This window comes from Salvelinus fontinalis, chromosome 16, assembly GCF_029448725.1.
Source record: "Salvelinus fontinalis isolate EN_2023a chromosome 16, ASM2944872v1, whole genome shotgun sequence".
In the NCBI taxonomy this organism is placed as follows: domain Eukaryota; kingdom Metazoa; phylum Chordata; class Actinopteri; order Salmoniformes; family Salmonidae; genus Salvelinus; species Salvelinus fontinalis.
The window spans coordinates 10,200,412-10,480,102 of record NC_074680.1 but is presented as its reverse complement, the minus strand read 5'-3'; the positions used below and the strand labels follow the sequence as shown (position 1 = coordinate 10,480,102).

The 279,691-nt window shown below is 42.4% G+C and overlaps 7 protein-coding genes and 1 long non-coding RNA gene across 14 annotated transcripts; 3 read left to right on the top strand and 5 right to left on the bottom strand.

The window, feature by feature from the left end:
- Positions 1-3,650: 3,650 nt before the first annotated feature.
- Positions 3,651-6,531, bottom strand: LOC129812631 (ATPase inhibitor B, mitochondrial-like). Its single transcript, XM_055864359.1, has 3 exons — positions 6,246-6,531; positions 5,259-5,371; positions 3,651-3,941 (listed from the first exon to the last, which is right to left on the bottom strand). The coding sequence occupies exons 1-3, from the start codon at positions 6,312-6,314 to the stop codon at positions 3,800-3,802; spliced, it is 324 nt and encodes a 107-aa protein (XP_055720334.1). The 5' UTR covers positions 6,315-6,531; the 3' UTR covers positions 3,651-3,799.
- Positions 6,532-9,035: 2,504 nt separating this feature from the next.
- Positions 9,036-24,121, bottom strand: LOC129812630 (CAAX prenyl protease 1 homolog). The gene is made up of 10 exons (XM_055864358.1): positions 23,742-24,121; positions 20,881-21,027; positions 20,657-20,743; positions 20,442-20,558; positions 20,148-20,300; positions 15,269-15,410; positions 14,560-14,735; positions 14,112-14,216; positions 13,306-13,449; positions 9,036-10,312 (listed from the first exon to the last, which is right to left on the bottom strand). Exons 1-10 carry the CDS (start codon positions 23,844-23,846, stop codon positions 10,088-10,090), a joined length of 1,401 nt encoding a protein of 466 aa, XP_055720333.1. The 5' UTR covers positions 23,847-24,121; the 3' UTR covers positions 9,036-10,087.
- Positions 24,122-63,806: 39,685 nt separating this feature from the next.
- On the bottom strand, positions 63,807-76,577 carry LOC129812628 (zinc finger protein Rlf-like). Its single transcript, XM_055864357.1, has 8 exons — positions 76,331-76,577; positions 70,513-70,667; positions 70,193-70,274; positions 69,836-69,971; positions 69,497-69,699; positions 69,102-69,238; positions 68,768-68,909; positions 63,807-68,618 (listed from the first exon to the last, which is right to left on the bottom strand). The coding sequence occupies exons 1-8, from the start codon at positions 76,508-76,510 to the stop codon at positions 63,984-63,986; spliced, it is 5,670 nt and encodes a 1,889-aa protein (XP_055720332.1). The 5' UTR covers positions 76,511-76,577; the 3' UTR covers positions 63,807-63,983.
- Positions 76,578-76,618: 41 nt separating this feature from the next.
- Positions 76,619-79,248, top strand: LOC129812629 (uncharacterized). The gene is made up of 2 exons (XR_008753038.1): positions 76,619-77,433; positions 77,739-79,248. It is a non-coding gene; the product is annotated as an uncharacterized LOC129812629 (long non-coding RNA).
- A 23,365-nt stretch (positions 79,249-102,613) lies between these two features.
- On the bottom strand, positions 102,614-158,631 carry LOC129812624 (oxidation resistance protein 1-like). Of its 6 annotated transcripts, none has more exons than XM_055864348.1 (16): positions 125,514-125,765; positions 118,624-118,718; positions 116,421-117,387; positions 115,609-115,688; positions 112,981-113,097; positions 110,739-110,918; positions 110,232-110,363; positions 109,936-110,120; positions 109,156-109,550; positions 108,769-108,925; positions 108,363-108,534; positions 108,018-108,134; positions 106,890-107,042; positions 106,449-106,544; positions 105,699-105,772; positions 102,614-105,526 (listed from the first exon to the last, which is right to left on the bottom strand). In XM_055864348.1, exons 3-16 carry the CDS (start codon positions 116,728-116,730, stop codon positions 105,391-105,393), a joined length of 2,304 nt encoding a protein of 767 aa, XP_055720323.1. In that variant the 5' UTR covers positions 116,731-117,387; positions 118,624-118,718; positions 125,514-125,765; the 3' UTR covers positions 102,614-105,390. The 6 variants fall into 6 exon arrangements, with proteins under 6 accessions (XP_055720323.1, XP_055720322.1, XP_055720324.1 ...); XM_055864347.1 differs by lacking the exon at positions 125,514-125,765 and adding an exon at positions 119,089-120,583; XM_055864349.1 differs by lacking the exon at positions 125,514-125,765 and adding an exon at positions 117,788-117,835 and having other exon boundaries at positions 118,624-118,772.
- LOC129812626 (mitochondrial fission regulator 1-like) lies at positions 119,086-138,328 on the top strand. 2 transcript variants are annotated; one of them, XR_008753037.1, is made up of 7 exons: positions 119,086-119,169; positions 128,197-128,304; positions 128,442-128,554; positions 134,359-134,643; positions 134,877-135,033; positions 135,146-135,269; positions 135,518-138,328. XR_008753037.1 is itself a non-coding variant. In XM_055864354.1 (6 exons), exons 2-6 carry the CDS (start codon positions 128,275-128,277, stop codon positions 135,164-135,166), a joined length of 606 nt encoding a protein of 201 aa, XP_055720329.1. In that variant the 5' UTR covers positions 119,086-119,169; positions 128,197-128,274; the 3' UTR covers positions 135,167-138,328. The 2 variants fall into 2 exon arrangements, 1 of the variants encoding a protein (XP_055720329.1); XM_055864354.1 differs by having other exon boundaries at positions 135,146-138,328.
- A 120-nt stretch (positions 158,632-158,751) lies between the features above and the next one.
- LOC129812625 (SH3 and cysteine-rich domain-containing protein-like) lies at positions 158,752-249,524 on the top strand. The gene is made up of 11 exons (XM_055864353.1): positions 158,752-158,862; positions 164,930-165,308; positions 182,597-182,730; positions 187,659-187,740; positions 188,052-188,158; positions 196,639-196,720; positions 200,176-200,252; positions 223,283-223,377; positions 243,606-243,657; positions 246,773-246,910; positions 247,695-249,524. Exons 1-11 carry the CDS (start codon positions 158,752-158,754, stop codon positions 247,791-247,793), a joined length of 1,356 nt encoding a protein of 451 aa, XP_055720328.1. The 3' UTR covers positions 247,794-249,524.
- Positions 249,525-266,663: 17,139 nt separating this feature from the next.
- LOC129812627 (antimicrobial peptide NK-lysin-like) lies at positions 266,664-273,576 on the bottom strand. The gene is made up of 5 exons (XM_055864356.1): positions 268,012-273,576; positions 267,755-267,843; positions 267,421-267,495; positions 267,143-267,300; positions 266,664-266,961 (listed from the first exon to the last, which is right to left on the bottom strand). The coding sequence occupies exons 1-5, from the start codon at positions 268,058-268,060 to the stop codon at positions 266,931-266,933; spliced, it is 402 nt and encodes a 133-aa protein (XP_055720331.1). The 5' UTR covers positions 268,061-273,576; the 3' UTR covers positions 266,664-266,930.
- Positions 273,577-279,691: the final 6,115 nt, after the last annotated feature.

Below are 279,691 nucleotides of genomic sequence, written 5' to 3'. Positions count from 1 at the left end.
CAATCGCACTCCACACTGCCCTTTCCCACCTGGACAAAAGGAAAACCTATGTGAGAATGCTGTTCATTAACTTCAGCTCAGCGTTCAACACACTAGTGCCCTCAAAGCTCATCACTAAGCTAAGGACCCTGGGACTAAACACCTCCCTCAAACTGGATCCTGGAGTTCCTGATGGGCCGTCCCCAGGTGGTAAGGGTAGGCAACAACACGTCTGCCACGCTGATCCTCAACACTGGGCCCCCTCAGGGGTGCGTGCTTAGTGTCCTCCTGTACTCCCTCTTCACCCAATACTGCGTGGCCAAGCACGACTCCAACACCATCATTACGTTTGCTGACGACAAGAGTGGTAGACCCAATCACCGACAACGATGAGACAGCTTTTAGGGAGGTGGTCAAAAACCTGGCAGTGTGGTCCCAGTACAACCACCTCTCTCTCAATGTGATCAAGACAAAGGAGATGATCGTGGACTATAGGAAAAGGAGGGCCGAACACACCCCCATTCACATCAACGGAGCTGTAGTGGAGTGGGTCGAGAGTTTCAAGTTCCTTGGTGTCCACATCACCAACAAACTACCATGGTCCAAACACACAAAGACAGTTGTGAAGAGGGCACGACAACACCTTTTCCCCCTCAGGTGACTGAAAATATTTGGCATGGGTCCCCAGACCCTCAAAAGGTTCTACAGCGGCACCATCGAGAGCATCCTGACCGGTTGCATCACCGCCTGGTATGGCAACTGCTCGGCATCTGAACACAAGGCACTACAGAGGGTAATGCGTACGGCCTAGTACATCACTGGGGCCAAGCTTCCAAGACATCCAGGACCTACAGTTGAAGTCGGAAGTTTACATACACTTAGGTTGAAGTCATTAAAACTAATTTTTCAACTCCTCCACAAATTTCTTGTTAACAAACTATAGTTTTGGCAAGTCGGTTAGGACATCTACTTTGTACATGACAAGTAATTTTACCAACAATTGTTAACAGACAGATTATTTCACTTATAATTCACTGTGTCACAATTCCAGTGGGTCAGAAGTTGACATACACTAAATTGAGTGTGCCTTTAAACACCTTGGAAAATTCCAGAAAATGACAAAAGTATCTATATCCACAGTAAAACGAGTCCTATATCGCCATAACCTGAAAGGCCACTCAGCAACGAAGAAGCCACTGCTCCAAAACCGCCATAAAAAAGCCAGACTACGGTTTGAAACTGCACATGGGGACAAAGATCGTACTTTTTGGAGAAATGTCCTCTGGTCTGATGAAACAAAAATAGAACTGTTTGGCCATAATGACCATAGTTATGTTTGGAGGAAAAAGGGAGAGGCTTGCAAGCCGAAGAACACCATCCCAACCGTGGGGGTGGCAGCATCATGTTGTGGGGGTGCTTTGCTGCAGGAGGGACTGGTACACCTCACAAAATAGATAGCATCATGAAGCAGGAAAATTATGTGGATGTATTGAAGCAATATCTCAAGACATCAGTCAGGAAGTTAAAGCTTGGTCGCAAATGGGTCTTCCAGATGGACAGCGACCCCAAGCATACTTCCAAAGTTGTGGCAAAATGGCTTAAGGACAACAAAGTGAAGGTATTGGAGTGGCCATCACAAAGCCCTGACCTCAATCCTATAGAAAATGTGTGGGCAGAACTGAAAAAGTGTGTGCGAGCAAGGAGGCCTACAAACCTGACTCAGTTACACCAGCTTTGTCAGGAGGAATGGGTCAAAATTCACCCAACTTATTGTGGGAAGCTTTGACCCAAGTTAAACAATGTAAAGGCAATGCTACCAAATACTAATTGAGTGTATGTAAACTTCTGACCAACTGGGAATGTGCTGAAATAAATAAAATCATAAATAAATCATTCTCTCAACTATTATTCTGACATTTCATATTCTTAATTCTGGTGATCCTAACTGACCTAAGACAGGGATTTTTTATTATGATTAAATGTCAGTAATTGTGAAAAACTGAGTTTAAATGTATTTGGCTAAGGTGTATGTAAACTTCCGACTTCAACTGTATATACAAGGAGGTGTCAGAGAAAGGCCCACTTTTTTTTTTTTTACAAACGACTCCAGTCACCCAAGTCATAGACTGTTCTCTCTGCTACCGCATGGCAAGCGGTACCAGAGCACCAAGTCTAGGACCAAAAGGCTCCTTAACAGCTTCTATCCCCAAACCATGACTGCTGAACAACTAATCAAATGGCCTGTCCTGACTATTTACAGTCTGAGGTCCTGAGCACTCTGAAGCAGGTTTTCATCAAGGATCTCTCTGTACATCACTTCGTTCATCTTTGCCTAGACCCTGACAAGTCTCCCAGTCTCTGCTGCTGAAAAATATCCCCTCAGCATATTGCTGCCACCGCCATGCTTTACCGTAGGGATAGTGCCAGGTTTCCTCCAGACGTGACGCTTGGCATTCAGGCCAAATAATTGGATCTTGTTTCTCATGGTCTGAGTCCTTTAGGTGCCTTTTGGCAAACATCAAGTGGGCGGTCATGTTCCTTTTACTAAGGAATAGCTTCGTATGGCCACTACCAAAAAGGCCTGATTGGTGGAATGCTGCAGACATGGTTGTCCTTCTGGAAGGTTCTCCCATCTCCACAGATGAACTCTGGAGCTTTGTCTGAGTGACCATCATGTACTTGGTCACCTCTCTGACCAAGGCCCTTCTCTCCTGATTGCTCAGTTTGGCCGGGCGGTCAGCTCTAGGAAATCTTGGTGGTTCCAAACTTCTTCCATTTAAGAATGTTGTGTCATTGTGTTTTTGGGGACCTTCAATGCTGCAGAATGTTTTTGGTACACTTCCCCAGATCTGTGCCTCGACACAATCCTATCTCGGAGCTCTACAGACAATTCCTTCATCCTCATTGGTTGGTTTTTGCTCTGAAATGCACTGTCAACTGTGGGAACTTATAGACCGGTGTGTGCCTTTACAAATCATGTACAATCAATTGAATTTACCACAGATGGACTCCAGTCAAGTTGTAGAAACATATCAAGAATGCTCAATGGAAACAGGATGCACCGGAGCTCAATTTCAAGTCTAATAGCAAAGGTTCTGAATACTTATGTAAATAAGGTCTGTTTTTGACTTCTAATACATTTGAAAATGTTATATTGCTGAGGATTTTTGTGGAAAAATTCAAATGGGTCCTAATACTTTCCGAAGGCACTTTATGAATATATTATAGGTACTTAGTTTTATTAGTAGTAGTAGCAGTAGTTTTTATTAGTTATTAGACAGTAGTTGATTATTAGACAGTAGATTCTATATTATTCTTGTAACTATGTATAGTTTCCCTCCCCCCCCGACCATCCTGAAAATGAGACGGCACATCAAGAGATTTCATCCTTCAAATTTTCAAATAAAAATATTGCATACTCTTTGCCTAGTCCAGTCAGTGTGACACTCCGCAAAATACAGCTGACCATTTATTTTATAATTATTATAAAACGTGGGCTTAAAAATTAAGTTTAGTAATTAATTTAACATGGGAAAATGTCAAAATAGGACCCTGTTGCCCCCTATGGGCATGCCTCTGCCAGCTCCACGGACTGTCATCATCCTTCTGTAATGTGGCATCTCAAATTACCATCTTAGCATTAACAATATAATTGAAAGCAATAACCATAATAACCATTTCAAATAATTGTTTTAATAACCTCGAGCATATACAGAACAATTCATCACACATACACAGAGCTGGCCCAGAGAGGCAATGCAGGCAATGACTAGGGGTTGGCAATAAAGAATACCTGGGCTTCATTCAAATAGAGTGAGTCTCAATCATCATGATTCAGCTTCCTAATTTTCCCCTTGTGACGGTCAATCTCGCTCTGCAGCCTCGAAATCTCCTTCTTGTGGTGATCAATCTCCTCTTGGTGGTGCTGCTTCAGTGCAGCCAACTGTTCCTGCTCTTTACGTCTGGATTCAGAGATAGGAAAGCATGAGGTACAGTGATGACACGAGACAGACTGCCACAAAGCCTCTATAGGTCGGGGAGACCGCCACAAAACCTCTATAAACACAAAGCATGTGGACACCCCTTCAAATGAGTGGATTCAGATATTTCAGCCACACCTGTTGCTGACAGGTGTACAACATTGAGCGCACAGCCATGCAATCTCCATAGACAAACATTGACAGTAGAATGGCCTAAACATGGCACCATCATAGGTTGCCACCTTTCCAACAAGTCAGTTCGTCAAATTTCTGCCTTGTTAGAGCTGCCCCGGTCAACTGTAAGTGTTGGAAATGTCTAGGAGTAACAACAACTCAGCCGCGAAGTGGTAGGCCACAAGCTCAAACGGGACCGGCGAGCATGTAAAAATCAATCTGTTCTCGGTTGCAACACTCAAGACCGATTTCCAAACTGCTTCCGGAAGCAACGTTTGCACAAGAACTGTTTGTCGGGAGCTTAATGAAATGGGTTTCCATGGCCGAGGAGCCGCACACAAGCCTAAGATAACCATGTGCAATGCCAAGAGTCGGCTGGAGTGATGAATAACACTTCACCATCTGGCACTTCGACTGACAAATCTGGGTTTGGCGGATGCCAGAAGAACGCTACATGCCCAATTGCATAGTGCCAACTGTAAAGTTTGGCGGAGAAGGAATAATGGTCTGGGGCTGTTTTTCATGGTTCGGGGTAGACCCCTTAGTTCAAGTGAAGGGAAATCTTTACGCTACAGCATACAATGACAGACAATTCTGTGCTTCCAACTTTGTGGCAACCGTTTGGGGAAGGCTCTTTCCTGTTTCAGCATGACAATGCCCCTGTGCACAAAGCGAGATCAATACAGAAATGGTTTGACGAGATCGGTGTGGAAGAACTTGACTGGCCTGCACAGAGCCCTCACCTCAATCCCATCAAACACATTTGGGATGAATTGGAACGCCAACTGCGAGCCAAGCCCAATCTCACTAATGCTCGTGGCTGAATGGAAGCAAGTCCCCGCAGCAATGTTCCAACATCTAGTGCAGGGCTGCCCAACCCTCTTTCTGGAGATCTACTGTTCTGTAGGTTTTCAATCCAACCCTAATTTAGCATATCTGATTCAGCTAGTTAAGGTCTTGTTGTGCAGCCCTGATCTAGTGGAAAGCTTTCCCAGAAGAGTGGAGGCTGTTATAGCAGCAAATGGGGGACCAACTCCATACTAATGCCCATGATTTTGGCATGAGATGTTCGACAAGCAGGCGTCCACATACTTTTGGTAATGTACTGTATAAGCCCCAACTCACCTGAAGTACATTTCCTCCTCTGCGGCCTGTTTCTTTCCATGGGCTCCTCCTGCCTCTCTGACAGATCCTCTGCCACCCCCTCCTTTCCCTGCACCTTTGCCCAACTCACCCAGCTGGTACATGAGGAAAGATAAATGAATAAGTAAACATAATAACAAGTTACTCCTATTAAGGAACATGTATGACATTGGTGTGTTGTGCAATTCACATATTTTATTACCGAAAAAAATCTATGACCTTCAAATTGCATAAAGATTTCGTTGTGCAATGGTAAAGGCTAGGCTGTTATCAGCATATGCTGTATAAAAGTAAATGGTTATTAGTATTAATTGGTGTCATGTGACATGCAGCTGAATTAGCTAAAGCAAAGATTGAAATGGGAATCTTTTTGCATGTGGAACACTAATCTAATATGTCAATATATTGCAACATTTTAGGCCATATGGCCTCATACATTGATTTTCATGCCCCGATGTAAAACGCCCTCCTTTAATGTTCACTTAAAAAACCTATTGTACGGAGTTGACAAGAGAACGTCAACAATGGCTTAATTTAAAAAATACCTCTGACCATCGTGTGCAACAACTGACAGCACCAGAGACTTGTTTCAATAACGATTCATAGGATGGACGAATTCAACCAAATTCCATGAAGACATCAGACCGAAAGTGTATATTTTTCCCAAAAATATGTTTTACTTGGCTTTCAACTAACTGGACACATTGAACTGCTTACAAAACAATTTCGCTTCATAGAATGCTCTCAGTATAGTCGTTTACTACAATGTTGCACCAGAATCTAGATGAAAGTTCCAAATATCTGTGAAACATTGACTGACTGAGTAGGTAACAAAAAAAACATACAAAAATTGTCCAAGGCCATAGTCAAATCACTTGACAATTGAAAACCACTTGTTTCACTTGAACCTTAGACTGTATTAGCAGCGAAAAGCAAAACGTGGTCTTATCATATGTTGTGCCTTTTTACCTGGTCAGATGTCATCCTTAGCTGTGTGGTGAGTAGACTCCTAACGTCAGGTCTCAAAAATCTTGCCATTTCGCACCAAAACAACTATCATTTGACCATTTGCCCTTGTCTACCAAAATAAACCAAAACAGGTCCTCACCATTGTCTAAAATGGGTGTATAAACGGATGCGCTGAGTCTTTATTATTTTTCTATGAAGGATCAATTAGATCCAGCTCAATAGTACCATCCGTAAAAACGTGTGTAATTTTTCATTAGACACGTTTTAATAAATGGCTATCAGTCTTTAACAACCAAAATGTCACTTGGAAATATGTCCACCCCTATTTGTAATGGTACGGCCTCATATAGCGGACAGCATGATAACCAGTTTGATGTGCATGCGCTGCGCACTACGTAGTGGCGTTGCCATTTGTTTATTGCATTGGTCTACTCCAGCCTGTGAGCAGTTCTGCTAAATTATAGATTTGTTTGCCAGATATGCATGTTGTCAAATACACAGTAGGCCTACACAACAACTACTTGACATTTAAAATAAGACATTACCTTTTGTATTTTAAAATGTCCAAGTTGTTGCACAGGATACAACAGGTCTAAAACAGTACTGGGAAATTCTTTTTTTATTTTATTTATTTTATTTTACCGTTATTTTACCAGGTAAGTTGACTGAGAACACGTTCTCATTTGCAGCAACGACCTGGGGAATAGTTACAGGGGAGAGGAGGGGGATGAATGAGCCAATTGTAAACTGGGGATTATTAGGTGACCATGATGGTTTGAGGGCCAGATTGGGAATTTAGCCAGGACACCGGGGTTAACACCCCTACTCTTACGATAAGTGCCATGGGATCTTTAATGACCTCAGAGAGTCAGGACACCCGTTTAACGTCCCATCCGAAAGACGGCACCCTACACAGGGCAGTGTCCCCAATCACTGCCCTGGGGCATTGGGATATTTTTTAGACCAGAGGAAAGAGTGCCTCCTACTGGCCCTCCAACACCACTTCCAGCAGCATCTGGTCTCCCATCCAGGGACTGACCAGGACCAACCCTGCTTAGCTTCAGAAGCAAGCCAGCAGTGGTATGCAGGGTGGTATGCTGCTTACCTTGAGATCTCTTTCCCAACAATGCAGTGATAATAGAAAATAGAATAACAAATGTAATTAAAATGAACACACAAGAACTACAATGTGAGTTAACACTAGAACGGAAGTATATACACGTCAGTGACAGTACCTTATTCAATGTGCAGGGCAGTGGGGGCTGCTGAGGGGAGGATGGCTCATAATGGCTGGATCAGAGCAAATGGAATGGCATTAAACACATTGAAAACATATTTGATGTATTTGATACCATTCCACTGATTCCGTTCTAGTCATTACCACAAGCCCGTCCTCCCCAATTAAGATCCCGCCAACCTACTGTGGTGAAGGGATACTGAAATGATTGAGGTAGGTTTATATATTTGTAAAAAGTGACTGGTAGTAGAATGTACATGTAAACAGGGCTGAAAAGTGATTGGTAGCAGGAATATATAAATACTTACAGCCTCAATTCGGCGGTGCATGAAATCTACAAGGTGTCGAAAGCGCTCCACAGGGATGCTGGCCCATGACTCCAATGCTTCCCACAGTTGTGTCAAGTTGGCTGGATGTCCTTTGGGTGATGGACCATTCTTGATACACATAGGAAACTGTTGAGCATGAAAAACCCAGCAGTGTTCCAGTTCTTTACACAAACTGGTGCGCCTGGCACCTACCTACTACCACTTAGTTTTTGTCTTGCCCATTCACCCTCTGAATGGCACACAAACAATCCATGACTCAATTGTCTCAAAGCTTAAAAATCTTTCTTTAACCTGTTTCCTCCCCTTCATCTACACTGATTGAAGTGGATTTAACAAGAGACATCCATACGGGATCATAGCTTTCTCCTGGATTCACCTGGTCAATCTGTCATGGAAAGAGCAGGTGTTCTTAATGCTTTGTACACTGTGTATACTTGTAAACAGGAGTAATAGTGGATAAATAGATACTAATGGTAATGACAATCAATGGACAGCAGCGTAATGGAGTAATCAATAATAATTTTAGCAACAGCATAGGTTGTGTCTAAGTGGTTAGACCTGTGGATGTGCCTCGAGTCAGTGTGGATAGTGTGTAGGAAAGGGAGAGCAGTAGCTGTTAGCCATAAGTCTTATGGTCAGGGGATAGAAGTCTGTTTGTTAAGCCTTGATGCACCAGTGTTGCCTGCCAGATGAGAGCATGGAGAACAGTCCCTGTCTCGGGTGGCTGGAGTCTTTGTGAAAGGCCCCCCAAAATTGCTAGACACTGCCTAGCATGTAGGTACAATAAAAATTAAAGTGACTCCACAATGACACAATACATTTACATTACATTTAAGTCATTTAGCAGACGCTCTTATCCAGAGCGACTTACAGTAGAGTGCATACATTATTTACCATTAGTTTCTATTGGGCACAAAATAATCTGAAACAGCAAAGGCATCCAAAAAATTTGCGGTCACAAGCTTGATGTAGTCATTGTGTGCTATGAATATGGGATCAAATAACTTTTTACTACTTTAATAAAAGTGAATTGGTCCCAATAGTTCTGGTCCCCTAAAATGGGGGGAGTTTGTACAAAGTGATGTAATTTCTAAAACGGTTCACCTGATATGGATGAAGCTGCCCTCAAATCCAAAGTGCTGGAGTACAGAGCCTTTTGGAGCTCACTGTATATCACATGACTCACTACCATTACCATAGCAAAGGTGAGACAAATAGGACAGCTGCTGTGAGGGACTTTATTCACAATACTGCAAGAAAAGTACTGTATGTCTTATATCAAACCAAACACTTGAGTTTTGTGATGTGAGGTGACTTATAGCCACCCCAGTCCCCCAGCCTTTGTCAGTCAAACCTCACACATAGGCACCAGAAGTAGAGAACTAAACAATAACACATTAACAGAAGATTCCAAACCACATTCAAATAGGTCAAAAGTTTGCGTACACTTTTTTCTCCTTTTGCAAAGCTAATCGGCAATCAATTATTTACAAGTACAGTATGGTCAGACCATTGTTTACAAACAAGTGCATAAAAAAAATGAAATTGTGTCAAAAAGAAATGCGAAGAAATGTAACCTAAATAGTGAATTCACTGGCCAAAGCTTTACTTAAAAACTATCACAAGTCACAGATCCCTGGGAAGTCACAGGCACTCAAACTATATATAACAGTTGTAGATTGAGCCAGTCGACCAGCCTAGGCAGCAGTTTATACTATTAATTAATTAATTGATGGCCCATTCTCTGTACAAGCAAAACATCCTATTGACACTTGATAAATCGGGGAGCACTGTTTCTTTTTCAAACCCCTCTAAAAATGGATTGGACCGGGACCGTTACAATACAATTTGAGGTTTAATGAGAAAACATTTGGAATGACGAATTCTTAGGGAAGTAAATAAAACTGAGTAAGAAATAAAAACCTTGCTGAAATATAATGAGCAATCCTTGATAAATGTGACCTGTACTAGTGGCAAGTGCTTAAAATAACATTAAGGCAATTATTTATGCCCACAATGGTTTTGTGTTTATGACATCTGCATCTTCATGTTTGCCTAGAATAAGCATAGACGAGATATCTTCGTCGTCTCATCAAAACATTTTGGTATTGTGCAAGTTCGAAATTGAAAAAAAGAACCTGCTGGTGAGGATAAAAGATAACAAAAACAGGGCAACAGCAAGAAAGATGGCGGTGGGGAGGACATCAAAGGGCCAGAAGTGGCTTGCGGAGGCCCTTGGGGAGAGGCAGCAGACGTGGCTCTCCCTTCAGGGCCCGTCAGTCCTGCTTGGTGCCTCCCAGGGCCCGTAGGCGCTCCAGGAGGGGAGGGTGGGAGTAGTGCCACATGGAGAAGAGCCAGTCGGCCACAGGGAAGCCCAGGTTGTCTTTGTTGAGCTTGATGAGGGCGGAGTAGAGCTCTGAGGCTCGGCCCATGCCCCGCGCAAAGGCGTCTGCCTGGAACTCAAACCTGCGGCTCAAGACCGTCAGACAGAAGGACAGGACCTGGAGGTAGGAATGTGAAACCATTTCAGTTTTCCTCAGTGAAGTGTCAGAGGTACTCTTAGCATCCCATCCTCATCTCCATTTTAACATTTTCTGTTTAAAGCTGACTTAAAAGGAGACCACCTGCTCTGATTCTCCTCACAAATCAGTACTGCTACTACCATGTTCTTATTATACTGCTCAATTTGTACACTCCTTCCCCAAAACAGATGTAAATATTGTACAATAAATTGTGCCTTCCTGTATTATAAACTCCCCTTTTCAGGACCCTGTCTTTCAAAGATAATTCGTAAAAATCCAAATAACTTCACAAATCTTCATTGTAAAGGGTTTAAACACTGTTTCCCATGCTTGTTCACTAAGAGGCCTTTCTACTGACTCTGAAAAACACCAAAATAAAGATGCCCAGTGTCCCTGCTCATCAGTGTGAACGTGCCTTAGGCATGCTGCAAGGTTACAACACTAGGAACACACAATCCCTCCATCAGTGCTCAGACTATCCACAATAGGCTGGATTGAGGGCTTGTAGGCCTGTTGTAAGGCAGGTCCTCACCGGCAACAGCATCGCCTATGGGCACAAACCCACCGTTGCTGGACCAGACAGGACTGGCAAAAAGTGCTCTTCACTGACGATTCGCGGTTGTCTCACCAGGGGCGATGGTCAGATTCGCATTTATCGTCGAAGGAATGAACGTTACATCGAGGCCTGTACTCTGGAGCGGGATCGATGAGGTGGAGGGTCAGTCATGGTCTGGGACACTGTGTCACAGCATCATCGGACTGAGCTTGTTGTCATTGCAGGCAATCTCAACGCTGTGCGTTACAGGGAAGACATCCTCCTCCCTCATGTGGTACCCTTCCTGCAGGCTCATCCTGATATGACCCTCCAGCATGACAATACTGCTCGTTCTATACGTGATTTCCTGCAAGACAGGAATGTCAGTGTTCTGCCGTGGCCAGCGAAGAACCCGGATCTCAATCCCATTGAGAACGTCTGGGACCTGTTGGATTGGAGGGTAAGAGCCATTTCCCCCAGAAATGTCCGGGAATTTGCAGGTGCCTTGGTGGAAGAGTGGGGTAACATCTCACAGCAAGAACGGGCAAATCTGGTGAAGTCCATGAGGAGGAGATGCACTGTGGTACTTAATGCACCTGGTGGCCACACCAGATACCGACTGTTACTTTTGATTTTGACCCCCCCCCCCCCTTTTGTTCAGGGACACATTATTCCATTTCTGTTAGTCACATGTATGTGGAACTTGTTCAGTTTATGTCTCAGTTGTTGAATCTTGTTATGTTCACACAAATATTTACACATGTTAAGTTTGCTGAAAATAAGCGCAGTTGACAGTGAGAGGATGTTTCTTTTTTTGCTGAGTTTACTTGCACTCAAACATTATATTCTACTGCCATTTACTTTATGTTCGTATTCTATTTTTTACTATGTATTATTGTTGTTGCATTGTTGAGAAGGAACCAGCAAGTAAGCATTTTGTTGGACGATGTATACCATGCGTATGCCGTACATACAGTACGACTAATAAAACAACTTCAACTTTCCTTTTTTTACAACCAAATCTCAATTTCTTTATGTAAATGTCATGTTTTTTTTATAAACTTAACCCAACCAGCGGTTCACGTCCTCATTGTGCAGTACGGAGACTCAGGAGAAAAATGCTCCAAAAACATCCAAATATGTCCTTTTGGAAATCTGAAAGGCTCTCAGTACAGTGATGCAGGTCTTTAGATGTTGTACATATGGAATTGTCATTGCGAACTTTAGCGGTAACGTAATACTTCATTTTGTGCGATACCAGCTGTTTCCCCTATCCAGCTGTTCCATTCTCTGTACAGCCTGCTGCTAGAATGGATTGAGAGGTATCACTCGTGTTGCAACAAAATGGAACATAACGGTGCGGATCAAGTTTGGAATGACAATTTCATGTGTACAACATCTAAAAACCTGCATCACTATACTGAGAGCTTTTCCATTTCTAAAAGATAGTGCTGAGCGATTAACTGAAATGCATTATTTTCAATGCTTCAGTTATTTGAATTACCAAATTGTGCGATGTAGTAGGGTGTTGTAGTTTCCAACAGACCAATAATCGATAGTGTAGCGCAGAAAATGTGGTAATTAACTACAATAACCATAATCCATTGTGCGCCTACTTGTCCAGTCTGTTTCTTTTACGCCTGCTACGTAAAAGAGACAGAAGAACATGCGATATGCGAGGGATAGAGAGCAGTTGGTTTGCGAGGTCTCTACCTGAAAGTACATGATCTAAGTGATTGATAGTTGGTAATCAGCAGTCATAAAAGTATGTCTTATTTACTTTGCTGTCTGACAAAATCACAATTTTAGTATTTCTTCATAGAAAGCAGCTCGCTCTTTATAGATAAGATGACTAATGAAATAATGAAGACATAATAAAATGTAATATAATTGACACAAAACACATATTTTATTAAAGTAAAGTAATATGAATAAATTATGGTTAATAAGTGATAAGCAGTAATGGGCAGTCACTACCATCATGGGACTTTTATTAATTGTTTTATTCTGTGTTGTTACAGCATTAAACCCACATAATGCATTTAATGTTTACAAAAATAAATCTAAACCAAAAACTGATTTATTTTAAAAAAAATAATCGAACCAGACTCAAAAAGGACTCTACTAAAAGGACGTATTTGGAGAATGTAAAAAAATGCACAATTCTGAGCCTTACTGCACAATGAGGATGAGAAAGTATAACATGCCATTTCCATTAAAAATAGAGATTTGCTTACACATTTTATATCCTTTAATAGATACTCTATATTGTAGGTTTAGCTGTATATTTCGTTGGATAATATTTGCTACTATGCCCAAGGTATTTTCGCAAAACAAACACTGCACAGCACTTGCAGCGCTAACATCTAAGGCCTCCACTGAAGTGTATTAAGATGTTAGATATAAATGCATTGTTTAGGAGATGGGAGTCACTCACCTCATTATATGGGGAGAAGATGAACTGGAATATGATCATCAAACCAATCAACGTGGGCTGGCTGTCATAGAAACCAAAGGCTATGAATAGCTCCTTTCGTCCAATCAACACAGCAAAGAGGAAAAAGCACAGGAAGGAGTTCATCTGCAAGGACAGAGGCAGGGGAGAAAAATGTTACCATTAACAAGGTTTCCATTCAATTGGCGACAGATTTTAATGCGAAAATATATAAATAAATAAAAACTTCAGAAAAATAATTCACTCACCAGTGGTGTTTCCACCAAACGGACTTGTTGTGGATAAAAATCAGTGCGTGATGACATAGTGCACACTAAATGTACTTTTCTTTTAGCTTATGTACCTAAACATTTTTAAGTTCAATGCGTTTCCATCGCATTTTCAACTCTATCGATAGTTTTGTCACAAAAACTGTTGAGTTAAATAGCAAAATGTGCCTCCTCTGGTCTTGGCACCTGCGCTCTAGCCAACAGCTCGCAGATACCTTTCGGGTAGACTAGTCTACGCAATTAGATAATTCATTTTACCGACACAAAAATATCACACCATATCAAATGAACAAATGATCTGTCGGCATTTATAAAATTGTACCGAAACTCCGTTTCCATCACAGCTGTCGTGATTATTATACTTTTTTTACACTATGACTTTACTCGCATAAAAACTGTGGATGGTAACATGGTTATTGACATTTCTACATCAGCATGTGAATTTCCAGGATCTGCAAGAATGGAATACTGGTATAGATGTGACATGCAAATGCATATCAAGGGAATTTCCAAACAAACCTGACTGATGACAATGTTCTTCACAGTGTGGCCCAACTTCCAGTGGCCAAGCTCGTGGCCCAATACGGCCAAGACCTCTGGGTTGTTGCAGCCTTGCTTCTTGTTCTGAAAAGAGTTAGAACATAAATAGCTTGATTTTAATGAAGTATGTATGAAACACTGACTACAAATACTAGTATACCATCTTATTGGTTTCTATGATAGGACCCCTCAACAAATTAGATTCATAACATGAAAATTGTATTGTGCTGCGGAGCGCTAACCAAGATTACAAAAATGTTCGGTAATGCTGAAGCCGTGCTCAGTAATAATGGAGTGCTTTGAAGAAGCTTGTTTCAGCAATAAATATAATTGAAGGAAATCAAGTTGCAGTCCTGAACCTTCTTTCAGTATTTTAGATTAATAACATGTACTCCTTTACACAGAGAACTGTGTGTCAACATCTGACCTTGGGCTTGGCTTTGGCCTCAGTTGGTGTGTCAGTCTCCTCTGCAGGCACATTCTCTGGCTCTCCGTCCTTGTTGAGGGGAGAGTAGTCCTCCATCAGGGTGTCGAACAACACTATGCGCTTGTTCTTGAAGAACCCATAGAAGTAAGCGTTACTGTGGGAGGAGCGCTTGGAACCTGGAAGAGTAGGTCAAAACAGATCATTACAACTAGGGCTGTCAGAGATAAATCAGTTAACTTTTTGCAATTTTAGTGCACTACATTTTTTTTTGAATCGTGATTTAATTGCATTATCCGAAACATTCAAAATACACTGAAAACATTCCAAATAGATAATCTATAAAGCTAAAAACAAGTTGATATTGAGGTTAAAGAAAGTGTGGTTTCCTCAATTTACCTAACCGTAACCTTAAGACAAAAATCAAGACGTCAATATTCTTGTAAATTTTTTTGGTATAAAAAAATCGTAAATTACAGCTTAATTTTAGCAAATTCGATTAAATGTTTTTAGCGCTTGACAGCCCTAATTACAATACAACTTCACTGCCCATATGTTACAGCGAAAATGTGACCACCTCCCACTTATGCCTTGGTGTCCTCAGCGCCCATTATGCTTTGGTCTCCTCTGATGATAAACAATTATAGATACAGTGAAAGCAGTCCCATCTTTTGGACAAAACTAGTTGTTGAGTTAATGTATTGTGCCTTACCTTCTACTACATAGACCTTAGTGAGGGGGAAATTGATAGACTTGGACATGCTCTCAATCTCTTCCTTCAGCTCGCCCTCTGGCAAAGGAGTAAACTTGTCAAATAGGGGAGCAATGTAATCAGCATAGATGGTCACCAGCACCTAAGAGTGAGGAAGAATGATCAGAATTAAATAATTTCGACTAATTTGACTATAGCTTAGCCCATTAAGCATAATTAAATTGCTTGAGCCTATAAAACGGCTGTTTCAAGGTAGCAAGGAGGTGAAAGTAGGGCTGTTACGGTGACCGTTATACAACCACACGAGTCATACCAGCAGTCAAATTCCACTTGACCGTTTAGTCACGGTAACTAGGTTTCTCCAAACTCTGAGGCTGCTGATGGTCATTAGTAGCTTACCAAACGTGCTAACTGACTGGTACTCAGCACTCTATTGTCCCTCTAATAACTGACATCAATGCAAATGTTTTTCAAAATCAAACACTTCATGAGAGCCCATGAGCTCAACATTTCTATAGGCTCTGCAATTGCATGAGAAACATAGTTGGTGGCCTCTATTAAAAAGAGGAGGATCACATTCACTTTCTATAGGCTAGGCCTACTATATTTATTTCTCAACTGTCCTAATATTAAGCACATTGCTTCGCTTTACAACAGCAGTATAGCCTATCTGGCTGCCATGAAAATGAACTACGGGAAAAGCGTCCTCCATTCACTATTTAAGTGCATAGATTACATGTATTTTTGTTCCGAGACAGGTGCATGATAATGGTCCATTCTAAATCAAAACTAATTTCACACATACAGTACCAGTCAAAAGTTTGGACACACCTAATCATTCCAGGGTAGATCTTTAGTTGAATAATAATGAAGACATCAAAACTACGAAAAAACACATATGGAATCATGTAGTAACCAAAATAGTGTTAAACAAATCAAAATATATTTTATATTTGAGATTCTTCAAAGTAGCCACCCTTTGCCTTGAATACATTTCAATTACCAGGTGTGCCTTCTTAAAAGTTTAAAAAAAGAAAAAGTTAATTTATTTCCTTCTTAATGTGTTTGAGCCAACAAGTTGTTTTGTGACAAGGTAGGGGTGGTATACAGAAGATAGCCCTATTTGGTAAAAGACCAAGTCCATATTATGGCAAGAACAGCTCAAATAAGCAAAGAGAAATGACAGTCCATCAATACTATAAGACATGAAGGTCAGTCAATCCGTAAAATTTGAAGAACTTAAAGTTTCTTCAAATGCAGTCGCAAAAACCATCAAGCGCTATGATGGGTGTCGTGAGGACCGCCACAGGAATAAAAGACCCAGCGTTACCTCTGCTTCAGAGGATAAGTTCATTAGAGTTAACTGCACCTCAGATTGCTGACCAAATAAATGCTTCACAGAGTTCAAGTAACAGACACATCTCAACATCAACTGTTCAATCAAATGTATTTATAAAGCAATTAGAAGAGACTGCGTGAATCAGGCCTTCATGGTCGAGTTGCTGCAAAGAAACCACTACTAAAGAACACCAATAAGAAGAAGAGACTTGCTTGGCCCAAGAAACACAAGCAATGGACATTAGACCGGTGGAAATCTGTCCTTTGGTCTGATGAGTCCAAATTTGCCATTTTTGTTTCCAACCGCCGTGTCTTTGTGAGACGCAGAGTAGGTGAACGGATGATCTCTGTATGTGTAGTTCCCATCATGAAGCGTGGAGGAGGAGGTGTGATGGTGCTTTGCTGGTGACACTGATTTGTTTAGAATTCAAGGCACACTTAACCAGCATAGCTACAACAGAATTATTCAGTGATACGCCATCCCATCTGGTTTTTGACTTAGTTGGACTATCAGTTGTTTTTCAACAGGACAATGTCCCAACACACTTTCATCAAGGCAAATGGTGGCTACTTTGAAGAATCTCAAATATAAAATATATTTTGATTTAACACTTTTTTGGTTACTGCATGATTCCATGTGTTTTTTCATAGTGTTGATGTCTTCACTATTACCGTACAATGTAGAAAAGAGTAAAAATAAAGAAAAACCCTGGAATGAGTAGGTGTGTCCAAACCTTTGACTAGTACTGTATATTATTTAGTACATGTAAAGACAACATTAAATTAAGAATAGCCTGATGGGTGACAATATTAGCCATTCATTTGTGAAATATGTACTATCACTTGTGAATGATGCCCAGCGTGTGCAGTAAGGCAAGAAACAGTGCATGCCTTTTGTGACTTTTTCAAATCATAATTGCACACATCATATAGCATAGCCCATAGGCCTATATGTATCACACCTAAAGTGGCCAGATAATTTTAAGAAGGTAAGCACATTAATCCACTTTACAACTGATATAGAGCCTAACTGGCATACATAGACGGTGCATGAGTTTCAACTTTGGGGAAGATCCTTTTCACCATAAAAATGCACCTTTATAATAAAGCATTACATGCATAATTACATTTGCGGTCACTTTTGAGAATGGTGTTTTCCTGCTATTTGATTGCATTTTGGAACATTCGCGTGTATAGCCTATAGTGTGTGCATTGCTGCGCATTGGTGTTTAGAAATACATTATCGTTCAAAAGTTTGGGGTCACTTAGAAATGTCCTTTTTGAAAGAAAAGCACATTGTTTGTCCATTAAAATAACATTAAATTGATCAGAAATACAATGTAGACATTTAATGTTGTAAATGACTATTGTAGCTAGAAACGGCTGATTTTTTATGGAATATCTACAGAGGCCCATTATCAGCAACCACATCACTCCTGTGTTCCAATGGCACGTCGTGTTAGCTAATTAAAGTTTACCATTTTAAAAGGCTAATTGATCATTAGAAAACCCTTTTGCAATTATGTTCGCACAGCTAAAAACTGTTGTCCTGATTAAAGAAGCAATACAGCTGGCCTTCTTTAGACTAGTTGAGTATGTGGAGCATCAGCATTTGTGGGTTCAATTACAGGCTCAAAATGGCCAGAAACAAAGTACTTTCTTCTGAAATTCGTCAGTCTATTCTTGTTCTGAGAAATGAAGGCTATTCCATGCGAGAAATTGCCAAGAAACTAAAGATCTCGTACAACGCTGTGTACTACTCCCTTCACAGAACAGCGCAAACTGGCTCTAAACAGAATAGAAAGGAGTGGGAGGCCCTGGTGCACAACTGAGCAAGAGGACAAGTACATTAGTGTCTAGTTTGAGAAATAAACGTCTCACACGTCCTCAACTGGCAGCTTCATTAAATGATACCCGCAAAACACCAGTCTCAACGTCAACAGTGAAGAGGCGACTCCGGGATGCTGGCCTTCTAGGCAGAGTTCCTCTGTCCAGGGTCTGTCCTTTTTCCCATATTAATCTTTTATTTTCATTGGCAGGTCTGATATGTCTTTTTCTTTGCAACTCTGCCAATAGAATAGGTCAACTTTTGCACTATTGGGGATAGCAGCATAGCATGACATAGGCTAGTGCAGGGATCATCAACTAGATTCAGGCGGCCGATTTCTTTTCTTGAGTGGATGGTCGGGGGACCAAAACATACTTACAAATCATTTGTAGTCTGCAAACTGACCAAAAGAAGACCAGACATATATATTATTTGACTAAAACAATCCTTTCAAACCTTGCTTACATTTGTACACAATCACATCTCTATGTTGGAGCTGATTTCCTGGTGTTTTTATATTTCTTCACGTCCAACAATGAAAAAGCTCAGAAAACACAGGGGACAAATAAAACCACCCGCAGGCCGCCAGTTGGGGAACCCTGGGCTAGTGCTTTTGCAGTTCTTTAAGCCTACTCACTTTGTTGGCTGACAAAATGTAGGCTAAATGTGGACAGTTCTTCAATATGCGCCTCAGAATTCAATAAGTGTCTGTCTTCACTTGTAGCTGAGATGCCAGTGAGAAGGACCCGATCACGTGACGGGCATTGGCTAATAAGAATTTAGATATCTGGGAGAGCCATGTGAGAGGTGCTTCAGAGCATGGCAGCCGGGAGAAGGGAATTATAATCATTATATTCAGCCCAAGTGCACAACAAGTGGCTGCCAAAAGGCATGGATTTTTTAGGGGCATTATGGTCACACAAGGGGGATGCCACCAGGAAATTCAAGGCCTGGTGAGAATATTATCAAGTGCTTGTCAAATTGTGAATGAGAGACTGATGAACTGTTCAGCCTGCACAAGAAACAAAATCAGAGCTCATGCCTTTCATGCGACTTTTTTGAAATCATCATTAGGTTTGCATTATGCAGCCTTAGAATGTATTAAAAATAAACATATAGCCCAACGTTTTGTATCACAACTAAAGTTGCATAAGTAACTAAGTTAAGCACGTAGGAGAACCTGTTTCTTTGTTAACCGCTCAACATAGAATAGCCGTATGTGCGCAGTTCCTTAGTAAATATCCTTTCTATTTTATTTTGCTACAGTCAATTGTATTCTTCATACTATAAAATAATAAAAAAGAATGCCTCGGAATTCTAAGCAAATCTTGTCTACTAAATGAACTAGTGTAGCCCACAGCCATATGGCATAGCCATACCAGGGCCTAACATAAGGACAACTCAGAGTATGCTATGCTGTTCTTTTGAAATAGACATTTTCTTCATATCATGCTTCTTTAGACTGGTCTAAAATAAATCATGGATTTATTGTGATGGTGTATGCTATATTAAATGGATTTATTATACTTTAAAAAATGTAGATGTTCCCAAGGTCTGCATCAGTAGCTTGTAGACTATGCGTGGAAGCCAGGAGATGCTAAACGTGTTTATATGAATTCCCGGTCCATTACCATGAGACCGGCAGTTATTTACTTGACAATCGCCGGCTGACAAAATTTCATGACCGCCCCAGCCCTAGATGAAAGGACTAACCAGAGAGACCCCCAGTGTGAAGAGCCAGGCGTAGATGAAGAAGAAGTCTCCACCAATCTTGATGATGTAGAGGAGCAGTGAAGTCACTGGCAACAAGATACACTGGGTCACAATAAACTTCTTCACAGCATCCTTCAGGAAGAAACCCAGCGTCTGAAAGAAGAACCATAGAAAACAACAAAAAAACAGAGACTATATGTTTAAAACCATGCTAGCGAAAAAGTGTAATTGATTCAAACTACGAAACGTTTGCCTGTATAATAAGAATGTCCCCAGAGAGTTTGGACATGGTACCTGCTGGTTGAAGCCATGCTTCTCCTCAATGACAAAGGTGTTGTAGATACTCCAGGGAAGACCAGTGAAGGCACTGAACAGAGTCGCAAGCATCAGAAACGAAAGAGACTGGAAGATCTGAAAGAAAAAGAACCATTGAAATATATGGAATGATTCAAGAAAATAAACCTTCGTAATACTGGACTGATCATTTTAACCGTGGAGCATTCACACACTTCATACTCTGAACCCAATCCAAAACGAGCAGTCACAGTCCCAGCAACTTTCCAAAGGAAAGGGATTCCACCAAGGAGCAGGATCAGCTATGAGACAACAACAGTGTTAAAAGCACAAAATTCCCTCTGTTGGGTGATATGCTCTGTAAGCAGATATAGGCAGCTACGTTCTAATATAACAAAGTAGGTCCTAACAAACCAATGGATCGTTTAGTTGTACCTACCGTCCCCTCAGTTTCTGAATATAGTCCAGACCAGAAACTGAAGTTGCTCTTGTCCAGTTGATAAAGACGTGACTTCTCAAAGGTATCCGTGTCCATGATCTTCCCCAACTCTTGGGGCACGTGCATGGTCGACCTGTATATCCTCCGCTATGTGGTTAGAAGACAAGTTATTCATATTATTTTTCCATTCATATAGCTAATCCTAAAGGCAATTTCCATGTTACAGAATGACTAGTGGGTCTCAAGTTGCAATACAAAGATTAGTGTGGATTGGACAAGCCACTCAAATCTCTAACTTTTAGATAAAATAATTCCAAACAGTCCTTTACAAGTCCGAATGTTGTCTAAACTTCATTTGAACTGACTCTGCCAATTGTCTTTGGGGTTGGTCCTTCAGTTGGTCTAAATTTGACTAAATATCCACAGGAAAGTCTTATAATCCACAGGAAAGTATGATCGAAACGCAGGTTTCTGTGGGGATATCCCGATTTATTTGCTCATCAACTAAAGGCACGTGCACAAGACAGAAGTAAGTACAAGCAAGCAAACTAACCAAGGTCTTGCAGGCATTTAGCTACATGGTTTTGCGCATGTAACCGGTGACAGACATTTGGCAGTACTGGTGGTCTAAAAAGTTGACAAAATAATACTTTCCTGTGGATATTTTGTCTCAAATTTCAACCAGCTGAAGTACCTACTGCACAGACAACCAGTAGAGTAGCTAAAATAAAATGTCATTGTATTCATCATTCTGGCTTGTAAGGAAACGTTCCATGTTTTTGTAGTGCTTTGTTTCAGACTGTATATCAACAATTGGTATCACACTGATTTTAGGCAATCCTGAAGACAGCTTTGTTCTTGGAAAAATATTGAGAGACTGGCAAACACCATTCAATTGGTGACAGATTCATGCAAATATTCCAAAAGACGCACCAAGAAAATATGCGCATTTTCCCACCAGTGGGAAGTCCAAACAGACTTGTCGTGGATAAAAAATCACTGCGTTATGACGTTGTGCACAGAAAATCAATTTTTTCGCTTACCTTGTCATGTACCGAATAAAAATATTAAGTTCAATGTGTTACCATTGCATTTTCAACTCTACCAATAGTTGTCACAAAACCTGCGTTAAATAGCAAATGTGCCTACTTTGGTCTTGGCACATGGACTCTAGCCAACAGCTTGCAGATACAGTGCGGGTAGTCTAGTCTACATGATGAGATTATTATGGATAGCCTTGAATTAAGAATATTTGTATTTGTCAAACGGAAGTCAAGCATTGATCATCATGTCACTAAAATAAGACCCTAGATATTTTTTTAGAAAAGAGCATCAAGATCACTGTGCCATTTCACCACCCTGTGTAGTTCATCATAATTTATTTAATCTGTATCCTAATAAACTCCATGGTTTCTCAGAGTCATAGTGGGAGGACCACACACACCATATCATCGCATTATTTCGATACGTTGGTAATTATATCAATGTTTCCGCATAAAGGCATTTCCACCTCCATTTCTTACCGACACAAAAAGATCCCACCATGTCGAACAAACAAATGATCCGACAGCAATTGAAAAATAGTACAGAAACTTCCCGTTACTAGCACAGCTGCCACAATTATTTTTTAAATACGGTTTGACTTTACTCGCATAAAAACTGGACTGAAACATGGTATTGAAACAATATAAATGAAACTGAGTCAGCATGCTGCTATCTAGCTCTCGAAATCCCTTCAGCCATTACATTCGCCCACATTTGGCTCCTTGTAAACGACAATTCCGACAATCATCCATGTTGAAGATATGCTGAAACGCCCCTTATCTTTCATGTCAGTGAGAAATAATCTTTCAAATAAAAAATATACTTACTGAAGTAGTTTTGCACAGATCCATAGACTTTGTGCCTCCAGCTGACAAACTACACTTCCTCCCCAGTTATCTTACACCCAGATGTTCAGAGCATGCTAGATAGCTAATTAGTACTGGTGGCGGCCTTTGTCTTACATAAACAAGTGTTGTAACATGTAGACATGGCGGTGTGGGAACACTAATCCTAAAACAAGTGTAACTACTAATGTACATTTTGTTTTTTATTAAGCATTTATGGCTGATATGAAAAACACATTCCTTATGTTTCCAAAAAAGTACCGCAAGCTAATTTTCACCTAAAATGTCATACCCAAATCTAACTGCCTGTAGCTCAGGACATGAAGCAAGGATATGCATATTCTTGATACCAATTGAAAGGAAATACTTTGAAATGTGTGGAAATGTGAAATGAATGGAGAATATAACACATTAGATCAGGTAAAATATATATTTTTTTACCATCATCTTTGAACTGCAAGAGAAAGGTCATAATGTATTATTCCAGCCCAAGCAAAATTTAGATTTTGGCCACTAGATGGCAGCAGTGTACGTGCAAAGTTTTAGACTGATCCAATGAACCATTGCATATCTGTTCAAAATGTTGTATCAAGGCTGCCCAAATGTGCCTAATTGGTTTATTAATACATTTAAATTCATAATTGTGCACTCTCCTCAAACAATAGCATGGTATTCTTTCACTGTAATAGCTCATCTAAATTTGACAGTGCAGTTAGATTAACAAGAATGTCATATTTCTGCCCATATCAGATATGTCTAGGTCCTAGGAATTTTTGTTGTTGTTACTTAAACCCTCTTGCTAATCACATTAGCCTACGTTAGCCGATCCCGTAGAGGTTATTAACAAACATCACCCGTCAGAAGGTTTTATTGTCAATTGGCGCTAAAGTAGTTAGCGTCTATGAATGGGGCAGCAGCGGGGGCCTTGTGCGGTATTGACAGAGACAGTTACGAAACAAAGTAAACAATTACCTGTCTGTACGCAAGGTAGGCCTCCCATAGATAAACCGTCCACGAGAACACCAGAACAGCATAAAATATCTTATTTTCGATTGGTAGGTCAAGTATCGTTTCCATCTTTATTCTGGCCTATTTGAAGTTACCAAGGTAGCTAGTTGGACTGCCGCCCGTCGTCCACACACCTTCCGGTCTTTATTCAGAAGATAATAATTTTTATATTTAAATAACTTAGTAACTGTTATGTTTATATACGCAGTTTAAATTGACTAGCATTCACCAAACCACTCAAAATGATGACTAGCTCATTCGCTTCCAATTGCCATGAATTCATGCAATGGTATGGTGCCGCAGTTCATTTTGCTCCCCGTAAAACAAATGGTTGCACTAACTAGTTCCATGCTTATAGTAATCAATAGTTATAGCAAAGATTTATATAACTAAACCAAGATAGACCACAGCCCGTCGTTTCAAATGGGAAGAAATTAGTCACAGTGGGCAGAAAAAGCAAGGAGTTGGGCAGAGCTAGCGAGATCCTATATTGGAGCGTTCTAGCATACATTGCGTTCATGCCTACTCTGTGAAGTTTGCGTGTGTAGTAACTCAATTCGCCTTTGCGCTCCTTCTAAATAACGCACGTCTTTAAAACTTTGACAAATGGCAAAGTCTACAAAACGTAGTCCACTCTGTTCGTAACAGATTTTAGTTTTGGGAATAGAAAACTGTATTGAGATCAAATGTTTCAGAAATTAGCAGAATGTCGGCCAAAATCCATCTCGTTCCATCTTCTCCCACCGCGGCCACTGGGCTTCCTCTCACTACCATATTTTGCAGTGAGTGGAAACACTAAGCGCATGCTTCACATTTATACATCCGGTGAAATATCTGTTTCATTTTTCTATCTGTGGTAAAAACGTCATTTTGCAGGCACTACAAGGAAGTATTTGTTTAACTAACCCAAGATTGACCATAGCCTGTCGTTTCCAATGGGAACAAATCTCAAATCTCAGCTCACTGGTCACCATTGCAACACTCACCCATAGCACGCATTCCAGCAGGTATATTTCACTGGTCACCCCCAAAGCCAATTTCTATTTGGCCGCCTTTCCTTCCAGTTCTCTGCTGCCAATGACTGGAACGAATTGCAAAAATCACTAAAGCTGGAGACTCATATCTCCCTCATCAGCATCAGCTGTCAGAGCAGCTCACAGATCATTGCACCTGTACATAACCCATCTGTAAATAGCCCATCCAACTACCTCATCCCCATATTGTTATTTTTTTATTTTTTGTTCCTTTGCACATTCAACTTCTGCACATCTATCACTCCAGTGTTTAATTGCTAAATTCTAATTACTTCGCCACTACGGCCTATATATTGCCTTACCTCCCTAATCTTACCTCATTTGCACACATTGTATATAGATTTTTGCTATTGCGTTATTGACTGTATGTTTGTTTATTCCATGTGTAACTCTGTGTTGTATGTGTCGAACTGCTTTGCTTTATTTGGTCAGGTCGCAGTTGTAAATGAGAACTTGTTTTCAAGTGGCCTACCTGGTTAAATAAAGGTGAAATAAAAATTGTAAAAATGAAAATGAGTCATAGTAGGCAGAGTCAAGCACAAGCTAGCAGATCCTATTGGCTCATTCTAGAATATATTTGCAAATTTCCGTTAGGGAACGCCTACTCTGTAAAGTGCGCATGTGCAATAACAAAATTTAGCCTTGCATTCCTTCTAAACAACGCAATTTAAAAAAAACTTTGGCAAAGTGTAAAATCTACAAAACTTAGTCCACTCTGTTCCACTCATTCTAGTTTTGGGAACGGAAAACTGAATTGAGATCAAATTTCATTGATGACATTTGCATAATGTTGGCCAAAATCCATCTCACTCCACCTCCTCCCACTGTCGGATACTGGGCTTCCTCTCATCGCAAAATTTGGTAGTGAGTGGAATAGCTAAACGGATGCTTCACACTTATATACATGAAATATCTAGCACATTGTTCTATCTGTGCTAGAAGTATAGATAGATGTGTACCGGACCAAGAATGTCTTGGAGTAGTGGGTGTGTCGAAAGGAGCGGGTGTGTCAAAAGCACTCTGCTATAGGTTAGACGCTCTTGATTGAACAATGTTGTCTATGCAATTAAAAGTGTTCCCATTTGTCAATTCCTGACCGTTCTCTACCTTACGTTGCAGAGACTTCTGACAAGAAGGGTAGTTGCAGCTCAATATGGCTGCTAGAGTGCAGCATATGGGTGAGTAGGTGTGTCGAAAGACAAGGAATGGGCGTGTGGAAAGGAGTGGGTGTGTCGAAAGCACTCTGCTATAGGTTAGGTGGTTTTGATTGAGCTGTTTTTTTCCTTCCATTTCTTACCAGGCAACTACCCTACCTACCTACCTACATTAGGATTTCTGTTTTGAAGACAGAGGATGAGCCTGAGTCATATTTCATTGTTAGTTTTACACAAATAATTGTACATTTTCAGTTATAAAACTGACAATTGTTTATTTTTTGACTAAAAAGTAATCATGATGGGTGGGTGTTGCATCCGTGTGCTTATTGTGACTGTCACCCTGACACCAGGTAGCTACTTCCCACACTGTTTCTGGACATTAGTACTTGTCAAGTGGGAGCGAAGGGCACTGTGTCCCGGTGTTGTTTGCATTCATACCATATCCTTTGAGTAAACTGTTTCAAATCAAATCAAATTGTATTTGTCACATGCACCAAATACAACAGGTGTAGGTAGACCTTACAGTGACATGCTTACTTACAAGCCCTTAACCAACAACGCAGTTTTAAAAAAATTCACCCCAAAAAAAGATAAGAATAACAAATAGTTAAAGTGCAGCAGTAAATAACATACAGGGGTACCAGTACAGAGTCAATGTGGGGGGGCACCGGTGTCGAGGTAATTGACACCGGTGGGGGGGTAATGCAAATAGTCTGGGTAGCCATTTGATTAGATGTTCAGGAGTCTTATGGCTTGTGGGTAGAAGCTGTTAAGAAGCCTCTTGGACCTAGCTCCGGTATCGCTTGCCGTCTGGTAGCAGAGAGAACAGTCTATGACTAGGGCGGCTGGAGTCTTTGACAATTTTTAGGGCCTTCCTCTGATACCGCCTGGTATAGAGGTCCTGGATGGAAGGAAGCATGGCCCCGGTGATGTACTGGGCCGTACGCACTACCCTCTGTATTGCCTTGCAGTCGGAGGCCGAGCAGTTGCCATACCAGGCAGTGTTGCAACCCGTCAGGATGCTCTCGATAGTGCAGCTGTAAAACCTTTTGAGGATCTGAGGACCCATGCCAAATATTTTCAGCCTCCTGAGGGGGAATAGGTTTTGTCGTGCCCTCTTCACAACTGTCATGGTGTGATTGGACCATGTTAGTTTGTTGGTGATGTGGACACAAGGAACTTGTAGATCTCAACCTGCTCCACTACAGCCCCGTCAATGAGAATGGTCGTGCTCGGTCCTTCTTTTCCTGTGGTCCGTGATCATCTCCTTTGAATGACCACATTGAGGGAGAGGTTGTTATCCTTAAACCACACTGTCAGGTCTTTGACATCCTCCCAATAGGCTCATCATTGTCAGTGATCAGGCCTACCACTGTTGTGTCATCAGCAAACTTAATGATGGTATTGGAGTCGTGCCTGGCCGTGCAGTCATGAGTGAACAGGGAGTACAGGAGGGGACTGAGCACGCACTCCTGAGGGGCCCCCGTGTTGAGGATCAGCGTGGCTGATGTATTGTTACCAACCCTTAGCACCTGGGGGCGGCCCGTCAGAAAGTCCAGGATCCAGTTGCAGAGGGAGGTGTTTAGTCCCAGGGTCCTTAGCTTAGTGATGAGCTTTTAGGGCGCTATGGTGTTGAACGCTGAGCTGTAGTTAATGAATCCATCTGGCCCAGCGGCCTTGTGAATGTTTACCCGTTTAAAGGTCTTACTCACATCGGCTGCGGAGAGCGTGATCACACTGTCGTCCGGAACAACTGATGCTCTCATGCACGTTTCAGTGTTACTTGCCTTGAAGTGAGCATAGAAGTTATTTAGCTTGTTAGCTCATTGAGTGCGGTTTTAGTGCCAGCCTCGGTCTGTGGTGGTATGTAGACAGCTACGAAAAATACAGATGAAAACTCTCTAGGTAGAGAGTGCGGTCTACAGCATATCATGAGATACTCTACCTCAGGCGAGCAAAACTCGGAGACTTCCTTAGATATCGTGCACCAGCTATTGTTTACAAATATGCATAGGCCCCCACCCTTGTCTTACCAGAGGCTGCTGTTCTATTCTGCCGAAGGAGTGTTTAACCCGCCAGCTGTATATTCTTAATGTCGTCGTTCAGCCACGACTCGGTGAAACATAAGATATTACAGTTTTTAATGTCCCGTTGCTAGGATATACGTGCTTTCAGTTCGTCCCATTTTTTTCCAGTGATTGAATGTTAGTTAGCAGAATGGAAGGCAGATTAGCCACTCGTCGCCTGATCCTCACAAGGCATCCTGATCTCTTTTCGCGAAACCTACGTTTCCTTTCCAATCACGGGGATCTGGGCCTGGTCGGGTGTCCGTAGTATATCCCTCGCGTCCGACTCGTTGAAGAAGAACTCCTCGTGTAATTTAAGTTTGAGTAATCCCAGTTTTCGGTCATAAGAGACGGTAGCAGCAACATTATGTACAAAACAAGTTACGAACAACGCGAAAAAACAAACAAAATAGCATGTTTGGTTAAGAGCCGATAAGACGGCAGCCCTACCCTCCGCCGCCATCTTTCCATGACTGGAAGTGAGTTTGTGTTTATACTGGACCTCCCACCGCCACCTACCGTCAACCAATCATGTCACTTCAGAGTCATACATAGCCCTCACCTGGGGACTCCGTAAATACGTCACACCCTCCATAAGAAGCTTCTGACCACATTTTCGGATCAAGCATAGATTGGCTTTTATCGACTCGTCATGCAGCCCAATCAGCCACGCAAAACAGTCTTGAGGGGCAACAAATATCCCCAATTAGCTGATTCTCTTTCCATACGCCCACTCCTTTCGACACAAGCACTCGCCCATACTCTGGTCGCCATATTAGGCTGCAGCTACCCATACTCGCTTCTGACATTCTGCGTTGTTTTGTTGCTAACATGTCCTTTGTCTGCTTTTGCCTATTTCAAAGTCACTTACTATCCAGATAAACTGCATCACCAGATTAGTGTAAACAGTAGGTCGCACTGTAATGATAGCTTTTTCCATGTACTATCCAATGTACCGGTAGTTATAGCAAATTAAATTAAATTTTATCGGTCACATACACATGGTTAGCAGATGTTAATGCGAGTGTAGCAAAATGCTTGTGCTTCTAGTTCCGACAGTGCAGTAATATCTAACGATTCCCCAACAACTACCTAATAAACACAAATTTAAAAGGATGGAATAAGAATATGTACATATAAATATATGGATGAGCGATGGCCGAGCGGAGTAGGCAAGATGCAATAGATGGTATAAGATACAGTATATACATTTGAGATGAGTAATGTAAGATATGTAAACATTATTAAAGTGGCATTGTTTAAAGTGACTAGTGAGTCTCTATGTAGGCAGCAGCCTCTCTGAGTCTCTCAGCAGCCTCTTTCCATCTTCTCCACTACAGTCCCTTCAATTTGGTTTGTGGTGTGCTCCCTTTGCTGTTTCCTGAAGTCCACGATCATCTCCTTTGTTTTGTTGACGTTGAGTGAAAGGTTGTTTTCCTGACACCACAGTCCGAGTGCCCTCACCTACTCCCTGTAGGCTGTCTTGTCGTTGTTGGTAATCAAGCCCACTACTGTTGAGTCATCTGCAAACTTGATTGAATTGGAGGTGTGCATTGCCAGTCATGGGTGAACAGGGAATAAAACCCAGAATGAATCGGGTTTTTAGGGCGGTGCTAAAGTGATCTTAGAAGTAAACAGCGGCTTTGAGAATGATGATGGCATGCAAAGATGAGCAAAAAATGATTAGATATCCCCCTTTACCCCGGTCACTGTCCATTTCTTGTTTTTAAACGATGAGAGAAGTTCTACACCTGGTGGAGAGCGATTGTAAGACAGAAATAGTTGCTTTATGTGTGCTGTACGTTACAACATGACACGCCACGATGTAACGGAGGGTCCGTTTTTTCAACTTTTCTCCAATACTATAGAGCCATTACCATGTCGATCAACGCTTGAATAGAAACCTAGTTCACACCCCCGATTTTGAAGTCAACACAGTCGCTACAGTCCCATTAGTTTTCTTTGTAGCCTCATGTGAATGTTGAGGTTTAGCACATTTGTACGGAATGGGGTGAGTTTACGTTACTAGCTTGTTTTCAAAATGTGCGCCCGTCCAAACCTAGGTAGAAGGTTCAAACTTTTGTTGAGTTTTAAAAAATCCTTTTATGTTGTAGGAGTGTGAGAGAAGCCATAAGTCAACGAACACTGTGGTGTATGTTATTGTCTGTCTCAGGTATGTGAATGAATTTGCTGTCTGGGTATTTGATCTATGTAATTGTTATTCTACATTTTTATATGGAGCTCATATGCATTAAGAAAAAAAGTAAAAATACTATAGATCAAAACAAGAATAATATGACTGTTTTATGCTGATGGAATTAATGGAGTGTGACAGAAGCCATAAGTCAACTAACACTGCATTGTTTGTTATTGTCTGTCCCAGAAATAGCAAATAAAGATTGCATGAGCTCCAGTACCATTGTGTCCGTGCCTGCTGATTGGTTGCCTCAGAAAGGAGTTAGAATCGGAAGGTTACACCTACAGCTGATGATGCAAACACACCTTACAGATAGTTTTGTTATAAGAGACACACAAAGAGTATGAATAGATAGACAGAATAACATAATTATATATAGGTAATATTGAACACAGAAATTCTAAGATGGTAAAGGTAGCGAACATATGAGTCTGAAATTGCTTTGTCTGCTGTAAAGTGATGAAGTCCATTGGTATCATCAGAAAGATTAGTGGTTTGGTTCACCAGGCTTGCTTTGTAATTATATACGACAGTTTCATTTACCTATCTTATTTACTGCAATATTATGTGGGCCAGTACATATGCTTCCTACCTACACGAATTAACAAGAAAGCCGCCTCTAACTACTTGGCTCGATCTGCTCTTCTGTTTCAGAAACTCAATATCATGTCAATCTACACCATGAATATACTCCAATTATGCACCATCATCTACAAGTACACACACTGTACCACCCAGACATCCTGCACAAACCCTTCAATGGATTATTCCACGTTCCTGACCTATTTCTGTTAGTTTGTTGTATGTGTTAGTTGGTCAGGACGTGAGTTTGGGTGGGCATTCTATGTTGTCTGTTTCTATGTTGGTTTAAGGGTTGCCTGGTATGGCTCTCAATTAGAGGCAGGTGTTTGGCGTTCCTCTAATTGAGAGTCATATTTAGGTAGGTTGTTTCACAGTGTTCGTTGTGGGTGGTTGTCTCCTGTGTCAGTGTTTGTCGCACCATACGGGACTGTTCGGTTTGTTTTGTACATCGTCATTTTGTGTAGTCTATTTTCCCTGTTTGTGCGTTCTTCGTGTTTAATGTAAGTTCGTTGTCCAGGTCTGTCTACTCCGTTTGTTGTTTTGTTAGTTTATAGTGAAGTTCGTGTTTTCGTCTTTTCTTTAAATAAATTATGTATTCACAACCCGCTGCGCCTTGGTTCAATCACTACTCCTCCTCTTCGGTTGTAGAGGAGGAGGACTACAGTTACAGAACCACCCACCTAATAACCAGAACCAAGCAGCGGTGTAATCGGAGGAAGGGACAGCGACAGGAGGAATGGACTTGGGAGGATGTTTTAGACGGTAAAGGTTGCTACACATGGGAGGAGATCCTGGCTGGAAGGAATCGCCTCCCATGGGAACAGCTGGAGGCACTGAGGAGAGCAGAGGCAACCGGAGAAGGGAACCGGCTTTATGAGGGGACACGTCTAGCACTGAAGCCCGAAAAGCCCGTGAGTACTACCCAAAAATTTCTTGGGGGGGGCTAAGAGGTAGTGGGCCAAGGGCAGGTAGGAGACCTGCACCCACTTCCCAGGCTAACCGTGGAAAGCGGGAGTACGGGCAGACACCGTGTTACGCAGTAGAGCACACGGTGTCTCCTGTACATGTGCATAGCCCAGTGCGGGTTATTCCACCTCCCCGCACTGGTAGAGCTAGATTGAGCATTGAGCCAAGTGCCATGAAGCCGGCTCTACATATCTGGCCACCAGTACGTCTCTTTGGGCCGGCTTACATGGCACCAGCTTTACGCATGGTGTCCCCGGTTCGCCTACATAGCCCGGTGCGGGTTATTCCACCTCTCCGCACTGGGCGGGTGACGGGGAGCATTCAACCAGGTAGGGTTGGGCAGGCTCAGTGTTCAAGGGAGCCAGTACGCTTGCACAGTCCGGTATTTCCGGCACTACCTCCCTGCCCCAGCCCAGTACCACCAGTGCCTACACCACGCACCAGGCTTCCAGTGCGTTTCCAGAGCCCTGTTCCTCCTCCACGCACTCTCTCTATGGTGCATGTCTCCAGTCCAGTGCCTCCAGTTCCGGCACCACGCACTGAGCTACCTGTGCGTCTCCAGAGCCCTGTACACACTGTTCCTTCTCCCCGTACTCGTCCTGATGTGCGTGCACTCAGCCCGGTGCCACCAGTGCCGGTACCACGCACCAGACAAATAGTACGCTTTGAGAGTCCAGTGTGCCCTGTCCCTGCTCCCCGCACTAGGCTTGAAGTGCGTGTCTCCAGTCCGGTGCCTCCAGTTCCGGCACCACGCACCAGGCATACAGTGCGTCTCAGCCGGCCAGAGTCTGCCATCTGCCCAACGGCGCCTGAACTGTCCGTCTCCGCAGCGCCGTCTGAGCCATCCGTCTCCGCAGCGCCGTCTGAGCCATCCGTCTCCTCAGCGCCATCTGAGCCATCCGTCTCCCCAGCGCCGTCCGAGCCATCCGTCTCCCCAGCGCCGTCCGAGCCATCCGTCTGTCCCAAGCCATTGGAGCCGCCCGTCTGTCCCGAGCCGTCAGAGCCGTTGGTCAGTCAGGAGCCGCTGGAGCCATTCGTCAGTCAGGATCTGCCAGAGCCGCCAACCAGACAGGATCTGCCAGAGCCGCCAACCAGACAGAATCTGCCAGAGCCGCCAACCAGACAGGATCTGCCAGAGCCGCCAACCAGACAGGATCTGCCAGAGCCGCCAACCAGACAGGATCTGCCAGAGCCGCCAACCAGACAGGATCTGCCAGAGCCGCCAGCCAGACAGGATCTGCCAGAGCCGTCAGCCAGCCATGCGCGTCCAGAGCCGTCAGCCAGCCATGAGCGTCCAGAGCCGTCAGCCAGCCATGAGCGTCCAGAGCCGTCAGCCAGCCATGAGCGTCCAGAGCCGTCAGCCAGCCATGAGCGTCCAGAGCCGTCATCCAGCCATGAGCGTCCAGAGCCGTCAGCCAGCCATGAGCGTCCAGAGCCGTCAGCCAGCCATGAGCTGCTTCTCAGCCCAGAGCGGCCATTAATCCTGAACTGCCCCTCAGTCCAGAGCTGTCTCTCTGTCCGGAGCTGCCCTTCCGTCCGGAGTTGCCCCTCTATCCTGAGCTACCTCTCTATTTTGACCTACCTCTCTGTCTTGAGCTATCTCTCTGTCCTGCGCTACCTTATCCTGGTGCTGCCCCTTATCTTGATGGTACGATGTATATTAAGTGGGTGTAATAGGAGGGTGGTCATTATATGGGGAAGACGTAAGCTGGGATATCACGTTATATCACGTTCCTGACCTATTTCTGTTAGTTTGTTGTATGTGTTAGTTGGTCAGGACGTGAGTTTGGGGGGGCATTCTATGTTGTCTGTTTCTATGTTGGTTTAAGGGTTGCCTGGTATGGCTCTCAATTAGAGGCAGGTGTTTGGCGTTCCTCTAATTGAGAGTCATATTTAGGTAGGTTGTTTCACAGTGTTCGTTGTGGGTGGTTGTCTCCTGTGTCAGTGTTTGTCGCACCATACGGGACTGTTCGGTTTGTTTTGTACATCGTCATTTTGTGTAGTCTATTTTCCCTGTTCGTGCGTTCTTCGTGTTTAATGTAAGTTCGTTGTCCAGGTCTGTCTACTCCGTTTGTTGTTTTGTTAGTTTATAGTGAAGTTCATGTTTTCGTGTTTTCTTTAAATAAATTATGTATTCACAACCCGCTGCGCCTTGGTTCAATCACTACTCCTCCTCTTCGGTTGTAGAGGAGGAGGACTACCATTACACCAGGTTAATTCCCAAATCCATGCATACAACACAAAACACTGTAATACACTTTTACACTCACCACTGCTGCAACTCACTATCATGTTCAATTGTAATTTGTATGCTTTGTTTAATTGCTTGAACAAACTGTTTTGTATGTATATATTGTTTAGTGGGGGGTTGATGAAAATATTTGGCATGGTGGGTAGTGAGGAAAGAGAGAGAGGGGTTATTGTCTGTGCTATCCGGGATCCTTGTGAGGTCATTACCCTAACCCTTACCTAACCTTAACCATTTGAAATGTCAACTTCAATGGGGTAGGGACGTCCAAAGGTACGGAATAGCATGTACGAGGACCCACCATGCCCCTTCTTCTCTTCAAGGATGATCAATGGAAACAGGATGCACCTGAGCTCAGTCTAGTCTCATAGCAAAGGGTCTGAATACTTATGTATATGTTATATTTCAGTTTTTATTTTCGATAAATTTGCCAAAATTGAAAGAAAAAAACGTTTTTTGCTTTGTCATTATGGGTATTGTGTTTAAATTGATGAGGGTAAAAAACAATTTCAATACAATTTTTGAATAAGGTTGTAACGTAACAAAATGTGGAAAAAGTCAAGAGGTCTGAATACTTTCCGAATGCACTGTATAACCAGAGACTTTGATACAGATGTAACCCCCTCAACCTTCCTACCCCATCCACCCCCAGTTCACCCACTTGGAGTCTTATAGTGCAACAGATACAGTATATTGATTTATTTATTTGCACACACTTTATTTATTGATTGATAGTGTAACATACAGAACCCCACCTCTCTCTTTCAATAGTACCCACCCTGCCTCTCCCCCTAAGTACCCACCGTGCCCCATGACCTATATGTAACAGATAACAGATACACTATATATACAAAAGTATGTGGACACCCCTTCAAATTTGTGGATTTGGCTATTTCAGCCACACCCGTTACTGACAGGTATATAACATCGAGTACAGAGCCATGCAATCTCATTAGACAAACATTGGCAGTAGAATGACCTTACTGAAGAGCTCAGTGACTTTCAATGTGGCACCATCATAGGATGCCACCTTTCCAACAAGACAGTTTTCCCTGCTAGAGCTTCCCCGGTCAACTGTAAGTGATGTTATTGTGAAGTGAAAATGTCTAGGAGCAACAACAGCTCATCCGTGAAGTGGTAGGCCACACAAGCTTACAGAACGGGACCGCCAAGTGTTAAAGCACGTACCACCTAGAAATTGTCTGTCCCCGGTTGCAACACTCACTACCGAGTTCCAAACTACCTCTTGAAGCAATGTCAGCACAACAACTGTTCGTCAGGAGCTTCATGAAATGGGTTTCCATGGCCAAGCAGCCACATACAAGCCTAAGATCACCATGTGCAATGCCAAGCATCGGCTGGAGTGGTGTAAAGCTCGCCGCCATTGGACTCTGGAGCAGTGGAAATGCGTTCTCTGGAGTGATGAATCACCCTTCACCATCTGGCAGTCCGATGGACGAATCTTGGTTTGGTGGATGCCAGGGAATGCTACCTGGCCGAATGCCAAGTTTGGTGGAAGAGGAATAATGTTCTGCGGCTGTTTTTCATGGTTTGGGCTAGGCCCCTTAGTTCCAGTGAAGGGAAATCTTAACGCTACAGCATACAATGACATTCTAGACGATTCTGTGCTCCAACTTTGTGGCAACAGTTTGGGGAAGGCCTTTTCCTGTTTCAGCATGACAATGCCCCCATGCACAAAGCAAGATCCATAGAGAAATGGTTTGTCAAGATCAGTGTGGAAGAACTTGACTCGCCTGCACAGGGTCCTGACCTCAACCCCATCGACCACCTTTGGGATGAATTGGAATGCCGACTGCAAGCCAGGCCTAATCGCCCAACATCAGTGCTCAACCTCGCTAAAGGGGGAACCAATTCCATATTAATGGACATGGTTTTGGAATGAGATGTATGACGAGCAAGTGTCCACATACTTTTGGGCATGTAGTGTATATCCCCCCTCTCCTCTTCCAACCCTCTGTCACAGATATGACAGACCCCCATCCCCATGCTCTCACCTTCCTCTCCATGATCACCACGCCCGTATCAAGAAACAGAGGGAGAATCAGGGAGAACATAACATTATTAAAATGAATATGCTTATAATTAGAATACTGCTCAAGTCGACATGATATATGAAACGGGTGAAACACAAAGAGTTGATGATAATTTTGCTGTAACATTTTCATGCCACTGTTGCTCTGCTGCCAGAGACACAAGTAAAGGTTTCATAAAAAACAGACCTTTTTTTCTGTTCTCAATTTTCTTACTATGTCTAAAACATTGAATAATACTTACTTAACAATATTGCAAGAGATATGTTGGTTGGTACCTATATATGTCTGGTGGCTTTTGGGAGAGATACAAATTATTTAAAAAAGAGTGTTCAATGGCCTACATACAGTACATTTACAGTATATAGTGCATGCACAGGGTTGTGTAGGTTGCTTTCTAAATGCAATCCGTTACAGTTACAAGTTACCTGTCCAAAATTGTAATTAGTAACATAACTTTTGGATTACCCAAACCCAGTAATGTAATCTGATTACATTCAGTTACTTTTAGATTACTTTCCCCTTAAGAGGCATTAGAAGAAGACAAAAATGTATCTTACCAATTGAACGACATCTATTGCAGGAAAAAACAATGTTAAAGTTTACATAGTTGGTCATACATGGATGTTAAATGTTACTTTATGGGTTGGTTATATAGGCTTCTTCTAACCCATCGCTTTCTACTACACATAAAAATATAACTCAATTATATATTTACATTCATGTATAATTTATAAGTCTAAAAATGGATGTAGCAACTACAGATTGTCCTTTAAATATATCAAAGTGTGCTCGTTTGAGCATGTGTCCATTAGACCTATGTATGTATTGTTTTTATCAGCATGAATTAGGTTGAGTAACAAAAGCCCTACTTGTATTCCATAGGCTGGGATCCGCACTATGCATCTGTTGCAAGAGCTCATTTTTCATTGGCTGCTCACTGGTTTCAAAAACAATGATTGATAGGCAACTTAAACTTCTTGAATTTAACCATTATTGGGTTCAAATATACATTTAGATTTGTGAACAGCTATCCACAACAACCACAATCTGTAAGACGCAAATAGCTAAATGAGAGAGCAGCAGTGTGATTCACATCAATGCGATATGTAGATATCAATAATACGTGATATCCGTATCGCCATAGACTACACCACTGCTGTCATCCTTACCTCCAAGCGTTTATTCAAGTTGGATCATCTTTGGATGCCGACAGCAGTCACACCATTGGAAGACATAGCTTGGACTGTAGCCTACAAAAGCCCATTCCTGCTCTTTTCCCGAGATCCATCAAACACATTTGGTGTGTCATCATTGTGGTCTCTGACTTGTGGTCAGACTCGCTCAGGTGGAACAAACTTACTCCCCAACCCTGGGCATGCATACACAGGTACTCTGTAGTGGCCAGTGAGAATATGAGAGAGAGAGTGAGAGAGAGAGAGCGTGTGTCTGTGTCGTGTATGCTCCTACATGTGGTGACTTTGAAGATTTACCATGGACACTAAACCAACACCCTCTGGGCTCTTCTTGGCATATGCATGGTCCTCAGATATATTTGATGCTGTCTGTAAAAATCAGACCACCATTTAACTCATAGTTATAACATACTCTAGTCTAAAACCTTTAACAAGTACATTTGGGACCATGACATGTCATATTTTCATTATAATAAATGACCAACTTCATGACATGATGCTTCCTCATGTCTCCTTTTCCGTGAAATTCATAATTCAAGTTGGAGACCCCCCCCCCTCACCATAGCCTTGCCTTGGTCTGTCCAGTGGGAAAACTTTCTGCCATGCCTGCACATTTTCAGAAAAACGTTCCAACACTTCAAAATGTAATATTACTTGTTATAATCTTAGTTACATTGTCTTTTATTCAAATAACAGATTGTACCCTTCCAGCTCCAGGTTCTCCAGAAGGACCACACACCACCATCTCCTCAGACCAGGCACGTCGAGCTGAAGGAAGTGCACAGTCAGAATGTATTTTCAATTGCTAATTTTGAGCATCTGTAAATACAAAACAAATACCTTTTCTGCATTTGAAATAATACCACTTATGATCGACCACTTAAAAACGGAGTGTCCATAACAAAATACCATGGGTACTGGAAAGAAAACAATCTATAAAACATAATTATGTGAATTACCATTTAAAATGTCTGTGAAATAAAAAATTATGATTTTAGATCAGTGAAATCTGACCATGAGCATAAAGAATCATTGCCATATGGTTGCCCAGGAAGTTCCTGTTTCAAGAGATAAAATAATAGTTTCAGTTACAAAATATACAACAAAATATTTGAAACCAAATAATAACATTAAATGCAAAAAAGCACTCAATGCAAACTATTAACTAAGTCCAGGCCAACTATTATTATGTGCACGTCCCAGGGACAAGCTGCTTTGTTCACTGAGAAAGCAAGAGACAAATGTAGTGTTATAAACAAATATATATGTAAAAAAATATATATACTGTATATATAACTTCTATAAAGAACATAATGCCAAACACAAACGTGAATAGAACATGTGATTCTGCAGAGAGCAGAGATTATCCGTAACAAGAACATTTCCCAGGACATAGACATATCTGATATGGGCAGAAAGCTTAAATTCGTGTTAATCTAATTGCACTGTCCAATTTACAGTAGCTATTACAGTGAAATAATACCATGCTATTGTTTGAGGAGAGTGCACAGTTATGAACTTGAACATGTATCAATAAACCAATTAGGAACATTTGGGCAGACTAGATACAACATTCTGAACAGTAATGTAATGGTTCATTGGGTCAGTCTAAAACTCTGCACATACACTGCAGCCATCTAGTGGACAAAATCTAAATGGCACCTGAACTGCAATAATACATTGTGGCCTTTCTCTTGCATTTCAAAGATGATGAAAAAAAACGCATGTTCTTTTCTTTGTATTATCTTTTACCAGATCTAATGTGTTATATTCTCCTACATTAATTTCCCCTTTCCACAACCTTCAAAGTGTTTCCTTTCAAATACTATCAAGAATATGCATATCTTTGCCTCAGGTCCTGAGCTACAGGCAGTTAGATTTGGGAATGTCATTTTAGGCGAAAATGGAAAAAAAGGGTCCAATCCTTAAGAGGTTTTAAAATTTATAAGCAGGTCATGGGAACATGACCGCCAAAGAACATGTAATTCTCAGGTGATCTTAAAACACTCCGAGAGCTTTCATGTCCAAACCCTTGTGCTCTCTCTGTATACTTGGAGTCCAGAAAAATATTTATTTCTGTTGTGGCCTCATATCCTTTCGGGAACATGCAGTCGGGATGATAAGCAAACAGCAATGCCACGCAACGAGACAGCAGAGTAACAGCTGTATTAGACAGGACCGTAACAGAAGAACAAAAAAATGACATTATTCATAACTTCAGTGAACGCACACATCAATTGCCCATCCCATGCTGTTATTGGATCTACAACTGGGCTTTAATCAATCCAAATAATGATGGCTAGTAATAAACATTGGCACAAAAGGTCTCAATTTACACAGAGCAGAAAGTGCACATGGTTCCACAGTGGGATGATCAAGGTGTCTTCCATGTGAGCGTTCTCATAATACAAGGGAGGTAATGTACAATAAACTGACTGTCATGTTTTAAAAGGTGGCATTTATATGTTTCACCAGAAAGTTTAGCTTACCGTGAAGGTGCTAATTGGTGGGTGCTAGTCATGTCGGAGGGACATAGAGATCTGCAATGAAGGTGTATTTTCCTTACAGGATGGGGTATAACACTTTTTTGGTTACTACATGATTCCATATGTGTTATTTCATAGTTTTGAAGTCTTCACTGTTATTCTACAATGTAGAAATTAGTAAAAATAAAGGAAAAACCCTTGACTGAGTAGGTGTGTCCAAACTTTTGACTGGTACTGTACATTGGGAGATACAGTTTATAAATGTTTAATATAAATATATTTCATAAATGGTTTCAACAAGGATCTAACTATGATTACATTAGTCACTTGCATTGTAGTTATTTTCAGTCAATCTAGGAACCTTTGCTTTAGCAGTGATCAACAATGGTTAACCAAGTGGCACATACCCAAGCATTCTCTGCAAAAGATCTCTGGCACTAGTTCTTTGGGGACTTCTATTTCCCTAAGATGGTCAAAAGCGTCTTCTGACAGCACAGATGGATGGTAATTTTTTATGTTCATAAATATAGTGTACCATCCTTGTCAGACCTTCATTCCTGGGTGTGTATTCAGTGCTTGTTTGTTCAAGATCTGTCACAATCGTGTGGAGGATTGACGGACCAAAACGCAGCAGTAGGAAAATAAGCCATATTCTTTTTAATGAATACGAAGGCAAAAACGAAACAAAAAACACTTACACACTAACAAAACGATCGTGAAGCTATGAACAAAGTGCACATACAGGCTACAAACGTATAACATAGACAATTACCCACATCAAATGAAAGCCTATGGCTACCCTAAATATGGCTCCCAATCAGAGACAACAGAAATCAGCTGTCTCTAATTGGGAACTCATTCAGGCAACCATAGACTCTCCTAGAAAACTAAACCAACATAGACACAGCTAGACACATGCACCCAACACCCCCTTTACCATATAATCACCCAAAACCGACAAAACACAAACATTCCCCATGTCACACCCTGACCTAACTAAAATAATAAAGAAAACAAAGAATACTAAGGCCAGGGCGTGACATAACCCCCCCCTTAAGGTGCGAACTCCGGGCGCACCATTACACAGTCTAGGGGAGGGTCTGGGTGGGCTTCCTTCCACGGTGGCGGCTCCGGCACTGGTCGTGGTCCCCACCCCACCACAGTCACTAACCGCCTCCTTAGCTTCCTCCAAATGACCCCCCTCCACATTAACCCCACTGAATTAAGGGGCAGTTCCGGACTAAGGGGCAGCTCCGGACTAAGGGGCAGCTCCGGACTAAGGGGCAGCTCCGGACTAAGGGGCAGCTCCGGACTAAGGGGCAGCACCAGGATAAGGGGCAGCACCAGGATAAGGGGCAGCACCAGGATAAGGGGCAGCTCCGGACTGAGGAACGGCAGCTCCGGACTGAGGAACGGCAGCTCCGGACTGAGGAACGGCAGCTCCGGACTGAGGAACGGCAGCTCCGGACTGAGGGACTGCAGCTCCGGACTGAGGGACTGCAGCTCCGGACTGAGGGACGGCCCATGGCTGGCTGACAGATCTGGCTGCTAATGGCCGGCTGACGGATATGGCTGCTCATGGCCGGCTGACGGATATGGCTGCTCATGGCCGGCTGACGGATCTGGCTGCTCATGGCCGGCTGACGGATCTGGCTGCTCATGGCCGGCTGACGGATCTGGCTGCTCATGGCCAGCTGACGGATCTGGCTGCTCATGGCGAGCTGACGGATCTGGCTGCTCATGGCTAGCTGACGGATCTGGCTGCTCATGGCTGGCGGACGGATCTGGCTGCTCATGGCTGGCTGACGGATCTGGCTGCTCATGGCTGGCTGACGGATCTGGCTGCTCATGGCTGGCTTACGGATCTGGCTGCTCATGGCTGGCTGACGGATCTGGCTGCTCATGGCTGGCTGACGGATCTGGCTGCTCATGGCTGGCTGACGGATCTGGCTGCTCATGGCTGGCTGACGGATCTGGCTGCTCATGGCTGGCTGACGGATCTGGCTGCTCATGGCTGGCTGACGGATCTGGCTGCTCATGGCTGGCTGACGGATCTGGCTGCTCATGGCTGGCTGACGGATCTGGCTGCTCATGGCTGGCTGACGGATCTGGCTGCTCATGTCTGGTTGGCGGCTCTGGCAGATCCTGTCTGGTTGGCGGCTCTGGCAGATCCTGTCTGGTTGGCGGCTCTGGCAGATCCTGTCTGGTTGGCGGCTCTGGCAGATCCTGTCTGGTTGGCGGCTCTGGCAGATCCTGTCTGGTTGGCGGCTCTGGCAGATCCTGTCTGACGAATGGCTCTAGCGGCTCCTGACTGACGAACGGCTCTGACGGCTCGGGACAGACGGGCGGCTCTAATGGCTCGGGGCAGACGGATGGCTCAGATGGCGTTGGCTAGACGGATGGCTCAGATGGCGCTGGGTAGACGGATGGCTCAGATGGCGCTTGGCAGACGGGCAGTTCAGGCATCGCTGTGCAGACGACAGACTCTTGCCGGCTGAGGCGCACTGTAGGCCTGGTGCGTGGTGCCGGAACTGGTGGTACCGGACTGGGGACACGCATCTCAGGGCTAGTGCGGGGAGCAGCAACAGGACGCACAGGACTCTGGGGACACACAGGAGGCTTGGTGCGTGGTTTATGCACTGGTGGTAAAGGGCTGGAGACACGCACCATAGGGCTAGTGCGTGGAGGAGGCACTGGTGGTACTGGGTAGGGGCGGGGAGGTGGCGCCGGAAATACCGGACCGTGCATGCGTACTGGCTCCCTTGAGCGCCGAGCCTGCCCAGCCTTACCTGGTTGTATGCTCCCCGTCGCCTGACCAGTGTGGGGAGGTGGAATAACCCGCACCGGCCTATGTAGGCGAACCGGGGACACCATGCATAAGGCTGGTGCCATGTACGCCGGCCCGAGGAGACGCACTGGTGACCAGATGCGTTGGGCCGGCTTCATGACATACGGCTCAACGCTCAGTCTAGCCCGGCTGATACGTGGAGCTGAAATGTACCGAACCGGGCTATGCACGCGTACAGGAGACACCGTGCGCTCTACTGCGTAACACGGTGTCTGCCCGTACTCTCGCTGTCCACGGTAAGTACAGGGAGTAGGCGCAGGTTTCCTACCTGACTTCGCCACACTCCCTTTAAGGCCCCCCCCAAGAAATTTTTGGGTTGTACTCACGGGCTTCCAGCCTTGTCTCCGTGCTGCCTCCTCATATCGCCTCCTCTCGGCTTTAGCTGCCTCCAGCTCTTCACGAGGAAGGCGATATTCTCCCGGTTGTGCCCACGGCCCCTTACCATCCAGTATCTCCTCCCATGTCCAAGAATCCTGTGTAGGTAGGTCCTGTTGCCGCTTTACATGCCGCTTGGTCCTGTATTGGTGGGTAATTCTGTCACGATCGTGTGGAGGATTGACGGACCAAAACGCAGCAGTAGGAAAATAAGCCATATTCTTTTTAATGAATACGAAGGCAAAAACGAAACAAAAACACTTACACACTAACAAAACAAGAAAACGATCGTGAAGCTATGAACAAAGTGCACATACAGGCTACAAACGTATAACATAGACAATTACCCACATCAAATGAAAGCCTATGGCTACCCTAAATATGGCTCCCAATCAGAGACAACAGAAATCAGCTGTCTCTAATTGGGAACTCATTCAGGCAACCATAGACTCTCCTAGAAAACTAAACCAACATAGACACAGCTAGACACATGCACCCAACACCCCCTTTACCATATAATCACCCAAAACCGACAAAACACAAACATTCCCCATGTCACACCCTGACCTAACTAAAATAATAAAGAAAACAAAGAAAACTAAGGCCAGGGCGTGACAAGATCGTCTTCGCAAATGTTTTCTGGATATACATCACATGGCAAGTGCTGTTTAACATTCTCAGTGCTCGTCACTGTGTGAAAGAGGCCTCTATTAATTTGGAATAGATACCATTTTCCAATGCATTTATAGACACAGGAAACTCTGGCCTTGGAGCAAGGGCAGTGCCACGTGTTTTCCTTTGAATTAAACCACCATTACTTTGCCTAATCAGCTCTTATAAGACACTTTTCCTTCAGAGATGTGCAGTAATCAATTGAGCATGTATGGGGAAATTGATTTAACTTAAACCCACTTCTTCAACATCCAATTCACAGGCAATCTTTTGTGTTTGACCCCAATGTTTTTTTCATCACATGTATTGGGACACATGTCCCCTGGAAAGATTTTGAAACTGCAGAAATCCCTTTTTGCTGGTCTATGCATTGGCTCTTTAGATTGGATTGTGCTGTGATGTCCTTCACAACAGGTGAATGCTTTCTAAAGTTATGTCTATTTAGATCATTTTTGTTTAGCCATAAACTGCATTTAGGACATTTGGTCTTTGGCTTGCCTAGAGGTGCCGCTGTTGAATGAGCTAGTCCCGGGGGTTCCGTGGCGGGACGGGCTGGTCCAAGTGATTCTGTGGCAGGAAGGGCTGGTGCCATGGCGAGAAGGGCTGGTTCCAAGGTCGCATGACGGGTAAAGCTGGTTCTGGGGTTCGGGTGGCGGGAAGGGCTGGTTCTGGGGGTCCCGGTGGGAAGGGCTGGTTCTGGGAGTTCCATGGTGGGAAGACCTGGTCCCAAAGGTCCCTTGACATTAAGGGCTGGTCCCGTGGTATGAAGGGCTGGTCCCGTGGCGTGAAGGGCTGGTCCCGTGGCGGGGAGAGCTAGTCCCGTGGCGGGGAGAGCTAGTCCCGTGGTGTGAAAGGCTGGTCACGGGGTCCTGTGGGGGGGGAGGCTGGTCCCGGGGGTCTCGTGGAGGGAAGGGCTGGTCCCAAATGTCCCGCGACAGGTGTAGTTCGTTCGACATGGTGGGATCTTTTTGTGTCCGTTTAATTGTGCAGTGATGAATGAACATATAGCTCTTAGAAAAGGGATTCAGTAGCCTACACTACTTCGGACAGAGTATAATCTCTGAGTCTGAGCTTGCAGAGAGGGTTAGGCAGAAGGAGTAATATCTGACCAATTACTTGCTTGCTTTCGAAATTCCCACTCCTTTTCACACGCCCATACTCCGGCAGCTACCGGTCATTCGGTGCCAGAGGAGTAGCGTTTTGAGTGTTTCCAATCGCTAGTAATTACTTTCTTGTCTCATTGCTACAACTCCCGTACGGGCTCGGGAGAGACGAAGGTCGAAAGCCATGCGTCCTCCGAAGCACAACCCAACCAAGCTGCACTGCTTCTTAACACAGCGCGCCTCCAACCCGGAAGCCAGCCGCACCAATGTGTCGGAGGAAACACCATGTACCTGGCCCCCTTGGTTAGCACGCACTGCGCCGGCCCGCCACAGGGGTCGCTGGAGCGCGATGAGACAAGGACGACGCTATGCCAATTGTGCGTCGCCCCATGGACCTCCCGGTCGCGGCCGGCTACGACAGAGCCTGGTCGCGAACCCAAAGACTCTGGTGGCGCAGCTAGCACTGCGATGCAGTGCCCTAGACCACTGCGCCACCTGGGAGACCCTCGTTTTGAGTGTTTTTCCACAACGTTTTGTTCTATAAAATCATCAGCTAAAGTCACTTTTTATGAATTTTGAAGCATTTAAGTCATCAAAACAAGCACATAAAGGCTTCATAATTAATAAAGGCCATGTTAACTGACTGATATCTCTTAGAACAAAAAGTATAAGATCTGCTAAACCTGTGTCCCAGACCTTATTTTCGGCGTTTATCCCAAAACCCCTATTCTTTCCCCATTCATCATTTCGCCCATAGGAGTGGATGAACGAACCAGAGGTAACTCATTTTTAAAAAATTGGGACTACAAGCTGGCAAGCTCTGTTTTTCCCTGATATTGGCCCTGAAGCTAGATATACGTATGCGTTGTCATTCATAAAAATACCATGAATGTGAGTATAAATTGCTTTAAAAGTAGTCTCCTTTTTAAAACAATTTATAAAGATCCTCCTGATATGTACCCTAAAGGTCAAAGGTCAGAGTTATGTTGACCTGAACATACCCGAAAATGTGTCAGATGGATAGCTGTGAATCTAACCTTTCCAATCATACATGATTAAAGGGTATATGTGAGCAATCCGTATGTGAAAAATGAATTGGAATGGAGGGATGGAAATAAGTGATAAAACATACAATTGCTGCACTGCTATCATACATTTTCTAACTCTAGGGACATAGACCTAAAAGAAAATCGCAATGAATCATCATCACCCCAGGTGAGCCTGACCGATCCTCCTGTCTCATAGACTATGTGGGGAAGGCATTGTGAGATTTAGCAGATGTATTACGTATGGCTGTGTGACTGTTTACTTAACCTTTTTAAGTGGTTCCTATCATTGTGTTATTCCAATAATTAAAGACAGACACCAGAGATATTATTGAAAGAAAATATATATTTAGACAACAAGTGTTCTCATGCCAATGAAATTCAGTATCAACATAGGTGATCTTCAGTCTAAACAACAGGGTCAATAAATAAATCATTTAAATGTCTCCATTGGAGTGCAGTCCATTTGATTTTCTAAGACTATGGCCTATGCAGCACTCTCCCAGTCTTGAGTAGCTGCTGCCCTTGGTCTGGAGAACGTGCTGAGAGCAGTGTGGGGAGGAACAAGATGGGGAGGATCGATGTGAACCACGATTCTCCAAGGCTCTCTTTATAGCAGTCAGTTTCAATTCCAGCCGCTTGACTTTGATCAGCAGAGGGCTTAGTCGCCTTTTTCTGGACCTTAGCCGCTCCACTTTCTCCGTTAAGTTTTTCCAACTGGCTGAACATTTTGTCACCCAATTCCAGGCAGCCTTAATGAAAAAGAGATTGTATATAAAATGCTAATTACTGCATTTTTAATTAACACAATCAATTGTCAAAACAGGGACATGCAATTATGGAGGCTGAAGCAAAGATATTTGGTTATAGAAAATGGGTTTATGGCCTTTTTTTGATCATTTGATAGCTATCATTCACTAATGGTATTGTTTTAAATTAAACTTGGCAGGCAACAAGCTGCCTAGTCTACTGCCACTCTGATTGTGATTGTGGGGATGATAGAAAAGACAGGAATCAGGACCAAACTTACTTGTGAAGCAAGCTCTATTCTGTCCCAGTAGATGTAGCACAGGTAAGCGAGAGCAGCCATAAATAAAACTGTGAAGCATTTCCATCCTTCAAAGACAGTCTGGGGCGAAGGGACAACTGTATTGAAAGTTGCATGTCTGACTCTGTTGCTGCCAGTAAAGCCGCTGTTGCTGCCTTTAAAACCAGTCAATAATGCAGAACGCATTCTTGCCCATTCGGATTGGGGTTCAGCTCCTGGAATCAAATCCATTTCAATCAATGTTTTCGTATATTTTAATTGGTTATATGGATGTAATGTGCTGCTAAAATGTGTCTGCCACAATTTCCCACAAATTGGTCAACATTCTAGAATCTAAATTCGGATTTAGATTCTAATCGTTCTACATGGATGTCACAAACAATGCAGATAGTTATGACAAGGCCTAAAATAGGTGGCTTTTCCGACAACATTCCAACTATCCCACCGCATTTTCAAACGCTTTTAAAACACAGAAGCCAAACGCAGAAACTATGGATACAACTTTGTCCGCACAATATCATGATTAATAATTCACATGAATTATTCAAAGGACATATACACTGCAGTTTACAGCATAGGCTAAAGTCGCCTGCTAATTTAGTACCTTTCTGGACCTAAACTTTGGAGAATAGACCCAAACTGATCCAAATGGTTGTATAATCATACCTAGGCTGTAGGCCAGTTATTTCGTCAGGAAACAAAACAGGATGCCTACATCACTGTAGTTTACAGCCTATGGACAATAATTGTGCACTCATTTAATAACAATAATACATTCCTAATTGCACTGTGTTGTTGTTGCCCAGGTATAATCATTTTCGTGTTCAAAAACTTAGGCTTAGGCCCAGCAGCGGTGCGTGGGTAAAATCACTGAGGAAGCCAGAAAGATAAGCCATATTACAACCTATGTGTTGTGATAATTGCGTTGTTTCCACTATAACCTGTTAGTTCATACAGTGAGGCAAAAAAATATTTAGTCAGCCACCAATTGTGCAAGTTCTCCCACTTAAAAAGATGAGGCCTGTAATTTTCATCTTAGGTACACTTCAACTATGACAGACAAAATTACAAAAGAAAATCACATTGTAGGATTTTTAATGAATTTATTTGCAAATTATGGTGGAAAATAAGTATTTGGTCACCTACAAACAAGCAAGATTTCTGGCTCTCACAGACCTGTAACTTCTTCTTTAAGAGGCTCCTCTGTCCTCCACTCGTTACCTGTATTAATGGCACCTGTTTGAACTTGTTATCAGTATAAAAGACACCTGTCCACAAACTCAAACAGTCACACTCCAAACTCAACTATGGCCAAGACCAAAGAGCTGAAGACCACTGATAATCTCCCTCGATCTGGGGCTCCACGCAAGATCTCACCCCGTGGGGTCAAAATGATCACAAGAACGGTGAGAAAATCCCAGAACCACACGGGGGGGATCTAGTGAATTACCTGCAGAGAGCTGGGACCAAAGTAACAAAGCCTACCATCAGCAAGGGCATTGAAGATGAAACGTGGCTGGGTCTTTCAGCATGACAATGATCCCAAACATACCGCCCGGGCAACGAAGGAGTGGCTTCGTAAGAAGCATTTCAAGGTCCTGGAGTGGCCTAGCCAGTCTCCAGATCTCAACCCCATAAATCTTTGGAGGGAGTTGAAAGTCTGTGTTGCCCAGCAACAGCCCCAAAACATCACTGCTCTAGAGGAGATCTGCATGGAGGAATGGGCCAAAATACCAGCAACAGTGTGTTAAAACCTTGTGAAGACTTACAGAAAACGTTTGACCTCTGTCATTGCCAACAAAGGGTATATAACAAAGTATTGAGATAAATAAGTATTTGGTCAATAACAAAAGTGTTCCACCATAATTTGCAAATTAATTAATTAAAAATCCTACAATGTGATTTTCTGGATTTTTTTTCTAATTTTGTCTGTCATAGTTGAAGTGTACCTATGATGAAAATTACAGGTCTCTCTCATCTTTTTAAGTGGGAGAACTTGCACAATTGGTGGCTGACTAAATTATTTCTTGCCCCACTGTATGTCTTGCGACGGTGATACATAGGCCTAAAGGCAAAGACAATAAGAAGTCATAGTGGCAGAATAGATTCAACCAAACCTTTGTTTCATCACAAAACCAGAGAGCAACCTCTGTCCGGTGAAGTCCACAAATCATATTGCATGTAACAAACAGTTACATGACCTACAGCAGTGGTTCCCAAACTTTTTATAGTCCCGTACCCCTTCAAACATTCAACCTCCAGCTGCGTACCCTCTCTAGCACTAGGGTCAGCGCACTCTCAAATTTAGTTTTTTGCCATCATTGTAAGCTTGCCACACACACACTATACAATACATTTGATAAACATAAGAATGAGTGTGAGTTTGTCACAACCCGGCTCGTGGGAAGTGACAAAGAGCTCTTATAGGACCAGGGCACAAATAAATGTAATCATAATCAATAATATAGCTCTTTATTTATCCATCTTACATATAAAACCTTATTTGTTTATCAACAATTGTGAATAACTCACCACAGGTTAATGAGAAGGGTGTGCTTGAAAGGATGCACATAACTCTGCAATGTTGGTTTGTATTGGAGAGAGTCTCAGTCTTATATCATTTTCCACACAGTCTGTGCCTGTATTTAGTTTTTATGCTACTAATGTGAGAGTGGATTCTCGGCCCTAGGTACGTGGTTGCAAAGGGCATCAGTGTCTTAACAGCGCGATTTGCCAAGGCAAGAAAGGCTGAGCGCAGCCCTATCACAGAACCGCTTGTTGCAATTTCGATGAGGCTCTCGTTCAGATATCGGTAAGTGGACTGGAGGCAGGGCATTAAAGGGATAACGAATCCAGATAGGCCAGTCATGTGAGAAACTCGTCATCACGCAAGCGGTCAGACAAGTGAAAATTATGGTCAGTAAAGAAAACTTTAAGCTTGTCTCTCAATTAAAAACAACGTGTCAATACTTTGCCCCTTGATAACCAGCGCACTTCTGTATGTTGTAAAAGCGTTACACGGTCGCTGCCCATATCATTGCATAGTGCAGAAAATACACGAGAGTTCAGGGGCCTTGCTTTAACAAAGTTAACCATTTTCACTGTAGTGTCCAAAACGTCAGGTACGCGTAACGATGAATCCCAGGACCGGTGGTTAGAACTCTGGCGACGTCGTATGCCATAGGGGAGGAGCAGGAGCAGACTTGACAGCCCCGTTGGAAAATATAAAATGTACTGTTTGAAAATGTGAAGACTTTCTATTTTTTTTTTTTAAATAGATAGACATACAGTTGAAGTCAGAAGTTTACATACACTTGGTTGGAGTCATTGAAACTCATTTGTCAACCACTCCACAAATTTCTTGTTAACAAACTATAGTTCTGGAAAGTCGGTTAGGACATCTACTTTGTGCATGACACATTTTTGCAACAATTGTTTACAGACATTATTTCACTGTATCACAATTCCAGTGGGTCAGAAGTTTACATACACGAAGTTGAATGTGCCTTTAAACAGCTTGGAAAATTCCAGAAAATGATGTCATGGCTTTAGAAGCTTCTGATAAATTATATCAATTAGCCTGAGTCAATTGGAGGTGTACCTGCGGATGTATTTCATTGCCTACCTTCAAACTCAGTGCCTCTTTGCTTGACGTCATGAGAAAATCAAAAGATATCAGCCAAGACCTCAGAAAAAAAAATTGAGTCCTCCACAAGTCTGGTTCATTCTTGGGAGCAATTTCCAAACGCCTGAAGGTACCACGTTCATCGGTACAAACAATAGTACTCAATTATAAACACCATGGCGTAGCCATCATACCGCTCAGGAAGGAGACGCGTTCTGTCTCCTAAAGATGAACGTACTTGTGTGAAAAGTGCAAATCAATCCCAGAACAGCAAAGGACCTTGTGAAGATGCTGGAGGAAACAGGTACAAAAGTATCTATATCCACAGTAAAACGAGTCCTATATCGACAACCTGAATGGCCGCTCAGCAAGGAAGAAGCCACTGCTCCAAAACCGCCATAAAAAAGCCAGACTACGGTTTGCAAATGCACACGGGGACAAAGATCGCACTTTCTGGAGAAATGTTCTCTGGTCTGATGAAACAAAAATATAACTGTTTGGCCATAATGGCCATCGTTATATTTGGAGGAAAAAGGGGGAGACTTGCAAGCCGAAGAACCCCACCCCAACCGTGAAGCACAGGGGTGGCAGCATCATGTTGTGTGGGTGCTTTGTTGCAGGAGGGACTGGTGCACTTCATATGTACAGTTGAAATTGGAAGTTTACATACACCTTAGCCAAATACATTTAAACTCAGTTTTTCACAATTCCTGACATTTAATCCTATGTATATATAGTTAACACTCCACTGATATGCAGAGTAGAGAAGCCCTATCATAAACCTGTTGTCAAGATCTTCGTCGGGCGAAAGAGAGGAGGACCAAGATGCAGCGTGGTGAGTATTCATTTTAATAGAATACTTGAACAAAAACAAAAAACCAACAAACAAACGACGACGAAACAGTCCTGTAACGTAAACACAGTAACAGGAACAATAACCCACAATACAAAACAGGCTACCTAAATATGGCTCCCAATCAGAGACAATGACAAACACCTGCCTCTGAGAACCATATCAGGCCAAACACAGAAATAGACAAACATAGAATGCCCACATATCACACAAAACATAGAAACATACAAAACAAACTATGGTCAGGGCGTGACACCTGTCTACTCCTGGAGTAACACCATGTCAGAGAGACTGATTAGAGGGTTCTGCCGGAGGCCCTGGGCCAATGGGAGGTCAGGGTTTAGGGGTCAGAGGGAGTGAGGGAGTGAGAGCGAAGTTACAGAATAAGGCTACCTTCAAACCAAAATGCATGAAGCACATGTCCAACACAGCTGTTTGGTGGGGGAAAACACTTTTTTAATAGGTTGGATATTTTTTATTATTGAATATTAAAACATACAATCTACTTGCAGTGAAGCCGCTCGACATTTACATTACATTGTCATCTAACAGACTCCCTTCCAGAGCGACATACAGAAACAACCTGGGTCAATGCCCTGCTCAAGGGCACATCGACAGATCTCCCAGAAGGTCAAAAACGGGGACCCGAATCAGCGACCTATCAGCCACCGGCCCAAATTCCCAACCGCAGGGCCACCAGCCCTCCAAGATCACCCCACAGTTCCTGAGAGCTGCCCCTCAACCATCCGAGACCCCCCCCTCTCCGAGAAAACAAATAATCATAATATAATAAAACAATTGTTCCCTGCCCCCCCCCCCCCAATCGACTAACAACAAACAAAATGAACGAAAGAGAAAATGAAAGGAAAACAGAATATGTCGTGGAGAACCGTCTCAGAAATATAACACTCTTACAAGAACTTGTGAATTCAATATACACTTTAATACAAAGTAGCAAAACTGAGCCCTTCCATGGAAGGACCCTATCACAAGCGTAACAGAGCCGAGCCCCTCCATGGAAAGAGACTAAATTCTCATATTACAGAGTCCTGCCTTTATAGGATTCTGTCTTTGCATAACGTATAGAGTCCCCTCCCTCTATATGATAATAGCTTCCCTTGACTTTTCTCCATCATTAATCTTTCCATCTCAGAGCTTGCTTGTTCACGCCCACTAACGCTCATATCTGCTTTTGGTTAGGTTATAATGATGGTAGAACCCTTTTCACGTCCTAAAAATAATCTATGCATTGCATGTTTATGTTTAAGTGTTAGTCATCAGTTATCTTGCTTCCTGTATCCTGCTGACCATAGTATGTCCAGCTGTCATAAATGTACGTATGGCCTTGGTTAATGTACTCTTTCAAAAATAGAGTATAGCCTGGGTGTCATATGGCCTGGGTGTCATCTTCTCTTAATGTGCATGTCCATGCTACTTCAGCCTGGCAACTAGACCTATTTATATTTAATGCTCAGCTCTCCTTAATGGTTTGCTCCAACAAAAACGACAATGAAAAAACATTAGATAACAAAAATCATAACAGCGAGGCCAACTGAATACGTTTCAGTGCATGTATGGCACTATTTACATGTGTGTGTGTGTGTGTCTGGGTATGTGCACATTTGTGCGTTTGAATGCGAGTGTGTGTATATGCATGTGTACACGCGTACAAAACTTGTCCGGCATCAGCCTCAGCAAACAGACATTAGATGTAACAACGTTGCACCTCAGTATCATTCAAACATACTTAAATCTTTTTAAAAGAACTTTATTTTGGACTTTTAAATTTGACCATCATTCTATCCCCCGCCCAGAAACTCCCCTCCAATTCCACATCCCAACCCTCAACTTCCCTCAGCCCATCCCACCTATCTCTGTTGGCCATCCTCTTTAGATTTTTACACACCCTATATCTTTCAACTATGCTGTGATTTTTAACATACAATTTTTATCTATGTAAACAAATGGAATCCACAGATTGCGAGTTGAAGATAAATACTTTTACTAAGAGTATATATATGTTAGTAATTGACTGACCAGGTCTCCAAATCTCCCAACGTTCCTATTTCTAGAGTCAATTTATGTTGTGTTTTCAGCCATTCCTGAACCCGAGACCAGAAACAGGCTACCTGAGGGCAATATTAAAACAAATGGTAAATTGATTCCACGGTAGGCTGCTGAGGGGAGAACGGCTCATAATAGCCAAAATGGAGCAAAAAGAATGGCATCAAATACTTTGAAATCATGTGTTTGATACCATTTCCCTCTGTCTGCTCCAGTCATTAACAAGAGCCCGTTCTCCCCAATGAAGGTGCCACCAACCTCCAGTGATTGATTCTGTATCCTCACAACAAAATCTGCAGAGCTGCGATGTGTCACGTTCGTTCTCCTCCTCGTCTGAGGAAGAGCATGGATCGGACCAAAACGCACAGTGATATGAATACATCTTTTATTAGAGACGAAGACGAAACGAACACTATACAAACTAATACAAAAACAATAAACCACGAACGTGAAGCTACAAACGAAAGTGCACACAGCTACTAACGTTAGACATAGACAATTACCCACAATCACCTAAAGACTATGGCTGCCTTAAATATGGCTCACAATCAGAGACAACAATAAACAGCTGTCTGATTGAGAACCAAACCAGGCAACCATAGACTTTCCTAAACTTCTCTACTGAACACAACCCCATACACTAGACAAAACCCCCTAAACAATACACACCCTAAACTAGACAAAACACAGAAACATCCCCCATGTCACACCCTGACCTAACTAAACTAATAAAGAAAATCAATATAACAGAGGCCAGGGTGTGACAGTATCCCCCCCCCAAAGGTGCAGACTCCGGCCGCAAAACCTGACAGAAGGGGAGGGTCCGGGTGGGCCTTCCTATGGCGGCGGCTCGGGTGCGGGAAGTGGACCCCCCTCCACCATAGTCACTACCCGCTTTGGTGGCGCCTCTGGAACGCCGGAAATACCGGACCGTGCAGGCGTACTGGCTCCCTTGAGCACTGAGCCTGCCCAACCTTACCTGGTTATATGCTCCCCGTAGCCCGACCAGTGCGGGGAGGTGGAATAACCCGCACTGGGCTGTGTAGGCGAACCAGGGACACCATGCGTAAGGCTGGTGCCATGTATGCCGGCCCGAGGAGACGCTCTGGAGACCAGACGCATTGAGCCGGCTTCATGGCACCTGGCTCAATGCCCAATCTAGCCCTGCCAGTGCGGGGAGGTGGAATAACCCGCACCGGGCTATGCACATGTACAGGAGACACTGTGTGCTCTACCGCATAACACGGTGTCTGCCCGTACTTTCGCGCTCCACGGTAAGCTTGGGGAGTTGGCGCAGGTCTCCTACCTGACTTCGCCACACTCCCTTGTAGCCCCCCCCCCCAAGAATTTTTTTTGGGCCGATTCACAGGCTTCCTACCGCGTCGTCGTGCTGCCTCCATTCGCCGGTATCCCTCCTCAACTGTTCCAGAGAATCCCAGGCGGGCTCCGGCATTCGCCCTGGGTCGATCGCCCACCTTTCGATCTCCTCCCACGTAGTATAGTCCAGATCCTGCTCCCATTGCCATAAATCCTGTGTATGTTCCTGCTGCCGCTTGACACGCTGCTTGGTCCCGTTCTGGTGGGTAATTCTGTCACGTTCGTTCTCCTCCTCGTCTGAGGAAGAGCATGGATCGGACCAAAACACAGAGTGATATGAATACATCTTCTTTTATTAGAGACGAAGACGAAACGAACACTATACAAACTAATACAAAAACAATAAACCACGAACGTGAAGCTACAAATGAAAGTGCACACACAGCTACTAACGTTAGACATAGACAATTAACCACAATCACCTAAAGCCTATGGCTGCCTTAAATATGGCTCCCAATCAGAGACAACAATAAACAGCTGTCTCTGATTGAGAACCAAACCAGGCAACCATAGACTTTCCTAAACCTCTCTACTGAACACAACCCCATACACTATACAAAACCCCCTAAACAATACACACACCCTAAACTAGACAAAACACACAAACATCCCATGTCACACCCTGACCTAACTAAACTAATAAAGAAAATCAATATAACAGAGGCCAGGGTGTGACACGATGATTGTATGCCCCAAATATTCAACATTTTGTTGGTGGCAAGAATTCTGTACAATAATTTAAGCTGAAAAGCACAAAGTCTTGAATCTTGCGTCGTTTTATATATCAATATATTACATTGGGCAAACAGACCAGATCCCGACCTCCTCCTGCTGCCACCTGCCTCCTCCATTTTTGGGGTAATGCTGTAATCAATTGGTTGTAATCTTGGATTGAGCAGACCTTCCCGTACAATTCTGATAACTACATGAAAGACATAACTCTACCATTCCAATAAAATTTAAAAACAAAATATCCTTTTCAAACATATTTTCCATAAATGTAGCCAGCTCTGCAATGCTTGTTTGAAAAAGAGAGATACTTCAATTCATCGAAAATGAGACATGGCAATGTGCACAAAGGCTATTTTTAAACAATGGATGAGCTTTTCTTAGTAATCTACTTGAGAACCATTTAGGTTTCAAATAAAACTTTTGTATAAGTGAAGCTTTTAGAGAGAGGTTTAGTGCTTTTATATTTAATAATCTCAACCCACCCAGTTGATATTCATTATAGACAGTACCAGTCAAAAGTTTAGACACCTACTCATTCAAGGATTTTTCTTTATTTTACTATTTTCTACATTGTAGAATAATAGCAAAGACATCAATACTATGAAATAACACATATGGAACAATGTAGTAAGCATTTTTTTTTTAAACAAATCAAAATATATTTTATATTTGAGATTCTTCAAAGTTGCCACTCATTGCCTTGATGACAGCTTTGAACACTCTTGGCATTCTCTCAACCAGCTTCATGAGGTAGTCACCTGGAATGCATTTCATTAACAGGTGTGCTTTTTAAAAAGTTAATTTGTGTAATTTCTTTCCTTCTTAATGCATTTGAGCCAATCAGTTGTGTTGTGAAAAGGTATGGGTGGAAGATAGCCCTATCTGGTAAAAGACCAAGTCCATATTATGTCAAGAACAGCTCAAATAAGCAAAGAGAAACGACAGTCCATCCTTACTTTAAGACATGAAGGTCAGTCAATACGGAAAATTCAAGAACTTTGAACGTTTCTTCAAGTGCTGTTGCAAAAACCATCAAGCGCTATGATGACACTGGCTCTCATGAGGACCGCCACAGGAAAGGAAGACACAGAGTTACCTCTGCTGCAGAGGATACGTTCATTAGAGTTAACAGCCTCAGAAATTGCAGCCCAAATAAAAGCTTTACAGAGTTCAAGTAACAGACACATCTCAACATCAACTGTTCAGAGGAGACTGCGTGAATCAGGCCTTCATGGTTGAATTGCTGCAAAGAAACCACTACTAAGGGACACCAATAATAAGAAGAGACTTGCTTGGGCCAAGAAACACGAGCAAATAACATTAGACCAGTGGAAATCTGTCCTTTGGTCTGAGGAGTCCAAATGTTACATTTTTGGTTCCAACTGACATGTTTTTGTGAGACGCATAGTAGGTGATCGGATGATCTCCGCATTTGTGGTTCCCACCATGAAGCATGGAGGAGGAGGTGTGATGGTACTTTGCTGGTGACACTGTCAGTGATTTATTTAGAATTCAAGGCACACTTAACCAGCATGGCTACCACAGCATTCTGCAGCGATACACCATCCCATCTGGTTAACGCTTAGTATCACAGGACAATAAAAAACCAAAACACACCTCCAGGCTGTGTAAGGGCTATTTGACCAAGGAGAGTGATGGAGTGCTGCATCAGATGACCCAACCACAACCCAATTGAGATGGTTTGGGGTGAGTTGGACCGCAGAGTGAAGGAAAAGCAGCCAACAAGTACTCAGCTTATGTGGGAACTCCTTCAAGACTGTTAGAACAGCATTCCAGGTGAAGCTGGTTGAGAGAATGTCAAGAGTGTGCAAAGCTGTCATCAAGGCAAAGGGTGGCTACTGTTGTGGAAATTCTTACACAGGGACACTCGAAGTCAATCTGAAATGAATCATTGTTTATTGTCAGCGCGCTGGAGAGGTTCCCGACCAACTTGTGTGCTATGGTGCAACAATTTATCTTGTCTGATTTAGGATCCCAGATAAAGCGAGTAGGAGTCAGGAGTAGGCAGCACCATAAGTAAGTGAGTAAACTGAGATATGACTAAGGAGTTAATCAGTGTAATATTTCCAGAAAAAGACAGGCATTTACTTCTCCATGTTTGCAGGATCTTTTCTATTTTTACTAGTTGTCTATTGAAATTCATTGTGGAAAGCTCATTTATATATGTTGTGATATAAATACCAAGTATGTCTACTTCACAGTCAGCCCATGTTATAGTAAACTGCAGGGTATTTAAAAAAAAAATGTAAACAAATTTTACATGGCCAAGATAAAGCAAAGCAGTTCGTCACATACAACAACACAGAGTTCTACATGGAATAAACAAACATACAGTCAATAATACAGTAGAAAAAGTTTATATACAGTGTATGCAAATGAGGTAAGTTAAGTACCAACGCACATTTTCAACTGGTTGGATTCCCGAAATATGGTTCAGTTTCCCACCTTTTGATGTTAACAAAGGGATTTTCAATAGTCACATCGGTAGAATAGAGAGAGGAAAAAGGGGAAAGGTATTTACGGGGGTCATAAACCTCCCCCAACAGGCCAACGTCATGACACCGTTGACAGACGCAGAGTCCCTCTGTCAGACCAACTATCCACAGACAGCGATACCTCTGGCTCCTCTACCAACAGTGAGCGTTTTTTTTACAAAAAAGGGTGGGGAACACCGGGGACAAGGTCAAGGACAACACCACCAGTACGTATGAGCATTTGTGTTCATTGTCCGTAGCTTATGCCTGCCACTACCATAACCCCACCGCCACCATGGGGCACTCTGTTCACACCAGCAAACCGCTCGACCACATGACGCCATCTGCCCGGTACAGTTGAAACTGTGATCATCTGAGACCAGTGACACGGACAGTTGATGAAACTATGGGTTTACACAACCGAAGAATTTCTACACACTGTCAGAAACCGTCTCAGGGATGCTCATCTGCGTGCTCGTCGTCCTCACCAGGGTCTTGACCTGACTGCAGTTCGGCATCGTAACCGACTTCAGTGGGCAAATGCTCACCTTCGATGGCCACTGACATGCTGGAGAAGTGTGCTCTTCATAGAAGAATCCCGGTTTGAACTGTACCGGGCAGATAGTGTGTACGGCGTCATGTGGTCGAGCGGTTTGCTGATGTCAATGTTGTGAACAGAGTGCCCCATGGTGGCGGTGGGGTTATGGTATTGGCAGGCATAAGCTACGGACATCGAACACAATTGCATTTTATTGTTGATAATTTAAATGCACAGACATACCGTGAAGCGATTCTGAGGCCGATTGTCATGTCATTCATCCGCCGCCTCAGGCCCCATGTCGCAAGAAACTGTACACAATTCCTGGAAGCTGAAAATGTCCCAGTTCTTCAATGGCCTGCATACCCACCAGACATGTTACCCATTGAGCATGTTCGGGATGCTCTGGATCGACGTGCACAACAGCATGTTCCAGTTCTCGCCAATAACCAGCAACTTCGCACAGCCATTGAAGAGTGGGACAACATTCCACAGGCCACAATCAACAGCCTGAGCAAATAGTGGTCACACCAGATACTGACTGGTTTTCTGATCCACGCCCCTACCTTTATTAAGGTATCTGTGACCAACAGTCATGTGAAATCTAGCCCGAACCATGAAAAACAGCCCTAGACCAATATTCCTCCTCCACCAAACTTTACAGTTGGCACTACAGCCTGCATTTGGGCAGGTATCGTTCTACTGGCATTCGCCAAATCCAGATTCATCCATCGGACTGACAGATGGTGAAGCGCGTTTCATTACTATGGAGAACGCGTTTCCACTGCTCTAGAGTCCAATGGCGGCGAGCTTTACACCACTCCAGGCAACGCTTGGCGTTGTGCATGGTGATCTTAGGCTTGTATGCGGCTGCTCGGCCAATGAAACCCATTTCATGAAGCTCCCGAAGAAAAGTTATTGTGCTGACGTTGCTTTCAGAGGCAGTTTGGAACTCGGTAGTGAGTGTTGCACCCGAGGACAGACGATTTTCGCTTCAGCGGTCCAGTTTTGTGAGCTTTTGTGACCTACCACTTCGCAGCTGAGCTGTTGTTGCTCCTATATGTTTCCACTTCACAATAACAGCACTTACAGTTGACCAGGGAAGCTCTAGCAAAGCAGACATTTTATGAAGTGACTTGTGACTTGAAAGTTGGCATCCTATGACGGTGTAACTTTTAATGTACAGTGCCTTCGGAAAGTATTCGGACCCCTTGACTTTTTCCACATTTTGTTACGTTACAGCCTTATTCTGAAATTAATAAAACAAATCCTGGGTTCGATCCCAGGCTGTGTTACAGCCGGCCGTGACCGGGAAACCCATGAGGCAGTGCACAGTTGGCCCAGAGTTATCCGGATTAGGGTAGGGTTTGGCCGGCCGTGATTTCCTTGTCCCATCGGGCACTAGCCACTTTTTGTGGCGGGCCGGGCGCCTGCAAGCTGACTTTGGTCGCCAGCTGTTTCAAGAAGCAATGCGGCTTGTCAGGGTTGTGTTCTGGAGGATGCATGGCTCTCGACCTTCGCCTCTCCCGGGTCCGTAGGGGAGTTGCAACAATAGGACAAGACTAACTACCAATTGGACATCAGAGCAAAAACCAAGTCATGAGGTTGAAGGAATTGTTAGTAGAGCTCCGAGACAGGATTGTGTCGAGGCACAGGTATGGGATAGTGTACCAAAAAAATTCTGCAGCATTGAAGGTCCCTAAAAACACAGTTGCCACCATCATTCTTAAATGGAAGATATTTGTAACCTCCAAGACTCTTCCTTGAGCTGGCTGCCCAGCCAAACTGAGCAATCGGGGGATAAGGGCCTTGGTCAGGGAGATGACAAGGAACCTGATGGTCACTCTGACAGAGCTCTAGAGTTCCTCTGTGGATATGGAAGAACCTTCTAGAAGGACAACCATCTCTGCAGCACTCCACCAATCAGGCCTTTGGTGTAGAGTGGATAGACGGAAGCCACTCCTTAGTAAAAGACACATGACAGCCCTCTTGGAGTTTGCCAAAAGGCTCAGACCATGAGGAACAAGATTCTCTAGTCTTTTGAAACCAAGACTCTTTGTCCTGAATACCAAGCGTCACGTCTGGAGGAAACCTGGCACCAACCCTACGGTGAAGCATGGTGGTGGCAGCATCATGCTGTGGGGATGTTTTTCAGCGGCAGGGAGACTAGTCAGGATTGAGGCAAAGATGAACGGAGCAAAGTACAGAGATCCTTGATGAAAACCTGCTCCAGAGCGCTCAGGACCTCAGACTGGGGCAAAGGTTCACCTTCCAACAGGACACCAACCCTAAGCACACAGCCAAGACAACGCAGGAGTGGCTTTGGGACAAGTCTCTGAATGTCCTTGAGGAGCCCAGCCAGAACCCGGACTTGAACCAGATCGAACATCTCTGGAGACACCTGAAAATAGCTGTGCAGCAACGCTCTCCATCCAACCTGACAGAGTTTGAGAGGATCTGCAGAGAACATCCATTGTGGAGTAGACAAGTCAGAACCAACTACCCAAACTGGAAAAACCCTTTAAATGTATAGGTAACCCCTCGTTATGTTATGTACAGTATATAAAAAAAATACATGGCAATGAAAGCGCTTTCTTCTGGGACACTATGGACGGTAAGCAATATAATAATGTTTTACAGAGACCGTGTCACTATCTACAATGCCAACAGCAGAGGCTGGCAACGGTTTTTCAGAAGTTGTAGAATTACCATCTGTGTTTCTGTTTTTCTACCAGGAAGCTGTACGGTGAGATTGGAGAACAAAGCCATGTACTGTATTGTCAGTGTCTTTGGGTTGACTGTCTGACTAGTACAACAACCACCATGTTCCATCTTCCCCATTTTGCAAATCAGACATTATCCCAACCCTAGTGAAACCAGTCTATGACTTTCCGTATAATCAACTAATAAATGTATTCCTTGCTTTTGAAGAATGTAACTTATCAATATTTTTTATACACCGGTCTTACTCCTTATATTAAGCAATTTAGAAGTTTCAAATGTATAAATCTGAAATAAACAGTTAGACATTGTTGGAAAATGTGATATCATTTGGCAAGAAAGTATGACTGCACTAATGTTATTGCCTTTGCAAACAACACAACAAACTATTAGAATAATTAACAGTTTATATAGTATTTATGCCTTTATAAAACATTTTTTATATACTTTCAATGTAAAGTGTTAGCAGGTTAAATAAATAGGTAATACTTTTTAAATAAGAATCATCCATTGATATTTGACTGGTATCTTCCTGTATACAATGGCAATACTGTGTTACTGTAGTGCACACTACAACTAATTCTGAATGTGAGGTTTTATGGACATTTAGAAAATGGGAACATGACATTCTGACATCCTGGGGGGTGGAGCAAACTAGAGCTAAAGTAAAATGGCTATATTTTCACCATCTATGTCACTTTCATAAGAAATACAGATTAGTTTCCTGAAGAGATTACGGGCTAATCAATGTAAGGAATAATAAGGTAAAGATACACAATTAAATTTCATATTTTTGAAAGGGCCTATTCAAACATTTTTTATTCTTAGAAAGCATTACATGTCTGCCTACTGTATTGAAGAAATGGTGTCTTGATACTCAGAAGGAACAAAAATGGCAAATAACATGATTCTGTCCCATGAAAGCTATATTCAGACAAACTCATATTATTAGAATGGGCAAATGAGCTACATTGTTCTTCTGAATATTTGAAAGTGTTTTATAAAAGTTAATAATGTAGTGAGAAGATACATAAAGTGGCAAGAAAAAGTATGTGAACCCTTTGGAAATACCTGGACTTCTGCATAAATTGGTCATAAAATGTGATCTGATCTTCATCTTCACAACAATAGACAAACAGTCTGCTTAAACTAATAACACACGAACAATTATATGTTTTCATGTCTTTATTGAACACACCGTGTAAACATTCACAGTGCAGTGTGGGAAAAGTATGTGAACCCTTGGATTTAATAACTGGTTGACCCTCCTTTGGCAGCAATAACCTCAACCAAACATTCTTTGCAGTTGCGGATCAGACCTACAAAACAGTCAGGAGGAATTTTGGACCATCCCATTCTTGGGATGTCTGGTGTGAGCTGCTCTCTTGAGGTCATGCCACAGAATCTCAATCGGGTTGAGGTCAGGACTCTGACTGGGCCACTCCAGAAGGCATATTTTCTTCTGTTGACGGCATTCTGTTGTTGATTTACTTCTGTGTTTTGGGTCGTTGTTCTGTTGCATCACCCAACTTCTGTTGAGCTTCAATTGGCGGACCGATAGCCTAACATTCTCCTGCAAAATGTTTCGATACACTTGGGAATTCATTTTTCCGTTGATGATAACAAGCTGTCCAGGCCCTGAGGCAGCAAAGAAGTCCCAAACCATGATGCTCCCTCCATCATACTTTACAGTTGGGATGAGGTTTTGATGTTGGTGTTCTGTGCCTTTTTTCTCCACACAGTGTTGTGTGTTTCTTCCCAAACAACTCAACTGTAGTTTCATCTGTCCAAGGAATATTTTGCCAGTGGCGCTGTGGAACACCCAGGTGCACTTTTGCGAACTTCAGACGTGCAGCAACGTTTTTTTTGGACAGCAGTGGCTCCTTCTGTGGTGTCCTCACATGAACACCATTCTTGTTTAGTGTTTAACATATCTTAGACTCATCAACAGAGATGTTAGCATGTTCCAGAGATTTCTGTAAGTCTTTAGCTGACACTCTAGGATTCTTCCTAACCTAGGGAGAGTAGCAACAGTGCTGAACTTCTTCCATGTATTGACAATTTGTCTTACCATGGACTGATGAACATCAAGGCTTTAAGAGATACTTTGGTAACCCTTTCAAGCTTTATGCAAGTCAACAATTCTTAATCTTGGGTCTTCTGAGATCTCTTCTGTTAGAGGCATGGTTTACATCAGGCAATGCTTCTTGTGAATAGCAAACTCAAATTTTGTGAGTGTTTTTTATAGGGCAAGGCAGCTCTAACCAAAATCCACAATCTCGTCTCATTGATTGAACTCCAGGTTAGCTGACTCCTGACTCCAATTAGCTTTTGGATAAGTCATTAGCCTAGGGGTTCACATACTTTTTCCAACCTACGCTGTGAATGTTTAAATGAAGTATTTAATATAGACAAGAAAAATACAATAATGTGTGTTATTCGTTTAAACAATTTTAAATTCAGGTAATTCCAAAGGGTTCACATACTTTTTCTTGCCACTGTATCTACATTGAAATGTTCATCATCTGACAGAAATGTAATACAAAGACTGAAGAGGTTTTTCTTTTATTCAGGGGGCCATTTTGCACAGGTTGAAACATGTAGGTAAATTAAGAAACTTGAGCTGCTCAGTTTGGCAACTTAAAAGATACTGATAATATCAGAGTAGTAATAACATTAGAAAAAAACACTGAGAGTCTTTATATTGGACACAAAAGTGCTCAGTTCTACAAACCTTCGAGAAGTAGCTTATCATTCGTTTTTGTGGGGAAGAGGTCAAGCAAGGAAGTGAAAAACCTTGGTCTCTCAAGAACCACTACAGGCCTTAGGTGCTGCAGCTGCTCAATGGCTAGGTCACCACAACCTGTAAGAGCCTTTTCTAAGATGACGTGTAAGTTCTGGACTGATGTGTATTCCCCTGTCCTGGGAAGAGGCTTAAGTGTGGAAGAATGAGCCCGCCTGCTACAGGTAGTAGTGATTCCCACCTGGCTGTTCTCCTTCACAGAACAGCTACGTCTGTAGGAATCCCACCACCGAGCTGACACCACAGGTGGATCAGGCCTGGGGTTGTTGCAGTGTGAAGCCCGGGGCCTCTCAGCATCCTTATCCTTGGAGTTCTCCTGTATGAACTTCAGGAAAGATGACTCGAATCCCATAGGTTTGTAAGTAGCCAGGTCAAATGTGCGAGGGGGAGGGCTTTGAGGCAAGGGGTCCTTTGAAATGCGAGGGTGCTCAGGGAGCTCATTCTTACGTTTAAGTGGCTGGCGGGCTTGAGGGGAGGGCAAGGGCACATAAATGTTTGCTGGTTTGCCACCATCTTTCCCTGAACTGTCCAAGAAGCTCTCATCAACACTGAATCTGAGGGAGGATGGGGGAGAGAGATCAAGAGCGGGTGGGTTTGAGGATCTTCGCCTTGGCCTCGCCTCTTGGCTGTGGCTGTTCTGAGTAGCAGAGTCCTCCATGTGCCCACAAGGTTCTCCATAAAGCAAGTCATCCGCACCGACCAAAACATTCCTCTCAGCGGGTGGCTCCTCTTTGAACCCCAGTGGGTCATAGTCATCAAGTGTTTCTGCTTTGATGGAGTGCAGACTCATAGGCACAGATGGACCACCAGGGTTCTCTGGCTCTGCTTGATACTCCATCTTCAGAACTCCGTTAGGTGCCCTCGTCATATCAGGCCACACAGATAATACAGTATTCCTCTGAATCAGCTCCTCCAGTTGCTCTGCACTAAACACAAGCTTATCCTCATTCAATTTAAAAGCCCGATTGGTCAATTTGTGGCAATTCACATAGTGACGTCGCACACTACGTATCAATTTGACTACAGAATCACAACCCTGCACCATGCATGGGTACGCTTCACGTTGACAGCGATCTTGGCACATCTGCAAGGCCTCCTCATGGGAACGGAAGACCATATCTTCAAACTTGTGTTTTGATTTGGACTCTACAATACTTTGGTCAACATTCAACATCTCACCATCATCTTCATCATGCTCTTCACTAGTTTCTTCAGCCTTAACATCTTCGGGAGACTTTGGGCAGCGTCTCAGAGATTGCCTGAGAGGTAGTTTGGTTGCATCTTTTTGTGGCGTAGAGGATGGGAAGATAAACTTTTTTTGGCAACCCGTGACTGAAGTGTCGTGAGTATTCTGGAGACGCAATACAAGTGAATCATAGTAATTGAGGTGGCTAGAGAGTACATGTTTTTTCAGACTACTGCTTTGGGTGAACACTTGTGTACAGCCCTCATACTCGCAGTACATGGTCGCCTGGTAAGGATAACTCTTTCTGTGATGCTTTAGGCTACGGTTCACCTGGTAAGGATGCTCACTCTCCAAGTGACGCACCAAGCTACTGTTCAGGAGGTAAGAGGCATTACAGTTGGCGTAGCTGCACCTAAACTTCTGTAAAGCTGGGTCTTCTGAAAGCATGGAAGGATGTCCCATCACCTGTGAATGATGCTTCTTCTTGTGGCGATAAAGACTGTAGGTGTGACAGAAAAGCATCCCACAGTCCTTGTGCTTGCACATATAAATGCTGCCCCTACCCCTTTGCATATCTCCATCCTCACTTTCCTCTTCAAAGTGATCCTGCACAGAAGATGGAGCGTGACTACATTTCTTACTCTTGTCTCCAGACTTAGCAAATTGTACAATGTTTTGTCGCCTCCACATTATTTTCTTTTTTTGGTACTTCTGCTGCCAGGAAGGGTGTTGCCAGGTGAGGGTCTGAGATTTTTGTATGAGGGTTGTGGGCTTGGTGGGTTCTGGGGATTTACCCTGAACCCACTTTTTAGACCAGCTCATTTTCTCCACAACTGCCTCGCTAAGTCTATGAGTCTGAAGATAATGAACCCTCAAGTCTGTCTTCTCTCTATGGCATTTGAAGCAGAGGTGGCACTTAAATGTCAGTGACTTGAGGATCTTCATTCCTTTCACCTTCTCCTCTGAGAAATGATGCATGTTCATGTAGTGGCGCCTTAGGGTAGTGCTAATCACACATCTAAAATTGCAGCCATTAACCTCACATAAGTATGGTTTAGTAGAAGCTTGCAAAACACAAGGGCTGATCTGGTCTGACTCTAAGTGTTGCTCTGAAGGTAGACTCTGGGCAACTGATGGTTCAACGTTTGATGTCAATTTCCTCCTCTCACCAACAGCGGGTGGAGCTCTCTTTTGCAATAACACAACTGGGGACCTGGTGCCAACACCCTGATGGCAGGATATATTTGATGTGTTGGACCCTGACATTGGGTGGAAGGGCTCACTAAATCCATTTGTAGAGTTGGAGGGAGTCAGACTAAGCTGGCTAAGCCCAATCAAAATCTCTCTCAAATGGTCATTATCATTGGCAAGGCATGATGGAGATGTTGTGGTGTTCTTAATAAGGGAAGGGCAAGCATTTCCCTGGCTTGATCCCTTCATTAGCAGACAAGCTGCATGTTCATTCTGGTCATCATTGTCCTGCTCTGTTTTGACCTTTAGACCTTTAGATTTCAAGCCCTTTCCTTTGTCAAGATTGAGTTCCTTATTCTCTGCCTTGAAATGCTCTCGATGAATACACCTCAGGTGCTTGCGAACATCTCTGGCTTTGGAGAAGGTCAATCCACACCTCTCAAAACCACAAGTGAACTTTTTTCCATCAAAGCACACAGCAACCGATGTCATTGTGCCTTTGGGCTCCTTGCAGCTCGACACATGTGACGAGGACGCACTGCATGTATAGGAAGTAGCATCGTTTCCCCCACTGACTACCTCCTCCAGTACAGTCTTTGTTTCACAATACTTTTTGGGGCTGGCTATGTCCTCAGTTATGGAATCAATATGTTTTATTTTGGCCTTCCTCTGTGCCTCAAAGTCTTCCTCGGAGAAGGTAATGCCGTGTGTGGCTAAATGCCTGCTGAATTCCTTTTTAGAAAAGTAGAACTTTTTGCATTCAAGGCTTGTGCAGCTGTATGCAGCATCACGAAAGTGCTGTGCTTCATGGTGGTATACCTGCCCCAAGTCAGAGAAAGAAAGACTACATCCTTTGAGCTCACACTGGTAGCTAAGTTGATTGCCATGGCTATGCTTATGTGCAACAAGCTTATTGGAGGTGCTGAAACGAGCACCACAACCTGTGACCATACAAATGTAAGGCAGGTCACCGTAGTGCAAACGCTGATGTCTTCGGTGGTGATAGGCAGACATGAAGTGGCGCCGGCAGTAAGTGCACTTTTCTCTACGGTCTTTCATTTCAAAATAATGTTTCACGTTCTGGTCCCCGACGTGGTGTTCTGATTTTAAATGCACACCCAAGTACTTGGAATGCTTAAAAGTCTTTGTACAGTGAGTGGCAGGGCATGTATATATGTCATGATTCCGCAATTCAAAATGAAAGTTAATGTAATCAAATGTGACGTTATCTTCATGTCCAGGGTTCCTGGGGGCAGATGAAGCTCGTTCTAAAATGTGCTCCAAAACATCAGGATCACGTGTGGACTGGTAGTACAGCATTAAGGATGGATCAAGAGCAATCTCAACAGTCTCCAAGTCATCCTCCTCCATTTCTTTATCCCAATCAATCCTCTTTTTGTCCTTTTTCTTTTGCCGAGTGCTTCTGGGTGGCATTCGAAGGTGTAGTTTAGTATGTGGGATAAAATCTTTTCTGCTCTTAAACATCTTCAGGCAGACAGGGCAGGTGAAAACACCGTTCTTTTCATGCCTCTTAGAGTGAAGAAGGATTCGCGTTTCAGTAACACTTTTCTTACAAATCTTGCAGAAGAACTTATATTTCTTCTGAAGTGAGCCCTGTTCAGCATCTGGCTTCAAAAGTGGTTTACTGCCCCTCTCATTTTCCTCATCTTTATTATGACCATCAATGCCAACAATTGTCCCATTTAAGTATTCTCTTGGCATATCAACAAACCCCCTCTCCACCTCCTCCTTTACATCCTGCCCAAGACTAATCTCCTGCCCCCCCTCATCCTCATCTTCCTCTGGCTCAGGCTCAAGCCCCAGCAGCATGATGCACTGATGCTTGAGTGTTTTCCAGTCCCAGAACTCAGGGTCGAAAGGCCAGTGGGCTTTAAGTGCCAGGAGCAGTTCACACCGCAGAGAGTTGGGGATGATGGCATTTTCCTGGTCATACTTCTGATCGGTTTGCAGAGAGAGCTCTTCAAGGGAGCTGAAGGCCACATGAGAGAGGCCTAAAAGAAACTCTGTCAGCTGGCAAGCACGCAACACCTCAAGATCGTCTGGTAGGAGGCAGGCTACAGTCTTGCACACAGAAATCCTTGTCTCTGTGTCCTCTTGGTCTGGGAGCTGTAGTGCTTTAACACATAACTCCACAGACGAAGCCAGACCTAGCACCTCTGCCTGTAGAAGAAATGGGGGAAATCAGTGGCCTACAAATGTAGATTTCTTTTCAAAACGAATATTTCACTAAAATAAACTATTCAAAACTGCTTAACAATTTATTGCAATGACATTCAAAATCAGAGGGAGAAAAAGCGGTATTTTTCTACCTCTGTCCGAATGACGTGCACAAGGAAGAGCAGATGGTAAACGGTCTTAGCAATGGCACCTAGCTGCAGGCAACGCTCCAGCAGTGATTCCAAAGATGGGTCAATCCTTCTCTGAAGCTTACTCCACAACAGTGTGAGCTCCCTAAAAATGAAACCGCATAGAGAAATATACATGAGAAAGACCCCAAAACTACACACCAGCCCAGAACTAAAATTGGAATAAAAGATTATTCAGGGTCCCTCTGCAAATAAGATCATTCATGTGCATAACATACATTCACTTCAATTTATCCATATGCTTCCCAAGATTTGACATTGACTACTAAAAACACACCAGGAGCAGTACAGGCTTTGCTGCTGCAGCTGTTGAGTTAGGAAGGTGGTACACAGGATGAAGGCTGTGTTTTCCTCCCCCTCTGTCTCCAAACTGCATGTAATATCCAGCACATCCTTACAGTCCAGTCTGGATATCTGTGGGATAAATAATAAAGGCCAAATCATGCATAGAACTACAGTTTTGTGGACCATATCACTTACATCTCAAGGGCGAAAGAGTTCATACTCTACTTGTGAAGATTGCCCAACACATAACTGTCAGATTCACTATGCCATCACATTTTCTTTCATAACAGCTTTCTCTGAACGCTATTTAAATATCAGTATAAATAACAGAACTGAGCTGAGCTAAAAGACAAATGATGCTGTTCTCACAACAACACACTGACAGACCTCCATGATGGCCTCCTCATCGGGCAGCAGGTGGCAGAGGAGAGAGACGTAGGTCTGCCGGAAGGTGGTTTGGTTGGAGACAAGGTGGCATTCGGCACAGGACTTAGCCAGCACAACAGCCTTCGCCACCTCCCCCACTTTCTCCAGGTGTTTTACCCGCATCTCCATGAAACCCTCCCCCTCCAAGGCGATGTACGCCTCAACTGAAGGAGAATGACAGAGCAGCAGTAGCTGGATGACTAATACCAATACTTCAAAATCACAAGATTCGCCTTATTAGTCACTGCTGCTTCTTTGTGCATCATTACAATGTCAATGCAGTAAGGTGGTGACACTGACCTTCCTCTATGTTTGTGGGGCGACCGGTGAGAAGGGCGCTTAGGACAGGGTTACTCCACGCTCCCCCCTCTCCGGTGATCTGGAGCAAGGCTTGCAGGTCTGTGCTCCCATACTCCAACAAGGCATCATGGGCCACCTGCAAAACCCATGAGAACACACACAAAGAAAGGGTTTGGGCCACAAATGTTCCTTAAGGTAAGAGACGGCATGGTAAAGTTGTTCATGTAGGACAGCCCTCATATCAAGAATTGGATTGGATATAAAATCACTTCCTCCACTTCTCTCAATTCCCCTGCTAATGTGCTCTCATGCTTTCTCAACACATTTACTTTTTATCAAACAGACCCCATCCTTTACCTGAACAGAATGGTAAAATTGAACCCAGGCATCATAAGGGATTTCATTTTCAGGCACAGATAGCAACAGTTCAAAACAGCTCCTGAAAGCAAAATAACAAAGACACAATGAGGGACAAGTGACAACTTGTGAAACTTCATGACACAATGTTATCAATTTCTAACATGCAGGACAAAAAAATGAAGAAGACATGTATAAAAAAAGGCGATGTATTGCAGCACACAGCAGAAAGTGTAGTACTGCTCAGGTTTTCAAACAAAAATTATGTTGGTACAACCATAACAGTTTCAAACACATTATTACTCTTTGAGTTGACTCACAATGCTAGTCTCTTTAACACGAGGGCCACATTATCAGAGTCTGCGGTGAGGTGTGGCCTTGCAGCAGCAAAGCAGTTGATGGACAGGCAGTAGACCTCCAGAAGGGGAAGACCATGCTCCACAGAATTCCTGCTCCCAGCATAGTGCATCAGTGCCTGCAAAGACAGTCATGGAGGAAAGAGGTAAAAAAAAAAAAAAAACACTTCCAATGACAAACAGGCAGCTGGGTTAGTTATAAGAAAATCAACATAACGACTTAGCAAACAGCAACAGCTAGCTTTAACACCCAATTACCTTCCAATTAATGGTTCAGCAGCCATGCTGAACCCAGTTTAGGGTTATCTTTTTTGTTACAATGGTCTCACAATCTTGCCAAAATAGAGGAAACAGCATAGCAAACTCTGATACTACAATTTATGTAGAAAACAAAAAACAGTCTTAATTTCCAAATTATGTCAGAGAGGAAGAGGCGAAGCAAGAGGTTTAACCAAAATCGGGACAATACAGCGATAAGCAGACATTTATTTTTGTATGGGACATCTATGAGTGTCAAATTTGGTCAACAAAAAAATGTAATTGCTATTTTGCTAAGTGAGGCTTATTTTGTAATGTTTAGGTTGTTAGAAATGTATTGATATACAGTGCATTCGAAAAAGCATTCAGACCCATTCACTTTTTCCAAATTTTGTTACGATACAGCCTTAATCTAAAAAATATATATTTTTTAAATGTTCCTCATCAATTTACACACAATACCCCATAATGACAAATCGAAAACAGGTTTCAAATTTTTTGCAACTTTATTAAAAATAAATAACAGAAATACCTTATTTACATAAGTATTCCAACCCTTTGCTATGAGACTCGAAATTGAGCTCAGGTGCATCCTGTTTCCATTGATCCTTGAGATGTTTCTACAACTTGACTGGAGTCCACCTGTGGTAAATTCAATTGATTGGACATGATTTGGAAAGGCACACACCGGTCTATATAAGGTCCCACAGTTGACAGTGCATATGTCAGAGCAAAAACCAAGCAATAAGGTTGAAGTAATTGTCCGTAGAGCTCCGAGACAGGAATGTGTCGAGGCACAGATCTGGGAAAGGGTACCAAAACAATTCTGCAGCATTGAAGGTCCCCAAGAACACAATGGCCTCCATCATTCTTAAATGGAAGAAGTTTGGAACCACCAAGACTCTACCAAGAGCTGGCTGCCCGGCCAAACTAAGCAATCGGGGGAGAAGGGCCTTGGTCAAGGAGGTGACCAAGAGCACAAGGTTCACTGACAGAGCACCAGAGTTCCTCTGTGGAGATGGGAGAACCTGCCAGACAGAAGCCACTCCTCAGTAAAAGGCCCATGACAGCCTGCTTGGAGTTTGCAAAAAGGCTCCTAAAGGACTCTCAGACCATGAGAAACAAGATTCTCTGGTCTGATGAAACCGGCAGTGTATCAAAATCGGCAGTGTATCAAATACTTGTTCTCCCCACTGTATATCTTTATTTAACCAGGTAGGCCAGTTGAGAACAAGTTCTCATTTACAACTGCGACCTGGCCAAGATAAAGCAAAGCAGTGTGACACAAACAACACAGGAGTTACACATGGGATAAACAAATGTACAGTCAATAACACAATAGAAAAATCTATATACAGTGTGTATAAATGTAGATCTATAACAGATCACCTATATGCAGTGTGTGCAAATGTAAATCTATATAATAGATCATCTTTGATTATGTATACTTGCGTATGGCATTTAACACAAATGTACACATCAACTTTGCTTTATTATGTTAGTGTTAAAAAAATGTGGTTGAACCACATCAACTAGCTAGAAGGCGTGTTTTTGTCAAATTAGCTTGTTACAGCAACTCGATTTTGAAACAAGACCTGCTGTAGCTAGCGAGTTGTACTAAATAACGTTTAGCTAATAAATGCACTAGCTGTGGCCAAGGTAGCTGCTTTTAGCAATGCTAGCATTTACACACTAGCGTTGCTAGGAATTAGGCCTAGCTTGCAAAAAAACAGAATTGTCCACCGGAAGCCATACTTAGATATTTACTCTGCCGATTGTCCGTAGGGTTGGTCGTTATGCAGGGAGGAAATTGAGAAAAAGACAATATAATTTATAATTAAATAAAGTTTCCAAACGTGGGTGTGTTGTAGACCCAGGTCCTCTCCACTTAACTCATGTCAAAATAAAAGTCCAGCATGGGTGCCATTCCTGTACAAAAAAAAGCTAGAAATTGTGGGAGACCTCTATTTTAACATGAGGTAAGCAGAGAGGAACTGACCTAGTCTACAGACCGACATTTGGAAATTCTGTTTAATTATACGTTCTGTATTTTTTCTCAAATTCCCCCCTGCATAAGGACCAAGTCTACAGACAATCGACAGAGTAAGTTAAAAATGTACTTTTTTTTGCAAGCTAATTCCCGACAACGCTAGTGTGTAAATACTAGCATTGTGAAAAGCAGCTATGCCTAGGGTGTAGTGATGTGCGGGTTGACTCATAACGCAAATATTGTGTGGATGAAGGGCGGGTGGGTGGCGGGTAGAATAAAGAGAAAACAGTACCTTAAAAAAAGGTATAATTATTGTGCAATTTATATCTATAGGCTGCAGTTATTATTATTATTATTTTTAAAGCTATGTGGCATTAGTGTGCAAGCCTAAACTTTAGGGCTTAACAGTACGCGTGCCAAATTGCCTACACGGCAATCGGCAAATGCTTTTGGGAGCGGGCAGAAAAGGTTTGTCATCCATAGAGCCAAAAAGCTGCGAAATGGAGAGATGAAAATAAAGAGAAGGACATAAAAGTAATGTTTGGGAAAGATTTGGTGAAGTGGTAAAAGAGGATAGTACCAGTGTCGGCTATGTTGTGTGTGATGATTGTGAGGTGCTATACACAGAGGTCGACCGATTATGATTTTTCAACTCCGATACCGATTATTGGAGGACCAAAAAAGGCCAATACCGATTAATCGGACGATTTTTGAAATGTGTTTGTAATGACAATTACAACAATACTGAATGAACACTTATTTTAACTTAATATAATACATCAATAAAATCAATTTAGCCTCAAATAAATAATGAAACATGTTCAATTTGGTTTAAATAAAAAACAAAGTGTTAGAGAAGAAAGTAAAAGTGCAATATGTGCCATGTAAGAAAGCTAACGTTTAAGTTCCTTGCTTAGAACATGAGAACATATGAAAGCTGGTGGTTCCTCTTAACATGAGTCTTCAATATTCCCAGATAGGAAGTTTTAGGTTGTAGTTATTATAGGAATTACAGGACTATTTCTCTCTCTACGATTTGTATTCCATATACCTTTGACTATTGGATGTTCTTATAGGCACTTTAGTATTGCCAGTGTAACAGTATAGCTTCCGTCCCTCTCCTCGCTCTTACCTGGGCTCGAACCAGGAACACATCGACAACAGCCACCCTCGAAGCAGCGTTACCCATGCAGAGCAAGGGGAACAACTACTCCCAAGTCTCAGAGCGAGTGACGTTTGAAACGCTATTAGCGCGTATAGGACATTGTTTTGCGAACAGTAATTAACAGTTTCAACATTTCTACATGCCGCATTGCATTATTCAAGTGTGTTAACTGCTGTGCAGCATAAGTGGTGATGCAGCCCAGACTCTCAGTGATTGCAGTGGTTTCTCAGGATAGGCTAGAACTAGCAATGAGTAAGTGGAGCAGGCACAGTGCTCTTGTGCTATAAGGGGACATCGGCTTCGCTGAGAGAGACTTGATCCTCTCTCAATCAGTAGACGACGTGAGACATTTGAAAGAAGTACCAAAAGTAATACATATTAATCAAAAAAGTACCTAAGTTTCAGTATACCATGCAATACTAATGTAGGGTGGCATTTTCAGACAATGTATGTAGCGATGCGATCGATAGAGCAGCAGAATTACATTCAGGGTGAGTCGTCAGACAAAGCTAATTGATAAGTAATGAAGAACTCTTGCCCTGAAGGCCGGTCATAATTATGCTAAACCCTGCCTATTTCTACCATTTATCTTCCTAAAATCTGATTTTAAACCTAACCACACCAATAACCTTAAACTAAGACTAACAATCAAATGGTTGTTTTCATTAATTTTTACAATAGACAATTTTGACTGACTGTTGTAGTAACTAGTGACAACCCTGCAGGCCTATTCACATGCATGCCAGCAAGTGCCTGATTTCCAGCTAGCCCTGATAAACAAAACGTGATGCCATCCAGCCCAGTTCAGCTTTTACTGTAAACATTTAAAATGTTGCAAAGAGCACCAAGATAAACTAGCTACTAGTTTGTATGTACTGGATTTAGCAACTAAAATATTTTTGCAAGCCTTATTGTCATCCTGGAGCACTGACTGTCTCCCTCTCTGACTAGCCCTTGATCATGACTCAGTTCCAATGCATTACACATAATAGGCTGACCCCACCGCTCCACACCGTTGCAAAATAATTTTTGAAATCTATGTTATTAAATAATTGCGCCAACGAGCGTCTGCGTTGCCATGGGCTAAAATAGAAGTAATTCCTATTTCTGAAGCAGATCGCGCTGCAAGTCCTGCCTCTCCCATTCCTCATTGGTTTATAGAAGCAGGTACCCACGTGCCATCTCCTCATTGGTTATACCCACATGGGTGATTGAAAGACGAACTGTTGCCGTGGTAATACCATGAAAGTGTAGATGCCAATCACCATATAAGTTAAACATGAAAAAGCCTGGAAGGAGGAGAGATGACTAGAAACGATTTGGTTTACCGTTTTTATGTGTGGATTAATTGTCAGAGTAGAGGACCTTGTGCATTGCAGGTAAAATAACAACCTAATGTTTATATCCCAGGACAAATTAGCTAGCAACAGCAAGCTAGCTAAATTGCCATACATGTTTAATACTTTTCGACCTGTCCCCAAATTAATGTCATTGGTTCAGAGTTTGTTTAGATATTTTAACCTGCGTGTTGTGATCGCGTTTGGTGTAGGGGGACAAAATAAATGTATGCACGATGGCGCACGCGCGCAGCCGGTTTGGTTTCCGTGTAAGTCATTGTTCAGAGCAACTCTCTGCCTAAACATTAACACGCATCGCTTGCCGTATGGTTTTGGAAACATTAAGGACCTTATCTTTCATATGTAAACAAAAGGTTAAATTGATACAGACCTTTATCGGGTTAGGGTTCCCAAATGGCCATATTTCAATGTAACAGCGCTTGTTTGTTTACGAAAACAAATTTAAGATAGTTAATTAGCACAGGTATGTACACGGAAGACAGAAATAACAAACGTGTTGTCACTGAAAAATACTGTAGGCTGCAACTGTATCAAAACAGTGTACAGTAAGTGTCTTTTGCCTTTGTGAAATACTTTTGATGTGTTATGAAAGTAGAGGGATTTATGTTTATAGAACTGTACTGGAATTGATAACCGTTTCACGTTTAGATGGAGCATTTATTTAGTTGTTTTGGCTTCCAGAACATAAGGTCCTTGGACTAAGGTGTAACGTTTTGGCTCCTTTAGTCCAACACTGGGCTACTGTACCTCAAGCTTGTAGAACAACCATGTCAACGTGTTAACTAGCTGGCTAGAGTTAGAACCACTGACGATAGCATGTTGTCTTTTGCACATTGGAGGCATGTAATACAGCTGTGTTATACTTTGCGTTGATTGCTTATAGTCGTGCATTAATGTAGATTGCTCGCTTATCCTGGTAAATTGTCTAGCTAGTTAGCAGCTAAAGGCCATATTGGCGTTTACAGCCAACACCGTTCCTTTTCCTTTCAGTTTTGCGTGCACTCTAGCTACCTGGCAGAAGTTGTCGCAATATTCGGTGGAAGATATTTCCGAAATGTCTTGTTGCCAGAGCGTTGCTTCCAGCGCTCTCAAGGTAGTCAGCAAGCCTTCCATGGCGACGAAAGCGTCCTCGGCAGTGTTAGACAGACGATTACTCCAGTCGGGTGCTGGTTCAACATAACTATCCGCCATCCTCACTCCCCGCCACCGCGCGTATGCAGCCTGTCATGTGATCGGCGTGCACTCACCACTGCTCCAGGTAGTGAAATTTGGTTGCGCCAAAGATTATGGTAACTATACCTTTCATCTGTTGCTCCACCATATTTTTTTTGCATATGAATTTAATTTATTGTAAACGACTATATATTCTAGACAGGTTCAATCACATACTGCTGAAAAAAAGACCCCCAAATAGTCCACTCCCAGAGACGCTGCAATTCTACAAAATTAGAGTATATTAGTGTCAAAGCCTTCTGTACTACAGGTAGATAACATAAATCTATATTTCAACCTTTATTTAACAAGGCAAGTCGGTTAAGAATAAATTCTTATTTTCAATGAAGGCCAAACTTTCAAACGACGCTGGGCCAATTGTGCGCTGCCTTATGGGACTCCCAATCACGGCCGGATGTGATACAGCCTCGATTCGAACCTGGGACTGTAGTAACGCATCTTGCCTGAGATGCAGTGCCCTAGACCGCTGCGCCACTCGGGAGCCCAGAAATAAACTATATATCCTTCAAATCAAATTTTATTGGTCACATACACGTGATTAGCAGATGTTATTACGGGTGTAGCGAAATGCTTGTTATTTTAGCTCCGGCAGTGCAGTAATACACAAAAATCTAGGTAGGAATGAATTAAGACTATATACATAAAACTATGTACATATGAACTATATACATAATTGTAACTAGTTATTTATTATTCATCAAGGTCCATAATAACTTTTGCACAGATGAACTCATATTATGTTGGTCTGTGCTTTGGCTCCCTCTAGTGGAGTGTTTCTAAATTATTAACCCGGAAATGATTCTGTCAAACGTGTGAAAGAAGCTAGTTCGTTGGCAAACTAAAAACGAACAGCAAGATTTGGAGGGAAAATAAGCGACAGGGTGAGTTTAATTCTGTGTTATGACTTCAGAAATGCCTTGCAATCGTTTTGTAACTAGAAGTGTGTTGTAAGAGGTGTTATTTCTCACATAGATTTGTATGTTTGATCAGAAACTGGTCTTGTCGCAATAACTGCTGTAACGTTAGTTGGCTACTACTGACTAACGTTAACTAGCAACAGTTAGCCAAAGGTGGTGAATACATGGAGTTAGCTAGTTCACTCATGCAGTTTACCATTGAAAAATTAAATTCCGCTCCACTTAACTGGGTGTGTCTCATATAATCACTAATTTTATTATTCCAATAGGTAACGTTAATAGAAGGCTCTCTGTACCACCATGGGTACATCCAAACAGATCGGGAACCACAACGGTACCAGGAAGAAGAGTATTAGCAAGACATGGAAGACAAAGCGATATATGACCAAATCCATGCAGACATGAAGACCTTCAACAAAAACCAAGTTGCTCAAAAAAAGAAGATGGACTATGTCACTGGTTGTGGCCAGCATTACTGTCTACAGTCGTGGCCAAAGGTTTTGAGAATGACACAAATATACATTTCCACAAAATTTGCTGCTTCAATGTCTTTAGATATGTTTGTCAGATGTTACTATGGAATACTGAAGTATAATTACAAGCATTTCATAAGTGTCAAAGGCTTTTATTGAGTGAGCTCCAGCCTTGTACTCGTCAACACTCATACCTGTGTTAATGAGAGAATCACTGACATGATGTCAGCTGGTCCTTTTGTGGCAGGGCTGAAATGCAGTGTGTAAATGTTTTGGGGGGATTCAGTTCATTTGCATGGCAAAGAGGGACTTTGCAATTCATTTGATCACTCTTCATAACATTCTAGAGTATATGCAAATTGCCATCATACAAACTGAGGCAGCAGACTTTGTGAAAATGAATATTTGTGTCATTTTCAACTTTTGGCCACGACTGTACGTTGCGCTTTCTTGCAGCTATTCAAATTGTTAACTGGAAACATTTCGGCTACTGGAAACTAAAAGCCGTAGTTGAATGTGCATTTGTTTTGATTGCAGATTATATTTTGTTGATCTGAAAGAGCACTTTAAAACCAACGTGCACAAGAAAAATAGTAAGATCCCCACTATTTTTGTTTGAAGCAGTCCATTGTTCCTGTGACGAGCCTTCCTCCACAGCACCCGAGTATTACAACTTAGATGTTTATTTTGATGACTGAGTATCTGCATTTCTTCCGTCTCTCCCCCACTCTGTTCAGGATTAAGCTGTTGAAGGAGGAACCTTGCACTCAGGCAGAAGCAGAGAGAGCTGCAGGTATGGGATCTTACATACCCCACAAAACTGTAGCGGTGGAAGAGAAGATGGACTGAATGTGGACTGCCTTTCTTTGACCATTACTTTCACCCAGGTTCCAGAACACCTTTTTCGTGGCTCTGCGCTACGGACATTGCTTTGCATTACATATGTATAGATGTTTTTATACAATCAATGTAAATGTCACATGTGGAGCAAACAATTAAAAGGAAATGTGGTGATTGGCTGGATGCCAGTTTCTATTTTAGCCAGATTTATAATTTTGTCATGCTTGCAGCAGGCTGGCAACTCTGTCTAATGACAAATTATGAAATATTGTTAGAATCGGATTTCAATGCCTGTGCAACCCAACAACATTGAATATAGCGCTGAATTTACAATTAAATATATAGGATAGAGCTACTCATATTACTTGAGATTGTAACTTGAGCTGAAATGCAATTGTAAAGCACAGTTTGTGCTCCTACAATTCACTGTTGATCTTAAATGCAATTAAAGTACCAGTCAGCATCGCGTTGGTGTTTGTGAAATATTTTTGTTAAAGCTGCAATATGTAACTTTTTGGGCGATCTGACCAAATTCGCATAGAAATGTGAGTTATAGATCTGTTATTCTCATTGAAAGGAAGTCTTAAGAAGTATGTGCAATATTTCTATGCTTCCCGTTAAGTTTAGTTTTTGCGTCTGTTACTTTCGGTTTTGTACACCGGCTGAAAACAATATTTTGGGTTGTTGAAAAGATATTTCCCAGCATTTTAGATGGTACAATTCTCTACACAAGCGATTGCTTGTTTTGTCAAACTGAAATTAGGCAACCAATTATCGAAGTAAGCATACACTGATTAAAACTCCTAGTTTTCTGAGCAATCTTTCTAGTTATTAGGACATGTAAACACCTTAATCAGCATTCCAGTTGTGTATTTCATCTGCCCATGTGCTAGCACCAGCCAAACAAGCCTCCCTCTTCAGCGTGAGTTTGGAAATAAACTAATGCGCCTGTCTTACAAGTATAGTAGTTTTTGATACAGCTGAAGTCGGAAGTTTACATACACCTTAGCCAAATACATTTAAACTCAGTTTTTCACAATTCCTAACATTTAATCCTAGTAAAAGTTCCCTGTCTTAGGTCAGTTAGGATCACCACTTTATTTTAAGAATGTGAAATGTCAATGATTTTTCAGCTTTTATTTCTTTCATCACATTCCCAGTGGGTCAGAAGTTTACATGCACTCAATATATGGGATCATCAGATTATAATACAGTTGAAGTCGGACGTTTACATACACCTTAGCCAAATACATTTAAACTCAGGTTTTCACAATTCCTGACATTAAATCCTAGTAAAAATTCCCTGTCTTAGATCAGTTAGGATCACCACTTTATTTTAAGAAAGTGAAATGTCCGAATAATAGTAGACAGAATGATTTATTTCAGTTTATATTTCTTTCATCACATTCCCAGTGGGTCAGAAGTTTACATACACTCAATTAGTATTTGGTAGTATTGCCTTTAAATTGTTAAACTTGGGTCAAACGTTTCAGGTAGCCTTCCACAACTTCCCACAATAAGTTGGGTGAATTTTGACCCATTCTTCCTGACAGAGCTGGTGTAACTGAGTCCGGTTTGTAGGCTTCCTTGATCGCACACGCTTTTTCAGTTCTGCCCACATATTTTCTATAGGATTGAGGTTAGGGCTTTGTGATGGCCACTCAAATACCTTGACTTTGTTGTCCTTAAGTCATTTTGCCACAACTTTGGAAGTATGCTTGGGGTCGTTGTCCATTTGAAAGACCCATTTGCGACCAAGCTTTAACTTCCTGACTGATGTCTTGAGATGTTGCTTCAATATATGCACATAATTTTCCTGCCTCATGATGCCATCTATTGTGTGAAGTGCACCAGTCCCTCCTGCAGCAAAGCACCCCCACAACATGATGCTGCCACCCCCGTTCTTCACATTTGGGATGGTGTTCTTCGCCTTGCAAGCATCCCCCTTTTTCCTCCAAACATAACAATGGTCATTATAGCCAAACAGTTATATTTTTGTTTCATCAGACCAGAGGACGTTTCTCCAAAAAGTACGATCTTGGTCCCCGTGTGCAGTTGCAAACTATACTCTGGCTTTTTTATGGCGGTATTGGAGCAGTGGCTTCTTCCTTGCTGAGCGGCCTTTCAGGTTATGTCGATATAGGACTCGTTTTACTGTGGATATAGATGCTTTTGTACCTGTTTCCTCCAGCATCTCCACAAGGTCCTTTGCTGCTCTTCTGGGATTGATTTGCACTTTTCGCACCAAAGTACGTTCATCTCTAGGAGACAGAACGCGTCTCTTTCCTGAGCGGTATGACCGATGCGTGGTCCCATGGTGTTTATACTTGCATACTATTGTTTGTACAGATGAATGTGGTACCTTCAGGCATTTGGAAATTGCTCCCAAGGATGAAGCAGACTTGTGGTCTACAATTTCTTCTGCGGTCTTGGCTGATTTCTTTTGATTTTCCCATGATGTCAAGCAAGGAGGCACTGAGTTTGAAGGCAGGCCTTGAAATACATCCACAGGTACATCCCCAATAGACTAATTGACATCATTTGAGTCAATCAGAAGCTTCTAAAGCCATGGAATTTTCCAAGCTGTTTAAAGGCACAGTCAACTTAGTGTATGTAAACTTCTGACCCACTGGAATTGTGATACCTATCTTGGTTTCATCAGACTAGAGAATCTTGTTTCTTATGGAGTCCTTTAGGTCCCTTTTGGCTAACTCCAAGCAGGCTGTCATGTACTTTTTATTGAGGAATGGCTTCCGTCTGACCACCCTACAATAAAGGCCTGATTGGTGGAGTGCTGCAGAGATGGTTTTCCTTCTGGAAGGTTCTCCCATCTCCACAGAGGAACTCTGGAGCTCTGTCAGAGTGACCATCAGGTTCTTGGTCACCTCCCTGACAAAGGCCCTTCTCCCGATTGCTCAGTTTGGCCGGGCGGCCAGCTCTAGGAAGAGTCTTGATGGTTCCAAATGGCTTCCATTTAAGAATGATGGAGGCCACTGTGTTCTTGGGGACCTTCAATGCTGCATAAATGTTTTGGTACCCTTCCCCAGATCTGTGCCTCGACACAATCCTGTCTCAGAGCTCTACGGACAATTCCTTAAACCTCATGGCTTGGTTTTTGCTCTGACATGCACTGTCAACTGTGGGACCTTATGTTGACCAGTGTGCCTTTCAAATCATGTCCAATCAATTTAATTTACCACAGGTGGACTCCAATCAAGTTGTGGAAAGATCAAGGATCAATGGAAACAGGATTCACCTCAGCTCAATTTCGAGTTTCATAGCGAAGGGTCTGAATACTTATTTACATACAGTATTTCAGTTTTTATTTATTTTGAAACCATTTGTTTTCACAATGTCGTAATTGGGGTATTGTGTGTAGATTTGAGGGGGGGGGGGGGGGGGGGTGACTATTTAATCCATTTTAGAACATGGCTGTAACATAACAATGTAGAAAAAGTCAAGGGGTCTGAATACTTTCCAAATGCACTGTACATCTCCTTGCATTGTCAACTAAACACAATTCAATGTTCATTTTGTAATATAGTAAATAGCCTAAAGGCTATCTTACAAACGAATGTAACATTCAACCTTAAAATGAGTAACACTTCCATGTCCACATTTTGAGGTTACTGTTAATATGTCTTATGTAATGATATTAAGCGTGCATGTTCAAGATAGCATGCATAGATCATCGCAGGTCTGTGGAGATTTCCACAGTTGCTCTAATGATCTGTGCAGAATCTCGAACGACAGCGAACGTTCATGGACGTTGAAAAGTAGTTGAAATTTAGACATCTATTTTTTTACGAGTTTGAACAGTACAATCGGGGGTTAGGGCGTGACCCGAAAAAATGGTCCCGAAAAAATTATTCGAACATTTAGGTACATTTTTTGTTGTATTTAAAATGTAGTCAAAACTAACGGTTTCATTTTCTTTTCTTGTTTTTGGCATAAAAACAAACCAGGCACGAACTGTACTTGCTAGCAGTGAATTGCCAGTGAGGAGTGCCGGTGGAGCATCATGTCTCAGCTTCCTAAAGAAAAATCTGGCTTCCAAAAACGAAAAGAAAGACAGGAGAAAAAAGAATGGGCGACAGCTTGTCACTCAATTTTTCACAGAGAAAGGTGGGTGTAGTCCGTGAATGGTGGAAATTAACCTGTTATCTTAACGTTAGTCCATAGTGAAATAGGCTCTTTTTGCTCCCCCAACATTAACGTTAAGTTCTTAATATATTGACAGAAAATTTGGAGTGTTTACATTTCGCTCCTCCTTTAGCCGACATATAATCAATGCAGGCAAACTTTTAGCAAGCTATTTGTCTCAATATGCTTTGTGTTGTAGTCACGACAGACAAAGATATATATAGTTAAGCAAACTTTACTAGGCATGTTGTCAACCAGCACATTAATAAAGTAACAACTGGTTTCCGTTTGCTGTGTAACATCACTATTGCTACATGTTCTCTTTTTAATTAAAAATAACATTTTTTTTACAACAAAGGCAGACCACCTAACTTTGGCTTGTAGTCCATGTCTGCAATAAATTGGAATGTGAACTGAATGTTTGTTAACTGTCTGACTGTCCATTAATTATATATTGTTTTACCTTCACACATTCTTTCAGGTGTATAGGTCTTCGGATGGCCCTACCAGACCTTGTGTGGGCAGTGTTGATTACATCAGGAGGTGCTTGACCTGAGATGTTTGGATATTCTTGTTGAGGTGCAGCATTCACCTCTAGGTTGTGTTCAGCACCCTGCTGGGCGTCAGCTGGTGCTCTGTTTACTGGCTCTGTGCCAGGCTCCTCAACAGTGGGGAAATCCTCTTTCTCTGCTCTTCCTCAGGTGTCGCCTGTACCTCCTGATGACTTGGCCCTGTTCTGTCTTCACCTCGTAGGACCTTTGCTCCACAGGTCTGGCTACTGTGGCCCTCTGCCACCACTGTTTCTGTCCTGTGAGTGGATGAACTCACCCTGTCATCTCGTTGCAGCTCTGTGAGATCCTGAGCGGAGGTGTCGTAATACTTTGCCTGTTTCTGTTGTCTTTCTTTGAACTTCTCCAGCTGACAGTTTGCAATCCCCAGTCTCAGAAGATTTTCACTCATTGTAAGTACTGTCTTTGTACGTCTTCCCATGAGCACCATTGCAGGGCTGCTGTCTGTTCCTTGTGACAGGGTATTTCTATGATCCAGCATGGCCAGGTATGGGTCAGCACCTGCTCTCTTTGCTTTTGCCATCAGTCTTTTGGCTGTTTTCACTGCCAATTCAACTTTCCCATTACTTTGCGAGTATCCTGGAGACAATGTTTTGTGTGTAAAGCCCCAAGCCTTGCTGAAACTTCGGAACTCTGAAGAGCACTGGGGTCATTGTCTGAGTAAAGGATGTCAGGTATCCCATGATGTGCAAAGTGTTTCTTCAGTTTTCGAATGACTGTTTTTGACTGTGTGTTCTCTAAATGGTCCACTTCCCAGAAGTTGAAGAGATAATCAACTGTGACCATGCAGTCTCTGTCGTTGAACTAAAACAGGTCAGTCCCTATTTTATTCCCAGGGACGCTTTGGTGCTTCGTGTGGCCTCAATGTTTCTTTCTGCTGCTTCATACCCCTTGCAGTGCAGGTGCTACATTGTGCCATGTATGTTCTCAGCTGTGCATTCATGCCTGGCCAGTAGACACACTCGCGAGCTCTTCTCAGACATCCCTCTGTTCTTATGTGTGATGAATGGATTCTCTGCATTATCTCTGACCTGAGGGCAGTAGGCACAATGACTCGCTCACCTCTGAAGATAACTCCATTTTGCGCACTCCGCTCATCTCTGTTGTGAAAATACATGGCTACTTGTCCTTTCACTTCAGGCCACCCCTGCAGGATCACATTTTTCAATGTCTGGAGCTCCTGGTTCAGCTCAGTGGCTCTCTGGATGTGCTTTAGTCTCTCGCTTGACACAGGGAGGTAGTGTATCATATTGATTGATTCCACTTCGACCACCATAAGGCCTCTGTTGTCTTGTTCTGTGAGGTACGCCCTGCTCAGGGTGACGGCCAGCACCACATGTTTTCCCGGGAACCAATCGGAGACCGACCTCGTAGTTTTGGAGTCTCATGTACATGCGTTGTAGTCTTTTTGGTGTGCTGTGGAGAGGCTTTGTCATGATGCTCTCTAGAGGCTTGTGATCTGACTGCACTTCAACAGTTCGTCCTTATGTGAGCTGATGGAACCTCTCCATGCCAAACACCACTGCAAGCAGCTCCTTCTCTATCTGTGCATACCCTTTTTCAGTCTGTCAGGGCTCTGCTAGCTTATGCTATTGGTTGTCCTCCCTGCATCAAGACTGCTCCTAACCCACTCTCTGAAGCATCACACTGTAGTACGAGCTGCTCTGTTGGGTTGTAGTATTTCAGCACAGGGGTCTGTGCAATGGTATCCCTGATTTTATTGAAAGCCTGCTCATGTCTCTGACCACTCCCACAGTGAGTCCTTGTGTGTTAGCTGTCGCATTGGCTTGCAGAGCTCCGCGGCGTGGCTGCTGAACTTGGCTAGGTAGTTTACCATGCCCAGGAAGCGCTGCACATCTGTAGGCCTAGGCATCTGTTTGATGGCTGTCACTTTTCCTGGGTCCACTTTCAACCCCTCTGATGTTAGCAGGTGGCCAATGTAGGGCACTTCCTTCAGACTGAGCTGCAGCTTCTCCGGATTCAGCTTGATATTGAGCTTCCTGCATCTGTCCAGGAGCATTTTCAGGTTTTTGTCATGGTCCAGAGTCATCATTGTCTCCTCCTCCCACAATCAGGATGTCATCTGCAATGATTTTGACTCCTGGAAGGCCTTCCATTGCCTGGTTCAACTTCCTCTGAAAGATCTCTGGGGCTGGACTGATTCCCATTGGCATGCGCTGCCACCTGTAGCGTCCCATGGGAGTACATTTACATTTACATTTAAGTCATTTAGCAGACGCTCTTATCCAGAGCGACTTACAAATTGGTGCATTCACCTTATGATATCCAGTGGAACAACCACTTTACAATAGTGCATCTAACTCTTTTAAGGGGGGGGGGGGGGGGGGGGGGTTTAGAAGGATTACTTTATCCTATCCTAGGTATTCCTTAAAGAGGTGGGGTTTCAGGTGTCTCCGGAAGGTGGTGATTGACTCCGCTGACCTGGCGTCGTGAGGGAGTTTGTTCCACCATTGGGGTGCCAGAGCAGCGAACAGTTTTGACTGGGCTGAGCGGGAACTGTACTTCCTCAGAGGTAGGGAGGCGAGCAGGCCAGAGGTGGATGAACGCAGTGCCCTTGTTTGGGTGTAGGGCCTGATCAGAGCCTGAAGGTACGGAGGTGCCGTTCCCCTCACAGCTCCGTAGGCAAGCACCATGGTCTTGTAGCGGATGCGAGCTTCAACTGGAAGCCAGTGGAGAGAGCGGAGGAGCGGGGTGACGTGAGAGAACTTGGGAAAGTTGAACACCAGACGGGCTGCGGCGTTCTGAATGAGTTGTAGGGGTTTAATGGCACAGGCAGGGAGCCCAGCCAACAGCGAGTTGCAGTAATCCAGACAGGAGATGACAAGTGCCTGGATTAGGACCTGCGCCGCTTCCTGCGTGAGGCAGGGTCGTACTCTGCGAATGTTGTAGAGCATGAACCTACAGGAACGGGTCACCGCCTTGATGTTAGTTGAGAACGACAGGGTGTTGTCCAGGATCACGCCAAGGTTCTTAGCACTCTGGGAGGAGGACACAATGGAGTTGTCAACCGTGATGGCGAGATCATGGAACGGGCAGTCCTTCCCCGGGAGGAAGAGCAGCTCCGTCTTGCCGAGGTTCAGCTTGAGGTGGTGATCCGTCATCCACACTGATATGTCTGCCAGACATGCAGAGATGCGATTCACCACCTGGTTATCAGAGGGGGGAAGGGAGAAGATTAATTGTGTGTCGTCTGCATAGCAATGATAGGAGAGACCATGTGAGGATATGACAGAGCCAAGTGACTTGGTGTATAGTGAGAATAGGAGAGGGCCTAGAACAGAGCCCTGGGGGACACCAGTGGTGAGAGCACGTGGTGCGGAGACAGATTCTCGCCACGCCACCTGGTAGGAGCGACCTGTCAGGTAGGACGCAATCCAAGCGTGGGCCGCGCCGGAGATGCCCAGCTCGGAGAGGGTGGAGAGGAGGATCTGATGGTTCACAGTATCAAAGGCAGCCGATAGGTCTAGAAGGATGAGAGCAGAGGAGAGAGAGTTAGCTTTAGCAGTGCGGAGCGCCTCCGTGACACAGAGAAGAGCAGTCTCAGTTGAATGACTAGTCTTGAAACCTGACTGATTTGGATCAAGAAGGTCATTCTGAGAGAGATAGCAGGAGAGCTGGCCAAGGACGGCACGTTCAAGAGTTTTGGAGAGAAAAGAAAGAAGGGATACTGGTCTGTAGTTGTTGACATCGGAGGGATCGAGTGTAGGTTTTTTCAGAAGGGGTGCAACTCTCGCTCTCTTGAAGACGGAAGGGACGTAGCCAGCGGTCAAGGATGAGTTGATGAGCGAGATGAGGTAAGGGAGAAGGTCTCCGGAAATGGTCTGGAGAAGAGAGGAGGGGATAGGGTCAAGCGGGCAGGTTGTTGGGCGGCCGGCCGTCACAAGACGCGAGATTTCATCTGGAGAGAGAGGGGAGAAAGAGGTCAAAGCACAGGGTAGGGCAGTGTGAGCAGAACCAGCGGTGTCGTTTGACTTAGCAAACGAGGATCGGATGTCATCGACCTTCTTTTCAAAATGGTTGACGAAGTCATCAGCAGAGAGGGAGGAGGGGGGAGGAGGGGGAGGAGGATTCAGGAGGGAGGAGAAGGTGGCAAAGAGCTTCCTAGGGTTAGAGGCAGATGCTTGGAATTTAGAGTGGTAGAAATTGGCTTTAGCAGCAGAGACAGAAGAGGAGAAGGTAGAGAGGAGGGAGTGAAAGGATGCCAGGTCCACAGGGAGGCGAGTTTTCCTCCATTTCCGCTCGGCTGCCCGGAGCCCTGTTCTGTGAGCTCGCAATGAGTCGTCGAGCCACGGAGCAGGAGGGGAGGACCGAGCCGGCCTGGAGGATAGGGGACATAGAGAGTTAAAGGATGCAGAAAGGGAGGAGAGGAGGGTTGAGGAGGCAGAATCAGGAGATAGGTTGGAGAAGGTTTGAGCAGAGGGAAGAGATGATAGGATGGAAGAGGAGAGAGTAGCGGGGGAGAGAGAGCGAAGGTTGGGACGGCGCGATACCATCCGAGTAGGGGCAGTGTGGGAAGTGTTGGATGAGAGCGAGAGGGAAAAGGATACAAGGTAGTGGTCGGAGACTTGGAGGGGAGTTGCAATGAGATTAGTGGAAGAACAGCATCTAGTAAAGATGAGGTCAAGCGTATTGCCTGCCTTGTGAGTAGGGGGGGAAGGTGAGAGGGTGAGGTCAAAAGAGGAGAGGAGTGGAAAGGAGGCAGAGAGGAATGAGTCAAAGGTAGACATGGGGAGGTTAAAGTCACCCAGAACTGTGAGAGGTGAGCCATCCTCAGGAAAGGAACTTATCAGGGCGTCAAGCTCATTGATGAACTCTCCAAGGGAACCTGGAGGGCGATAAGAGTAGAGTAGAGAGCGTGGTGAGATAGCTGGATTCCTCCTCCAGTTCCACATGCCAAAATCTGTTCACAAACAGAACATGCGTGCTCTGTTCAGATCTGGCAGCACGTCTTCAATAGTGGGAAGTGAGTAATGGCTCCTCTTGAGCGTCTTGAGAGGTTTCGGATCAATACACACTCTTAGCTTTTCAGACGGTTTCTTCACTAATCCAATCTGTTCTTTTTTTCAACTGCTTTTATCATCCTTTTCTCTAGACCACTGAGCTCCTCTTTGAGTGGTTTATATAGCGCTACTGGCACTCTTCTCTTTGGCAGCTGGACGGGCTCCACTCGCTCATCCACTTTCAGCTTGCCGGGTAGGCATCCATCTCCCTGGAATACAGCAGAGTACTCCTGTTTAATTTGCTCTTTAGTCCAGGATCCTGTTGTTTTCTCAATGGCCAGGATGTTGTGATGCTGCACAGTAATCAACTCCATTGCCTGGATAGCCTTACTGCCTAGAATGGGCCTGTGCACATTCAACTCGGTAGGTTTTCTTATTGCGTGGATTGAGCACTTTAAGTGTGCACTTCCCCAGTGGCGTCAGAGTGCTCTTGTTATACATCACCAATACCTGACTGCAGGGCTCTAGGTGACTGGCTTTTATGAGGTTTGCAGGGATAACATTACAAGTAGCACCACAATCTAGCTGAAATCTGACTTGACTTTTTGTTGACCAGCATGGTTGCAAAGAGAGCTGCATTGGGGTCTGTGGTTTTCTCCTGCACCACGTTAATGCTCTCTCACTTTGGCCCTAGTGTGATGCACAGAACATCCTCACCGCTCTCTGAGTCAGATGACGCATTTTCCATTGCCAGGACTCTTTCTCTTGCTGGTCCCTGCACTTTTGCAAACTGTAGAGAAGTGATTGTTTTTTCCACAGGATTTAAATTTTTGTCCATATGCAGGGCATTTTTCCTTTTTTCTCTCATGTGTCCGTCCACAGTATCTGCATTGTATTATGCTCTGTCCCTTTGTAGGGTCTCCTCTCCCTCTCGGTTTCTCTTTCGGTGTTACTGCATGTGCTGCTACAGGGCCCTGCACATTTATGACTTTAGCTCTTTGGACAGCTCTTCCAATCTATATGCATTTCTCTAAACTGAGATCAGTCTCTCTGAGTAAGCACTCTCTTAAGTGTGGGTCACACGTGCCACACGCAATCCTGTCTGTGATTACTCCAAAGTTGCAGGTGGCCACTAGAGTCCTCAATTCCGTGAGATATTTGTCTAAACTCTCATCTTGGCCCTGACTTCGCATTAAAAAATTCTCTCAATTGTTTATTTTTTCTTGGTATCACAAAATGTTCTGTGTGCTGCAAAATGTGTCCAGTGCTGCAATTACTTCAACAGCGAGATTGTCTTTTGTGCCGCCTGGGATGTATTCTTCATTTACATCTATGAGATCCAGGTTATTTTGAGTACCGCTGCCACCATGTTTCAATATGCTTTGTCTGTCTTGACTGCAACACAAAGATATATAGTTAAGCAAACTTTACTAGGCATGTTGTCAACCAGCACATTAATAAAGTAACAACTGGTTTCCATTTCCTGTGTAACAATATTGCTACACTATTCATACTAAATCAGTTGTCCCTGCCTGACCGAGGTAAAGACAGTTTCAGGTAGGAAATTTGCGCTTTCAAACCACTTGAGCCACAGACTCCAAATAAGTTTCATGATGTTGGCAAAAATTGTGATCAACATTGCACAGGTCTTATTTTCACGATTTGGACATTAATTCGCTTTGCAAAGCTAATAAACATGTGGAAATGTGAGCATCTTTTTGTATACCTAGTAATGTCTTCTTGATCATGTGACCTACTGACTTCAAACAAGGTTCAGAATATACACTGTGGGCCTACACATTGCACACCCTTTAGTTTGTCCCCTTTCATCTCTCACAATTTTACATACATTTCAATAGCGCCTTGGTCATGACTGACCTCAAACTTCCCTTACCTACATTGTTATAACATGCCAGAGGCTGTTCACCTTGGAGACCTGCTGCGGTACGGCCCGGTGTGAGATTTACACCCTCTCCCCTGGATTTTCAAGGGCCAGGGAGAGCTCACCGGACGCCGCCAAAACGCAACGCTTTCCAGGGCTTGGGCCCCTCCTGGGGCGAACCCATTCCAGGGCGCCCTGCCCTTCACAAAGAAAAGTGAACTCTCCCTGGGGCTCCCGCCAGCTTCTCCGGGATGGGTCACTTTACCACACTGGATGCCTTGTGGCGCCTGTCTTTGCCAGTCCGTGGAGATATTGAAAGTAGTTTGAGGTCAGTAGGTCTCATTACCAAGGAGCTATTGAAAATAGAAACATTGACAAATATTGAAAATTCATGTAAAATTGCGTGAGATAAATGGACAAACTAAAGGGTGTGCAGTCCCACTGAGTGTAAATTCTGAACATTGTTTGAAGTCACATGACCAAGGAGCTATTGACATTTGAATGTGTGAGATGAAAATGGACAAACTAAATGGTGTGCAATATAGAAGGGTAGTCAGTGGAAATTCTGAACCTTGTTTGAAGTCTGTAGGTTACATGACCAAGGAGCTATTGAATTTTGGAAAAATTTGTGTGAGAAATTGACAAACTAAAGGGTTTGCAACAAACTCAGCAAAAAAAGAAACGTCCTCACTGTCAACTGTGTTTATTTTCAGCAAACGTAATGTGTAAATATTAGTATGAACATAAGAGTCAACAACAGACAAACTGAACAAGTTCCACAGACATGTGACTAACAGAAATGTAATGTGTCCCTGAACAAAGGGGGGTCAAAAGTAACAGTCAGTATCTGGTGTGGCCACCATGGACTACACCAGATTTGCCAGTTCTTGCTGTGAGATGTTACTCCACTCTTCCACCAAGGCACCTGCAAGTTCCTGGACATTTTCTGGGGGGGAATGGCCCTAGCCCTCACCCTCCAATCCAACAGGTCCCAGACGTGCTCAATGGGATTGAGATCCGGGCTCTTCGCTGGCCATTGCAGAACACTGACATTCCTGTCTTGCAGGAAATCACGTACAGAACGAGCAGTATAGCTGGTGGCATTGTCATGCTGGAGGGTCATGTCAGGATGAGCCTACAGGAAGGGTACCACATGAGGGAGGAGGATGTATTCCTTGTAACACACAGCGTTGAGATTGCCTGCAATGACAACAAGCTCAGTCCGATGATGCTGTGACACACCGTCTCAGACCATAACGGACCCTCCACCTCCAAATCGATCCCGCTCCAGAGTACAGGCCTCGGTGTAACGCTCATTCCTTCGACGATAAATGCGAATCCAACCATCACCCCTGGCGAGACAAAACCGCAACTCGTCAGTGAAGAGCACTTTCTGCCAGTCCTGTCTGGTCCAGCGACGGTGGATTTGTGCCCGTAGGCGACGCTGTTGCCGGTGATGTCTGGTGAGGACCTGCCTTACAACAGGCCTACAAGCCCTCAGTCCAGCCTCTCTCAGCCTATTGCGGACAGTCTGAGCACTGATGGAGGGATTGTGCGTTCCTGGTGTAACTCGGGCAGTTGTTGCCATCCTGTACCTGTCCCACAGGTGTGATGTTCATATGTACCGATCCTGTGCAGGTGTTGTTACATGTGGTCTGCCACTGCGAGGACGATCAGCTGTCCGTCCTGTCTCCCTGTAGCGCTGTCTTTAGGCGTCTCACAGTACGCACATTGCAATTTATTGCCCATGCCACATCTGCAGTCGCAAGGCACGTTCACACAGATGAGCAGGGACCCTGGGCATCTTTCTTTTGGTGTTTTTCAGAGTCAGTAGAAAGGCCTCTTTAGTGTCCTAAGTTTTCATAACTGTGACCATAATTGCCTACCGTCTGTCTTAACGACCGTTCCACAGGTGCATGTTCATTAATTGTTTATGGTTCATTGAACAAGCATGGGAAACAGTGTTTAAACACTTTACAATGAAGATCTGTGAAGTTATTTGTATTTTTACGAATTATCTTTGAAAGACAGGGTCCTGAAAAAGGGGCGTTTCTTTTTTTGCTGAGTTTAGAAGGGTAGTCAGTGGACATTCTGTGCCTTGAGGTCAGTAGGTCACATGGCAAAGGAGCTATTGAAATTTGAAATATTGAAAATTCACAAAATTGCATGACATGAAAATGGACAAACAAAAGTGTGAAAGATTTGGTTTGTCACTATGTTGACGGTCCCTAACTGCTGTTGGTGGACGTAAGGAAAACTACAGGCGAATATTCGTTGAATATCCAACCTGAATCTGTCTTTACCTCGGTCCCTGTCTGGTGCCATCCACAACAGATGTAGCTTCAGGCTCAGCAGCCCTGTCTCCCCATCCCCCTGAACCAGCACTCCCAACTGAAGGAGGTGAGCAGCATTGTGTTGAATGTCAGTTGGCATAATTGCAGGGGGTCCGTGGAAATTTCTTTTTTTATTATGAAAAAAAGTAAAATGATTAAATCCTTTTCAATGATAAGATTTCAAACACTAATTATGTGGAAAAATAATTTGATCATTATATGAAACAAAAAAAGCCTATAGTCTGTATTGGATGCTGGACAGTTTGACGCATTGCGTGACTGACTAAAGTTACAGCCAATGTTAAAATAACACCTTCATGTCATATGACCAAGGTATGTCTCCATGGCTTTGATGCAGACTGAAACATGGTCTAGTGGTGGTGATACGCAACTGCAGGTAGTTTGGGGTCAATATTCTGCAGGATTCAGTGCAGTAAAAAATTCTGTGGTGCATGCAGCTAATTTAAGTCAACAAAATAGTAGTAACTGAAATGTTGGTGATGTTATTACAAATGGTATTATATTATAGGATATATTATCATATGCATCATTTACTCTCTACAGAGCCAGGACCCTCTTCAGGTGATACAGTTTTGTCAGGGAGGAGTGTGGAAGAGGTGAAAGACAGTGCCGGCAGTACCAATGCAGATGATGAGAAGGTGCACAGAAAGAGACAGACACAGTGAGGATGTTGAAAAACAAGCTGATCAGTGACTTTGCTAGCAAGAAGGCTCGGCGCTGGGCTCTTGGTGAGTAAGGCTGAGCAAGGGCCAGTGATAACTTAAATGGCATGGCTATGGATATTGGATCACTACACACATGATGCCCACAGGTTGAGAACAAGACTGAAAACAGACAGAACAAGATATAGAATTTGTTGTGCACAATCAAGACCCCCAAGTGGAAGAAACCTATTGATTTGGTGACCACTTGACCTTCCCTCTAGCGCCACCATCAGGCCTTTTCATTTCCATTTTTCCACTTTTACAGCTGCTTATTTTTTAGTTGGTATGTATACTTATAATAAAATCAGCAGCAGATTTTTGAACTATCATTCTATAGATAATGTTAATTTATTTTAATTGAAGAGGTTAATGTATAAGTTATTTATTAATGTTAAGAGAATTTTCCCATTAAAATTACATTTAGACTGTAAAATATGGACTTTAGCACATTTCTTATAGAGGGTATCAGTCTTGCATCAAATAGTGAATTCCACTGTATGCAGAATGTTGCATGCATGTCTCCACAGTGTTATATTTTCACAGCTCACTGTCAGTAAATATTGCACAGTAAATTTTGGATTACAAGAGAGTTGCAAGCATGCAAAGGTAGTTATTTTAAGCTTTGAGTAGGTCAATTAGGTTCTGGAGGTGTGTGGTTACAGCAATTGCACAGGGTTGGTGTGGCCTGTGGTGGTGGGGCCCAAAATCCCAGGCCGTGCCCCTGAGTACAGTAAAGAAAATTTGATTTCTGTGTAGTACAGATCAGGGACCCATGATTTAATTATGTTACCGTCATTCTGTTAGGTATTAATCCCCTTCACTTACTGTAGTTCAATAATCAAAATAGATTTTTTTCAAACTCAAGGGGCTATATTGTCAGCTGCCATTAAGCAAGCGCAATTGTCAAACGCACTCTCGTTTGCAATTTCGACCTGTGAAAGCCGGCGCTCTTCTGTTTTCAAACTCTAGCGCCAGGATTGGTAAATTACCTGTTTTATATGAGCTTGCTTGCGCTGAAGTGAGAGTGGTGCAAATATCTGAGGTGTGTCCTTTAAAATGTGTGCTAAATTCAGGCAGCTCTGTTGCGGTTATTTAAGACCAACCAAAAGCTGGTCTTGGTGGTAAAGCAGTTGCTTATGGCATGGATTTTGACAGTGGAAGCACAGCCTATCCAGCCGTGACACACAGTGCCAGGACCACAAATACAAATTCCATCTAGACACTGTTGCCCTTGAGCACACAAAGAACTATACATACCTCGGCCTAAACATCAGCGCCACAGGTAACTTCGACAAAGCTGCGAACGAGCTGAGAGACAAGGCAAGAAGGGCCTTCTATGCCATCAAAAGGAACATAAAATTCAAAATACCAATTAGGATCTGGCAAAAAATACTTGAATCAGTTAGAACCCATTGACCGTTATGGATGTGAGGTCTGGGGTCCGCTCACCAACCAAGAATTCACAAAATGGGACAAACACCAAATAATGCATGCAGAGCAAAATTAGGCCGATACTCGCTAATAATCAAAATCCAGAAAAGAGCAGTTAAATTCTACAACCACCTAAAAGGAAGCGATTCCCAAACTTTCCATAACAAAGCCATCACCTACAGAGAGATGAACCTGGAGAAGAGTACCCTAAGCAAGCTGGTCCTGGGGCACTGTTCACAAACAGACCCCACAGAGCCCCAGGACAGCAACACAATTATACCCAAGAAGTCATGAGAAAACAAAAAGATAATTACTTGACACATTGTAAAGAATTAACAAAAAAAGAGAACTAGAATGCTATTTGGCCCTACACAGAGAGTACACAGCGGCAGAATACCTGACCACAACTTAAGGAACACTGACTATGTACAGACTCAGTGAGCATAGCCTTGCTATTGAGAAAGGCCGCAGTAGGCAGACTTGGCTCTCAAGAGAAGATAGGATATGTACACACTGCCCACAAAATGAGGTGGAAACTGAGCTGTACTTCCTAATGCACATTTGTGGCCTGCTGGAGGTCATTTTGCAGGGCGCTGGCAGTGCACCTCCTTGCACAAAGGCGGAGGTAGCGGTCCTGCTGCTGGGTTGTTGCCCTCCTACGGCCTCCTCCACGTCTCCTGATGTACTGGCCTGTCTCCTGGTAGCGCCTCCATGCTCTGGACACTACGCTGACAGACACAGCAAACCTTTTTGCCACAGCTCGCATTGATGTGCCATCCTGGATGAACTGCACTACCTGAGCCACTTGTGTGGGTTGTAGACTCCGTCTCATGCTACCACTAGAGTGAGAGCACCGCCAGCATTAAAAAGTGACCAAAACATCAGTCAGGAAGCATAGGAACTGAGAAGTGGTCTATGGTCACCACCTGCAGAATCACTCCTTTTTTGGGGGTGTCTTGCTAATTGCCTATAATTTCCACCTTTTGTCTATTCCATTTGCACAACAGCATGTGAAATTTATTGTCAATCAGTGTTGCTTCCTAAGTGGACAGTTTGATTTCACAGAAGTGTGATTCACTTGGAGTTACATTGTGTTGTTTGTGTTCCCTTTATTTTTTTCCCACTGGGTGGAATACCACAGTGTGCCATCTCAGCAGCAATATTTGTGATCTGTTGCCACAAGAAAAGGTCAACCAGTGAAGAACAATCACCTTCATAAATACAACCCATATTTCTATTGTACAGTGTTTTAGATGTGCATAAAACCCCTTCAATGTAGGCTATATGACCATCATGGAACGATGATCTGGTGACTTTTTTTACTTGTTACTGTAGCCTATGCTATTTAATAAACTGTATCAATCTACAACAGACTAGGAAGAGAATATTCCGTGTCCCCAGACGAATTTAAGTTGATGACAAAGCAAAGATAGTCAATAACCTACAGATTGAGACAATTACATGCAGTATTAAGCCATGAAGGTGGCCAAGCTGTTGTCACACCTATAATTCATTTATTCATCAAAATCTAGCCATTTCACACCACCTCCAGCTCTTGTCCTCATAATTTCCGCAAACATATTTCTGACACACACCCAGATTTTCCAATGTATTATTAGGTTTGTTAAAATAGAGCCCAAGGTGTCATATCATAGCTGACACTTCATTCTTTCTGCAGCCAGTTTTGGAAAACTTTGTCACAAACTGAGGGAGATTTTACTGTGATTCTGTCACAAAACTTTACATGTGCACTGTTCTTCAATTGCATGCGTTTTTGTAAAATTGTAAGTGGAAATAGTCCTTGGGCATAGAGTTGTGTGATTTGTTTAACATTGCAATCAATGGTTTTTGTTGGCATACATTTTGAGGTGAAAAATCAGAGGCTCAGCATCATTCTGTATTTAACCTGGCAAGTCAGTTAAGAACAAATTCTTATTTACAATGACGGCCTACACAACGCAATTGTGCACCACCTATGGGTCTCCCAATCACAGCCGGTTGTGATACAGCCTGTATTCAAACCAGGGTGTCTGTAGTGACGTCTCTAGCACTGAGATACAGTGCCTTAGACCGCTGCGCCACTCGGGAGCTCAAATCAACAGAAACTAATCCCCTCACTTCCTTGCCATGTTTACTTTCAACTCCCAGTACACTACTTTGGTACATTTTGATAAACTGATACGCTTGAGTGCCATATTTATTTATCCAAAACTCTAGCGCCAGGATTGGTAAATTACCTGTTTTATATGAGCTTGCTTGCGCTGAAGTGAGAGTGGTGCAAATATCTGAGGTGTGTCCTTTAAAATGTGTGCTAAATTCAGGCAGCTCTGTTGCGGTTATTTAAGACCAACCAAAAGCTGGTCTTGGTGGTAAAGCAGTTGCTTATGGCATGGATTTTGACAGTGGAAGCACAGCCTATCCAGCCGTGACACACAGTGCCAGGACCACAAATACAAATTCCATCTAGACACTGTTGCCCTTGAGCACACAAAGAACTATACATACCTCGGCCTAAACATCAGCGCCACAGGTAACTTCGACAAAGCTGCGAACGAGCTGAGAGACAAGGCAAGAAGGGCCTTCTATGCCATCAAAAGGAACATAAAATTCAAAATACCAATTAGGATCTGGCAAAAAATACTTGAATCAGTTAGAACCCATTGACCGTTATGGATGTGAGGTCTGGGGTCCGCTCACCAACCAAGAATTCACAAAATGGGACAAACACCAAATAATGCATGCAGAGCAAAATTAGGCCGATACTCGCTAATAATCAAAATCCAGAAAAGAGCAGTTAAATTCTACAACCACCTAAAAGGAAGCGATTCCCAAACTTTCCATAACAAAGCCATCACCTACAGAGAGATGAACCTGGAGAAGAGTACCCTAAGCAAGCTGGTCCTGGGGCACTGTTCACAAACAGACCCCACAGAGCCCCAGGACAGCAACACAATTATACCCAAGAAGTCATGAGAAAACAAAAAGATAATTACTTGACACATTGTAAAGAATTAACAAAAAAAGAGAACTAGAATGCTATTTGGCCCTACACAGAGAGTACACAGCGGCAGAATACCTGACCACAACTTAAGGAACACTGACTATGTACAGACTCAGTGAGCATAGCCTTGCTATTGAGAAAGGCCGCAGTAGGCAGACTTGGCTCTCAAGAGAAGATAGGATATGTACACACTGCCCACAAAATGAGGTGGAAACTGAGCTGTACTTCCTAATGCACATTTGTGGCCTGCTGGAGGTCATTTTGCAGGGCGCTGGCAGTGCACCTCCTTGCACAAAGGCGGAGGTAGCGGTCCTGCTGCTGGGTTGTTGCCCTCCTACGGCCTCCTCCACGTCTCCTGATGTACTGGCCTGTCTCCTGGTAGCGCCTCCATGCTCTGGACACTACGCTGACAGACACAGCAAACCTTTTTGCCACAGCTCGCATTGATGTGCCATCCTGGATGAACTGCACTACCTGAGCCACTTGTGTGGGTTGTAGACTCCGTCTCATGCTACCACTAGAGTGAGAGCACCGCCAGCATTAAAAAGTGACCAAAACATCAGTCAGGAAGCATAGGAACTGAGAAGTGGTCTATGGTCACCACCTGCAGAATCACTCCTTTTTTGGGGGTGTCTTGCTAATTGCCTATAATTTCCACCTTTTGTCTATTCCATTTGCACAACAGCATGTGAAATTTATTGTCAATCAGTGTTGCTTCCTAAGTGGACAGTTTGATTTCACAGAAGTGTGATTCACTTGGAGTTACATTGTGTTGTTTGTGTTCCCTTTATTTTTTTCCCACTGGGTGGAATACCACAGTGTGCCATCTCAGCAGCAATATTTGTGATCTGTTGCCACAAGAAAAGGTCAACCAGTGAAGAACAATCACCTTCATAAATACAACCCATATTTCTATTTACATATTTATTTTCCTTTTTGTACTTGAACTATTTACACATCGTTACAACACTGTATATAGACATATGCCATTTGAAAATGTTTTTATTCTTTTGGAACTTCTGTGAGTGTAATGTTTACTGTTCATTTGTATTGTTTATTTCACTTTTGTTTATCTACTTCACTTGCTTTGGCAATGTTAACAAATGTTTCCCATGCTAATAAAGCCCTTGAATTTAATTTGTGCTTTTTTTTTGCCCGTAAACCATATTTAGAAACAAAATGTCCTGCTTCCTTGCAGGCTGTTTTTTTTGGTCCTGCCAAATGCATCGCTCCTTAGACCGCTTTGAAATAAATCTTAATCACCAAAGCTTTATTAAAAAAATCATGTTGGGAGCATCACCTTTTTTATCTACGTATGCTATTGTACAGTGTTTTAGATGTGCATAAAACCCCTTCAATGTAGGCTATATGACCATCATGGAACGATGATCTGGTGACTTTTTTTACTTGTTACTGTAGCCTATGCTATTTAATAAACTGTATCAATCTACAACAGACTAGGAAGAGAATATTCCGTGTCCCCAGACGAATTTAAGTTGATGACAAAGCAAAGATAGTCAATAACCTACAGATTGAGACAATTACATGCAGTATTAAGCCATGAAGGTGGCCAAGCTGTTGTCACACCTATAATTCATTTATTCATCAAAATCTAGCCATTTCACACCACCTCCAGCTCTTGTCCTCATAATTTCCGCAAACATATTTCTGACACACACCCAGATTTTCCAATGTATTATTAGGTTTGTTAAAATAGAGCCCAAGGTGTCATATCATAGCTGACACTTCATTCTTTCTGCAGCCAGTTTTGGAAAACTTTGTCACAAACTGAGGGAGATTTTACTGTGATTCTGTCACAAAACTTTACATGTGCACTGTTCTTCAATTGCATGCGTTTTTGTAAAATTGTAAGTGGAAATAGTCCTTGGGCATAGAGTTGTGTGATTTGTTTAACATTGCAATCAATGGTTTTTGTTGGCATACATTTTGAGGTGAAAAATCAGAGGCTCAGCATCATTCTGTATTTAACCTGGCAAGTCAGTTAAGAACAAATTCTTATTTACAATGACGGCCTACACAACGCAATTGTGCACCACCTATGGGTCTCCCAATCACAGCCGGTTGTGATACAGCCTGTATTCAAACCAGGGTGTCTGTAGTGACGTCTCTAGCACTGAGATACAGTGCCTTAGACCGCTGCGCCACTCGGGAGCTCAAATCAACAGAAACTAATCCCCTCACTTCCTTGCCATGTTTACTTTCAACTCCCAGTACACTACTTTGGTACATTTTGATAAACTGATACGCTTGAGTGCCATATTTATTTATCCAAAACAATGTTTTCATAATTGTAGAGCTCTTAGAAGTTGGGGTTACAAAAATGCACTATGATCTGTCCCAGACATATTGTGTGGGGCATCAAATTCAATGTCACTGGAGCGTGAGAAATGACACGACAAAATAAGGAGCTCTCATTGTGTGTTCCTCCAACAGGAAGTGGCAGAGAAAGCACTGGGGTCAGAGGGCCTCTTTCTCTTCCTTGGACAAAGACCATGACCTTTTCCTCAGTTCAAACCATCGCAGAGAAACTCACTGGTTCACCACCAGCCTTCCTATGCATCCTAAAACGTTCAAATCCAATATAATTCATCTTTCTGGTTCTCTGTAGCTCAGTTAGTAGAGCATGAGTTCAATTCCTGGTACCGGGAATGGGACCTCTGCGCAATGAGAGCTCCTTATTTTGTCTTGTGTCATTTCTCACGCTCCAGTGACATTGCATTTGATGCCCCACGCAATATGTCTGTCCCCTGTCCCCCCCCCTCCCCCCCGTGTTCTTTGTCTGTTGCCAGTTTGTTTTGTTCGTCAAGCCTACCAGCGTTTTTCCCCTTTGCGCCTGTCTGTTTCTAGTTCCTGTTTGGATCATTCTGCCTGCCCTGACCCTGCCTGCCTTCCTGTACCTTGTTCCACCACACTGGATTATTGACCTCTGCTTGCCCTGAGACTGCCTGCCATTTTGTACCTTTTGGACTCTGATCTGTATTACTGACCTCTGCCTGCCCTTGACCTGTCGTTTTGCCTGCCCCGTTCTAGCAATAAACTTTTGTTACTTCGACACTGTCTGCATCTGGGTCTTCCCTATAACATGATCCAGATTTCACAATTAAGTCTCAGTCTCACCAGGTTACCCATAGTTCCCTGAGTGGGCTGAGATCCTGGCAGAGTGCCAGCCAGTTCAGGGACTTCCTGCCCCCCAAAAACAAAGGGGAGGTGGGATAAACCTGGTTGGTCATACAGAGTGAGCTCAACATTTTCACTGGGTAACCTGCCAAACAATCGCTACCACACTCCTGCACAACGAGGAAAAGAGGTACAGTCTCTGAAAGGTAGTCTCTGGAAGTGACTGTATCTGATCTTTCATTTTCAGTTTGATTTAAAAAAAGAAAGAAATCATCTTCACTTATACCCTTGGCAAAGACTAAGTGTTACTTTGACTATGATATGTCTACATTATTGTTACCTCAGCATAGTCTGTCTTGTGTTATCAGCAGCAACGTGTATCAACGTATCAAACTTGTTTGAATGAAATACATGATCATAGCAGTGACTGTGTTTGTTTCCCCACAGGTTCTCATTCACTCCCTGCTGAGTATGTTCCACCCACGGCCCTTCAAGTCACGCTTCGCCCCTCCGTGTCCTGCATTCGAGCCGCCAGAGACTTCTATCTGGACATAGTCTTCAGGCGAGGGAATTCTGGGATTCCTCATCAAGCCTAGTCCAGTGAGTTTACAACTCGTTTCCACTTTGTTACCATGTTATTACCCCTATAACATCTGCAGATCCCAGCCTATGGAATAAAAGTTTGAGTTCCTACCTTCTAAACTCCTCTGTGGTAATGTGCTCCATCCTGTCCAAATGAGTTTCATTTAAGAACACGAGTAGGGCTTTTAATATTAAATCTAATTTGTGCTGACAAAAAAATTATCCATAGGCCTAACGGACACATGCTCAAATTCGAGCAGTTTTGATGGACACAAAGGGGAAATTTGTAGTTGGTAGATCCATATTTTAGATTTTTTGTACTTAACATTTTCGTGATATCCAATTGGTAGTTAGTCTTGGCCCATCGCTGCAACTCCCGTACGGACTCGGGAGAGGCGAAGGTCGAGAGACATGCGTCCTCCAAAACACGACCCCGCCAAGCCGCACTGCTTCTTGACACAATGCCCGCTTAACCTGGAAGCCAGCCGCACCAATGTGTTGGTGGAAACACCGTACAGCTGGCAACCGAAGTCAGCGTGCATGTGCCCGTCTGTCACAAGGAGTCGCTAGAGCGCGATCGGACAAGGTCATCCCAGCCAGCCAAACCTTCCCCTAACTCGGACGACCCTGTGCCAATTGTGTGCTGCCTCATGGGTCTCCCGGTCGCGACACTGCCCTGGATCAAACCTGGATCTGTACTGACACCTCTAGCACTGCGATGCAGTGCAGTGTCTTAGACCGCTGCGCCACTCGCGAGGACACTACATCCATTTTTTAAAACTTATAAATTAATGATATATACCTATTGATTATTGAAGAATATAACCTATAAATACCTCATGAGCTTAATTTTTGGGTTATGCTCAGGTGTAACAATTAGGCTAATCTATACTTCCATATTTCCACGTCATATTCTTGAAGATCAAGGGGTATTAAATTAATTGGAATGACTGGAAATCTGACAGACTTTGGTTATCAATGTAAAGATAATAATACAATTTAGATTATCTGTAGTAGAAAGCAATGGGATAGAAGCCTACAAAACCAACCCAAAATGCAATGCAACATTCATTTATGACCAGCTATGTAAACTAACATGGATTTATCCTGCAGTAGATGTCATTCAATTTGTAAATAATGTGTCTAATGCCTCAAGGGGAAATTAAACTAAAAGTAACAAAGTAATCAGATTAAATTTGACTAACGGTTTACAATTAGAAAGTAACCTACCCAACCCTGCATGCAAATCTGTATGTGCGACCAATACACTTTGATTTGGATACTTAACAAATTTAACTGGTTTGGAGGAAGCGACAATAGCCTAGGGAAGTTGAAAATAAGCTAAAACTTTAAATAAAACTGAGCCATCACTTTAAGGGAATTTAATTGGTGCCTGTGCCAGACCCAAGTAAAATAAAAAACGCCAATAAGGTTGTGTGAAAATGACTTAATTTTTTCCTAATGACTCTACGTCCACCACGTCGATGCTAATTACTTCCTGGACGAGACGTCCATGAAGCCTGAGGAAAACGCCACATTTAGCTTCTCTGGGAGAGTTCGAGGACCCCTCCACTGCGACGTACATCAATTTTCTCAAAGAGGGGCTGGAGAAAGCCAAGGAATACCTAGCACAGTAAAGGCTGGCAGTGGCAACAGTCAATTTTGTGTTTGTCTGTAAATTAGGGTAATTCCTCTGAAGGATAATGATCAAAGAAAACGCTAAACGTCTAACTTCTGTGTAGGGATCTGATTCCTTCGGCGCTGGCAACATTAGCATCCAACATGATCAGTATTACAAGAACCTCTTCAAATGACATTGGCAGCTATACCAGTTGAGCCCTTCTGAAGACATAAAAAAAAACATGTTTAAAGCGTATAACTAAACTCAATAGCTAGACGTTCAAGTAGACATACTTCTCATCAGTCAGAAAAGTAGCCAGCTTTTAAACGTCCCTTTGGTCTTCGCTACTATTGACTAATTCATATTTAATTGTTGTAATAGTGAGCTAATTTGTTTTACTCGCTTAAAACGTTTTCACACCAAAACAAGCAGACTGCACCATAATGCATTGTACTAATTATTGTTTTTCTTAATAAGCACTGTTTTGCAATATGTAAAGCACCATAGATTTCTGTAATACTTCGTCATTGAAGGAGTGGCAGAGCAGGCCAAGTCGTTCCCTCTGGAGTTTTAGCAGTTTGTGACGGCCTTGCCCGAAAGTCCAAAGTTGGCTGGCCAAGGCCTGATGCCATTGCTAAAACCTCTGCAGGCAACACCCCTGCTCTGTTCCCGAGGTCGCCAACAGCTGTCATGGAAACACAAAAAGTTGGATGCTGGCACAATTTTAATGTAATTGCATTTTGTTTGATATTTCCTATGAAGCCAAACATTGTTGATGTAGATCTCATGTTATGGAACTACAGGTTAATTAACACCTTGCCCATGAGATCAGAATTTAAAGTGACTACACCAAAGATTATCTAACAAAATCAACAGTTAAGAGCAAGACGAAATGGACTTAGTGATATTCTTTGCGGATTCTACCACGTGTACATTGACACTTGAAACAGGTCATATCTTAACAAAATGTTATTTCTCCATCCTCTAAAAGGAAAGATTCACCCATTTTGAACGTTATATCGTATGTGCATCACTGCTCTATCAATTCCGAAGTTCATTGCATGTGTATCTGAGCTAGTCGCTGTTCAAGCAGGCTGTATTTTTGCCTGCTTGAACAGCGAATAGCTCAGATAAACATGAAAGGATCCTAGGAATTGATAGAACATCGCTCAGAGATGCACAAATACGATACAACATTCAAAATGGTTGAATCTTTCCTTTTAAGCACTGCAATGTAGGCACATGTTAGCATTGCAGAGGTAGTCATCCCCTTGAAATAACCCTTGTTTGTGCAAACATTTTTTTTTATAGATTGGGTCTTTGCTAAAAGGAGTCTTGATTGTTATTTTCAGTCCATAAGCTTGCAATGACCACTGGGTGAAATCAATGTTTCTCAAAAAGTATCAGATAAAGACATGTTATAATAACATTAGCCCTATTTTTCACATTTTGTTGATTTTGTCTACTTGTTATATTGTGGGAACATAGATCTAACTTCTGATCAGTGACAGCAACTTTCAGGTATTGTTTGATTGAGTGGGTAACAAACATTTCTAAAGATATTTAGGTTAGACCATGTCCCTCAAGTCCTTTTTTTGTTCACGTTGACTAAATTTGTACATCAGTTCATATAATTTGGTCTATATGCAAAAAGGGGCATAGTGAGCCCCTAGTTCTTCGAATTTCAGTTCCTCCATTTTACAAAAGAGACAGCCACCTTCAGGTTAGCAATTCACAGGCAGCAAAAAGATGGTGCCAGAATAACAGTGCCAATTGTGCTGGGGTGGAAATGCAGGCTTACACATGCAGGTAGGCTTACAGATGGAGATCCATTGCTAGAAGATGTGAATTCCACCACTGAACTACAGTATCCACAATGTAGAGTCAGTTGAACATGAGGACCATACCAAGCTGCGAAAGGAGTGGGGGGGGGGGGGGGGGGGGCTGCAACAGGGCAAGTCTTCCAATGCAGTGAGGCTACAACCCCAGTCCCAAACCACCAACACCCCTCCACCTAATGGTTTGGTCCACATTCAGAGATAGGGTTCAGAATAATCACAGTTCAGTTCGCAGCCCAAAACCACAGAATTAAATCAAAATAGTGAGGTACATCCAACTCATTGTTCTAGAAGAGATGGGTTCTAGAGTCTTGGTTACAGCAGTCATTGGACAGCCAGACATTGTGAGTGGGTGTTGCTAGGCAAGTTGAAGAGGGCAGGCCTTCACCAGAACGTCCACACCTCCAGCTCTATGACGTGGAAGTCGTCTCTTTCCGAGAGGCAGCAGTTGTTGAAGGTGTAACAGGGGCTACTCCTGCCCAGGTACAGCGTCTCATCCAGCCACAGGCCAAAGTGACCACTGCGGAAGAGAGAAAGAAACGCAGTTCATTGTTTTAGAGTAAAGTAATGTGTTCTCCTAAACATATTGGCACATACTGTACCACAAAGCAATGGACAGTAAGTGTCACGGAAATAGAAACAGCATCAAGAAAACCATAATGTAACATTTCTATAGCTGGGAGTGGCTCTACCTTCCTCCTCCGATAGCAAAAGAGTCCAGGTCTCCCTTTATGAAGAAGGAGTTCTCTCTTGTCCATCTGAAACACTATGGGAGGTGACAAGGGCAGAGTCAGTCAGGGACACCGACACAAGAGTACCTTAGGGTCCTATCTGATTAATGCTTTACTTCTCTGACAGCCCTTTCCGCATTGCAGACCAGGCGAATTGCAGATCAATGAACTTGGCCTTTGTAATGCTCTGCATATACAGTACACTATTTATAGCACAGGAGGCTGCTGAGGGGAGGACGGCTCATAATAATGGCTGGAACGGAGCTAATGGAATGGCATCAACATGGAAACCGTGTGCTTGGTACCATTCCCCCTATTCCTCTCTAGCCATTATCACGAGCACGTCCTTCCCAATTAAGGTGCCACCAACCTCATGTGATTGATAGCAATGAGTTCCTAACTTCTTAAATGTTGTTTGTGCTTAAAAAGACAAAACGTGACCTTTCATAATCCAGTCATGCATTAAATTGATCATGTGACGTTGGTAGAGACCTTGATGTGAATAGTAATTTGGCTGCTATGAAAACTCCTGCAATGTTACATCAGCAAGATTAGCAACAAACAGTATTGTCTTCACTTAGGTTGACAAAACAATCCTGCAGCAATACCTTAAGACACATTTCAGATTAGAACATGTGGGAGAGAATTGTTTGGCAATGGTTGTGTAAGTGTAGTGTATGCATCATAGTGTGTGTGTGTGTCTTGTCTGACCTTGAATCGAGGATGCAGCATGAAGAGGAATGTCTCTCCTGTGCCATAGAAGGTCTCGCTCGGCCTCAGTGGGTGAGAGAGAAAGCTCCCAAACACCTGGGGCACAGAAACATACCTACCATTAACAAAAACACAGCCCTCTGGTAACCAAACAAGACCGAGCTCATACAATGGGGGTCTTCATAGGTGACCACAAGTCCACAATGAACTCGTGACTCCTTGCAAATCATATGTTATTCAAACCAACCCCACCATAGTTTCTGGAGCAGTTGTGAGTGTCTGAAGTCAATAGTGCAAATGCCATGAAAAGCAAGTGCTCTATGGTACGTGTTTGTGTTGAATCTGAAGCGGATAGATATTAAAAATGTTGAGGGTGGTGCGTGGAACATTGGAGAGTTTGTGACTATTACATTTCAAATCTGAGTACATAAAAAAGGGCACCTGATTGAGCGAGTCCTTGATGACCATGAGTACAGGCGAGTCGCTGCCGTTCAGCTTCCGGTAGAGGGACTTGAGGCTGGAGCCGTGAAGAGACGTGCTGTAGGCCAGATGCCACATGTGGCCCACTGTCCTGGGAGGCAACTCGGCTGAGAGCTGGAGAGAGGGAAGGATTGAGAAGGAGAAAGAGTTGTGCGAGAGGGTTGGAGAGCAGGGGCACAAGTGGGCTCCCGAGTGGCACAGCGGTCTAAGGCACTGCATCTCAGTGCTTGAGGCGTCACTACAGACACCCTGGTTTGATTCCAGGCTGTATCACAACCCATAGGGCGGCGCACAATTGGCCCAGCGTCGTCCGGGTTTGGCCGTCATTGTAAATAAGAATTTGTTCTTGACTGACTTGCCTAGTTAAATTTAAAAAAACGAACCTTTTCCTCTGTTGAGCTAAAGAAAAAGGGAGAAAACGGTAATCATTGATATCCAATTATATTACCCTTTTCTTTAGCTACGCTTTTCCTCTGTTGAGCTAATCATCTATCCAACAAGTGAATGAGCCTGGACATGAGACATTTGAAGATCTGACCTGCAGGTGCCATAGCTAATGTATGGGTTCAAAGTGCTCACAGCACTGCTCTGCTCAAATCTCTCCACAGGAGTTCACTACCAGCATTCTACCTCATGCATAACCCCCTTTGTGAGACATGGCCACAGTAGGGGTTGAGTATTTTCAGTACTCCACTCAGCACGAAGGTTCAGTCATGAATGGCTCTGTGTGTATGACTGAAGGCCAATGCTGCTTGAGGGAGACCGAGGTAGAAGCAGAAAAGTCAGGTTGTCTCAGACTCTGGATTTATCTTTAAACCCAGACCAGTCTGGGAATGCTGAACTTGTAATGCATTTGTGGAACTAGAGGCAAGAAGAGGAATGTGTGCAATTTCTTCTATATGTGTGGTGCTGACCAGTGACATGTCATGAGAAGCTTTAATTTAATTTCCCTTTGGGGATTAATGAGGTCATTATCTCTTTCTTATCCAATAATGGATGAGAATAATCTTCCATTGTGAATTTGTGAATTTGTGATTAGATCAGTGTTTTGTGAAGATCCGACATACATGTCTATGGTTGGGTGCTTACCTCTCTGACAAGCTTTGCGTCCAAGATGCGACTCTGCTCCACGATCTCACACAGTCCCTCTGGATCTTTGTCCATGACCAGAGGTAGTCTCCCACCACCCTCCTCCACTGACACCATCTGCAAGACAAGACACACAACCTAGTTATAAACCCATTAACCTCGCACTCAAACGTGACACACTCAAACAACAACTCCGGACCCCACCCCACCTAAAACACTGCTCAAACTTCCCCAGGGCAAGATGTGCAAAAGATGCATCGTCACCACTGATGCTCTAGTCAAAGTTAATGGAAATAGCCATTTTTGTTGTCAGCCACTACAGACTTTAATAATATACAGACTTACCTCCCAGTCCTCCCCAGTCCGTCCGTGGTTCTTGGACACTTCTTCCTCCTCCTCCTCCCCGTTGTCGACCAGTACAAACTCGTCTTTGTCGCCCTCCCCTTCCTCCGACCCTCCCTCCAGTATGCATAGGTCAGGCCTCCAGTGGCTCAGATAGGCGTAGAGCTCGTCTGAGCTACAGACAAGACATGAGAGCAGAACGATTTAGTGTTAAAGATCTTTGACTTACTTCCAGTGAGAATTGTAAAAGTCTATATATTCCTCAGCAAGGGAGGGCATTGAAATTGCTGAACAAGACATGTAAACATTATGTTAATGTTAGACATAGTCAGTGTGAGGTGCTAATGCTCACAGAAGTGGAGTGTTAATGCTAATCTAAAACAGTCTTTCTGTGGCTACAGACTGTTACCTCTCCTGGGAAAAGGCGAACCAGGCATCCCTCCGGGGTAAGGTTTTTGTTGTCCCCAGCTGCAAGCCTGCAGCCACACCCTTCTTCCCAGCGGACCCCTGGAGCCGCAGCCTGACAAACATGAGACACCCAAAATTTTCTGAAGGTCTAGAGAGGCCTGGAGGAGGAGAGAAGTAGGGGGGAGGGGGGAGGGGGGGGGGGGAAGAGAGCGAGAGAGAAAAGGGGAGAGGAGAGAGAAAGTGAGGGGGTAGCAAAACAAAGAAAAAAAGACTGAGTTCGAACCATTTGTTATGATACCATCTTCCTACAAACTTATCAGACTTCAACCACACAGTGCTGCTTGGGATAAAACAATGACAAAACTATTGACTTGATTCCTTTCCTTACCTGACGTCCGATTCCTCACAGACTGCTCCCTCTCCGTCCCCTCTCTGTCCACCTGCTCCATTCTCACTAGATTTCCCGTCCCTGCTGCCTCTTGTCCTCCACAACAGAAGGTGGCAGCACTGCTCAGCACAGCCCCGGATGACTGCACAACCTGCTCTTCCAGTGGGCTTCCCTTCCCCTCCAGCTGCTTCTCTGCCTTAGTCATGTCACTGCTACTCTCCTCCTCAGCGAACCCTTGGACCAGGCTGAGAGCCAGGGCAGACCTCAGCTCCGACGTAGCAGCAGAGACCAGCACTGGGACAGTCTCCCCCTTGTGCTGTGCGCTACTGCTGCTTCGCCTCCCACCCTGCTGGAGCGTCTTGCCAGTTTTCTGGGTCTTTTTAGTTCCTTTCCACCTAGTAACAGAAAAACAACCACCTATGTATGTTGCATGTTCTGCAATGTGACCCAGCAAGCGCTCCTTGATACCATAGAAATCCATGGACCAATTTCATTGGCTATATTCCCATTTGCACTGCTAGATATCACAGAGAACATACAGAATGTTAAGGTCACTGTTGCTACCTGTGGATTTGTCAGAGACTCACCCACACTGATCCAGTCATAGTGCATATTTGCGATCTGCCGATTTGACAGGTCTGCCCAGAATATAGGATTATTTTAGTGACCTCCTATTGGTTAAAACGCCTTTCCAGGCAATGTGAAGACACAGTATGTTGATCTGTGAAGAGCTGCACCAAATATGTGTCTCAATCATGCACATAGTCATTTAATGCTGACCTGTGTGTGGAGGTGTTGAAGTGTACGTGGGAAATGTCCGTGTAGAACGAGACTGAGTCCAGGCTGTCCACTGAGCAAGACAGCAGGTACTCCTCACAGCCGTGTTCCATCACCAACGGGTGGGTCTTACACGGGTCAAAGAAGATCTTATTGGACGTCACTAGCAAGATACCAGAAACCACACCCTGGTGAAAGAGAGAGGTGAGAAAGGTAAGCGGGTGGTGAGAGGGGTGAGCAAGAATTTCGAGAGCGAGGTGCGTGAGAGTTGAGTGAGAATGGCGCTAGTCTCCACCCACCTTGCGGTCAGTGATGTAGCGGCAGAACAATTTGAGATATGGCATGGCGGCTTGCCCTTCCCTTTGGGAGCACTCGGGAGGGAGGGCCAGTAGGCAGAGCTGTCCGTCAGGCATTGGCACCGCCTCCACATCCTGGGAGAATCAAAACAAGCACGGAGCAAAAACACAACCGTAGCCACTCGTTAGACAGCACTTTATATACACAGAGCTGAATTAGCTGGTTTTAAAAAGAACAGTTCTCACAGAAATCAATCATTGCCATGAGCCAGTTAGCCAAGTTTTTCCAGTCCTGCATTGACTCTTATTCTATTGAACAATTTCAGCTTAATTTAAAAACTGTTAGCCTCTCCTGACAAGAACATTCAATTCTACCATCAGAAAAGCAAGAACACACTCCATTAAAGGCCTGATAGGAGCCAGATAATCATGGTTAAATCATTTAAAAACATTGTCAAATGTACCTCTTCTGTATGATTTGTGGAATAAATTAATTCACATTATCCTTACCAGTAGTTTGTCATACTCTGCATCTGGTGACGGGGAGTGAGGGCTGGCAGATGGGGCCGGAAAAAGCCCAAGCCCTGGGTTAGTGTCAAACTCTGGCTCCAGCCTGAGGTTGGGGTCAAGGTGCATCACTGCGGGAGATGAGCCTTGGCCAGAGCCTTTACTCTTGGGAACGCGGAGGTTCTTCAGAATGAAAGCACAGTAACATCACACATTTGTGCACTGCTGTAAATACAACTCTGCCCAGACTAAGACCTCCCACTTCCTCTTTCCATTGTACTGTGAACTTTAAATCTGCTTTACTGTGGTCTTATCTGTAGCCTACTGGAATGGAGGGGTGGATGCTTGATTTGGTAACCATGCAAATACAGGTAACTGCCAAAATGAAGGAAATGCAAGTAAATAAGGAATACAAAGTATATAGAAAGCAGGTGCAGTCCCAGAGTTAAGCAAATAACATCATCATGCTTAGGGTCATGTATAAAAATGCAGAGTTGCCCATTATTTTGGCTAACATGGCTAGAGGAGATCTGTGACTTTGAAAGAGTGGCCTCAAAGGAGCATAGGGGGAGAGTGTCAGTCACCAGACAACCCAATTGAACACTTATGGAAGATTTGAGCGGCGCCTGAGACAGCATTATCCACCACCATTAACTAAACACCAAATTATGGAATTTCTTGTGGAAAAATTGTGTTACATCCCTCCAATAGTTACAGACAATTGTAGAATATATTCCAAGGTGCATTGAAGCTGTTCTGGCAGTTCATGGTTGCTCAACGCCCTATTAAGACATTTTATGTTGGTGTTTATTTTATTTTTCCAGTTACCTGTGGGTTCTCTGAAGGCTATGTGGTGAAGGCTACATAATCTTTCCCTCACTTTGCATGTCAAATCATAGTGGAAGGTACAAGTAAAACATACTATATATACACACACACAAAAAAGTATGTGGACACCTTTTCAAATTAGTGGATTCGGCTATTTCAGACAATTTGCTGACAGGTGTAGAAAATTGAGCACAGTCATGAAATCGCCATAGACAAATCTTGGCAGTAGAATGGCCTTACTGAAGAGCTCAGTGACTTTCAACTTGGCACCGTCATAGGATGCCACCTTTCCCACAAGTCAACTGTAAGTGCTGTTATTGTGAAGTGGAAATGTCTAGGAGCAACAAAGGCTCAGCCGCGAAGTGGTAGACCACACAAAAATCACAGAACGGGACCGCTGAGTGCTGAAGTGCGTAAAAATCAGTTGCCACTTTCACTATGTTCCAAACAGTCTCTGGAAGCAACGTCAGCACAAGAACTGTTCGTCCGGAGCTTCCTGAAATGGTGGAGCTGCACACAAGCCTAAGATCAATATGCGCAATGCCAAGCGTCAGCTGGAGTTGTGTAAAGCTCGCCGCCATTGGACTCTGGAGCAGTGGAAATGCGTTCTCTGGAGTGATGAATCACGCTTCACCATCTGGCAGTCCGACAGACAAATCTGGGTTTGCTGGATCACAGGAGAACGCTACCTACCCAAATGCATAGTGCCAACTGTAAAGTTTGGTGGAGAAGGAATAATGTTCTGGGGCTGTTTTTCATGGTTCGGGCTAGGCCCCTTAGTTCCAGTGAAGGGAAATCTTAATGCTAGAGCATACAATGACATTCTAGAATATTCTGTGTTTCTAACTTTGTGGCAACAGTTTGGGGAAGGCCCTTTCCTGTTTCAGCATGACATTGCCCCCATGCACAAAGTGAGGTCCATACAGAAATGCTTTGTTGAGATCGGTGTGGAAGAACTTGACTGACCTGCAAAGAGCCCTGACCTCAATCCCAACGAACACCTTTGGGATAAATTGGAATGCTGACTACGAGCCAGGCCTAAATCGCCCATCAGTGCCCGACCTCACTAATGCTCGTGGCTGAATGGAAGCAAGTCCCCGCAGCAATGTTCCAACATCTAGAGGAAAGTCTTCCCAGGAGAGTGGAGGCTGTTATAGCAGCAAAGGGGGAACCAACTCCATATTATTGCCCGTGATTTTGGAATGAGATGGTCGACAAGCAAGTGTTCACAATGTCATAAATTTTGCAAATTAATGACTTAAAAATCATACAATGTGATTTTCTGGATTTTTGTTTTAGATTCCGTCTCTCACAGTTGAAGTGTACCTATGATAAAAATTACAGACCTCTACATGCTTTGTAAGTAGGAAAACCTGCAAAATCGGCAGTGTATCAAACACTTGTTCGTAACTCTTACCTGCCGGGAGATGAGGGAAGAAGAGATGGAGGTGGAGAGCTGCCTGTTCAGCTTAGTCTGATCTGCCAAGCTACTGCACTTGGAGTTGACACTGAACACCGTGTCTTCATGGTGAGCCTGTGTGTACGCAGTGCAGAAATCCATTTTAGGTAGTACTCCAATATTTTAAGAAATCAGACCAAATAAATGCCAATCTGTTCCCTTCATTTGAGGCTCCACAGTCCTCTGACAAGCCCAATATCATGTGAACCTTCCATCCGCTCCCACACAACACAGGATTTAGCTATTGACAGATGGTCCATTGACCTAAATTACATTCCCATGGAAAGGATTGATATTTTCATAACACAGAAGTTTATAGACCATGTACTAAACTGCAAAGAATAAAAAGAGTATAAAATATGCATACATTCTGACTACTCCATATGTTGCATAAATCAATATACAAACACGTCACCCCTATCCCCCTATACCAGACTCAAAGCAATATTGGTCCTTGAAAGCGTCTTGATATGCTGTAGATGGTTTCAATGTATATTTTCTAGACTGAAATGCATTGCAAAGGGACTTTCATAGACCGAATAAAACAAAGTTATTGAATACATGTTTTTGTCTTGATTAAGTTATGTTTAGGCTACAGTAGGATTTACAGTAGTTCCACATACAGTTGAAGTCGGACGTTTACATACACCTTAGCCAAATACATTTAAACTCAGTTTCACAATGCCTGACATTTAATCCTGGTAAAATTTCCCTGTTTTAGGTCAGTTAGGATCACCACTTTATTTTAAGAACGTGAAATGTCAGAATAATAGTAGAGAGAATGATTTATTTCAGCTTTTATTTCTTTCATCACATTCCCAGTGGATCAGAAGTTTACATGCACTCAATTAGTATTTGGTAACATTGCCTTAAATTGTTTAACGTCAGTCAAACGTTTCAGGTAGCCTTCCACAAGCTTCCCACAATAAGTTGGGTGAATTGTGGCCCATTCCTCCTGACAGAGCTGGTGTAACTGAGTCAGGTTTGTAGGCCTCCTTGCTCACACATGCTTTTTCAGTTCTGCCCACACATTTTCTATAGGATTGAGGTCAGGGCTTTGTGATGGCCACTCCAATACCTTGACTTTGTTGTCCTTAAGCCATTTTGCCACAACTTTGGAAGTATGCTTGGGGTCGCTGTCCATTTAAAAGACCCATTTGTGACTAAGCTTTAACTTCCTGACTGATGTCTTGAGATGTTGCTTCAATATAGCCACAATTTTCCTGCCTCATGATGCCATCTATTTTGTGATATGCACCAGGCCCTCCTGCAGCAAAGTACCCCCACAACATGATGCTGCCACCCCCGTGATTCACAGTTGGGATGGTGTTCTTCGGCTTGCAAGCCTCCCCCTTTTTCCTCCAAACATAACTATGGTCATTATGGCCAAACGGTTATATTTTTGTTTCATCAGACCAGAGGACATTTCTTCAAAAAGTAAGATCTTTGTCCCCATGTGCAGTTGCAAACCGTAGTCTGGCTTTTTTATGGCGGTTTAGGAGCAGTGGCTTCTTCCTTGCTGAGCAGCCTTTCAGGTTATGTCGATATAGGACTCGTTTTACTGTGGATATAGATGCTTTTGTACCTGTTTCCTCCAACATCTTCACAAGGTCCTTTGCTGTTGTTCTGGGATTGATTTGCACTTTTCGCACCAAAGTACGCTCATCTCTAGGAGTCAAAACGTGCCTCCTTCCTGAGCGATATGATGACTGTGTGTGGTGTTTATACTTGAGTACTATTGTTTGTACAGATGAACGTGGTACCTTCAGCCGTTTGGAAATTGCTCCCAAGGATGAACCAGAAGTGTGGAGGTCTACCATTTTTCTGAGGTCTTGGCTGATTTCTTTTAATTTTCCAATGATGTCAAGCAAAGAGGCACTGAGTTTGAAGGTAGGCCTTGAAATACATCCACAGGTACACCTCCAATTGACTCAAATTATATCAATTAGCCTATCAGAAGCTTCTAAAGACATGACATCATTTTCTGGAATTTTCCAAGCTGTTTAAAGGCACAGTCAACTTTAGTGTATGTTAACTTCTGACCCACTGGAATTGTGATAGTGAATTATAAGTGAAATAATCTGCCTGTAAACAATTGTTGGAAAAATTAATTGTGTCATGCACAAAGTAGATGTCCTAACCGACTTGCCAAAACTATAGTTTGTTAACAAGAAATTTGTGGTTTAAAAATACATTTTTATGTAAACTTCCGACTTCAACGGTATCAATTTCCCCTTTACGAAATCTGATAACGTTTGAAAGCTTCAGTGATAGAAGCTTCTTCACCTGCAGGTGATATAATTACGAACATTTATTTAACACATATCTTGCAATACACTGTCCTTCCATTATAACGGTTGTAGAGCCTCAGAATATACCCTTACATACCCATTGAAATAAGGAAGATCTGTGACTGATCTGTGACCACTGTTTCACTGAAATACAGCTGGTCTGACATTTGAACCCTCATTATCAGAATCTATCTATACCATATATTATGCACTGTATTGGTTATCAAATGTGAGGGTGCAGCAGACCCTTAAGATCATTGACATAGGAGTAGGTCTACATGAGATTGTGACTCACCATAGTGTCTACCTTGTCATCTGACTGTTGATCTCTGCCCATGGACTTGGCCATGGTTCCCTCCGTTCCCCATCTAGGTTCTATGAAGGCAAGATTTAAAAACATGATGTTGAGAAGCGATAACGCTTTCCACCAGTACTCTTCTTTCTGCTGCTGACTTACAACTTGTTTGTGGTACTGTATATAGTTTAATTCATGCAAAACAACCCCCCACTCTCTCTGGCCCTGTGTGGGCTCCTTTGAAATTATATACATTTGAGGTTTATTAGGGTACTGGGGTTTCTCTTTGAGAGCCTCAGGTGTGCAACAAGGCAGCACTGTTGGCCTTGACACACCGACATAGAAATGTCAGATCTCTGGCTCAATGTCATGTGTCAGCAAACTAGATCAAATTGAAAGCCCGCGGGAGGAGTGATCACTTTGATCCAATAAGTCCTATGAAAATGTCAACATTAACAGGGGCAGATCTGTGGTTCTGGGTACAGTGCTTTCAGAAAGTATTCATACCCCTTGACTTACTCTACATTTTGTTGTGTTAGAGTCAACAGGTAATTTATCTGTCAGAAGTTCAAGCCTTCTTTGCTGCAGGGTTGCAATTCCTCAAAAGTTAAATAACGCTACATCTAGAGAGGAGTTCTCCTTAACAACCTCCCTTTGTGTGTGTTCTGTCAGGCTCTAGAATGGTTTGCTACGAAAATACACAACATAAATGCCATACAAATAATTGGCTATGGATCTACTGCAGCTACCAAGCACCTACTAAAGCAAACAAACCAGAGATATCGCTATAACCTTGTTGAGAGATACCTCACCTTGGAGGTAATACTGTCTCAGTCGGGGGTTCCGGATGTGGGGGACGTGGTCAAGGGGACGCCCCACGGCACGGTGGCCCTGACCGCTGGCCCTGGCCTCCTTGGTTGGGCCGGTCTGAGGTCCTGTCTCCAAGGGTCCGGAAATTAACCTGGGGGACTGGGTGTCCCCAACAGGGAGCTTGGACCCCAGTCTGGAGGGGAGAAAGAACAGAGGGATACTGGTGGTAGGGAAAACTACTGGGATGTTTATTAGTTCACCATTTATTATGGTCATTAAAGCCTTCTGACCCCATCTACAGTATATGAGCATGTAAGGGTAAAAATAGTTGATAACCCATCCGAGGCAATCAGCTATGATTCTTTATAATTTTGTCTTGACATTAAAAAAAAGACTGCTCGATATTGGCAATCACATTTGTGATTCATAGGATAGTGGGAGTTAGGGAAATGGGTTGTTACTGTTTCTGGCAACACCTGCTCTCCTCTTGTCCACGCAATGCCCATGACTGTGTTCCTTTATTCAAATGAGAAGTACATTCAAAAGAGTGATTATATCAAAGAAGGTGTTGAAGTTCTACTTTGAGCTACTATGCTCCATTCATTGCAACATGTAGGGAGAGCAACACAACACGTAGGGAGAGCAACCCATAAAAGGATAGGACGCATTCTGGGATTAACTAAACGTGTCACAATTCTAAGCAGTGCGTTTCCTCATTTTTTTGCCAATAATCAGTTAATCGCAGGCCTGACCTGGTCTTGACATTGCCAAAGTAGCTGGGCCTGTTTTTGTCCCGCTGTTGTATTTTGTGTTCCATGGCTCCAAGGGTTTGCAAGAAGGCCTTCTCAGGGGCCTAGCTGAGAATTCTGGGATATTGACAATAGCGATGGTCTGGTGAGTTGAGGGGCTCAGCTGGCATCCGTCCTCCTATGTTGGGTTCCCATGCTTATTAGGCCCCCGTAATCATACCTACAGGAGAGTGTAAGTAAGTGCACATATAGAAGAATGAGAGAGTGAGACAGTGCATATACTCCAAGTAATGGAGTCAGGTCTTTCAGGAGAATCAATGATGCAATCTGAGCAGGCATATAACCTTGCGCTGAAAAGTCACAAAAAAAGGTAAAATAAGCAATAAAAAAATAACATTTTGTATTGAGAAAATGCTCTCAAAGACTATCTAGACAAGAGAAATGCCAGGGGAGAGAAGAGATTAAGTAAATGCACGTACACCATATATACAAAAGTATGGACACCCCTTCAAGAGTGGATTCGGCTATTTCAGCCACACCCATTGCTGAAAGGTGTATAAAAATCGAGCACATAGCCATGCAATCTCCAAAGACAAACATTGGCAGTAGAATGGCCTTACTGAAGAGCTCGGTGACTTTCAACATGGCTACAGAGTTCCAAACTGCATCTGGAAGCAATGTCAGCACAAAAAGTTCCTTAGTTCCAGTGAAGGGAAATCTTTTTGCTACAGCATACAATTACATTCTAGACGATTCTGTGCTTCCAACTTTGTTGCAACAGTTTGGGGAAGGCCCTTTCCTGTTTCAGCATGACAATGCGCCCGTCCACAAAGTGAGGTCCATGGTTTGTCGAGATCGGTGTGGAAGAACTTGACTGGCCTGCACAGAGCCCTAAACTCAACCCCATCGAACAGCTTTGGGATGAACTGGAACGCTGACTGCGAGCCAGGCCTAATCGTCCAACATCAGTGCCCAACCTCACTAATGCTCTTGTGGCTGAATGGAAGCAGCAATGTTCCAACATCTAGTGGAAAGCCTTCCCAGAAGAATGGAGGCTGTTATAGCAGAAAGGGGGGGACCAACTCGATATTAATGCCCGTGATTGTGTAATGAGATGTTCGATGAGCCGGTGTCCACATACTTTTGGTCAGGTAGTGTATATTGAATGGCATTTTGGTGCATTCAATGTCATCTATTTTCCTTTTTAGCACATTCAGTCAGAAGAGATCGGTTTCTCCACTTAGCTCAAGTTCATAATGAATAAGGGTTCTACGTGCAATACTGTATGAAGCATGCCAACAAATCATTAATGCCGTGGAGAAGATTGCATTTACTGTAGTCTTCATACACATGAATGATCCCACTTCCATATCGAAAATCCGGGGGATGCGGAAATAAAACGTAGTAGTGGGGTACCCTGAATTCAGCAACATATTACAAGCATATGGGGACTGACCTGTCACAAAGACTGCCCGGAATGTTGATGGAGAGCGGGTGATTTCGGCAGACTTCATATTGCGGTGTGACAGCACTGCAGAGTATAGCTCAGTACTGCAACGCCAACAGAAACACCTTGAGCATGTATGCTCCGCCTATTTCCCTCATCCTCCATCATTTTTAAAGGGCCCGTGGTTGAGCAGAATCATTACATGGCTGGAATAACGGTTAACTCACTATAATAATCAATCCAACCCCCATGTTTATAAATTCCCCATACAAACGCCTTAAAATAGCATAGATTACAATGGTAACTTTTCTAAATGACTTTGGTTTGTTGCACTAATTAATTGCAGATAGAAAAAGCCTATACATAACTTTCGCAGAAAATAACATGGCCTTTCTTAGAATAGAAAACTGGAGTGGCTTATACCTTTGGGAAATATATATAGCTTATAAATAAATTCCGCAAAAGGCCTCGCACCTGCCTTCTGCCACTCGAAGCGCTTTCATTGCGTCGCTTCTTGATGCTCAAATTCTGGAGAAAAATACGGTTCTGACTAGAGTGAGTACAGCTAAAACCAAACGCAACTTTTTCATAGCAGGTTAAAGGCGCTCCATGGTCAATCTGCCATCAGCATTGTCCGTGCAGCTGATACGGCCTCTGCAGAAGTCAGGGCATTCATACTTCTTTCGCTTCGCGGAGTTGATGTAAAATAAATTGTCAAGGACGTGAGTTTGTTTTACAGGACCTCCCATATAGCTCTGCGAAGCCGAAGTATGAATGCACTCCCTGACTTCTGCAGAGGCAATATCATGTAAATGCTGCAAGGCCAATGCAGACCTCAGATTGAACATGCAGTGCATTTAAGAGACAATTTATGCTTGATCCGAAATGTGGTCGGCGGTGCCATATGGATGGTGTGACTCAGTAGCGGATCCTACAGAGGCATGTAACGTTACAGTAGAGACGAAAATGAGCTCAGTACCGCATCGCCGTGAGCCTCTCAAATGTTGTAACAATATGGACGGCTCCATATAGCTACACATTGACATGATTGATGACGGTAGGTGAATGCGGGAGGTCCTGTATAAACAAACGCACTTCCTTGACAACTCTGCGCAATAAGTATGCATGCTTTGACTCCTGCTGAGGCTATATCACCGTAAATGCTGCACGGCCAATGCAGACATCTGATTGTCCATGGAGCGCCTTTAAGGGTGAATTTAGGCAGCAGGTTAGGAAAAGGGTTAGCTAAAATACTCTAACCTGCTAGGAAAAGCAACGCCAATCTGTATTTTGTGTTAAGATAACCGACATTAGCTACAATACATGGCATCATTCGATGTCTAAAATGAGGGTCAATAAGCCAGGAAGACCGGTTGAAGGGCTAGTTAACGTTAACTGACAAGCCTCGTCAGCTAACAGTAGAGCGCAACTAACGTTAAACACAACTAAATAGCTAGCCGTGCTTTAGCTTTCTCAAACTCTAGGCGGCATTCTGCATACAGTTCACAGCCATAGCTTCGCCCACGACTTCATGTGAACTCGAATCCCCTACGCTGTGGTTAACGTTTAGAAACGTCAGTAATCATCGCTTTCGAAACATATGGCCCTTATCTTTCATCAGCGAGAAATAATCCTTCAAATAAAAAATGCTTAATGTTGCAGTTTTGATCCATAGCGCAATGGGTGCCTCCATCCAGCGAAGCTAACCAAGGTACAGTTTGTTTTATAGTCACACATTCGACAGACATTCGCCAAAAGCGATTTAAATTGGTAAAAATCAGTAACTAATTCATCGTCACAGAAACATAAACATTGATTTAGTTCTATAAATGTCTAGCATACTTTTACAACCTTTGTTTTGAATACAAAATCCAGTTTTAAATTTGAAGGAAATAGATAAAATCTTTAAAATGCAATTTAAAGCTGTACAAATCAATAACTAATTCACCGTTTGTCACAATCAAACTAGATATGATTTATTCTACAAATGTCAAGCATACTTTTACAGCCTTTGTTTAGATTTTTTTTTAAATCCAGTTGACTTGATAGAAATACACAACATCTATAAAAGGCAAGTTAAAGCTGTATAAATCAAAATTTTCACTGATTATGACAGAATCAAACTAGGTATGATTTATTCTATAAATATGTAGTATACTTTTACAACCTTTACTTTGAGTAGAAATTCCAGTTGATTTGATAGAAATACACATTTGATAGACTGCATGCCATCTATCAAATCAAAACTGGAATTTTTCCTCAAAACAAAGGTTGTAAAAGTTAGAATTAGAAGGATCTCAATTTAAAAGCCAGTCAATGTGACCATATGATCACCTTCCTTTTTAGGGAGCATTGCATTGGGCTAGCTACCAACTAGTAACCTAACCATAGCTGCAGGAAATAGGGGTGCTGAGGGTGCTGCAGCAACACTATAAAAAAAGTGGACAAAAGTAGTGCACTGGACCTTTACTAGTACTATATTAGCGGACCGATAGCATTCTGTAGGGCTGGGCGATATGACGATATATATCATGTGACGATTGAAAAACGTCTATTGTTTCATATTACGCTCTATCGTTTATTTCGTTGTCGCAAATCACACTCTTTTGGGCAATATGTTTTGTAAATTGGACAACGGTTTGCATGTGGAAGAAAATTTGCAACAAACAAACATGGAGCGTGAACGTGACAGAGCACGGAGACACGGAGCTCGTACCTGAAAACGGGTCTACTTCGGTCGCATGGACGGGGTTTGGGTATAAAAGTCTGACACGGACCAGAAAACCATCCTCTGCAAAATATGCCGCAGGCCGGACCCAACAACAGGCTCAAACACCACTAACCTCTTACCACCTACGCAAGAATTATGTGAAACAGTACAGAGAGTCTACGGATGAGACCCAAAAAAGTAAAGTTGAGTGCTCAAATCAAACCCCCGACTCAGACGTTGCAAGAGGCTTTTGCACGCGGCACACCATATAGCAAAGAATCACAAAGATGGAAGGAGATAACAGCTGCCTTTACAACTTACAGTTGAAGTCGGAAGTTTACATACACTTAGGTTGGAGTCATTAAAACTCGTTTTTCAACCACTCCACACATTTCATGTTAACTAACTATAGTTTTGGCAAGTCGGTTAGGACATCTACTTTGTGCATGACAAGTAATTTTTCCAACAATTGTTTACAGACAGATTATTATTTCACTGTATCACAATTCCAGTGGGTCAGAAGTTTACATACACTAAAGTTGACTGTGCCTTTAAACAGCTTGGAAAATTCCAGAAAATGATGTCATGGCTTTAGAAGCTTCTGATAGGCTAATTGACATAATTTGAGGCAATTGGAGGTGTACCTGTGGATGTATTTCAAGGCCTACCTTCAAACTCAGTGCCTCTTTGCTTGACATCATGGGAAAATCTAAAGAAATCAGCCAAGACCTCAGAAAAAATATTGTAGACCTCCACACGTCTGGTTCATCCTTAGGAGCAATTTCCAAATGCCTGAAGGTACCACGTTCATCTGTACAAACAATATTACACAAGTATAAACACCATGGGAACACGCAGCCATCATACCGCTCAGGAAGGAGACGCATTCTGTCTCCTAAAGATGAGCGTACTTTGGTGTGAAAAGTGCAAATAAATCCCAGAACAACAGCAAAGGACCTTGTGAAGATGCTGGAGGAAACAGGTACAAAATAATCTATATCCACAGTAAAATGATTTCTATGTCGACATAACCTGAAAGGCCGCTCAGCAAGGAAGACACCGCTTCAAAACGGCCATAAAAAAGCCAGACTACGGTTTACAACTGCACATGGGGACAAATATTGTACTTTTTGGAGAAATGTCCTCTGGTCTGATGAAACAAAAATAGAACTGTTTGATCATAATGACCATAGTTATGTTTGGAGGAAAAAGGGGGATGCTTGCAAGCCGAAGAACACCATCCCAACTGTGAATCACGGGGGTGGCAGCATCATGTTGTGGGGGTTCTTTGCTGCAGGAGGGACTGGTGCACTTCACAATAGATGGCATCATGAGGCAGGAAAATTGTGGCTATATTGAAGCAACATCTCAAGACATCAGTCAGGAAGTTAAAGCTTGGTCGCCAAATGGGTCTTCCAAATGGACAGCGACCCCAAGCATACTTCCAAAGTTGTGGCAAAATGGCTTAAGGACAACAAAGTGAAGGCATTGGAGGGGCCATCACAAAGCCCTGACCTCAATCCTATAGAAAATTTGTGGGCAGAACTGAAAAAGCGTGTGTGAGCAAGGAGGCCTACAAACCTGACTCAGTTACACCAGCTCTGTCAGGAGGAATGGGACAATTCACCCAACTTATTGTGGGAAGCTTGTGGAAGGCTACCTGAAACGTTTGACCCAAGTTAAACAATTTAAGGCAATGTTACCAAATACTAATTGAGTGCATGTAAACTTCTGATCCACTGGGAATGTGATGAAAGAAATAAAAGCTGAAATAAATCATTCTCTACTATTATTCTGACATTTCACATTCTTAAAATAAAGTGGTTATCCTAACTGACCTAAGACAGGGACTTTTTACTTGGATTAAATATCAGGAAAAACTGAGTTTAAATGTATTTAGCTAAGGTGTATGTAAACTTCCGACTTCAACTGTACATCTGCAAAGACATGGTCCCAATTTACACGGTCGAGAAACGACCCAAGGTACCAAATGCAAATTGATATGTTGCATGTATTAATGCCAAAATAACATGCAAAACAGGCAAGCCCCCAAAACATACAGTGCTCTTATTTTTTTGCACATTTATCACACTTAAATGTTTCAGATCAAAAAAAAAATTATATTACACAAAGATAACCCAAGTAAACACAAAATGCAGTTAAGTGATACATTTATTTATTAAGGGGAAAGAAGTTATCTGAATCTTCATGGCCCGATGTGACAAAGTAATTCCCCCCCCCCCCCCCCTTGTTAAACATTAATTTACTGTGGTTAATCATATTTTTTGGAAAGCTGAGTTCAATTTCACTAGCCACACCCAGGCCTGATTACTGCCAGACCTGTTGAATCAATAAATCACTTAAATAGAACCTGTCTGACAAAGTGAAGTAGGCCAAAAGATCTCAAAAAGCAAGACATCATGCCGCCATCCAAAGAAGTTCAGGAACAGATGAGAAACAAAGTAATTGACATCTATCAGTCTGGAAAGGGTTACAAAGCCAGTTCTAAAGCTTTGGGACTCCAGCGAACCACGGTGAGAGCCATTATCCACAAATGGAGAAAATTTGGAACAGTGGTGAACCTTCCCAGGAGTGGCCGGCCTACCAAAATTACCCCAAGAGTGCAGCGACGACTCACGTAAAAGGTCACAAAAGAACCCACAACCACATCTAAAGAACTGCAGGCCTCACTTACCTCAGTTAAGGTCAGTGTTCATGACTCAACCATAAGAAAGAGACTGGGCAAAAATGGCATCCATGGCAGAGTTCCAAGGCGAAAACCACTGCTGACCAAAAACAACAAAAGGCTCGTCTCACTTTTGGCAAAAAACATCTTGATGATCCCCAAGACTTTTGGGGAAATATTCTGTGGATTGACGAGATAAAAGTTGAACTTTTTGGAAGGTGTGCATCCTGTTACATCTGGCATAAAAGTAACAAAGCATTTCAGAAAAAGAACATCATACCAACAGTCAAATATGGTGGTGGTAGTGTGATGGTCTGGGGCTGCTTTAGGACCTGGACGACTTGCTGTGATTGATGAAACCATGAATTCTGCTCTCTACCAAAGAATCCTGAAGGAGAACGTCCGGTCATCAGTTCGTGACCTCAAGGGTTCTGCAGCAGGACAATGATCCAAAACACACCAGCAAGTCCACCTCCTGAATGGCTTAAAAAATCCTAAATGAAGGTTTTGGAGTGGCCTAGTGGTCAAAGTCCGGGCTTGAATCCGATTGAGATGTGGCGTGACCATAAAAAGGAAGTTCATGTTCAAATCCTCCAATGTGGCTGAATTAAAACAATTCTGCAAAGAAGAGTGGGCCAAAATTCCTCCACAACGATGTGAAAGACTCATTGCCAGTTATCGCAAACGCTTGATTGCAGTTGTTGCTGCGGAGGGTGGCACAACCAGTTATTAGGTTTAGGGGGCAATTACTTTTTCACATAGGGCCATGAAAGTTCAGATAGCTTTTTTCCCTTAATAAATAAAATCACTTAAAAACCAGAGTAAATAAAATGCAGTTATCTTTGTATCATAACATTTGTTTGATCTGAAATGTTTAAGTGTGACAAATGTGCAAAAAAATAATAAGTCAGGAAGGGGCAAATCATTTTTCACAGCACTGTATATATTTTAGGCCTATATTTATTTTGTTCGCAACTATAGTTGGTGTTATCTATTTACCTTTTTAAATTTTATACATTAATATTTTTTTACATGCTTAATTGAACATTTGCATAAAGGTTCGAAATAAAAGGAGAAATAATCTAATGAGTAAGTACCTCTGTTGAGTGTAATTCGAAATGTAATAGGCCTTTACATGTGGTCATTTTATATAAACTATTTATTAATTGAATTTACAGAAAATGTGCTATATATTGATATGTATCGTTATCGGGAAATGAAATGACCTATCGGGATATGATATTTTGGCCATATCGCCCAGCCCTAGCAGTCTGTAGTACAGGTCCCCAAAAATGTACAGTGCCGTAATACATCTGTTTATTGCATAAATAGTGCATACATTAGATTGCAATGTTGGTGCAGTAAAATAATCCAAATGTAGCCTATGACACAATGTAAATGGAGCAGGCTAAAACTTGGTCAGCGACAGATCAAAATAGCGACACGAAGTCTCCGGGTGAAAGGAGTTGTCCGTGGTGCTGTCATTAAAGGTATTTTACTTACCCTGTTCGTAATGAGAACGTGACGGTTGCATTTTGGCTTCTGCGCAGATGGATGAAGCCAGCGGGGAACACATGCGGCATACAGACACAACCGGCTACAGGCCTACCACAGATCTTACTTGCAGTGCTGTAGTGCTTTTTTTAGGTAAGGGACGGAAAAAATATGTAAATGATGTCACAATTTCCTCAGTCTGTACGTACAGATGTAGCCTATTACTACAGGGTTCTCCAACCCTGTTCCTGGAGCGCTACAATCCTGTAGGGTTTCATTCCAAACCCAGTTGTAACTCACCCGATTCATTTTGTAAACCAGCTAATTATTAGAATCCGGTGTGCTAGATTAGGGTTGGAATGAAAACCTACAGGATGGTAGCGCTCCAGCAACAGGGCTGGAGATCCCTGTTATAAAATCTGCATAAAATGCATCCTCCAATTGCAACGTCTGCCTATGCCCACACACAGGCCTATTGTCTCAAGAAAAAAATATATTTTTAATACCCTCAAACACCAAGTTAGGAATACCTCATTTAAAAATAGGCCGTCATCACAGTCAATCGTGAATGATAATTATTTAAGTTTTACCGGTGAAAGCACATCTGAATGCCAATCATTTGATTGATCTCAATCAGTTTCATGGGAATGGCCTATGCATTTCGATCTTCTTGAATTACTGTTTTGTGAGCGTGTTAGAGCAGATGATAAACTATTAGCCTTTCTTGTATCAAATCAATTGACCAAGTGGTGAACATAAATAATTACTACGTAGAATTGCAGGAAATTTGATTTAAAACAGCCATAAAATCAAGCTTTTGGTGTGGTACATTCATGCACTTCAATAAACCATCACCTAAATGCATTATTACCTCCAACTTGGCCCAAATCACATTTCCAATTTCCCACTCCGACATAGCCTACCAAGCTAGAGCGGGCTTTGATTCTCAACCAATAGCCAATATAGGCTAAATATCCCAAGCAGGCCTACAGCAACTTCCAGAGAGGGTCAGGCTCTTGGGCTTTGCGGTGGCCACACTGGTTTAGGTGTCCTCGGCAGAACGATGTTGCTGTAACCAAGTGGTCACATATCGTTCTGGGTTCAACTGCGCAAGAGCAGGTCGGTGGAGTTTTATGAATATCAAGGCAGACAATCTGACGTTCTGAAGTTGTCAAGCCTCCAACAGGCCTCTACAGTGAAGACAGGGAAGAAACTACCATTATTTGGTTGTCGTTCTATTGCTTTTCATGGATTTTGTGTGTTTAATTAAATATAATTTATTTATAATTGATAAAAATACATTTTCTGTGTATTCTCACATTGAAAGCACTACACACCTACTGACTTGTGAAGCGAAGACAGACTGCACTATTACATCAATAAAAACAAAATTTGGGGGGGGAAATGGTTTTGTCACAGAAGTAGTACTGGGCCTTTAATAGTCCTGTATTAGTGTACATACACTGCTCAAAAAAATAAAGGGAACACTTAAACAACACAATGTAACTCCAAGTCAATCACACTTCTGTGAAATCAAACTGTCCACGTAGGAAGCAACACTGATTGACAATAAATTTCACACGCTGTTGTGCAAATGGAATAGACAAAAGGTGGAAATTATAGGCAATTAGCAAGACACCCCCAAAAAAGGAGTGATTCTGCAGGTGGTGATCACAGACCACTTCTCAGTTCCTATGCTTCCTGGCTGATGTTTTGGTCACTTTTGAATGCTGGCGGTGCTCTCACTCTAGTGGTAGCATGAGACGGAGTCTACAACCCACACAAGTGGCTCAGGTAGTGCAGTTCATCCAGGATGGCACATCAATGCGAGTTGTAGCAAAAAGGTTTGCTGTGTCTGTCAGCGTAGTGTCCAGAGCATGGAGGCGCTACCAGGAGACAGGCCAGTACATCAGGAGACGTGGAGGAGGCCGTAGGAGGGCAACAACCCAGCAGCAGGACCGCTACCTCCGCCTTTGTGCAAGGAGGTGCACTGCCAGAGCCCTGCAAAATGACCTCCAGCAGGCCACAAATGTGCATGCCATTTAAACCCATTTAATGAAGCACCCGACAAACAGTTCTTGTGCTGACGTTTCTTCCAGAGGCAGGTTGTCACTCGGTAGTGAGTGTTGAAACAGAGGAATGACTATTTTTACGCATTTCAGCACTCGACGGTTACAGTGTGTGAGCTTGTGTGGCCTACCACTTCGCGGCTGAGCCGTTGTTGCTCATAGATGTTTCCACTTCACAAATTTGTCAAACTGACTTGTTGGAAAGGTGGCATCCTATAACGGTGCCATGTTGAGTCACTGAGTTCTTCAGTAAGGCCATTCTACTGTCAATGTTTGTCTATGGAGATTGCATGGCTGTGTGCTCGATTTTATACACCTGTCAGCAACAGGTGTGGCTGAAATAGCCGAATCCACATACTTTTGTATATACACTGTAGCTATTATCTAGCTATTTCTAAAGATTAAAAGCATGCATTCTGTAGAGTAAGGTTACTAACAAGAGTTTGTGGTGGCCTGGGCCCTGGGTGCCAGTTTTTTTTCTACTCTCCTGCCAACTCCTGACAGAATTGTCATGTGTGGCTTGACAATAACAGCAAAGCTGGCAAGAACACAAACAGATCTGGGACCATGCTAAGTTTGTGGATGTTTGAAAAAGTAACATCACATTTCTTACCACTATTCAGGAGGTTATTCCTATTTGGCAGAACAAGCCTCATGGAACGACTCGCAGTGTGGTGAGGAGAATAGGCTCCCTTGTGCCCATGAAACCCCATCCCAGGGCATGTTTCCAGGTAAATATGGTATTTTCCAAATTCAACACATGCCATAATAGTACACATAGTACAGACATTGACTTTGTCAGAAGGCAGATCTTGTTGCCAAATTCCATTGAAGGTGCTAACCAAGAGCACTTGCATCTGTTTACCAGGAACTTCTAGTCCTCCCTCCGCTGCGGCCCATGGATGGCCCCATGGTGCCCACACTGGCAGACATTGCCTGGATTGCAGCAGATGAGGAGTCTGAGACCTATGCCAGAGTGCGGTAAGAACGTGCTTCTCTCACCCACAGTGCAGAATAACGGTCTGCTAATCTCGAGGATAGTCCTTTAGTGGGGCAGCAAACGTTGTCAGCAGCTATCGTGGGGTCGAAATGATTGGCTTGTAAATGTTTTTTAAAACTTTTATTTAACTAGGCAAGTCAGTTAAGAACAAATTCTTATTTACAATCTCTGGCAAAGTTAGCTATATTAGGCCTATTCATGGGTTGCACGTCCGTCACTCTGTTGCGTAGTTGCCATTATTATGAACATTCAACAGACGCCGTGGCCATATTGTTGCCCAAACGTCCTGTGAATCACAGTATTCTGAAAGGGGGCTAATGACTGTTTAGTCTAAAATACACGGTAGTGATCTGGAAATACGATGGCATTGCTAAAATAGGCTATTTAGTAGGAATCAACTTTGCCATTATCATGTTGTCAAATTTGCTTTAGACAGATGCTTTAGACAGATGACAATGCTGTCATTAGCTAGCAAAGTTTGTCCAAAATAGCTAGCAATGTTAATGTCTTAAACCGGTGGTCTCCCCTCAATCCTAGCTAGCTAGCTAATGTTATACTGCTTCTAAAGTCAATCTGGAGACATCAAATTTTATTTGTCACATGCGTCGAATACAACAGGTGTAGACCTTACCGTGAAAATGCTTACTTACAAGCCCTTAACCAACAATGCAGTTCAAGAAAGAGTTAAGAAAATGTTTACTAAATAAACTAAAGTAAAAAATGAAATACAAATAAAAAGTAACACGATAAAATAACAATAACGAGGCTATATACAGGGGGTACCGGTACCGAATCATTGTGCAGGGGTACAGGTTAGTTGAGGTAAATTGTACATGTACACTGCCGTTCAAAAGTTTGGGGTCACTAAGACATTTCCTTGTTTTTGAAAGAAAAGCATTTTTCCCCCATTAAAATAACATCAAATTGATCAGAAAAACATTGTAGACATTGTTAATGTTGTAAATGACTATTGTAGCTAGAAACGGAAGATTTTTAAATGGAATATCTACATAGGCGTACAAAGGCGCATTATCAGCAACCATCACTCCTGTGTTCCAATGGCATGTTGTGTTAGCTAATTCAAGTTTAGCATTTTAGAAGGCTAATTGATCATTAGAAAACCCTTTTGCAATTATGTTAGCACAGCTGTAAACTGTAGTACTGATTTAAAGAAGCAATAAAACTGTCCTTCTTCAAACTAGTTGAGTATCTGGAGCATCAGCATTTGTGGGATCGATTACAGGCTCAAAATGGCCAGAAACAAAGGCTTTCTTCTGAAACTCGTCAGTCTATTCTTGTTCTGAGAAATGAAGGCTGTTCCATGTGAGAAATTGCCAAGAAACTGAAGATCTCGTACAACGCTGTTTTCTACTCCCTTCACAGAGCTGCGCAAACTGGCTCAAACCAGAATACAAAGGAGTGGGAGGCCCCGGTGCACAACTGAGCAAGAGGACAAGTACATTAGAATGTCTAGTTTGAGAAACAGACGCCTCACAAGCCCTCCACTGGCAGCTTCATTAAATAGTCCCCGCAAAACACCAGTCTCAACGTCAACAGTGAAGAGGTGACTACGGGATGCTGGCCTTCTAGCCAGAGTTCCTCTGTCTGTGTTCTTTTGTCCATATTAATCTTTTATTTTTATTGGCCAGTCTGAGATATGGCTTTTTCTTTGCAACTCTGCCTAGAAGGCCAGCATCCCGGAGTCGCCTCTTCACTCTTGACATTGAGACTGGTGTTTGACCACCTAGCTAGGTAGCATTAGCATCTACAAACCAAACACACTAAAGTTATGTCAGCAATTTGCATAACTAGCTTTAGCTAGCTAAAGTTAGCTAGTTTAAATGAAGGCATGGCATCTTGTCGGGTTTATGCAGTGTAGCTGCATTATGCTATTATTAGATTTCTTTGAATACAAAGCAGTCCAAATACAGAAGATGTTAGCTAGCTACCTAAGTATCCATGTTAGCTAGCTTGAACTTTGAACACACTAAGGTTAGCAGCTAACGTAGCTTGCAGGCTACAAATGCACTTATGTCCCAGCTAGCACAGTGGATCTGGGCAGATTCCGGCTGAGAGTCGGGGCACTTGGCTGAGAGTCACTTGGCCGACTTCATGTGGCCTGAGTCTGGGCCGCTTCGGCATTATTACTTATGGCTAGGATGCGGGGATTGAGCTTGGGCCGATTCCGGTGACAGTTATCTGGCCCAAATGTATTACTTGGGGCTCGGGCCGATTGGGGCTACTCTCTGGCAGATGATTTCACATGCTGCTTTATTTATATAACGCATTTATATTAACATTTCCTATTTATTTTTCTCCGTATTTTTCATTGTTTATGTAATCAAAAAATACAATTGACATTTAAATGAAATTCTTTAAGAGCCCTGTGTAGTATTTTAGTATTTTGATACTTTGTGCAAGGCAATTGATAAGCATCAAAAACTTTGGATTGAGCCTCCAGAGTGGTGTAGCGGTCTAAGACACTGCATCGCAGTGCAAACTGCATTGCTACAGATGCTGGTTCGAGACCCGTGCCGGCCGTGCCCGGGAGACCCATGAGGTGACGCACAATTGGTCCAGCGTTGTCTGAGTTAGGGGAGTGTTGGCTGGCCGGGATGTCCTTGTCTCATCGCGCTGTAGCGACTCCTGTGGTGGGCCAGGCGCAAATATTTTTTTGGTGGATGGGTATAATTTGTATGTATAATATTAATGTTTAAAATTACTAAATCGGGTAATTTTGTATACATTTATTTAAATTTGCATCGGTCCATTTCTGGGGGGGATTATGGTAAGATGCCGGCAATGTCGGCTGAATTCCGGTAAAAGGAAACGGCCGATGTACTTGGGCCAATTCTGGGCAGTCATTCATTTTGATTCTGGGCCGATTAAGAGCCTCCTGTAATAATCAACCACACTCCACACTGCCCTTTCTCCCCTGGACAAAAGGAAAACCTATGTGAGAATGTTGTTCATTGACTAGAGCTCAGCGTTCAACACAATAGTGCTCACAAAGCTCATCACTAAGCTAAGTACCCTGGGACTAAACACCTCCCTCTGCAACTGGATCCTGGACTTCCTGACGGGCTGTCCCCAGGTGGTAAGGGTAGGCAACAACACATCTGCCATGCTGATCCTCAACACGGGGGCCCCTCAGGGGTGCGTGCTTAGTCCCCTCCTGTACTCCCTGTTCACCCACGACTGCGTGGCCAAGCACAACTCCAACAACATCATTAAGTTTGCTGACGACAATACAGTGGTAGGCCTGATCACCGACAACGATGAGACAGCCTTTAGGGAGGAGGTCAGAGACCTGGCAGTGTGGTGCCAGGACAACAACCTCTCCCTCAACATGAGCAAGTCAAAGGAGCTAATCATGGACTACAGGAAAAGTAGGGACGTACATGCCCCCATTCATATCGATGGAGCTGTAGTGGAGTGGGTCGAGAGTTTCAAGTTCCTTGGTGTCCACATCAACAACAAACTATCATGGTCCAACTATCATGGTGTTTGGACTCCAAACACACCAAGACAGTTGTGAAGAGGGCACAACAACACCTTTTCCCCCTCAGGAGACTGAAAAGATTTTGCATGGGTACCCAGATCCTCAAAGTTCTACAGCTGCACCATCGAGAGCATCCTGACCGCCTGGTATAGCAACTGCTCGGCATTTGACTGTAAGGTGCTACAGAAAATTGTGCATACAGCCCAGTACATCACTGGGACCAAGCTTCCTGCCATCCAGGACCTATATACTAGGCGGTGTCAGAGGAAGGCCCCAAAAAATTGGCAAAGACTCCAGTCACCCAAGTCATACACTGTTCTCTCTGCTACCACACGGCAAGCGGTCCCGGAGTACCAAGTCTAGGTCCAAAAGGCTCCCTAAACAGCTTCTACCCCCAAGCCATTAGACTGAACAATGAATCAAATGGCCACCCATACTATTTACATTGACCCTCCCACTTGCTGTTTATTATCTATGCATAGTCACTTTACCCCTACCTACATGTACAAATTACCTCGACTAACCTGTACCGCCACACATTGACTCAGTACCGGTACCCCCTGTATATAGCATCGTTATTGTTATTTTGTTGTGTTATTTTTTAAATTTATTTTGTAAATGTTTTCTTAACTCTATTTCTTGAACTGCATTGTTGGTTAAGGGCTTGTAAAGTAAGCGTTTCACGGTAAGGTCATCATATATTGTATTTGGCGCATGTGATCAATAAAATGTAGTTTTATTTGTTACTGTGTGTATATTTTTTTGTAGGCTTGTCTATTGGTCATTAAGATTGTATGTCTTTCTGCATGGATATGCACAGGAACTCTGTGGCATAAAGTCATGTCATTGTTGCAGGGATTATGATGACCTGTTTCACATGCTCTAGCCAATGCGCTTTTCCTAGACAAGCATAGGGCTTGTCTTCTTAAAGTGATGGGCTTTGGCATTGAAACTGAAAAAACACTGACCCACCCATGCCTCAGAAACTCATCAAGGACATTCTATTAAAAATAGCCTGACTATGTGACCAATGTTCCCTAAAATGTATTTTGCCACTGAACAAATTTCAGGTCTGCTGAACACAAACTTGAATGTTGTGAAAATTCTGTGCAACTTCCAGTGTGTGTTTACTCTGAACACTGAGGCTGTACCCACTTTAAATTACAGTTTTAAGTGGCTAAGTAGGCTCGTGTGGGTATTTGATCATAATTTGGGCTCCCGAGTGGCGCAGCTGTTTGAGGCACTTCATCTCAGTGCAAGAGGCGTCACTACATTCACTGGTTCAAATCCAGGCTGTATCACATCCGACCGTGATTGGGAGTCCCATAGGGCGGCGCACAATTGGCCCAGTGTCGTCCGGGGTAGGCCATTATTCTAAATAAAAATGTGTTCTTAACTGACTTGCCTAGTTAAATAAAGGTTAAATAAAAAAACTCTAAATAATAATGTAGGCCTACCAGAGAGGCCTATCATCAAAAAAAAGAAAATGTATCCCATAACATTTTAACATGTTCTATCATTCAGCCTACAGTAGCAGCCAATGTGTGGTGTTCAATGGAGGCCTACATTCCATGACACAAAATAAATACAAATGCAGGGTTTGAAATTAACCTGTTTATCCACTTGTCCTTCAGACAAGGAGGTGACTGCAAATGTTTTTGTTTGATGCAAGAAACTACTTTACAAAATAAAATGTATTATTATTTCCAAACCATTATTACAGAGAATCAGACAAATGAGCCTACACCTCTGCCTATTGGCTACTTAGCTTATTCAAGCCTGCATCAAAATACAACACTGCCCCTTTAAGACCACAAAAAGCTCTTTACCTGATTCACTTTTCAAAGATGTGTAGAAAAGTACACGTTTTATGCTCTTGTAGGAAGCAATCAGACTACAAATGAACTATAACTGGGCTAATAACTCGCAGGGAAAACTCTAGAAAGTGAAGTTCAATCTCATGCTTCTCTCAGTGGGCTGATATTTCTTCTGCTTGGCAGTCCTGGGGGAGCTGCGCGGCAGTCTCGGGGCTACTGCGTGCCCGCGAGCAGCTTAGAAGGAACATTGCATGTGACAACAGTGCAGGAGATGAGTTGATTGCCAATCTGTGTCCCTTTTTTAAGGCTCTGTCTGTCCCAATTCTGAGGTTTATTAATGGGAAAATGATGGTATCTAAATTAACTCTGACAAGTCCAATAACTTGCCTGACACTACTCTGCTCTGTTTGCACCGCTCAAGCTCAAACCCCTTGACACCTGACCCTCTCTCCCCCGACGACACCAGCATGAGCTTTTCAATGGCGCCCCTTCAAGATGGCGCCCTACCAGCCCGCCGCCTCTGCCTCCTTCGTCATCAGCGACGTGGTGAGGAGGACGTGGTGTCCATTGTATCAGAGCTGATGCCAGACCCCCTGCCACTTGCGAACATGTCGGCCTTTGACCTGGACCGTCCCAGCATGGACTTCCGGGAGGCGGAGGAGGACATGATGTTGCTGTCCAAGTCCACCAGCTTCGCCGACGTCATGGACATCCTGAAGGACATGAACCGCATGAAGATGAGCAAGGACAGGTAGGTTTAAAGGGCGAGTCAGGACACTGAGGAAAAGGCCTCCCTCTCCATTAGTACACACACACACACTGTCTAAATATCATGTTAGCAGAAGGTGTGTGATAATGCATTGGCAGCTGACTGCCATCCTGTTTTCCACAGGTAAAAAATCTGCGAGAGGAAACAATTATTAGGTAATACGTTTCAGATTATGTCTTTGTACCAGACCATGCTTTTAACGTGTGTCCATGCAGGTATAACAGAGGCTGCACCTCCCTAATGGGGGGAGTCAGAAACTGCCTCGCTGATCTCAGAGGCCCTGAGGAAGAACTTTACCCTGAAGGATTAAGACATTATGGGGATGAAGAAGGCTCTGTAGTCCTCAACCTCCACCCAACTCCACCTCCCCACGTAAGTCAGGCCACATAGAAAGTAGTCCATGTGAAAATGATGGTATCTAAATTAACTCTGACAAGTTCAATAACTTGCCTGCCACTACTCTGCTCTGTTTGCACCGCTCAAGCTCAAACCCCTTGACACCTGACCCCCTCTCCCCCGACGACACCAGCATGAGCTTTTCAATGGCGCCCTTCAAGATGGCGCCCTACCAGCCCGCCGCCTCTGCCTCCTTCGTAATCAGCGACGTGGTGAGGAGGACGTGGTGTCCATTGTATCGGAGCTGATGCCAGTCGACAAACATTCATACACAATACGGCTCGCAAGATTAGACAGAAACATAAATAAACATTTATCTATCAAGCTTTACTTTTAAAATGTCAATTGCCAGTGGACACTCCTATGTGTGTTGCATGCCAGGATTTTACTCTTGTTCTACAGAGGATTGTGTTTCATTGTTTCCGTGTCTCTCTCTTCTGTTGCCGGGCTTGTGCCTAAGGACCCAGTCCCCATGGAGACCCGGATGCACCTCATCAACCATGGCAATGGCTAAACAACACGTCTGGAAAAACAAGCAACCACCTCCCAGCAGGCCAAGTCGGTCTGAACCAAACCAAATTGAAACCATACCCCAATGTCCAGGCACGACATCTCCTGTTATTCAATCAACACTCCCCGTACGCTCACTATCTGGGCCCACACACCTCCCCAAAAGGAGGATTCCTTATCCCATTGGTTCAAAAGCAATGTCAAAGCAACTTCATTTTGTGGGTGCTGTACAACTTCCACTTCAGATTTCACCTACTTTGATGTCTCTTGCTCACCATCAGACTGACTACAAGTGCTGCCTAGTAACTTTTTTCTCGTATGTATAGTGCCTGTCCTGGTACCATGAGAGAAACCATTCCCCCTATTTTTCCCGACAAGCTTCAACAGAAGAGTTGTTGATGAACGCATTTGTTGGAGTGGGATAGTTTTATTTTTTTATCTTTTCATTTCTGTATAGTCCTTGAAGTTGTATGTACAAATAAGACTGCAGAAAGTAACAGAGTACTGCAATACCTACACAATTCTTTGTTCATTTACAGCAAAACATCTGTTCAAGTTTGTTAGTCATGATCAATGTGTACAGCATAAGTTTGCGAATAAACAATCTTCTTCACATAGCTCCTAACCTACTCATAACCCCATTGTACCAGTACGAGAAAATGTTATCGCTGTCCTTAGTGTAATAACTCTCAGAATTTAGCTTGATTGATGGACGCTGTGCAACATGATATAGAGAAATAAATCCCAATTTGAAATCGGTCGATGGCCATGACTAAATAATAATGATGTGTGTGGTCTTTGAACTTGTCTGATACAAGGACAGCTTGGAAGACTTGTAAATCTACTATAAAATTAGAATTTAAGTGTTCTCCTTCCTTGTGTGCTGTTGTGCTATATCTGCCTGTTAAGACACCAGCGATAAACTGCCGTTTTTTTTATTACAGAATCTGTGGCTCTTAGGTGTAGGAGACCATGTGCATGTGTGCTGTCACAATATACTAAATATATGAGTATAAGTGTCACTTGTGTGGCTTTTGAAAATAAATTATCCTGTGCATGCCTTACTACAAAACCTATTGACTCTATCAATATGACAGTTTTTCCTTTTATTCATTGGTTAGTGTGCTTTTTTATTTTTATCAACCCATCCCCATTTGTCTTTCCACTGTTTTGGCTTTTTCCTCCATTTACATCCTCTGTAGCCCCATAAACTTGTATGCATCCGCCACACTTTTGATGACATTTGCATAAATCAAGTGACTGACTACCTCAGGAGCCAATCAGGTGTAATTTCTTAATCTTTGTCACGAAACCCCTACCCCTTCACAGAAGAAATCCTGCTCTCCACTTAAGCTCTTATATCAGGACAGTAATTCAGGACAGTAATTGAGATGTTTGAATAGCAACTTGTGTCTAGGAAGGGGAACTCTAGTTTAGTTTGCAGTGAAAAGTATGTGGACACCTGCTCATCGAACATCTCATTCCAGAATCATGGGCATTAATATGGAGTTTGTCCCCACTTTGCTGCTATAACAGCCTCCACTCTTCTGGGAAGGCTTTCCACTAGATGTTGGAATATTGCTGCGGGGGACATGCTTCCATTCAGCTACGAGCATTAGTGAGGTCGGGCACTGATGTGGGCGATTAGACCTGGCTCGCAGTCGGCATACCAATTCATCCCAAAGGTGTTCGATGGGGTTGAGGTTGAAGTTCTTCCACACCAATCTCAACAAACCATTTCTGTATGGACCTCGCTTTGTGCACAGGGGCAATATCATGCTAAGGGTACTAGTCCAAACCATGAAAATCCTATTCTTCTCCACCAAACTTTACAGTTGGCACTATGCATTCGGGCAGCTAGTGTTCTCCTGGCATCTGCCAAACCCAGATTCCTTCATTGGACTGTCAGATGGTGAAACATGATTCATCACTCCAGAGAACGCGTTTCCACTGCTCCAGAGTCCACCACTCTTTCTGACGCTTGGCATTGCGCATGGTAATCTTAGGCTTGTGCTTGGCTGCTTGGCCATGAAAACCCATTTTAATGAAGCTCAACGTTATTGTGCTGACGTTGCTTCCAGAGGAAGTTTGGAACTTGGTAGTGAGTGTTGCAACTGAGGACAGGTGATTTGTAGACGCTACGCGCTGCAGTACTCGGCGGTCACGTTCTGTGAACTTGTGTTGCCTATTTTAGATGCCTACCACTTCGAGGCAGAGCCGTTGTTGCTCCTAGACGTGGGTGGGGTGTCCACATACTTTTGTGTATATTGTATATATATCAGGTGAATAAGGATTTGCCCAGCTCTGTTACTGTCGGAGTTATTTTCAGTGTCTGGCTCACCAAATAGGCATTTTTTTGTGTGCAAGATCGAGACAACAAAGCAAAGCTTTGAGCAGAGCATTTCACAAAGAAGTATGTTTAAGAATTATTTATTTTTAAGGTTTGGCATTGCTCATATCTAGTCAAGAGTTTATGGGAACGGAATCAGTGCAGTTATCACTATTCTTGGTGCACCACATTCTCATTGATAAAAAGGGATCTTTATTGACATTTCAGTCACCAGCTTTGTGTTTGTATTCTACTTTGTCACCATTTTTGTTTTGGCTATCTAGTGACCATGCCATCTAATGGTCTCTGATTAAATACCTGCCATGTGTCTGTATTCTGCCAAATGGAAGAAATAGCTGTGTTTGTTTGTTTTGTGTTTAAACTTAAATAAAGATGGGCTGACGTTTTAAACTCCAGACCCATTCTTTATCATTCCTGCTTGATAATAGACCATTCTTTAAAAAGTCTTACTGACTTTCACAATGTTGTAATATAAATCCTTACAAGTTGTCATTGCTGTAAATAGTGTCAACAGTTGATGGTATGATTGGCTATATTTTGATTGTAAACCCAAAACAGGCCAAAATTACCACCATTAGGTAGTTGTGCATTCCCATATAGTGACACTAGATCACCACTGGGTTGCAGTGTAGATTCACTATTGACTGAATTGTTATACTGTGTCAAGAATTAAATCATTAAATTGATTTACATTTTTTGCATATGTAACCAAGTGGTAGAGCACATTCTTTGTATTATAATGTACAACCCCTTTCTCCTCTTGGATGTGTAGGCATTTTATATTGTTATACATAATGCTTCATTTCAAAATAGTGACAGTTGTACCATTCTATAAAAACATCCTCCAGACTTATTCTGAAATGGCAGGGCCCCAAGCAAAAATGTATCCTGTGGTTTCTGTTCACGCTACAGTAGCACACTAGAGGAGAAGCACAAAAAATATATAAAAATAAATCATTAGCCAGTGTCATTTGCTCAGATCTTGTTGCCCTTTTGTTAAGATGGGGTCACCTGCCCTGGCCCTATCCACCATCATACCTTCAGTTATTTCAAAATCTTTAAAAGCTCCTCTCTCTCCTTCATTCTCTTGGGAGGCTAATACATTTGAAGATTCTAGTTAACCTCATTTTTTTTCTTTATACTCTCTTTCTCGAAGGCCTAAGATGATCCAGGCCAGTCTGTTTTTCCATGTCAGTCCTTGGCATACTTTGTCTCTCACTTCCACCAAGAGCTTCCTGCCTATTTTAGATGCTGGGAGATGTCTGTGGAGAGTTCATCAAATAGAGCTCAGTGTAACGACGTGGCATTGTTAACTGTTAATATAGACCTTAGGGTGACATTGAGACTGTTTTGTAATCCAAGATATACGTAAAGCTCCTCAAAACAGGTTACTGTGCTTCTAAGAGCAAATAAAGGGACCATGACATGAGAAGCCTCATGAGAGATTGTGTCTGCAATAGTAAACTTATTTTCTTTCCCTTGGTCTAAGTAACATTTCCACAGTAAGTGGATGCAATAATGTGACATGGAGTTTTGGTCCTTTTGAATTCTCCCTTACAAATGCCTGCCACAACTTGTCCTGTAAAGGGTTAATTCGATATTGCTCAAGATCAAATACTTGGATGCATAATCTGTATTTTTGCTATATTATCCTCTCAGATAATCCGTGTTCAGGTCCTGAACATCTTAATTTGACTCATGTCTCTCAGCCTCATCCATATATAACAATTTTGTCAAAATGACTGTAGATCCCACTTCTGACACCATGTTATATATGGGATCCAAAGTAACTTTGGCAAAAATGTTTAGGTAACCGCAGGCTTTGATAAATAATTAGAGTTCCTACATTCCCTTTGCCATTTCAACTAGGCTGCTAGCTACCGCAAAGGGTAGTGGTTTCATGAATAGAGTGCTCCTATCTGTCATATGGGCTTGACCAACAGGGTTTTTCAACTTTTCATCAATTCCTCTTTTGTTTGCCGGAAACTCTTTATAAACAGACAAGTCATTAAGCACAGAAACTTTCCCAATGCTCTTAAAGTTCTCTTCACTTCCCAGACATTGCCATCACCATTTATAACTTTTCCATTTGTTCCAGTCACAGACTAGGATTGTTAGTATTGCTGTTTAGTTGTCAGTCTTCAAAGTGACACAGGAACAAGACACTTCGTCAGCAAAGTGATGAAGTTTTTAATATTTCTGACAAATCTGTCAGGCACTGCACTCATAGAAAAACAAGATCCAAAAGGGTTCTTCAGTTGTCCCCATAAGAGAACCCTTTTTGGTTAAGGTAGAACCCTTTTTGGTTCCAGGTAGAACTCTTTTGGGTTCCATTCAGAACCCTCTGTGTATAGGGTTCTATGTGGCACTCAAAAGGGTTCGACATGGAACCAGAGGGTTCTACCTGGAATCAAATAGGATTCTTCACATGCTTCTCCTATGGGGACAGCTGAAGAAACCTTTTAGGTTCTAGATCGCACCTTTTTTCTAAGAGTGTGTATGAGACTGAGCAGAGAGGTAATTCTGAGGCCTGGCTTGGTTGAGGTGAAGAGCGATTTGCCTGACGTCTCAGCTCCAACCAGGGGAAGAGAGATTGATGACCTAACAGACATCAGTCTCATTAAACTGAAAGCTGCAGGGCAGGTGTTGCAGGGAATGTGTGAAAGTGGGTGTCATTTAGGCAGATTTACACCCTCTTTTGACTGTCAGGGATGTCACTTCAGCACAGTGGAATATCCTCATCCATGGTTCATACCCATTCTATGGAAATAAGCGGAAAATAACTGCACAACGTTTGTATTAATGTACACTATCTCTGTATTTGTGTAAATTAAAGTTGTATTGTATGAGATGTAGTCATTGTTTATGTGCATCTATACGTTTCTACATGGAGTGGAGAATTATTTTACCAGATTATTTTTTTTTAATTAAATATTTTTATACAATATTTTAAAAATTACTTTGTATTGTATTTTATCACAATGTCATATCAAACTAAAAAGTGTGAGTTATACTTGAATTGGCTAAAATTCACTTGCGTATGACAGAATTCTCCTTTGAAAAATCCCCCATAATCTCAAGACAATCACAATACACTATATATACAAAAGTATGTGGACACCCCTTCAAATTAGTGGATTCGGATATTTCTGATAGGTGTACAAAATCGAGAACACAGCCATGAAATATACACAGGCAAACATTGGCTGTAGAACGCCTTACTGAAGACCTCAGTGACTTTCAACGTGGCACTGTTATAGGATGCCACCTTTCCAACAAGTCAGTTTGTAAAATGTCCGCCCTGCTAGAGCTGCTCAGGTCAACTGTAAGTACTGTTATTGTGAAGTGGAAATGTCTAGGAGCAACAACGGCTCAGCCGCAAAGTGGTAGGCCGCACAAGCTCATACAACGGGACCACCGAGTCTTGAAGCCCATAAAAATCGTCTGTCCTCAGTTGCAACACTCACTACTGAGTTCCAAACTTCCTCTGGAAGCATCGTCAGCACAATAACTGTTCATCGAGAGCTTCATGAAATGGTTTTCCATGGCAGAGCAGCCGCACACTAGCCTAAGATCACCATGCGCAATGACGAGCGTTGGCTAGAGTGGTGTAAAGCTCGCCGCCATTGGACTCTGGAGCAGTGGAAACGCGTTCTCTGGAGACATGAATCACGCTTCACCATCTGGCAGTCTGATGGACGAATCTGGGTTTGGCAGATGACAGGAGAATGCTACCTGCCCCAATGCATAGTGCCAACTGTAAAGTTTGGTAGAGGAGGAATAATAGTCTGGGGCTATTTTTCATGGTTCGGGCTAGGCCCCTCAGTTCCAGTGAAGGGAATTCTTAAAGCTACAGCATACAATGACATTCTAGACAATTCTGTGCTTCCAACTTTGTGGCAAAAGTTTGGGGAAGGCCCTTTCCTGTTTCAGCATGACAATGCCCCCGTGTACAAAGCGAGGTCCATACAGAAATGGTTTGTCGAGATTGGTGTGGAAGAACTAGACTTGCACAAAGGCCTGACCTCAACCCCATCGAACACCTTTGGGATGAATTGGAACGCTGACTACGAGCCAGGCCTAATTGCCCAACATCAGTGCCCGTCCTCTCTAATGCTCTTGTGGCTGAATGGAAGCAAGTCCCCACAGCAATGTTTTGCATCTAGTGGAAAGCTTTCCCAGAAGAGTGGAGCCTGTTATAACAGAAAAGGAGGGAACAACTCCATATTAATGCCTGTGATTTTGGATTGAGATATTCAATGAGCAGGTGTCCACATACTTTTGGGAATGTAGTGTATCTGTTGCCATAGGATCCAAAGCTCTTGTAATGATGCCATTGTCCAGATGAGTATGAATGACTTGCCAATTTGAAAATAGCAGAAGCCGAGAGCACACAGCTGACAGCTTAATGAGCATTACAGTGCCTGAACTCTGTCTCAACCATACCCATAGCAACATATTAGCAGGAGAACATTACCTTTAGGAACACACCCTACGCCAGTATTTCATATTAATTACATTCTCTGACAGCACCTTGCTCCTGCCCTCTGTCTTATTATGATTGCTTTATGAGGCCCAACTGTCTACTAAATGGTGAGATGGAGGCGCAGGAATATACAGCGCTATCATTCATAGGTTTTATGAAGTAATCAATCACTTAACAATATCTAAACTACCAGAACTACAACTAAAACTGTGCAATCTTTCAAAGGGGTTCTGACAACTTTTAGATTGTTATAATGACAAGAATATACACTATGGACACTGGGTTGAATCTTGATCACCCTCGCATTTACTTCAAATGAATACACTTTTAGAAAAAAGGGTTATTCGGCTGTCCCCGTAGGAGAACCCTTTGAAGACCCCTTTTTGGTTCCATGTAGAACCCTTTTTGGGTTCAATGTAGAATCCTTTCCACAGAGGGTTCTGCCTGTAATCAGAAATGGTTCTACTTGGAACCAAAAATGGTTCTTCAAAGGGTTCTCCCACGGGGACAGCCGAAGAACCCATCTCGAAACCTTTTTTCTAAGAGTGTATGACTTAGTCAAAGCTGGGCGTGATGAGGTCTGTTGCAGTGCAATAAATGGTTCCCAGGATGAGTATAAAAAATTGGAAATCCTTTTTGCGTGTACTTGGGGAGTCATTTCTTGCCTCCTGACATCATGCATCGGGAGGTATCGTAGCAACAGCCAATTAGGTGTTGTTAAACTAAATGGAGGACAAGAGTCTTGGGGAACACCCCCACCACCCTCACCACCCACCTCAGTCGCCTCAAATACACCAAATGCTTATGATTCACAGCCAAGACAAGAAAGTCTCAACAACAAAGAGGGTCTCCTTATCGGATGTACTGTATATTCATTTGGATCTATTTTCAGCATTCTGATTTCTCCTGCTTTTGAAAATATGTTTGGCCTCTCCTCTTGATGCTTTGTAATGGAAAATAAAGTGTGTCCTTAATGGTACTCAGATAGCACTCGGGAAATGAAGGAGGACTCACACTAGGGAACTATCACGCAATATAGCTTTGTAGTTCAACACTAATGTTGTTGACCTTCAAACTACCTATTGTGAATCAGTCTTGGCTGAAAGCTGTCTCGCTAACTCACTGACTGTTTTTTCTTAAGAGCTCCACTAATCTCATGACATATTAATTGTGCTGAATTATCAGAAATGAACAGTGTTTTCGTCACTACATAGATTTATGGCTTTGCTCATTTGAAAGTATTTTGAACATGTATTCCATATTTATTGTCTTTTCTGTACAGGTGAGAAATCATTCCAAGTTATTCTGGACATGGCATCCCATCATATTGGAGTGTGATAAAATTCCTAAAATGAGATTGAGGTGAAATTGACCCCAACGGCATAAAGTTAGATTCACAAATGTGTTCATGACGCTTCATTTGGTTTTTGTATGGATTAGAGGATTGTCAAACAGAGAGGAGCTGAGGATCAGTCCTGTTTGAAAACAATACAAACCCAGATATTTTTGGGATGCTCAAAATCATCAGTTACACCGTTAATTGGAGAATGCCATCACCATGGTTCTGTTCGAGGCAGCTGTCTTCTTGTGTGGGGGGTTTGGAGTTAATATGACACCTTTGTAACAAAGGGTATGATTTGGGGCACAGTTCTTTCATCCTGGCTGGCCTACTCCCAGCCTGCCTCCGCCGCCAGCTGCCTCCAATAGCTGATAAAAGGGATAAGAGCTGGAGAAAGAGAGAGAAACAGAGCGAAAGAGAGAGAGAGAGAGAGGGGGGGGGAGAATGAGAGTAATTGTGCAGTCTTTTTCCCCTCATCCTCAGCTCAGGGTCACGTTTTGATTAGAAACTGAGGCGAGGCAGTTGTCTTCCACAGATGGCACTCTGGTAACAAGGCTTCTGGGTTAGCGGAGACATGTTATGTTGCTGTAACACTAAAGACCAAATGAAGAAACCAATATAATTTATGGGGGGGTAATATCAGAATTATCATATATTCTTGAAGTATCTCTCTGTGTCTATTAAATATTTACTTTATAGGGTATAATTGAAGTGTTATTGGGGTTCATTACCAAAATAATGTGTTTCATGTCACTGAGTTTGTTTTTTGTCAGATAGGACTAACACGTTCTTTCAAAACAATAATGAGATTCATATGGTAAGAATATGACTTGGGAGGAGAATTGATGCTGAGCTAACAATTACAGGAGAAAAATTGAATTATTTGTGCTGCTTTCTTCAGCAACCCAACAAATGTTGATTATTCAGTTCATGTAGCAGAGTGCCTGTTGATTCCGTCATAGCTTCTGGAGTTATACGCACAAATAAAGCCATTTAGTCTAATATAAATGCACTAAATGACCAAAAATATGTGGACACCTGCTCGTCGAACATCTCATTCCAAAATCATTAATATGGAGTTGGTCCCCCATTTGCCTCTATAACAGCCTCCACTCTCCTGGGAAGACTTTCCACTAGATGTTGGAACATTGCTGCGGGGACTTGCTTCCATTCAGCCACAGGAGCATTGGTGAGGACGGGCACTGATGTTGGGCGATTAGGCCTGGCTCACAATCAACATTCCAATTCATCCCAAAGGTGTTTGATGAGGTTGAGGTCAGGGCTCTGTGCAGGCCAGTCAAGTTCTTCCACACCGATCTCGACAAACCATTTCTGTATAGACCTCGCTTTGTGGACGAGGCCATTGTCATGCTGAAACAGGAAAGGGCCTTCCCCAAACTGTTGCCACAAAGTTGGAAGCACAGAATCGTCTAGAATGTCATTGTATGCTGTAGCGTTAAGATTTCCCTTCACTGGAACTAAGGGGCCTAGCCCGAACCATGAAAAATAGCCACAGACCATTGTTCCCCCTCCACCAAACTTTACAGTTGGCACTATGCATTCGGGCAGGTAGTGTTCTACCGGCATCCGCCAAACCCAGATTAGTCAGTCGGATTGCCAGATGGTGAAGCGTGATTCATCACTCCAGAGAACACGTTTCCAATGCTCTAGAGTCCAATAGTGGTGAGCTTTACACCACTCCAGCTGATGCTTGGCATTGTGCACAGCTCCAGATGAACAGTTCTTGTGCTGATGTTGCTTCCAGATGTAGTTTGGAACTCGGTAGTGAGTGCTATGCGCTTCAGCACTCGTCGATCCCGTTCTGTGGGCTTGTGCGGCCTACCACTTCACAGCTGAGCCGTTGTTGCTCCTAGATGTTTCCACTTCACAATAACAATACCTACAGTTGACCGGGGCAGCTCTAGCAGGGCAGAAATTTGACAAACTGACTTGTTGGAAAGGTGGCATCCTATGACGGTGCCACATTGAAAGTCACTAAGCTCTTCTGTACATGCCATTCTACTGACAATGTTTGTCTATGGAGACTGCATGGCTGTGTGCTCGATTTTATACACCTGCCAGCAACGGGTGTGGCTGAAATAGCCAAATCCACTAATTTGAAGGGGTGTCCACATACTTTTGTATATATAGTGTAATAACTACTGGTGAGCAATTGGACATTTCTTGCATCAGAACACAAATAATTCATTTTCAGTCAGAGATGATTCATGCTTTTGTGATGTTGCCCACTCCATTAGTGTTTGTGCCTGCCTTCACAAAAACAATGTGCTTGATTTAGCAATGGTGGCTAACCTACTGTCGCACAGGTGTCGCACACTGAAATTGACCATGACCAAAATGACACAATCAGAATATACAGTACTGTAAATAATGTTAAAAATGAATGAAAATGTACATGTGATTTAACATGGTTTCATAAAACATCCTCCTAATACTGATGCTGTATGCCAATGCCCTTTTGGTTACACTTTATAATAATGTTCAGTGATAAACCATTTGTAAGTCCTTTGCAAAGAGTTTGCTTACCATTTATTAATCATTAGTCACACATTTGTAAATGTTAGTAAGCTAGTTATTCACATATTTATAAACAACTTTATTATAAAGTGTTACTGCCCTTTTTCATGTCAAATGATACATCTCTGTATATATATGAAACATCTTATCTAAGCTCTCCCCATATAGATCAAAGGGAAATTCAAATTTTTCAAATATAAAAGCAATGCTTTTGCATGTGATGGTTATCTTGAAAGATATATGTAGCAAACAAAACTGAGTTGAAACTGAGTTATCGGCTGCCATAATACAATACCTTAACATTTATGAGAATATCAAAAAGAGAATGGTTTACCATCACAGTTAACAACTGAGGAACGGTATGACAGATAGTAGCATAATATAGCAATGCTTTTGTCACGTAGCTAGGAGTGGTGGGTGCGGAGTCAGGCGCAGAGAGCAGAGGGTTCTTCGGGTTTGCCGTATTTATACCGGTAAGAATAAGGTCATGCCAACAACAACAGGCGAAAATAATGACCTCCCCAAAATAGGACACCAAACAGTCCAAAAACAGAACCAAACACAACCATCCACAAACAGAACAGAAAACAAGCCCGCACAAAAGCAGGCGGGCCTAGAAGGCTTCAATAGCCCTGAACAAAACCCCAAACGAGAAACAGGTGAAACCAATACAGACATAACCAACAGAAAAGGAAAAGGGAATCGGTGGCAGCTAGTAGACCGGTGACGACGGCCGCCGAGCGCCGCCCGAACAGGAAGAGGAGCCACCTTCGGTGGAAGTCGTTTCATATACATTCAGCATGTATGACATACATCTTTAGTGCTGACTATAAGACCTTGTGCCAACATTATGCTAACTAATAACCACATTAGATAGGTAGAGGTTATGGGAGAGATATGAGCGCGTTCCCCCTGGCATTCAGTTTAAAGCACACAGCCCCAGAGTTCGCCAAAAACAAGGGACCACACATTGTGCTATTTAGAGCCATATTCCAATATGTCAGGTTCAGACATACACGATTAAGCCACTACATTTTAGACCTCCTGTACAGTACAGTAAGAAAAACCTTTAATGAAAGTTAAACAACTGACGGCTTCCTCTAAAGTGTTGTGGCATTTTCTCTTAGGTATGTTAGGTGAGCATGTTGCTTTTAGGTGAAAATGTTGTTCAGCACAGCAGCATATGTTGAAGAAACTGCATCATCCTTGTATGTGCCTACTGAAAGGTGACATGTATTATTTTGCTACACTCATAATACCTTCGGACAATTATTACTTATATAGAGGTATCACCTCAGCTAAGAATGAGCAATGTGTGGATTGAGGGAATGAGAGGAATACGCGCTAGAACATTTATTAGGGGAAAAATACAACCAGACCATCTTCACTGTGTGAGCCCTCAATATGTGTTGCATCTCTCCCTGGGGTTAGGCAGCCTTTACCACAGTGCCACTCTAGGAGAGAGATGCTTTCAGTGAGGCAGGGGGCTGCTGTTACTGTTGCGTGCTGTTTTCAGCCCAAGTCTGCAGCCTCATTAACGCTGGCTGGTGAACACAGAGACAGAGTGACCAGCTGGAGACCAGCATCATGGTCTTAGGGGTTCAGTGGTTTGCGTCACCGGATGAAATACACAGGATGAAAAGTTCAAAACATGACACTTGGCAAAGACAATGAAAAGGGAGTACTATATTTTCTCCATTCTAAGAGTTTAGGCAGTGCATTTGACCTTTTCAATAAATTTTGTTTTTGTGATATTGAGTTACACCTATTGAGTTTTTATGATATAACACACACCCGCTCTCACATCAGACATAATCATAATTGATATCAAATGGTGATATCAAAGTGCAATTTGGTGCTCCACAGGCACTACTACACCCTGACCATGGTATCAATATTATTCTGTTTAAAAAAGTGATACTGTGCACCGCCATCGATTATCATTTTTATCTTAAAAGCAACATTCACTATAATAATAGTTTCTGTCTTTTATCTCTTATCAGTCTACCTCCCTGCTGAGACCGTTCCTTGGATTCCTCATTATGAGTTGGGTTAATTAGCCCGGTGCCAGTGCACAGCTTCTTAGGGAATCCATTTACCCATTACTCCAAACACACGCTGTGCCTCTTTCCGCCATCCCCAGTCGGTATAGACAGTATGGGAGGTGTGTGTCAGGTCATGTGGGGTGGGGTCACAGTATATTTCAGGTCACATTTTTGTTTTCAACATCCTTAGGTTGAGGTCTTCTCTGTCAGTATGAGATTCAAAGCTTGTTAGCGTCCTGATCAAAATCCCATTAGAATAACTGCAGTGCTGACATTCCCACAGCCTGTAATAGTTAATATGGCCATCAGCGAGAATTCATACCAAAGAAAGGCGATTATGCCAAAGAATAAGCAATCTTTCATCCATAACTTAGAAATTTCACTGAAATACAGATACATTCGCAGCGCCTCACCTTTAAAGGTCAATTTTACTGGATTTTTACGAGGAAGTTTTTTACAGGGTGATGTCAGCATGATTTAGACATTGTGAAATAATTTTCCTCCTCACTCAAAACAATGATTTGTTGTTACATTTTTGCAGATGACCTGACACATTACATTACAGTGGTATCACATCAGGGTAACATCCAAAGAACATCTTACGTAAGAACTTGTTGATATAGTGGTTATTTAAAAATAGAAGTATTACCACATAAATATGTAAGTACAGTACAGTACATTCTCACCTAATAAACAGTGATAATTAGCACTGTAATGTAAAGTGTTACCTTTACCATTTCTTGTTGGCATCAAAGCAGTTAACACCATGTGTGGATGAAGGAAACTACATTCTAAGAATAACTGGCCGACATGTTTAGTCTCTCAGGGGAGCTGAGAACCAAAAAGAGGGAAGTTGAGATTTTGGCAGACAAGGGTGACAAAGCTTCTGATGCATTAAGAAAGAAATGGTACCCTGACATTCTGATCAGCACCAAGGCAAATGTAATTCATGAAGCAGAGAGAGATAGACAGTCCATTTCCAATCTACAGTTATATTTATCATCTTACCTCATTCTGGCACTGTTTTTGGTGTGGAATGAGAATTTAGCAGCCGGCATAGGGAAATGTGTTCTACAGTATCGCAAAACAATCTCGAACAAAAGTCAAAACAAATAGCCATAAAAAGCCTTTCTGCATATGTTATGTCAGTACTAGTGACAAATTCTAGGTTAACTGTAGAGCATTATAGGGAGGGAACCAAGCAGCTGTATCATATTATTTCAATATAGCACAATTTTGTGTGAAATCATTAAATATTCAGTGTGGAATTGGAACCGTGTATATCTATACTGAACAAAAATATAAACGCAACATGCAACAATTTCATTGATTTACTGAGTTACAGTTCATATGACGAAATCAGTCTATTGAAATACATGAATTACCTCTAATCTATGGATTTCACATGACTGGGAATACAGATATGCATCTGTTGGTAACAGATACCTTTAAAAAAATGGGCCTCACAATGGGCCTCAGGATCTCGTCACAGTATTTTTGTGCATTCAAATTGCCATCAATAAAATGCAATTATGTTCGTTGTCCTTAGCTTATGCATGCCCATACCATAACCCCACCGCCACCATGGGGCACTCTGTTCACAACGTTGACATCAGAAAATCGCTCGCCAACACAACGCCATACACGTGGTCCGGTTGGACATACTGCCAAATTCTCTAAAACGAAGTTGGAGGCAGCTTATGGTAGAGGAATTAACACTAAATTCTCTGGTAACAGCTCTGGTGGACATTCCTGCAGTCAGCATTCCAATTGCACACTCCCTCAAAACTTGAGACATCTGTGGCATTGTGTTGTGTGACAAACTGCACATTTTAGAGTGGCCTTTTATTGTCCCCAGCACAAGGTGCAACTGTGTAAAGATCACGCTGTTTAACCAGATTCTTTATATGTCACACCTGTCACGTGGATGGATTATCTTGGCAAAGAAGAAATGCGCACTAACAGGGATGTAAACAAATTTGTGGCCAAATGTTGCATATGGAACATTTCTGGGATCTGTTATTTCAGCTCATGAAACAGGAAACCAACACTTTACATGTTGCCTTTATATTTTTGTTCAGTGTAGTATTCTCAGCTCCTTGATGCCAACCTGCAAACAGCTAGTGAGCACCCCAGTACATTATTCACACATGCTTAACTCGACAGGTCCCTAAATAAACCCAGAAGATCTGACAACATGGTGAAGGTACTGAGAATGTTGAGGCTTCTGTATATTTAGTGCTTCTGAAACCTAGTAGCCTATATCATCATCTGCTATGTAAGGATTAGCATGGTAATCACAGATGCAGATGGCTCATAGACAAAACCTTGATTCTGTAGCCAATATCTCCATTTGCCTCCATAATTATCATACCGTGTTTGAATTGGGTGTGGTTTGGCAGCGACAGTGACATCATTACAATGTGTACATGTGTAACGTGTAACATGTGGTTTGGGAGAGTCAACATTACCAATAAGGTGCTAAATGCCAAATGCTTGTGGCAGAACAATACACATAAAAAACACAAAAAATAAATAAAAACAGGTCTCTTGGTAGCTAGCCCCTTTCCCAGAGGCTAATGCATGGATAATGGAGGCAGTACAGGACAGCATTCAGGACTGGGTGGCTTAACCCAGGAAAGATGCTCCCATCAGGACCACAGCCTTTAAGAGATTAGCCATATCTAATGGGAGGTGCTCAGGCTTTTCATAGGCCTACAGAATGGTGTGAGCCACAGAATGGTCCTGGCATCATAGGGACTGGTGGAAAGGCTGTGGTCTTGGACCAGACTGTGTAGATGTTCGTATATTGAGAGCTGAGAAAACGCAGAAGCGCTCTCAATTGAACACATATGATTATTACTTGTATTATTATTATTACTAACACACCAGCCCCTCTTGTTGCTTTGTGATGACTATAAATGTAATGTCATAATGGTAAAAAGCAGGCTTTTGAATGCATTCGAGAATATTGAGCGTGTTTTTATACTAGACTGTAGCCACACACAGTAGGTGATGAGACCGCTGAGAGACTTGAAATGACCTCCCCTTAATGAGTAGCATCTGTGGGCTCTAATGGATGTTATGTGTGTGTGGTGTGTGTGTGTGTTCTCTGGAGGCAGTGGGTCTGACAGCACAGCACTGATTCTGTAGATATGACTGCAACGTACAAGGACTAAATCATGAAAGGTACTCCCAAGGCATTGACCGTTATCGCAAAAGGCGCATCTATCACAGCCAAACCCATTGTTTCTCTATTCTCTGTGTATCACACAACATCCATATAGTAAATACAATCCTTTGAATGGCCACCAAAAGCCTGAGTTTCTATATTTCTTCATCTGAAATGAAATCAAAGGATGGTTGATATTGGTGTCGGTACTGTACATTAGGTTGTTAAAGGGCTGTGATTGGGGTATTCTTTATTTGATTTCCATTTTCTCCCATTTAGAATTCAGTTGATTGCTAATAGATGGGCTTGTGCCATACAGTTCTCTCCCAGAATAGATTACACAAAGAACTCTTACCCTTTACACTTTCCAATCATTCTTATCCACCGGCTGTACAGAAGCTGTCAACGTAAACATTTAATTTATATCTATTTATTTATTTTTCACTAACTCTCTTGCACTGACTCTACCCACACACGCACACATACTTACAATGACATCCCAACACACACACACACACACACACACACACACACACACACACACACACACACACACACACACACACACACACTTAACATTTGCACACATGCATAATGACGCCACACACACTCACATACACACACTTTCACACTCACCACATACGCTGCTGCTACTGTCTATTATCTATCCTGTTGCCTAGTCACTTTACCCCTACAGTACCTATATGTACAAGCTACCTAAATTACATCGTACCCATGCACATCGACTTCGTACTGGTACTACCTGTATATAGCTATGTTATTTTTACTTGCTATTGTTATTCGTTATTCAATGTGTGTTTATTCCTCGTGTCACTATTTCTATTTTATTTTTTATCTTTAACTCTGCATTGTTGGAAAAGGACCCGCAAGCATTTCATCGTTAGTCTAGACCTGTTGTTTACGAAGCATGTGACAAATACAATTTAATTTAATTTAATACACAAGCTAATGGACTATGGAATTATGGAATTTTCAAATCAAATCAAACTTTATTTGGCACATTCGCCGAACACAACCTTACCGTGAAATGCTTACTTACAAGCCTTTAATGCAGTTCAAGAAATCGAGTTAAGAAAATACGATAAAAAGTAACACAATAAAAAAACAATAGAGGCTATATATGTGCGGGGGTACAGGTTAGTCAAGGTAATTTGTATATGTAGGTAGGGGTAAAGTGACTATGCATAGATAATGAACAGTGAGTAGCAGCAGTGTAAAATCAAAGGGGGGTCAATGTAAACAGTCCGGGTGACCATTTTATTAATTGTTCAGCAGCCTTTTGGACTAAGACTTGGCGTTCCGGTACCGCTTGCTGTGCGGTATTAGAGAGAACTGTCTATGACTTGGGTGACTGGAATTTTTGTCAATTTTTTTGGGCCTTCCACTGACACGGCCTAGTATATAGGTCCGGGATGGCAGGAAGCCAGTGATGTACTGGGCCATAAGCACTTCCCTATGTAGCACCTTACAGTCGGATGCCGAGTAGTTTCCATACCAGGCAGTGATGCAACCAGTCAGGATGTTCTTCGAGGGTGCAGCTGTATAACTTTTTGAGGATCTGGGGATCCATTCCAAATATTTTTAGTCTCCTGAGGGGGAATTGGTGTTGTCGTGCCCTCTTCACAACTGTCTTGGTGTGTTTGGACCATGAAGTTTGTTGGTGATGTGGACACCAAGGAAATTGAAACTCTCGACCCACTCCACTACAGCACCATCGATGTGAATGGGGGCGTGTTCAGCCTTCCTTTTCCTGTAGTCCACGATTCACTTCTTTGTCTTGCTCACAATGAGGGAAAGGTTGTTGTCCTGGACCCACACTGCCAGGTCTCTGACCTCCTCCTTACAGGCTGTCTCATCGTTGTCGGTGATCAGGCCTCCCATTGTTGTGTCGACGGCAAACTTAATGATGGTGTTGGAGTTGTGCTTGGCCACGCAGTCATGGGTGAACAGGGAGTACAGGAGGGGACTAAGAACACACCCCTGAGGGGCCCCCGTGTTGAGGATCAGCGTGGCAGATGTGTTGTTGCCTACCCTTACCACCTGGGGGGCGGCCCGTAAGGAAGTCCAGGATCTAGTTGCAGAGGGAGGTGTTTAGTCCCAGGGTCCTTATCTTAGTAATGAGCTTTGTGGGCTCTATGGTGTTGAACGCTGAGCTGAAGTCAATGAACAGCATTCTCACATAGCTGTTCCTTTTGTCCAGGTGGGAAAGGGCAGTGTGGAATGCGATTGAATTTGGGGGAATATTTCCTGAATTTGGGGGAAATTGCAAATTGCTGAAATGTTGCCAGGGGAACCACATGCACTGGGCTCTCAAACAGTCAACTTGTGAATGTCAACACTATTTCAAGTGGATATTTGTCATTTTTAAGTGTTTCTTCTGTGCTTTGGAATTCCCCCAATGTGAAAAATAAAGCTGGCAACCATTTATATCCAGTTGAGAAGTTAATGATCACGACCTCTCATTATTCAAGACTTTCAGTCATGCAGTGCTTAAAAGGTAATTTCAAGTTAATTCATGTATTTATCATCCCTCATTCCACCTAGCAAATATAATTCCATAAAGTGGCTGCCTGGCACTATGATTCTGGTACCAAGAACAGAGTGTGAACATTCACTGACAAGGTCATTGAAGATTAGCACTTCAATAGTGTTGTTTGCTAAATCAAGGAGAAGTCTTACAAAATGTCTTTGTAGATCCTGTCCTGATAGGATGTACATTATACTGTGGAGTTCCATAACACGCAAACAATCTCACTGGATTTCTTCCAGAGACTGGCAAAAACTGTAAACCCCCTGGATTAGAACCACAACTGCATTTTGGAGTTATAATGCGAAATAAATCTAGTTTCCAACCCTGGAAGTCTTCAAACAGTCATATCTGAACTTTTGCCTGAGAGAACAATGTGGTAAATTGGACAAAAATTTTCCCAATGGCAGAGGTGAAGCTGTAGCCTTTGTTTTCTTTAAGCAGAGTCTTGGTGTTTAAGGAAAGAAAGAAAAAAAGAAAGAACTGATAGAAAAGAAATAATCTGTGATAATCAGTCTGTCAGCCATGAAATTACACAAGTCAGCTCGTCACAGTGTCTCAGCCTAGACCCTTAATTTGATATAATTAACCCTGCATCTCTCCTAGCCTTTGGCTCTTAGTCATGACCAGCAGCTGAGAGTAGAAATTATAGTGTTTCTTCTCCTTCACTTTCCCACTTCCTGTCTGCAAGTGGTGATGCATTTTTGTCTTAATTGCTGATGAGTTGGTTCTCGGTAACCCACCATCTTGGTTGAGTCACCCTCACTCACTTGTGTGAGTTCTTCTCACTCACTTGTGTGAGTTCTTCTCACTCACTTGTGTGAGTTCCTCTCACTCACTTGTGTGAGTTCCTCTCACTCACTTGTGTGAGTTCTTCTCACTCACTTGTGACTGATTTCATTAGGGATAATGAATTGTCATGAATCTGTTGATCTGACACTGTTGAGTCTTTATGCTGATGAAAGAAAGACTTTGTGGCCAAAATAAACTTCCATCCTCTCAGGCCAGGGGCACAACAATGTATGAGTTTATGGTTGGATCAGAATCACCGTCATTATCATTGGCCAATACGGAGAATTAAGTAAAACAACAAGTCCAAATCCCTATCTCCATCCATGGCTAATTCAGGAAAGGGACAATTTTAGCTAGCTGGCTAGCTAGGCACTGGAGGACAACAACATAACGAGATGCAACAATTCAAGTTTTTCTGTAAATTACTTATGCTTTCAATTGGATTTGATAGAAGTCACGGCAAATCCAAGCTGGCTTCCCTTAACACTGTTTTGTTGCTGCGCCAGGACCATTCACAGTTGAGCTTGCTCAGTTTAGCTCAATGCTGATTGTCAAGGGAGGACAGATGCTCGCTGGCTTCCCTTGCCTTCAATGCAACGGGCGGCAACAATGTTATACTCGTTTGGACCAGACCGTATCAGATAGATGGCCTACACATAGAGAGACAGAGGGGCGCTGTTTTGCTCACTCAGATGCCTTCTCATGTGAGATACATTCAGCCTCTTGCGAATTGAAGGAAAATTATGAAACACAGAGAGACGAAAGATACATTATTTTATGCTTTTAATTTTTTTTGTTGGTACATGTTTTTGGGAAGCATGGCTTCCCTTGGCATCCTTGAATACACACAACTGCCATGTTATTTAGGGCTTGCTGTCTTCATTCATTTTCAAGCAGCACAAGGCCTGCAGGATAATATCAAAACTCGTAGAGTAAACTACATATCAGAATTGATTTCAGACATATGGGCTCCCGAGTGGCGCAGCGTTCTACGGCGCTGCATCTCAGTGGAAGAGGCGTCACTACAGTCCCTGGTTCGGATCCAGGCTGTATCACATCCGGCCGTGATTGGGAATCTCATAGGGCGGCGCACAATTGGCCTAGTGTCATCCGGTTTGGCCTGGGTAGGCCGTCATTGTAAATAAGAATTTGTTCTTGACTGACTTGCCTAGTTAAATAAAAAAATATAGACAATCCTATGATGTTAAGATTATTGTTATTTCTGACCCTTACTATTTTTGGATTAATGCATCCTGATATAAGATCAGTAGCATAATATCTGTATTTCATAACCTGCTCTGTTGTGGTGTTTGTATTCAAGTCACAAAGAGGCTGCAGTCTAGCTCGCTCTGCTATTATTTCAAGGACATCACCTCACAGGGGAGCCTTGGGGGAGGCAGAGTGATCTGTCACTACTAGGATGACACGACAGGGATTCATTTGTGAGTAAATTTGCTTTTCATTATAGTTCTGCACTACAAACCAAGTAAATTTTAAACATAATGACAACACATGAGAAAAAAAATCAAAAATATATGCATAATTTGTTTGTGGCTACAACATATTGGGGAATAATACCAAACTGATTGGCAATAAAGACGCATGTCTGTCTAATTGTATTGACTGTCTCGCGCAGAATTCTGTTTCTGCTCTACTGTGGAAGTAACGTTGAAGGTATGGAGAAAATCAAATTAATTATACCAAACGTCCTGGCATTTGGTCCAATTGCTTGAAAGAGTTTCATCAAGTGTTCTAATTTAAACTAGATATGCTGGATCTGGAGAGTGAGAGGAAAATTATAGAACTTCAAGGTGAAAGTATTGCCAGAATATGAATTAGACTGTAGTGAAAAGTTTATCATGATTGTATAACATACAGTATTTCAGAAAATATATTATATAAATGTATGAATGAATCTTACAGAACCCGGGAGGTGACATTGACTGAGATTTTCCGTAGAATCCAAAGGCCCTGCAAACAAATTGCCCAAAATACCAAACACGTATATTTAAGCAATAAAGCCAGAGAGGGTGTGGTATATGGCCAATGTACCACAAACCCTCGAGGTGTCTTATTGCTATTATACACTGGTTACCAACGTAATTAGAAGGGTAAAAATACATGTTTTTTCATACCCGTGGTATGTGGTCTGATATACCACGGCTTTCAGCCAATCAGCATTCAGGGCTTGAACCACCCAGTTTATAATATACAGTATACATTGAGTGTACAAAACATTAGGAACACCTGCTCTTTCCATGACATAGAGTGACCAGGTGAATCCAGGTGAAAGCTATGATCCCTTATTATCCCTCACCTGTCACCACTTCAATCCGTGTAGATGAAGGGAAGGAGACAGGTTAACGAAGGATTTTTAAGCCTTGAGACAATTGAGACATGGATTGTGTATGTGTGCCATTCAGAGGGTGAATGGGTAAGACAAAATATTTCAGTGCCTTTGATCGGGGTATGGTAGTACAGTAGGTGCCAGGTGCACCAGGTTTGAGTGTGTCAACAACTGTAATGCTGCTGTTTTTTTAAATTCTCAGCAGTTTCCTGTGTGTATCAAGAATGGTCCATCACCCAAAGGACATCCAGCCAACGACAGGCATTGATGTTAGAGGACAAAGGAGGCTGACACGAATTGTACAGAGCAACAGACGGGCTACAGTTAGTCAACTGACAGTCCAGTACAGCATTGTTGCCCAAAGACCCATAAAAGAATGCACAACTCATCATACCTTGACACGAAGGGGGTACGGCAGCCGACGACCTTACAGAGTTCCACTTCTATCAACAAAAACACAAAACTGCGGTTGCAGTGGGCTAAGGAATGAAAACACTGAACACTAGAGATTTGGAAAAACATCAAGAATGGTCCACCATCCAAAGGACATCCAGACAACTTGACAACTGTGGGAAGCATTGAGATCAACATGGGCCATTATCTCCATGGAACACTTTCAACACCAATTTGAGGCTGTTCTGATGGCAAAGGAGGGTGCAACTCAAACTTAGCAAGGTGTTCTTAATGTTTTGCACACTCATTGTATATTAAATATGATAGCCTGCCTGCTGCTTGCTTCAATCTGACCCAATAATAATAACCAAATTCATGTAGTATTCTTTCTGAAATGTATGATGACAAAAATAGAAGGATGTCTGGGACTGCCTTACCAAACTACATTGACAAGAAAGACCCCATCCCCCCACATCCGCCATGAGGCAAGCGCTCAAACAGAGAGTAAGCGAGAGGTTTTAGTCTAGCCAAAATCTGTCCAAAATAAGCCCAATGCGTTTCCATTTATTTTGCACCTCAACTTGTTGCCTGCCTTCCCGTCCTTGGGACAAGGACTCCCATTGTTAGGGCGGAGGCATTATCATCTCGTCATTATATACAGATCTCTAGCTCAGCTATCCACGGATAAACAAGCTGACAGCAGAATCCAGCTGATCACTGACAGGACAGCAAGGGCAAGAACAGCTCGAGACCAGAGGCAGCGCGCGCATGGACACGGGTGTGTTGTTGGCAACATTACGCAGCACAAGAGTGGTGGAAAGTACTGAACAGAGTCGATAGTAGGCGAATTATAACACATGTGGCTTACAAGTGTGTGTCCACATACCTAAAGGTAATTTTAAAACCTTATTCTACACACCCTATTGTTTTATTTTCATCAGAGTCGATTCTGTAGCCTACCTTTCCCTTTCGACGGAATTCCAGACATCATCTACGGTATTCCAGAACTGCCGGCATCAGACAGACTTCTCTTCACAAGGACAGTTGAAGAAGTCACGACGAAGACAGAAAAACACTGAAATATGTAGCCAACTGGGGTATTTAAGAGTGTGAAAACTTCCTCAACGCAACACGAAGCTACTCTTTCAGTTATTTTTGGCCAAGAGGAGAGAAAATGATACCACCGGCTAACATCATGCAGGACGAGAGTTTGGGCAAGAATGGGCGCGATCAGCACGAGACACATCAGTCGCCAGCGCCCAGTGCTAGTCAACAGGAGACAAAGGTAGTGTACCCAAGAAGGTCGTTTTTAGGTGATGCGACCATTCCATTAGTCAATAGATCGTGAAAGGGTATTAAATAGATAAAGAGGCTGCATGACTGCCTCTCAATCTGGAACAGCCAAAGCTTAGACATGTGTTTTACAAATTTAGCCTGTTCAATTAATTATATATTTTAAATATGCAGCCTCTCAGTCTGGAACAGCCAAAGCTTTGACATGTATTAGACAAATGTAGCTTATTCAATGAATTTGCTATGTTGTATATTTTTAATGGCTCATATATTGGACATGGTCATACTTCACTTATGCACTATGGTGGAAACAAAAAAGATATTCACACTGTATATTCCACCCATTCATACATATTTAATGTATTCAGTTATGTATTCCAAAAATGTTAATTAAAACGTATCTGTCCCATAATAGGCATTATTGAGGTAGAGTTATATGATTGAAAAATTAAGCCTCTACTCTGAAATGCTATTCTAAGCAACTATTTTGCATTATAGCTTAATAGCCTTTCATAACAACACTGTTTGTTCCTGAGTTCATTTAGTCTGAAATTATTTTTTGCACTTATTGTTTTCAGCCAATAATATTAATTTATGACATTCAACCTTGCCAATGAAAGTACAGTATCATAAACAGCTTAATATGTATGAATAGGACAGACAGATGGACCCTAAAAGTTATGGGGGTTGCAATGTGGGAACTATAGGATTGTTACAGCTCTGCCATTGGCATTTTGTCTACAGATGTAAGCTCTTAATTTGATCCAGTTTGCTACAGCAGAAAAATAATCATGAACAGAAGGGAAATAACCCTGCAGCAACAGGAAATTACCCATAAAAGAATGCACAGCTCATCAATACCTTGATATGAAGGGGGTACGGCAGCCGACGACCTTACAGAGTTCCACTTCTTTCAACAAAAACACGAAACTGCGGTTGTAGGAAATCTTTATAGGGGTTGATACATTTTTCATTAGAGCAAATCAAGTCTGAAATTTCAAAGTGGAATTTACAAACTTTAGAAGCCTTTTACACTATACTCATAACTATACGTTTGCATTTCCTGCTCTGCAGGAATATTCTCAGCAACAATAGAGTGATCAAATTAATATCCCATATCTGTAGTTTTGTAGTCCACACCCATTTATCTGGGTCACCTGTAACCCTGTGTAAGTACTTCATTTAGATGTAAAATAGTGGACCAATAACTATAGTTGTAGATTTTAAACCAGTTACGCTCCCTTCCTGTCCCAAAGCTCTCGGGCTTAAGCAGGACACTTTAGACACGCTTCTGAGTTTTTCTTTCATCACTGACCTGTTTTCATTTCAGTTTTTCCATTTCCTCTCCATGGCAGCCAGTTGCTCCGGCGATGGCAAAATGAGAACTCTTTCCCTTTCATTGTTACATTACTGTAGCACTCCCTATCCCTACACATCAGTAAATGTGGTCACTAGACTGTGCGATTTGAAGGGATTCGTGGTAGGTATCCTGGCATAGTTAGCAGCTGTGGGCAAGCAACTGTACTACTTGCTTCCAGGTGTCTCAGTTGGGATGCTATGGTTGGGTTCCTTTGAGAGGTGCATGACTTTGAGTATGTTGATTGCTTTCTAAATGGATAATGAACTATTTAGCCAGGTGCCATTATACTCTTTAATAATCAGAAATAATATCTTAGAAAGGGAAAAGCATTTAACCCAACCCCTCTGAATCAGAGAGAGCTGCCTTAATCGACATTGGCGCCCGGGGAACAGTGGATTAACTGCCTTGCTCAGAACAACAGATTTTTACCTTGTCAGCTCGGGGATTCGATCCAGCAACCTTTCGGTTACTGGCCTGCTCTCAGAATTCCCTTGATACTCTAGGGCAGGGGTATTCAACTCTTACCCTACGAGGTCCGGAGTCTGCTGGTTTTTTTTTCTACCTGATAATTAATTGTACCCACCTGGTGTCCCAGGTCTAAATCAGTCCCTGATTAGAGAGGAACAATAAAAAAAATGCAGTGGAACTGGCTTCGAGGTCCAGAGTTGAGTTTGAGGGTTCTAGAGCATTCTAGAAGGTCAGAGTAGTGCATGGAACCATACCTCACATGGGTGATTCAACAATGCACATGGCACAGACTGTTGATTTCACTCAAAATGCATAATAAACCATTTGTAATATATGTTCATGAAGTCGCAGAGAAAGAAGCTAGGCTACTTTTTTGAAGACACCATATAGGGACTCTTTCATTCATTTGAATGTGACTTTTATGGTTTTTCCTTTTAAGGAAAAGTTGGGGTTCATAAAGTAAGAAAAGTTAAGTGCCCTATCAAAACTTGCATCAGTATCTTTGCTAAAACTCTCATTTTGTATAGTCTTAATGACAAACACTATTTAAGCTTCCTTGGGAAAATCAAAATTCATCATATTCCCTGAGGTGTTTTTGGTAAATTAGGTTTTAGCTTGAAATCCTCCCCCCCTTCTCATGGCTCCTTTTAAGCTTGTCCATGTGGCTATTGCTCTTGTGACAGATCCCGTATCAACAGCCAGCTATTTCCCAATGGTGCACTGACAGTCTGGTGTTGCTTGATGCATTTATTTTCTTATTATGCTGACAACCTTTATGTTAATTTCCAGTCTTGAGAAAGAGAACATTGCATCCTTGAGCCTTCATTGTTTAGTAATAGAAATAGCTGAAAGCTCTTCATCCAGAAAGTCGTTTGTTTCATTTTTCATAGTTGGGAAGCAATATATAGGTGCAAATGTTTTCTATACAATGTAATGCATGTCAAATCGTTTTAGAATTGAGGTACAGTAAATGTTCTATTTAATTCCATAGTAGCTCTGTGACTTAATCATAACACAGACAGATCATCCCCTTACTGAGGGAAGGAGAGAGGGTGAGAGTGGACAATATATTTTTTTATACACTACCGTTCAAAAGTTTGGGGTCACTTAGAAATGTCTTTGTTTTTGAAAGAAAATCACATTTTTGTCCATTAAAATAACATCAAATGGATCAGAAATACAGTGTAGACATTTTTAATGTTGTAAATGACTATTGTAGCTGGAAACGGCACATTTTTAATGGAATATCTACATAGGCATACAGAGGCCCATTATCAGCAATCATCACTCCTGTGTTCCAATGGCATGTTGTGTTAGCTAATCCAAGTTTATCATTTTAAAAGGCTAATTGATCATTAGAAAACCCTTTTGCAATTATGTTAGCACAACTGAAAACTGTTGTTCTGATTAATGAAGCAATAAAACTGTCCTTCTTTAGACTAGTTGAGTATCTGGAGCATCAGCATTTGGGTTTGATTACAGGCTCAAAATGGCCAGAAACAAAGACTTTCTTCTGAAACTCGTCAGTCTATTCTTGTTTTGAGAAATGAAGGCTATTCCAGTGCTAACTGGATCTAACCAGAATAGAAAGAGGAGTGGGAGGCCCCGGTGCACAACTGAGCAAGAGGACAAGTACATTAGAGTGTCTAGTTTGAGAAACGGACACCTCAGAAGTCCTCCACTGGCGGCTTCATTAAATAGTACCCGCAAAACACCAGTCTAAACGTCAACAGTGAAGAGGCGACTCCGGGATGCTGGTTGCTGATAATGGGCCTCTGTACGCCTATGTACTGTATATATTCCATATAAAATCAGCCGTTTCCAGCTACAGTAGTCATTTACAACATTAACAATGTCTACACTGTATTTCCGATCAATTTGATGTTATTTTAATGGACAAAAATGTGCTTTTCTTGGGTAACACACATGCATTGTATGCTCATAAAGTACTAATGTCTACTGTATTATGTCGCTCTCTGGTCTTAGTAGAGAAAAAAGAGCAAAATTCAATGATAATGCTCCTGTAGCTAGACAATGCTAGACATTGCTTTTATGATTATACTTCTCAGCCAGGCCCTATTGAAATGGAAAACAGGTATTCCTTAGATAAGTTATCAGCTCATGTCTTACCCCACCTTATCTGTTTAATTCAATTAGACTTGAATCGAAATGGAAAGAGAGATAACGTTACAATTTGACTTTCAAGATGCCACAATGTATGCCAATTTTTTTTATCTCGACCGTAGTTTCATTTACATCTCATTACTAAAAAGGTAAACAAACAGGAAAGGTAGCGTTTCTCAGTGAGAACGTTGTGTGTTTCTGAACATTATCGATAGGTATTTTCTTTCCTAATCACCATCTCCTAGAGTGAAGGCTAGGCTACATCAAAGCTTCAGTGAATTCCCAGAGTACCGTGATGTGTGGGTGGTAGAGGGCTGGATTGATTGTTTCCAGATTGACCTGAGTAATCAATAGGTCATGATCATACACTTGCTGCCACAAGGCCACTCAGTTGATTTGAACTGTTATACAATCATTGATCACCCCAGGTGATTTCAACTTAACAAACATTAATGATCCTCTGACTGTATAGGCTTATGTGTGTTAACCTCAACACTTTCCAGTCATGTAACCTAGAAATCATTGTTGAGGCCAATCTAATAAAACCAGATCAAATGTAGTTTACATAAGTTCAATCATGAAGGCTGGTCTGAAGCATAACATAATTCACTTTGTTTCCTATTCCACGGGCATATTGGGAATGAATACAAATGTATCATCATCAAAATAGCGTCTTGTTTCTTCTCCTCTTTCCTATTAGCCATGTGCGGAATGTCATTCACCTACTTACCTTATAGCCTATAACACAGCACAATAATCCACATTCCTCACACTGTTTAACCTTGCAATTATCACCTTCCTCTTTCTCAACCAATGGGTGTAATTCTTGGGATGTATTTATACTGTATGGCAACTTACCCATGTTCTATCACTTGCTGTTTGTTAGCAACAATTTTCAACAACCATCCACTTCCCCACCACCAGCAGCTATATTAATCTTAAGGCCCGTCACTGGAACTCCTTTACCCCAGCGGGCGGGAGGCTTCGATGCCAGCAGCCCTGCATAGGGCTACCTGCCATCACATCATCTGGCATCGAGGATTTTCCCTCGGAAACGAGGTCATTCCCCAAACTATTTAATAAAATGTCATATTGCATTCCGTCTTTGTTGTTCATTCAGTTAAGCCTGTACTCGATTGAACAGCAGTGACAAATGCACCTAAATAGCAAGCAGAAAATAGGCACTCAATTCACCCTGGTGTTGGGACCCCATTACAGAGCCAACCCTGTCCTGTGTAATTGAACATCATGTTTTTATGAGACCATTCTATGACCGTCATTCACCATAATTTATTTTTTATTTTATTTAACCTTTATTTAAATAGGCAAGTCAGTTAAGAACAAATTATTATTTACAATGTGACGCTGCAGGCACTGACTGGACAGATTCGGAAGCAATGAAATGATCGTTTGTTGGAGAATCATTCGGTTGAGACTTTGTCATGACCCAAGTGGGAGCGTAGTAAACGATAAGTCCTTCAAGATGAGGAAATACATTTTCTAGATGTTGTAGAGGAGCTGTTTCCTGTCTCCAGGGTTGCTCTATAAATTATAGTTTAAAAAAGAGAAGCAGTAATGAAATTGATTCAGGTTTGGCACGGAATTGCCGCCCAGCATGGTAGAAATGATAAGCTACCTCCATGATGCATAGCCTAACCCAGGAAATTGCATTTCCTTTCGAGGTAGGGGACCGGACCTACTGTATACAGAGTTTTCACAACAACAACAAAATCAGGTTGCCCTGGCAATGTAAGTGGGCAATATTGAGCATCAGAAAGCTACAAATGAATGAAAGTTCATGAATGGTTGTCTCTTTCAGTTGAAGCAAGACTAAATGTTAGTTTTCTTGGAACAGCCCATTGAGAAGTCATAAGGAGTAATAGTGCAGAACAGGACTTTACGGAACCTTGTACAGATGCAATGCGTATAGTGATGGAAGTTTCAGGAGCAAAGATGCTCATGACTGTAGTATGTATGGGTAAGATTGACTGAATTTGATACATACTGTACGGTATGTAATAAACATGCTTTAATATATTATGATGGGACTATAGTCAATTTCTTCTCAAGCTTCTCTCTCTCTCTCTCTCTCTCTCTCTCTCTCCAGATGCAAAAGTTGAAGCGCTCCTTTTCCTTCAAAACCAAGAGAATGCGCAGCAAGAGCGCAGACAATTTCTTTCAGCGCAACAACAGTGATGCCAAGCTGTCGACAGAGCTGCTCTCGGACAACAGCAGCATCACAGGCCAAATGAGCATCATCGGAGTTACGGTGGCCAATCCCGTCCACCCTGTCCACCATGCCCCCCCTCGCTCAACCTCCAACCTGGTGATCTCTAATGCGCCCCCGGCTATCCCATGTGCCCCCCCTTCCTTGGTCTACTCCCCGGGACGCCACCCCCTCGCCATCGACCCCACCGGACACGGCTTCATGGAGCACATCTTTAAGAAGCCCATCTTCTGCGACGTCTGCAACCACATGATCGTAGGTAATGGTCAACCTTCCAACCCAAATAAACATTTGCACCGCATTGTATTGCAGAAAAAACCTCAATGCAGATGATCTGGAAGGTGTCACTTATCCAGTGACTCTCGTTGATGTTTTGAAATGCTCCTCTGTAATTACTGCATATGGTATTCCAATGATTAAGGGAAAGCATTGTTATGAAACCACCCCTTTCTCGGTGAGCTGTAGTTCTATCCATCAAAATGTGTCAGGCGGTCACAAGTGTCATAGAGTCATACTTAACCACTAGCTTCATTCCCGTAGGAACAGCCCGACAGCGGAAATGTGTCAGAGCTGTCCAGGAGCTGCAGTATGAACAGGGTGCTTAGTGAAAGAGGTCAGTCGGTCTCTCTCAGTGTCTGACATGCAGTACAGTTCCATATGGCGGTCCCCAAACAGATGCTCCACCTTCCTTGCCCCCTTGTTAGGCACCATGCAGGCAGGGACCACCGGGAGCTTATGTAACAAGGTAGTAATGAGGGTCGCTTCAGACCATCTGCTAAGCCAGTGTTTGACAGCCTCTCAGCTAGCCAATAAAACAAAACAGACGGTAGGTAGGGACCACGTGCTTTTGGTGTTGTTTGATGTGTTGGGGAGATGGGAGTACCAGGGGAATGGATCATTTGTTTCCTCTCTGAGTTTTTGAGGAACAATAGTGCTTTATTATTATGTAAAAAGTGCTTTGTTATTACGTACACTACCGTTCAAAGTTTAGGGTCACTTAGAAATGTCCTTGTTTTTGAAAGAAAAGCAAATTTTTTGTCCATTAAAATAACATTGATCAGAAATACAGTGTAAACATTGTTAATGTTGTAAATGACTATTGTAGCTGGAAACGGCAGATATTTAATAGAATATCTACATAGGCGTACAGGGGCCCATTATCAGCAACCATCACTCCTGTGTTCCAAAGGCACGTTGTGTTAACTAATCCAAGTTTATAATTTTTAAAGGCTAATTGATCATTAGAAAACCCTTTTGCAATTATGTTAACACAGCTGAAAACTGTTGTTCTGATTAAAACAGCAATAAAACTGGCCGTCTTTAGACTAGTTGAGTATCTGGAGCATCAGCATTTGTGGGTTCGATTACAGGCTCAAAATGGCCAGAAACAAAGACTTTCTTCTGAAACTCGTCAGTCTATTCTTGTTCTGAGAAATTAAGGCTATTCCATGCGATAAATTGCCAAGAAACTGAAGATCTCGTACAACGCTGTGTACAACTCCCTTCACAGAACAGCGCAAACAGGCTCTAACCAGAATAGAAAGAAGAGTGGGAGGCCCCTGTGCACAAATGAGCAAGAGGACAAGTACATTAGAGTTTCTAGTTTGAGAAACAGACGCCTCACAAGTCCTCAACTGGAAGCTTCATTAAATAGTACCTGCAAAATACCAGTCTCAACATCAACAGTGAAGAGGCGACTCCGGGATGCTGGCCTTCTAGGCAGAGTTGCAAAGAAAAAGCCATATCTCAGACTGACCAACAAAAAGAAAAGATTAAGATGGGCAAAAGAACACAGACACTGGACAGAGGAACTCTGCCTAGAAGGCCAGCATCCCGGAGTCACCTCTTCACTGTTGATGCTATGCATCAATTAAGGGGCCTGATGAACATTCCTCAGTGATCAATGCATCTCTAAATCCTGTCTAGACTGTAGATAGCTGGAAGTAAGCCGTATTAGAACACCTGTTGAGAATTCTCTGCCAGGAGTTTATTTATTTTTTTATTTTTATTTTACCGTTATTTTACCAGGTAAGTTGACTGAGAACACGTTCTCATTTGCAGCAACGACCTGGGGAATAGTTACAGGGGAGAGGAGGGGGATGAATGAGCCAATTGTAAACTGGGGATTATTAGGTGACCATGATGGTTTGATGGAGTCAACAACACCCTGTTTGCACTTTTTGCTTTTGTCGCAAAAAAATATTTCAGAAAAGTCCATGCTATACTATCTAGCCCTCTCTCGCCACCTCTCTCTCTCTCTCTCTCTAAAGGTGATATTATTTTTCTGACTGGCCCCAAGCACTTGAAAGATGTCTTGTGCGTTGCTCCCTCAAATTTTGGTGGAAATAAGCTACAGTCGGCTTTTCAAAAAGCCATTTAATTGACTAGAAGGCTCCTTGCGTTCCGCGGTGTAGGCCTTGGCCATTAAAGTCTCTCTTATTGAACGTGATGGGAACTCCACAGCAGATTAGTTGCCTCTGATTGAGCACTGCACGTTACTCGGTTATTGATTAAAGGGCCTTGCTGCAAATTACCTATTAAATAAACGTCTACCTTGTTACTGGGGAGTGAATAGGAGAGTTATAGGGGGGTGACAGAGGGTGGAAAGTAATTTACAGTTGAAAAGAGGTGATAAATAATCGTCCAGCTTTTACTGAATGCCTCGATATGAATAATATTCTAGCTGTAAGCTATGCGTGTATGCGTGTGTGTATGAGTATTGAACAAACAGACTTAATGCAGCTTATAAGGCATGTATGGAGACCAGTTATGCGCGGGTTGACTCAACCTGCAGTCGCTGGGCAGATGGGTTTAGGGTCAATAAATATTGTGAGGCTAAAGGGCGGGTGGGTAGCGTACGGGTTGAATAAAGAGAAACAATACCTTCAAAAACATATAAAAAAGTATAATTATTGTGCAATTTACATAGGCTACATTGAGGTTTTTATTTCATTACTTTAGGCTATCTGGTATTACTGCATAAGCCTAAACTTCAGGGTTTAACTGTATGAGCGCCAAATAGCCTACACAGCCAATCGCCAAATAATGCTTTTGGGAAGGGCAGAAAAAGTTTACGTCAATCCACGGATGCAAAAAGACATTGTCGAAGTTTAATTCAATAAAACAAAAGCGGCAAAAGGAGAGTTAAAATAAAGAGAAAGGAGAGCTATAAAAGTAATATTTGGAAAATATTTGGTGAAGTGGTAAAAGAGGATGATAGCAGTGTTATGTTATGTGTGATGATTGTGAGACTCTATACAAATTCGACAGTCACAAGTCTTGTTTTATTGAATTCAATACATTTAATGTGCTGCGCATAGCATATATATGAAGGGCCTACATGTATCGACTTTCACAGTGAATGCTTTTGTTTATACGTTTTGTGCGAATTAATTGAACATCACCAAATGCATCATAAAAAAAATATTGCGCCTCTGGAATAACGGCCATTCTGGGGTGATAAATACAGTACCAGTCAAAAGTTTGGACACACCTACTCATTCAAAGGTTTTTCTTTATTTTTACTATTTTCTACATTATAGAATAATAGTGAAGACATCAAAACTATGAAATAACACAAAAAAAGTGTTCAACAAATCAAAAAGATATTTTATATTCTTCAAAGTAGCCACCCTTTGCCTTGATGACAGCTTTGCACACTCTTGGCATTCTCTCAACCAGCTAAATGAGGTAGTCACCTGGAATGCATTTCAATTAACAGGCGTGCCTTGTTAAAAGTTAATTTGTGGAATTTCTTTCCTTCTTAATGCGTTTGAGCCAATCAGTTCAGGTAGGGGTGGTATACAGAAGATAGCCCTATTTGGTAAAAACCAAGTCCATATTATGGCAAGAACAGCTCAAATAAGCAAAGAGAAACAACAGTCCATCATTACTTAAAAAAAATGATGTCAGTCAATCTGGAAAATTAAGAACTTTGAGTGTTTCTTCAAGTGCAGTCGCAAAAACCATCAAGCACTATGATCAAACTGGCTCTAATGAGGACCGCTACAGGAAATTAAGACTTGAGGATAAGTTCATTAGAGTTACCAGCCTCAGAAATTGCAGCCCAAATAAATTCTTTACAGAGTTCAAGTAACACACACATCTCAACATCAACTGTTCAGAGGAGACTGTGTGAATCAGGCCTCCATGGTCTAATTGCTACAAAGAAACCACTACTAAAGGACACCAATAAGAAGAAGAGACTTGCTTGGGCCCAGAAACACGAGCAATGGACATTAGATCGGTGGAAATCTGTTCTTTGTTCTGGAGTCAAAATTTGAGATTTTTGGTTCCAACCGTCTTGTCTTTGTGAGACACAGAGTATATGAACGGATGATCTCCCCATGTGTAGTTCCCACTGTGAAGCATGGAGGAGGTGTGGTGATGGTGTGGGTGTAATTTTCTGGTGGGACTATAATTAGTTTTTCAACAGGACAATGACCCAACACACCTTCAGGCTGTGTAAGGGCTATTTGACCAAGAAGGAAAGTGATGGAGTGCTGCATCAGATGACCTGGCCTCCACAATCACCTGACCTCAACCCAATTGAGATGGTTTGAGATGAGTTGGACCGCAGAGTGAAGGAAAAGCAACGTGATTTGACACTCTGTTCATTGTTGTTTAACAAGCTAATGTTAGCTGGCTGGCTCGTTAACTAACGTTACGTGACGTGTGTGATCTTACATGTTGTTTACCTAGCTAGGTTCATTGTTTACCTAGCTAGATAGCTAGATATTTTAAGCTAAAAGTGTACTGTTAGCTAGCTAACGTTAGCTGGCTGGCTCCCTAGCTAACGTTACGTGTATGACGTTATTATTCGTATCCCAGAGCCATTTTCTTTGTTAGTTTGAGCCTACAGTTAGCTAGCCAACATTGAACCTGGTTGGTTAGCCTCCACCATAGTCATGCAGGGTAGTAACAACATGATTGGCACTATGTTCATTGTTGTTTAACTAGCTAACGTTAAATGGCTGGCTCGTTAGCTAACGTCGACGTTATGTGACGTGTGTGATCTTACACGTTGTTTACCAAGCTAGGTTCATTGTTTACCTCGCTAGCTAGCTACATGTCTTAAGCTAAAGTGTACAACACCCGTTGAATATGGTTGGTGTCAGTAAACGTCGGCAAAAAAAGCGTAATGAAATTGTTGACAGCAGAGCTGGTTAGGCTGTTTTCATGTTATCCAGAGGTAAACAAATCATCGGCCAGAGCGTCAAGTGTGCACTCTAAACGTTGTGAGAGCGGAACGAGATGGGTGGGGCTAAAGCTTAAGAGGGGGTGAACGATGTTGAATGGGTGTTGACAAATTATAGCTCTTCACTAGATACCAAAACATTCAACGGCCATTTTCTCAAAAGTGAGTTTGCAAATGTTGTAACGGCTGTCGTCCTCCTCTTCCTCGGACGAGGAGAGGAGAGAAGGATCGGTGGACCAATACGCAGCAAGGTATGATGACATAATGTAATTTATTGAAAGACAAAGACGAATACGAAAACACTTGGAAAATTACAAAATAAGAAAACGACGTAGACGAAACCTGAACATGAACTTACATAACTACACGTAGAACTCACAAACAGGAACAGACTACATCAAACGAATGAACAGCCAAACAGTCCCGTATGGTACAGACACGGACGACAATCACCCACAAACAAACAGTGAGAAACAACCTCCCTATGTATGTCTCTCAATCAGAGGAAAACGAAAACACCTGTCTCTGATTGAGAGCCATACAAGGTCAATTAACCCTTTAACCCAACATAGAAACACAACACATAGAAATGCCCACCCAGCTCACGCCCTGACCAATAAACACATACAAAACAAGAGAAAACAGGTCAGGAACGTGACAAATGTATACATTTTCAAAGCATAATTAGTTTCCCATTGTTCCTCAAATGCAGTGTATGATATACCATTTTGTAGCTCTGAGTCTAATTTTATCCAATGTAAGAAACACAATTTCAAATTTTGCTACATAAAACCAAATCCAGGTGGTGAGTCACATTTTGTTCTGTTACAGCCTGATTTCAAAATGGATTAAATAGGTCTACACACAATTCCCCATAATGACAAAATGACAAAATGTTTAAATATTTTAGCAAATCTATTGAAAATGAAATACAGAATTTACTTAAGTTTCACACCCCTGAGTCAATACTTTCTAGAAGCACCTTTGGCAGTGATTACAGTTTAGAGTCGTCTTGGGTAGGTTGTTTTGCACATATTGATTTGGGGATTTTCTACCATTTGTCCTTGGAGACTTTCTCAAGCTCTGTTAAGTTAGATGGGCAGCGGCGGTGAACAGCAATCTTCAAATTTTTCCACAGATTTTCAAGTCTGGGCTTTGGCTGGTTCATTCAAGGACTTTTACATTCTTGTTCTGAAGCTATTCCAGCATTGCTTTGGCTGTATGCTTGGGATCATTGTCCCGATGGAACATAAATCTTCGCTCCAGTCTAGGATCTTCTCAAGGATTTGCCTGCATTTGGCTCCATTCATTGTTCCCTCTATCCTTACCAGTCTGCCAGTCCCTTCTGCTGAAAAGCATCCCCATAGCATGATGCTTCCACCACCATGCTTCACGGTAGAGATAGTGTTAGACGAGTGATGAGTATTACCTTTTTTTTACAGACATAGCGCTTTGAATTCAGGCCAAAGAGTAAAAATGTTTGTCCCAACAGAACACAGAATCTTTTGCCTTTGGCGCTGTCACGATCGTCGTAACTTTGAGGAAGAGTGATATCATTTTGACCCCACAGGGTGAGATCTTGTGTGGAGCCCCAGATCGAGGGAGATTATCAGTGGTCTTGTATGTCTTCCATTTCCTAATAATCGCTCCTACAGTTGATTTCTTCAAACCAAGCTGCTTACCTATTGCAGATTCAGTCTTCCCAGCCTGGTGCAGGTCTACAATTTTGTTTCTGGTGTCCTTTGACAGCTCTTTGGTCTTGGCCATAGTGGAGCTTGGAGTGTGACTGTTTGAGGTTGTGGACAGGTGTCTTTTATACTGATAACAAGTTCAAACAGGTGCCATTAATACAGGTAACGAGTGGAGGACAGAGGAGCCTCTTAAAGAAGAAGTTACAGGTCTGTGAGAGCCAGAAATCTTGCTTGTTTGTAGGTGACCAAATACTTATTTTCCACCATAATTTGCAAATAAATTCATAAAAAATCCTACAATGTGATTTTCTGGGGGAAAAAATCTAATTTTGTCTGTCATAGTTGAAGTGTACCTATGATGAAAATTACAGGCCTCTCTCATCTTTTTAAGTGGGAGAACTTGCACAATTGGTGGCTGACTAAATACTTTTTTGCCCCAATGTAAATCCTGAACATGTTTTTGCATGAATTCTGCGATGCGGTTAGCTTTTAACAGCTAGAAACGCATTTTTTTGTCCTGCAATCCCACTTAACAGACATTTTGAAGCCTGCTTGACAGAGCCGCTAACCTTAGCTAGCCATCAAGCTAAAGAAGTTAGTCCCAGATGAGTTGTGCAATGGAGCCCTCTTTGTCTGGAGAAGTAAATGAACGGTTCCAGCGCTGTAGGAGCTGTATCTACTACGCTTTGTTTTGGGAGAAGCTGGATCACTCGGAGTTCCAATGCAGCAATTGTTGCCGAGGATTGAAGTGGCTTCCTTGATCAAGCAGGTCGCCAGTCTACGTAAGAAACTGGGGAAAAAGCAGAGTGGAATGTTTACCTTTTCTACACCGGTAGCTGGACGGAGTTCACGCTTGTCTGCATCTCTGCCTTGCCGTTTGTCATTGTCCGACTGGCTGGTGTTGCCCGGAGTTCAATCGCCAGGGGAGCCATCTCCTGCCTCTCCTCCCCCATGTGATAGTGGAGTTGAAGGAGCACAGCAAGAGGAGCATGCCAATTAACTATGGTTGCATGTCACGAGCTGTGGAATCCGAAGACTGCGTCCTCACGCAAAGTAGGCTACACTCCCAACGAGAGGCCCGGAGCGGATACAAACAATGAATAGTTTCGCTGCCCTGGAGCCTGATCTTCCTACTCCTTCGTCGCTGGGGGTACCTGTGTCTGCGAACGCTGTGCCTATTCCTTCCCCTACAATTTCGAAGTCGACATCGGCAACCTTCCGTCCTTGCTCTGGATCGAGCGGGGCTTCTCCATCTGTCAGAGGCCTGCACCAGGCGTTGGGAGCTACGGGCTCAAGTTATCCTGCCTCTCGCCCGTCCTTAAAGGGTTCTCCGAATCCTGTGAAGCATGGAAGTGGGCAGATTTCCTCGTCCTTCTCGCCAACCATGATTTTGGGCAGCTCCATGGTAAGAAATGTCACTGTTCCTGGTGCAAAAACACTGTCCTATCCCGGAGCTCGAGTAAATGACATTACTAAGGTGCTCCGGAATGTTCTACGCCAGGAGTGTGCAAAGCTGTCATCAAGGCAAAGGGTGGCTACTTTGAAGAATATCAAATATATTTAGATTTGGTTACTACATGATTCATGATTGATATGATTGATATGTGTTATTTCATCGTTTTGATGTCTTGACTATTATTCTACAATATAGAAAATAGTAAATAAAGAAAACCCCTTGAATGAGTAGGTGTGTCCAAACTTTTGACTGGTACTGTATATATATCAGCTGATGTAAGAAGGGCTATATAAATACATTTTGATTAGATTTAATTGTACTTTCTTGTCATTGATCTACATAAAATAATATATAATGTCAAAGTGAAAAGAACATTCTATAAAAAAAAATATATATATATTATTATTTTTAATAGAATGTTCTTTTCACTTTGACATTATATATTATTTTATGTAGATCAATGACAAGAAAGTACAATTAAATCTAATCAAATCAAATCAAATTGATGTATATAGCCCTTCTTACATCAGCTGATATCTCAAAGTGCTGTACAGAAACCCAGCCTAAAACCCTAAACAGCAAGCAATGCAGGTGTAGAAGCACAGTGGCTAGGAAAAACTCCCTAGAAAGGCCAAAACCTAGGAAGAAACCTAGAGAGGAACCAGGCTATGAGGGGTGGCCAGTCCTCTTCTGGCTGTGCCGGGTGGAGATTATAACAGAACATGGCCAAGATGTTCAAATGTTCATAAATGACCAGCATGGTCAAATAATAATAATCACAGTAGTTGTCGAGGGTGCAACAGGTCAGCACCTCAGGAGTAAATGTCAGTTGGCTTTTCATAGCCGATCATTGAGAGTATCTCTACCGCTCCTGCTGTCTCTAGAGAGTTGAAAACAGCGGGCCTGGGACAGGTAGCACGTCCGGTGAACAGGTCAGGTCAGGGCACCATGGCTCATTCTATAGCTGCACTCATCTCATTCAGCGTGAGGGGTTCTCATCATTCTTCCATGTTTTCACAATGAGTCAGTGAAAGCACCCCCATTCAACAACTGTGTGACAAGGGTTTAATTTGGCCTTTGGTAATATTTGGTATTTTTTAAGGATCCCCATTAGCTGTTGCAAAAGCAGCAGCTACTCTTGCTGGGGTCCACACAAAACATGAAACATTACATAATACAGAACATTAATAGACAACAGCTCAAGGACAGAACTACATCAATAAAAAAAAGACACACGTAGACTACATATCAATACATACACACAAACTATCTAGGTCAAATAGGGGATAGGCGTTGTGCCGTGAGGTGTCGCTTTATCTGTCTTTTGAAACCAGGTTTGCTGTTCATTTGTGCAATATGAGATGGAACAGAGTTCCATGCAATAATGTTTCTTTATAATACTGTATGCTTTCTTCCATTTGCTCTGGATTTGGGGACTGTGAAAAGACTCCATGGTGGCATGTCTGATGGGATAAGTGTGTGTGTCAGAGCTGTGGGTAAGTTGACTATGCAAACAATTTGGTATTTTCAACACATTAATGTTTCTTATAAAAAGAAGAAGTGATGCGGTCAGTCTCTCCTCAACTCTTAGCCAAGAGATACTGGCATGCATAGTATTTATATTAGCCCTCTGATTTCAATGAAGTGCAAGACATGCTTCTCTGTTCTGGGCCAGCTGCAACTTAACTAGGTCTTTCCTTGCAGCACTCGACCACACGACTGGACAATAATCAAGATAATCAACTTGTTCAACAGCGACACCATTCATTACCTGATTGAGCTGAGGTCTAATTTAGGGAATGATTTGTACCAAATACAATGCTCTTAGTTTTACAGATGTTCAGGACCATTTTTTTACTGGCCACCCATTCCAAAACAGACTGGAGCTCTTTGTTAGGATTTTCAGTGGCTTCATTAGCTGTCTTTCTGCCCATAATTTAATTTAAAGTACTCCAACGTTTTTTCCATCATTCTTTATATCATTTATCTTGGCTTGATAATACAGTTTCTTCTTCTTTTTGTTGAGTTTACTCATATCATATTTCAATTTGCAGTAAATCAGCCAGTTATTTGTGCAGCTAGACTTATTAGCCACTCCTTTTGCCTCATTTCTTTCAACCATACAGTTTTTAAATTCCTCATCAATCCATGGAGCCTTAACAGTTCTAACAGTCAGTTTCTTAACAGGTGCATGTTTATCAATAATTGGAAGAAGCAATTTCATAAATTCCTCAAGTGCAGCACCTGGATGCTCCTTATTAATCACATCAGACCAACAAATATCTTCAACATCATCCACATAAGAGTCACAGCACTATTTTAGGCCCAGCTATTGGAAATTTGGCTTTCCTGGATATAGCCACTGCATCCAATGAGTACAGCTTTAGAACAAAGTTGTACAGTATTAATAAAACTGTGATTGATACATTTGAATGATCTTGTTCCTGTAGTGTTTGTAAACAGATTATAGGCACTGGTTACATTGAAAAGCTTCCTCTTGAGCAAACAGCTTGATGAAAACCAGTCAATATTCAGGTCCCCAAGAAAGTAGACCTCTCTGTTTACATCACATACACACTATCAAGCATTTCTCACACATTATTTGAATACTGACTGTAAGCACTTGGTGGCCTATAGCAAGATCCCAAAAGAAAAGGCTTTAGATGTGCAAAGTGAACCTGTAACCACAACACTTCAATAACCCTTGATATAAGATCTTCTCTAAGCATTGCAGGGATATGGCTGTGAATATATACAGCAACACCTCCCCCATAAGCATGTCTGTCTCTTGTATAGATGTTATATCCTTGTATTGCTACTGCTGTATCATCAAATTAATTATCTAAGTGAGTCTCAGAAATGGCTATTATATGAATGTTATATATGTAGCCTTATTTCTAAGGCTACATATATTAATATGGGCTATTTTCAGCCCTTTCCTGGGTAGCTTATCAGAGAAAGACATAACATGGAAAAGAGAAAACAAAGCAAGAAAACAAAATATACATTCCATTAATCAGTTGGTGTGTGTGTGTGTGCTGCGGGTTGAAGCTACGAACCCATAAGCTTGGCTCTATCATCCCTTCCAGTCTCTTGGGAGGGAGGGTGTGCAATGAGCCTGTCATAGCGGATTCAAGCAATGACCCCACACACTATGGCAGCTTTCATGGCTGGGATAAGTTATTTTCTCTTCTGGCGCACAGCTTTAGGATAGTCCTCATTGAGGAAGATGTATGTTCCTCTCATGTTCTTGGCTCTTTCCAGAATAGCTACCTTGTCCTTGAACCTCAGGAACTTGACCACTTATCGGGCCTGTCACCTGGGCCCGGTGGTGGGTTTTCCAGTTCTGTGGGTGCGCTCTACCTCAATCTTCCTGTGGTCCATCTTCAGTTTCTCTGAGATAATTTCCCTCACTTTGTCCTCAGGTCTCATGTGGAGATTCTGCAATTCCGTCCACAACAATGTTGTGTCGCCTTGATTGTACCTCGAGATAATCTGATTTCTCTGTCATTGTTATCATGGATTCACATACAGAACTGATGTCCTCTCTCAATGACTTACAGATTGCTGTCATCTTGGGAGAACTGCAAACTGTTCTTCAGGTCCTGGACCTCTCTGGTCAGGTCGTGCATTCTTTTATTAGTTGACTCCACCAGTAATTGGACAAAACACTTGGAGCTATTTTCTTGTTGTTGTAACTGCTTGTAGAACTATTTTTGTTCGTTTAAAAGATCCTTCACCTGTGATAGAGAGACACCACTGTCCTCAATGGTACTCCTGCCGGCTTTGGTCTTTGTCATGGTAGCAAAGTAGGTTGCGCTGTTACTCCTTGCAGTTCCAGACAGGTCAGGTCGTGGGAAGATTGAAAACAATAAACAGCAGGGATCTACATAGCCACAAGCCCGGGACAATCCGTGGTCCCAGCCACAATGGCTAACCGCGTTGTGGGCTGCATTCAAGCCCTCAAGAAAACCCTGCTAGCTTGATAGGCAGCTAGCTAACAGCTGGCTAGCAGCTACACTAAATAGCTCCTCAGACCCGGCCTTGGTCGGCAAGATCACTGGACAGCAGTGGAGGCTGCTGAGGAGAGGTCGGCTCATAATAATGGCTGGAATGGAACGAATGGAGCCCGTTTCCCTAATTAAGGTGCCACTAACCTCCTGTGCTGGACAGAGAGTAGCAGTCCCAGCAACTAATGCCAACCGGGTTGCGGGATCCAAACTCAAAAGATAGCAAGCTACTAAGAAACTTTTCAAGACACTTTTATAAACAACAAACTTTCAAAAACAACAAACCAAGCTCCCCCTCGTTCCGCGTTCAACAGGAAGAGACGTGAATGATTACTGTTTCATTGTCTCCAAGTGGCTACACTGGTTTTCTATGCTGTCAATCAGGCACTCTAAGCTATCCAGATAGATATTGCAGTTATCACAATATATTGTGATCAAGGCCAGTCACAGTTCCTATTAAAAACAGTCATAAAGGGTACACAGTAAATGCAGTAAAAACAGTAATCCATGCCTTCCAAGTCATACTAGTATGAGTTCACTTTGTTGTAACCTTGACATTTGACACTAGCAGTAACCTAACCTTGCCAGGCCTATGAAGTCTACTGTAGTGCACAAGACTATCAATAACCTGACTTTGCGTGAACAAAATCTCTACAGGTGTAGGTTTATAAGGCTCATGTTCCCCTCTGGTTTACAGTTGCTGTTGGTTTGTTTGTTGCCTTGTTGTTGATTGTGATCTGACAAGGATCCTATTCCTCTGGTTTCCATCTCAGTATCACTAACAACTCCTGTTGTTGTCTATTAATGAGGCTTAGTCAAACAACACAGGACAGACTGCAGGATAAGAACCTATCTTTTCCCCCTGGTTAAAGTTGTTTTGGACGGATGGGGGATGTGAAGGTGTGCTGAGTCATTCATGACCTGTTAAGAAAAAAAGTAATTTATGATGATAATTGCATCATCATTAACCTTTTTTATAGGTCGGTGCTCATAGACAGTACTTTACAACTTTGTATGAAATTACAATATACAAATTGTTTTGTATGCAGATATTCAATAAGTGTTACAACTGTGTGAACTCATATGGCTTGGAAGGCATTGAGTACTGGTTTTACTGCTTTTACTGTGTACCTATATGACCGTTTTTTAATGGGAACTATGGCTGTTGCTCTTTGCAGTTTTGTTCATTCCTGCTCTTGGAGTTCTACATTTTAGGTGCTGGTACGCCGATGTAGTCCATACCCCTGTACACCAGCTCAATTCAAGCACTGATGCGTTGAGAGTCACGTCAACAAGTCATTAATTAAGGATCATTTCAGTTTGACGGGAGGCAGAGACACAGACAGTCTCATCAGTCTAGCCTGGACAGGGCCTCTCCAAACGTCACCTGTATATTCAGCTCTCATCCTATGGATCAGATTTTACTACTGTAATTTGGGCCTGTATCACATCTCAACGCTAATCCAGATTCCACTGTAAATTATGAATGATGGCTGTGCAGTAAGTCAACATAGACACTAACAGAACTCAAACAAACCAGGGCTCACTCTGCCTCGGTGCGATGTGAAGGAATCAATCAGGCTTTTGTGTGTTCACATATTCACACACACACAGTGTCTGGGCTGCATGGGCACGTGCTCATTGATTAATCAATTACTGGAAGCAAATCGTTTTGCCAGACAAATGGCAAATGACAGTGGGGCTTGTCGTGGAAATTCAGTACTGAAAGAGATTTGGTCATTTCTTCAAACAATCGTCTTTATTTAATATCGATTATTTATTGCAATAATGAGGCTGGTCGACCCCCCACCCTTGAGTGTTGGACCGAGTAACCAAACATTTACACAAATGCTGTAAAGGCAGTCAATGTTGTTCTCCCCCTTAGACGAGGAGGAGCATGGATAGGACCAAGATGCGGATTGAGGGAAATAAGCCATCTTTTAATGAAAACAGCAAACAAGACACTACAAAACTACAAAACAACAAACGTGACTAACCTTCAACCGTCCATGTGTGGACACAGGAACAAACACCCACAAAACCCCAGTGAAACCCTGGCTGCCTTAGTATGACTCTCAATTAGAGACAAACGATACACACCTGTCTCTAATTGAGAATCATACCAGGCCGAACACAAAAACCAACCTAGAAATACAAAACATAGACTACCCACCCAACACTCACGCCCTGACCAATAAAGACATACAAAACAAGAGAAAACAGGTCAGGAACGTGACAAATGCAGAGTACTATGTATAGCTGACACTAACAATGCTCATTCATGGTTGGTTCAACCCCCCTCATGCAGACCAAGGAGCATCAACAGTTCTGCCTGCGGCTATGGAACCCTGACCTGTTCACCGGACGTGCTACCTGTCCCAGACCTGCTGTTTTCAACTCTCTAGAGACCGCAGGAGCGGTAGAGATACTCTTAATGGTCGGCTATGAAAAGCCAACTGACATTTACTCCTGAGGTGCTGACTTGCTGCACCCTCGACAACTACTGTGATTATTAATATTTGACCATGCTGGTCATTTATGAACATTTGAACATCTTGGCCATGTTCTGTTATAATCTCCACCCGGCATAGCCAGAAGAGGACTGGCCACCCCTCATTCCCAATCTGGCCCTCAAACCATCATGGTCACCTAATAATCCCCAGTTTACAATTGGCTCATTCATCCCCCTCCTCTCCCCTGTAACTACTCCCCAGGTCGTTGCTGCAAATGAGAATGTGTTCTCAGTCAACTTACCTGGTAAAATAACGGTAAAATAAAAAATAAAAAAATAATAAATAGCCTGGTTCCTCTCTAGGTTTCTTCCTAGGTTTTGGCCTTTCTAGGGAGTTTTCCTAGCCACCGTGCTTCTACACCTGCATTGCTTGCTGTTTGGGGTTTTAGGCTGGGTTTCTGTACAGCACTTTGAGATATCAGCTGATGTAAGTAGGGGTATATAAATAAATTTGATTTTGATTTGATAAGCCACTCTGGGTTCATCCTGTTGTTATCTGCACGTTGGTTGTTGTCTTAACCCCCACCCTGGCTTAGTTTCCCAGATGTAAGGATGATTTAGAGAAAATTAGGAATTGTTCTAAACTCCTCCTGGCTATCTCTATCTCGGTTACACCCACCACATCTTGTTTATGTAATGCAGTCTTTAACTAATTTGTCAGCTCAAGCCATCTCTGGTGACCATACGCCCAGATTAGCTCCAGGGAACTAGAGTGGCGACCATAAGAACACAGACACTAACAGGACAGAAATGTCTTACTATTAGTTCAATATTAATTGTTAACCATTAATATCAAATAACCCAGGTAAATACGTAATTTTTGTATCACAGACTCATATGTTGCATATTATTACGTGATCACCATTGTCGATGGAATTAAATATCAGTTAGGTTTCATAGGAACACGCTATTGTGAAGTCTACTCTACAAAGCCAATCAATAACATGGCAGAAAAGAGAGGAAAAGGGGTTGATACGGAAATATAGACACAGATAACAGATAATAAAATCCAGTATTAAGGACATTTCGTTTAATCAGTGGTGGTTAACTGCAGTTTTTCAGGCCAGCCACATGCTACATGTCATTAGAATGGTATACGTGGCAAGGATTTAATCTATATCTTCATTCAAAAGTACTAACCTTCCTCAGTGAGGCTGAAACAACCCTCTGCTCTGACATTCCAAGGGTCAAAGGTTAAAAATGTGAGCCCTGTGATAAGGTTATCAGTGGCAAATGTCTTTAGGAAAAAACTTTATTTACAGACAGCCTAAGCGTGCTGCTGATTCCCGACCCAAAAAATACCATTCATAAAAATTTGGAAGCCAGTCAGAAAGATGGTGCCAAGCATCTGCTATCATCACCAGGGCTCCTTCACCCAAACAATTCTCTCTCTCTCGCTTACAGAAAGTCACACTGTCTGTTTCATAACTTCCGAACGCAATTAAGCCTAATTAATCTTCATTTATGCCAACGTCTGTGACTCATACATCAATGAAACGCGGCAGTTTAGACACAGAGACAGGAGGTATAATTCCACATGGGGATATTTTTTTGTTGTAGCCAGACTAGGGGAAAGATTTTGAATGTGAATGGAAGCGCATCTAGACACTGAGGAGAAGAGTATTAGATTAAGTTGGGTCCAATTTAATCAAAGTTTAAGAAAGGAAGTTTGCGGTAAATGGTTTGGGGTTGAGGGAGGTCATATTTGTTCCCTTTGTTTATTGAAGACTTGATTTATTTACCTTAGCTAGACAGACAAGTCTAGATAAGTCTGGTCCACTGCACTCTCAAGGTGAACGCTGCTGTGGCTGAGATTGACAGCACTGCAAATGGGCAATGTCTTAGTAGTACTTAGTAGCAATGACTGTGATTACAACAGAATGATAGTTAACTAACCTGTCCTGAATTCCTCTGCATGTAGTCTGGTAAAAGCAATCATGACCATAAAATTGTCAGAGACTCCAGTGACCCAAGTCATAGACTGTTTTCTCTGCTACTGCACGGCAAGCGGTACCGGAGCGCTAAGTCTAGGACCAAAAGGCTCCTTAACAGCTTGTACCCCCAAGCCATAAGACTGCTGAACAATTAATCAGATGGCCACCAGACTATTTACATTGACCCCCCCCGCCCCCTCCATTTGTTTTGTGCATTGCTGCTACTCGCTGTTTATTATCTATGCATAGTCACTTCACCCCTTCCTACATGTACAAATTAACCTGTACCCCCGCTCACTGACTCGGAACCGGTACCCCCTGTATATATTGTTATTGTTATGTTATTCTGTTACTTTATATTATTTAATAAAATGTTTTACTTTCGTTTATTTGGTAAATATTTTCTTAACTCCTCTTGAACTGCACTGTTGGTTAAGAGCTTGTAAGTAAGCATTTCACGGTAAGGTCTACATTTGTTGTATTCAGCGCATGTGATAAATAAAGTTTGATTTGATTTGACATGGCATGGTACTGTATTTGTGATTGAATCCCCTTTCTTCTGTCATGAAAAATGCTGAGTGAATTGAGTCATGAAATTGTACTGTGTCATGGAAAATGCGGAATGAATTATGTTTTGGAATTTTATTCTGCTATGGGAATTCCCGAATGAACTGTGTAATGGAAAATGTAGATCATTCAGCCAAATAATTTCTGAACACATCACATAAAGATTAATGTTTTCAACAGGCACCACCTCCAAGCATGTGGTGATGCTGGCAGGCAACACAGCCAAGCATGGCCTTCGCTGCAAAGCCTGCAAGATGAGCATCCACCACAAGTGTGAGAAAGGAGTGGGATCGCAACGCTGCCAAGGCAAGCTGGTAAGAGCCTCAACATCGTCACAAAATTAAATATACACTGAACAAAAATATAAACACAACATGTAAATAAATGTTGGTCTCATGTTTCATTAGCTGATAGAATATATTCCAAGCTTATTTCTCTCAAATTTTGTGCACAATTGTTTTTACATCCCTTTTAGTGAGCATTTCTCCTTTGCCAAAATAATCAATTTACCTGACAGGTGTGGCATATCAAGAAGCTGATTAAACAGCATGATCATTACACAGGTGCATCTTGTGCTGGAAACAATAAGGCCACTCTAAAATGTGCAGTTGTCGCACAACACAATGCCACAGAAGTCTCAAGTATTGAGGGAGCGTGCATTTGGCATGCTGACTGCAGTAATGTCCACCAGAGCTGTTGCCAGACAATTGAATATTAATTTCTCTACCATTAGCCGCCTCGAAGGTCATTTTAGAGAATTTGTCAGTACGTCCAATCAGCCTGACAACCACAAACCACCTGTATGGCACAGTGTGGGCGAGCGGTTTGCTTATATCAACGTTGTGAACAGAGTCCCCTATGGTGGCGGTGGGGTTATGGTATGGGCAAGCTACGGACAATGAACACAATTGCATTTTATCGCTGGCAATTTTAATGCACATACGTACCATGACGAGATCCTGAGGCCCATTGTCGTGCCATTCATCCGCCACCCGCATCACCTTGTGTTTCAGCATGATAATCTACAGCCCCATGTCGCATGTATCTGTACATAATTCCTGGAAGCTGAAAATGTCCCAGTTCTTCCATGGCCTGCATACTCACCAGACATGTCACCCATTGAGCATGTTGGGAATGCTCTGGATTGACGTGTACGACAGCGTGTTCCAGTTCCCACCAATATCCAGCAAATTCGCACAGCCATTGAAGAGGAGTGGTACAACATTCCACAAGCCACAATCAACAGCCTGATCAGCTCTGCGAAGGAGATGTGTCGCGGTGCATGAGGCAAATACCAGATACTGACTGGTTTTCTGATCCACGCACCTACCTTTTTTTAAGGTGTCTGTGACTAACAGATGCATATCTGTGTTCCCAGTCATGTGAAATCCATAGATTAGGGCCTAATTAATTCATTTCAATAGACTGATTTCCTTATATGAAGTGTAACTCAGTACATTTTCGAAATTGTTGCAAGTTACATTTATATTTTTGTTCAGTGTATTTGTTTCTATTAAGTGTCTTCAGAAAGTATTCAAAACCCTTTACTTTTCCCACGTTTTAAATTGTTGCATGTTGCATTTATATTTTTGTTCAGTATAGAATTAAATGTAGTACTATACTGGTATAATACTGTATGTACTGTATCTCTATGGTATGGACTGTATCTCTATAGACATCATCACCAGTGTCGTCATTATTGTCGTCATCAATGTCATCATCAATTACACCACTATCATCATCCATAGAGATACAAACACTATGTTCTATCACACATCATCAGTGTAATCATCAGCGTTCTCTCCAGCTAGCCAAAGAACATATTGAAAATATTGTATTAACGTCATCATCAGCACCATCAACCTCTCTTCATGCCTACAGTACAGTATGTCTCCCTGCATAAAGCATTAATCCAAAATCAATAGGTCTGGACTCGAGGCATCTTTTCATTACATGTCATTTATTGATGCCCTACAGTACATGCCATTCTGTTAGAAGTACACCATCGGGATTGAAGCCTGTTGCTTAGTATTATTCACATGTTCATATATTCGTCTCAAAAGTCCCAACAGAATACCAGATTAAAGATGTGGTGTGGAACATATTGTGCAGCGAGGCACAACTCCACAGAGGTTAATGTACTCATCACAAAGACAGGAAAGATAGATTAGTAATGCGGCACTGCAAATACAGTATTGAATAATCAAGGTGGACCTCAAAGTCCACTGCAGCTGCCATATGAGTCAATAGGCAGCTCGTAAAAAGAATTTAGCAACAGGATGATCAAGGATACAGTTTGTGAGAAGGGGGGGGGGTAGTTGCAGAGAATACGAACACCCATCCGCCATTTCGTCGTCGTCCACTGTACTCAAGGGAGCAGGCAGTCACGACTACACAGGGGCTTTTAAGTCATTCATATCGAATCACACGTCCCACGCAGAAAATATACAGCTTGTGCGGTTCTGTCATGTGTGATTGAGCCAGTGACTAACTCCTCCAGAGTCCAGGTTGTCCCTGGCCTGCATAGGAGGGAGTTTACTGGGATTGACAGGGAATTATTGGGAATAACTGGACATTACTGAGTTTAAATGGAGAACTGACCAGTAATGGGTAGGATTAAATGAAAATGATCAGGATTGACCTAGGGTTCAGTGAACCTTGTGAACCATGAGAATATATTAGATACAGGGAGACACGAGTTCCCTTTTCCCTCCTTTTTTTCTTCTTCCATGAGCTGCCCAATGCCTTGAGGATGAGCCTTGTGGAGATAGGGATCAGCTTTCAGGAGTGGAAAATGAGGTTGAAGGGTCAAGCATAAAAAGAGAATATACTCCCAGTGGGGCTCGCCTCTAAATTAAGGTTTCTCTCAACTTGGCAGGTTGTATTTCTACAACCCTGCTCATTTCTCTTGGCAACATAATGTGGTCGGAGTAAAAAGAGAGTACATTGCTGCTTGGGGCTATCTTGAAACCAAATATATATCATGATGCGACGTTTGAGTTGAAGATAAAAATATAACAGTGAAACTGTGACTATTGGGCTGCACTTGCGAGGTGCTTATAGAGTTCGAGAGTTGCTTATTTCAGCTTCTCATTATCAGCCGTGGCACATTGAGAATCAATCAAGGCAGACTACTTATGCAGATTGCTTGAACACACGGTTGATCATACAAAATGTAAACAAACAAAAGGAGGCCTCTCGTCCTTTGTGCAGTGGAGGCAGAATGATTGTGCTAATTGTAGGACTAATGCATCGTCTGTATAGCTGCCAAAAACCCAAAACAAGTAGATTTCATTGTCAGATCATTATCCCAGTAAGGAAATGACCTTTCACTGTATATTATGCTGAGTTGAATCTCTCCTTGTTTTGATAAACGTCGTTATTGATGAACACCTAATGTAGCCCTTTCCTGCAGTCAAATGACCTTGTGGCCTCATGGATGGAATGATATTAATATTTTCATAATTCCATGATAAACATTATTTTAAAAACCCGCTGAAAATCCTTTGCTTCTATGTAAAGCGGTTTTGTTATATTTCAGTTGTCTGTGATGTATTTCAAGTGTAATATGGGGATGCAAACTCAAAACGTAATACATTTCAACTCTATATCTGACATGGTACAGGTGTCTTCTTATTTTAAGCCCATAACCATGTGTGAGGTGTATACTTCTGTTTCAAAGTAGATTTGTTTAAGACTACCAAGAAACAAGGCCTCCCGAGTGGTGCAGCAGTCTAAGGTACCGAATCGTAGTGCTAGCTGTGTCACTACGTATTCTGATTCGATTCCAGGCTGTGTCGCAGCCGGCTGCAACCGGGAGACCCTTGAGGCGGTGCTCAATTGGCCCAGCGTCATCTGTGTTAGGGAAGGGTTTAGTCGGTCGGAATGTCCTTGTCCCATCGTGCTCTGGGCACATGCATGCTGAAGGTGTACGGTGTTTCCTCCAACACATTGGTGCGCCTGCCTTCCGGGTTAAGCGGGCTTGTGTCAAGAAGCAGTGCGGCTTGGCGGGGTCGTGTTTTGGAGGACGCACGGCTCTCGACCTTCGCCTCTCCCAAGTCTGTACGGGAGTTGCCGCGATGGGACAAGACTGTAACTTCAAATTGGATACCACAAAATTGGGGAGAAAATGGGGTAAAATATATATATATATTTAAAAAAAGACTAAACAAGAAACACTGTGTGAGCCTGATTTAGCCAACTGCAGTAAAATGTTATTTATTCCACCTACTTGTCTTATACAAGCATGTATTTCACTGACATTACCATCCTTACCTCAGATTACTCTTTCTTTGGTGAGATACTGATTCAGAAAATTGAGGCTGTCCGCTGTCATTTTTCTGGATATACGAGGGACACATCTCTGATGGGAAATATTGATTGTATGGGAAGCAGTAAACACAGAAATGTCATGGTTAGATAAATGATAGATATCTGGAGTAGTGTCCTTGTAAGAACTTGGTATGTGGGGAATGGGACGGGACTTAACAGCAAAGAGACTGGTATACATCTTCTTAATAACTTTGGGGCTGTATTCAAAAAGGGTTTCAGAGTAGGAGTGCTGATTTAGGATCAGGTCCCCCTCCTGTCCATAGAATCTTATTGATTATGCTCTAAAAGGCTAAACTGATCCGTGATCAGCATTCCTACTCTGAAACTATGTGAATACGGGCTATGAAATCTGCTGTCTGGCACTCTGCCAGCTGAGTTGTACAAACTGTACAATAACTACTTAAAGTAACAGAATTGATGCTGGACCAATCTGCTCCTGATCCAGATGCACTTCTTCAATCAACCCTCATTAAGAAATTTAAACTAAACATTAGATAATATTGTTTAGCATGGCTGATGTAGGGAGAGTGATCAGCAGGTGGTTTAGGGGGGAAACAGGAAGGACATGTCACAGAGTGGTCTAAAGTGATGAATAGGTTTTAACCTGTTTTTCTCGCTTGGGATATGTCTAACATGGCTCCTCTGCTTTGGCCAACTCATTGTCGAGACAAACAATGATGTTGCGTGGTTGAATGCAGAAACACTCTGAAACCCAGACTAAAGTACAGTATAGACAAATACAATTTGATTTATTAATACAGTGCATGTGGAAACTTAACAGAGAAATTAGGTTATGCAGTGGCTCTAATGTATTTTGCTGGTGGTGTGCTGTGCTGTCTGTTGACGTATCGATCTGTCACTCACTATGATGTTCCTGCCCTCTCTTAACCTCTCCCTCCCCCCTCCACAGCCAAAGGGCTTTCGAAGGTACTACAGCTCCCCACTGCTGATAACAGAGCAGTTTGGCTACATCAAAGAAGTCATGCCCATTGGTAAGCACACTCTCTTTCCCTTTGCCTTGACAATACTCTAGAGATGTCACTACAAACCAATGTGCATGAACAGAAGATACTCAGCTATTATTGGTAAGTATCCTTAAAAAAAGTATATTTTGTTGTTGAAACCAACACGTTTCGGCAAATGCCTTCATCATTTACTGAGACAAGACAAAGGACTTTATATTCCTTTCAAAAGGACAACATGAACAGTAGGTTACATTGATACACAGCTAGACTGTCATATAGGGGTTCTTGTTGTGTGATTGCTTTGACTGAAAATAGGTTTTCTCAATGTCTCCTCCCAGCTTGTGGCAGTAAAGTGGACCCTGTGTATGAAGCTCTCCGGTTCGGGACGTCTCTGGCACAGAAGAACAAGAGGGCCAGTGGTTTTGAGTCCCCCCACAGAAACTCTGTAAGAACAACAACACAATGTATTAATGAAACAACCTCATCAGCAACTCAACAGCTGACAGTCATTTAGGAAACTACTCCATCAACAGTAGCAGTGCGTGGGTAAAATCATTGAGGAAGCCAAGCCAAGCCAGTAAAAAAGCCATATTACAACCTGTTGTGATAATTGCGTTGTTTGCTCTATAACCCATTCATTCATACGCAACCGAGATATACAATAAGGCCGTGACCATAAAAAGACAGTCACACAGTGGCGGAATATATTCAACTACACGTACGTTTGTTTCATCACAAAACCGGTGAAGTTCACAAAGCAAATATTGCATGTAACACGTTATATCACCTGTAGCATGGTCAATAAGTTCATCCTTTCGACAGTTTACTAAACAACTACTGATTTTGAATCACGGAGTTACCGCAAGTCACCACGAAGACAACAGGAGCACTGCCTCCGCTATTCCAGCACTATTTCAAAGTAAACGTTTAAACATAATCAAATCAACAAGGCTATATATGCTTAGTTTAATACACTGAAAACACATTTAAAGATACCAAAAACAATTTAGTCCAATCAATGTGGCTAAATATCATGTGGCTGTCCATGGTACTGATTTATCTGTGTGTGTGTGCGTGCGTGTGTGCGTCCGTGCTCATGCAAGTAAAACAAAAAATGTTCACTCACCCTACTTGTAGACTAGTTGAACGGCAATGCCATCCTCCTCTCTTTCATGTTGGCAAAATGGTTTATGGCTCAGTCATACAGTACACTTTTATTTTTGTTGTTATAGGCTACCTAGCTAAAATGTTTGCTAGCCTCAGTTCCTCATATGGGCAACAATGAACCAGCTAAGTTAGCTAGCTAGTTAGTTAACGTGAGCCTACTAGGATACATCTAGGCTACATATTGAACTTCAATCGTCTCAGGCCAGTGGCACAACATATTCATTTATTGTTAGATCAGAATCGCCATCATAATCATTGGCCTGTACAGAGAATTAAGCCAAAAACCCAAGTCCAAATCCCCATCTCCATCCATGGCTTAGGAAAGGCCCGATTTAGCAAGCTAGCTACTGCAGGACATCAACACAGCAGATCACAAACAGACAAGTTTGAAAATTGTGTTTTGCTTAGGAAGTGTTTTGATTGGTCTGAAGCCAAATCCAAACTGGCTTCCCTTGGTCGGGCATTTTGCTGCACCAAGACAACCCACAGTTCAGCTCAGCTCAACGATGATTGGCTAATTATTTTAGGCCAAATACCAAATGGCCAAATGCTTGCAGGTATCAATCAATCAAATGCTACGGGCGTCAACATGCCATACTCTTTTGGTCCAGACAGCATCAGATACATGGGCTACACATACTGAGATTCAGCCACTTGCTAATTCATGGAAATGTATGAAAACACAGAGACGAAAGATAAATTATCTTAGAATTTTTATTGGTTAAATATTTGGGGACGCCTGGCTTCCCTTGGAAACCATGAATATATGCAACTGCCCATCAGCAAGACATAGTGATTAATAACTAATTAACTAATAGCTATAGTATTTCAAACCAGTGGCTAGGCTACTAACATAACAATCATTAAGCAGGTGATTTGAATGTGTTTATGTCATGAAGTTCTGTGCTTTGGTGCTTTTTGAGGTCGGTTCAGATTGATTATTTTAAAAAATATCACAGGTTTCGATGCATTATGTGGGTTGAATGCTGTAACAACACCGAATAAAATAATGAATACAAGTCCAAAGATGTTAGTGACTGCCCATTACTGCTTATCACTTATTAACCATCATATATTACATTTCCTTTACTTTAAATCAAATATTTGTTTTATTTTATGACTATGAGCTGCTGCCTATGCTGTCTGAAAAACTCCTAAAACAGCGATTTTGTCAAAGTAATTAAGGCATACTTTTTTGACTGCTGAATACCAACTATCAATCACTTAGATCATGTATTTTCAGGCTCGCGAAGCAACTGCTTTCCATCCCTCTAGATCGTGGGTTCTCTCAGTCTCCATGTCTGCTCCTCACAGACCGGAAAAGTTTAACACTAGAACCGCCATAGCCGAACGGCCACTGACGTTTGATTTTGTAAATAAAAAAATCTGCTCCCCACCAAAAAACTATGCCCTGCTCCTTTCCTGACTTTCCCTAAATGTTTTTTTACACTGCTCGTTTGTCAGAATTTTGAAATCACAAACAGAAAAGTATTTAGAGCCTTTTTTCCCATTTTTGTCACACCTATTCCCAACTTAATCCACCAAGACAATGTGCTGTAGGTCGTTGGTACCCAGCCAGGCGCTAATGTGTCTCTCTTTCCTCACTGAATGAATGACAAATGGATGAATGGGCAATAATTATGCACCTTCCCAATTGAATTTAAATTAGGCCTAACTGAATGATAAGGAGGGTGAAGGATTTAGGAAGGTGAAGAGGTTGATTTAATTTAGAAAGACAATTGTGTAATGATGAGTTTGTTATGACTATTTATCAGTGTTGGCGCTCAGTTAATAATTTGACCGCGCACCTTGCAGGTTGATACCATTCTCTTTTACGTTTTACTAATCAAATTTATTGGAAGGGAAATGAACACATGCTACATGTGGCAGTAGGCCTTAAGAATAATGCAAAACATATCATTAACTCTATCCAGTGTAGCAAACGATGCCAGCCCACTGAAGGAATGACAAATGAATGTAATGGGCAATAATTGTGCAAGTTACTTTACAATCACATTTAAACTAGGCCAAACTGAATGATGAGGGTGAAGAGGTTGATTTAATTTAGAACAACAATAGTGTAATGGTGAGTTTGTGTTAAGCCTATTTATCAGCAATGGCGTTCATGTTAATAATTTGACCGCGTGCCTTGCAGATTGATACCATTCTCTTTTATGTTTTACTTTGTAAAAATAAGCTGTTGAAGGACTGTTTTATTTACTGTAACTCTATTACTAATACAATACATTTTTAAGGGAAATGAAAACATGCTATATGTTGCATTAGGCCTTTAGAATAATGCAAAACATATCCTTGACTCTATCCAAGTTGATGAGCGGGAAACAAACGATGCCAGTCAGCCTGCACAGCAGGCCCATCGAAACTACACCTAAACTATACCTAAACTAATTTCACACATAATAAGAGTTAGTCAATAGACAAGATTACATTGACAATAATCTGATGAGTGACAATATTAAGCCTATAAATTGTCAAATTGTAGATGAAGAGATGGGAGCATTTTGTAATTGACAGATGCAGGAAAAGGAGCATCGCTTTATCAAATCCGCCTTCAGAGTCACATGCAGCTAAAATATTTTCGTTTCTACATAGTATCTGAAATAGCATATTCTGAAGTTTCTATGACACTTACCTTTTTCAAATAACTCTCAAAATTCAAGAGGTGCAGCTCTATTTCCAAATGTAACTTTTTCCAAGAATGTCTGTGCCGTCCATACATTCAGCACATGGCCACTCGCATGGCAGCATTGCTCTGGCTGTGCGGCAGGTAGCCTAGTGGTTAGAGTGTTGGGCCAGTAAACGAAAGGTTGCTGGATCGAGTCCCTGAGCTGACAAGGTAAAAATCTGTCGTTCTGCCCCTGAGCAAGGCGGTTAACCCACTGTTCCCGGGGCACCAAAGACGTAGCTGTCGATTAAGACAGATCTCGTGCAACGCTGTGTACGACTTCCTTCACAGAACACCTCACAAGTCCTCAACTGGCAGCTTCATTAAATAGTACCCGCAAAACACCAGTCTCAACGACTAGAAGGCCAACATCCTGGAGTCACCTCTTCACTGTTAACGTTGTGACTGGTGTTTTGCGGGTACTATTTAATGAAGCTGCCAGTTGAGGACTTGTGAGGCGTCTGTTTCTCAAACTAGACACTAATATACTTGTCCTCTTGCTCAGTTGTGCACTGGGGTCTCCCACTCCTCTTTCTATTCTGGTTAGAGACAGTTTGCGCTGTTCTGTGAAGGGAGTAGTACACAGCATTGTACGAGATCTTCCGTTTCTTGGCTTTTCTTAACAGTTTTCAGCTGTGCTAACATAATTGCAAAAGGGTTTTCTAATGATCAATTAGCCTTTTAAAATGATAATCTTGGATTAGCTAACACAACGTGCCAGTGGAACACAGGAGTGATGGTTGCTGATAATGGACCTCTGTACACCTACTGTATGTAGATATTCCATAAAAAAAAATCTGCCGTTTCCAGCTACAATAGCCATTTCCCATATTAACCATGTCTACACTGTATTTCAGATAAATTTGATGTTATTTTAATGGACAATACATTTTATTTTATTTAAAGAACAAGGACATTTCTAATTGACTCCACACTTTTGAACGGTAGTGTACATATGAGATGAGTAATGCAAAATATGTAAACACTATTAAAGTGACTAGTGTTCCATTATTAAAGTGGCCAGTGATTTAAAGTCTATGTGTATAGGGCAGAAGCCTCTAATGTGCTAGTGATGGCAATTTAACAATCTGATGGCCTTGAGATAGAAGCTGTTTTTCAGTCTCTCGGTCCCAGCTTTGATGCACCTGTACTGACCTCGCCTTCTGGATGATAGCAGGGTGAACAGGCAGTGGCTCGGGTGGTTGTTGTCCTTGATCATTTTTTTGGCCTTCCTGTGACATCAAGTGCTGTAGGTGTCCTGGAGGGCAGGTAGGTTGCCCCCGGTGATGCGTTGGGCAGATGGCACAACCCTCTGGAGAGCCCTGCTGTTGTGGGCGGTGCAATTGGCGTACCAGGCGGTGATACAGCCCGACAGGATGCTCTCAATTGTACATCTGTAAAAGTTTGTGAGGGTTTTAGGTGCCAAGCCAAATTTCTTTAGCCTCCTGAGATTGAAGAGGCGCACGCCGAGGAACTTGAAGCGTTCCACCTTCTCCACTGCTGTCCCGTCGATGTGGATAGGGGGATAGGGGGGTGCTCCCTCTGCTCCCTCTGCTGTTTCCTGAAGTCAATGGATTAATGGGCGATAGAAACCAGATAGATATTGATAATGGTGCATGTCACATTAGTTAAGTTTTGGTTACCTGCAGATGACGATGTGGATAGGGGATAGGGGATAGGGGGTGCTCCCTCTACTGTTTCCTGAAGTCAGTGGATGACTCAGTTTTGGTTAGATGTCTAAGCCAAGTACTTGCTCAATGGCTTTCCATATCTGGAGAAAGATGAAACCAGGCCAGCGGGTGAGCGATTTTCTGAGACTGTGGTTTTGAGACTCGTGGAGCCTTACATGGGCAAAGACAGAAATGTGACCATGGAGAACTTATTCACATCAATTCCCCTGGCAGACAAGTTGATTGCAAATAAGACTAGCCTGCTTGGAAAAGTGAACAAACAAAGGCGGGAGCTACCCCCCTCTGCACAAAACAACATACCAGTGGAGCTGTGGTAAAGCAACCTCAGCATCCTCAGCACCATGCAACCCACTGTTGCCATCGGCAGTGACCAGAAGAAGAAACCGGAGACGGTGACAGACTACAATCGCACAATGGTATACATCTCTGCCATTTACAGATAGCCTTTCCATCTGCCAAACACCAAATATGGTCCCCTTTTATTATATTACAATAATATTATTACTATTATTATTCTATATAATTCTAACCTATTCTATTTTATGTAATAGGTTAGTGTGGGTGCACTCGACCAGATGGCAAGACTGTACTCTGTAAAAGGAGGTACTCGCAGCTGTGCTGTTGCGGTGTTCTACAACGTGCTCGACATGGGTGCTATCAACGCGTACGTGTTGTACAAGCAATGCCTTGATAAGACAGTCAGCAGGAGAGATTTCATCATGGATCTGGCATGTGAGCATTGTGAGAACCACATGAACGCCAAGAAAGAAGCTACAGCCGTCAAACAGGCTGCCAAGGCAGCAGGTCCTGCTCTCCCTCTTCCCCAAGCACCACAGATCCCACTCGGGAAAAAGAAGACAATGTCAAGTCGGCAGGTGCATGCGGAATAAGGCACATTTGCTCACACAAAGCTCCGAAGCTGTGTGCTGACTGTGGACCCGAAGCATAAAGAGAAGACGCGATTGATTCATGTGTAAAGGCACGGGTATAAGGGCATAATACAGTGTCTGATACGATCAACAAATGACTGCTTTTATATCTTGTCATGAATATATTTCCACAAATATTTCTTCATGCAATTAATCCTTTGTAATTGTTCATGCACTGGTGCTTTTGTTTAGGAATACAGCAAATTATTTCACCTGCGCAGCTGGCTGTTTGTATTATTATTATTTATCACGTTTCAGGAGAAGACCCAGATGCAGACAGTGTCGAAGTGACAAAAGTTTATTACTAGAACAGGGGGCAGGCAAAACGACAGGCCAAGGACAGGGAGAGGTCAGTAATCCAGATCCGAGTCCATAAGGTATAGAACGGCAGGAAGTCTCGGGGTCAGAGCAGGCAGAGGTCAATAATCCAGGGTGATGTGACAAAGTACAGAACAGCAGGCAGGCTCAGGGTCAGGGCAGGCAGAAATGGTAAAAACCAGGGAAACTAGAAAACAGGAACTAGAAAAAGACAGCTGCAAGGGAAAACCGCTGGTAGGCTTGACGAACAAAACAAACTGGCAACAGACAAACAGAGAACACAGGTATAAATACACTGGGGATAATGGGGAAGATAGGCAACACCTGGACAATTATTATCATTTTTCTAAAATTGAGTAAAAGTCTAAAATTATTTTATTTTAAATATACTTAAGTATGAAAAGTAAATGTAATTTAAAAAATATACTTCAGTATCGAAAGTAAAGGTATAAATAATTTAAAAATCCTTAAATATGGCAAACCAGACAGCACGATTTTCTTGTTTTTTAAATTTACGGATAGTCAGGGGCACACTCCAACAATCAGACATAATTTACAAATTAAGCATTTGTGTTTAGTGAGTCCACCAAATCAGAGGCAGTAGGGATGAGCAGGGATTGTCACGATCGCGTGGAGGATTGACGGACCAAAACGCAGCATTTGGAAAATAAGCCATCTCTTTTATTTTAGAAGAAGGCAAAACGAAACAAAAACACTTACGAACTAACCAAAACAATAAACGACCGTGAAGCTAATAAAACGTAGTGCACATACACAGGCTACAAACGTTCAGACATAGACAATTACCCACATCAAACGAAAGCCTATGGTTACCTTAAATATGGCTCCCAATCAGAGACAACAGAAATCAGCTGTCTCTAATTGGGAACCCATTCAGGCAACCATAGACTCTCCTAGACAACTACACCCAACATAGACACAGCTAGACACATACACTACACCCAACACCCCCTTTACCATATAACCACCCAAAACCGATAAAACACAAACATTCCCCATGTCACACCCTGACCTAACTAAAATAATAAAGAACACAAAGAATACTAAGGCCAGGGCGTGACAGGGATGTTCTCTTGATAAGTTCGTGAATTGGACCATTTTCCTGTCCTGTTAAGCATTCAAAATGTAACGAGTACTTTTGGGTGTCAGAGAAAATGTATGGAGTAAAAAGTACATCATTTTCTTTAGGAATGTAGTGGAGTAAAAGTAAAAGTTGTCAAAAATAGAAATAGTAAAGTAAAGTACAGATACCCCAAAAAACGACTTAAGTACAGTAGTCATTTAAAGTATTTTTACTTAAGTACTTTACACCACTGTTGATAGTGTACTCAGATACAGCCAATGTGGAGTAAATATGACCAATAAAGGAAATCTAGGGGGGATTGGAATGAGGACTCCAGGAGAGATATCTGCTCATGAAAAACGCTCAGATTACAGAGCTTTTAGACAGAGAGGAGGACTCGAAGACTCAAAGCATAAAAATTACACCTTTCATCTGCTCGCTTCTCTGCAGTTTATCTGTGTAAATCTCACATTAACTGTACTGCGACTTGAATCAGCCCTTTCTACAAGGATGTCTCAAAGCAACCAGGGCAGTCCTGTCAACGGCAACTGCTATGGAGTGGGTCTAAAATACTATGTGTTTAGACACTGGGACAATGTGATCACAGCAAGGGTTACCATCAATGATAGAAGAGGGCAAACTCAAGTAAACTCAGCTCACCCACCCCTTTTGTTTACAACTACATACAATAATAATGACCAACTGCAGATTTTGATCCCATATTACTTTACTTCCACATTCAGTTGATTGGATCATCAGTGTTGTTATGATTCCTTCAACTGAAGCCCAGTCATAATATTAGTCAATGTTTTGGAGCTCCATTGAGCAGCTTTTGTAAATTCAAGATAACATCAAAGCTTTTTTGGTGGTCCTGAAAGTGGTCCTACATCTAGACCACCCTCTACGATTCTCAGAAGTGTGGCAAACATTAGGATGTTGTAGAAAGCAGTGTGTGCATGTTCTGGGTACCTATCTACTGTATGATGGGTGATCTGAATGACTGGTATCAATCTGTCAGTTAGATGTAATAGCTTCTTTCTGCTCCCACAGACCAGTGACTTGGCCCAGGTTCCAGAAGAGGCCATCGCTCACAGCAGTCAACATGAACTCACCAGGAAGCACAGTGATAATGGTGAGTACTGTACACAGTGTACTCAGTGGAGTAAAGTACTTAAGTAAAAATACTGTAAAGTAGTACTTAAGTAGATTTTTGGGGTTATTTGTACTTTACTTTACTATTTATATATTTTTTTATACTTTTACTTTTACTTCACTACATTCCTAAAGAAAATAATGTACCTTTTACTCCATTCATTTTCCCAGGCATCCAAAAGTACTCGTTACATTTTGAATGCTTACCAGGCTCGGAACTAGAAGCACAAGCATTTTGCTACACTCGCATTAACATCTGCTAACCATGTGTATGTGACCAATAAAATTTGATTTGATTTGACAGGAAAATTGTCCAATTCACGCACTTATCACGAGAACATCCATGGTCATCCCTATTGCCTCTGATGGCGGACTCACTAAACACAAATGCTTTGTTTGTAAATTAAGTGTTGGAGTGTGCCCCTGGCTATCTGTAAAAAAAGAAACTGGTGCCATCTGGTTTGCTTAATATAAGGAATTTGAAATTATTTATACTTTTGCATATTTTAGCAATTACATTTACTTTTGATACTTAAGTATATTTAAAACATAATACTTTTAGACTTTTACTCAAGTAGTATTTTACTGGGTGACTTTCACTTTTACTTTTTCCACCACTGGGTGTACCAAGAGGCAGCCATTAGTGACACTGGGAAATGCACTTCTGTTATGCATAGACATTATGAATTAAACATTACTGACTACTTAATGATATGTCTATAACCTTAAAAATGCTATCCCTAGAATTTCTTAGAATGTCACCCCTAAAGTGGAAGCTAGGTGAATTGCAACAGTACTAGGCTGCATTCAAAACAAATCTCCCCCTCCCACGCATCCCATTTCCTCTAACATGGCAGAGGATCGCACATGAGCCTTTTACTTTAGGCTTTGGTCCACCAGCTTCAAAGGGCTGTAAAAAATAATATTTTTTGTTATTGAAAATATATTTCATAGCGATTTAGATGGTATAATGATTCTCTACACTTTTCAGTGCTTGTTTTCTCACGTAAACAAAAATTGAGCGATTTTAGCATCCAGGAAATAACAGAGCGATTTCTACATTGGCCACTTGACCCGATTTCCACTAGATAACATAGCCACAAAATCAAAACAGCTTTCCCATTTTAACAACAGATGCCGCTCCGGCAGGAAAAATCAATAGCCGAATATCACAGCCAATTACAACACTGGCGAGTTGGTAAAACTGTGAAACACTATCATTCCACTATTACTGCAGATATACACTGAGTATACAAAACATTAAGAAAATTATAGAACTTCAAGGTGAAAGTATTGCCAGAATAGGAATTAGACTGTAGTGAAAAGTTTATCATGATTGTATAACATACAGTATTTCAGAAATCAATTATATCAATGTATGAAGGAATCTTACAGAACCCGGGAGGTGACATTGACTGAGCTTTTCCGTAGAATCCGTAGAAGGCCTTGCAAAACAATTGACCAATACACCAAACATGTATATTACATACATTGAGTGTACAAAGATTAGGAACACCTGCTCTTTCCATTACATAGACTGACCAGGTGAATTCAGGTGAAAGCTATGATCCCTTATTGATGTCACTTGTTAAATCCACCTCAATCAGTGTAGATGAACGGGAGTTAAAGAAGGATTTTTAAGCCATGAGACAATTGAGATATGGATTGTGTATGTGTGCCATTCAGAGGGTGAAAGGGCAAAACAAAATATTTCAGTGCCTTTGAACGAGGTATGGTAGTAGGTGCCAGGCGCACCGGTTTGTCTGAAGAACTGCAACGCTGCTGGGTTTTTCACGCTCAACAGTTTCCCATGTGTATCAAGAATGATCCACTACCCAAAGGACATCCATCCAACTTGACAACTGTGGGAAGCATTGGAGTCAACATGGGCCAGCATCCCTGTGGAATGCTTTCGACACATTGTAGAGTCCATTCCCTGACAAATTGAGGCTGTTCAGAAGGCAACTACATATCAGAAAAGTGTTCCTAATGTTTGGTATACTCAGTGTATTACAGACATTTTCTGAAATTACAATGCAAAAAAATTAAAAATAAATCCAATGTGTCCTACATTTTTTACCAAAAATGTAGGAAGAGGTAATCATTAGCCGACAGCTTCAAGGATGTTCATGAAACCACATGGTTTCTTCCTTATTAGAGGTTTCAGGATGCTTGTATCTAAACCAAAGTAGATAATTTTAAGATTGTTCTATATATCAGTTGGATTCTCTATAAGCTTAAGTATGAGGTCCTAAACCTAGCATGAAAGTGCATCCTTGTAGCTGTGTCGGCTAATATAGTCAAAATGTTTGCCTTGGAGTAAGTTGAGCCAGTTGTTGGGCCAATGGCAAGTTGAGTAAATTGCAAGGCATTATCGCTGGGATATGAGGTAACAACAGGGCCTATAAATTGAAAAAAGGGTTCGAGCCTTAAGAGGTTATTAATTAACTTTTTTTTAAGTACAAAGTGTTTGTTAGGTGTTAAGCCTGAGTTAAAATATGCTTTAAATTATTAAAAGATTAAAGAGCAATTGTGATTGTGTTAAATTGTGTTTCGGATATAAAGATAGACATGGTCTTAAAAAGGTAGTGGTAAAAATTAATTCAGTACAGAAATGTGTATGCAGCTTCACTTACCCTGTCCTGTAGCTCTACTTACCCCATACCCAGGGTAAGTTGAGCCAAGAGACCTCTTTTTCTGGACAAGCTATGTTTACATGAATTCTGATTCTTTCCAGGGATACAAAACATTGTGAAATACAGTATATGTAAATATATTTGTTAGAAATAATACTATATTTCCCTTGACAGAGTTATGTGGAATTGAAGAACTGCCCAACTTACCCCACTCTCCCCTACTTGATTCTCAGTTCTATGTACTGTACAGTACTCAGAGTAAGATCTCAAAGACACATTTAATTATAGGCGAAATAAGCCAATGAGCCTGACTTTTTGCTTGCAGTAGCATTCACCCAGAACAATGAAGTCAAAGATAGCACACTATTCAAAATGCCATTTGAAGCTCCACACAGAATACAATCTGTCCCATAAGGATAGAGAAAGAGAAACATTGTGCTGTGTTCCTCTCTGCTTGCCACGTGTAGAGACTGGAATTTCTACTCAACCATACTTGAATATCTGGACAGGGCTCAGTAGGGAAAAAATGACCAAAACTTAAAGTATGAGAATCTTCCACGTTTGTAATCCCATCCGAATACCCTGTGGCTTTCTGAAATATGTATTTATTCATGAAATAGCTTCTCTACCAAAGCTTGTAAAATTAATGCTTAGGTTTATTCCAGGACATTCAGTAGATAAAATCCCACTAATGTAGAGATTCAACCAAGCTTCTCTGTCTTCTATAGCTTTAATATCTTTGATAATTGAAGTATTTGTCATTGATATGTGGTGATTCATTAAATGTTTTGTGTTCCAGTGTTCACATCACTTGAGAACGGGACGGAGCCCATTCCCTATTGCCATGTGGCCGAGAGGAAACCTGATGATTCACCGGTAAGGAGCCCAAACACTTAACATACAGTATAGTATGAAGATGGCGATGGCGCTGTACTGGATGGCCGCCGTTTTGCAAGCTTTCGACCCAACTTCGCTATTTTGTGATTCTTTTGCAGTTTATTTTTAGTTTATTTTCATGAAATGTATCCGCTATCATTTCTTACAACCGACAAGAACTTTTGAACATCAGATTGGCAGTTAATTACCTCAATTCCGGCTTTGACTTTCTGTAAATCCGACCCAATTTTAAACATCACAATGACAAGAGTGTGGGGTAGGGCTGTTACGGTGACCGTATTACTGCCACACAGGCGGTCATGAGTCATGACGACATTCAAATTCCAGGTGACCGTTTAGTCACGGTAATTAGGATTCTTCTAGTTCTGATGCTGCTGATGGTCATTAGTAGCCTACCAAACTTGCTACCTGCCTGGTTCGCCGCACTCTATTGTCCCTTTAATCACTCTGATGTCAATGCAAATGTAAATCAAACACTTCATAGCAGAACCATGAGCTCATGTTACGCAACGTTTCTATAGGCTATGCAATTGCGTGAGAAAACAGTGATGGCCTCTATTAAAAAGAGGAGGAACCTATTACCTTTCTATAGGCTAGGCCTACTATATTTATTTCTCAATTTTCCTAATATTAAGCACATTCCTTCTCTTTAAAACAGGAGTATAGCCTACTTCGCTGGTATGAAAATGAACCACGGGAAAAGCGCTCTCCATTCGTTATTTAAGTGGTCCATTCTAAATCAAAACAAATTTCATCCATATATTATTTTGTATATGTAAAGACAAGATTGAATCAATAATAGTGTGATGGGTGACAATATTAGCCTATCACTTGTGAATGATATATTATCACTTGTGAATGATGCCCAACTTTTTTTGCGACTTTTTCAAATCATAGTCACACACCCTCCTGTAGCCTAGCCCATAGGCCTATATGTTTTGATCACAACTAAAGTTGGCAAATAACTTCTTAAAAGTAAGCATTCATCTGCTTTACAAGGGGTATAGAGCCTAACTGGCATACATGAGCTGCGTGTGAGTTTCAAGTTTGGGGAAGATAATTTTCACCATAAAATGGTGTTTTCCGGCTAATGGAACATTCACTCTTATAGCCTGCTGCCGTGTGCGCATTGCTGCGCTTATAATGTGAAGAAATAGCCTAATAGTTTGTCAACATTTTAAGCTAAACATTCTCGTCTGTTGCATTAGGCTCATTGCTTAAAACATGTTTTTTGATGCTAGTGGTTGTATTCATTTGGGATCTATCGCATCCCACAACTGTCCCGGAGTATGTTTTGAATATTTATTTTTCACACAGAATAGGTCAACTTTTGTACTATGGGGGATAGTAGATTGACATAGGCTAGTGCTTTTGCTGTTCGTTAGGCCTACTAATCTTGTTGGCTGATGAAAAGTAAATGTGGACAGTTCTTCCAATATATTCAATATGCGCCTCGGAATTGGATAAGGACGAGTGAAGTTGCGTCCCCGATGTGTCTGTCTTCACTTGTAGCCTTTGAGATAGACCCGATCACGTGACTGAGAGCCATGTGAGTGAGAGGCACACAGCTCAAGGGCACAACGGCCACTGGCCGCAAAAGGCATGGATTTCTTTAGGGTGCATTACAGCCACACAAAGGGGATGCAGCCGGGAAATTCGAGGCATTATCGAGTGCATGTCAAATTGTGAATGAGATACTGATGAAGTGTGTACAGCCTGCGCAAAAACAAAGCAGAGCTCATGCCTTTCATGCGGCTTTTTTCAAATCATCATTAGAGCCGCATCATGCCGCCTTAGAATGTATAAAAAATCTTAACATATAGCCCAACATTTGTGTCACAACCAAAGTTACATAAATAACTCTAAATTAAGCATATAGGAGTACTTGTTTCTTTGTTAACCGCTCAACACAGAATAGCCGCATGTGCTCATTCCCTCAAATTATTTGGAGAAAATATTATTTCTATTTTATTCAGCAAATTTAGTCTGCTCAATAAACTAGTGTAGCCCACAGCCATATGGCATAGCCAGAACAGGGCCTAACATCAAATCAAATTATATTTGTCACATGCGCCGAATACAATAGTGAAATGCTTACTTACAAGCCCTTAACAACAATGCAGTTTAAAGAAAAATGAGTGTTAAGAAAGTATTTACTAAAATAAACTGAAGTAAAAAAATAAATAAATAAAATAAATAGAAAAATAACTAATAATTAAGGAGCAACAATAAAATAACAGTAGCGAGGCTATATACAGGAGATACCGGTACAGAGTCAATGTGCAGCGGCACCAAAGAATAAAGATATAAACTTGCCATTTTCACATACAGTGCCGTGAAAAAGTATTTGCCCCCTTTCTGATTTTCTCTATTTTGGACCATTTTTGATACTGAATGTTATCAGATCTTCAACCAAAATCTAATATTAGATAAAGGGAATCTGAGTTTACAAATAACACAAAAATGGATACTTATTTCATTTATTTAATCAACAAAGTTATGCAACACCCAATTCCAAAGTTATGCAACACCCAATGGGACCCATCTTGTCCAAAAAGTTGACTCAAGTTTGCCAAAAAGAACCTGGATGATCATCAAGACTTTTGAAAGAATGTTCTATGGACAGATGAGTCAAAAGTATAACTTTTTGTACGATATGGGTCCAATTATGCCTGGTGAAAACCCAAACACTGCATTCCACAGTTAGAACTTTATACAACCGGTCAAGCATGGTGCTGGTAGTCTGATGGTTTGGGGATGCTTTGCTGCCTCAGGACCTGGACGTCTTACCTTAATAGAATGAACCATGAATTCTGCTCTGTATCAGAGAATTCTACAGGAGAATGTCAGGCCATCCGTCAAGTCTACATGGAAATGGCTAAAAAGCTACAAATTTGAAGTTTTGGAATGGCCTAGTCAAAGTCCAGACCTAATCCCAATTGAGATGGCAGGACTTGAAATGAGCAGTTCATGCTTGAAAACCCACAAATGTCGCTGAGTTAAAACAGTAATGCATGGAAGTCTGGTCCAAAATTCCTCCACAGCGATGTGAGAGACTGAACAACAACTACAGGAAGTGTTTGGTTGGATTCATTTCAGCTAAAGGTGGCACAACCAGTTATTGAGTGTAAGGAGGCAATTACTTTTTCACACAGGGGCATTGGGTGTTGCATAACTTTGTTAATGAAATAAATGAAATAAGTATGTAATTGTTGTGTTACTTGTTCACTCAGGTTCCCTTTATCTAATATTACGTTTTGGTTGAAGATCTGATAACATTCAGTATCATAAATATGCAAAAGTAGAGTGAATTGGAAAGGGGTCAAATACTTTTTCAAAGCACTGTATATAGGATGCTGGATATGATGAATATGATGTTGAAAATTGGCGGAATTGCACTTTAATTCCTGCCAAAGTACAATGCATTCAGAAAGTATTCAGACCCCTTGACTTTTTCCTCATGTTGTTACTTTACAAACTTATTCTAAAAATTTATTAAAAATGCTTTCCTCTCATCAGTCTGGACACAACACCCCTTAATTAGAGCTAGGGTCTATTTTCCTGAATTTCTGCCTGACTGACGTGCCCAAAGTAAACTGCCTGTTACTCAGGCCCAGAAGCCAGGATATGAATATAATTGGTAGCATTGGATAGGAAACACTTTGAAGTTTATAAAACTGTTAAAATAATGTCTGGGACTATAACAGAATTGATATGGCAGGCAAAAATCTGAAGAAAAACCAACCAGATTGTTTTTTATTGAGGTCCCAGGCTATTATAATGGAAAGCTATTGTTCCTATGTAATTCCAGCTCCCAGATTGCAATTCCTATGGATTCCACTAGATGTCAACAGTCTTTATTCAAGGTTTCAGGCTTGTTTCTTCAAAAACGAGCAAGAACTTTTGAGTTTTTGTGAAAAGACCACCGGAACAATATCAGTCTTTCGGCGAGCGAGGAAGAGAGCACGTGCTTACAAATTTTACTTTCCTATTGAAATATTATAGTTTATTTACATTTTAGGGTACCTGAGGATTAAATAGAAACATCTTTGACTTGTTTGAACGAAGTTCAAAGCTTTTAGCTTTTTGGATTCCTTTGTCTGCATGTTGAACGAGTGGATTACTGAAATCGATGGCGCCAACTAAACAGACTTTTTGGGATATAAAAAATGATTTTATCTAACAAAACGACCATTCATGGTGTAGCTGGGACCCTTGGGATTGCAAACAGAGGAAGATTTTCAAAAGTAAGTGATTTATTTAATCGCTATTTGTGATTTTGTGAAGCCTGTGCTGGTTGAAAAATATGTTGATGTGGGGCGCCTCAGACGGCCGCATGGTATGCTTTCGCTGTAAAGCCTATTGTAAATCGGACAACGCAGTTAGATTAACAAGAATTTAAGCTTTTAAATTATATAAGATACTTGTATGCTCATGAATGTTTAATATTACGATTATTTATTTGAATTGCGCGCCCTCCAATTTCACCGGATGTTGTTGATCCACATTAATGACAAAGCAAAAACAGGTTTTTAGAATTTTTTGCAAATGAATAAAAAATTAGAAATTAAATATCACATTTACATAAGACGCCACAAGCTTGGCACACCTGTATTTGGGGAGTTTCTCCCATTCTTCTCTGCAGTTGACTCAACTGAAAGCTCTATCAGGTTGGATGGGGAATGTCGCTGCACAGCTATTTTCAGGTCTCTCCAGAGATGTTTGACCGGGTTCAAGTCTGGGCTCTGGTTGGCCCACTCAAGGACATTCAGAGACTTGTCCCTAAGCCACTCCTGCATTGACTTGTGCTTAGGGTTGTTGTCCTGTTGGAAGGTGAACTTTCGCCCCAGTCTGAGGTCCTGAGCGTTCTGGAGCTCAATGATCTCTCTGTACTTTGCTCCGTTCATCTTTCCCCCAATCCTGACTAGTCTACCAGTCCCTGCCGCTGAAAAACATCCACACAGAATGATGCTGTCATGACTATTCTTCACCGTAGGGATGGTGCCAGGTTTCCTGCAGACGTGACGCTTGGTATTCAGGCCAAAGAGTTCAATCTTGGTTTCATCAGACCAGAGAATCTTGTTTTTTAACAGTCAGTCCTTTAGGTGCCTTTTGGCAAACTCCAAGCGGGCTGTCATGGGCCTTTTACTGAGGAGTGGCTTCCATCTTGCCACTCTACCATAAAGGCCTGATTGGTGAAATGCTGCAGAGATGGTTGTCTTTCTGGAAGGTTCTCCCATCTCCACAGAGGAACTCTGGAGCTCTGTGAGAGTGACCATCGGGTTCTTGGTCACCTCGCTGACCAAGGCCCTTCTCCCCCGATTGCTCAGTTTGGCCGGACGGCCAGCTCTAGGAAGAGTCTTGGTAGTTCCAAACTTCTCTGTTTAACTTCTCTGCGCTACGGATCCCTTTAGCGGGATCATTTTCCTAAACAACCGCTGAATAGCAGGGCGAAAAATATTACTAACAATATTTATAATCATGCAAGTGAAATATACCAAAACACAGTTTAGCTTGTTGTTAATCCACCTATCGTGTCAGATTTTGAAAATATGCTCTGCAGCGAAAGCAATCCAAGCTTTTGTGAGTGTATCAATCAATGCTACAACAGCTAGCCCCAAATTAGCATGGTCACGAAAGTCAGAAAAGCAATAAAATGAATCGCTTACCTTTGATAATCTTCGGATGTTTGCACTCACGAGACTCCCAGTTACACAATAAATGTTATTTTTGTTCGATAAATATTACTTTTATAACAAAAAAACGCCATTTGGGTTGCGCGTTATGTTCAGAAAACTACAGCCTCATTCCGGTACTGAAAGGCAGAAGAAAATTCCCAAACGTATCAGATTAAAAAATATTACAAAAAATATTTATAATCATGCAATCACAAGTGAAATATACCAAAACACAGCGTAGCTTGTTGTTAATCCACCTATCGTGTCAGATTTTGAAAATATGCTTTGCAGCGAAAGCAATCCAAGCTTTTGTGAGTGTATCAATCAATGCTACAACAGCTAGCCCCAAATTAGCATAACATTAGCATAAAATGAATCGCTTACCTTTGATAATCTTTGGATATTTGCACTCACGAGACTCCCAGTTACACAACAAATGTTCTTTTTGTTCGATAAATATTACTTTTATAACAAAAAAAACACCATTTGTGTTGCGCGTTATGTAAGGCCTGGGTGTCAGAGTGTGGAGTCAACACGCAGGAAACAGCAGGTGCCAAATCCAAAATGTTCTTTAATGAACACGGACCATATAGTCCACCCTATTAACACACTGGGTGTACACTATAACCAACCCCAGACACGGGGTAAAAGAACTCAGTCCAGAAACATGTAGCACACCACTACTTACACGCAAACAATCCCGCACAAAGAAACGTGAATGCCGGCTGATTAAATAAGCCCAACTAATTACCCCTCATACAAAACAGGTGCGCCCAATAAACACATAGGGAGGGGGAGAAAAGGATCAGTGGCAGCTAATAGGCCGGTGACGACGACCGCCGAACGCCACCCGAACGGGAAGGAGAGCCTGCCTCGGTCGAAGTCGTGACAGTACCCCCCCTCTGACGCGCGGCTCCCGCAGCGCGCCGACACCGGCCTCGAGGTCGACCCGGAGGACGAGGCGCAGGGCGATCCGGATGGAGGCGATGGAAATCCCTCAGCATAGACGGATCCAAAATGTCCCCCACCGGTACCCAGCACCTCTCCTCCGGACCGTACCCCTCCCAGTCCACGAGGTACTGCAGGCCCTTCACCCGGCGTCTCGAGTCCAGAATGGCCCGATGTGGTACTAAATGCGGTTTTCCACTCGTCTCCTTTCCGAATACGCACCAGACTATACGCGCTCCTGAGATACAATTTTGTGAAGAACTGCGCTCCGTGAAATGATTCCATTGCCGTAGCAATGAGAGGTAGTGGGTAACTAAACCCCACAGTGATGGCATTTAGACCTCTATAATCAATACACGGACGCAAACCTCCCTCCTTTTTCTTCACAAAAAAGAAACTCGAGGAGGCGGGTGAGATGGAGGACCGAATGTACCCCTGTCCCAGAGACTCAGTGACATATGTCTCCATAGCCACCGTCTCCTCTTGGGACAATGGGTACACGTGACTCTTGGGAAGCGCAGCGTCTACCTGGAGATCTATCGCACAATCCCTTCCCGGTCGATAAGGTGGTAATTTAGTCGCTTTCTTTTTACAGAAAGCGATTGCCAAATCGGCATACTCGGGGGGAATGTACACCGTGGAACCCTGGTCTGGACTTTCCACCGATGGAAACTCCCAAACACCTTCCAGAACACTCCTTTGACCACCCCTGGAGAACCCCCTGTTTCCACAAAATTTTAGAATTGTGCCGGGCCAGCCAGGGAATCCCTAGTACCACCGGAAACGCAGGCGAATCAATAATATAAAAGCTGATACGCTCCTTATGATTCCCCTGCGTCACCATGTCCAGGGGAACCGTGGTCTCCCTGACCACCCCTGACCCTAATGGCCGGCTATCTAGGGAGTGCACGGGAAAGGGAGAATCTATCGGCACAAGCGGAACCCTTAACCTAAGAGCGAGTCCGCGATCCATAAAGTTCCCAGCTGCGCCTGAATCGACTAGCGCCCTATGCTGGGAAGAGGGGAAAAATTTAAGAAAAAAAATCAAGACAAACATGTGAATAACAGGGGGTTCTGGGTGAGTTTGGTGCTGACTCACCTGGGGTGATCGAGAAGTGTTCCGCCTGCCATCTCGACTCCCAGACGGACCCCCCCAGCACCGATCGGCCGTGTGTCCTCTCCGACCACAGCTGGTGCAGGGAGAGCCTCCTCCTCCGGTACCCCTCTGCCCAGCCCCTCCCACCTCCATCGGAATAGGAGCGGAGGGACTGGGTGGTGGAACGTACAGGACCCTCTCAGAACGCCCGCGGGCAGCCAGCAGATTGTCCAGACGGATGGACATGTCAATCAGCTCATCCAGAGAAAGAGCGGTGTCCCGACATGCTAGCTCCCTGCGGACGTCCCCCCGGAGACTACACCGGTACCGATCAATAAGGGCCCTGTCGTTCCACCCAGATCCTGCAGCCAGGGTCCGGAACTCCAGCGCGTAATCCTGGGCACTCCTCTTCTCCTGCCTAAGGTGGAACAGTCGTTCTCCCGCCGCTCGGCCCTCTGGAGGATGGTCGAATACGGCCCGAAAACGGCGGGTGAATTCTGGGTAATGCTCCTTCGCCGAGTCTGGACCATTCCAGACCGCGTTGGCCCACTCCAGAGCACGACCCGTGAGGCAGGAGACGAGGACACGCACCCTCTCCGCTCCCGAGGGAGTGGGTCTTACGGCAGCAAGGTACAGTTCCAGTTGGAGTAGGAACCCCTGGCACCCCACCGCTGATCCATCATAATCCCTCGGGAGTGTCAGACGGAGAGCGCTGGAGCCGAGGAATGAAGAGTCCTGGGCTAGAGGAGCCGAAGGTGGAGAGAGGAAACCACTCCTCTCCCATCGATCCATTCGCTCCATCATCGCATCCATCGCTGTTCCAATACAGTGGAGAACAGTGGAGCACCCGTTCCTCTATCGATGGGAGAGGGTTGGCTGCTGCTCCTGCTGACTCCATTTCTTTGGGTGCGGGATTCTGTAAGGCCTGGGTGTCAGAGTGTGGAGTCAACACGCAGGAAACAGCAGGTGCCAAATCCAAAATGTTCTTTAATGAACACGGACCATATAGTCCACCCTATTAACACACTGGGTGTACACTATAACCAACCCCAGACACGGGGTAAAATAACTCAGTCCAGAAACATGTAGCACACCACTACTTACACGCAAACAATCCCGCACAAAGAAACGTGAATGCCGGCTGATTAAATAAGCCCAACTAATTACCCCTCATACAAAACAGGTGCGCCCAATAAACACATAGGGAGGGGGAGAAAAGGATCAGTGGCAGCTAATAGGCCGGTGACGACGACCGCCGAACGCCACCCGAACGGGAAGGAGAGCCTGCCTCGGTCGAAGTCGTGACACTCAGGTTGTTTTTAACAAACATAATCGATAATATTTCAACCGGACCGTAACCTATTCAATAAAAGAGAGAAAGAAAATGGAGAGCTACCCCTCTCGCTCGCAGGAACTAATCAGAGGACACCTGACTAGTTTTGAAAAATCTCGCTCATTTTTCAAAATAAAAGCCTGAATCTATGTCTAAAGCCTGTTCACAGCCTGATGAAGCCATTGGAAAATGAATCTGGTTGATACCCTTTAAATGGAAGAAAGACGGGCCAGGAAACACAGATAAAAAAAATAAAAAAATCACTTCCGGGTTAGATTTCCTCAGGTTTTCGCCTGCAGAATCAGTTGTGTTATACTCACAGACAATATTTTGACAGTTTTGGAAACTTTGGAGTGTTTTCTATCCTAATCTGTAAATTAAATGCATATTCTACGATCTGGACCTGAGAAATAGTCCGTTTAAGTTGGGAAAGTTACATTTTTTTTTTATCTGACCCCTAGCGTCAAGAGGTAAGAATGATGGAGGCCAAACCCTTCCCCAGATCTGTGCTTCGACACAATACAGTCTCGGAGCTCTACGGACAATTCCTTAGACCTCATGTGTTGGTTTTTGCTCTGACATGCACTGTCAACTGTGGGATCTTATATAGACAGGTGTGTGCCTTTCCAAATCCTGTCCTATCAATTGCATTTACCACAGATGGAGTCCAATCAAGTTGTAGAAACATCTCAAGGATGATCAATGGAAACAGGAAGCACCTGAGCTCAATTTCAAGTCTCATAGCAAAGGGTCTGAATACTTATGTAAATAAGGTACTTCTGTTTTTTTCTTTTAATACATTTGCAAAAATTTCTAAAAACTTGTTTTCGCTTTGTCATAATGGGGTATTGTCTGTACATTGATGAGGATATATATATTTTAAATCCATTTTAGAATAAGGCTGTAACGTAACAAAATGTGGAAAAAGTCAAGGGATCTGAATACTTTCCGAATCCACTGTATATCATTGGAATGCTATAGTTCTTTTTCTATTGTTTGATTGTGCTTTTTACTCACCTAGGAGGCCCCTTAACACCCAGATACTTTAATCAGGGCCAGTAGAAAGAGAAAATGGATGTAACACTAGAAAATGGTTGAGGAAATGGTACGGTGTGGCACATGTGGGTGTGTGAAGCGGCCTGTCTGTCTTACTCTAGTGGAACAGAGTAGAACACACAAACAGAAATAAGGATTCTTTTGATTTTCATACTGTTTTATAACGTCTCTCGCGAGATGCCTGCCTCATCGGCAGTCCTTTTGTCTTGGGTGCTGCGCTATTTTATGACCAAGCACAAACGCATTGAAAAAGATTGCTGGCACATTGAACACAGGTATAAATAAATTCTGCGAGAGCTGTTCATGACAAATCATAATAACTTCTGGTCTGGAAATAGAAAATGCAAAGCTAATGTTCTTTAGTGGAGCCCTGTGACAGATTTTTTTCTCAGTCCCTATTGTTTGTGCATGCTGCAGGATTTTTTGCTCACAGCTATCCTTAGTCCAGTGCCCATTTCTCCTACGGACTAACACATTGACATCGTTGAATTCCAAGTATAGCACCAACTGCTCTGGAGCTAATAACAGTATGCTATTGAAAGCCTCTGAGAAATGTGTCTGTACTGTGCTTGCTGGCGGGCTGTACTCTACTCTGCCCCTTTAGCCTGAGAACTGATCCTGAGCCAGTTCTTGCTGTGTGTGTGTCCATCAGTGTGCTACTCTTGGCCAGACTCCCATTACTTCTGAATTTCCCAGGAGTTGGGAGAAAAACCCTATCTCCCTTACAGACAAATTATATTCCTGCCTTGGCCACTGGCACACACAGATGTGAATAGACTCTGATCCTAATGTTTATATCTCCAGCTCTGGTCTGTGCAATATTTATTTTCTGCGTGCAGCTGACATGTTACAGACGTCATTGTTTTGTCTCAGTGAAAGTTGGCAAACCAGTGCAAACTCCATATTGCCCACTATAATATTGAACATTTTATGGGCAAATCTTAGACATATTTATTTTACCCTCTCTGGCTTCTACGTAGAATGACAAAGTTCTAGTATCAGAACGTTCATATTTGTAATATTTCTATCCAGTCTCTATTTATAATATATTTGACATGTTTATCCTTAATGTCAACTTTGGAAACGATCAGATAAACACAAAGATATACAATCAAACATGCACTACAAATACACAGCTTTTTCACACACACACACACACACACACACACACACACACACACACACACACACACACACACACACACACACACACACACACACACACAGCAAGTGTTTATTCTATTCTACTGAGCTATTTACATTGTGGCAAAATCCTGCACAAAGCCTTTACCGTGCGCTGACACTTTACAGTTTTTTTCAATTGTTTAAGCACAATTTTGAAAACAGGGCCCGGTTTGTCAAAACACTACACACAATTAGCACAACCCTACACCAAAGGTGCACAACACTTCAGATCATTTGCAAAATGGAACACTTGTCAAAACTATACACAACTTCATAAAAATAATATTTTGTTACCATACGAAACACACACATTTCATATGACTTCAATCTTTTTTAACCAGTTACACACTGCTGTTGCTAACCTAAAACACTTTTAGCAAGTCTAATTGTCAGTGATTAGACTACTGTAAATGAAGTACACAGAGAAAGTGCAACTATACAAACACTACACAAGACCAATGCTGCAGACTGAGGAAAATATCATTTATTTCTCTCCATATACCCAAATCAGTCAACATGGAGAATCACAACAAAACATGTCCCAGTTTTCATGCTACTACAGTAGTGTGCATAACACTGTTAGCTCAGCAAACAGACAAACGTAAAATACTGTATCCAGTACAGGTTACAATTACAGTAAATAACAACAACATAAAAAATTATCCTAAAAAAACTGACAATATTGTACAGAAAATACTACAGTAAACATACTATACATTATCTCTTCGCCTAGCTGGATCTGGCCAGAGAATTTCATCAACATCACAAGCAATATCGTCATTAGCAAGACAACGCGGGAAGAACCGTCTTGAACGTCGAATCCATCCTTGCACAGCTGCGGCGTCGACTTGGTCACAGGCGCCCTCCATGGCCTGAATGAGGGGTACCTGAGCCTGGGGATGGAGATCGTAAACCTTCCACCGCCATGCAGAGAAAAACTCTTTGATAGGGTTTAGAAACGGAGTGTATGGTGGAAGGTATAGTACTGTCAACTGTGGATGGTGTTGAAACCAGTTCTGGACCAAAGCAGAGCGGTGGAATGACACATTGTCCCAGATGACCGTATATTGCATCTGGTGCATTTCATTACCTGCTGTGACAATGTGGTGCAATCGGTCCAAAAAATGGAAAATGTGAGGTGTGTTGTAAGGGCCCATTTTGGCATGACGGAGGCCAACCCCATGCTGTGAAATGGCAGCGCAAAGGGTGATGTTACCCCCACGTTGCCCTGGGACATTGATTATAGCCCTGTGGCCAATGATATTTCTGCCTCACCTTCTTGCTTTTGTGAGGTTGAACACTGCCTCATCAATATATATAAATTCATGCAGGATTTCCTCAGCATCCATCTGCAAAACTCCCTGAAATACAGTGAAAGACAAGATTGTGTAGTTCAGGATAGGTCGAGTATACAGTTAATGTAAAAAAGTAATGTGTGCAGTATGCAACATCACAGTGCTAAAGTGAACAATACAAACCTCCACATACTCATGCCGCAGCCGTTTGACCCTCTCTGAATTCCGCTCAAAAGGCACTCGATAAAGTTGTTTCATTTGAACCTGATTTCTTTTCAGGATGCGTGCCAGTGTTGACTGAGAGACCTGATGGACATTATTAAAAATGGCATGGTCACCGATAATGTTGGCTTGTAGTTCTCTGAGCCTGATAGCATTATTGGCCAAAACCATGTTTATTATCTCTCTTGTTCTTGCGTGAATATGGGCCCCCCTCCTCCTTGTCATTCCCGACCCTCAATCCTATGTAGAGAATAATACATGTAACTTACTGTACAATAACAGGAGCGGTCCCGAAAGATTACAACTACGACCTAGAGCGGTAACACTGCCGTTCGACTTAAACACTTTACAAACTAAGCACGCTGAAAATAGACTTCTGCAGAGTTGCACACAGTATCAAACTGCCGCGCCAACCCGAGAGCTCCCACACAGAGCCGGAAGAGCTATCTTTATTTTCTCCTTCCTGACTGCTGATGCGCTCTTAAAATGGCAGCGCATAGTGAAGGCTTTGTGCAGGATTTTGCCACACTCCTCCCCCCAGAAACAGAGAGGATTCAGGCTTTGGCAGGTTCATGTTTCTACTACACAAAATCAGGGAAGTCCTCATCATCGTAGTCCTCCAAAAAGAGTTCCTGCAGATGTTGCTTTTGCCTGTGATCCAGCTCTTCTGCCGATGGGTAGCAGGGCTTTAGGTCAACAACATGCACCGTCCTGACATCTTCCCTGTGTCTTCCAAACAGACCAGGTAGTTCACCGACGCCAACTGCTGCACCACATAGTAGGGACCTTTTCAATCTCGAAGCTAGCTTGGCAGTGAACTGCTTGGGCGCCATTGACAGATGACTAGAACGGATCCAGACACAAGACTGGTGTGGGAAACACATGTCTCGTCCATGTTTGTCATAGTTTCTGAGCTGTCGTTGTTTGGCTTTGATTCTGCTGGCCTCCGCTCTGGCTAGCAAGGTGTGGTGGTGTTGGACTGCATCAAACGCTGAGCAGTCAGGTGAAACGTTGGAACTTTGCAAGACTGTCTATCGGACCTTTAGTGGTCTTCCCAGGTGGAGTTCGGCGGGAGTGACCCCAGAAGACTCCTGGACCGCAGAGTTCAGTGCAAAGCGAAATTCAGGAAGATCCTGATCCCACCTTGTGTGCTGATCCCCCACAAATGAAGCAGTCATCCCCTTCAGGTTTACCCTCTCGGTCAGGTAGGCCGTGGTCAGCTTGGCAACTACACCCAAGTAGGTACAGAGCTCTTTGTAAATTCTAGGATGAACTGTGGACCTTGGTCAGAGAGAATTTGGTCTGGAATCCTGTATCTGGTAAAGACATCCCTTCACAGAATTAGAGCAATGGCAGATGCTGTCACGGTTCATGAATCCACTGCCTCACTCTCTCTTTTCTCTCTCGCTCTCTCTCTCTCTCTCTCCTGTGTTTGTGTGGGCGTGGTTCCCAATCTTGGCCTGATTGTCTGCGCCAGCTGGAATTAATTATCTTCCCCTTTATATGTTCTGTAACCTGTGTTTCTTGTTGTCAGATCGTTGTTTCTTCCCTGAGGTTGTGTCGTGTGTCAGTGCTCATTCTCTCTCAGCCCTTGTGGGGATTATCTGCTGTGCTCCTTCCTACCCAGCCGGACTCACTCCCTTGGATTTCTCAGCACGCTATCATCAGAGGATGTGCCCTAGGCCCTGGGTTGGATTCTGTCTGAGTATATTCTGTCTGTCCTGTGGATACTGTAAACTATTTTCATTAAACCATCGTTGCTTGCATCTTGCATCCGCCTCTGTATTGTGACAGAACGATCTGACCATATCATGGATGCAGCGAGTTCAACGAGTCTGACCGAATTCATTTCCCGCAGTATCACGAGAATGGACCAACAAGAGGAGAACATCTCCAGCACAGGTCGGGCAGTACAAGCCATGGCGACGCAGGTATCCCAGCTGACCCAACAATTACAACATCTGAAGGGTCTCGCTGCGCCACCTACACCGGCAGTTCCACACGCCCCGCCAGAGCTGGATTCTCAGCTAGAGCCACGACTACCGACACCAGAGGGTTATTCAGGTGATCCGGACTATTGTAGAGCTTTTCTTACGAGATGTTCAATGCATTTCTCGTTGCAGCCACGGACCTTCAACCGTGAACAGTCTAAGGTAGCATTCGTACTCACACTGCTATCAGGCAAAGCAGCTCTTTGGGGAACGGCGGTGTGGGCGAACCAGGACCCATGCTGCACCTCTTTCCAGACACTCTCCGAGGAGATGAGAAGGGTCTTCGATCGGGCCGTGGCGGGTAGGGAGGCGGCCAGACTACTCGCTGACCTTCGCCAAGGAGACCGTTCAGTATCGGAATACTCCATCCAATTCCGCACTCTGGCCGCAGAGTGTCAGTGGAACGAGGAGGCGCAGTGGGACATGTTCCTGCATGGGCTGGGGGACCGGATCCAGAAGGAGATCTATGTTCTGGACCTTCCCAGGAGTTTAAATGGACTAGTGGAACTAGCCTTGAGGGTCGATGCTCGTCTGAGTCGTATTGGCCGCCGAGCATGCCCTAACAGACCGTATAACGACACGGAGGGCTGGCATACCAGCGGCGGGAACACGGTCAGTTCAGCCTCCGCTCACGAACCCATGCAGCTGGGGAGAGCTCGCCTCTCCCGGGAGGAGAGGGAGAGGCGGAGATCACAAGGACTCTGTCTCTACTGTGGTAGAGCGGGCCACTTTATCCACTCCTGCCCGGTAAAAGATCAGGCCCGGTAGTAAGTATGAGGCTACTATCGGGTGGTGTCACCACAGAGAAGACCTCATCATCTACTCTCCTCCCGGTAAGACTAAGATGGGCCACCCACACGCACGACACCCAAGCTTTACTGGACTCAGGAGCAGAGGGTAATTTCATGGACTTCAAGCTCGCTCACAAGCTCCAGATTCCTATCACCTCACTCACGCACAAGATATCCGTCAACGCTCTCAATGGTCAAGAACTCCCCAACATATCTCACACCACTGAACCTATCACACTCATCACTTCTGGCAATCACACTGAGACACTATCATTTCTACTCATGGACTCACCCCTTGCACCATTAGTTCTCGGCCACCCTTGGCTCACCCAACACAACCCCAGAGTTGACTGGGGTCATAACTCTATATCCATGTGGAGTAACAAGTGTCTTGAGTCCTGTTTAGTGTCTGCTTGTTCATCTGTGTCTGATTCTGTGTTTCTAGAGGAGGCAGTGGATTTGTCTAACGTGCCCGTTGAATACCTCGACCTGAAGGAGGTGTTCAGTAAGTCCCGTGCTGCTTCTCTTCCTCCGCATCGTCCCTATGACTGTGCAATAGAATTATTGCCAGGTGAGTCTCCGCCTAAAGGCAAGTTATATTCACTCTCTGTTCCTGAGAGGGAGGCTATGGAGAGATACATCTCTGATTCTCTGGCATCTGGATTCATTCGTCCTTCCTCTTCTCCAGCGGGGGCGGGGTTCTTCTTTGTGGGGAAGAAGGACGGATCTCTGCGTCCTTGCATTGATTACCGTGGGTTGAATAACATCACAGTGAAGAATACCTATCCCTTACCGTTGATGTCCTCAGCCTTTGAAAGGTTACAGGGAGCATCCGTGTTCACTAAGTTGGATTTACGTAATGCATATCATTTGGTTCGCATAAGGAGGGGGGACGAATGGAAGACCGCGTTTAACACCCCCAGAGGGCACTTTGAATATTTGGTCATGCCTTTTGGGCTATCCAACTCCCCAGCGGTTTTCCAGGCACTCGTCAATGACGTGCTGAGAGATATGATTGATCAGTTCATATATGTTTACCTGGATGACATACTGATTTTTTCTTCTTCTCTCCAGGAACACGTTCAGCACGTCAGACGAGTGCTCCAGAGGTTGTTGGAGAATGGACTTTTTGTCAAGGCGGAGAAATGCATTTTTCATGCACAATCCGTTCCATTCCTAGGTTACATCGTCTCGACTGAAGGTATTCGCATGGATCCTGACAAGATTAAGGCTGTGGTGGAGTGGCCAAGCCCAGATTCCCGTAAGGCCCTACAGAGGTTTCTGGGATTCGCCAATTTCTACCGGCGTTTTGTTCGCAACTTTAGCCAGATAGTCGCTTCCCTTACCGCCTTAACCTCCCCCAGAGTGACGTTCAGGTGGACCGATACAGCCGAGGCTGCATTCGTCAAACTCAAGAGCCGCTTTGTTTCGGCCCCCATCCTCATAGCTCCCGATCCCTCGCGTCAGTTCGTGGTGGAGGTGGACGCTTCAGAGGTGGGGGTAGGTGCGGTACTTTCCCAACGTGCCGCATCTGACAACAAGATGCACCCTTGCGCGTTCCTTTCCCATCGGTTATCACCTGCGGAACGCAACTACGACATTGGCAACAGAGAGTTGTTGGCAGTAAAGTTAGCATTGGAGGAGTGGCGCCATTGGTTAGAGGGTTCGGGGGTACCTTTTATAGTTTGGACCGATCACAAGAATTTGGAATATATCAGAACAGCCAAGAGACTCAACTCCAGGCAGGCGCGGTGGGCACTCTTTTTCGGACGTTTTGACTTCACTCTCTCGTATCGCCCGGGTTCCAAGAATGTCAAACCCGATTCCCTTTCTCGTATTTTTGACCATTCCGAACGCCCATCCACTCCCGAGTGCATCCTACCCAGGACCCTAGTGGTCTCCACACTTATATGGGAGGTTGAATCGAGGGTCAGAACGGCCTTAGAAGGGGTAACGCCTCCGCCCGGTTGTCCGCCTAATAGGTTGTTTGTGCCGGAGGGGTGTCGGTCCGATGTTATTCGGTGGGGGCATTGCTCCAACGTAGCGTGTCATCCAGGAGTCAGCCGTACTAGCTTTTTAGTGAAGCAACGCTTTTGGTGGCCGCTGATGGCTCGTGACATTCACAGTTTTGTCTTGGCTTGCTCGGTTTGTGCCACTGGGAAGAGTTCTAATCGACCTCCAGATGGGTTACTCCAACCGCTGTCGGTCCCTTCGAGACCCTGGTCCCACATCGCGCTAGATTTTGTTACCGGTCTCCCGCCCTCCCAGGGCAAGACGGTTGTTTTGACTGTGGTGGACCGGTTCTCGAAGGCGGCTCATTTTATTCCCTTGCCTAAATTACCATCTGCCAAGGAAACAGCGGTAACGGTCGTGGATCATGTCTTTCGCTTACATGGCCTGCCGATGGACGTAGTTTCTGACCGTGGGCCCCAATTTGTGTCCAAGTTTTGGCAGGAGTTTTGTAGGTTACTGGGAGCAAGTGTCAGTCTTTCTTCAGGGTTTCATCCCCAGAGCAACGGTCAAACGGAGAGGGCCAACCAAGATTTGGAGAGAGTGTTGCGATGTTTGGTTTCTAAGAACCCCTCTTCCTGGAGTCAACAACTCTCTATGGTTGAGTACGCTCACAATTCGTTGCCAGTGGCAGCCACGGGTCTCTCTCCGTTTGAGTGTAGTTTAGGTTACCAGCCACCTATCTTTCCCAGTACAGAGTCCGAGGTCACTGTTCCCTCCGCTCACGCTTTCATCCAGAGGTGCCGTCACGTATGGAGCAGAGCCCGTGAGACTCTCCTCCGGGTGGGGGCGCGCACCAAGGCTAAGGCCGATCGCCACCGGTCGAAGCCTCCGGTATACGTTGTTGGACAAAGAGTGTGGCTTTCCACGAAGAACATTCCACTCCGATCCGTTTCTAACAAGCTTGCCCCCAAATTTATCGGGCCGTTCAGGGTCACCAGGATCATTAGTCCGGTGGCGGTCCGGCTCAAGCTTCCTCCGGCGTATAGGAGAATTCATCCTACCTTCCATGTGTCCAAGATAAAACCGGTGTTTCAGGCACGCATTAACCCGCCGGTCCCGGTTCCCCCGCCGCCACGACTTGTTGATGGGGAGACCACCTTTTCTGTCAATCGGATTTTGAACTCGAGAAGGAGGGGACGCGGATTCCAGTACCTGGTAGACTGGGAGGGTTACGGTCCGGAGGAGAGAAGTTGGGTGCCCGCTAGGGACATTCTGGATCACTCCCTTATCGATGATTTCAATCGACAGGTAAATTTGTCTGGGAACGCCAAGAGGCGTTCCTAGGGGGGGAGGTATTGTCACGGTTCATGAATCCACTGCCTCACTCTCTCTTTTCTCTCTCGCTCTCTCTCTCTCTCTCCTGTGTTTGTGTGGGCGTGGTTCCCAATCTTGGCCTGATTGTCTGCGCCAGCTGGAATTAATTATCTTCCCCTTTATATGTTCTGTAACCTGTGTTTCTTGTTGTCAGATCGTTGTTTCTTCCCTGAGGTTGTGTCGTGTGTCAGTGCTCATTCTCTCTCAGCCCCTGTGGGGATTATCTGCTGTGCTCCTTCCTACCCAGCCGGACTCACTCCCTTGGATTTCTCAGCACGCTATCATCAGAGGATGTGCCCTAGGCCCTGGGTTGGATTCTGTCTGAGTATATTCTGTCTGTCCTGTGGATACTGTAAACTATTTTCATTAAACCATCGTTGCTTGCATCTTGCATCCGCCTCTGTATTGTGACAGATGCAGTATATAGCCTCATTATTGTTATTTCATTGTGTTACTTTTTTTGCTTTAGTTTATTTAGTAAATGTTTTCTTAACTCTATTTTCCTAAAACTGCATTGTTGGTTAAGGCCTTCAAGTAAGCATTTCACGGTTGTATTCGGTGCGTGTGACAAATACAATTTTATTTTATTTGACATTTGGGTTGACATTTTAGTTAAAGGAAGGTTGTGTGCAAGTTTGTTTATTGTTCTTTGAACTGTATTGATTTGGTGTGGTACTATTGACATTTGGCCGAGAAGATTTTGGACATTTTAAGGCCTTTGTCTATGAACACACACCTACACACCTATTAATTCCCCCTCACTCCTCCACTGGGAGGTAATACAGAATATTGCAAATTCTCTAAGGGTTATGACTGGGTTCATTCTTGTCAATTGTTTCTATGAAGTTGGCATTATTCTTTTATAAGGAATTATTGGTTTGGGTTACCCCCGTGCTGTGACATGTGTTTTATATGGTGTGGCTTATCCTTTCTCTTCACTGGCTATGTCCCGCCCTGACCTTAGAGATCCCTATTATTCTCTATGTTTGGTTAGGTCAGGGTGTGACTCGAAGTGGGAAAGTCTGTTTTCTATTTCTTTGTTTTGGCCAAGTGTGGTTCCCAATCAGAGGCAGCTGTCTATCGTTGTCTCTGATTGGGGATCATATCTTGTTTTCTGTTTCGTGTCTGTACCTGACAGAACTGTGCGCTTTCGTTTTCACTTCGGTTATTTTGTTTGAGTGTTTTTTGAAAATAAAAATCATGAACACTTTCCACTCCTTTGGTCCAATCCTTTCGACGAGAGCCGTAACAGGCTATCTGGCAAACAGGCTACCCTCTAGGCAGTCTCTTCTGATATGTGTGCATCTGGTAGTGGGTCTCTATCTATCCTACTCTTTTCCTTTAGGCAGGGTTTATACCTGCCTAGAACCCAAATAAAAATATTTTTCTTTACCCTCTAACAATACTCCTATAACTTTATGTTTGTATTCTTATCTTTTATTATTTCTTATTGTTGTTGAGAAGGAACCTGCAATTAAGCATTTTATTGGACGGTGTATACCATGTGTATCCTCAACAAATTACTAATAAAACTTGAATCTTGAAATAAAACTTGAAACACACACGCTGCACACGCATACACTATGCAATCTCTCCTGGCCAGCTCGCTCAAACATGTAAAGTGGTATTTTCCACTCTTATCTGGCTGAGCTTAGCACAGCTGGGTGGAGGTCATTTGTCTGTCTGAAGGCAGGTGTATAAAAGCCTGGCACAGAGACACAGGCTCTGACTTTGAATTAACCACACACTGCAGGAGCAGATTGCCCCATGGTGCCTCCTGTCCTATCTGAAATAAGAGCCACAAACAACCGGCTGGCCTGTTCAAATTTGCAGCCTATTTATTTTCCCATATTCCGAACACACCTGTTCCCTGGACATTTAATGTCCCCATGTATTGAACAATTGAGAACTAATCAAATGGCTTGTACTTCTCACACTAAAATGTGAGCTTGTAGATTTTATTTGCTGCTCCTCATATAATGCTTCACTATTTCTTATTGGTCTTTCTTCAGTGATCTCCGCTTTCCCAATGTAATGGCCACCATACAGACACATACAGTACATATATTATCACCTAGCGCTAGCCATCAGAGTCGAAAGGCCCCCAGAGAGCTGTTGGTTTGCCATAATGAATCGCCTAAAGTTTCTGTGCCTTACTGCATTTTAACCCAGAGCCAGCAGAGCATTGCTAGAGAGTAACTCAGCTCATCCATCACTAATATCAGGTGCCCACCTGGGTGATGCATGCTGACCAATTTGGAACACGTCATCCCAAGACACGACACATCATAGCTATGCAGTACCATAACGGCAGTCTGGGAGGAGAGGGACTTTGAGATGTTGTTATTTTTGTTGGAATGGAATAAGACCGTTTAGCAAATGTACAGTACATTGCGGTCTCTACTTTGCTATGATTCTCCCTCAATTCATGACACCAAAGTATTTTCTCCTGTAAGAGAATTACAATGAGAACAAGTTTGTTGACTGGTTGCAGCAATATTTTAGGTCATTGTGAACTCGCGACTAATTGTGACAAAAGTAGAAAAATGCCTTTCGGTGTGGGTGTGTGCAATTACATTAACAAAATGTGTCTGCGATAATTGTGTTAGCTCTTCTCTAACAACATCCTCTCCGCCCCCGCTTTTATTGTCTTTTAATTTCCTGGGCGCTTATGAAAACAGAACAACTAAACAAGGGGATGCTTCCTCCCACTCATGTTGATGATATAATGTTGTGGAAACTTTACAGTAGCAGAACGACTTGAGCAATTCTCCTTCCTTCGATTGGAACCACAGCTCATTATAATCTTGGAATAATCAAAAGGAAACATAGCTCAGAAGAGCAATGATTGGGGTTCACAGGATGGCAGAAAGGACACAAGATTAGTTTGATAACAAAGCAAGCACTCAATCTTGTAGGAACTATCTTACTTTATGTGCAATCATTGAAAACATTACTATGTTGATTTAAATCACAGTTGGTACTCTCAACATTAGCATTCCCAAATGGACTCATAGCAGTAATACGCTGACTGCGTTAGCGGCAGGACTCATTCTCATTTTACAGTATAAAATATCCCCTTTTCACTATGTTCAGACCACATAATATGGCAGCAATATTTGATTATACTAATCATGATATACTAATCACGATATTTCACATTGTTCATCTGCATAATTGAAATCTAACATTAATTTGCATGAGACAAAGTCCACTATCCTATGGTGCCACTGGTGCCAATGACATCTATAGTGCTGCCTACTGGTCTGGTGTAGCCAGGCCCTCAGATCAGAAGGCATGAGTTAGACCGCAGAGGGAAGGAAAAGCAGTCAACAAGTGCTCAGCATATGTGGGAACTCATTCAAGACTGTTGGAAAAGCATTCCAGGTGTAGCTGGTTGAGAGAATGCCAAGAGTGTGCAAAACTGTCATCAAGGGAAAGGGTGGCTACTTTGAAGAATCTCAAATATATTTAGATTTGTTGCACACTTTTTTGGTTACTACATGATTCCATGTGTGTTTTTTCATAGTGTTGATGTCTTCACTATTATTCTACAATTTAGAAAATAGTAAAAATAAAGAAAAACCGTTGAATGAGTAGGTGTGTCCAAACTTTTGACTGGTACTGTACATATAAACAATGTACAATTTCAACATAAATAGTTGACTGATTTGTGTTCCAAAATGGCTTAGCATACAAGAAAGGAAAGAGAGAAAAAAGGATAGTCACTTATGACAGAGCATTAGTATCTAAAATACCAGTGATAGATAGTGATCGTTTTATTTTTTACACCATGTGTCCAAAGTTTGTGTGCCAAATTAGAAAAAAAGTTACCAATGTATGCTTGAGTTATTTGACCATGTCGCTGTGAACCTAAATTATGCATTTCCTCTTTGAGTCGATTAGTGAATAACAAAAAGCTGTTTTGGATGTCTATGCTCAGACAACCTGTTTGGTGGATTGTGCTGACAGCTTCTGTGTTGTGTGTGTGTGTGTGTGTGTGTGTGTGTGTGTGTGTGTGTGTGTGTGTGTGTGTGTGTGTGTGTGTGTGTGTGTGTGTGTGTGTGTGTGTGTGTGTGCTTTGTAGGAGAGGAGACTGCTGCAGAAGGACATACTGCAGCTCAACACCTATGTGGCTTTGTTCACATTCACACCCCAGGAAAGTGAAGACCTGGAGATGAGGTCAGTGGGATCCACACACACACAGTAACAAAAAACAGACTGATCAACTGTCAGACTAATTTGTTGGATTGCTTAGTTAAAAGTCACTTATCTGCAGAGGCCAAAAGCTCCTAGCAGCTCACTGTCAGAACTGGATGGATGTTTGATTGGTTTCTAAAGGGCCTTGGCTTTGCCTGAACTTTTCCTGCATTCTCTTTGTAATCCCATTGTGTTAACAATTACCTATGCTCATTTTGAATGTCTAACATATACTGTGTTTACCTAGATAAGCAGGCAGGCGTCACTGAATGCATGCTCTAATCACCGCTCAATAGATATTTGTCAGAGTTCTTCTCTAATACAACATGAACAAACATTATATTTTTTGTTACGCATTATAATGTAATTGTCTGTGATTTGTCTTCCGTTTATACCTGCTCAGTTAAATGGCCATAAAACCGTCTCCTAATCATACACTCTCAGATAAAAAGGTATAGAATTGTACTTATACTTTTTCTCAATCGCATACAAGCATTTTTTGGAACAATGTTGGTGACACAGAACTCTGTGGCATTTTGCGAAACAGTACATTTTTTTCAAAATGTAGTTGCATTCTCAAAACATAAATACATCCATCAAAACAATATTATACTGTCAAAATTGCAAAAAGATCAATCAAAAAGATTAACGCAACCGTACTTATCTCTTGAGTCCAAGCAGACAAAACAAAAAGTTTGTTAAAAATACAAGTAGATACATTTTCTTTGCGGTCACTAAATCATGATGATCAAAATTGGAAGTACAACTATCCAAAGGTGCAGAATTATGGGAAATTACACTCCTTTTATGCATATTTCACCAAACAATTTCATGCGCATCCAATATTATTACAGATTTTTTTTAAAGAAGCAAAAAGCACAATTTGTAAAGGATTCATTCTTCGGTATCATCACAATCCAAATCCATGTATTCAATAGATAGACTGGTTTTGTCACGTTCCTGACCTGTTTCTGTTAGTTTTTTTATGTGGTAGTTGGTCAGGACGTGAGTTTGGGTGGGCAGTCTATGTTTTCTGTTTCTATGTTTGTTTAAGGGTTGCCTGGTATGGCTCTCAATTAGAGGCAGGTGTTTGGCGTTTCCTCTAATTGAGAGTCATATTAAGGTAGGTGTTTTCACACTGTTTGTTGTGGGTGGTTGTCTCCTGTGTCTGTGTATGTCGTTGCGCCACATGGGACTGTTTCGGTTTTGTTTGTGTGTTCGTTTTATGTAGGCAGTTTTCGTGTTCATGCGTTCTTCGTGTTTCATGTGAGTTCGTCGTTCAGGTCTGTCTACATCGTTTATTTGTTTTGTATTTCAAGTGTTCGTTCGTGTTTTCTGTTTTGTTTAATTAAAAATCATGTCTTATTCAAACGCTGCGTTTTGGTCGAATCCCTGGAGGAGGAAAGCCGTTACAGGTTTGCTCATAGTTTTGTAGACTTTCCATTGGCACACAGAAACACAATCCACAATAGAAATAAGGAAGGGTGAATACAATGGAGGAACACAACTGGTATGAATGTATAGGCCTCAATCCACACCAAAGCAAAGCTCTAAAATGAAAGGTCACAATGTTAGAGACAATGACTTAGGAGTAACCCAACTTCATCTTCATCTCTGCATGTCCGCAATATTGTAAAAATTCATACAAAAATAGACAGTCCATTGCCTAGATACAGTATTTCCCTATATTGTACATGGTATGACACTGATGGGGTGATTTAGAATTTTATGCACTAGTGTTCACAGATTGCCAGAAACAGTAAGAACAATTGCACACATTTCTTCTCTCTGTTGAAAACAATGTTAATATTCGGTGAACAAAACACTTACAGCAGCAATCAGCTGTTGAAAAAAAGCAATCTCCCCACCCCTATTTCAGTAAAAAGCTGAACATCTATGATATCAAAATGATAGCCTCAAAACATGGTTAAAACTATGTGTTTACATTTACTTTGTTTACAAACATTGGAGTAAAACAAGCTTATATTTTGGGTTCTGATGGGCTTAGACAGTTGAACTAAGTTCATGAGACATTTATAAGTTATATTCTGCAAGAATCAGTGGGTACATATTATTAATTTCTAAGTTAAAAAAATTGATGTAGCAAGTGAAGATTGCCCCTTTAACAGTACATTTTGTATTCACTGATGACATTTGAATTTAAAGTTAAAGTTTAGCAAAAAGTGGTCTAAGATATGCAAGTTAGGTACAAAGCCAGGAAAAGTATCAGAAGTTCTGTTCATGTATTTAAGCATTTGATCATTGCTATTCTGCTATAGATTCGTTTTAACACAGATCCAAAAATTGCTTGTACGCAAATAAGAAAAACTGTAAAGCTGAGATCCGCGAAAGTTGAAACAGCGCCACTGGTCTCCCCAGGCACATTTGTTATTGTTTTTGTTGACTAAATGGAGGTGAGGTGCGTCCAAACGGAGAGAGCAGTATGGTAAAAAATGTAAGTACATATTCTTCTGTTCTATCACGCGTGCAAAAAACAGTGTTTGTTGTTTGCAGTAACTTCTTTGTTGTTGTAATATCACACAGACGTGGCAGTTTCAGCATTAATACTTGAAACGCTGGGCTTTGAGGGACCCCCCTTCGAGCTAATGAACAGTTACTCTGAATGCAACATTCTAAAGGTGTATTTAATGCATATATGCTATCACAAAAATTATAATTTGGTTGTGTTTATGAAGGTCTTAGGTAACATTAGATACAAAAAAATATTTCAAATAACCCAATTGCAATTGTATGTTACTGTAGGCTAAATGCTAAAACAAAAGAAAACTAATAACAACTTTTTTCTAGTGTTCAATAAATGTTATGCAGTAGCATCTTCTTTTTATAACAACAAAATATATATACCGAACAAAAATATAAACAACATATAAAGTCCACGTCCCTGTTAGTGCTGGTGTAACGCTCGTCTTCCTCCTCGTCTGAAGAGGAGCATGGATCGGACCAAAACGCAGCGTGGTTTGAATACATACTTATTGTTTATTAAACGAAGACGGAAAAACACTTAAACAAACTACAAAACAATAAACAACGTGAACAGACCTGAACTTGAGTACATATAAAAATGAACGCACGAACAGGAACAAACTAAACGAAACAGTACCGTGTGGCGAACAAACACTGACACAGCAACAATCACCCACCAACAAACAGTGAGAACAGCCTACCTTAATATGGTTCTCAATCAGAGGAAACGTAAAACACCTGCCCCTGATTGAGAACCATATCAGGCTAGTTGACAACCCAACATAGAAACACATAACATAGAATGCCCACCCAGCTCACGTCCTGACCAACTAAGTTCCAAGATGGCGTAGCAGTCGGACGTGTGTTTGTATTGTCCTGTATTGTCCTGTAGCGTGTAAATAGTAAATAGTCTTCGTATTTTTCGTATACATTTCGTATATATTTTAATTTCACTTTCCATCTAGGAACTGAATATACATTCCTACATTCCGCCTCACCCAATGTGGTATGGACCTGCTATTTTTTTTATACTTTAGAACCGTAACCCCAAGCAGAAGCTACTAGCTAGTAGTCAGTTAGCCACTGCTGCGGTCTTCACCCTCAACTCGGACACAGCCAGCTTCAATACCGGGCCAACACCTGCCAGTCTGCAAGCGCGATATCAACCGAGAGCATATAGGACTGCTTTTTCTCTACCACATCACCGGATTCCTGACGCAAGCTCTGGACAATTACACCGTATCATCACAGCTAGCTAGCTGCAACCGAGTGGCTACTACTGGCTAACACCTCTGTCCCGAAGCAAGCACCAGTTAGCCTTGAGCTAGCCTCGAGCTAGGCCCATCTGCCGGCTAGCTGCAAGCGCGATATCAACCCAGAGCATATAGGACTGCTTTCTCTCTACCACATCACCGGATTCCTGACGCAAGCTCTGGACAATTACACCGTATCATCACAGCTAGCTAGCTGCAACCGAGTGGCTACTACTGGCTAACACCACTGTCCCGAAGCAAGCACCAGTTAGCCTTGAGCTAGCCTCGAGCTAGGCCCATCTGCCGGCTAGCTGAAGAGCTAGCGCTAGCGCCACTGCGCCAGACCCCCTCCGTCTGAGCAGACCACCCCCCGGGCTACTAACTTTATACGCCGCGTGCTAGCTTAGTGGAGGCCTCCTCTGCTCCATCTACGGCTGCCCCCTGGACACTATGATCACTTGGCTACATAGCTGATGCATGCTTGACTGTCCATTAATTCACGGTACTCCATTCTGTTTATTTGTGTTTTACCTGTCGGCTCTGTGCTTTAACTCAGGATCTGTGTGTAGTTAATCCGACCCTCTCTGCCTAGTCGTCGCCATTTTTACCTGTTGTTGCTGTGTTAGACTAACACCCTGTTATTGCTGCTGTTATCTTACCTGTTGTTTTAGCTAGCTCTCCCAATCAAGACCTGCAATCACTTTATGCCTTATTGTATGTCTCTCTCAAATATCAATATGCCTTGCATACTGTTGTTCAGGCTAGTTTTCATTATCATTGTTTTGGTTTGCAATGGACCCTGTAGTTCCACTCTCCGTACCTCTGATACCCCCTTTGTCCCACCCCCCACACATGCGGTGACCTCACCCATTGAGACCAGCATGTCCAGAGATACAACCTCTCTTATCATCACCCAGTGCCTGGGCTTGCCTCCGCTGTACCCGCGCCCCTCCATACCCCTGTCTGCACATTATGCCCAGAATCTATTCTACCACGCCCATAAATCTGCTCCTTTTATTCTTTGTCCCCAACGCTCTAGGCGACCAGTTTTGATAGCCTTTAGCCGCACCCTCATCCTACTACTCCTCTGTTCCTCGGGTGATGTGGAGGTAAACCCAGGCCCTGCATGTCCCCAGTCACCCTCATTTGTTGACTTCTGCGATCGAAAAAGCCTTGGCCTCATGCATGTCAACATCAGAAGCCTCCTCCCTAAGTTTGCCTTACTCACCGCTTTAGCACACTCTGCCAATCCTGATGTCCTTGCCGTGTCCGAATCCTGGCTTAGGAAGGCCACCAAAAATTCTGAGATTTCCATACCCAACTATAACACTTTCCGTCAAGATAGAACTGCCAAAGGGGGAGGAGTTGCAATCTACTGCAGAGATAGCCTGCAAAGTTCTGTCATACTTTCCAGGTCTATGCCCAAACAGTTCGAACTTCTAATTTTAAAAATTAATCTCTCCAGAAATAAGTCTCTCACCGTTGCCGCCTGCTACCGACCCCCCTCAGCTCCCAGCTGTGCCCTGGACACCATCTGTGAATTGATCGCTCCCCATCTAGCTTCAGAGTTTGTTCTGTTAGGTGACCTAAACTGGGATATGCTTAACACCCCGGCAGTCCTACAATCCAAGCTTGATGCCCTCAATCTCACACAAATCATCAAGGAACCCACCAGGTACAACCCTAAATCCGTAAACATGGGCACCCTAATAGACATTATCCTGACCAACCTGCCCTCCAAATACACCTCTGCTGTCTTCAATCAAGATCTCAGCGATCACTGCCTCATTGCCTGTATCCGCCACGGGTCCGCGGTCAAACGACCACCCCTCATCACTGTCAAACGCTCCCTAAAACACTTCTGCGAGCAGGCCTTTCTAATCGACCTGGCCCGGGTACCCTGGAAGGATATTGACCTCATCCCGTCAGTTGAGGATGCCTGGTCATTCTTTAAATGTTACTTCCTCACCATATTAGACAAGCATGCTCCGTTCAAAAAATGCAGAACCAAAAACAGATATAGCCCTTGGTTCACTCCTGACCTGACTGCCCTCGACCAGCACAAAAACATCCTGTGGCGAACTGCAATAGCATCGAAGAGCCCCCGCGATATGCAACTGTTCAGGGAAGTCAGGAACCAATACACGCAGTCAGTCAGGAAAGCAAAGGCCAGCTTTTTCAAGCAGAAATTCGCATCCTGTAGCTCTAACTCCAAAAAGTTCTGGGATACTGTAAAGTCCATGGAGAACAAGAGCACCTCCTCCCAGCTGCCCACTGCACTGAGGCTAGGTAACACGGTCACCACCGATAAATCCGTGATAATCGAAGACTTCAACAAGCATTTCTCAATGGCTGGCCATGCCTTCCTCCTGGCGACTCCAACCTTGGCCAACAGCCCCGCCCCCCCCGCTGCTACTCGCCCAAGCCTCCCCAGCTTCTCCTTTACCCAAATCCAGATAGCAGATGTTCTGAAAGAGCTGGAAAACCTGGACCCATACAAATCAGCTGGGCTTGACAATCTGGACCCCCTATTCCTGAAACTGTCCGCCGCCATTGTCGCACCCCCTATTACCAGCCTGTTCAACCTCTCCTTCGTATCATCTGAGATCCCCAAGGATTGGAAAGCTGCCGCGGTCATCCCCCTCTTCAAAGGGGGAGACACCCTGGACCCAAACTGTTACAGACCTATATCCATCCTGCCCTGCCTATCTAAGGTCTTCGAAAGCCAAGTCAACAAACAGATCACTGACCATCTCGAATCCCACCGTACCTTCTCCGCTGTGCAATCCGGTTTCCGAGCCGGTCACGGGTGCACCTCAGCCACGCTCAAGGTACTAAACGACATCATAACCGCCATCGATAAAAGACATTACTGTGCAGCCGTCTTCATCGACCTGGCCAAGGCTTTCGACTCTGTCAATCACCATATTCTTATCGGCAGACTCGGTAGCCTCGGTTTTTCTAATGACTGCCTTGCCTGGTTCACCAACTACTTTGCAGACAGAGTTCAGTGTGTCAAATCGGAGGGCATGTTGTCCGGTCCTCTGGCAGTCTCTATGGGGGTACCACAGGGTTCAATTCTCGGGCCGACTCTTTTCTCTGTATACATCAATGATGTTGCTCTTGCTGCGGGCGATTCCCTGATCCACCTCTACGCAGACGACACCATTCTATATACTTCCGGCCCTTCCTTGGACACTGTGCTATCTAACCTCCAAACGAGCTTCAATGCCATACAACACTCCTTCCGTGGCCTCCAACTGCTCTTAAACGCTAGTAAAACCAAATGCATGCTTTTCAACCGTTCGCTGCCTGCACCCGCACGCCCGTCTAGCATCACCACCCTGGACGGTTCCGACCTAGAATATGTGGACATCTATAAGTACCTAGGTGTCTGGCTAGACTGCAAACTCTCCTTCCAGACTCATATCAAACATCTCCAATCCAAAATCAAATCAAGAATCAGCTTTCTATTCCGCAACAAAGCCTCCTTCACTCACGCCGCCAAACTTACCCTAGTAAAACTGACTATCCTACCGATCCTCGACTTCGGCGATGTCATCTACAAAATAGCTTCCAACACTCTACTCAGCAAACTGGACGCAGTTTATCACAGTGCCATTCGTTTTGTTACTAAAGCACCTTATACGACCCACCACTGCGACCTGTATGCCCTAGTCGGCTGGCCCTCGCTACATGTTCGTCGTCAGACCCACTGGCTCCAGGTCATCTACAAGGCTATGCTAGGTAAAGTGCCGCCTTATCTCAGTTCACTGGTCACGATGGCTACACCCACCCGCAGCACGCGCTCCAGCAGGTGTATCTCACTGATCATCCCTAAAGCTAAAACCTCATTTGGACGCCTTTCCTTCCAGTTCTCTGCTGCCTGCGACTGGAACGAATTGCAAAAATCTCTGAAGTTGGAGACTTTTATCTCCCTCAACAACTTTAAAAATCTGCTATCCGAGCAGCTAACCGATCGCTGCAGCTGTACATAGTCCATCTGTAAACTACCCACCCAATTTACCTACCTCACCCCCCATACTGCTTTTATTTATTTACTTTTCTGCTCTTTTGCACACCAGTATCTCTTCTTGCACATGTTCATCTGATGATTTATCACTCCAGTGTTAATCTGCTAAATTGTAATTATTCGATTTATTGCCTACCTCATGCCTTTTGCACACATTGTATATAGATTCTCTTTTTTCTACCATGTTATTGACTTGTTTATTGTTTACTCCATGTGTAACTCTGTGTTGTTGTCTGTTCACACTGCTATGCTTTATCTTGGCCAGGTCGCAGTTGCAAATGAGAACTTGTTCTCAACTAGCCTACCTGGTTAAATAAAGGTGAAATAAATAAAATAAATAAATAAAACTAAACAAGACTAAACAAAGGAAATAAGGTCAGGAACGTGACAGCTGGGTACAATAAAAGGCAGTTTTGTCACACAACACAAGGACACAGATGTCTCAAGTTTTGAGCGTCATTTAAAAAGTGCTCACAAAACTCAGAAAACCAAAATATACAAAATAATAAAAGTGGGTACAAAACCCGCCGCACACCAGAACATAACTTGCACATAACATACAATCAAACAATCACCGACAAGGACATGAGGGGAAACAGAGGGTTAAATACACAACATGTAATTGATGGGATTGGAACCAGGTGTGAAGGAAGACAAGACAAAACCAATGGAAATTGAAAAATGGATCAGCGATGGCTAGAAAGTCGGTGACGTCGACCGCCGAACACCGCCCGCACAAGGAGAGGGACCGACTTCGGCGGAAGTCGTGACAGAATTGAATGTTAATTTCTCTACCATAAACCGCGTCCAATGTCTTTTTAAAGAGTTTGTCTGTACGTCCAACTGGCCTCACTACCGCAGACCACGTGTAATGCCAGCCCTCCACATCTGATTTCTTCACCTGCGGGATCGACTGAGACCAGCCACCTGGACATCTGATAAAACGGAGGAGTATTTCTGTCTGTAATAAAGCCCTTATGTGGGGGAAAACTCATTCTGATTGGGTGTGCCTGGCTCCCAAGTGAGTGGGCCTATGCCATCCCAGGCCCACCCATGCGAAATACATAGATTAGGGCCTAATGAATTTATTTCAATTGACCTTTTATGAACTCAGTAAAATATTTGAAATTGTTACCTGTTTTTACATTTTTACATAGGATAAAAGTAGATACTCATAGCTAGAAAATGGTATATCACACACTACAGTTGAGGAACAATGGGAAAGTAATTCTACTTTGAAAGTTGATAAACTTCTAACCTCACTTTTGTGAAAATGGCCGTTGAATATTTTTGGTACACCTACTGGAGAGCTCTTCTTTGTCTACACCCACAGCATCGTTCACACCCTCTTAAGCTTGAGTTCCACCCATCTCTTTAACGATTCACATGTGAGGCCATGTACTAAACAACCAAAGATTACAAGACTAAAGGCTGGTTTATACTACGAGTGTGTTTGTAAATTTTAATCTGGAGTGCCAGAGTGTGCTCTGGGGGTTCGTAAATTCAGAGCTTTTCACTCTCAGAGCGTTTAGAGCTCACACTGGACGCTCTGGCCGAGAACTAGGGTTGATCTGAGCGTTCTGACCTAACAGCAGTCAAGCACCCAAGCTAACTGGCTAACGTTTGCTAGCTGACTAGCTACTTCCAGACACAAATGAGAGAACAGCTCACTCTGACCATTTTACTCTCCCTAACAGAGCTGATTAGGCTATTTTTATGTTATCCAGAGCTTTGGTGATTGCAACTGTGCTGCTGGCAACAATTTAATTACGCTTTTTTGCCAATGTTTACTGACACCGGCCATATTCAACGGGTGTTCGTAAATTCGTAAATTATTCTGTCTATTGACAGTTGTCGCAGTGACATCATGAACATTCTATTGAAATAGTTACTTGCATAGTGGAGTCTTTTGTTAAGACATGTAGCTAGCTAGCTAGCTAAACAATGAACCATAATCCCAACTCATACCGTTACTACCCTGCATTAAGCTTCAGGTAGCTAACCAAACAGGTTCAATGTTAACTAGCTAACATTAGGCTATAATTAGCAATGCAAATGGCTCTGAGATACAAATAATATTACTACACTTATTATACACGTAACGTTAGCTAGCGAGCCAGCCAGCTTACATTATCTAGCTAGCTAACAGTACACTTTAACCTGAAATGAAAATTACTTATAAACGTGTAATATCTGAAAATGTAGCTAGCTAGACTATCTTACTCGTATAAATGGATGGACGCTTCTCCCTCTCTGTCACGGATGTCATGGTTGCCCTTAGTTTGAAGATGTAATCCAGAGACAGGTGTTTTACACAACAGCCTTCTGTGTGTTCTCTTTTCGACCCCGTCTGCATATTTACAATCCAACGCCAGAATTTTCTCCATCTCCTTAGCTATCATACTCTAATTCCACGGATTTCAAAACTCGGTCCTTCAGAAAGTGGAGAGCTACACTTATGCAGTTCTACTACGTGATATCTTTCAAAAAAAGCTGCATTAGAAATGATTACCTACACATACTGACCAGCTCATGTTATAGACAGAAGTTTGCTACATGGAAGACCAATCAGAACTCATCTCTCGGCATGTCCAGCTGACAAAATATATCAGCCAATCATGGCTAGCAGGAAGATTACAGATGGCATACAAGTGTGTTAAGGCACATGAAAGTTCACATTCCAGAAGGCATTTCTGCCAAAAAACGCATTTAGATAAAAAAGGGTACGTTCAAATGGCTCTCCTGTGAAGTAGTGACGCGTGACATACGTCTAGTTTCCTGAAATGAGTCACATTTTTGTTCAGTGTATATATACCCCAACCACCAAGATGCACAGTCATCGAGACTCATGGCCAAATTATGAAAACGTCAGTAGCCTAAACATCTTTAAGCACCAAGTGTGCTTGATAAATAGTGAAAATCAGCACAAAAGCAAAAATGACATTATAATGAATATAATGTAAATGTCGATATGACAGCAGTTAAAAATGGTCAGCTTGTGCTTACATGGTGTGCGTCTTCACGCAATGGCATCAGTTGGAGAATGTCCATGTCACATAAACAACAAAAGCTGTTGAGTGCGTTGCTAATGTTGTTTTTTTCTTGAGATGTAGGGCCTGCTCTCTCAGTGAGGACATTTTGTACTGATACTCGTCCCGTAACATTGTCACCGGCTGGTTGTTATATGTGTGAAATTAGTTTCGGTATAGTTTAAATAAAGTTGAGGAAGAAACCTAAGCATATTCAGCCTGAATGGAGAATGTTTTAGGTACGAACCAGTCCGCGAGAGATACGAATGTATTGCCGGCTGCATACAATGCATTTGGATAGTAAGATGAAATGACTCAATATCTACCGGCCTTTGGGCTAGGTATAACTCCAGTTCTGTTTCGGATATTACGATTCTAACAACGACAGTGTGTTATATAGACTTATTTAGGAAATGTCGAGGACGGAGAGGGGCATGACTTTACAAACGACAAGAGTACCATTTTATTTTTATTCATGAGCGGTCCAAATCAAATCAAATTTTATTTGTCACATACGCCGAATATAACAGATGTAGATCTTACCGTGAAATGCTTACTTACCTTAACCAACGATGTTGAATGACTCACAATCCTCTAAAAACAGAGCCATGTGGCAAGATAGGAAGTGCAAGGAGATTAAATCCAGACTTACAATGAGTTCAATCACGCAATTTTGTATATCTTTGGTTATCCTCATGAAATATACTTACATTTGAGCAACATATTAAGTGGGATTTATTCTGGCATTTTTTGGTAAAATTAAATTAACAAATCATTGAAATGACTTGCTTTCATTTTTATTAAGGCTTAGATTCAATCAGATCAAGCGTTAACCGACGATGGAAGACACCCCCATTGCAGATGTTTTGGCCGTGTCGAAGGTGGAGCTGAACGAGTTATAACAATATTTACTAAATAAACTAAAGTAAAAAATACAACAACAAAAAAACACAATAAGGGGGTACCCGGAGTCCATGTGCGGGGTACAGGTTTGTCGAGGTAATTTCTACATGTAGGTATGGGTAAAGTGACTATGATAGACAACGCGTAGCAGCAGTGTAAAAGCAAATGGAGTGGGGGTGTCAATATAAATATTCCGGCTGGCCATTTGATTAATTGTTCAGCAGTCTATTGTCTTAGGGGTAGAATCTGTTAAGGAGCCTTTTGGTCCTAGACTTGGCGCTCCGGTACCGCTTGCTGTGCAGTAGCAGAGCGAACAGTCTATGACTATGGTAGCTGGAGTCTTTGACAATTTTTTGGGCCTTCCTCTGACACTGCCTAGTATATACAGTTGAAGTCAGGAGTTTACATATACCTTAGCCAAATACATTTGAACTCAGTTTTTCACAATTCCTGACATTTAATCGAAGTAAAAATTCCCTGTCTTAGGTCAGTTAGGATCACCACTTTATTTTAAGAATGTGAAATGTCAGAATAATAGTAGAGAGAATGATTTATTTCAGCTTTTATTTCTTTCATCACATTCCCAGTGGGTCAGAAGTTCACATACACTCAATTCGTATTTGGTAGCATTGACTTTAAATTGCTTAACTGGTCTCCCGTGTGGCGCAGTGGTCTAAGGCACTGCTAGCTGTGCCACCAGAGACTCTGGGTTCGAGCCCAGGCTCTGTCCGGGTTAGGGAGGGTTGGGCCGGTAGGGATATCCTTGTCTCATCGCGCACTAGTGACTCCTCGCAGTGCACGCTGACCAGGTCGCTAGGTGTACGGTGTTTCCTCTGACACATTGGTGCAGCTGTCTTCCGGGTTGGATGTGTGCTGTGTTAAGAAGCAGTGCGGTTGGGTTGTGTTTTGAAGGATGCATGGCTCTCGACCTTCGTCTCTCCTGAGCCCGTATGGGAGTTGTAGTGATGAGACAAGACAGTAACTACTATCAATTGGATACCACGAAATTGGGGAGAGAAAGGGGGTTGGGGGGGTTCTTTTTCTTCCACAAGCTTCCCACAATAAGTTGGGTGAATTTTGGCCCATTCCTCCTGACAGGGCTGGTGTAACTGAGTCAGGTTTGTAGGCCTCCTTGCTTGCACACACTTTTTCAGTTCTGTCCACACATTTTCTATAGGATTGAGGTCAGGGCTTTGTGATGGCCACTCCAATACCTTTGTTGTCCTTAAGCCATTTTGCCACAACTTTAGAAGTATGCTTGGGGTCATTGTCCATTTGGAAGACCCATTTGAGACCAAGCTTTAACTTCCTGACTGATGTCTTGAGATGTTGCTTCGATATATCCACATCATTTTCCTTACTAATTATGCCATCTATTTTGTGAAGTACACCAGTCCCTCCTGCAGCAAAGCACCCCCACAACATGATGCTGCCACCCCCGTGCTTCACTGTTGGGATGGTGTTCTTCGGCTTGCAAGCCTCCCCCTTTTTCCTCCAAACATAACGATGGTCATTATGGACAAACAGTTCTATTAATGTTTCATCAGACCAGAGGACATTTCTCCAAAAAGTAAGATTTTTGTCCCCATGTGCAGTTGCAAACCGTAGTCTGGCTTTTATATGGCGGTTTTGAAGCAGTGGCTTCTTCCCTGCTGAGCGGCCTTTCAGGTTATGTCGATATATGACTCGTTTTACTGTGGATATAGATACTTTTGTACCCGTTTCCTCCAGCATCTTCACAAGGTCCTTTGCTGTTGTTCTGGGATTGATTTGCACTTTTCGCACCAAAGTACGTTCATCTCTAGGAGACAGAACATGTCTCCTTCCTGAGCGGTATGACGGCTGCGTGGTCCCATGGTGTTTATACTTGCGTACTATTGTTTGTACAGATGAATGTGGTATTTGGAAATTGCTCCCAAGGATGAACCAGACTTGTGTAGGTCTACAATTTTTTTTCTGAGGTCCTGGCTGATTTCGTTTGATTTTCCCATTATGTCAAGCAAAGAGGCACTGAGTTTGAAGGTAGGCCTTGAAATACATCCACAGGTACACCTCCAATTGACTCAAATGATGTCAATTAGCCTATCAGAAGCTTCTAAAGCCATGACACCATTTGTTTTGAATATTCCAAGCAGTTTAAAAGCACAGTCAATTTATGTAAACTTCTGACTCACTGGAATTGTGATGCAGTGAATTATAAGTGAAATAATCTGTCTGTATACAATTGTTGGAAAAATTACTTGTGTCGTGCACAAAGAAGATGTCCTAACCGACTTGCAAAAACTATAGTTTGGAGACAGAAATTTGAAAAAAAAAGAGTTTTAATGACTCCAACCTAAGTGTATGTAAACTTCCGACTTAAACTTTACGTCCTGGATGTCAGGAAGCTTGGTCCTAATGATGTACTGGGCTGTACGCACTACCCTATGTAGCTCCTTATGGTCAGATGCCAAGCAGTTGCCATACCAGGCGGTGATGCAACCGGTCAGGATGCTCTCGATGGTGCAGCTGTATAACTTTTTGAGGATCTGGGGACCCCAGCCAAATCTTTTCAGTCTCTTGAGGGGGAAAAGGTGTTGTTGTGCCCTCTTCACTACTGTCTTGGTGTGTTTGGACCATGATAGTTCATTGGTGATGTGGTCACCAAGGAACTTGAAACTCTCGACCCGCTCCACTACAGCCCCGTCGATGTTAATGGGGGCCTGTACGGCCCGCCTTTTCCTGTTGTCCATAATCAGCTCCTTTATCTTGCTGACATTGTCATCGCACCACACTGCCAAGTCTCTGACCTCCTCCCTATAGGCTGTCTCATTGTTGTCTGTGATCAGGCCTACTACCACTGTTGTGTTGTCAGCAAACTTAATGATGGTGTTGGAATCGTGTTTGGCCACGCAGTCGTGGGTGAACCGCGATTACAGGAGGGGACTAAGCACTCACCCCTGAGGGGCCCCAGTGTTGAGGATCAGCGTGGCAGATGTGTTGTTGCCTACCCTTACCACCTGGGGGTGGCCCGTCAGGAAGTCCAGGATCCAGTTGCAGAGGGAGGTGTTTAGTCCCAGGGCCCCTAGCTTAGTGATGAGCTTTGTGGGTACTATGATGTTGAACGCTGAGCTGTAGTCAATGAACAGCATTCTCACAAAGGTGTTCCTTTTGTCCAGGCAGGAAAGGGCAGTGTGGAGTGTGATTCAGATTGCGTCGTCTGTGGATCTATTGGGGCGGTATGCAAATTGGAGTGGGTCTAGGGTTTCCGGGATGATGGTGTTGATGTGAGCCATGACCAGCCTTTCAAAGCACTTCATGGCTACAGACGTGAGTGCTACGGATTGGTAGTCATTTAGGCAGGTTACCTTGGTGTTCTTGGGAAAAGGCACTTTTGATGTGAGATCACTCTGAAGGTACATTATGTGTATTTATATTTTTGTACCCCAGGGAACAATACTGTTCCCTAACTGTACCCTTTTTTTCATGGAGTGTAAACCAAACATTAACTGAAAAAAGATTATAAAGATATAATTTTACCCGATGACAATATGATGGTTATGAGACAATGTCTCTGTGTCTGAGATGTTCTAAAACCTTTTGTAAGCTGACAATTGTCTGGACTACCATAACGTAAATCTTTTTTTAATGTACTTTTTGATTCGCCGTTACGAAATAAGGGTTTCTCTCTCAACAGCCCTTGGCCCTAAGTATCCATTTTACTACATCATTCCCTCAGTAATCCTGATAGTCTTCTCTTTGACGCTCCAATATGAGATCCCCAGACAGATTTCAATCATCCCACACTTAATTTGAAATGTATTGACACCCATAGCACAGCATGACTCCTAGCCCACAATTAGCTGCTGTACAGTTGCCCGCTGCTCCAAGTGTTGTTTTAAATGTTTTCCAATGAAAGCCAAGCTAGACATGATCAAGGTCTCAGGATCCCAATACAGACCTTAATCAATACTTCAGACGGACACAAAAAAATCACAATGTAGGCACCCTCATCAAAAACGGGAACATTTCAATCTCTTTTACATTACATGCTGTGGACTTGTTATACCTGGCTTGTGATAACTTTCTTCTGCATTTTTTGATTAGCCTATTGCTACATGATTATGATGGTGATTATGAATACTCAAAGCATGTTTCCAAACATATTCGGATTGGCTATACTGTATACTTAATTGTTCAAAATGAACTGTCTTTTTAAAATTATTATTTTATTTTTATTTTTTTGTACAATTTATTTATTGGCATTTCTTTTTTACAATTTAACAATCATCAAAATATGACACAGATAATGCCCCATTATTCCTTCCACCTACACAAAACACCATGCTACATGGGGGCACATCGTGCAAAACCCTTCCCTCCCCAACACAGGAACACCCCCCTCCCTCCACTCGGCCGGTATTAGCTTCACTGATTATCAACAACAAAAAAAGAAACAGAATAACCTTCACATTCCATGCTAGAAAATAAATTATTCAACACAAAAACAAATAATAATAATAGATTAATGAAGAAAGTAGTAATGAGGCAGCTACGGTGACGTCTCTAGAAACTGCTGAAAGTCCCCCCAGACATCAGTAAATTCAAAGGGTTTATTACGTAAATTGTATGTTATTCTTTCAGATGGAATATAGGAAGATAGTTATTTTAGCCACATCTGCTTGCTTGGCGGAGTGTCACTCTTCCATATAATAGCTATTTATTTATTGGCTGCAATGACTGCCAATTTAATTAATCTGGTTTTGCTGCAAATATTAACTGGTAGAACAGAATCATCTCCAAGAAGTATAAGGGAAGGATCTAGTGGTACCGTCATATTAGTGACCTGTGATCTGAATCATGTCTTTCCAATAATTGCTTAGTTCAGGGCAGGACAAAAACATATGCATAAATAAGTGTGCCCATTCCCGTTCTACACCTTGGGCAAAATTTTGAATATTTGGAATTGATCTTATCGTTACCCATTGATCTTCATCGTTACCCAACAGAGCTTGAAGACCAGAGTACATGTAGGAAATGAAACATTTGACCCCTTTCCTCTCCAACCACAGTTTATCAGTTTTAGGTTTACTCATGGGCTGAATTCAACCTCCCTGCTGAGTGGCAATGTAATGCCTAACCTGTAGGTACTTGAAGAAATTAGTTTGAGGTAACTGAAAATGAGATGACAGTTTTTGAAAGGATAGTAGTTCACCTTCTCTATAAAGATTACCAAATGTTTTAATTCCTTTGTTGAACCAAGAAAATGTTATACCATCTCTCAGGGCTTTGGGTAAGATGGGGTTATTATAGAAAGGTGTTTGTTCATATATAGATCTAAGCCCTTCTGTTTGTTTACAGACTTCTATCCATATATTTAAAGTGTTTTTAATGAAAGGGTTGTTTATGAGATCAAGCAAAGCTTTAGGTGGGCTAATATAAGGTATAGATGCCAATGTAGCAGGGGTCAGTCACTCCTCCTCTATCTGTCTCCAAGAGGGTGAACTTGTTGTTGTATCTTGCCATACCCACACAGCCTTTAACTGAGATGCCCAGTAATACAACTGGAAGTCAGGTAGAGTTAGTCCTCCTCCTGAGTATGGTTTGCATCACTCTGGGGGGTTTCCCTTTCCACAGAAATTAAGAAACCTTCCTATTAAGTTGTTTGAAAAAAGCTTTGGGAATAGGAAAGGGCAAGGTTTGAAAAAGGTACAAGAATTTTGGTAATATATTCATTTTTACACAATTGACCCGCACAATCAGAGTAATTGGTAAATCCCACCATCTATCCAATTCTTCCCCAACCTTTTTGAGAAGTGGAGTATAGTTCATTTGATATGTCTTAATAATTTCAGAAGGAATTTGCAATCCAAGATATGTAATTTTCTGTGGTTTCCAAGAAAACGGCTGGTCTAAGATTGGGTTCTGCATAGCTGCCCTGTTAAAAGGCATAATTATACTCTTCGATAGTGTAACGGCTTTCCTCTTCATCAGACGAGGAGGAGCAGGGATTGAACCAAAATGCAGCGGAGTTTGAAGACATAATTTATTAAAGAAAACACGAACTCGATTATACACTAACAAAACAACAAACGGTGTAGACAGACCTGGACGACGGACTCACATAACACGAATAACGCACGAACAGGGAAAATAGCCTACACATAAATTAACGATGAACAAACAAACCGAAACAGTCCCGTATGGTGCGACAAACACTGACACAGGAGACAACCACCCACAACGAACACTGTGAAAACACCTACCTAAATATGACTCTTAATTAGAGGAACGCCAAACACCTGCCTCTAATTAAGAGCCATACCAGGCAACCCATAAACCAACATAGAAACAGAAAACATAGCATGCCCACCCAAACTCACGTCCTGACCAAGTAACACATACAACAAACTAACAGAAATAGGTCAGGAATGTGACAGATAGGTTTATTTTATATCCTGAAAAGGTCCCATATTCTTTCAGGATGTCAACTAATGCTCGGAGTGAAATTTCTGGTTTAGTGAAGTAAAGCAAAATGTCATCGGCATATAGCGAGACCAGATGTTCACGCCCACCTATACGAACACCATGGATGTATGGATGAGATCTAAAAGCTTCTGCCAGTGGCTCTATAGCCAAAGAAAAAGGGAGAGGACTAGCGGGACAACCCTGTCTTGTGCCACGTAATAGAGAGAACTGTGAGGAAATGTTTCCATTAGTCAGGATCTGAGCTACCGGACATTTGTACAGTAATCTAATCAGACCAACATACTTAGGTCTAATATTCATCCTCTGGATAACTTCGAACAGGTAGTTCCATTCTATGCGGTCAAAAGCTTTTTCCACGTCTAATGAAGCCGCCACTACAGATTCTTGGTCATTCTCTACATAATGCATAATTTTAAATAATCTTCTGATATTATCAGGAGATGAGCGGTTTCTTACAAAGCTTGTTTGGTCCATATCAACCAAGTCCAGAAGAACCTTATCCAGTCTAAGAGCTATGAGTTTCGCAAGAATCTTATATGAAGTGTTCAATAGAGATATTGGTCTATATGACCCACAAAGCAGAGGATCTTTCCCAGGTTTTAACAAAACTGTGATCAGTGCCTGTTCAAGTGTGTCTGGGAGCTTTTCTGTCTCTATGGCATAATAAACATACTGCAGAGGCTCAATTAGTTTGGGTAAAAAGGATCGATAGAATTCAATAGGGAATCCGTTTAAAATTAATTAATTTGTATCATGTTCAAACTCAACAGTCCTGTTTAGGGCAGCAAAATTCCTATAACTTTCCCCAAATTTCGATGTTTTCCCAAAATCCTGGTAGGATTCACAGATTTCCTGCTTATTCCCTTATAATTCCACGAATCTTTTAACCAGGATATATGGAAAATTTATATGAAAAGTAACCCTAGTCATTATGCAATAGACAGCATGGTTAAAAGAGGCGTATGACTTCAGGAAGCAACAAGTGGTAATTGAAACAACATTATTTCAGGTTTGTCTTTCTTATTGTCAGATGAGATCTCATTTAGAGCACCAGAGCTCTATTCTCTCTGAGTAACTGAGAGAGCATTTTCAGTACCAGTCCTCTAATTAGACCACAAGAGATGAATGACAAGCAGGAAACAACTACACTGACTGTTGTCTTTCATTGGTTGAAAAATATTTGTCAAGGCTTCGCATAGGCTTTGAATGGATAACAATGAGAACACATAAGGAAGGAAAAACAATTGGTGAAAACTGAGGCATCGTTTGTATGGCCATTGATAACTGACAATAATGGAGTGCCATTGAACAGTGTGAGGAGGCAGCAGTTCTCTTACTTCAGCTACCCTGTAGGGAACAGCAGTAGCATGTGTCTGAATCACCATATTCTGTACTCCAGAATATCCAACAGTCCTTTGTCCTCCAATATTTATACTGACATACCAGCAATATGTTTTAGATTATACACTGAGTATACCAAACATTAGGAACAGCTTCCTAATATTGAGTTGCACCCTCCCCCCACATTTTGCGCTCAGAACAGCCTCAATTCATCAGGGCATGGACTCTACAAGGTGTCAAAAGCATTCCACAGGGATGCTGGCCCATGTTAACTCCAATGCTTCCCACAGTTGTATCAAGTTGGCTGGATATCCTTTGGGTGCTGGACCATTCCTCATACACACGGGAAACTGTTGAGCATGAAAAACCCAGCAGCATTGCAATTCTTGGCACAAACCGGTGCTCCTGGCACCTACTACCATACCCTATTCAAAGGCACTTACACCCTCTGAATGGCACACATACACAATCCATGTCTCAATTGTCTCGGCTTAAAAATCCTTCTTCAACCTGTCAACTCCCCTTCATCGACACTGATTGAATTGGATTTAAGAAGTGACATAAATAAGGGATCATAGCTTTCACCTGGTCAGTCTGTCATGGAAAGAGCAGGTGTCCTTAATGTTTTGTACATTCAATGTATGTATTTGGCTGTTCCTGTGACATTGATTTTTAATACGCAATTTATTTCCAATTTAGACCCGGAGACAGAATCGTACTGGAGGACGACTCCAATGATGATTGGTGGAAGGTATGTATGAAAGTGTGTCACTTTTGGAAGTGTCGTGGCAATTTCCTGTATTACCAAATGAGGAGAGTTACAAACCACACACCAGTCAGAGTTATACTTAAACTTAATCTTTAATAATATGAGCTTTACAATAGCCCTTTGACTCTCAGATCAATTAAGTGTCTATAATGAATTCTGAGAGTCCCTACAGTAGAATAAAAATATATTTTATAGCCAAGATACACCCCTCTCAACTTACATGACGAACCACAGATCTTAGGAACAGTTCACAAAGAAAGAATTTTACTTTGTGTTTTACTACTATCCCATAGCCAGATAGCATTCGCTATAAATTATCGTTCAGTTTGGTCTCTAAGACGAAATCTCAAGTAAACCCCCTCTTGACCCCACTCCTGGACAAGCTCACTGAGGGGAGAGACTTGCGCACAGACATTGTGGAGACAAGTAATTGGTTCCCCCTTAATCACGCCATCCCTTCACATGGTTTAACAGATACATTCACATATGAAGACAATGTTCCATTCTGTCCTCTTCCCTTTCTGATATTCTGCACAGCGGGATGTGGAAGACAAGCCTGACCTCTCCCCTCTCTGGGCCCCAAGTGACTGAGAAGGGAAAAGTGCAACTGCCAACACTATAGTCCTTAGTCCAAAGGGATACATTCTAATAAAAAGTTTATCACATAAGAATATTATGCAGATATGACATCTTAATTACTTATGTTACCCAACTAATTCTGATTCATCCACCACAGAAGACACTGTTTAAATTAAGTGCTTTGTAACACCAGAACACTAGTGGCAACTGAGCTGCCACCAACATGAAGGAGACGAAACCTTAACTTTGCTGGAGTATTGAAACACATCATCCTGAGATGTTTTGAAACATTACATGGTGTGTTGTAACACCCCTTAAGTGTTGTGCAATACCTTGACAGAAATGGTTAAAAACACTTGTTGTATTTAGTGCAGAATTAGATGCCTTCTCCTTTGGTGTCGTTCCCTCTCTCTATAGCTTCTAAACACTATAATGGTGTTTCAAATCCTGCCTAATGCAGAATTACATCTCTTCCTCTGGAGTATTTTTATGTTTAACATTGATTTATGAATCTGATCATTTGCCAGTTTAACCCATTATGGTAGGCATTGTTGAGCACAGTACTCAATCCACCAGCAATAACTATAGGTTTTACAGCAGACGTTGCAGGATGCTGTATTTGTCTCTACAATTAAAAGTTGGAAATGTGGGAATGGGTCATCTCATCTTTGAATGTAATTTTGCCTGACTGTTTTAATATCTGTTCATCATGACCAATTACAGCTCATAGCACAACAAGCTGATTAATACTAATATAGAAGTATACTTTTCTGTCTTCAAACATGCATACAACATTGTGTATAAGAATCATAAATTCAAAAAAATGTACTTACTCACAATCCTCTAAAAACAGAGCCATGTGGCAAGATAGGAAGTACAAGGAGATTAAATCCAGATTTACTATTAGTTCAATCACGCAATTTTGTATATCTTTGGTTATCCTCATAAAATATACATACATTGAGCAACATATTACGTGGGATTTATTCAGAATTTTTGGGGTAAAATTAAATGAACAAATCATAGAAATTACTTGCATTCATTTTCATTAAGGCTTAGATTCAATCAGATCAAGCGTTAACCGGCGATGGCAGACACCCACATAGCGGATGTTTTGGCGGTGTCGAAGGTGGAGCTGCGTTGGACCTGTCAAATCGGTGAGCAGCTGCTCTTGTGATCATTGTCATGAAGCCACCCCCCCCACTCATGTTAGAAGTTCCGAACGAGAAAGTGTAGGCTACATAGATATAATTACGCTCACATTGAAAAATAATTTAACTAAATAATGAAGATATCTATCATCCTAATCGAAGTGTAGATTACATCTCACATTCCAGTGTTCGAACATGTAAACTAGGCTTTCTGTTAATGCCACTTGTGGATTTGACAGTTCTAATGCAGTTCCACCTCCGACACGCCAAAACAACCGTTATGTGGATCGCTATGCGAATATGTTGGCTAAAGCGGATTTGTTTATTACATTTTTGGGGGTAAATTGCAATTCACCACAGAATATTTTTGCTGTGTGGTTGAGTGTGTTAATTCCATTGAAATTCCAATGAAATGTACCATTTTACGGCTCCAGAAGTCTGGGTTCAATTCCTGTTTCCGCCTGTCCCACTTTTACTCTAATATGTCTCAATAAAGCATTGAAAAAGGTGGAATTCCAAAATTCCGAAACATTATATCCATAGGCCCTCATCATCAATAGAATATTTAGGCTATAAACCAATTTAATTTCTTAACCATTTGATAGACAGTCTGCAAAGAAAATGTGTGTGTGTGTGTTTTGATGCTGCCTTTTAAATGCACTGAAACTCTAAAAAGGGTTTTCACTACACTCTGTTAAAGAAAACGTATTCAGATTGAAGAACAACTTTGAGTACTTCTATTTGGGGCGGCAGGTAGCCTAGTGCTGGCCTTCTAGGCAGAGTTGCAAAGAAAAAGCCATATCTCAGACTGGCCAATAAAAAGAAAAGTTTAAGATGGGCAAAAGAACACAGACACTGGACAGAGGAACTCTGCCTAGAAGGCCAGCATCCTGGAGTCGCCTCTTCACTGTTGACATTGAAACTGGTGTTTTGCGCGTACTATTTAATGAATCTGCCAGTTAAGGACTTGTGAGGCATCTGTTTCTCAAACTAGACACTAATGTACTTGTCCTCTTGCTCAGTTGTGTATTTCTGATCAATTTGATGTTATTTTAAATGGGCAAAAAATTTGCTTTTCTTTCAAAAACTAGGATATTTCTATGTGACCCCAAACTTTTGAACGGTAGTGCATATGTTTTAAAACACTTTGTGTGTCAAAGCACTTACATTGGGTTTACCCCCTCCAAACACCAGATCTTAGGTTAGGTGCACTACTTTTCATGGTTTCATTACACAATCATGGTGTTTTGAGTCCTATTTTTACAGTGCACCTAGTACTTACACTTAAACCACACAAGTCTGCTGTCATGATAGTATAAGTAGTAGCTGTCGTGGTGTATAACATTTTCTCTGGATGATGGTTCCAGGGCGTGATCGAGGACAGGATTGGTTTCTTCCCAGCAGCCTTTGCTCACCAGGTGAAGGCCGGGGACAGAGTGTTCAGGTGTCACCGGACGTTCATCGGCTGCAAGGAGCAAGGCCAGATCACCCTGAAAGAGGGACAGGTACGTGATCCCACTGTTATATAAAAATAAAATATGGCAAACTACTTTGCAACAAAAAAGGACCCACTAATGCCCATTTGAAATGATACACAAGCAAACATGATTGTTATTATCCATTGTTAAAAAATGTCCCTTAATTGTTTCCATGTACTACTTTATTTGGCACAGTTTATGATCAAGCCCCAGCTAAAAGTGGGCATCGGACATAGTTCCTCCTCTCACCAATTCTCATAGGCAAAGGGGAATCCTGAGCACTCAGTCCACAAGTTCACTCCCAGAACATTCACTTCAAAGGATTGACCTGAGCTGGCCAATTGGGAGTCACCTGTCTCTCAGCAGTTTCCATGGCATTACCATTTTGGCATGGCAAATGGCTTTGCTGTCTCAAATCCTTTTCCCACAATGCTTTGCATTTGGGCATTTTGAGATTCAGAGGAGAGTTCAGGCTGGTAACGCCAAATGGAGATGCATTCATTCCAAACACTTTGAAGATGAGTCAGTGACCTCCTAGCTCTGCCTCGATCCCCAATGAGTAGCAACATCTGCTCTCTCTAGTCACACAGCCATTCACACTACCTCTCTGCAGCTGTATTGAAGACTATCAGGCCAATTACAGTCAGGTGTCATTGTTATATGGTGGGGGAAATTATATATTTATTACAGTGGCCCTAAAGCTACTTTGCCCCTTAAGGCCAATGTGCATTGTTTATTGAATGTGTTAAAACGTATTTTGCTTGTACAAAAAGCAACCAGATCACAAGAGTATTCGTCTCTGTTTCACCAGATTTGTGTAAGCGGTGAGGATGAACACAGCGGCTTCATCCGAGTGGCCAGTGGAAAGAAGAGAGGCTACGTGCCCTGTGATGTCCTGGAGAACATCTGAGAGAGAGAAAGAGAGAGAAATAGAAAGAGCCGGAGAGAGATGACGAGAGGAAGAGAAGGAGAGAGTGGAGGGAGGAGAGGCACAGTCACACACTCCATTGGTGTACAGGGATGGCTCTGACAGTAGTTCTGATCAGCTGCCAACCTCTCAGGCGTGAGGAGGACGATTGTAGTTACAAAATGGCCACCTGAGACCATGGAGGAAGCCCTCTGTTGAGCTAGGACTCCAAACTCCAAAATGTTGCTGTTGGCATTAAGGGAATGGCTTTGTCAGAAGTCAAAGCCAACCTTCCCCATTTCCTTTAAGTCTGAATGGGAACAGGTTGAGACGGATCAAATAATCTGCATTTCTGGTCACAATGACCCCACTCTCCCTCCTTGTATCACTGACTTTGGTTTGTTTTGGATTTTTGTTTTGATTTTGATTTTGTTCGATTTAAAGAACTGCTGTACATCGTTTGTTCTTTGTGTGTCTTCCCATTGGAGAATACAGGTGACACATCATGCATGAATTTACTGAATTCATGCTTGCTTATTTAGCATCAGCTGCAGTATGTTTCAATTACCTGTTTATCTTATGCCCAAATGTTCAAACACTTGTTCTCTATATCAAATAGTTGCCTATAGGCTTAGATAATAATTCACATTACTTTAATGAAAGCGGTTGATGTTACAAACAGCATAAATCCCTTTTCTTCTATGCTTGTACAATGGCTCCACTGAGCCTTGATAGGCTCTAGCTCACAATTAAAAGCCCATTCTCCTGAGACAGAGTTATTTTATCAGACCCTCTGACACAAAGAATTCAATGGTTTTGTCATTGGAGAGGAACAACAAAAAGAATCAGACGAAGCAGAAATGTGTCGATTCTGAGGGGAGTATTATTCAAAGGAGTCAGACGGAATCAAATATGAGGAATTCCTTTTTCTTTCAAAGAAATACTGTAGTCTTTTGCACAAATCTAGCTAGTGATGTATCTAGTCTAGCTGCTTACGCATCGTAAGACAAACAGAGCTTTGCATAAAAAATTTTGACTCATGAAAACACCTAAAACTTGTCAAAGAGATTCTTTGAATATTTGAAAACAATGAATACCTAATTTGCTAGTTGAAGTCTGGTGATAATGTTCTCTTCAGGTAGCTTGTCATGATATAGTTTGTTTTTATTTGTAAAGGATAATGGATTTGATAAGAGGATGTGAATTTACTATAGTAAGTGGGCAACCTTTCATAAGTGGTTAGATACATTGTATTTGAATGTAATGTCATCAAATCTGCATACCTGTTATTTCAAGGTATTTGATCACAATCCTTTCAGTGAAACAAGTTAATGGGAGTATAGGACATCTAGAGTATAGAAATGATACAGTATCTTCAGAGCATGGGCTACATGACATTTGGCTTTGATTTACATTCATGTATGCTTACTCCAATTGCACTAAATGGTCACTCAGATATGGCTATAGCCTTATTCCAATGTAAACTTTCGAGCAAATGCTGAAGAACATTTTATGTCAGATCAAGACATGCTTGTTGAAATGTAACTTAAATCTATTTATCCCTTTTAATGTCAACGTTATCACAGTCCGGGGCTATTCCTTTCTCTTCACTGAGATGTTCTTTTAAGATTTCTTGTTCATCCACGTGCATATTTGTTTTCTGTTTTAAAATATTGTTATAAATGAACTGTTAAAGGAAAGGTATTTTAGTAAATCTGTCTCTCTCTAAACTAATCTAATCTGTACTTAAACATGGCTTTATTGGATGTCAACGGCCACTGTATTGTACAGAATCAAACATCCATTTCTGATCAAATTTTTTATTTTATTTTATTTATTTTTTTAAATGTTATCCCCTTTTCTCCCCAATTTTCGTGGTATCCAATCGCTAGTAATTACTATCTTGTCTCATCGCTACAACTCCCGTACGGGCTCGGGAGAGACGAAGGTCGAAAGCCACGCGTCCTCCGAAGCACAACCCAACCAAGCCACACTGCTTCTTAACACAGCGCGCCTCCAACCCGGAAGCCAGCCGCACCAATGTGTCGGAGGAAACACCGTGCACCTGGCCCCCTTGGTTAGAGCGCACTGCGCCCGGCCCGCCACAGGAGTCGCTGGAGCGCGATGAGACAAGGATATCCCTACCGGCCAAACCCTCCCTAACCCGGACGACGCTAGCCCAATTGTGCGTCGCCCCACGGACCTCCCGGTCGCGAACCCAGAGACTCTGGTGGCGCAGCTAGCACTGCGATGCAGTGCCCTAGACCACTGCGCCACCCGGGAGGCTATTTCTGATCAATTTATCAGCATTTTGTGAAAGTATTTACAGAATATATAAAGCACATTGACCTTAATTATGGCTGAGATCGGCTAAGATCCCATTAACGGGATCGATTTGACAACAGCCAGTGAAAGTGCAGGAAGCCAAATTCAAACAGAAATCTCATAATTAAAATTCTTCAAACATACAAGTATTTCACACCATTTTAAAGATTAACTTGTTGTTAATCCCACCACAGTGTCCGATTTCAAAAAGGCTTTACGACGAAAGCACACTAAACGATTGTTAGGTCAGTACCTAGTCACAGAAAAACACAGCCATTTTTCCAGCCAAAGAGAGTCACAAAAAGCAGAAATAGAGATAAAATGAATCACCAACCTTTGATGATCTTCATCCGGTGACACTCATAGGACTTCATGTTACACAATACATGTATGTTTTGTTCGATAAAGTGCATATTTATATCCAAAAATTCTCAGTTTACATTGGCGCGTTATGTTCAGTAATGTTTTGCTTCCAAAACCTCCAGTGATTTTGCAGAGAGCCACATCAATTTAAAGAAATAGTCATCATACATTTTAATATAAGATACAAGTGTTATGCACAGAATTAGAGATATACTTCTCCTTAATGCAACCGCTGTGTCAGATTTTTTTTTAACTTTACGGAAAAAGCAAACCATGCAATAATCTGAGTACAGCGCTCAGACAAAACCATGTTGGAGTCAACAGAAGTCAGAAATAGCGTTATAAATATTCATTTACCTTTGATGATCTTCATCAGAATGCACTCCCAGTAGTCCCAGTTCCACAATAAATGTTTGATTTGTTCGATAAAGTACATAATTTGTCTAAATACCTAAATTTTGTTCACACGTTTAGCCCAGTAATTCAAATTCATGAGGCGCGAGCAGACAAAGTCCAAAAGTTCCGTTACAGTCCGTAGAAACATGTCAAACGATGTATAGAATCAATCTTTAGGATGTTATCATAAATCCTTAATAATGTTTCAACCGGAGAATTCCTTTGTCTTCAGAAATGCAATGGAACGCAAGCCAACTCTCACGTGAACACGCGTGGTGAGCTCATGGCACTCTGCCAGAGCCCTGACTCAAAGAACCCTCCTTCACAGTAGAAGCAAGGTTCTAAAGACTGTTGACATCTAGGGGAAGCCTTAGGAAGTGCAATATGACCAATATCCCACTGATAGGCGATGAGTTGAAAAACTACAAACCTCAGATTTCCAACTTCCTGGTTGGATTTTTTTTCTCAGGTTTTTACCTGCCATATGAGTTCTGTTATACTCACAGACATCGTTAAAACAGTTTTAGAAACCTCAGAGTATTTTCTATCCAAATAATATGCACATCTTAGCTTCTGGGACTGAGTAGCAGGCAGGTTACTCTGGGCACCTTATTCATCCAAGCTACTCAATACTGCCCCCAGCCATAAGAAGTTAACTTGGTCTCGATAGCTTTCTCTTCGAACACAGGGCACTCAACGCAATATTAGAAAGGTGTTCTTAATGTTTGGTATACTAAGTGAGGTGAAAATTCACTGTGCCGAAGAGGCTGCTATCCCCCTCGTCCTCATCTCCTTCTCGAGCACCATACAGATTTTCAACATGAGAAACAAGACAGTATATCCAATGGTATGTAAAGGTAGAGCATGAATATTACCAGAAAAGATCAACGTGATGCCCATATTCTTCTGGTTTCTTATGAGGGAATTGGAATCCCTTTATTTCCCTTTGAAATCTCTGGTAATACAATCATTTACATTTTCATTAGCTCACACATTGGAACTGTTAACTACATGCAATATGGGCAATCTAGATTGATCACACATTTTATGCAGAAGAGCACCATCTATAGAGAGCATAGTGAACATTGTGTTCTCATGATTATACATAGCATCAATAAGCAATATAGTCGCCAAGTCACTGAATCATACAGTTTTTAATTTCTCTTTATACATCTGTCACAAATTATTCATAAAAGTCCCACACAGATAGCCGGGCCTCCAATTTTTGCACCCACACGTGAATTAGCTTATGCTAAATGGCTCATCATTTGCTCAACTGGACCACTTAAGCTATCTTCGCCCCATCAAGCTGTTATGATTTGTATGCTCATGAAAACCGCTGTATTGTGGCTCCCACACATAATGCAGCAGGATTCTATAAGTATTTTCATAATGTTTTGCAACAGAATGTCTATCACAGCATCCCAGGGACTGGATTTGGAGGGCTCCTGTATCTCAGTGCTTGAGGTATCACTACAGACACCCTGGTTCAAATCCAGGCTGTATCCCATCCAGCTGTGATTGGGAGTCCCAATCAGCACACAATTGGCAGCACACAATTGGCCCAGCATGGTCCGGGTTTGGCCGGGGTAGGCCGTCATGGTAGATAAGAATTTGTTCTTAACTGACTAACCTAAATAAAATAAAAAATTGTATTTATTATGGATCTCCATTAGCTGATGCCAAGGCAGCAGCTACTCTTCCTGTCACGTTGTATAATGAATAGGAGACAGGCGCAGGAATACAAAAACACTTTTTTAAATGGCGTACGTCATGAACATGACGGGGACGAAGCCCAAACCAAACACGTGTATATATATATATATATATATATATATATATATATATATATATATATGCTAAAAAACATTGTCTAGCTCTAAGCCATAATAGATAGGTTATGGTAGTAGTTTGTCACTTGGCTCATTTTGGAAGGCAAAATTAAAACGAAAAAAGGAAGCCATTGACAGAAAGACAAAAGAGAAACTGTAGCAAAAATTAGCTGTGACTGATGACACAGCAAAACCCACTTGGCCGCTTCATTGCGTCGCCTCAGCTAGGAATGCCTGGACTATCTCCAGATACTCTTTGAGATTGCCTGGGAAAGTAAGAAGAAAAGAGGCTGCTTCAGGTATGCCACCTCAACACAACCTTCTACCGAAGTTACAAAAATACTTTAATAAACAAAAGACTCCTCACAGGTATATAGCATGCCAGGTGCCACAATTTGTCAAAACAATAATTTGATTCATCCCCAGGATTTATATACAACTATTAATAAGTCACTGACCTATGAAATGAGTAGAAGAGGTTGCCTCCAACGTGTGTTGAGGAATATATTAAGAGTTGCCGGTTGTAGCTTAACTGAGGTTCCCCATAGAGTCATTTAAGTGGTTGAATGAACATGAGGCTGACGTTAATAACTCACACTCTCCCAGTTGTCATGCCAATGAGCTGTGTGACAGTGCCCGTTGTGAAAACTGGCATTGGCCTCCTGGCTGGTACCTTCAACAGCTGGGCCCTCAAACAATCATAACTCTCCTGTAGCTCAACATGATGCCTGTTTGTCTTACAATGCCCTCTTCCATTCTATCCACTTGGTCCATTTCCCTCAGTTGTCCAATAATATAAGAGTCTATGGTATGACTCAAACTTCTAGTATCTGGGCGAATAATTTAACCACGTGTAATAAAACTAGGCTTCATGTGCCGTGGGTAGAGTTTTTGTGTTGTTCAGGTGACATCTCCGGAACAAGCCGGGAACGAGACAAAAACCTCCAGGTGACCATGACAGAACGTTCTAAGTGCATCCTATAAACATCCTTGGTGTCACGGTTTTCTAAAGTAGAACCCAGAAGCAGACCAGGACAAGGAGAGTAGGACGAAGGTGAGTATTTATTTACAAGTTTAAACGTAGAGGTAGAAAGATCCAGGTGATGGAGCGGGCAGCGGAGGTGGGTTGATGGGAGTGAATAGGCAGATCTAAGGGAGTAACAGAAGCCACCGACGACCAGGCAGGGATGGGGTGAGTGTTCCGGGTGAATGACTGTAGACAGAACAAACGAAGGTAAGTTCAAGGCAAGCAAGACGTACAAAACAACCTCTATCAAACTGGAGGCTGATACGCTGGCACAACATACTGTTCATGGCTAACGATCCGGCAGGGAATGGATGTCAGGTCAGAGCTTATGAAGTGGAGGGGTGATGATCAGGACCAGGTGTGCAGATAGCTGATGGGATACAGGTGCGGGTAATCAGAGATCTCCCAACTAGCTACGTCGCCCGGCAACCAGACAGGGTGCGTTCCAGGACACCGGAAAAACACTCCAGGACAGAACACAGGCAAAAACAGACTCAGGAAGCGGGATTCGTGACACTTGGGGACATCCCCAGAACAAACCGGGTAGGGGTGAGTGGGGTATGTTCAGCAATTTTTACATTCAGCATCACTACGTCAAGGGAAATATGGTATTATTTCTAACAAAGACATCTACATATATTTTTGGATGTTGTGTATTCCTGGTAATAATCAGAATTTATGTAAACATACGTTTTGAAAACCTATCTTGTCCAAAAAAAGCGGTCTCTTGACATGGGGTAAGTTGAATATAGTGGCAGGGTAAGTTGAGCCGCCTTGGGGCTGCAGCTATGGAACCCTGACCTGTTCACCGGACGTGCTACCTGTCCCAGACCTGCTGTTTTCAACTCTCTAGAGACCGCAGGAGCGGTAGAGATACTCTTAATGATCGACTATGAAAAGCCAACTGACATTTACTCCCGAGGTGCTGACTTGCTGCACCCTCGACAACTACTGTGATTATTATTATTTGACCATGCTGGTCATTTATGAACATCTTGGCCATGTTCTATTATAATCTCCACCCGTCACAGCCAGAAGAGGACTGGCCACCCCTCATAGCCTGGTTCCTCTCTAGGTTTCGGCCTTTCTAGGGAGTTTATCCTAGCAACCGTGCTTCTACACCTGCATTGCTTGCTGTTTGGGGTTTTAGGCTGGGGTTCTGTACAGCACTTTGAGATATCAGCTGATGATATATAAAGAGAGAATTAGAGAGAGCATACTTAAATTCACACAGGACACCGGACTTTTGATTTACTTTTGATTTTGACCACCCCTTTGTTCAGGGACACATTATTCGATTTCTGTTAGTCACATGTCTGTGGAACTTGTTCAGTTGATGAATCTTGTTATATTCATACAAATATTTACACATGTTAAGTTTGCTGAAAATAAACGCAGTTGACAGTGAGAGGACGTTTCTTTTTTTGCAGTTGACAGTGAGAGGACGTTTCTTTTTTTGCTGAGTTTATTAGCCCAGACAGCTACAAGGATGGACTTTCATTGTTACATCTGCTCCTGTCAAGCCCTCTACTTCTCATTTAGTGTCTCCCTAACCTGCCGCCACTCCCCCAGTGCTCTCTTCCACTTCCTCTTTATGTGTGTGTGTGATTGTGTGGGCGGAGACAGGTGTACTGGAGGCAGAGCAGATCCCCACCAGCTGCAACATGTTCTATAATCAAGACCTCTACGAATACTCAGCCCTGCCACTTCCACGCTGCCAGATCGTAACCTCTTTTCAATCAGTCTGTGTTTTTTAGCCATTTGTTCCTGCTTAGATCCTGTTTTCGTGTTATGCCTGTTTACCCTTGCCTGACGCTGTTTTCCTCTCCACTCCAGTTATGCCCGCTCTGACTTTGGCCCGTCTCCAGTCCCATATCTCGTCAGTCCTGCTACTCTATCCTGGACCCCCCACCCCGTCCTTGGATTCCTCTCCGGACCTGCTTACCCAGTCCCACTCCCCTCGCTCCAGCCTCAGCACCTGGCTTCCTGCAACCCGTCCGAGCTTCCCCTGGCCTGCACCCCATCTTCCCCCTGTGTTTCAATAAATACCTTGGTTACCTCATCCCAATCTTCTCGTCTGAGTCTGCTCTTGGGTTCACCTGTTCCGCTCCACGTGACATTCATGCTAGGTTTAGGACCTCATGTTGTAGCTTATAGAGACCCCAAATGATGTATAAAACAATCTTAAAACAATCTACTTTGGTTAAGATACAAGCATCATGAAACCTATAACACAATATATATTATTTTTGGGACGCAACTTGCTTACCACTTTTTCCATCTGGGTTCTTCCTTCAGAGACTCCATGAAATGATGACCTCTTCCTAAAAATTTGGTCACATTATTAATTATGTGTATGGTTTCCTAGAAACAAGGGGTGGCACAACTAACCGTTTGGCTTAACTTACCCACTCTCCCCTACTAGACAAAACCTCCACAGGGTCAAAATACATCCCAAGAACATCCTAAAATCATCCTTGGGGACGTCCCGGGAACTAACCAGGAACTAGACAAAACCTCCAAAGGACCCTTACACAAAGTCTTTACAACTTTAGGCAACAATTTTGTGACGTTCCGGGGACACCCTAACGGTTCATTGTTTGTTTGCAGGGCTAGCTGAACAGGTTTTAAATGCCACCCCTATTTCGACATAATCCTGTCCTAGAGAGGAAATGCTTGTTTAGGTTCCACCTCCAAAGAATGAAGTAGGCCACTAATACACGAAATGTGGTGAATTCCACACGGAGAAGCAACAACACTGACAACTGTCAGTGTAGCTAGAAAGCTAGCTTTCTAACTTATATAGCTAGCTAATGTTATCTGTTGTTGCTGGTGCTAAATTCACTGATTTTGCCTGGCTTTTCCACCTACTAACTAGCCCTGAATCAGGATAAGTGGTGATGGCTATTATTTTGTTCTAACTAGCAAACGTTTGCTCTGGTCCAATGTTAAACCAACTCGGAAGTTCAAAGACATTCAAAGTTCCTCCATAGAAGCCACTCCTCCATAGGTATAATTCTGTGGGCCTAATTCAGATAATGCATGTCATAAGATGAACAGCACTTCAAGGCAAGCTTCCACCATCCTCGCTCGCTCTCTCTCTCCTCCTCAACATTTCAGTTGCAACTCATGTCTTACACTTTGACTGGCAGCACAGTGTGTGTGTTTATCTTTCATTATAATTAAACCATGCCGTTACAGAAAAAAACGATTTTCTCTTAACGACATTCCTATACTGATTAAATCGCTTACCCGCTCCACAGCGAGCATCTCTATCCGCACTGACTGGTGAACAGTGGCGTAAAGTACTTAAGTAAAAATACTTTAAAAACTTCTTGTGAATAGGGGGGCGCTGTTTTCACTTTGGGAAAAATCGTGCCCAAATTAAACGGCCTCGTACTCTGTTCTAGATCATACAATATGCATATTATTAGTACTATTGGATAGAAAACACTCTGAAGTTTCTAAAAAACTCTGAATTATATCTGTGGGTAAAACAGAACTCATTTGGCAGCAAACTTCCATATAGGAAGTGAAAAATCTGAAAACGAGGCTCTGTGTCAGGGCTTGCCTATTCAATTGGCTTTTATTTATCGATATGTATGCACATCATACGCCTTCCACTAGATGTCAACAGGCAGTAGAAGGTTGAATGGGGTGTCTAGCTTGATCTGAGGCCGAATAAGAGCTTTTGGAGTGGCAGGTCCGGTATTTTGTCAGTTTACGACGGCACGTGGGGGAACTCGACATTGTCTTCTGAAAAGCGTTAGGTATACACGGCAAATTGCTCCGGCTCTGATTTTATTTGATACATATGAGAAAAACATCATAAAGTAGGATTTTTCAACCGAGTTTGATCAGTTTATTCAACGTTTATTGGGAATTTTGGAATTTTTCGTTCCATGCGTCAAGAGATGATGGACACGTGAGCTCGACATGGCTAGCCAAAGTTGCTAATTCGACAGAAGAAATGGACATTCTAAAACCAAACAACGATTTATTCTGGACCTAGGACTCCTTGCACAACATTCTTATGGAAGAAGAGCAAAAGTAAGACAACATTTATGATGTTATTTCGTATTTCTGTGTAATATGTTGACTCCAACACCGCAGAGAATAGGTGAGTGCTGTCTCACAATAACGCATGCTGTATGTTGTGGTAAAGTTATTTTTTTTAAATCTAACACAGCGGTTGCATTAAGAACCAGTGTATCTTTCATTTTCTGTACAACATGTATTTTTTTGTAAAGTTTATGATGAGTTATTTGATTAGATTAGGTGACTGTCCAAAATATCTCCGGAGATTTTGGTGAATTGTTGCTACGTATTCACAATGTATAACCACGATTTGCAGCTCTAAATATGCACATTTTCGAACAAAACATAAATGTATTGTATAACATGATGTTTTAAGACTGTCATCTGATGAAGTTGTCCAAAGGTTAGTGATTAATTTTATATCTATTGCTGGTTTTTGCGAAAGCTATGTTTGCGGTGGATAAATGGCGTTGTGTGTTTGGCTATTGTGATGAGCTAATATAGTTCTATATTGTGTTTTCGCTGTAAAACACTTAAAAAAAACAGAAATATTGGCTGGATTCACAAGATGTTTATCTTTCATTTGCTGTACACCATGTATTTTTCATAAATAATTATGATGAGTATTTATGTATTTCACGTTGGTCTCTGTAATTATTCTGGCTGCTTTGGTGCTATTTGTGATGGTGGCTGCAATGTAAAACCAGGATTTGTAGCTATAAATATGCACATTTTCAAACAAAACATAAATGTATTGTATAACATGATGTTATAAGACTGTCATCTGATGAAGTTGTTCAAGGTTAGTGATTAATTGTATCTCTATTTGTGGGTTTTGTGAAAGCTACCTATGCGGTGGAAACATGGTGAAAATATGCCGTTGTGTGTTTGGCTATTGTGGTTAGCTAATATAAATACGTTTTCGCTGTAAAACATTTAAAAAAAAAAAAAAATCGGAAATGATGGCTGGATTCACAAGATGTTTATCTTTCATTTGCTGTATTGGACTTGTGATTTCATGAAATTATATTATATCCCTGTCCTGTTAGGCTAGGCTGTGCTAGTCAGCTTTTTTGATGAGGAGGATCCCGGATCCGGGAGAGAGAAGCGGTAGTAGTGTTTTTGGGTATCTGTACTTTATTATTTATATTTTAGACAACTTTTACTTCACTACATTCCTAAAGAAAATTATGTACTTTTTACTCCATACATTTTCCCTGACACCCAAAAGTACTCGTTACATTTTGAATGCTTAGCAGGACAGAAAATGGTCAAATTCGAACATCCCCGGTCATCCCTACTGCCACTGATCTGGCGGACTCACTAAACACAAATGCTTTGTTTGTAAATTATATCTGAGTGTTGGAGTGTGACACCGGCTATCGTTAAATAAATCAACAAGAAAATTGTGCCGTCTAGTTTGCTTAATATAAGGAATTTAAAATTATTTGTACTTTTACTTTTGATACTTAAGTATATTTATAACCAAATACTTTTGATTATCATTTTCTATTAAGGTATATTTACTTTTACTCAAGTATGAGATGGGGTACGTGTTCTACTACTGCTGGTGAAGTAATTTAATTTTGCCCTAAATGTACAAATAAATTATTATAGTTTTTTTTACCATTATTTAACTAGGCAAGTCAGTTAAGAACAAATTCTTATTTTCAATGACAGCCTAGGAACAGTGGGAAGAGAAAGGAACGACAGATTTGTACCTTGTCAGCTGAGGGATTTGAACTTGCAACCTTGCAGTTACTAGCCCAACTCTCTAACCACTAGGCTACCCTGCCACCCTAAATATTTTAGAGGTTTAAAAAGGAAGAGAAAGGAGCAATACAAAACGGTCCTTTTTGGGGTTTTGACCTGTACATAACTTTATTTTGCTGGTCAGAACAGTGGAACAGAATGACCTAAAATAATGGTTCTGTTCAGAACGAAACGATTGTAAAATCATTTCAGTTCAAACTCTTAATTTAAAAAAAATATTATTTAAAAAAATGTAACCCCATTTTTCCCCAAAGGGCTCAGGCAAGGCCGCCAAGCCGCACTGCTTCTTAACACATTGCTCACTTTACCCAGATGCCAGCCGCACAAATGTGTGAGAGGAAACACAGTTCGACTAACTGAAGTCAGCTTGTAGGCACCCAGTCCGCCACAAGGAGTCACTAGAGCACAATGAACCAAGGAATGACCCACGGCCAAACCGTTCCCTAACCCAGACTGCGCTGGGCAAATTGTGCACCGCCCTATGGGGCTCCAGGTCACGGCAGGCTGTGACACAGCCTAGGATCAAACCCCAGGCTGTAGTGGCACCTCAGCTGTGCGATGCAGTGCCTTAGACCGCTGCACCACTCGGGAAGCAACCCTTGCTTTTAACATACAATGTTTCAACTTCACTTTAACTTAACATTAATAATTACATGTTCATTTAAACAGTTATTGTTATCATTCATCATGTCCTCACCTGAGATTTGAGCTCACAACCTCTTGGTTCACGGCATTCCGATCTTCCTACTTCAACACTATGTCTGTGTCAGTTATCAATTAATTTGACTATCCAGCGTCACTTTGGTTCTTGAATTGGAATTATATTATGCTTATTTCACGATATACCACAATTAACATAGAAGTTCAAATGCTTTAGGCCAAGAACTGACAGGTTCAACGGCACAAAATCTCAGCTGCGCTTTATCAGAACCTTGGACAGCACCCTACACACTAAGGCAAGATTTTGATAAAAACCAACCAGCTAGATTGTTTCAATATTACGTTTTCAAGAGTTGCAGCCTCCTTGATGCTTTGTGGAAATCCTGAGTAATCAATTATTCCATTCTGCCAGAAATTTAATTTCTGCAAAGAGGAGTGGGACAAAATCCCTCCTGAGATGTGTGCAAACCTGGTGGCCAACTACAAGAAACGTCTGACCTCTGTGATTGCCAACAAGGGTTTTGCCACCAAGTACTAAGTCAAGTTTTGCAGAGGGGTCAATACTTATTTCCCTCATTAAAATGCAAATCAATTTATAACATTTTTGACATGTGTTTTTCTGGATTTTTTTGTTGTTATTCTGTCAAACACTGTTCAAATAAACCTACCATTAAAATTATAGACGATCATTTCTTTGTCAGTGGGCAAACCTACAAAATCAGCAGGGGATCAAATACTTTTTCCCCCTCACTGTATATAAATTTCTCTGTTTCCCCCATGTCTTTGTGTGGAAATGTTTTGTTTCATGTTCAGTGTGACGCGCCAAGCTGGTTGTTTCCCCCCCCCTGGGTATTCTTGTGGAACCCATTGGAGGTTTTATAATTAACGTTAGTTTTGTGACTGTATTTTGCGCATTTCTCTTTTGCATTTTGGCTGGAGGTTTGACGCAGGTGCGTCTGTTTGTTGTGCTTCTGCCCAAATAAAGAGTGCGCCTGATCACAACTCTGTTCTCCTGCACCTGACTTCAACACCAGTAGCGCACACGCTGACACATCTGCAGTAACCGAGTATTACAGCCCCTCTCCTCCTATGAACCAGTTGCTATTAAATAAGCTATTCAATTAAAGTTGCTATTAAATAAAATAAATGTAAAACTTGACAGAAAGCCTGCAGTTAAGCTAGGATTCAAGGCTAACCTGGGCTGGCTCCTCTGTTCCAAGATCATCAGGAACAGTTGGCTATGGAGCCATTATCCTGGCGGCACTTGATGACGGGTGGGTAGGATCTGCACACAAAGCTACTGTACCTAGAACTCTGCAGCATCAACGCTGAGGGCTTGGCGGCGGCCTCGGTGGTTTGATACTGCTGCTGCTCATCGCTCTCCTTCTCCTTTGTTTGGGTACTTTGGCGAAGTATATCCATCAGAAATTGCTGGTTCCAGCTAGCTATACTGAACAAAAATATAAAAGCAACAATTTCATTGATTTTACTGAGTTACAGTTCATATGAGGAAATCCGTCAATTGAAATAAATGAATTAGGCCCTAGTCTATGGATTTCACATGACTGAGAATACAGATATTGTGGGAAAAATGTATATATACTAAACAAAAATATAAACAAAACATGTAAAGTGTTGGTCCCATGTTTCATGAGCTGAAATAAAAGATCCCAGAAATTTTCCAGACTCACAAAAAGCTTATTTCTCTAAAATCTTGCAGGCTTTCTGTCTTTACATCACTGTTAATGAGAATTTCTCCTTTGCCAAGATAATCCATCCATCTGACAGGTGTGGCATATCATAACAGAAGCAGATTAAACAGCATGATCATTACACAGGTGCACCTTGTGCTGTGAACAATAAAAGGCCACTCTAAAATGTGCTGTTTTGTCACAACACAATGGCACATTGGTCTCAAGTTTTAAGTGAGTGGGCAATTGGCATACTGACTGCAAGCATGTCCACCAGAGCTGTTGCCAGATATTTGAATGTTAATTTCTCTACCATAAGCCACTTCCACCATTGTTTTAGAGAATTTGCTAGTACGTCTAACTGGCCTCACAACCGCAGACCAACCTGTATGGCGTTGTGTGGGCGAGCAGGTTGCTGATGTCCATGTTGTGAACAGAGTGCCCCATGGTGGCGGTGGGTTTATGGTATGGACAGGCATAAGCTAAGGATATCGATGGCAATTTGAATGCACAGAAATATCATGAAGAGATCCTGAGGACCATTGTGAAGCCCATGATCATACAAAGCTTTGGATGTCATTGATCACATGATAATGTTACTTTGAAACAAGCATCGGTACATTGTCGGATCAATAGTGCTTTAAAAACTGCGTTGGAGCTCCGGTATCAATCATCTCATCACTACTAACCTCTACTTCGTTCATCTCTCAACCTCATGCTTTAGAGTTCTTTTGTTTTTGATTGCCATCTTCAGGCTCTTTATATCCCTCGTTCTTGTCATATCACAGACCAAACCAGCTTTCACAACATTTCCTCTCCGCCAAGTTGGCCAGCTCCACAGCCCATTCAGTGTGCTCTCCCAAGCGAATTTCCCAACTATCCACGGCCTTGCTTCAGCAAACGCACCAGCGCATCTCCCGGCCAGATGAAAGCCACATGCCGCACTCCTCGGGGGACCAGATTAAAGCTTGTCCAGGGTCAAGTGTGCCACAGTCCATGTGATGGCAGGCCACACATAGTATCAGATAGCATCAATTGGTTGCAAATTCACCATATTAGCCACATACTATCATCCTTCTCATACTATCTTCCTTCTCACTCTAGAGACGCATGCCATTTTCATGTCTTTGCATGGCATCCATCCAGCCATGATCCCACTAAACTACTTCTCCCTCTCTTTGGTCGGATGATTATGGCTAACCCTCCTGCCGGGAACACAACAATATCCACCTCCACCCATGTTGCCTACCGCATGATGACACCATGCACTCAAGGGCCAACATGACGACATCCTGCGGCCTCCACTGCCGCATATTTATTCAGCCAAGCCTCAGATCAGGCCTAAAAGACTTTGACCCAGGTCCCCAAACCAGCTCCAGATCTTGCTTCTCTTCCAGCTTCACAACTTGGTATCCAATACAGCCTTAGTCCACGCAGCTAAAGCTCCCCCCGACGGCCCAGCAGGCAGGCTGTCTCTCTCCCCCGGATGTGAGAAGGTGATGAAGCGTACTTCATGAGCTGTAACCGGAAAATAACTGCCATTTGGAAAGTTTGAGGTGAGAGAACTAGTGTGGTGGAACAAGAATTCGTTAGCATTGTATTACTTTCTTAGCTACAATATACATATCTCCGTGGCATATTAAATCATTCATGCAGAAGCATGCAAGACATTTTTTAACTCACGTTGTTGTGCTGTGTTCACTTGAACAGGAAGGTAGCGCAGTGGTCCTTCGTGGGCAAATTTTCTAACTTTGTCATCAAAGTCTGCCATTCTCTGGAATATTGTCTTTCAAAACGACTGGGAACTCCGAAAAAGCAAGGTTGAGTCATGACATTAGTGATATTCAGGTCGGAGCTGTAGAAAGAGGCCCGAGTTCCCGACTTGGAATTCTGTGTTGGATGACCGTTCGAAACATGTTTTCCCTGTCACAGCCGTCAAAGGAAGTGGACCAAAGTGCAGCGTGGTGAGCGTACATATTCCTTTAATTTAGAAAAAATGACGCCAACAAAACAACAAACGAAGAAAACAACCGTGAAGTCAACTACCCACAACGAAAGGAGGGAAAAAGGGCCACCTAAGTATGGTTCCCAATCAGAGACAACGACAGACAGCTGTCCCTGATTGAGAACCATACCCGGCCAAAACATAGAAACACAAAATCATAGAAAACAAAACATAGAATACCCACCCCAAATCACACCCTGACCAAACCAAATAGAGACATAAAAAAGCTCTCTAAGGTCAGGGCGTGACATTCCCTGTCAGAGCATTGCATTGACAGCATGGCCAATGTTGAATGTTTATCTTTTTAAGTTAGACCACACATCGAGTCCACCGAACAGCAGGCTAGGGATTGCATTGCAATGCTTGCAGTTAGCCACTTATTCCTTCCAAACCACTCATTGTTGAATTTGAATTTCCAACTTGTTGTGTAATGTTTATGTCCAATGGCCGATGAGCTCCGATACATTTTATCTATAATTTAATTCTATAACCCAAGATGACTCTCGTTTGTGTCACATCTGCTCCCACTACGCCCTCTGCTGTCCATCCAGTGTTGTCCTAACCTTCAGTTCTCTCCCGGTATACTCTCGCTCATGGTGTGATTGTGTGGTTGGAGACAGGTGTGCTGGAGTCAGAGCAATCCCTACCAGCTGCATATCGTCCCATAATCAAGACCTCTACATATACTCAAGCCTGCCATCTTCACAGTGCCAGATTGTAATCACTAGCAGTCAGTTATGTTTCTAGCCTTTTGTCTTTGCTCTAGATCCTGTTTGCACTGCTGTGCTTGTTTCTTTGACTTATATCATTTTTGTCCACTCCTTGCAGTACCTCTGTCTCCTGTCTCCCATCTCACCACCAACCACCTTGCTCTGGATATTACTCACCACCATTACCTTGGAATCCCCCCAGGACCTGTTCACCTGTTCCATTCTGCCAACTCCAACCTCACTTTACACTCCTGGTTATTGCAACTCATCTGAGCTGTCCTGGTTCTGCACTCCCCATTGGCTGTGTTCAATAAACAAATTGTACATTCATCCCGGTTTCCTCTGCTGAGTCGGCTCTTGGGTTCCCCCCCTTCGCTCATCGTAGCAGTTTGCCTTCAGCGATGGCGGCTAGCATTTCTTAATGAGCATTGATGAAAAACAAGGCTAAATCAGGAAATGCAGTTTTCCTTTAACGGCTGTTATAAGAATGTGTGAGCCTTCATAATGCCTTATTTGTCTTATAATATAGTGCAGTCTGAAAGTATTCAGACCCCTTCAGACCCCCCCTTTATTTTCCACATTTTGTTACGTTACAGCCTTATTCTAAAATGATTTAAATAAACAATGTTCATAATCAATATACAAAAATGCCAAGGCGAAGACAGGGTTTTAGACGTTTTAGACATTTTTGCAAACAAGAACCCGATTGTCCCTCTCACAGAGCTCTAGAGTTCCTATGTGGAGATGGGAGAACCTTCCAGAAGGACAACCATCTCTGCAGCACTCCACCAATCAGGCCTTTATGGTACAGTGGCCAGACGGAAGCCCCTCCTCAGTAAAAGGCACATGACAGGCCACTTGGAGTTTGACAAAAGGCACCTAAAGGACTCTCAGACCATGAGAAACAAGATTCTCTAGTCTGATGAAACCAAGATTGAACTCCTTGGCCTGAATGCCATAAGAGTCACGTCTGGAGGAAACCTGGCACCATCCCTACAGTGAAGCATTGTGGTTGGCAGCATCATGCTGTGGGGATGTTTTTCAGCGGCAGGACTGGAAGACTAGTCAGGTTTTAGGGAAAGATGAACTGAGCAAAGTACAGAAAGATCTTTGATGAAAACCTGCTCCAGATTGCTCAGGGCCTCAGACTGGGGCAAAGGTTCACCTTCCAACAGGACAACGACTCTAAGCACACAGCCAAGACAACACGGCTTCAGGACAAGTCTCTGGAGGGACCGAAAATTGCTGTGAAGCGACGCTCCCCTTCCAATCTGACAGAGCTTGAGAGGATCTGCAGAGAAGGGATAAACTCCCCAAAAAACAGGTGTGCCAAGCTTGTAGCATCATATCCCAGAAGACTCTAGGCTGTAATCGCTGCCAAAGTGCTTCAACAAAGTACTGAGTAAAGGGTCTGAAATGTAATATTTCCGTTTTTTATTTTCAATGCATTTGCAAAAAACAATTATAAACTGTTTTTGCTTTGTCAATATCGGGTATTGTGTGTAGATTGATGAGGGGAAAAAAACAATTGAATCCATTTTAGAATAAGGATGTAACGTAACAAAATGTGGAAAAAGTGAAGGGGTCTGAATACTTTCCGAATGCACTGTATGTCATGTGTTTCTACTCTACATAAAGGGATCAAACAGAAGCTGGTGGCTGTCTGTGGTGAAATTTGCTTCCTCAAATCTTTGTGAAAAAGTTAAAAGGTGTGAAAATAGCTTTTAATCACATAATCTTAATAATTCATATTTCTATACATTTTTCAGACGACAGCCCTTGCTGGATGTAATTTCCTACTAAGCGATCAAGATTCTTTACAGAAAGCCGAGATTCTAAATAAAAATGTCAACATGAGTTTAGACATTGTAATTAAATGTTTTATCATTGCGTTATCATTGAATCTTTGACTACGAATGAGTAAAAATGGGTTCAGATGCCAAAAGTTTTCTTTTAGATAAAGAAGTTGGTGTCAAAGAAGGGTAGCAGTTGTACTATATATTAAATTAAGTTTGTTTTTTGCTGGCCAAAAAATTCACACAAACATAAAGAATTCAGTGAAAAATAGACTATTTTATACTAAAATAGTAAAAAGTGAACAAAAATTACATGATAAAAAATGTGCTGCAATTTAAGAATGACAATACACTATTATAATAATGTTCCAAAAACATTATTTCAGAACATATAATCATTCCAATAACATATCATTCTTGTGTCGTGACTCATTTGAGAAAAGGCAAGAGGCTGGCAGCATAGCATTGTCTTGACACCTGAACATCCATCTTCTCACTTTGGAATCTGGATACTGGCTGCTTGATCAGTAGCTCAGATCCAAAATGTATTTTGGTCTGAAAGATACACAAAAAGATGACATGAGTGGAAGATCAAAAGACATAACCACATATTATGTATTAATGAATACATTCTATTCAATAGTGTTTCAATTAACAAGCTCAGGTGATAATCTCTATACTATTTAGTCATCTGAACAGTCACTAAAGAGTATCCAGAGCAGTTTCTTCTACTCACTTGCAGGCCTTAATGTTAATGCAGATGGTCCTCACGTCATCGCTGGTGCTAAGCTCCTCAACCAACACCCACAAGTGCTTTTTTACCATGCCTTTACACAGAGATTTAAGGAGGCCCAATTTATCACAAACAGACAATAGCTTCTGCTTTATCTGCACCTATTGAAGAGAAATCATCAACACCAGTTGAAATTTTCTGAGAATTATTTCAGTAAATAGTAAATAGTGACATTTCTTGAAAGGACACTCTCATGAATTGTAATGCTATTGGGTAGTTACCTCGCTAGAGGAAGAGGAGATGTGTTTCTTCACTTTGTTCAGTGCCCACATACACGCCCAGCATGTCCCCTTTAACTGTTGCACCGTTGGAAAGCATAAACAGACAATAATGTACATGGTGTGATGTATTCAGTATTATGGTTTAAGTACATTTGAATACGTAATGTAAGAGTGAAAGTCAGGTTGGATAAGAGTTTCATCAATGTCTTGGTTGCATTCATGTCTTTGGTTATGTGCTATTACATAGTAGCAGGTTAGTTGAGTATTCCAATAGAAAGTTGCAGAAATGTCTACTGCTAGTTCATACAATTTTGACCATATAGCATACTGTTACCATGTGCTTTTCTGGCTGTGCTTCCACTACTTGCTGGTCTTCCTGGTCATCAAGGTTAACCTCTTGGCATTGTCCACAGACTTCCCAAACTGTGAAATAAAAATGGTACAACATTCCATTATATTGTACTGAAACGAAAGGTGAACTTGGAGAGGATTTTGGTCCCCCCTTTACAGATTCTCATACACCGTGACCCAATCAAATGTATCTGCTACATTTACAGCAGTTACTACTTGAGTTAACAAATGAAAGCTCACCTGAACAAGCCAGTAGACTGAGGGTAAGGAGGACCAGAGAAGTCTTCATGATTTGTGGTGGTAGAGATGTGAAGAGTAAAGTTGTGGTGGGGTTTGTTAAAGTGACTTATGATTCAGACAAGCCCCTTTATACACCGAGGTCCGTCTACCCACATCACCCTGTACAACCCCCACCCACGACGATCTTTAATCTCTTTTTCATCTCCACTGCCTTATCTTCATTTTAATTTCATTTTATTTGTCAATTACAGATACCCCTTGGATTTCTTCATATTTTATTGTGCTACAAAATGGGATTACATTGTTATTCTTTTTTTCAACAATCTACTCAAAATGTGATTCCTAAAATATAGTCGTTACAAAAGTGTTTAGCCCCTTTGTTCAGGCAAGCCTAAATGAGTTCAGGATTTTAAAAAAATGGCTCAACAAATCACATAAGTTACATTGACTCACTCTGTGTGAAAAAGTAGAGGTTGACATGATTTTTGAATGACTAACCCTTCCTCTGTCCCACTTACATTCAACATCTGTAAGGTCCCTCAGACAAGTATTGAATTTCAAGCACAGATACAACTACAAAGACCAGGGAGCTTTTCAAAAGCCTCACAAAGAAGGGTAGCGATTGGTAGATGGGTAACAATAACAAATCAGACATTCACTGTTAATAGTTCATAATTATGCTGTGGATTACGTATTAAACCACCCAGACACATCAAAGACACAGTCGTCCTTCTGAACTAAGCTGCAGGACAGGAAGGAAACTCCTCAGGGGTGATTTTAAAATGGCTGTGATGGGAGGAAACTTAGGGTGGGTCAACAACATAGTAGTGACTCCACAATAATGACTTAAATGATAGAGTGAAAAGAAGAATACAAATATACAGAATAAAAATATTCCAAAACATTCATCTTGTATGCAACAAGGCACGAAAGTAATACTGAAGAAAAAAACATGGCAAAGAAATGCACTTTTTGGCCTAAATGCAAAGCCTTATGTTTGGGGCAAATCCAACACAACACATCACTGAGAAACTGTCTCCTTATTTTCAAGCATGGTGGTGGCTGCATCATGGTTTGGGTAGGCTTGACATCGGCAAATACTGGTGGAGCTTTTCAGGATAAATAAATGCGATGAAGCTAAGCACAGGCAAAATCCTAGAGGAAAACCTGGTTTAGTCTGCTTTACACCAGACACTGGGAGAGAAATTCCCCTTTCAGCAGGACAATAACCTACAACACAGGACCATATCTAAACTTGTGTTGCTTACCAAGAAGACATTGACTGTTCCTGAATGGCCAAGTTACAGTTTTGAATTAAATCTGCTTTTAAATCTATTATATTCCACTAAGCTAACATATGAAATTGTTTTAAGATGGTCATTTTGAATTTTAGGTCCCCATTAAGTATAAAACATTTTTTTGATGAAACATTGAATTTGGCCTTACTGCTATTAGCCCATAACAACGCATTGAATAACAGGTTCATACATGGAAAAACAGATAGTCAATGAATAAGGTCGCCATTGGCGGATGCGGTAGAATGAGACGCAGTCCATGCAAAAAAACAGATATCTCTAGCTTAATCAAAAAATAATCATCATCATCTTTCTTCCACTTTGACATTACAGCATTTTGTGTAGATTGTTGACACTTTGTAGCACAATAACATTTGAAGAAATCCAAGGGACATGAATACTTTTGAAAGGCACTGTCTGTACAGTATATCAGAAACACCTGCAAAGCAGCCTACTGAGCCAAACAGTCTTTCGACGTCCACTTCCTATTGCTATATATAGCTACAGTTGAAGTCGGAAGTTTACATACTTTGGAAGTAGAACTTTGGAAGTATGCTTGGGGTCATTGCACCAGTCCCTCCTGCAGCAAAGCACCCCCACAACATGATCCTGCCACCCCCGTGCATCACGTTTGGGATGGTGTTCTTCGGCTTGCAAGCATCCCCCTTTTTCCTCCAAACATAACAATGGTCATTATGGCCAAACAGTTCTATTTTTGTTTCATCAGACCAGAGGACATTTCTCCAAAAAGTACGATCTTTGTCCCCATGTGCAGTTGCAAACTGTAGTCTGCCGTTTTTATGGCGGTTTTGGAGCAGTGGCTTCTTCCTTGCTGAGCCGCCTTTCAGGTTATGCGATATAGGACTCGTTTTACTGTGGATATACATACTTTTGTACCTGTTTCCATAGTAGGGAATGAGTTTCTTGAAATGCTTACGCAAGTAGCTATCTAGCTAACGTTAGCTGTACTAAATGTGTAATGTTATGGTATCAGAACTTCGGAATAAAGTGAGAGGTCATAGTTACATCTACTTACAGGTTTCTAGCATGAGAGATCGGCCCACTGCAGGTTTGCGATTTCTCAGCACTAGCATCCCCAGTGTAATGCAACGGAGGAGCAATGGTGAGTTTATGATGCCTAAATAGCTAGAAACTACAATGGTGAGTTTATGATGCCTAAATAGCTAGAAACTACAATGGTGAGTTTATGATGCCTAAATAGCTAGAAACTACAATGGTGAGTTTATGATGCCTAAATAGCTAGAAACTACAATGGTGAGTTTATGATGCCTAAATAGCTAGAAACTACAATGGTGAGTTTATGATGCCTAAATAGCTAGAAACTACAATGGTGAGTTTATGATGCCTAAATAGCTAGAAACTACAATGGTGAGTTTATGATGCCTAAATAGCTAGAAACTACAATGGTGAGTTTATGATGCCTAAATAGCTAGAAACTACAATGGTGAGTTTATGATGCCTAAATAGCTAGAAACTACAATGGTGAGTTTATGATGCCTAAATAGCTAGAAACTACAATGGTGAGTTTATGATGCCTAAATAGCTAGAAACTACAATGGTGAGTTTATGATGCCTAAATAGCTAGAAACTACAATGGTGAGTTTATGATGCCTAAATAGCTAGAAACTACAATGGTGAGTTTATGATGCCTAAATAGCTAGAAACTACAATGGTGAGTTTATGATGCCTAAATAGCTAGAAACTACAATGGTGAGTTTATGATGCCTAAATAGCTAGAAACTACAATGGTGAGTTTATGATGCCTAAATAGCTAGAAACTACAATGGTGAGTTTATGATGCCTAAATAGCTAGAAACTACAATGGTGCTCATAACAACAGATCGACAACCAGAATAATTAGCTAACTAACTAGTTGACTTGGCTATTCCTTTTTTGCCTTGCCCCACCTACTCCGATGTAATGTTAACCTCATGTTACTGTTGTCACTGACATGCTTGACATTCTGATTATCTCGAACAGAATACAGGCCTATACTGTGAGAATATGCAGCTCAATTGAAAGACAGAGCAACAATATCGACACACATGATGTGCTTTCTTTCTGAGGTAGGGTTCAGTGGAGCTGTAGCTGGGTCGGGATATTGTGAAAGCCTTGGGAAAGGGCTGCACTCGGGGTAGGGTAGCTCTTTGGGGGCAGACAGTTTGAATGGGCTTGCCAATGAGAATAAGATAATGAACAGCCTAATATCTGTAGCCTACAGTTCACCAGATTATCAAACCTGTCATTTGCCTGTTTATCATCCCAAAGAGTTGCATGTGGATCGCAGGCTGGGGTCGTGGTACCACTGAGACACTACACAATCGGCATTGTCTTTCTGCATTTACAACCACCCAGTATATGCGAAAATGTGTGTGTGTCTTGCGATACAGCAACATTGGTATGCATGCCTGAAGCCTCAGTGCATACACGCATTCCAGTGAAAAAGCCCAGAGTGGACTATTCCAGCGATGACTTCAGTTATCACCCAGATGATGACACTATCGGCGATGGCGAACTGTAAGATACAAGGTCACTACAGTGTAATGGTCATTTATGACTAAATGTGTTTTACTGATACATTTTATAGGTGAAATGTATTGCTGTGCCAAAGTACAATATCTAGATTTGATCAATTGAATGTTTAACATACTTGTGATGTTCACCTACATGTCTGTCATGTTCTCTTACAGACTTCTCCTGTCAGCCATGCATTACAATGAGAATGCAGACAGGCCTCAGGCAACCACTTCAGCCAGAGAATCCAGGTTCAAATTCGGTTCCCTAAGGGGGCTTTCACACCATATTGGTTTGGAGCTTTTTTTACTCTGGTGCATTTACCCTGTTAGTTCAGTTCTTCTGGACTGGTGTAAACACTCTATTCGCACTCGGGGAACGCAGTAAGCAACACACTGTGGTTCGCACAAAAAGGGTGGTCTCAGTCCGATTCGTACCGTGGCAGTTCGCTTCAGATGACAACACAGTCCAGACTAAACGCAGGAAAATAACCAGAGTCGCACAGTATTATTGGTTGTTTGACTGTGAGCATTTGATGAAATGCAGCATCCTGACTTGATATGTCTGAAACATTCTGTGAGTAGCAGCGCATTTATGAGCACATCTGATGCAGATTAGGGGAGACAGGGCTATCTGATGCAGATTAGGGGAGACAGGGCTATCTGATGCAGATTAGGGGAGACAGGGCTATACCAGGGATATAGGCTACTGAATATAGCCTATTCACGTTGTAGTTAGAGCGGCTATTCCTGCATGTTGTTGGAAGACCAAAGAGAAAGTAATATTAAGATTGGGACAGACAAGTAATGCTTCATGATAATCATAGATGGATTTAACTTGAGCATGGACACGTGGTTTTGTTTAGGAATTTTTGTTTGTTTGATATTTGGCAATGTGAAACCAACCAGACCAAATGAAAAAATATACACTGTTTGATTTCACAGAAGTGTGATTGACTTGGAGTTACATTGTGTTGTTTAAGTGTTCCCTTTATTTTTTTGAGCAGTGTATAATAATGTGACAAATAATTGAACTCCGTTTTGAACTATAGCTCAAAACTATGTGTGAAAAACACCCTAGTTCGGTTGGACTGGTGTGAACATCAGGTGTGTGCCGTTATGGCCATACTCGTATTCGGAAACATACCTATAAATTGACAGTTGATAATCGGATAGGATGATACTCAAGATCGGGGAAAAAATGAAATGTTTTCATATGTCAAAGTTCAAAAATACCTATCTCCCTGCACCAAATGAAAAAAATACAATGTAACAAATAATCAATTTTATTTGAACTATAGCTCAGAACCATGTATGCAGTGTAATATAGAAAATCCCCATCAACTGGATGAGTCACCATTTATAGTTTGGTGGAAATTATCCATCCATTATGTAGGTTGGTGGAAATCCCCATCAACTGAGGATGAGGGGTCTCCATTATATAGATGTGTAAAGATTAGGCTGAATAATAATAAACTACATTTGGTGACTGGAGTCATTGCCAATTTTTTGGGGCCTTCCTCCCTACACCGCCTAGTATATAGGTCCTGGATGGCAGGAAGCTTGGCCACAGTCATGTCCTGGGCTGTACACACTACCCTCTGTAGCGCCTTACGGTCAGATGTCGAGTAGTTGCCATACCAGGCGGTGATGCAACTGGTCAGGATGCTCTCGATGGTGCAGCTGTAGAACTTTTTGAGGATCTTGTCGTGCCCTCTTCACAACTGTCTTGGTGTGTTTGGACCATGACAGTTTGTTGGTGATGTGGATACCAAGGAACTTGAAACTCTCGAATACAAAATATCCTAAGTCTTAACAACATAGAAAATTACCTACTATACAATATACAAACGTACATCAGGAGATCGGTTAACCAATGACTTCATGATCTAAGTTTAAACCCAGCTTTTATTCTTCCAAGAGCACCAACTCCCAATATCTCCTATCGTCTAATTAACATCACTTTGCATGGACCTAAACATTAAAACAAAGGCATGAAACTTTACACGCATTCTCAGATCTAATCATCACACATCAACACTGTATGATACGTGTCGCTCCACTTCGAACTATCTGCCGTACAGAATAACACAGGTTCTCTGTAACAATACACCCATAGCACTTACAGTGCAATGAAACATATCAACATTCATTGCTCTTCATGAACTCTTAAAACAATCCAAACATGACAATTGAACTCACAGAATATCATTCATTTAGTCAGTGACCCCAGAACGTCACTGACTCAGGGACCCGAGGACTTCCGTGAGAATGTCTCTTCATCGAGATTGCCACAGATCAGGTGTTTGACACGTGATAACCCACAGATGGTCTTTCACTCAAACAATGTCATAAATCCTGATTAAGTCATCACACTGTGCTGCCACACCAGCCAGTCACAAGTCGCGAGTATCAACTTCTCTCAGTCTTCCACTACATGTGTGAAAACACCCTGAGAACGAAGGAAACCACAGTGTGCAACTGTGTGTCTTTAGAAGCTCACACCTAGTAGGGGGGAAATAGTTTTAATGACATTCCACCCATAGAGTTGTCGGAGATATAGCGGCTGTGGGAAGAGACTAGGGGGGGACATAGCAGAATGAAAGGCAAATGTTTGGGTTTGACCTTTACTTCGGTCAGTCAGCAAATTTTGGGAGGTTGCAAGGAAAAAAATCACCATGGCAATAAACATACAGTAGTCCAAAAATCATTTTATTTTTCATTGAATACATACAAATACATAGACACAATACAAATAGACACAATTCACATGTACAGTGCCTTGCAAAAGTATTCACCCCCTTGGCATTTTTCCTATTTTGTTTCATTACAACCTGTAATTTAAATAGATTTTTACTTGGATTTCATGTAATGGACATACACAAAATAGTCCAAATTGGTGGTGAAATTTAAAAAATAACTTGTTTCAAAAATAAGTAAATAAATAAATAAATGTATTTCACCTTTATTTAACCAGGTAGGCAAATTGAGAACAAGTTCTCATTTACAACTGCGACCTGGCCAAGATTAAGCAAAGCAGTTCAACACATACAACAACACAGAGTTACACATGGAGTAAAACAAACGTACAGTCAATAATACAGTAGAAAAATAAGTCTATATACAATGTGAGCAAATGAGGTGAGATAAGGGAGGTAAAGGCAATAGATAGGCCGTGGTGGCGAAGTAAATACAACATAGCAAGTAAAACACTGGAATGGTATATTTGCAGTTGAAAAATGTGCAAAGTAGAGATAGAAATATTGGGGTGCAAAGGAGCAAAATAAATAAATAAATACAGTAGGGGAGAGGTAGTTGTTTGGGCTAAATTATAGATGGGCTATGTACAGGTACAGTAATCTGTGAGCTGCTCTGACAGCTGGTGCTTAAAGATAGTGAGGGAGATAAGTGTTTCCAGTTTCAGAGATTTTGTAGTTCGTTCCAGTCATTGGCAGCAGAGAACTGGAAGGAGAGGCGGCCAAAGGAAGAATTGGTTTTGGGGGTTCCCAGAGAGATGTACCTGCTGGAGCGCGTGCTACAGGTGGGTGCTGCTATGGTGACCAGCGAGCTGAGATAAGGGGGGACTTTACCTAGCAGGGTCTTGTAGATGACCTGGAGCCAGTGGGTTTGGTGACGAGTGTGAAGCGAGGGCCAGACAACGAGAGCGCACAGGTCGCAGTGGTGGGTAGTATATGGGGCTTTGGTGACAAAACAGATGGCACTGTGATAGACTGCATCCAATTTATTGAGTAGGGTATTGGAGACTATTTTGTAAATGACATCGCCGAAGTCGAGGATCGGTAGGATGGTCAGTTTTACAAGGGTATGTTTGGCAGCATGAGTGAAGGATGCTTTGTTGCGAAATAGGAAGCCAATTATAGATTTAACTTTGGATTGGAGATGTTTGATGTGAGTCTGGAAGGAGAGTTTACAGTCTAACCAGACACCTAGGTATTTGTAGTTGTCCACATATTCTAAGTCAGAACCGTCCAGAGTAGTGATGTTGGACGGGCGGGCAGGTGCAGGCAGCGATCGGTTGTAGAGCATGCATTTAGTTTTACTTGTATTTAAGAGCAATAGGAGGCCACGGAAGGAGAGTTGTATGGCATTAAAGCTCGTATGGCATTGAAGCTCGTCTGGAAGGTTGTTAACACAGTGTCCAAAGAAGGGCCAGAAGTATACAGAACGGTGTCGTCTGCGTAGAGGTGGATCAGAGACTCACCAGCAGCAAGAGCGACATCATTGATGTATACAGAGAAGAGAGTCGGTCCAAGAATTGAACCCTGTGGCACCCCCATAGAGACTGCCAGAGGCCCGGACAACAGGACCTCCGATTTGACACACTGAACTCGATCAGAGTAGTTGGTGAACCAGGCGACGCATTCATTTGAGAAACCAAGGCTATCGAGTCTGCTGATGAGGATGTGGTGATTGACAGAGTCGAAAGCTTTGGCCAGGTCAATGAAAACGGCTGCATAGTATTGTTTCTTATCGATGGTGGTTAAGATATCGTTTAGGACCTTGAGCGTGGCTGAGGTGCACCCATGACCAGCTCTGAAACCAGATTGCATAGCGGAGAAGGTATGGTGGGATTCGAAATGGTCGGTAATCTGTTTGTTGACTTGGCTTTCGAAGACCTTAGAAAGGCAGGGTAGGATAGATATAGGTCTGTAGCAGTTTGGGTCAAGAGTGTCCCCCCATTTGAAGAGGGGGATGACCGCAGCTGCTTTCCAATCTTTGGGAATCTCAGACGACACAAAAGAGAGGTTGAACAGGCTAGTAATAAGGGTTCCAACAATTTCGGCAGATCATTTTAGAAAGAAAGGGTCCAGATTGTCTAGCCCGGCTGATTTGTAGGGGTCCAGATTTTGCAGCTCTTTCAGAACATCAGCTGACTGGATTTGGGAGAAGGAGAAATGGGGAAGGCTTGGGCGCGTTGCTGTGGAGGGTGCAGTGCTGTTGACCGGGGTAGGGGTAGCCAGGTGGAAAGCATGGCCAGCCGTAGAAAAATGCTTATTGAAATTCTCAATTATAGTGGATTTATCGGTGGTGACAGTGTTTCCTAACCTCAGTGAAGTGGGCAGCTGGGAGGAGGTGTTCTTATTCTCCATGGACTTTACAGTGTCCCAGAACTTTTTTGAGTTTGTGTTGTAGGAAGCACATTTCTGCTTGAAAAAGCTCGCCTTGGCTTTTCTAACTGCCTGTGTATATTGGTTTCTAGCTTCCCTGAAAAGCATCCTTCACTCATGCTGCCAAACATACCCTTGTAAAACTGACCATCCTACCAATCCTCAACTTCGGTGATGTCATTTACAAAATAGCCTCCAAAACCCTACTCAATAAATTGGATGCAGTCTATCACAGTGCCATCCGTTTTGTCACCAAAGCCCCATATACTACACACCACTGCGACCTGTACACTCTCGTTGGCTGGCCCTCGCTTCATACTCGTCGCCAAACCCACTGGCTCCAGGTCATCTACAAAACCCTGCTAGGTAAAGTCCCCTCTTATCTCAGCTCGCTGGTCACCATAGCAGCACCTACCTGTAGCACGCGCTCCAGCAGGTATATCTCTCTGGTCACCCCCAAAACCAATTCTTCCTTTGGCCGCCTCTCCTTCCAGTTCTCTGCTGCCAATGACTGGAACGAACAAAAATCTCTGAAACTGGAAACACTTATCTCCCTCACTAGCTTTAAGCACCAGCTGTCAGTGCAGCTCATAGATTACTGCACCTGTACATAGCCCATCTATAATTTAGCCCAAACAACTACCTCTTTACCTACTGTATTTATTTATTTTGCTCCTTTGCACCCCATTATTTCTATCTCTACTTTGCACTTTCTTCCACTGCAAACCAACCATTCCAGTGTTTTTTACTTGCTATATTGTATTTACTTCGCCACCATGGCCTTTTTATATTTTTATTTACATATATATTTTGTTTGCCTTCACCTCCCTTATCTCACCTCACTTGCTCACATTGTATATAGACTTATTTTTCACTGTATTATTGACTGTATGTTTGTTTTACTCCATGTGTAACTATGTGTTGTCGTATGTGTCGAACTGCTTTGCTTTATCTTGGCCAGGTCGCAATTGTAAATGAGAACGTGTTCTCAATTTGCCTACCTGGTTAAATAAAAGGTAAATAAAAATGTCAGGGTAGAATCAATAGAGTGGTCAACTAGTAAATTCAAATCATCTCCCAGGATGAGAACATAGTCTGAGAAATCCTACAACTTTAGCTTTAGACCATAACAAAGGAGGTGTTGAACACATTAGATGCACATATTGAAGACAGGCAGAATTTGGTAGCATTAAATGTGACCATTAGGTAACAAAACCTTCCCTCACTGTCTCCACCGGAAATTCTAATCTTAACATTAATTAACCCGCAAAATAAAGAAAATGCGGTGTACAATCAGAAATGTCAGAGCATTTTTTGTATAGATGCACTCAAAAGGGTTCTTCGGCTGTCTGCATAGGAGAACCCTTTTTGGTTCCAGGTAGAATCCTTTTTGGTTCCAGGTAGTCACCCTTTGTGTTCCAAGTAGAACCCTCTCTGGAAAGGGTTCTACCTGGAACCAAAAGGGTTCTACAAAGGGTTATCCTTTGGGGACAGCCAAAGAACACTTTTAGGTTCTAGATATAACCATTTTTCTAAGAGTGTAGATCTATGTTTCTGCCTATAATTTCCTATATGTTTGTAGACTGTTAGTCAACTTGTCTAAAGAGACATGCAGCTTTTCTGTAATTACTTGTTGCCCTAGAATACTAAATAACCCAGTAGAGTCGATTTAGTATTCTAGGTGCGTCTTTCTAAGTAAAAATCTGTCAGTTTAAGGTTTTTCAAAACATGAGACATCCCGGTGTTTGTCAGACCATGACACATCCCGAAAATCGGTATACTCGCGAAAGCGTCCGAAGTCAGTATCTATCGATGTGCCAACTTCTGTTTGTACAAACTGTGGAAAGGGGAGATTCTCACGAACACGATGGTGTTCTCCTTTTTGCACTACGACCCCCACAAGTGTCATGGGACTCATCCGAAGACAGTACAGTCGATGTGCTAACTTCTGTTTTTGCTAAGATTTCAGTTTGGCTTGGATGCATATTTTACAGTATGTGGTTGAAATACTATCAGCTTTTATGATGGTGATAAAGATAGCACCTTTACAGATGGTCCCTGAACGCACATTATCTCAAGATGCTGAAATAAATAATATTTCTCCACTCCAGCAGACTATCATCCTCTTTTACCACTTCACCAAATATTTTACAAACATTAGGCTACTGGTAACTGGCATGTACACTGAGGATACCAAACATTAGGCTACTGGTAATTGGCATGTACAGTACACTGAGGATACCAAACATTAGGCTACTGGTAATTGGCATGTACAGTACACGGAGGATACCAAACATTAGGCTACTGGTAACTGGCATGTACACGGAGGATACCAAACATTAGGCTACTGGTAACTGGCATGTACACGGAGGATACCAAACATTAGGCTACTGGTAACTGGCATGTACACTGAGGATACCAAACATTAGGCTACTGGTAATTGGCATGTACACTGAGGATACCAAACATTAGGCTACTGGTAATTGGCATGTACACTGAGGATACCAAACATTAGGCTACTGGTAATTGGCATGTACACTGAGGATACCAAACATTAGGCTACTGGTAATTGGCATGTACACTGAGGATACCAAACATTAGGCTACTGGTAATTGGCATGTACACTGAGGATACCAAACATTAGGCTACTGGTAATTGGCATGTACACTGAGGATACCAAACATTAGGCTACTGGTAATTGGCATGTACACTGAGGATACCA

Excerpts from the sequence above, each read along its gene's own strand:
- LOC129812631 (XM_055864359.1), bottom strand. The coding sequence starts at position 6,314 with ATGGCAAGATTTTTGAGACCTGACGTTAGGAGTCTACTCACCACACAG. Across the intron at positions 5,372-6,245 it reads TAAGGATGACATCTGACCAG|CTGGGTGAGTTGGGCAAAGG; the intron begins GTAAAAAGGCAC and ends CTCATGTACCAG. Across the intron at positions 3,942-5,258 it reads GAGGAGGAAATGTACTTCAG|ACGTAAAGAGCAGGAACAGT; the intron begins GTGAGTTGGGGC and ends CTCTGAATCCAG.
- LOC129812630 (XM_055864358.1), bottom strand. The coding sequence starts at position 23,846 with ATGGAAACGATACTTGACCTACCAATCGAAAATAAGATATTTTATGCT. Across the intron at positions 20,744-20,880 it reads ATTCAGAAACTGAGGGGACG|CTGATCCTGCTCCTTGGTGG; the intron begins GTAGGTACAACT and ends GTTGTCTCATAG. Across the intron at positions 14,217-14,559 it reads AGGCCAAAGCCAAGCCCAAG|AACAAGAAGCAAGGCTGCAA; the intron begins GTCAGATGTTGA and ends AACTCTTTTCAG.
- LOC129812628 (XM_055864357.1), bottom strand. The coding sequence starts at position 76,510 with ATGGCGGATAGTTATGTTGAACCAGCACCCGACTGGAGTAATCGTCTG. Across the intron at positions 69,700-69,835 it reads CCCCACAAACATAGAGGAAG|TTGAGGCGTACATCGCCTTG; the intron begins GTCAGTGTCACC and ends ATTCTCCTTCAG. Across the intron at positions 68,619-68,767 it reads TGCACGTCATTCGGACAGAG|GCAGAGGTGCTAGGTCTGGC; the intron begins GTAGAAAAATAC and ends TTTCTTCTACAG.
- LOC129812624 (XM_055864351.1), bottom strand. The coding sequence starts at position 116,730 with ATGCTCATATACTGTAGATGGGGTCAGAAGGCTTTAATGACCATAATA. Across the intron at positions 107,043-108,017 it reads ACGCAAAGCTTGTCAGAGAG|CTCTCAGCCGAGTTGCCTCC; the intron begins GTAAGCACCCAA and ends CCCTCTCTCCAG. Across the intron at positions 106,545-106,889 it reads TCAAGGACTCGCTCAATCAG|GTGTTTGGGAGCTTTCTCTC; the intron begins GTGCCCTTTTTT and ends TCTGTGCCCCAG.
- LOC129812626 (XM_055864354.1), top strand. The coding sequence starts at position 128,275 with ATGAAACCCCATCCCAGGGCATGTTTCCAG. Across the intron at positions 128,305-128,441 it reads ATCCCAGGGCATGTTTCCAG|GAACTTCTAGTCCTCCCTCC; the intron begins GTAAATATGGTA and ends TCTGTTTACCAG. Across the intron at positions 128,555-134,358 it reads GAGACCTATGCCAGAGTGCG|CATGAGCTTTTCAATGGCGC; the intron begins GTAAGAACGTGC and ends CGACGACACCAG.
- LOC129812625 (XM_055864353.1), top strand. The coding sequence starts at position 158,752 with ATGATACCACCGGCTAACATCATGCAGGACGAGAGTTTGGGCAAGAAT. Across the intron at positions 165,309-182,596 it reads CTGCAACCACATGATCGTAG|GCACCACCTCCAAGCATGTG; the intron begins GTAATGGTCAAC and ends TGTTTTCAACAG. Across the intron at positions 243,658-246,772 it reads CCAATGATGATTGGTGGAAG|GGCGTGATCGAGGACAGGAT; the intron begins GTATGTATGAAA and ends TGATGGTTCCAG.
- LOC129812627 (XM_055864356.1), bottom strand. The coding sequence starts at position 268,060 with ATGAAGACTTCTCTGGTCCTCCTTACCCTCAGTCTACTGGCTTGTTCA. Across the intron at positions 267,844-268,011 it reads CAGTCTACTGGCTTGTTCAG|TTTGGGAAGTCTGTGGACAA; the intron begins GTGAGCTTTCAT and ends TTTATTTCACAG. Across the intron at positions 266,962-267,142 it reads ATTAACATTAAGGCCTGCAA|ACCAAAATACATTTTGGATC; the intron begins GTGAGTAGAAGA and ends TGTATCTTTCAG.